General features: G+C 37.4%; 1 protein-coding gene across 6 annotated transcripts; it reads left to right on the top strand.

Annotated features, from left to right (window-relative positions):
- Positions 1-94,035: 94,035 nt before the first annotated feature.
- On the top strand, positions 94,036-217,367 carry SESTD1 (SEC14 and spectrin domain containing 1). Of its 6 annotated transcripts, XM_087435442.1 has the most exons (22): positions 94,037-94,247; positions 95,083-95,143; positions 107,371-107,513; positions 123,977-124,103; positions 124,798-124,920; positions 135,888-135,967; positions 138,933-139,041; positions 150,361-150,451; positions 154,328-154,441; positions 173,642-173,755; positions 174,887-174,984; positions 177,605-177,660; positions 180,491-180,702; positions 189,756-189,878; positions 202,853-203,047; positions 203,576-203,690; positions 205,129-205,288; positions 208,747-208,828; positions 209,564-209,686; positions 210,467-210,658; positions 214,185-214,306; positions 216,646-217,367. In XM_087435442.1, the coding sequence occupies exons 6-22, from the start codon at positions 135,913-135,915 to the stop codon at positions 216,773-216,775; spliced, it is 2,091 nt and encodes a 696-aa protein (XP_087291568.1). In that variant the 5' UTR covers positions 94,037-94,247; positions 95,083-95,143; positions 107,371-107,513; positions 123,977-124,103; positions 124,798-124,920; positions 135,888-135,912; the 3' UTR covers positions 216,776-217,367. The 6 variants fall into 6 exon arrangements, with proteins under 6 accessions (XP_087291572.1, XP_087291568.1, XP_087291569.1 ...); XM_087435444.1 differs by lacking the exons at positions 94,037-94,247; positions 95,083-95,143 and adding an exon at positions 106,912-107,120; XM_087435443.1 differs by lacking the exons at positions 123,977-124,103; positions 124,798-124,920.
- The last annotated feature ends 2,147 nt before the right edge of the window (positions 217,368-219,514 follow it).

Here is a 219,514-nt window from a genome sequence, read left to right as displayed (position 1 = left end):
ACCTCAATCAGATGTCTTCTGGAAAAAACTATTCAGTAGTTCAGTTTAATATAATGCGGCATTTTGGTTCAGGATGGAGTAGGGGAAGATATGTGGATAGCAAGTGCTACAAGGGAAAAAATTTGACAGGGTAAAAAAATTGCTGCAAAAAGGGGAAATGTATCATAGCATATGATTTAGCTCTACAGTAAACAGTATTTACAAGGTTATAATGATTTTACAGTAAGTATTGATGTACTTAAAAATAGTAGCATATAATAGGAGATGGATAGAAGGAGGGATAAGGTAGTGTAACATTTGTCATAACAGGATGCCTAAAATTAATAACTTGAAGAAATGGTAGTGTAAGTTTGTCATTTAAAAATATGGATTTAATAGAAGAAACAGCTAAAAAAGTCAAAGATTATATTTGAGTAGCAAGAAATGAAGGTTGGCTGGGACTTATTTTTCATTTTAAGCTTATTGGTACTTGTTGATTTTTCAACCATCTTCATATGTTATTGATTTTTGACTTCCTAAGTAAATATTTTAAGAGCAACAAAACGATATCCAAATCTTTTGTTACCTATCTTACTAACCTGGGGTTTATTTATTTACTGGAGTTCTGAAGACAAGCCATGTTGACAGACTCCTTTGGTTTATGTCTACACAGGCAAAATTCTAAATATTTAAAGACAAAATGCTTTTGTTGATTCCATCAATGTAATCTATTTGGGTATGTATAGCTGATGTCTCAATTTCACCTGATCCTTTGCTGTGCTTCTATGACAAGATTCTAATGTAAGATTTGTACAGCTGCTGGCTCTGTTAGCAAAGCTCTTGGCCCCTCCACAGTTAAGAGGCTCCTGAGAATTTGTTAGTGCCTTGAAGTCCTGTGGGTTTTTAGACACACAAATCCTAAATTTAAGAAATTGTCAAAGTAATCTCCAATAGACCAGGAATTTAAGCCAGAAAATACTCCAAATCCCTCAAAGCTGTAAATCCTTTAGGTTTCTTTGGAGGGTCTGAAGAGAGGTGATATGTTTAAATCTGTGAATTACATGGCAAAATTAGATTAGTTTGGCAAACTCCTGCCGTGATGCTACAATCCTAGGGAGAACGAGTCTGAGCGTGCTACATTACGTCCCTGGGAAAACACGACAATTGCTGATACCTTTCCACTACCCTGGCCCTTCTACTTCCTGATTCCCAAAAGCCCCTGCAGAAATACCCAGTTGCCCTCCGGGTAGAATGACCAGTCCAAAAGGATTTCACCAGAAAGTTTTGAGATCAAAATTTTTCATCTTTTTACCTTCAACTCTTTCTAGCTATGCCAACCCAATTGCTCTCAAAAAGGAATCTTTCTTTAATCCAACACTGATTGTATTTTATTTTTATCTATATGATTGACTTTTTTCTCTTCAACTTAATTGACTTCTTATTTGATTAAGGCAAATAAATCAACTCATTGATCCAGTTACCTGCTTACCTAATCTCTGTAGTAAAAAAATGAGACCTTAATTTAATCATCAATTTTATAAGCTCACTAGAGTCAAAATTTTTACCTAAATATTCTATAATGGCTACATTTAATGGCTATCGGATTCCATTGCATTTACAGGTCATGTTTGCAAATAAATGATCAATTTTGAATATTCTGGTTAATTGATTTAAATTTCTCCATTTTTATATGTAAAATATAGTTTTTTTAAATCATATAATTTGTGTATATAACCTTCTCTTGGCATGAAACAACTAGTATTAAACTGACAACACCAAGAACATATATCTCTATTTTGCATCTGCTCAAAAACTTGGAGTGTGTGGATTGCTGAAGAAAAGACACATGCTTTCAATACAATCTCTCTCAGATTCTTCAAATGTTTATTTGTAATAGTTTTTGTCCCTGTTGTTCACCCTGACCAGTCAGATTCCAGGTGACTATCCTGGAGGAAACTAATCCAGGTTCTGACAAATAGCCAACATGCAGATCGAAAATCTATATTCTCTGCTTAGATGTCTGTCTAGAATATTCATGTTTATCCTTTAAGTTTCAGCTCAAATGCTGCCTCTATTCTGAAACTTTCAGTACCTGGTAAATTTCATGGATTGCAAAGGACAGAAATGGATTGTGGCTAAGGAATGAAAACAGAAGATTGATTGGAAGGATCCTGGATGCTTCCCAGAAATCTCAGGAAGAGCTGAACAACTCAGCCTTGCGGAGAAAAGAAATCAGGACAGCTCCAGGGACCTCTTCAGGGAGAGCTTTTGGATCTTCTCTCCAGAGTCCCACCTCAAGATGACATATCGCCAAGCGCTTTCCATCCATGCTCATATTTCAAATTCCAGGCTAGACAAGATAATATGGCTAGATAAGATGGATAGACCAAGCTCGACCACTATGGGAACCAGGAACTGTTGAGTCACCTCAATGTGTGTCTCCTGTCATCTTTCAGTTGGATGAATTTTCTCCTATATTCCAAATGTACTTTGTACCAATCTTGTAAGGCCAATGATACTATTGAAACACTATAAGGTAGGGAGACTTTTTTCATATTTGAATCCTTAGTATAGTGTCCAGTGACTAAAATGTAATAAATGCTGTAAAATTATGGTTTTATGAGTAAAATTATATTTTATTCTCTTTTAGTGAAAGACATTATCAAATATCATAGAAAGAGATTTCTGTTAAGTTGTGTAAAAGCCACTAGGGATTCCTCATGAGATTGACTAGATGACTCATGGGTGATATCTCTGAAGTTCAGAAACAAGAAGAGTCCTTAGCACATGATGACCAGAAAACCGTGACATAGTGGCACCTGCTACCCACCCATCCATAACATGTTGTGTCACAGTGTATTCTTTGATCACCTACAGCTCCTCAACATCAGACCAAGACTGCCAGTCTCTGTGGGAATTTGGCAGTCTGTTAATCATTTGTCTAATAGATTTAGATCATGCCACCTTCCTTTCACTTCTCATAGCCGCCAAAGTTCTGTCACCTACTCTTTTAGACCTTGGAAAACAAAATGCTTATTTTGTCCTTTTCTCCAATAATTTTGCGTCAGGAGGGGTCCATAGCTTAGAAGCATAAACCCCTGCTTAACTAGAGTTAGGGATGGGGGAATACTTTACATTCCTCATTGATAAATTATCCCCACCCTTCCTGCACCCATCCCCTCTGCCCCAAAATCAGACAAATGGACCTTCTTATTAAAGCAAAGAAAAAAAGACAGACTTTATCTAGTCAGTAGATTATTTCCACTAAGTCTCCAGCACAATACTCAGCTATGAAACAGATAAGCCAAATGTTTATAGGAAGTAATGGCTGGTTGATGAGAATTGAGGTGTTTTTTGGTTTGGTTGTTTTGCTTCCTCATATCTGTCTCAATTTTTTAAATTCCTTTTTACAATGAACATGTATTATTTTATAAACAGAGATAACTTAAAGAATTTTAAAATATTAAAACAAAGAATAGAGGGAAGACACAAATGGTAAGCTTAGACTCAGGTAATCTAGCTCCATTTGTGCTGAAATAATGTTTTTATTAATAGGAAAGGTATTAAAATATATTGATTGTCATCTAGAACCCAGATTTTGATCCTTAGTGCCACTGTCCATTAAAAGGAACCAGGGATCCTTGGAGAAATGACTGATTCCACGGCTGGGGGAGGGTCGGTTCAAGATGAGCCTGGAACATATTGCTATGCCAGAAAGCAAAAAAAGATAAGATGCCTCACGAGGACACAGTTGCCAAACTGAAGAGTCAAATCTGGGGGGGGGAAAATGACCATCAAAACGATGAATTATAAATCATTGAAAAAATGTAATTTATTAGTTCTTACCAATATAAATAAACAAAGGAAAGGGAAGCTGTTGCTTACAGTAGAAAGCAGAATGCCAACTGGTAAATGTAAGAGTCCTGGAGTTGAAAAAATCATTTTGTGACTTCATAATAAAGATTGCATCAGACAAGAATCATCAGTGGATGCTAAATCTGGGGAGAAATTTTGATAAGGAATAAGATATTCACATGGTTAGTCTTAAAGTGTGTCCCCACAGACTGCTTATTAGTTGTAAAGAGTGAAAAGCAGCAATTATATATTGGAGAAACGCAACACCTTGAGAGTGATCAAAATTAACCTCAACTATGAGGGACAGATGGACATCATGTGCCCGCATTTGTGATACACGGAAAAAGATGCAAGACCACCTAAGAAGAAAGAATAACCTGAGTCAAGTCATGAGGAAATAGCAGCCAACCCCAAATGAGGATATTTCATTTAGAAAAGGGGAGGGTGAAGTGTATTTTTTCCAATGTCCATATCATTAAAGACCAAGAAAGGGTGTGGAATTGTTCCGGATAAAAGAAGGCTAAAGAAACATGGCAATTAGATTCCTGACTGTGTGTGGGATCCTGTTCTGGATGGGAAAAAATGCTTTAAAGGACATTATTGGGTCAAGTGACAAAATTGGAATACGGATGGTATATTAGGTAAAAGTATTATATCGATGGTAAATTTACTGAAGTTGCTAATAGTACTGTAGTTATGTAAGAAAATGCCTCTATTCTTAGGAAATATACTCTGAAGTATTTGCAGACAAAGGACCATGATATATGCATCTTACTCTCAAATGGGTCCAGAAAAAAAAAATTTGTGCACGCGCACACACATACAAACACACACACAAACACACACACACACCGTTCTGCCAAGTGTATATTACATTGGCAACATCTCACAATTTATATCATTCTTACTATGCAACAGCTGTAACTAACATGTCAAATGCTTTTTCTACATCTATTCAGATGATCCCATGGTTTTGTTTTTTTTTAGTTTATTAATATGGTAATTTACATTAATTGATTTTTTAATATTAAACCAAACTTGCATTTCTGGGATTAAACCTCACTTGGTCCTGATGTATTGTCCTTTTTAAGTATTTGTACATTTAATTTCTAAAATTTCCTTTAGAATTTTCGCATCTATGTTTATGAGGCATATGCAACTGTAATTTTTTTCTTGTAATGTCTTTGTCTACTTTTGATCTAAGGGTAATGTCGCCCTTAGAAAATGAGTTGGAAAGTATCCCCTCCTCCTCAATTTTCTGGAAGAGTTTAGGTAGAACTGGTATTATACTTTCTTTAAATGTTTGGAAAAATTCACCAATGAAACCATCATCACCTGGAGTTTTCTTTTTAGGTAAGTTTTTAACTACAAATTCAATTTCTTCAATAGATAAAAGGCTATTTAAACTATTTGTTTTTGAGTAAGCTTTGGTAGTTTGTGACTTTCAAGGAATTTGTCTATTTCATCTAAGTTGTAAAATTTTAGGTAAAATGCTATTGATAATATTTTCTTATTATTCTTTTACTATCTGTAAAATCTATAATGATATCACCTTTCTCATTCCTAAATAATGGTCATTCGTGTCTTCTCTCTTTCTTCCTGATCAGTCTGGTAGGAGTTTTATCAACTCTATTGATCTTCTCAAAGAACCAGCTTTTTGTTTCATTGATTTTCTCCGTTGTTTTGCTGTTTTCTATTTCATCAGTTTCCATTTTGATCTTTCTATATCATTTATTTTCTTCCTTCTCTTACTTTGGATTTCATTTGTTGTTCTTTCTCTACTTTCTTAAGATGGAAGCAGACATCATTGATTTGTATGTGTGTATATACACACACACAAACACACTGCTTTAGCAAACTCTGATATTAACATCTTTATTCAGTTCAAGTATTTTCTATTCTCTTTTGATTTTTTTATTTATGCATGTGTTATTTAGAAAAGTGTTCTTTAGTTACAGAATGTTTCAGTACTTTTCTAGAACTCTTTCTGTTATTGAACTCTAATTTAATTGTAGTCAGAGAACATACTTTAATTCTAATAATTTTAAACTTATTAAGACTTAGTTTTGGCCCAGAATATGGTCTATCTTGGCAAATGTACATGTAAACTTGAAAATAATGCATATTACACTGTTGTTGGGTGATGTCTTCTATAATTTGCAGGCCAATTTGATTGGCCTGAAACTATTATTCAAATATTCTATACCCTTATTGATTTTAATTATTTTAATTATTGAACAATCTTTCAATTATTGAAAGAAGAGTATTGAAATCTCTGACTAAAACTGTAGATTTGTCTATTTCTTCCTACAGTTCTATCAGTTTTGCTTCATATATATATATATATATATATATATATATATATATATATATATATATATGTTGGGGGGACAGGAAGGTTTGGGAGGAAGATTGGCCCTGAGCTAACATCTGTTGCCAATCTTCCTCTTTTTGCTTGAGGAAAATTGTCCCTGAGCTAACATCTGTGCCAATCTTTCTCTATTTTGTATATGGGACTCCACCACAGCATGGCTTGATGAGTGGTGTGTTGGTCCACGCCTGGGATCCGAACCTGGGAACCCTGGGCAGCCAAAGCGGAGTGCGTGAACTTAGCTACTATGGGGCCAGCCCCAGGTTTGCTTCATATATTTTGAAGCTCTGTTATCAGGTACCTGCACTGATCAGTACTCACTGAATACTGGAGGGGAGCATTCAGGGGATGTCTGGGGTTTTGTTTCTACACAGTGCTCGCCTCTCCACTACTCTGACCTAGGAACTCCAGCTGCCTTGGTCTCCGAGACTCTCAGACTCATCTTCTCAACTCAGGGAGTCTGCCAGATTCTGCCTCCCTGTGCCACCGCCTAGAAACTCTCAGGGCAGCAAACTGGGGTAGTCGTGGGGCCGACTTCTTTTGTTTCCTGTCTCTCAAGGATCGCTACTTGCAATGCCTGATGTCCAGCATCTAGAAAACTGAAAACTGTTTTTTATGTATTCTGTTTGTTTTTCTTTCACTTGTGCTTTCTTCCTTCTTTTCTTCCTTTCCTTTTCCTTTTTCTTTATTTTTTTATTTTTTTCCTTTAGACAGAGGATAAATCTGGCTGGAAGCAGAATTTCTTCTTGTCTTTTTGTTTAGATTTAAATGTCTTGTAGGAGAACTCATCAAAGTGAGATTAAAGAGCATGCAAAAATGAAGGACCAAGACTGGTAGAATCTGGTGTAACTTACCTGTTCTACATGAAAGAAAATGATGCATGCACCTTGTGTTTATTAAATCATCACACTCTGAGACTATTTTATCGAGTTATATAATAAAATATATATTATCATCTGGGTCTTCGTCACAGACAAGGCCTATGTGACTTTAAGCTATTTACTCATTTATTCATTCAACAAGCAACAATTCATTCAATAAGTATTTATTGGGCCGGCCCGTGGCTTAGCGGTTAAGTACGTGCGCTCCGCTCCCTACTGGCGGCCCGGGTTCGGATCCCTGGTGCACACCAATGCATTGCTTCTCAGGCCATGCTGAGGCCGAGTCACACATACAGCAACTAGAAGAATGTGCAACTATGACATACGACTATCCACTGGGGCTTTGGGGAAAAAAAAGGAGGAAGCTTGGCAATAGATGTTAGCTCAGAACCGGTCTTCCTCAGCAAAAAGAGGATTAGCATGGATGATAGCTCAGGGCTGATCTTCTCACACACACAAAAAAAATAAGTATTTATTTATCACCTATTATATGCTAGGCACTACTCAAGCTCCAGGGGGTAAGGCAAAAAATAAGACAGTCACAGACTTTGCCCTCATGTAGTTGACATTCTGATGAGAAAACACATAGAAACTAAGCACGGAAAGAAACAAATAAATAAGATCACTTCAAATAGTTTTAAGTGCTGTGAAGAAAATTAAACAGCACAATGAGATAGAAAGTGACTTGTGGGGCCCAGCCCTGTGGCGTAAGGGTTAAGTGCGTGCGCTCTGCTACTGGTGGCCGGGGTTCGGATTCTGGGTGCGCACCAAGGCACTGTTTGTCAGGCTGTGCTGTGGCGGTGTCCCACATAAAGTGGAGAAAGATCGGCACAGATGTTAGCCCAGGGCCACTCTTCCTCAGCAAAAAAGAGGAAGATTGGCATGGATGTTAGCTTAGGGCTGATCTTCCTCACCAAAAAAAAAAAAAGAAAAGAAAAAAGAAGAAAAACAAAAGAAAGTGACTTGTGGTGGGGGAGAGAGAAAGTTCTACTTTACCTAGCTCTTCAGAGAAGTTCTCTCTGAAAAGTGGGCATTTGAGTTTCGACTTGAAAAAGCAAAGAAGAAACCATGTGACAGTATGGATGGGGTGGGAGAGGGGAGACATTCCAAGCAAAGAGAACAGCAAATGCACAAATCCCAAGAAGGCATAGAGCTGTGTGAATTTATAGGGTATAGAAAAGGCTAGTGTGGTGGGAGACTAGGGAGAGAGAGGAAGAGTGGTATGAGATAAGGTGTGAGAGCTGGGAGGGAGGGCTTTTGGGCCATGGCAAGGCATTTGAAATTTACTGTAATTCCAATGGGAAGCCAGCAGAGAGATTTATGCGGTTAGATGGTAGAATGAGATTTACACTTTAAAAAGTTAACTCTGGCTTCTGTGTGGGGCAGGCAGGGTCCAAGTGAGAAATCATGGAAGCTTGGACCACAATTATATCAGTGAAATTGATGAGAAGTGATCATGTTTGGGATGTATTTTGGAGATAGAGTTAACAGCACTTGATAAAGGATGGGTTGTGGGATGTCAAGGAAAGTAAGGAATCAAAGATGTCTGTGGTCTGAGATACTGGCATGATAGATGTAGCATTTTCTGAGAGGGGACAATCTGGTGGATGAGCAGACTTTTAGAGGCTGTTCAATGCCTGAGTGCATATGTTAGTCTAGCCATTGGATACACAAATCTGGAGCTGAAGGTAGAGGCCCCAGCTGGAGATAGATATTTGTGATTAACCAGCACATTTTAAGATCACTTAGTGAAAGACTGTAGAAAAAGAAAAGAACTGAGGACAAGGCCTAAGACATTCAACTTTTAGAAATCAAGTAAAGCAGCAGCCAGCAAAAGACACTCAGAAATAGCAACAGTTGAGTTAGAAGAAAAACTCTGAGAACAAAGTGTTTCCAGAAATGAATGTTCACCTGTGGTCAGAGCTGCTGAGAGGTAAAATATGATCAGAGAACTAACCACTGGACTCGGCAAGATGGAAGTTGTTTGTGATCTTGATATGAGCTACTCAGTGGAATGGTGGGGAATCAAGTCCAAGACGATACAATGGAATGGTAAGAAAGTACAAACAGTAAGTGTAGGAATCCTGTGCTTGCTGTGGCTTCTATATCCCTGTATCCCCTGTTGAGGATATGTACATTTTGTGTTTTAAATAAATTAAGGATCCACTAGAAAGTCAGTGTAGGCTTGTATCAACTATCTCCCATGATACCCTGGGCAACCTCTTCTGTATGTGTTAAACTAGAAAAGAGCCTAATTTGGAATACAGATATATAGGGTCGAGGAATTGAACTGAATCATTTTGCTCTTCTGAATGCCCTTTATTCAAGGTAGTAGAGTATTTTCACAAAGGAATTTATTTTATTATTCTTTTATGTTTTATTATGCAATATTTGATACATTCAAAAGGTATATATAATACTTATATTATGAAGAGTGATAAATTATAAATGAAATAAACTCTAATGAGACCTCCACCCAACTTAAGAACTATGTAATTATTAATACTTCTGCATCTAACTGTGAGATCCTCCCTTCTATCATTATCTTGACTCTCCTTCTGCCTAAAGATGATCAATATCCTAAATTTTTTCTGCTTGATTTAAAAAAAATAGTTTTATAATATATGTATATATCCCTAAACAACATGTTGTTTAATCATTAGCCAATCTCTGTGGGATATATGAGTGTTACAAGCCTTTTCCTTTGTAGAAATAGAAACTTAGGTGACTCTATATGATTTACCCAAGGCCAAGAAACCAACTGAAACCAGAGCCAGAGGTGGTTACCCCTTCTTGGTTCAGAACGTAAGTCATGTTAATACCCACAAGAGCTAATATTGGAACAAAAAGTCACTCTTTCTAGCTTAGTCCAAATACAATCTCAGAATCCTTTATACCAATAATACATCAGACAGTCACTACCATCTTCTTGGCGTTTTTAAAAAAACAAAGAGGATTTTATCAGAAAGCCCTGTTGGTTGAATAACATGGAATACAATTATTAATCCCATTCCCAAGAACGCCAAGATTTCTATCTCATTTTAATGTTGAAAATGATTTTCAAAAATCCAAACAATTTGGTATTAGTAAACTTGTATTTAGAGACACCTCAGAGTGATGTCTTTCTCTAATTTGAAGATCAATAACAACGTTTCACCTATGTGAGTTTATGTGCCAGGAGCATTATGCTAATGAAAGTACTACTTCTATACTATGTTGTAATAGATTCATAGACTCTCAGTATTAAAGGTGCAAATGGGCTATCCCTGCTCTGATAGTATCTTCTCTTCATAGATGAGGTTACCTGACCTCAATTAGTAGACTTCACCACACCCAGGATTCTTTGGCCAATCTGTTCTTAGTCCAAGAGATTTAGGCTTTCATTCAACAGCTCAGCTGACACACTCACCTTGGTAAGTCCTCTCTGTTTTGTGTATCAGATATGGTATTGGGTTTTTGCATTATTCCTAAAACTAGGCTCCTATTTTATACCCCAAGTCTAATATGTGCGTTCCTGTCTTGCACAAGGACTCATCTCTTTCTTCTGATAATAGAATCCCACGTTCCTATGGATAACCCAGTTCATATGAGTCAGGAGAGCACACAACTAGTCTTGGCTGATGAAAGAAACTCTTGCCCCAGGCCAGAGTGATTGGGTCTAAAATGGTCATGTGATCCAATCCTGGCTGATCTGACCCAACAAGAGGACTTTTCTACAAGTGCTATCAGAAAAGACATTGTCTTTCTTTGCTGGGTTTTAAACTCATAAGATATATGTCTTGAAGTAGTTAACTGCTAGGATAAAAGTCTTGTAGTGCCAACAGCAATCTTGCCTGCCATTTGAGAGAAGATTTCCAAGAAATAGAGATAAGGAACCTTCATGATATTATTGGAATCTCCTTCCCCCTCTTGAAATGCCTGAAATCACTCCAGTTCTGTGGACTTCTAGCTAAACAAGCTAAGAGGACTTTTTTCCCTAACTAGTTTGAGTAGAATTTCTCTTACTTTCAACTGAAAGAGCCATGGCTAATATATAAGTTTGTAAATGAAAATGGGTATGGCAGGCAATAGACCTTAAAATGAGTTGTCGACTGAGTCCAGGTAGAATGTTATGTGGTCATAAAACAGTTGATTAAACTGTGTGTGTTGTGTTTAGAGATACAAATCATGTGCTTACTCAGGCTGTAGCTTCAGGGAACTTAGTAAAAAAGATAACTAGGGACTTCTGCTTCTGGCCAAGATAAAATACCACAGACTAGAATGGCCCTCTTGCCTCTAACAACTAAAAAATAGGAAAAAAAGAAAAGAAAACAATCGTTTTCAGACGTTGGACAGGAAGCAGCACAAGACAGTGATTCCTGAGAGAGAGAAAACCAATGGAGTGAGTTCTAAGGTTGCTGCAGCTTACTGCCTAGAGAAAGTTTCCAGGATGCAGTGTAGAGAGGAAGAAACCCAGGATTCTCCTGAGTTGGAAAGGCAAAATTGGGGGTTTACAGAGGCCAAGAAAGCTAAAGTTTTGACAGAGAATCAGAGATAAAGAAAACTGCAGATAAAGAGAGCTCCCCACCCCCACCAAATCTTCACCTGAGTCCTGATCGTTGTATATATATGAGGAAATTACCCAACGCCCTGGAAAGAACCACCTGAAAGGGGCAAGCAGACCCATCATTGGAGCTTCCACAAGGCCAGGAATAGTTGGTGTCTCCTCCAGTCAGAGTAGAAAAATGACACAAGGCATGGAGCATCAGGTGGCTCTCTCAGAATGGTACTGACTCACGCTAGTGGGCAAAATTAGACTTAGACTCCAGGCTAATCTGGTTCTGCCTAAGAAAGCTTATAAACAAGTCTCAAAAAGATTAAACTGTTACAAAGTTTATTATAAATTTATCTATATCCCAGAATAATGTTCAAGAATATTTTTTAAGTACATGAGTGTCCAGCAGCCAACAGAGTAAAATTATCAATGTCTGTCATACAATCAAAAATGACCTGCTTTCAAAGAAGCAGGAAAATACAATCCTTAATAAGTAAAAAATCATTCAGTCAATCAAAATGGAACCAGAAATGACACAGATGATAGAGTCAGTAAACATAAACAGGAAAATAATTACCACAGCTATCTTCTACATGTTCACAAATGTGGAGGAAAATATGAGCATGCTAAGGAAAGACATGAAAGATATAAAAATGATCCAAATTGATCTTCTAGATATGAACAATAGAATGTCAGAGATTAAAAATATCTACAACCCGAGCCAGCCCAGATGGCCTAGTGGTTAAAGTTTGGCACACTGCGCTTTGGCACCCCAGGTTCAGTTCCTGGGCGTGGAACCACACTATTCGTCTGTCAGTAGACATGCTGTGGCAGTGGCTCACACAGAAGAACTAGAAGGACTTACAACTAGAATATACAACTATGTACTGGGGCTTTGGGTAGGAAAAAGAAAAGAGAGAGCAAGAGAGGAAGATTGGCTACAGATATTAGCTCAGGGCGAATCTTTCCCAGAAAAAAACTATCTGCAACCCAAAGAGACCTGACAAATAATACCTTTGTTGGGAAACAAGTTCTACTATTATCCACTTTAGCTCCATTTCCTCATTTGTTAAGAGGAATAATAATAGTACTTGTTATACTGAGTGTTTTGAGGATTAAATGAGCTAGCAAGTGCAACTCAGAACAACTCTTGGCACATAAAAAGAACTCACTAATATTAGCTACTGATAATAGTAATATATCTTATTTACATATTTCATCCAATTGCTCTGCTGTATTCTGCTCCTTGATTTCTCAGCTGCTAACTGCCTCCTTAGACCAACCAATTCCTATCATCACTTTCGTCAACACTTCCAGTTTGACTAAACTTCTTTTTGTCATCAGCAGCTGGATATGATAATAATGCTTATCCCTCCCAAGAGCCAGTCTAGTTTCTGCTTCTTTTTTCACTTGCTTTAGTCTGTCCTGCTGTTTATCAAATTCACTGTTCTTTTTCTGACAACAGGGAACCTTGAAAGTCATCCAGTCCAATCACTAAAACTCCCACTGTGATAGGTATTAAAAGAGTTTATTTTATTTTTCTAGATTTAGAAGTTTATTTCAGGCAAGGTATATATACACAAACCAGTTTTGCAAAGTTTTTATTACTTAAATAATGAGTTTGACTAAATCCTATAATATAAACCATTATATTTTAGTTTATATAATGTAATAGACATAATGTATTATATATCATAATAATATATAAAATAATAGTGTATTATATAATATTGCATAGTATATAGTATCCAACTTCCACCCTGGATTTATAAATGCAATTTTTGCTAATGAAAAATAATGAGATGATTGCATTAATAATAGCTAAAATTTTTGAGCAATCTATGTGCCAGAGAAGATTTTTATATGCTGTCTCATTTTATTCTAACCACAACTCTATAGCACATTTACTATTGATATCCTTATCTTACAATTGAGAAAATTAAGATTCAGAAAGGTTAAGTGACACGAAAGTCACATGTTCAAGAAGTTGGTGATCCTGGATTCCAATCCAGGTCTTTCTGATGCAAAAACCCAAGTTCTTAACCAATCTGCTATACTGGACAAAAATGAGATAAGTACCTTGAATAGAAATAGCACTTTTTACTCTACTTTGAATAATATGTTACTAAAGCACAAAACAAGAAGATTCATAAGATTAAGACTGAGAGGGCTCTAGAAATCTACAGATGAAATAAATCCTGGAGAGAGGACAACCATACAACCATACTATACCTTGAATCATCCATGAAGTCAAAACAAGTATGAGGTCTCATTGTAGTTAGAAATCAATTTTCTTTCTAGTTGTTCGTAGCTTCTATTTCCCCATACTTTAAACTGTCCTAATCTGCTTTCCTACTGTGACTTATTTCCAGTAATGTATAGTTAGGATAACAGCATCCTCACACCCGGTAGGCTACGTAGCTAAGCATGCTGGGAATGGTAAGGATCCTGGGGAACTGTGGAGGTACAATACAAGTTAATGTCACTTCAAAAATGAAGACATGAGCTCTGCTGATGGTGGGAACTGGCCAAAGGCAATAACATCAAAACCACAGGAGCACCTTCACATGTAAAAGCAAACTCAGTCAGTAGCAGACTGGCAGAGCACTTTGATGAGAAATAGCATGTTTTATTAAAGCAGCTCCTTCTATTTGTTAAAGTGTGTGCCTTCAATCATAAAATATACATTCATTCATTTATCCTACAAACATGTACTCAATATCTAGTCAGGCACTATGCTTGGGACAGGAGGTGCCAAAATAAATAAATAGATGGAGATAGATAGATAGATGATGATAGACGATAGGTAGAGAGATAGATAGATAGATAGATAAAGTCCCAGATTTCTAAGTCTTCATAGTCTAGTAGAAAGATGAAATATGTAAATTCTTTGATGCCCAACAGTAAAACACCACCAGGAATATACCTGCATTCAAGCAAAATTGGGTTTATTGTTTGCTGCAATAAGGGAGACCTCACACCATGGAAAACAAAGAGGCGTCTCAGAGGGTGTCAGGGAGACTTGTTATAGGATTTGGGCTCATGTTAGATAGTTTGGAGGAAGGGTCAAGGAAGTAGGGGTTTGCTCTGTATTAGGTGCTGTCAGAAAGTGGGAGCAATTCTATGACTGGATATCTTAATAATTTTTATCTAGGAGGAGGGAGGAATGGAGTGGAATGGCGTTAAACGTGTAATTGATAAGGAAGCAGAACCACTCACGTTAGCTGGGAAAGGGGGATATGTGGCCATTTTTGTGATTAGCACAGTGTTCTTATTTTTGTCTGTGCTCGGGTGTGACTATGGTGGGTTCTTGTTTTTGTTTTAATCCATTAAGTGGATTAGCCACAGAATAACCTCATATGATTTTGGTATTCTGTGAAAAAGTTATATTCAGCAGGAAAACACCATGGCCTGTCTGGGAGCTAGGGCTGCTTTAAACTGAGTTACACTCTACCTTGATAAGTACTAAATTACAAGGGTACACAGATGTTGTGGGAGTTTGAGAGACTGATAAACTCTGCTTATAAATAGATGTTCTTTAGAAAGAAGGTACATGGGAATGGTGTCTTGAAGGATGCACAGGAATTTACTGAGTGAAGGAGAGGTCAAAGGTCATTTCCAAGCAGAAGCAAAGTGTGCAAACACATGTGAGCACACACAGCGTAATGAGGAACTTTGAGTAGTACAGTATGCTGAAATAAATGAAATTTATTTATTTCTGGTGAAATTGAGGCTGAGTCGGCAGGTAGATGTTAAGTCATGAAGGAACTTGGACTTCATTTAGCTAGTAATATGGATCCATCAAAAATTATTTGAATCAGAAAATAACATAATCAGATCTGTGTTTTAGAAGAGAGATTTTGGCAACTAGATAGAGAACAAACTAGTCTGAAGAGAGAAAAAAGACAGAGACCAATTAGAAAATTACTTTAGGCAAGAGATGATGAGTATGTAAACTGAATCAGAGCAATGGGAATGGAGGACAGAAAGGATATGAGGCATTTCCAGTGCAGAATTAACCAGACTTGGAGACTACATCCTCCCTAAAGTGTAAGAGGCGGAAGGGTAGGAATCAGGTACATTGCTCACTACCATACACCTCACAACTAGTACAACCTCTGGTATGTGGTGATTGCTCAATGAATGTTGAATTAATGGACAAATTGTGAGGGGTGGGTTGGGGAAGAAGATGTCAATGAAGGAGAAGTAGTAGATGTTTCTAGGTCACAGTGCTGGGTGAATGGTGATTTAATAAGAGCATATTTGTGGAGGAAGAAATCAGTCTGATTTTGGATGAACACACAAAACAAAATAGACATTGTTGGCTTTATATATTAAAATTCTTCTAGGAATACTTTTATGTTGAAAATAACCTGAAGTGTGTTGCTCAACCAAATAAGAACCCAGAGTCCCAAAAGTATTATCTGATGTTAAAAGAGGTTAATAAGCTCCTTCCATGCTGAAAACTATCTTGCAATGGATAAAAGTCCCAGACTTATTAATTATATTTGGTGAGTAAAGAGACAGAGCTAAAAAGGAAAGTTCTGGAAAATATAATTGGCATATGAACTAAAAAATTTCTTTTCTTTACCATAAATTTTTTTCAGCTTTATTAAGGTATAATTGACATACAATATATTGCACATATTTAAAACCTACAATTTGATGAGTTTTGACATATTTGTACAGCTCTAAAATTGTCACCGCAAACAAGATAATGAGTATATCCATCACCTCCCAAAGTTTCTTTGTGCTTTTTTGAAATCCCTTCCTCCCTCCTTTCATCACTCCATCCCCTCAAACCCAGTCCCCAGGCAACCACTGATCTACTTTCTCTATGTATGGCTTAGTGTGCAGTTTTTAGAATTTTATATAAATGAAATCCTACAGTATGTCTTCTTTTGTGTCTGACTTGTTTTCCTCAGCATAATTGTTTTGACATTCATCCATGTTATTGCATGCATCAAAACTTCATTCCTTTTTATTGCTGAGTAGTACTCCATTGTGTGATATGCAAACAATTTCTTTATGGATTCTCCTGGAGATGGTCACTTAGGTTGTGTGATGGTTTTAAAATATGTCCACAACTTCTTGGATACCACTCTCTCCAAGAGGTGGAGCCTAATTTCCCTCTCCTTTCCAATGTGGACTGGACTTAGCGACTCATTTCTAATGAATAGAATAAAGTGGAAGTGATGGCATGCAACTTTTGAAACTAGGTCACATAAGGATTTTGGACTTCCTCCTTGCTCTCTCATGGATCACCTGCTCTGGGGGAGTCAGCTGCCATGCTGTGAGGAATCTCAAGCAGCCATATGGAGAAGCCCATGTAATGAGAAACTCAGTCTGCTGTCAACAGCCATGCCAGTGAGCCACGTAGGAAGCAAATCTTCCGATTTCAGCCAAGACTTCAGATGACCACGGCGCCTTGACACCTTGACTGCAACCTCATAGGAGACCCAGAGCTAGAAGCACCCAGCCAAGCTGCTCCCAAATTCCTGATCCACAGAAACTGCGAGATAATAAATATTTATTGTTTTAAGTCACTAAATTTGGGGATAGTGTGGTATACTGAAACAGGAAACTAATATAGATTGTCTCAGGTTTGGGGGTGTTGCAAGTAAAGCTGCTATGAATGTTTGTATACAAGTATTTGAATAGATATATGCATTCATTTCTTTGGTTTACTATATATTTTGGCACAATTTTTATTTTGCCTTCTATTGTTTTCCATTCAAGTGTCAAGTTGACCCAAGAAGGTTATAAGCTCCAGGTACTTATTTAATATTCCACACAATGCTCAGCCCCATGCTAAGTGCCTAGTAAATGATCAATACTTTGAAACGAGATACATTGAGAACAATAATAAGTACTCCAATTGTTTTCAGTAGGCACCTGAGAGAAGGGAGAAAGTGATTCAATGTTGTTGGTGAACACGCTGACTGACCTCCCCTGTCTCCACCTTGTGAAAAATGAATTTATATGCTTTAGGTCCAGGAAAAGAATGTAGTTTGGAGTCCATAAACAAAGTTTCACCCCTAGGTGATGTGAGTTCTAATTTGAACGCTACTCAAAAATGGGGAGAATTAACTCAACTACATCTGGTGAAAATCTCAAGTGACACACTTCTCAAAAAAGAAATAACATGTACTTTGTCACATTGTCAGACAGTGTCCTCTCTCTTTCAGTTGCTTTTCAACCAGTCTAAGCCGGGCTTAGGGGAACTGACCATGACATTGAGAATTTGAGTAAGATTTATCTTCCAGCTCTCAGTTATGGCCTGAGAAAGCCATATGCAGAAATACATATAGGAATACCTTGGTGATGCTAAAAATGTTTCTACCGAGTTCTGTTCCTTTATCTGGCATGGAGGACACTGAGCTTTTTAAAGGGCTAGAAATGTAGGGTTTGTCATAGCCAACTACCTCAAAGAAATGTTCTGAGCAAAGAGTGCTACCAAACTTAACCACAATGAACTGGATGATTCTACTAGTGGGAGATAGGAATCACTTCATAGTAGTTCTTGAGAGCAAGTAATAATGGGGATTTTCAAAAAATATGCATGAGATTTTCTGTTTTGCATTTTTTATACTAATTTTGCTTCCATTCTTCCAATAAATTTGCCTAGGGAGAGATTTAGAATTGTTAAAACAGGAATGCAAAGAGGAAAAAATAGTGTTAATATTCCACTTTTGACACCAAAATTCAGCAAATTTTTGGAGAAAAAAAGAGAACAAAAAGATTCTCTGAACTCCTTTATCTTCTCCTTTAAAGAGCCAAGGTTGGTAATCCTAGGCATGATGTTTTGCATAAGAGAGATCCCATCAACACAGGAAGAGGAAGACTGAGAAGACAAACCCATTCTAGGCCTGGTTGATTAGGAATTGCAGTAGACAGGGTAGAAGGGAGCAGAGAGAGTAGGAGAAACCTCGAGGTTGCTGATCCCCTCCCGCCTCTAGAGCCCAACCTCAAAGCACAGACTTCTGGGTCAGAAACAAAGGACTTTATTAATCACAGCAATAGCAGTAGCCAGAGTGTCAATATTAGCATAAGTTTCTCAAGCCCAAATGCCCACAAGGTGACAAGAAGAAGGCCACCTCACTCCTGCATACTAGTTAAGAAACTTCTAGCTTAGGAAACCTGAATCTTTTATAGTGGACAGCAAGCCTGTCTGGCCTTTGCCCCGGAGGTAGACATTGTCTATTATCCTGGTCAGGAAACAAATAGGCCTTCTGTCCTAGAGGGAGTCACTGTCCTCCAAGTCTGTTAGCTAACAATCAACCTTGAAAAGATAGTCTGGAGGAAAGGTAGTCATTGCCTCTAAGATGTGCAAAAACATGAGACCTGCAGAGGACTATGTCCCCACGATCCACAGCCACGATCAATGCCTAACAAAAACCTTCAAGGTAGGCAGGTTTCACTCACTTTCCAGAGAAGGAAAATGAAAGTAGGAGAAATGAAGGAACTCACCGTAGGCCCCACAGGGGTGCCGTGGGGATTTACGCCCAGGCCTATCTCCTTCCATACCCTCTCCCCACCAAACCACTCCCAAGACTCATGCATGTTTATGGTTTACGTTTATGACAAGCCAAAAATCATGATTGGATCCTTCTAGGAGGAAAATTTCTATCAGCTTACTCTGTCCCACAGGATGGCAAATGTTATTTCCTGAAAGATATCACAGAAGAACTAAAACAAAACTTTATAAATGAGGTTAGGATGCCTCCCTCAAAATGGGATGTCTTTACAGTAGGAACCCAAATTCCAGCTGTCAACAAAAGACAGAGGGGAAAGAAAGAGCTGTTGTCCAAAGTGAAGAAATATCCTAGAAATATGAAGGAGCTGTTGTCTTCTGTTGTCTGTTTCCAGAAATCAAGCTATCACAAACCTGGGAGGAATAGTAAAACCAATCCTAGGAGGGGGGAGAAGAAGACAGAGCATCTTGTTTAACTCTGAGCAGATTTGGTAGCTTGTTTTCGAGATGACCACCATTAATTTCTTCCCTCCTTGTATATACACTTCCTTCCCCTCAAAAGAAGTGTCTATTCCTCTCCCTCTCTACCTACCCTTGAATCTGGACTGGACTTAGTTAATTCCTATATAATAAAATGCGACGAAAGTGGCATTCCAGGACTTCTAAGACTAGGTCATAAGAAGCCTTGCAGCTTCTGTCCAAGTGTCTTGAAACACCAACTCTGGGGACAGTGTAAAAAGTCTGACTACCTTGACACTGCCATGCTGTAAGGAACACAACTGGTCTCATGGAGAGATAGGTGTCCAGCCAGCCCCACGCTTCCAGCCATCCCAGCCCATACACCAGTCACATAAGCCAAGGAGCCATCATCTACATTGCGAGCTCATTGGAAGTTTGAAAGGGCAATTAAAACTTAAAAAGGAACATGTTGCATAGTCAATAGGATTAGATTTCTATTGATGTTTGAGATCTCTTTCAGATACTGACGGATTGACCTGAAGTTGGTAAAGTTATCATTCTAGGATTATGTATCTCAACCAAGGGCAGTTTTGCCCTCTAGAATACATTTGGCAATGTCTAGAGACTTATTTGGTAGTCACAACTGGGGTTAGGAGTGCTAATAGCATCTAGTGGGCAGAGGCCAGGGATGCTGCTAAACATCTCATGATGCACACAACAGCCCCACACAACACAGAATTATCCAGTCCAAGTCATCAATAGTGCAAAGTTAAGAAACTATGTTATAGAATACCAGAGGAAACTATATATATATATATAGTGTGTGTGTGTGTGTGTGAGGAAGATCAGCCCTGAGCTAGCATCCATGCCAATCCTCCTCTTTTTGCTGAGGAAGACTGGCCCTGGGCTAACATCTGTGCCCATCTTCAGAGGAAACTATATTTGAATGCAGGGTTTGGCAACCCATTCCTCAGACAAATTCATAACTTCGTACATTTGAAGAGAAGATTTTCTTGTTCAAATTTTCTTGTCCAAAATAAAATTTTAAATGTTTATGTGGATTGGAACATATGGGTTTGAGTATAGTATATAAAGATACACTTTTTCATGTAGTTGTCTGGCATTTTACTTGCAATAGGCAATGCACTAGGCAGTGTGGATTTCAAAATAAGTTCCCTGCCTTCTATGAGCTATTGTCTAATGTGGAGAGAGACATGTCAACAATCACATTACCATAGGATAATTGCAGAACTAAATTTTGGAAAATAGGACAAAGAGCACCAAAGTAGGCAAAAGATTCTCAGGAAAACCTTCAAGAGGGGGGAGCTCTGGGCTGAGACTACATGGAGCCTAGAGAAAAACAGATTTCATAGCAGGGACACCATGAAAAAGCATATCTGGTGTACAAGTCTAATTCATTTCAGAAAATAAATTGTGCTTTCTTTTAATAGACTATGGAACAATTAGGAGTTACATCAGATCTAAAATCATTAGAGGCTTCTGAAAATTTGATTGGAAAAAGTGTAATGGCTGATACCATAAATCTCCAAGGGGAAAATCAGGAAAAACAAACAAGTTTCCAGAATCTAACTTTCTTCATGGTCCAGAGCTTAAAAATAGAAAAAATAAAAAACACAAAAAAAGTTTGGCCATGGCTAAGAAGAGAAGATTTAAAGCATAAAAAAGCTGTTTAAGGATCCAAAGCCAGCATTAAATGTAGGAGTAAAGACTAAAAGGGCGTTATAACCAGCACGCAGAAAGCATTAGATGTAAAACACGGATTAAACTTTGGAAAATAAGTTTGCCTTTGCTGTTTTCTAAATTCTTTTGCAGGTTGGAACAATCATTTTTTGAAGTTCCATTTAAAACCCAGGAGATCTTTATGATAAACAATCTAAAGTCTCTTATGCTATCACATGCCTTCAATTTTCCCGCATTTTCCCTTTAGAGACACAAAAAACTCCCTGTGGGCTCCAGAATAGCTTAAGCATTTTATTCATACAATATTCAATTTGAACTGGTATCACTTGTAAGTTTTTATAATTCAAAAATCATATGGTATGACATTTTAAAATAGCCCCAAAGACTATCATAGCATTTCTGTAATCATTTGCAACGATGATGTATTCTAACACCCAAGAAAATGTACCTGTTTTCAAAAGACACATTTCCCCTGGCAAAACAGCTGTTTCAAAGTGGAGCAAAGCTTCTTACTTTACAGCATACTCTGAAAACACGGAACATCACTGAAGTAATGTACGTTAGAGGGTCGTGGGCTAACACCAAACCAGCACCAGAATCCCACTGCACCGGGTTGGCCTGGTTATGCGTAACTAGGTGGGGTCCAGGCTCTCTCCCTAGGCACAGAGAAACCCTGTTTTCTAAAAATCAGTTGTTATATAATGATTTCTAAGTAGGTAAATGGGACTGATGCTGGTGTAACTAGAGCATGAGCGTCCCAAATATAAAGTACACGATGTGATGATCCCTTTGCAGAGAGCAGAAACCTGATCATCCCCAGCGGAGCTTGTTTAGATTGTTCTCGTCCATGTATAGCAGTTTTCTCAAAAATGTTTCTCAAAGTGTGGTTCTCAGACCACTTGCACCAACAAAATCTGGGGTGCTCATCAAAAAGGCAGTTTTCTTGATGGTCTCTCAGACCTATGGATAAGAATCTTTCATTTGATTCTTAGGCATGCTAGAGTTTAAAATCCATGTCTTTATGTCAAGAGTCCAGCAAAAGTTTGCATAAGAAAGTTACTTATTTTGTGTTGAATTCACTCAGTATATAAAATAGTACTGAAAATATGAACTTTCACTTCTTTAACTAATGGTATTAATAAATAAATGAAAAGCAATAGAATATATTGGAGTATAAGAGGAAGCCATTTGGTTTAAAACAAATTTTGCTTGACCTTGTTTTTCCAAAAGAGCCTGAGGTGGCCTGTTGAGCACGCATTGTATAACTGCTTTAAATATTTACTATATCCCAAAGACAAGAATGATGCCCTTAAAGATAGGGATATAGCTTCACCCCATATCAGCATTTCTTTAAGGATAAGCATCTCTCTCTAAACTAAGGATTAATTACTGACCTGCTGTTCTCACCTTGTGACCACTCACCTTGTGACCACCAATCTGCTGTTCCAGCCAAGCATCTCATGACAATTGTAAAAGGGACATTTCTATCATATGTAATGTATGCTTTGTTCCAAGATGGTATATAACCACTCTGTACACCCCACTTCTTCGGTGCCCTTTCTTCCTTCGGGAAGGAGGGCTCCAGGCTAGTCCTCAGATCTGGCTCATAATAAACTCACCTCAATTTTGCTTATAGATTGATTATGGATTACTTGTGTCAATAGTATTGAGTGTTATTAGCCTATGTCTATAAGATGGGATATCAACATTTGGAGGGGAAATAACTACTGATTCTCTGCTTCAGAAATAAAATATTTCATCACAACATTTTTATAAGCCAATGAGCCATTATGGTAAGTGTTACTACTATTTCCTCAGTTCCCACTTTAGAAGGATTTAGTGGGGCTATATCTCTCCATTAAAGAGTCTGATTCACAGATCCTATCTCTCTGAAAAAAAATTTTTTTTTAATTTAAAGTATGAATGTGGCCTGGGCCAAGAAAAGATTGTTGATTTAACTTGAGAGCCAAAACAACCTAGGGTAACAGCATTAAAAAGTGTAAAGTATGTTGTACTGACAGGATATTTTTCAGACATATAATATATCATACAAAACACCAATCTTAAAATCATGCACTCCTATAGGTCTTCAGTATGCCCCATGACCCCGAGCAAAATGTCATTAATACCTTAGGAGGGAGGGTTGTGTAGTGGAAGGAATTCGTATATTCATGACTGAATAAATGAAGTACATCTCCCCTCCCTTCACAGCTCTTTGTTCCTGAAGTGGATTCCCAGAATTGCCAATCCACTGGTTAGCCAGAGATTTCTGGCTTCATGAAAACATATAAGCTAGATGAGACCCCTCTTATTGCCATTTTAGGATCATAAGAAAGATGAGTAAGCAGAGGAAGCTGTGATGAGAAAGAGCCCCACGGGAGCAGAAAAAGTCAGAGACAGAGAAGGGGAGACCACAAAGCCTCCGAAAGACTGAGATTGGTTTTCCAGTGCTAGCTGACATGAGACCTAGCTGAATGTCACTGGTTGTCTTGTATTCCATGAGATCTCTGAGCACCTACGATAGCCCCACTCCCCTTTGATGTGAGCTATTTTAGTGGGCCTCTGTTCTTGCAGTCTTGAAAAGAACAATAGGGTTCCTGAGAGAATGTGGTAAATAATTGTGTGAACGTCCATACAAAGCATTTACAATGGGGCTCTGCCTTCTCACTTGATTTCATCAAAAGCCTGGCCTCTCTGAAACAACTTCTGTGTCTTTTATCAGCATTTTGTTGCATATTACATGGATAAGAACTACACAGAGAAGAAGGTATTTGAACTCAAATCATACTGTCTTGACTTGGGTAAACATGGTCTTTAATCAGTTGAATTCCCTTTAAGGGATGGAAACTAACATTTAAAGTACACTGCATATGCAAAGAGCTTTATGTCATTAGTTCTTTAATCCTCACAACTTTATAAGGTTCAGGCTCAGGGAGGTCAATTGGCTTGTTCAATGATCAAAGCTAGAAAATAGTGGTGTTCTTACCATAATCCAGGCCTCTACTTCTTAGTTCAGAACTCTTTCTTCTAGACCAATGTCTCACAAAATATGATACACATATCAAATATGGTATCCAAGATTATTTTAAATAGATTATGAAAAAACATTTTTAAAGTTTAAAGTTACACATTTATTTTAATACATATTAGAAAAATAATTTGAATCAAATTTGTTTTTATGAATATATATATATACATGTATATGGTAAATAATAGGACAGATGGCATATATATATGGCATAAATCTTGAAGAGAAATGATTGAAGTTTGAAACCCTTACCACACTAAGTTCACGTGAAATTATGAACAATGTCTTGCAAATCTGTTCAGAAGTGATCCAGTGGCCATATGAAGTTCAAAATTTAGATGTAAATCAAATAGTTTTAGGAAAGAATATGTCTTTAGCACTCTATCTCCATATTATGTTGCAATCATTCGTGTATAAAAGACATTGTTGCATTATTGTTTTTCTATAATCCCATTAGTGTCATTTCAAGATATTAAAATATAAAAATATGATAAATATTTTCCCACACCCAATACATGTGCATTAAAATTGCTGAGTAATAATATAAGTAAACATTGTAAACTATTCTAATGCCTTAACAAATGCTGAAGAGATTTAAGCATACACTCAACAACTTTGTACATTTTGAGAATTTTTTCCAGGTAATCAATAAAACAAGGCAGGGTAATGTTATAACAAAGGCCAAGGGACTTCAACCGCTGAAGAAATATAATAATCCTTTAGTGATATACTGCCCGGGGTGTCATACCCAGATGATGAAATGGAACGCGGAAACTAAAATGACTGAGAAATTGAAACTGTTCGCCACTGGACACTCTGGACACAAACACAAGAACATTCACAGCCAAAAAGAAAATTCTTCTCATATTAAGTCTAAAGTTCTTCAGAGAAATGTGAATGTGCCAGTAAGAGGATTTCTGACACTGAATCATCACTGATGCTTGGGGACCAGAGTATAGCAGCAAAATGACTGGATTAAGAAAGGATCCAAAATTCCGTTCTCTCATCTCCGTCCTCTGCTAACTGAGAGACTTGGGGTAAGGCCTTTCTCTGCTCCAAGTCTCTGTTTTGTCACTCAGAAACTGTGAATGAAAATACCGACCTAGAGGGGCCGGCCCCCTGGCTTAGTGGTTAAGTGTGCACTCCACTGCTGGCGGCCCCAGGTTCAGATCCCAGGCGCGCACCAAGGCACCATTTCTCCAGCCATGCTGAGGTGGCGTCCCACATACAGCAACTAGAAGGATGTGAAACTATGATATACAACTATCTACTGGGGCTTTGGGGAGAAAAAGGGAAAAAAAAAGGAGGAGGATTGGCAATAGATATTAGCTCAGGGCCGGTCTTCCTCAGCAAAAAGAGGAAGATTGACATGGATGTTAGCTCAGGGCTGACCTTCCTCAAAAAAAAAAAAGAAAATACCTACCTGACTAGAAGTAGATAATCAGAAGATTATTGTAAAGGTACATTATACATTGTAAAGCACTATGTACTTGTTAAGTAATACTATGCTTAGAAAAATAGTTAATAAAAGAAGGTTTAAATTTTCCTTCTACGTTGCAAAGCTTGCTGTGTTTCTTTTATGAAGCACAATTATTCTGGAACAGAGTAGTATTCAAAATTTGAAGGTTGGAGGCATGTTTAAAATGGGAGACAGGGGAAATCCTGTATTAAAGAAAGGACCTTTTTTTTTTAAAGAACGATTACAGCAGATTAGGTGGTACATTGAATGAGATGGCCCAACTTAAACAAACAAAAAACTGCTCTTCTTAGAATTCTAATGATGAATATGTTTATTTTTCACAACACGGGCTCCACTAGTCTGGTGAAATATTTGAAGTGAGGAATTCATGTGCTCTGCATCTGGCTCACACCAATCATCATTAGCTGGTTTGACAATGTTGTCTCTTTCTTTCTTTTACTGCCAACATGGATCTTGCTGAGGTTCTGAAAGCTTATGTCATCATTTTGTTTTCTAAGCCCTCTTATTGTCAAGAAGGAAGAAATTCCCCCTTCTACCCCTCTTGAGTTCTTATGGCTGGACTAATAATAAAGTTGGCACAAGACCAGATCAACTGGAAAAAAACCAGTGTAATACATGTGTACAGGAGATCATTAAAAAAAGATTCTCAGAGAGTGAAAAAGCAGGCATTTTATGTATCTTTTTACACAAAGACAATAAATTTGTGAGGATTTAACAGGACAAAGAAACTTAGGTTTGGGGTATGTAATCAGCAAGGAATTTAAGCAGAGTTTGGGTTTGAGTTAGTAAATTAGTAAAAGCAATAATGTTTGTTTATATGGGCTTCTTGGCCCTGAATTCCCTAGCTCTGGTGATGAGGATTCTCTGTCTCCTGATGATGCAGGGAGGGTACCTTTCACATGGGAGATTTATTTTCTGCTTTCAGGGGGAAAAGATAGAGAAGGATCAAAACTTTACCTGTCAAAACAAGTAATTTTAACTCAAAATCGTCAATATGCCATTGTGGGATATTTGGGGGTGGCCTGTCCTGGGCCCCAACATTTTCTTTCCAGAGTAAAATCACTCTAGGAGAAGCTTTAATTCACAGGCTTGCTGAGTGAGACAGATGCACAGTTCCAAGTAAGTATAAAAGGCTTATTTTTTTCCTGTTCAATTACTTTACAAACATTTCTGTATTCTTTGATAAACTCACTTTACTTTTACCCAAGACAAACACTGCCCTTGAAAATCACTTGATACCCTCTGCCCTGGTTGGATGTCAAATCTGATGAGCTTTTCTAAAGCCATTTCTCTTCCTAGGGAGGACCTAGGGAGGTTGTTTCAAGTACTGCGATTCTAAATTGCCTTTTATTTCTCAGTAATATTCTTCTCCTCAAATATGTGGAAGAAAGGCTGCTTATTGTGCCCTCTAGTGGTGATTGTGACATTCTTTTTAAAAATATTTTTATTTCATTCTTTGGCCTTTTACTGTAAATTTATTGTATATTTACTCAAAAATATATTTTTTGGACTTATGGTATAAATTGTATAGTATAAAAGGATTTTATCAATCTTTAAGGAGATACAAATAATGGAAATTATTTCCAATTTCCAAATAATGGAAATTATTTGTATTACACTACCATGGTGTTTATAAATGCATCAAAAATAGTTTCATGGGAGATTGACTCATTTCCTCACATTTTATTAACTTAAATTTTATTCCACTTTCATAAAATGTTATAATTCTTCTTTCTTCCATTTGAATATTGTCAGTAGGCAGTTATTCACACTACTCGAGGAAGTATACATAGCACTCTACACATCCCCAAAATATTATATTTTGGTTTAGAGGTCCTTTTTATTCATGTTTAGTCATAAGCACATCTCATTTTCTAAGAATTCACAACATTAGAAATAAAATAAAGAACCCACACATGGAATTTCTGATTCTACAAGAACTAAGAATTTATCCACTATTCCTTCTTTTTTGCTCTGCCTTCCCCACTCTCCATTTTCTCTCCACCCCAAGATGGACCAGTGCACATCTTTAAACTGAGAAGAAGCATGCTTTTTGGAAGAGCCACTGCTAAGAGTGTTGCTATCTCTCTGTCTACGTTCTTCTCAAGTAGAAATTTAATTAGACATTTTATTCTAAAGTTCTTGCTTCCAAATTTCTAGTGAGTTACAGTTTGTATGTAGATAATGAGAATAAAAGCAGTTAAGAAAAACAAAGGAGATAATCAAGCAGAACAGGTGGTTCTCAACAAAAACTTAAAATTAAGACTTGTCTTCAGCGGAGAGTAATGAAGAGATAACCATAAATTAAAATGACTCTAATAAGTAGATAAAAATGTCTTGATCCTGAATAAAAAGACCCAGTGTTTTAAGACGTCAATTTCCCTAAATTAATCTGTAAATTCAATGACATCCCAATAGAATTTTAATAAACTTGACCAAATGTTTCTAAAGTTTATCTGAAAGAATGTGCAAGTGAAAATAGCCAAGAACAACAGCAAAATTAAAATAAGGATAATAGAGGGAAGGACTAGATTTAATACCATGTGTTTAAAGGTGATGTGAAGCCACAATAAATAAAGCAGTATGTTATCAGCACAGTAAAAGAAAGAGATATCAATGGAACAGAAAAACAAACAGTAATACATGATATTTTAGTAAATGCTAATATTGACATTTTGAATTAGTGAAGAAAAAGGGATTCAAACAACTAATTAACCATTTAGAGAAAAAATACAAAGTCCTACTTCTCTCCTCACACCAAAATATGTTCCAGTTAGATCCATGAATTAAATTTTAAAAGATAGTAAAATACTGAAAACAAATAAGAATTTGTATTTTAATAAGTCTTGGGTGAGGAAAGCATTTATGAGCATAAAATGAAACCCAGAGGCCATAAAGAAAAATATCTATAAATATAACACTACACGGATTTAAACTTTGAAATTATTTATAAAAGTTTTCCATAATTATGGTCAGAGGCAAAAACTGGAAAAATGTTCATAATATTTGTAAAGACAAAGTGCTAATTTTCTAATTTACAAAGAGCTCTCTTCAGTCACTAAGAAAAAGACAACTCATTAGAAAAATTGACAAAGGACATAAATAAGCAAACAACAGACGAACAAATACAAATGGGCAGAAAACAATGAAGAGATGCTAAACCTCACTAATGGTTACAAGAACGCAAATCCAAACAAGCTAAAAACTTTTACTGATCATCTTTGCAAAGATTAAACGAGTTGATAATGCAAAATTTGTGAGAGTGTGATGAAACAGGGAGTTTCAGTACTATAGGCAGGCATGTAAATTAACTCCATCTTTTGGAGAGTAAATTTGGTAATATTTATTAAAATGTTTTTGACTCAGTAATTCCACTTTTAAACTCTTAGGACTTTATCCTACAGAAATACTTTACATGATTGTGCAGAGAGAGAGAGAGCTGTTTTTATATTATTAAAAATGATCCAAATGCCACTGTGGAAAACAATACAGCAGTTCCTCAAAAAACTGAACATAAGTAATTTAATAAAACATGGTAATTCCGTATGATCCAGCAATTCCACTTCTGGGTATGTACCCAAAGGAACCGAAAGCAGGGACTCAAACAGATATTTGTACACCCATGTTCATAGCAGCATTATTCACAATAGCCAGAGGTGGAAACAACCCAATCATCCATTGGCAGATGAATGGATAAACAAACTGTAGTATATACATACAATGAAATATTATTTAGCCTTAAAAAGGAAGGAAATTCTGACACATGCTACAACATGGGTGAACCTTGAAAACATTACGCTAAGAGAAATAAGCCAGTCACAAAAGGACAAATATTGTACAAATCCACTTATATGAGGTACTTAGAGTAGTAAAATTCGTGGAGATAGAAAGTAGAATGGTGGTTGCAGGGAGGCTACAGGGAAGAGACAATGGAAAGTTAATATTTAATGGGTATAGAGTTTCAGCTGGAAAAGATGAAAAAGTTCTGAATAAGGATGGTGGTAATGGTTGTATGACAATGTAAATGTGCTTAACGCCACACAACTGTTCACCTAAAAATGGTTAAAATGGTCAATTTTATGTTATGTGTATTTAACCACAATAAAAAAGTGTTGAATGGTGAATGTCAGAGTACACATTACAATTACATTACCTATTAAAGTATGTTTGAAATAAATACTCATTGCAATATCTAAAAAAAAAAAAATCACCAAAATGTTCATCAATAAACTATAGTACAACCATTTAATGCAACAGCATGTAGCTATTAAAAAAGAATGATGTGAATATGGACTCACATGGAATTATGTACAAGATACATTGTCAAATGAAATGAGGAAATGGAAAACTGTATTACAGTTATTTTATATATTTTTTTATAAAAATAATATTACATCAAGTTAACCAAGTGTAAGGCCATATAATCCATATGATGGAAAAAGCATCATCTTTGTGATTTTCTTCTTGGGGACACAGAGCTAGATCTCACTCTTGTATATAGCAGTTGGGTTTCCATATAAGAGAGGAACATTCTCCACTGTCAATCATACTGGGAAGAGATCCATCCTGGGACAGAAAATGAGGACTTAGTGAGCAGAAATTAGACTGAGGTAAGGAAAAAAGTTTTCCTCCTTTTTCTGGGTTTGAGACTCTGAGATTGTAAGAGGCCGGGAGCCCTGACCTGTGTCCGACCACGTGGAGACAAACTGATGACAAGTCAGGAAGCTGATCCCTAGGGGACCCAGGGCAGGTCGGACTGCAACTGCAGCAGCAATTTATATTTCATGTTGGACTTCCCTTCCATTAGTCCCTATCCGTCTGTAAGGTTTCCGCCGAGCTGAGGGGAAATTACTGGAGAGCCTGTGTCCATGCTAGTGGACAGGAGTCACTGCCTGAGGGCTGCCATGTCCTGTGGAGCAAAGATGGTGAGTTTCGTCCCCAGAGCAAGGAGGAGCACTTTGACAAGAAGAGAGGACCAAAGGGAAAGAACCCCAGGGACATGTTTCTTAGCACATGTTAGGCACCAAAAACCATTGGAAATATCTAAGGGACATTCTTTGTAGGGGATTTCATCTTAATCAATAAAGAAGGCTGGAGACAGGCCTCACAATCATGGTTTGGATTAGAGTAATTATAACCAGATATTATCTGGGGTCTTTCTGACCCTTAAAGATGAAAGTGGTTCAACTCCCAACCACAATTTCAAGTCCTGTGGATTCTAAAACCTCCCCAAGTGGTCTGTGACTTCAACGGGATCAGGCAGCAAAGGAGGAAGGACTTATGTTTCACGGCCTCCTCTGGTGTGGTCTCCCTTCACACAGCTGCAGTATGGTTTTGACACTCAGCCCCTTGACCTGTTCTCACAAGAAAATTTCACTCAGACCAAGAATTTTGCGAATGTAACAGTCTTTACTAAACCACTAGGGACCAGGGGACAGGTGGCCCTGCTGCTGCACAGCAATGACGCGAAACCCCCATGAGAGATTGCTGGTGTCCATATGCTTCTTGGCGCCCCAGCGCCATGAATTCTCTTCACTCCTCCTCCATGCAGCGCCCCGTCTCATGGCGTCCTCAGCTCCTCTCTCCTCCTCCTCATTTATTTCCCCCTGATTATTTCTTCTCAGCTCTGCCCTCTGCTCATTTTTGGAGAAAAAAAAAAGGAAGAAGAAAACCCCTCTCCTTGTCTCATGCAGAGAAATTCTGCCCTATTCTCTGAAGTTTGAGCATCAACCTATACCTTGGCAGACACCTTCAAGGGTTCACCTTTTAACTCAATCATTTATTAAGGTATGTTTCAAGCCTCACTCTACGATGAATTTTCAGGTCAGCAGTTAAGATAAGAAAAATATTACCACCTTGTTGTCTAATATAGATAGATTAATAATAGATATAGATAGCCCCTTAAAAGACTAGGAGCCAATTTACCAAACTGTCAACAATAAATTGTCTAAGGGAACGGATCATAGATTACTTTCATTTTCTTCACTGGGTATTTCCAGCAACTTTTGAATTTTTACAATAAGCATATAACTCTTTCCTCTGGGACTTCAAAGGTGAGACAGATGCACTCCTTGCCCTTGGGGAGCTCACAGTGCACACAGCCCAGTATCAACCCCAGCGTGATACAGCTGATCAGTACAGCTTGTCCCTGGCCATCCAAAGAACTAAGATGTCTAACTGCATTATCTGCACTTGTCAAATTCATTTTATATTGCCGGGTAACATTTTCTGAGTAGCAATAGACCTACTTTCTGTTCCCAGAACCATAAGTTGCCCAGTTCCTTGTTTTAATGGGTCTCCCTAATGGGTTCCTTCTAATAAAATCTGCATTTGATTTTCTCTGTCATTCACACTACAATTTATCTTTTGTCAGGTTTTAATTGAAAACATCCAAATATCTCCACTGGAGCTATAATGCGAAGGAGCCAGATATGGTGTTAATCATATTTTCCTGCTTATCCTGATAAAAAAGCCAGGGAATTCTAAATCTACCAATTTTTTTCCCCTAGGTTTGGAATTTTAATTATTTCAATATATATATGAAATGAGACAAGTTGATAGCAAGAGTGGTACTCAGTAATTGGAAAGTCAGTTACCTTTTATCTCTTGGTTAAAAAGAGGAAGTAGGTCAGTTCCTTGTTAATATTATTAGCAAATACTATTCATAGCATCGTGTAAATTACTGGGGGAAAGACATTCTAATTTTGATTTTCAAGCAGGAGGCAATAGCTAATTTGTTCTCATTCTTATATATATTAAGAAAACAGTGGACTAATTTTTTAGGAATCAAAGTCCTTGCTACCTTACCAAAAAAAAAAAACTAGACTAAGTTGGTAAGCTATTTTTACTACTCATATCAAATATCTGCTAGAAAGGTTTGTTACAGATGACTATTTCAGCGATATATCACACAGGTCTACATGATAGAGAGAGAAATATGAACCTGAAAATAAAATATTTGTGACATGGAGTTACTCATGCCCCTTTATTTCTAGATCCTTCTGCCTGTGTTTCTATCACAACTATAAAACTGAAATTCAGGTGGATCCCTCTGCATTTGAGACTTCTGGTGAGGAGATTTAAATTACTCATCCACTAATTTGAGTGCATTTGAAATAAATCATGAAGTATTTATAAATATTATCATTTCAAGGGCCAGGAAATTATGTCTATGCATTTGGCTTATTACTAAACTGAGAAGAAGGTCGTCCTGGAGGCAACAAGATTCCCAAGCAGCCTCAATGTTTGCACACATCAGAATTGTTGGCAATTTGGAAACAAAATACACAAGCAAACGTCTCTCAGGAAGAACTATGATTTGCTGCTGTCCAATTCTATCTGACTCTGGGTGACATATGACCAAAAATCTACTTCTCTGCCTTGCTCCTAAATGACCTGGAAGGCTGGTGACATCATCCTTTGATGTTTAGAAAAGAAGGAACTGTATTTTAAGTAGAAAGGCTAGAAAACATGAAAACTCCTCAAACTGGAAATTTCCACAATATCTGACAACACGCCCAAAGCCAGTGGGACAAATGTGTTCTCAAGTGCTGAAGTTTCCCCTCCTTTCTAAAGGTACTTCAGTTCTCAGCCCTGCTTCTGAAGGAACGCTGGCCAGAGTTCCAGGGAAAATGGTGCCCTGAGAAGTGCTTCATGCTGAACTCCTGCACAAACCAGGGAGATCTTAGACACCATCCTGTGAACAGGTGCCCCAGGGGAAGTTGGAAATCTAATCTGCAGGAGGATCCTTTGGATGTGCATGCTCCTGGACCCCACAGGATCAGTTGTGAGCCTTTAGATGGGGAATTAAAGCAAGAACACAGAGCTTGAGTCCCTGCCTTGTATCAGTTTGGAAACTTAGAACAATCTTCAAAGATGTGAGAATTCAAGTCTGAGTTATAATTTTGTCAGTAGTCCTTTGCTCGCCACTGTCGCATTTAATGCCTCTTCGAGTTCTGCGGTTCCACAAATCCACGCATGATTTAACTTGAATCGAGTTTCTATTACTCGGTAGTTGACAAGAATGACCATGGATAGGATAGGCTCAGTAAAGTTGAATCTCCATCTCCCCTCCCAGGGACATTTGTTCTGTTATTGTTGATCCATTCAGGTTCCATTGCCCTAAGCCTCCAGCCCTACATATTCCTGAAATATTTGAGTCCTTTATATGATCTATTTCTAGAATGCTTGTTTCCTTTAGTCAACTAAATTTACAGTTACATATTAGCTTGCTGTTTTAGTTTTGAAGTGCAGGAAAGAAAATATTTTCTCCATGATTTTCTTCTTTTCTCTTATCTCTTTAAGCCATTGTTTGGTCACATTAGAAGTTCAATTTTGTTCTCTGATTTTTATCAAGGCAGTGAGGTCCCTTTAGACTTGAAACAGTATTAAGTTTCACACTACAGTATTTTACATGTCTTGTGAAATGTTCATGCAGCTAACGCAAGAATACAGTGAACACCTCAGGACTCATGAAAGAATTGCTTAATGAAGAGACAGAACATTTGAATGGTAAAATTTGAGAAAGTGGCCCTGCAGGCCTCTCTATTATCTAATCTAGGTCTTTCCCCCACATCCACCCCTTCACCAGCTACCATGGCTCTCATAGAGAGTTTACAACGGCTACACATGCTTTTGATGTTACTGTGGGCTATTAAAAAAGTTAGAACAGGTATAGTTCTTATCTTTCTTGATGAAGAGATTTTCTTTGAAGAGTAAAGTAAAATGAAGTGCACTTTGGAATCTGTTATGAGTTTAATTGTATCCCTCCCAAAATTCATATGTTGAAGTCCTAACCCCCAGTATCTCAGAATGGGACCTTATTAGGAGAGGTAATCAAGTTAAAATGAGGTCATTAGGGTGGGCCTTCATCCAATATGACTAGCATCCTTATAAAAAGGGAAATATGGACACAAAGACACACATAAAGGGAAGATGATGTGAAAAGACACAGGGAGAAGATGGCCATCTGCAAGTCTAGGAGAGAGGCCTGGAATAGATCTTTTCCTCAGAGTCCTCAGAAGGAACCAACCCTGCAGACACCTTGAGTTTGTATTTCCAGCCTCCAGAACCGTGAGACAATAAATTTCTGTCGTTTAAGCCACCGGTTTGTGCTGCTTTGTTATGGCACCCTTAGCAAACTAACACAGACCTCAAATGTACTTAATTGCTTTCCCCTTTACCTGTCTTCCAGTACCTTTAAATACTGAAATGTTCATCGAGATGGCCACCACCTTCCTTTCTTCCTGAAGCTTGAGTTGTGAGATGCTAATTCTCTTAGAAGCAGGCTGCAGTGCTTGGGATCTGACATCCAAGACCTGAACTTGGATTTTTGATGTCATAGCTCTGGATAGACTGCTCTGAAGTCTCTTTCGCAGACATCATCTGCAAAACCTCTAGGAGACAGGCACCAATATTATCCTCACTATATAGATGAAGAAACTGAGACTCAGAGAGGTTATGTAACTTTCCCAAGGTCACACAGTGGTTGAACTGAGATTTGAACCCAAGCAGTTTGACTGCAGAGACTGTGTATCTTTGCAGAAGTGCAAGTGAGGTGTGGTCCCCTGATCAGAATGTCTGTAACAAAAAAATGGAATGCCCAAAATCGTGGAATGACTAAATAAGTTATGGTTTACCCATGCAATGAAATATCAAGCAACAATAAAACACAATAATGATTTTATAAATATTTAATGGTATGGGAAAACGCTCATAATATAATATTAAACTAAAAAGTGCTGCACAGTAAAATCCCAATTTTGTACTTAAAAAAAAATAGAAAACAGAACGTCAATGCTGACTGTCTCTAGTGATTGGATGAAAGCTGATTTTAATTTTTTTCTTTCTGCTTCTCTGTGTTTTCTAAATTTTTTGAAATGGCCGTATAATTCCCTTTAAATTCCAAAAATTAAGGCACAGTCAAGCATAAAAATTCCTGAAACAAACTTCTAGCATTGAAGAAAGAGGAGTCTGCTTTGTTTTCGTTTTTGACTGAGACAGCCATGGCCCCTCTGCCCAGAGGTAGATGGCCTCTTATCGAGCCCGTTGTCTGGATTAGACTCTTTAGTTTTCATAAGAAAATGTCGATTCTACCACCAGTTCAACTGACTCTGATAAATGTGTCCTTCATCGTCGTCATAGATTACCTATACAGGAGCATCTCTCCACAGAGCATAACCTTGAACTCTGCTGTTCAAAACAGTTAAAAAGCTTGACTGTAAAAAATATATACATTTTAAGGTTAAACTCCCAGATGGCCATATAGTCTATCTATTTCTCTGGGACTTGACATTTTACCACCATCTCTTACAGCTGTATCCTACAACTGTTGTTGAGCTCCTTGCAGAATTACCTTTACTGAGCTGAATTTGGCCATGAGACTATCAGCCTGCATTGAGGGATCTTATAACTAACAACCCTATGAAACCCATTATTGCATTAAATGTGGGAGTGCTGTTGAAACAGTTGTTCATCACATCATTACACTTTAAGAGGGAATTTTCCCCAAGTCAAAAATCACCATGAGCAGGGCCGGCCCGGTGGCACAAGCGGTTAAGTGCATGCGCTCCTCTGCGACAGCCTGGGGTTCGCCAGTTCGGATCCCGGGCGCACACCAACGTACCGCTTGTCAGGCCATGCTGTGGCGGCGTCCCACATAAAGTGGAGGAAGATGGGCACGGATGTTAGCCCAGGGCCAGTCTTCCTCAGCAAAAAAAGAGGAGGATTGGCAGATGTTAGCATAGGGCTGATCTCCTCACAAAAAAAAAAAAAAAATCACCATGAGCTTTCTAAGCAAGGGGTTTGTTTTAATCTTATGAACATTGTAATTTGTATTATCAAAATTTAAAAATTACAGACCACACACACCAGACATCCCTCTGTCTTAGCTGCTGTAAAGCTCTGGGCCAAATAAGTGGTATTCCTCTAGCAAATGTCTACATGTGTGTTTGGTATACGGATCTCTGATTTTCTTCTAGCACTGATTTCCTCCTTTTCTTCATTTTTATATGCTCCTTCAAAGCATATAAGGAGGGGGAGGGAAGAAATGAAAGAAGGAAGGAAGGAATAAATGAATAAAAGCAAATCTGTGGTGGGAAATTACAGCTATGATTTCAAATCAACACCATGAGGAGGAGAGTTTTATTGCTTCATCTGTTTTTCTACAACAATCTACAGTAATTCGAGAGTTTCCGGTGAGTTAAAGACATGACAAATGGAAAATTATTCCCCACTACTTGTTTTCAAGCAGAATGACAGAGTCCAAGCCAAGGTACATGTACAGCTCGGACAAGATCCACTGCGACACTGGGAAAAACCTAAAATGGACTATTTTCTCAGGAAATAGGCCAGCTGCTTTGGTTTCAAGTGGACAAATCAGAGAGACAGGGAAAGAATGACTTTTTTATTTGTTTCTTTGCAATTTTCCAAGTTCTAATATTACATTGCTTCCACATATTACACAAACTCCTCTACTTACAAATTTTCAACTTCAGAAAAGTGAAGACAAAGCCAAGAATCAGAACGAAGGAGTGTAGGCTCTGCCAACCACCCAACCAGAGTGTGATCACTCCCTCAGGCCCCTGTGCTCGTGGTACCAATAGATTTACAAACAGCGTTGCAGAACCTGCCCTGTTCATACCTAGGAGAGCTTCTGCGGTTCCCTCCTCCTTTACCTTGTCCCCACAGATTTCCATCATGTGTTGCTTTTTCCATTCCATATTTAAGTTCGGTGTTTCAACTTTCTGTAGACAGCATTTGATCTCTTTCTTTCCTGTAAACAGCAGTGTGGCCTGTCCACAATCCCTCCAGAACAATTTTTCTCTCCAAGGTGCTGAGTCACCGAAGGGAGCAAGAGACCTTCTGGGGGCAGCAGTAGTCAATTGAGAAAACAGAATCATTTCCCAGGACTTAAAAGGTTACTTTCAAGAGTGAGCAAACCCAGGAGGATCAGGAAAGTGGGCGAGAAGTTCATGGAGGCTAAAAGTCACAAAGTCCATTTCACACAGTTTGTGGAAGATCATATTTCATACATGAAAATGGTATGAATGGAAAATTCCTTTACTTAGCAGTGGGGAGGATGTGCATCAGGCCTGGTCTGGGATGGCAGAGAGTTCTGCTGATTTCTCATCCTTTCCTGCTGGCCTCCCCCTTCAGGTTTTTGACCGGTTTAATGGGAAAATGACTTCTGCTATAACAGAAGAGTACCGAGAGGATGAATGTGTGCGAATTCTGAGCTTTTGGACATCTTGATTTAGCTATTGATCTTCAAATATCTACTGCTCCAAAATCAAAGTCTAGCTACATTTGAACATTCCATTTTATATTTCCCAGAGGTCACTGAATTAAAAGTAAACTTTTTAAGCAAAAGAATGAAGTGTAGCAGGATATACAGGTAAAGCTTGACACTATAAGCCTTTAAAAATGGGTATTGGTGGCAACTTCTTGTTGCCAATAATATTACAAAATGAAAGCAATTTAAAAATGGGTATTTGTCCTACCCAAACACAGAAGGGCATCCCATAAAATAACATGTGAGTGTGGTATTTCAACAGCCCCCTCTTCAAACGCTTCCCATATCCCAGTCGTATGCCAGCTACCATTTGAATAGCACAGTCTCATCTTACCCATCCTAGCAAGAAGGATATGATGTAGATATAATTATTCCATATTTCAAAAAAGAAAACTAAGGCTCAGAGAATTAGGTAATTTACCAACATTATACTATTAAGAAGCAGATACCTGGTCTGTTTGAACTCAAAGCCACTCTATTTCCACTGTTTGGCCAACCAATCTGCTACACTAACTGCTATCCAACTGCCTACTCTCAGCTACCCTATGGAAAAGGCATAAAACTTGGAATCACATTCTCTACTCACCCACTGTGTAACTGGGCATTGTACACAGTTGTCTGAGCCTTAATTTCCTCAGCTCTAATACTGGGATAACAACGTCTACCTGATGTGTTAAAACCATTAAGTGAGACAATGTATGTAAAACATGGGGCACGGTGCCTGGCTGATCCCATTCTTTACTTATACTGAAATGCACTGATATTTAGCTTTTGTACATGTGTTATGGTTCCTCCAGCTAGATTAAAAATCCTGTGGCTCATACTTCTTTTGCATCCTCCTTGTGTTAGTCAGAATGCTATTGATTACATGTTCTGGAAACCAAATTTATACTGGGTTAACAGGAAGAAAATAATCACCTCACCTAGGAGGATGGCCGGGGCAGGCTTGAGGGGAGCTTGATTCGGCAATCAACAATGTCATTGAGGACCTAAATTCTTTCTCTCTCCTCCACCATCCGCATGATCTGCCTCACCCTGAAGCTTGTTACCCTCACCGGTGAAGGAGGGCTGTGGTTGCCTACGGTAACCAGTAGCAATCACACTTTATTTCTGTCTGAGAGGAAAGGAAATCTACCTCCCTGTGGTTCTATTAAGGACAAAAACGCTTATTTCCTACAATCAGCTAGTCTCTCCTTGCATCTCATTGGTCCGTGTTGGCTTCAGCCTGCCCACCCTGAACCATTCACGGGTAAAGGGAGATGGATTTTTGGGGTTAATTTGATTAATTATCTGAAGGGAAGTAGAATTTGTCCACTCCCCACCTCAAAGATTTCTCTTTATAGCTCAATTACTACTTCGTGAATGAATGAATGAATGAATGAGTGAATGAATGAGACCAAGCTTATTTACGACTACAGGTGGAAATTCTAGTAACATTCAGAAAACTAACAATGAATTGGCACAGACATAAACCATGTCTGTCTGATTTCAGAGCCCACAATGCCTCCACCCCGTTGGTTATGCAGAAAGGATGGTAAGAGTACCCCACTCACATACACTTTTGCCTTAGACCAATCCTATTGTGACACTGATTAACTTAGATCTAAAAATACACTTCTCAAGTACAGATGACACGAATGTACAGAAGAAAAAAAGACCCTTAATACATTATCTACAGCAAGTTCCCCAAGAGATGGTTTAGGTGGTGCATATCCACTGAATTAAATAACATTGAATTACATGGGACTTAATCTCTGTTCAGCTTCTTTTCCATCCTCCTGATACTATCAAAGCAAAAGCCAGTTTAGTGCTCTGAGTCGCCCATACTGTCTAACACTCGTTAATCTCCCTTTAAAAAAGACTTAGGCTTGGAGCTTTGAAGGACATCCACCTGGACTTTTAAACACTGGTTTTTTTTTTTTCCTTCATAATTTTTACAGTTACCTTGTATTTGTGATAAACAGTATCCGTCTTTCCATTTGAGGTAATGATGATGAGGTAGCGATATAAAATTTCCCTTGAAAACAAATCTATTTGAGGAAAAGAAAGCCAATTAATTAGTTTGGAGATGAGATCATACACAGATATGTTAAAAATTATGAGGTAATATGGAGTGGTATGTGGATATGGAAAAAATATGAAAGTGCTATGAGAAGACTAAAGTTTGAAAAGCGTTTGCCTGGGGTAGTTAGAGAATGACTGCAGATGTTTAATTCAAGAATAAAGAAAATGCTGGCACAGAGGGCACTTACCGCCAAAGCCACAAGAGGGCAGCGGATCAGTGACTATAAAGTCAATTTAGTCAGCTTAGTCCACTTCGGCCCTCGTTCCTCCAACTGTGGCCCACAGAGGAGCAGCATTAGCATCACCTGAGAGGCTGTTAGAACAATAGAGTCTCTGGCCCCGCTCTTGACCCCCTGAATCAGAGTCTGCATTCTGGCAAGACTCCCTAAGTAATACTTATGCACATGAACATTTGAGAAGCACTGACTTTAGTTGAGAGCTCCGGAGTCTTCTTTGGCTACTTTTCCCTCTTTGTGAACAGGGCTGACATAATTATAATTTTGAAGAAGTATATTTGCCCCTAGATGCTACAATCATGCTAGCTAGCTTTGAATCTCGGTTCCTCCTCTAATAGAACGACTTGGGCAAGAAACTGCATTTCCAACATTTAGAACGTTGCTTTGATAAACAGATGCTCAATAAATGGATGGATAAATGAATGAATCCTTCAGACACAGAGAAATAACATTTCCTGATAGTGTTTGGTGGTTTGATGGAAGATGAGGGTTTATTTGTGCCTTTTAGTATCAACTGCTTTAAATCTTTTGTGTAACAAGACAGGAAATAAATGCTCCCACGTATACACATACCTGTTCAAATATTCCTGCCACATTCAGGTGAGCTTTCCAAAGGCTTTCCCCCATATACTGGTGTCTGCCCCTACTAATATAAGACTGGTGGCCGGCCGGCAGCGTAGTGGTTAAGTGGGAGCGCTCCACTTCGGTGGCACAGGGTTCGGAGTTTTGGATCCTGGGTGGGCACCAACTCATCGCTTGTCAAGCCATGCTGTGGCCGCGTCCCGTATAAAGTAAAGGAAGATGGGCATGGATGTTAGCCCAGGGCCAATCTTCCTCAGCAAAAAAGAGGAGGATTGGCATCGGATGTTAGCTCAAGGCTGATCTTCCTCACAAAAAAAAAAAAAAAGACTCTGGGTGTACGAAACATGTACAGGTTGAGACAAGTGGAGTTTGAGCAAGAAAGGGTTCACATCCTGATTATTTCATTGGTTTCAGAACATCTAGAACTTAGGGAAATCAAGTTAAAAAAAACAAAACACACTTGTGTTTTCTTGCCTAAAAACCAATAGGTAATTCCAGACAAATGTTAAAAATGACTTGTGTACTACAGGGAGTGGAGCTAACACCAAAAAAAATATTGCAGTATTTTCCCTTTTAATAAGTACAAGTGCAGGAGATCGAAAAGCAGTAGAGTGCTCCAAAAAACTCTAAAATATGAGGGCTTCTACCTCTGAAGGCTTTGTGTATTTTCTGATCATTCACCCACTGCAAATCAATTTATAGTTGAATGGATTCTCCATTAGTTGTGGTGCCAGAATACAGTGAAAGGAAAGAAAAGACTAATTGATGGGGATTGTCTTGGGCTGAGGTGACTCTCCCCAGCTCCATCCTTGAAACATTACAGGGTACCTACCCAGTAACTTAAGTAGGCAGCGATGGGGGTGAAGGAGGGTCTCATAACTCCAGTTCACAAAGCTTTCCCTACCATTAAAACCTAAGAGTGGGATACCCCTTCCTCCTTTCCAAAGATGCACTTACGTGATTTTTCTTTCATTTCATTTTTACCTCCCTTCATTCATTAATTTTTTCATTCATTCATTCAACAAATTTTTTATGTACGTTCTAAATGCTAGGGATATAGAAGGAAAAAGATAAGCTCTCTGCTCTGGGGAAAGTGACTTCTAAAATGTGAGAGAGGAGACAGACAACAGCCAAAGAAACAAACAAACAAAGATCATTTCAGTTAGTTGTAAAAAAAAGAAAAAACAGGATAGTGTGATTGCGCATGGGGAAAGTGAGCAACCTTAGAATGAATCATGGGGCAAAGGCTACCTGAGAATGTGACTTTGCTCCCAAGACTTGAATGGGAGTTAGCCATGCAAACGTTGCAGGAAGAGACTTCCAGTAGAGGACAGCTATAAAAAGGCCCCGAGGCCAAATCACATTTGGCAAGTTTGAGGAACAAAAAGAATATCAGTGGGTCTGTATCAAATTGATCAAAGTAGAGAGTGGTATGTATAAAAATATGTTGGCAAAGATTCAGTGAATGGATATATTTCTGTGTGGTGGACGGTATGGGGAAGGTGGAGATGATGTGAGAGCACAATGTAACACACCCTGAAGCCCCAGGCTCTGCTGTAATCCCACTTATTTGTACTGCCTATGGTTAATTAATGGTTGCAGGGAAAGAAAGATGCTTTGGATATTGGGGTCGGGTTGACTTGAGTTCTGTTAATGCCTGGAAGTGGACCTATTGGAATGATCTTCACCATGAGCAGAGATGGTATCTGATCTATCACTTTATGTTGTAGGTTGCACATTGAGGTATTTTGGAAGCTGCTCAATCATGGTGGCTCTTGATGAGAAAATTACATGTAAAAATCCAACCCACTCGCGAAAAGTTTTAGATATTAAAAATTTTAGACCTATCCATAACTGTTATAATTACCTCCTGCTGAGAATCTTTTATTTTTCCAGAGCATAATTACTCTTCATAATTAGTTCTATAATTTCCCCATAGAATATGGCCCATTTTATCTGAAGTGCTGAAACCAAGTACTAGTAGTTGATCACTGTCTGTCTATAATTTGCATTGCTCTTTCCGCAAGAAAATATTAGTTCTTATTAGCCAGATAGAGATCTATTATGAATGTCAATGTAACTTAATTAAAGCATAATATTAATCATAATACTATCTTCCAGACTCAAATACTTCCCCAATGATGTTTACTTGCCTAGAACTTCACTGATGAAATGCAAAAATAAATCAGATGAAGGCATTTTTGATGAGTAGGGAGATTTAACTAAATCCTTTCTTAATGAAAAAATAGTGTAATAGAAAATATAGAAAGAATTGTATCTGCTAAATTATATTCAAAAAAGGATCCCAATAAAATAAGAAATTTGTTTTACTGACTTTATACCTATACATTTAGTAATATTTATTAAACTTCTGAGTATTCATTGCACTGTGCTATAGGAGTTAGTCAATAAGACATAGTTTATACACTTTACTAGTTTTCTCAAATTTTATTCATTATTATTTAAAATGCCCAACGCAATTTTAGGCATTAGAAAAAGTTTAGCTGTAATCACCATTTTATATATGTAACAGCTTAAAAAACTGAAATGTATTCTGCATTAATGGGGGTGGCTGCAACTTCTTTGGGGAAAATTGTCCATTTCTTTGGAAAAATATTGTAATGAACTTCTGGTGAGGCAAAATAAGGCCCAAAACTTGGCGCTGACATGGTGTTTTGGGGGTAGGGGTGGGAGAGTATTCAGGCAATGAGGTGTTATGGAGAGACAATAATTCTCTGCATAAGTATATAAAAGGCTGCCTCCCCAAATATAGAGATTGTTATGATAACTGACTTGGAACTTCCTGGTTGGGGTTGTAGTTGTCCCTGAAACAGGAAAGTTGTCATCCTGAAATCAAAGAGAGAAAGAGAAAGAGAACTTAGGTTATGAGAATGGCCCCAGCCGTAAGAGAAAAGGTGACAAGAGGACTCTAAGAGAAAGAGTCACTTCCTAGCCATCCTCAGAGCACTTGGAAAGTACATGGCACCCCCAGCAGTCTCCCAGGATAAGGGCCTGAACTATGGTGTTAAGAGAAAGAACGACCCCAAAAGGCTGGAGAAATTTGTGGATACTCAGGTTGCACCTTAGTTTATGTCAGCTGAAATTCTTTCGGATGCAAGTAGCAAAAAACCCAAACTGAATTAAACAATAAATGGGTATTTTTTGGCTCAAAAAGCTAAAACATCCAGAGATTGTGTGGGGTCAAGGCAAGATTCAGTCAGGGTATGGACTCTGTGAGAAATGGTTCTTTGAGTCTGCCGGCCCTCATACATCAGCTTTGCCCTCAGGCTGGCTTCACAAGATGGTGCCAGCATCAGCTTGGGCCGCCTGCTCTTCAGTCACATCCAAAATAAGTGAAGAGGCAGCCTTCCCCCAGCCACTTAACAAGGAAAATTCCACATGCTGATTACCTAGGCTGAGTTACCTGAACTAATAAAGTGTCAGGCGTACAGGATTACCCTGATTGGTTTAAAGGTAAGCCCAGGACCTGGAAATGGAGTCAAGCCTACCCAGACAGAATGGTATAAAGGAGTTAGGGAGGATGTTTGGAAGACAACTTTGATGTCCTTTATAAAATCTAACTATCATTCTGAACTTTGACATCAGAAAGAGTTTTATGAATGAATTTAAGGTCCACTAAAATTTTAGTTGAATGCTCAAGAAAATCCAATTTTAATTCTCTTTCCATAGCTGGAACATAATAAAATTATTTTAAATTCAACAATGCCATTTTCTCAGAGTTAGGCAATACCCATTTAATCAATATAGCGTTTTTCAGTGAAACCTACCATACTTCCAAGTGAGCATTAATGAATTGATAGCATTTTGAAAGCTTTTAAGAACAAATCAACTCAAGAATTCTTCTCATGAAGGCAGAACTGGATATTGGATGAACTTGAAGGTCTTAAGACAGCACAGCAGGCTGGCCTCTCCGTCCCCACAGACAGAAGCTAAGGCGCACTGCCCAAGTATAATGCCAGCTGTGCAGCCTGAAAAGGGAGTCCAGCTGTGAAGCTCAAAAGGATTTTCCAGGACTCCCTCTAGGCATCCTTACACCAGTATGTGGGGCTCTCCCAATAAATACCAAAAGTCTGAGCAGCAGGAATTCCTGCCAGCAGTGCACGGTTGGAGTGGTGCTTTAAGCAGCAAACAGTATTTTCCAGATGTAGAGACTCTGTGCTGGGAGATCCGCGTGGGGAGCACAGGGTAGCTGTTTATCCCTGCTGACTAAAGAAGGTGTGTGTCTGGTGCCTTCTAGACAGGAATTAAGAGCATTTAGTTGTGTTTGTTTTAAACAGTGAAGAAAGAACGAAAGAATAATGAGGGTGAAGGTTCTAAGAGTCAGGAGACCCTGGGGCTCAGCCGCAGGCTGAAGTTGAGAGTACCTCACTTTCTTCCTGAATGATTAGGCCATTTGCTTACTTCTACTTTGCCTGTATTTCTACATTTCTACTTTGCCTGTATGCAGGAACACACCACTGAATATTCATATGGCACTTTCAAAGACTTTGGAGTACCTGTGGAGACATGGGAGTCATTCCCTTTATGATCTCCTTTAGACTGAAATCTGGCTGGCAAATGCTTCCTTTCTAAAAGCTCTCATGAACTACACCCGGCAGAACTTGACTTATTGTCTGTTTAGCAAGGTCTTCAAAGATTAAAAACATGACTATTTGCATTTTAAAGAACGTTAACTCCCTTGATTATGAACCCAGCCAGGAAAACAGAACAAAGTTGGGTGGTAAATGCGTTATGTATGTGAGTTCGTTTTTAATTGATTGATTTGAATAATTTTCATCGTGCTAGTTCAGATTGACAGATAACTTATGCTGTTCCGTAGCTGCTGTGCAGGCTGTCTTAGCCTTTTCTAAAGGAGGGCGGTTTTTCATCCGGGCATACTGACCTTGGATAGGAGAACAGATTGTGTGCTGTAAACGCGTCCCAGCTGCAGCAAAGATTCTCTACTTCAAAAATATCTGCCTTGCAGGTGCTGAAATCCCTACCCCCGTACCTTACCGTTTGGAATTCATTTCAGGAGTTGCCTCCTAAAGATGTAAATATTACTGGGAAAAGCCTTATATTCAGCCAATTCACGCCTGGTTTATATAGAATGTCTCCTTGAGTTTAATTTTTTGTCTTGTACATTCCAGCTGGGGGTGGTAACTAAGATTGTTTTCCCATACTGTCTGATTTCTTTATATTTGGGTTATTTCTCATTCCTATAGACTTGGGTATAATATTATAACACCTACACACACACATACACACACCTCTATTTATGCAACAAATCTCCTGAAGCATGTGCCACAAATCACCATTTTATATTGATGTTGCTATGAAGGTAATTATAACCTCATTGATAATAGACATGCTTTTTAGCCCTCTTGAGCTCAGTGTTGCATCCTATACTTGTTATTCTATTTTGCCATTTTCTAACAACCAAAAAAATGTTATCCTGTTGCTAGGTAACCTAGACAATATTATATGTAGCCCTCTACGTTTTGCATTCTTCCAGCCTCCTTCCTGTAGTCTAATTATAATTGTTTTTCTTCTGAAGACTTTCTCCCCATTCATGGCTGCCATTGTCATCGGATAACTGTCATCGTATTATTGTCACTATTGAATTCAGTGATGAGAAGCCACAATTTGCTCATCCTTCCACAGAATAGAAAATTGATGTTCTGATGATGCATCTGTGTGCTTTCAGAGGAATAGATCCTCTCTCAGAGGTTACATTCCCCAAGAAGGCTTTCAACATTTGGCAACCCTCACCCTCTAATTTGCCTCATCTTTCCGACCCCTATCATAATCCCTTTCTTTCAAGAAGTAGGCTTGTGACTGGAATATGGTCATGTTTTGTGTATGATGATAAAATTCTGACAGAAAGTAAAGTTATTTTATGGATGCTTCACCATGAATGATACTCAGCCTGTGAAGTGGGAAACATCAACAACGAAAAAAAGACAATAACTATGACAACATGTAGCTGTGAGCCTATTGTGTGTCAGGCACTGCTAAGTGATTTACATTATCATAATGTAATGTAATCATGTAATGTAATATGTAATATAATTATTTTTACATATTGATAATTACATTATTTTACATATTGATAGTGTAATTGTGTAATGTAATAATGGAATGTAATTATTTACATTACATTATCTCATTTAATCTTCATAACTCTGTGAGGTACTGTCACTTCCATTTTATAGATGAAGAAGCTGAGATGAGACTCAGAGAGCCCAGATCGTATGGTCAGTGGGTAGCAGAACCAAGATTTCTTCATCTAAGATGTCATTGATTATAAGAAGTAACATAAATAACAGCTTTACATTAAATGTAAATGTTAATTGTAAGATGAATCTTGAATTTAGAAATGTTAAACTATGGAAAAACAAGTACCTTAGAACCAAAAAAAATATTCTATGCACACAACCTACTAGATTCTCTTGCTTATAAATTGGAATAGTTCCTTAGTTATTGTTCCAGGTAAATAATGTAACTGAAACAGTGTCTGTTAATTTCATTGTTTCCCTCCTTCACACTCTAGCCCCTAAAGCCCCACTAACTTTTAATGGGATTCTGACTGGTACATACTGCCTAATTTGTGAAGAGGTGCCTTTAAAATTTAAAATACCTGGAGTCAAAACCCACCTTTGCCACTTGCCAGATAAATCATCTGAGCTCACTTCTCTGGTTATATTTTGTTTGCCCTTATCATATTTTTGGTGGAGAGACATATTTATATAAATGTTCAAGTCCTTCACTAGCTTGTAACTTCTTTGATGGCAAAGTCTGTCTTTAGTTTAGTATCCTGGTATCCTGGTACTTAGCATGGTACTTTGCACGTACTGAGGTAGGTGTTCAATAAGTATTTATTTAATCAAATTTGTTAATACATTCTTTTTTCAAAAGGTTAGCTACAGTGTGCTGGTATATGAAAACTAATGAAGTATTTGGGGGAGACCTCATTTCCATCTCTTCCCCCCAAAAAATCATCTCAGAGTTGTGCTTTCACTTGCTCCTTGAGGATTTGCTTCAAGAAGCTAAGATTCTGTACTTTCTGCAACAAAACTATAACTTCTCAGAAGTTGGATTTCTGCCTTCTTCCTTGAAGGAGGGAGAAGGTACAAATGAATGGTGTAGGGAGAAGGTTGAGACAGAGTTAACTTTACTAGGCTTGAAGACCTTGTAATCTGTAGTAAATTAACTTTTCTAAAAGTTCCATGGAATGAATGGAGCAAATTTTTTCTGAGTCCTAGAGACGATTCGAAACTTTTTTCATCATACATGGCGTAACATGCACGCATTTTTGTAATCTCTCCTTCTTAATAAAATAGCCAGATTAAGTGCATAAATTAAGCCATAATATGTAGTAAAGGACATCTGTTTCCTGGACACTTTTATTTGCTAGCTATGAAATAAATAGATTAAGCTTAATTGTGGCACTATTGTTTTGCAAAGCACGCTAAATTCTTCGTAACTGCATAGGTGTTAGCCAACTAGAAGAAGGGAAGAGATAGAAAAGCCTCTAATTTAATTAGATGACTAGTCATTTAATTTCCTTTGCCTTTTCTTTCTCTTCTATTACATCTCATCTCAGAATTGTCTTGTAAAAGAAACTAAATTAAACCAAAAGGGAGAGGTGGAGATATCTCTCGATTGGCAAGTTGTGGGAAAAGCTCTACTTGGAATTAGCATAAAAACAAAAGATAACATAGAAAAAGAGCCTGAACATTAGGTATTTGTTTACACTTTGGGCTTATATTGTGTTTGCATTCAAGGTTTTGAATCTTGGATTTAGTGGACCTAATCAGTGATGTGTAGGTTGCACATCTCTGGATAACAGGAAAGTGCACTTTCTCTGTTTTGATTTATAGGGATCCCATTACTTATTTGATAATTACCCTCTTGTATCATGCTATTTCAACCATATCAAAGGTCACAAATTCCAAATATTACTAAGGTGTAGAATTCCTTCAAGAGCTATTAATTATCTCTTCCCATAACAGACTTTGTCTTTTGTCTAACCAATGTAAGATCAGTTTTTCCTTCCATCGTTAGGAATTGTGTTTACATCTTACACTCCAGACTCATTTTCAGCATGACACTAATACCATTAGACTCCAGTTGGCAAATACACCGTGTAAGTGCCATCATTCCCCAACTCCACACCCAAGGCAAGTATCACTCATCGATGTTCCCGGTTTAGCCTGTACTTAAACTTGGAATCCAATGCCACATACCAGACACCAACTACTAAAGCAATTTCAGTTAGCATAAAACCTTTTTGCCAATCTATACCAGACATTATTTATCTCCTTTATTTTCTTGAATTATTGTAAGTACTGTATTATTAACTAAATTGTTCCAGGATTCCTTTTCTACCTGATTGGGTGTTCTCCTACCTTAATATATTTTTCTTTTGAATTATTAAGTGATCATCACTCACTAGGACAAGGAGGGCTCCTTCATGGAGAAAAAAGCTTTCCCAATAGAAATTCCAAGCCTGAGGTTTGCTTAGCACGTTGTCTGACAGAAATAGGGAAAAAAGTTAATCTAGGAACTTGGTAAGCAAAGACCTGGAATCAGAATCACAAGGTAAACGTGCAGTCTTAGATCTTTATATCTTTTGTGTCTGCCTGCTCCATGCATTCTTAGAAGATTTTTAAATCAATCTAATCAGAAGTGCAGTATTTGTTATCTTTGATATCCAGAATGTATACTTTCTCCCCCCTATTCCTTCAAACAGACTCAGCCAGTCAGAAGTGGTCAGCTTCTAGAGGCAAAATATGAATTTTGGATTCCTACAACAGCACAACATTGTCCCTCTGATATTTTTTGTAGTGTGCTATTTGCCTCAAGTTGGAATGTGGAAACTTCAGAGTTTGTTTAGCAACAATACAGAGCACATCAATTTTCATGCATAATAAGTTCTGGTGGAAAAAAAACAAATATTTCTAGAGGGGGCTGGCCTGGTGGCATAGTGGTTAAGTTTGTGTGCTCCACCTTGGCGACCCGGGGTTCGCAGGTTCAGATCCTGGGCATGGACCTATGCACCACTTATCAAGCCATGCTGTGGCAGGAGCCTCACACATAAAAAATACAGAAAGATGGGGGACCAGCCTGGCATAGCAGTTAAGTGCGTGCGCTCTGCTTCGGCGGCCCGGGGTTCACAGGTTCGGATCCCGGCCGTGCACTGATGCACAGCTTGTCAAGCCATGCTGTGGCGGCCTCCCATATAAAGTAGAGGAGGATGGGCAAGGACGTTAGCCCAGGGCCAATCTTCCTCAGCAAAAAGAGGAGGATTGGCATCGGATGCTAGCTCAGGACTAATCTTCCTCAAAACAACAACAAAAAAAATAGGGAAATACGGGCACAGATGTTAGCTCAGGGCCAATCTTCCTCAGGAAAAAGAGGAGGATTAGCCCCAGAGGTTAGCTGAGGGCTAATCTTCCTCACCAAAAACAAACAAAAAAAGAACAAATATTTCTTACATTTAATTAACATTTAATTAAGAGTTATGACCCTATACAGTAGTCCCCCATTATCCACGGTTTCGCTTTCCATGGTTTCAGTTACCCCGCATCAACCTCAATCTGGAAGCAGATGACCCTCCTTCTTTTTTTTTTTTTTTTTTTTTTTTTTGGTGAGGAAGATCGGCCCTGAGCTAACATCTGCCAATCCTTCTCTTTTTCCTGAGGAAGACTGGCCCTGGGCTAACATCCATGCCCATCTTCCTCTACTTTATATGGGACGCCGCCACAGCATGGCTTGACAAGCGGTGCGTCTGTGCACACGCGGGATCCGAACCCCTGGACCCCAGGCCGCCGCAGCAGAGCGTGTGCACTTAACTGCTGCGCCACTGGGCTGGCCCCGAGATGACCCTCCTTCTGACTTACTCTCAGAAGATCAGTAGTAACCTAATGCTACACTACAATGCCTACGTCATTCACCTCACTTCATCTCATCACATACGGCATTGTATCATCTCACATTATCACAAGAAGAAGGGTGAGTACAGTACAATAAGATATTTTGAGAGACCACAGTCACATGACTTTTATTACAGTATACTGTTATCATTGTTCCATTTTATTATTAGTTATTGTTGTTAATCTCTTCCTGTGCCTAATTTATAAATTGAACTTTATCATAGGTGTTTATATAATAGTTAAAAACATGGTATATATAGGGTTGGGTACTTTCCACAGTTTCAGGCATCCACCGGGAGTCTTGGAATGTATCCCCCAAGGATAAGGATAAGGGGGGACTGCTGTATGCTCTTTTCCTCTAGATCAATTTCATTGGAGTTCTAACTAATTTTATTAGTTTAGGCAAAGTCGAGCATATCCTGCTGGAGTTGTTAGAAGCAGAAGATGAAGGGCCTAACACAACATTTTGACTGTAGTAGATTCTTAATAAGCATCTGCTGGTTGGTTTGATGGCAGTGATTGAAAACTGGTATCTCCAGGCAAATCTCATTAAGATGTGGTATGAAAATAGTGCTTTGGGCACCCTATCATCATATGGTTGGCAAATCTCTCCTCTAACCATGTCTGGTTGGAAATATAAATATGAAGTTCAGATAAAATAGGGGAGCTAAAAATACAGCTGGATCACCTTCCCCTCTCTACTGGAAATACGGATCATCACCCACAGGTGTTATGCAAAGACATGGAATGGATGAGTTTTCCTAGGGAGAGAGAGATAAACATTAGAAAAGGGCAAGAATGAAACCCCAAAGTGAAACACTTTTGAGGGGTAGATGAGCTCAGTGAAGAAGTTTGAGATGTTCTCTGAGAAGGAGGAAGAAAACTGGAAGGTAATGGTGACAAGAAACTCAAGGAGAAACAGTTCCAAGAAGGAGGAAGGGGTTTACCTTATCAAAGCATTTTTTTGGATAGAAAATTTCACTTATAGTGGGTTCAAACTGAGGCTACAGAGAGGGGAAGTATCAAAGAAAGTAAAGTTTATAGTTAGGATTGTGGGAAATTGAGAAACTGTTTGCCAGGTCACTTCTCTTTTCAGGAGAAGGTGAACATAAAGTCATTTAATAAATATAAATGTGAGGAATTATGAAAGTTTTGGGACAGCTGCTGTACAGCTGGAAAAGAGAGGCAAGTAGGAATAAGTAGAAATATTTTAGAAGCCTTTGAGAACCCAGGTGAGGCTGGAAGATACAAATTGTAGTGGTACCAATTTATATCACTATACAAGTTTCTCTAGCAGCCTAGGTGCACAAGACAGCAGGGAAAAATTAGAATGAATTCATCTTTACTTATAACACAATGACTTCAAAGACAGACCAGAAACCACTGATAGCCAAAGTCATGTCTGAAATCCTATTTAAAAATATCAAAGAAGTATGGAGTGTATTTCAAAGGTTGACCTGGGAGTCAGATGGTCTGAGTCCTATCACCAGCTCTGCGCCACTAACTAGCTATGTAACTAGGTTAAGTAACCAGCTTATCCGTCCTTCGCCTTTCTGGAATGTAGCCCATCTATAAAATGAGAAAGTAGAAATGATTAATCTTCAAGTTTCTTAGAGCTCTAAAATCTGGTCTATGATTCTCTCTCTCTCTCTCTTTTTTTTTTTTTTTTTGGTGAGGAAAATTAGCCCTGAGCTAACGTCTGTTGCCAATCCTCCTCTTTAGCTGACAAAGATTGGCCCTGGGCTAACGTCCGTGCCCATCTACCTCTACTTTATATGTGGGACGCCACCACAGCATGGCTTGATAAGCAGTGCATAGGTCTGCACCTGGGGTCTGAACCTGCAAACCTGGGGCTGCTGAAGTGGAAGGTGCGAACTTAACCGCTACACCACTGGGCTGGCCCTGTGATTCTTTCTTTGTGATATTCATTTATTTACTTAAGTATTTATTGATTATCAATATGTGTCAAGTACTGTTTAAGACATAAAAGTTACAGTAATGGACAACTAGAATGAGTTCCTTTTCTACATTCTAGAGAAAGAAACCGACAATAAACAAGTTAAATATATATGTAATTTCAAATGGTAATAGGTGAGATGAAGGCAAAAAAAAAACACAAAATAATGTAATAGAGAAGGATAAAAAGAGAAGTAACCTTAAACAGAGGGATAAGGGAAAAACTCTTTTAGGAGATGACATTTGGGCTGTCACATGAATGACAAGCAAGAGCCAGCCATTCAAAGATTTAAGGGAATAAACACATGAGGCTGAAGAAACAGCTAGTACAAAAACCCTGAGGCAGGACTGAGCTTGGTATGTTTGAAGAACAAAAAGAAGGTCAGAGTGGCTGGATCATAATGACTAAGGAGAAGAATAGTACAAGAAACAGATGATCAAGTAGGCAGAAGCCAAGTCATGAGTGCAGAGCCTTGGACGCCATGGTTAGGAGTTTGGATTTTAAGCGTGATGGAAAGCCATCATAGGCATCATCATAAAGGAAAAAGCATGTGTCATTTATATGTTTACAATGCAATGAGAAGAGCACTTCACCTCTGTGATATTCTTCCCCCTAATCTGTAACTCCTGTCTAATCATGAAAAAACATAAAACAGACCAAAATTAAGGGGAATGGGGCATTCTAACAAATACCTGACTAGTGCTCTTCAAAAGTGTCATAGTCATGAAAAATAAGGTAAGACTGAGAAACTGTGATAGATTTGAGAAGACTAAGGAGACAAGGCTACTAAATGCAACGTGGTGTTCTGGATTGGATCCTGGAACAGAAAAAGGTCATTAGTGGAGAAATCCGAATAAAGTCTGTAGTTTAGTTAGTAGTCTTGTACCAATGTTAATTTCTTAGTTTTGATAAATATGCTAAGGTTATGTGAAAGATGCTAACGTTAGAGGAAGCTGAGGGAAGGGTATATGGAAACTCTCTGAACTCTCTTTGCGACTCATCTGTAAATCAAAAATTATTTCAAAACAAGTTTTAAAAAGATGACTTGTAACTTATTTCTTGATAATAGGGCATAGAGGAATTAAAATATGTTGAGTACAATCCCAAGTTCAAAAAACTAATAAAAATCTGACCTTTCCAATGAAAAAAAAAATCACTCGATTGACAAGAGTAGAAGCAGGAAGACCAGTTAGATTATTCAGTATCCCATGTAAAAGATGTGGTGGTTTGAATAGGGTGGTCACAGTGAAAATGAAGTTAACGAATTTGGAATATATTTTGGAGGTAGAGCTGACAGGACTAGCTGAAATATTGGGTGGCAGGGGTGAGGATGGGAGGAATGAGAGAAAGAAAAATATCAAGAATTACACCCAGGTTTTTTTAGTTTAGCAATTGGAGTTTGCAGGTGTCACTTTCAAAGACAGGGAAGCCTAACTGAGGAACAGCTTTCCTATAGATGGTGATGTAGGATTGTTTCCAGCATTCTCTTTAGACATGTTGAGTCTAATATACTATTGACATCCAAGAGGAGATAGCAGGTGTGTGGTGAACACTACAAATCTAGAACATGGGGGAGGTCAAGTCTGGATATAAATATCTGAAAGTCATTAGAACATAAATACCTTTTAAAGCCATGGGGCAAATGAGACCATCTAGGGACAGAGAGTAATGTAGGTGGAGAAGAGAAGACAATTTCATCATACTCCCATATTTAGAGAACCGTAAGGGAAGGAGGAACTAGAGATGGGAACAACTGCAAAGAGTTATCAGTGAGGCAGGCAGAAATCAGGAGAGTTGGGCTCAAGAGGAAAAGAAGAGGAAGAAGGGAATTGTCAAGTGTGTCAGTCCTGCTGAGAGGAGGAGAAGAGGAGAACAAGGAAGTAATCCCTAGATTTGGCAATGTCGGAAGCGCTGGTGACTTAAAAAAAGCCATTTTAGTGGAGTAAAAGGTCAAAAACCCAATGGCAATGAGATTATGGAGCTAGCAAATAAAGATCACTCTTTTCAGTATATTATATTTGCTATGAATGGAAATCAAAGAAATGGGGTTGAGTCAGGAAGGGGATATGTAGTCAAAAGAGTTTTGTTTTGTTAAGATGTGTGCCCTACAAACTCAACTCAAGTGCACTCCAGCCAAGTTATTATGGATTGTAATGTTTTCTGTTTGGCTTCTAATCCTTGGAAACAAGCATTCTTCCTTTCTGTGTTGTTTCCTTTCTTTCTGCTTGTCATAGTTTCTTGGTCATTTTAACCATAGAACCTGCAGTTGTTCAATTCATATCAGTCCTGGTGTGTGATGAATAAATCAACTTCTTCCCATTTTTAAATTCTCCAAATATATTGAATTAAATTATAGAAAGAGATTTTAGAGATTTATTCCAAGCATCTTATTTTGTAGATGAGAAAACCGAAGCGCCGAGAGGATAAGTAGGATAGCTCAGTGATGGATCCAGAAATATAACCAATATTTTTACTGTCTGACAAGACACGTTTCTCTTCCTTGAATGTGTCTCTATATGTCTGAAGACTTTTCTACTCCCAGATGCAGCAATCTGCATATCTGAATGCAATAAAGCATCTTACCCTTAACCGCTAAGACCTGAAAGTTAAGTAATTTCATACCACATCCAAATCAATTTCTGTGAACATTTGATACACCTTTGCTAATGTATTTAAGAAATCCTTTGAAATTCGGAATTGGGCAATGAGGAGTAGTTCATTTCAAATGGTAGAAAATGCTTTGTTCTTACAGATTAGGAGCTCTCCCACTAGATCATGAGTTCATGAAGGGCAGATTTCTGACTTTGAATTTCTGGCGCATGATACAATTCTTTGCTCATAGTAGATTTTCAAGAAATCTTATTTATTGATGGAAAAAATGAACAGAATAGTTGCTGCTAGGTTTACTTCTTAGAAAACTGTCTTGTAATTGGGGCTCATAATTTTGGTTCTTGCCTGCCTTTCTCTGGTTTAGTCTTCTGATTAATAATTCTTACCTTAATATTCTAGGATATGTTGTTCATGTCTATGTTTCTTTAGTCAGTTCCACATAACAACAGTGTCCTTTCTTCCCTAAGGATTTGAAATCTAGGTATCTGTGTATCATCTTCTCTGGTCCTTGATCTAGTAAGAGTCTCAATACATAATCATTTTAGGAATCTAGAGATATATGTAGGATGTTAATACTAGTGCTAACATATGAATTTAAAATTGAGAAACTAGTCTTTCTTATAGGCATTATAAAAACATACAAAAGTATTTACTTAAAGGAAATAATATTGCTATGTATATCATTTTCTATATACTTTAAAGAGACTGTATGGTTCAGTGGTCTAAGACCTGAATATAAGAATTGACTTTTATGTGTGTTTCTGAAGCTCACTCTGCAGAAGTGACTTCATCTGGAAAATGAAAAGTAAATGCTGTTGAATAGTTGATGTAATAGTGAACCTTTCCAAAACTATCTGAAGTATCGTTTTAAATAGAAGATAAGAAAAAAAGCCAAATTCCAATTACAGATACTATACTCAAGAGGCTATTTTGTTTTAAGGTAGAAGATGAAAATTCAGTATAGAAATTTTAAGAGGAAAAAAAGTCTGTGCTATTTCTGACAGTGCTTTTTGGAATGTTCTATAATGTCCAAAGAGACTTGACTCAACCTTAAGGAAAATCTATTTAACTTTAACAACAGTTTAAGGTGGCTTTTTAAAACCTAAAATGGGAAGCAACTCAAAAGGATAAGCAAAATATTCCAATTCAAGGAATCCAGAATTCTCTGACAACTTTTAGGAAAGTTACTTTATTCGCTTGTGGTACTTTCCACATCTGTAAAATTATTTGCCAGTAAGAACTCTAATAAAGGTAAGCTTTAATGTCAGATAAAGTGCTTTGTGGAAAACTATGGAAATCTGGAATTTTAAAACCCAATTTTCCTTTAGAAAGTAAATTAATATCACACTTGAGACTAGGTCAGTTTTGTATTGGCATGATCTAGTTATAGCTAAGCCAGAAATGAAGAGAATTGAAAGGGTAAGACTCAAAAAAGAAAATACAAATTATCTAATTGGAAGCATGGAAGGAGATTTATGACATTTGAGATTTTTCCACCACAACTAAACCCTTAAGATATACAGCAGGTTTTGACTCCAAAACCACCGAGTCATACTAATGGCTCCTCTACCACGTAGGAACAAGTGGACCCCAGCCCAAATTCAGACTAGTCACCTTATACTCGCACTTAGTATGTGTAGGAGTTTCCACTTTACAATTTATTTTAAAAACCAAAGAAAAGCAAAGATTTTGCCACCACTGAGAAAGCATCTAGTTCTTAGCAAGCACGCACATATGGTATCTAGAGGCTGCTGCAAACCTTATGTTTCCAAAGGCAAAGGAAGCAAATTGTCCATGGCTAGAAGTTCAGTCCCCGGTTGGTAGTTCAAGCCATGCTCGAAGGGTTTTTGAGTTAAACGATGGCTGAAGCAGAGTACAGAAGAGAGAAAAGGCTGATCAAGAAGGCAGACTTAGCAAGTGATGAGACTAAAAGGATTGTTTTCTAGCATTCTGGCATTTCTAGATGTAAAAATTCAATATGTAAATAAACTCTGCTTCATGTATACCAAATGGCTTCTTTGATGCATGGAGAAATATCTTTGTAGGGTGACAGCTAGAGGCCTTCCAGGGCTCCACTGATCATTTTGAAGTAAGAACCAGATGATGTACCCTCTTAGACTTAATTTGCGCTTTTCAGTGTGCATGGTGGAGAGTGGGTGGGTGAAAATTTTGTAGATATTTTTGTATCATTTTACAGTTCTTCATTTTAAATGATAGATAAATTTTGGGAAAGCTGTTTGCAAACCAAATTATATTTTAAATATACTCATTGAGCTTGCAGAATAAAGGGATACGAGCATGTATTCTCTGGTAAAGCCAGCAATCACCCTGCAGTTTCCATTGTGTGAATCTAGACATTCATAATTGGGGTTGATTAAAGCCAGGTCCACATGCCTTATTAAATTCCGTATTTATATAGTAATTTTCCTTCTTATATGATGTAAAATCACTAATTACTTCTTCCAGTTCTCCTTTGAGGAGAATTATTGATACAATTTTCTTTCTATATATGATTAACTAAACCACTTTGACTCAAATGAAAGCTAGTCATTATCTCCCTATCATCCTGATACACAATATTGGGATATATAAATATGTGAATTCAAAATGGTCAGTTTTCCTATAAAACTGGATTTCTGGCTGCTATTAACACTGTAATGTTCATTCTTTACCAGTAAAAGTGAATAGAAACATCATGTTGAAAATACTTAGAGTATGTATGAATCTGGTGTAGTACATGGGTTGTCCACTATGGCGCTCAGGTCAAATCCAGGCCACCATTTATTTTTGTACAGCCCACAAATGTGGTTTTTACATTTTCAAATGCTTGAAAAAATTCAACAGAAAAATAATATTTTGTAACACAAAAATTATATGAAATTTAAATGTCAGTGTCTGTAAATAAAGTTTTATTGGAATACAGCCATGCTCATTCATTTATACACTATCTATGGCTGCTTTCGTGCTACAAAGGTAGAGTTGAGTAGTTTAGACAGAATTTTCATGACCTGCAAAACCTAAAATATTTACCACCTGACCCTTTACAGAAAAAGTTTGCTGAAACCACACATATAATATAACAGATGGTTTGCATCCCAACAGTAAATAGCCTAACAATGAAGAGCAGTATTCATATTGTATTAAATTGAAATACCAAAATATAATAATGTTGCTAAGATAGAAAAGTGTATAAATTATCTGAATGTGTAAGGTCTAATATTCCAAAGAGAAAATAATCATGTTCAGATAGTGGATACACAGGCAATTTTAAAATGAAGTTAATTGCCCTTTCAATAGAAGAAAAAATTCAATTATAAATAGATTTGGAAATGAATCTGCATCATTTTCACTTGGGGACACTTTGATCTATGATACAAAATTTCTTTTGGCTGTAACTCAAAAAAGCAAAGGATAGAAATAATGAGTAAAGAAATAACTCCACTCAGATGATGGAGAGATAAATGATAACACAATTAGTAACACAATTGAGTGAGTTATAATAGAAGAAACATGCTTGGTAAGGTTGTTACATGCTTCCTGAGTTCCACACATCTGCACAATTTTTTAATGTTTGGTTCTGTTTTGGAAGTGTTGGCCTTCTTTCTGACAATGACTACAAACTAAAATACTTTTGTATTCTACTAAGTGTTGTAGGCATTTTACAGTGCTACCTGGATAATCAGCATGATTCCTTGGCCCATTTAATAATTCTGATATCAGGCTGAGATCAAACCTGGGCTTCTGGGATAGTGCAGTGTTCTGAGACAGGAGAGCCTATACCGTATTTTAATGCAGATAAAGCTATTCAATCAGGAAGAGAAATAAAATCACTTCTTGTTCATTGTTTATACCTACTTGAAAATAAATGCTAATGCTCTTCAATCGCACCCTGACTGATCCTTTAATTCTAAATTTCTGTGCATGGTAGGGTCTTTTGACACACCCAGAGTACCTCCAGTATTTATAGTAAGCTAACATGTGGCAATAAAGAGAACAAGATTCTCAAGGAAGGAATAAGACTGTATCACAGGTGGGCCTCAAGACGTAGGATAGAGGCTTGGGAACTAGAACACCCACAGCAACTCCCAGTATAAGGCGAGATTCACTGCATGGACAGCAAGATGTCACTTCCCATCCCACCTTGATGGTGGCTTACTTTCTTCTGTCATTGTTATTATGGCTCTTGCCATGACCTGCTAAATTCCCAACAGATATTAATCTTCAAGATTGAGAAACAAGAAATCAGAATTCCTGGAAATTCTCAGGAATTCCAGAAATCATAAGTTGCCTATATTTTCCATAACACTTTGTGTGTTCTGAAGTCAATGATCATAATAAAAAGCAATGAATCATTTTTCTATGATAGGATTATACAAAAATTTTCAGGTTTTTCTATAAAAATGATATAATAATAAATTATGGTTATTATTATTACGGCCCTAATATATTAAAATGCAAATATATATAACATGTAAAAATAATCCCTACCTGATAATAAAAAGACACTAAAAGAAGGCAAGAATCACACAAAATAAATTTCAAATAAAAATAATTTTTAGGGCCAGCCCGTGGCTTAGCGGTTAAGTGCGTGCGCTCTGCTGCTGGAGGCCCGGGTTCGGATCCCTGGCGCGCACCGACACACTGCTTCTCTGGCCATGCTGAGGCCGTGTCCCACATACAGCAACTAGAAGAATGTGCAGCTATGACATACAACTATCTACTGGGGCTTTGGGGGGAAAAAAATAAATAAAATCTTTAAAAATAATAATAATAATAATAATTTTTAAAATTAAAATATTATGCCATAAATATTTAATATTTAAAATTATCATTCTTAAAGTAAAACTTTAAAATGCACCTTGAATTAACTGCCTGTTCAACATAAAAACAAATTTCTTTCATTTTGCAAAAGTGTTGGTCTAATTGCTAAGAGTGTGTCCAAAAGCATCCTCAAGTTGGGCCTGAGGGTACATGATGCTTCATAGAGTTCATTTCTTTGTTTAATGATGAAAATATTTTGTATGCTTGCCCTGATTGTGGTTTTGCTGTTGATATCAATATTTCTTTTGATAATTCAGATCTTGGATCTTCTTCTGCTTTCATATAGTAGTATTCTGCAACAACATACATATCCTTTTCTCTCTGTATTTTTCTGTTATAGTATCTACAAAAATCTGCAGCCTATAATAAATAGTCAAACACTGAAAACACCAGTGAACATTAATAGGTAGTATTTAAATAGTTTAACATTCAGATCTCCTAGCAAGGTTTATAACACTTAATAGAATTGTGCATCAAAATTGCCAATTTAAAGACTCATTTTGCTTCCAAAACTTATTTCTTGGAACACTACTCATAGAATTTGCATAAAGTGTTCTATGCATAGAAACTTACTAATTCTTTTTTTGGTGAGGAAGATTGTCCTTGAGATAACATCTGTTGCCAATCTTCCTCTATTTTGTATGTGGGATGCCTGCCACAGCATGGCTTGATGAGCAGTGTGTACATCCACACCCGGAATCCGAACATGTGAACCCCAGGCTGCTGAAGTGGAGCATGTGAACTTAACCACCACACCACGGGGCTGGCCCCACTAATTTTTGTATTTGCAAGAAAAACTCAATATTAATAAGATATGGGGCCACAAAAACATACTTATAACATGGTACAGCTACAAGCAGGACTGACTGATTGGATTATGAGCACTTTTCTACATGCTCCTGTCCTGTTCTAGGAAATGTCAACCTTAATCTTTGACTCCACGTGTCAACATTTCCTCCTCTTGCTTTTGACTTCCATGGATCCAATGATGTCTCCATGTTAATTGTTAAGCTATAATTCTCACAGGAGAATTATAATGCTTGTCCCTGTTTTCTCGATTTCTCAACTGATTTTTCTACGGATTCAGCATTCAGAAAAACATACAAATTTCCTGAGAAATGCTGGGAAGGAATTTCCACATGGAAATACTATGACCAACCAATCCCTTCTCTCTATTGATGCATCTTTATTGGGTCTAATAACACTTCTCAGTCACAGCTTTCTGCTTACCTTCGGAATATGTTCCCTAACTGGCCCAGTTCACCTCCATTACCCCCTATTTAGGCTATACTATTCTCTCCAGTCTATTCTTGGATCCGAATCTTATCTCTGGTCCAACCAGCTGTGGCTTGGAGGAAGTGGAGTCAAAGATCTGTAGGCTGCCTCCTCAGCTCCAAGTTAGGAGTAGGGCAGTTTTTCCTCAAACAGAGTCTGTAGGCAAGCTGGGCACAGTGATTAACTGGTGTAATACTATCCCTGTGACCTGCTATAACTTCCTTTTGGAGAAAATATTGCCTGTAAACTGAAATAACAAAATATTATTGCCTTGTGAAGAGTGGGTCCTCTTACACTCTGGGTCTTTTTTGTTGTTCAGCACCTGTGTACATACTGAAGACTAAAACAGAGGCAGAGCTGCATGATAAAGAGAGGAGAAAGCATGTAGGACTTGGTTATCTGGAGAGGGAAACTCAGAAGACGGGAGCAAGGGAAGGTGAGGACAATGTGAAGAGAAGAGGCCAGGGAAAAGGAACTCCTCTTGGCAGCACAGCCAAGGAAGGGACCTTAAAAATAACAAACAAAAAAGCAAAAGTAGGGATTGAGTGTCTTTCTTTCCAACGACATATTCTCTTCCATTGGTTTATTTCCTTCCATTCTCTTCCCTCTTTGCTTTTTTGCATAGTTATAAAATGGCGTTAAAACGGAGACTTTTGGTTGTCCTCCAAAATCTCTTCTCCCTTCTTCTGTGGTGACAGAGCCCCTGACTTTTGTCTGCACACATGGCCATCCAGATTGGAGATACAGTCCAGGAGTGGCCACTTGACTGAAGTGTGATTCTTGCCTTCTTTTAGTGTCTTTTTATTATCAGGTAGGGATTATTTTTATCTAAGCAGCGATCTAAGCAGAAAGGTCATGTAGCAACTTCTGGGAATTGTCCTTCAGAGACAGTACGTGTGCCCTTTGCCTTTTTTCTTCATCTCTTCCTTCATTCGCCTGCCTGAAACACAGAGGGTTCTATCTTCAGCTTTGAGGTTGAGTCCATGCATAGGCAAACAACAAGATTAATGACTGTGTTCTATCACCAAACAAGCCCTGGACAGCCAAATGGACTTTCATTTAACAGAGAAATAAGCTTCCATCTACTTTAAGCCACTGTTATTCAGGATTTTTTTCACACATATTTTTACTTAATCTTTAGTAATATAGGTGCATGAACTTTACTATAGTCCACCCTTTTCACTTAACACTACATCATACATTTTTTATTGTCATATATTCTTTGTATCTGCTCTAGACTGAATGTTTGTGTCCCCCAAGACTTATATGTTGAAATCTTAAGCCCCAATGTGAGACTATTAAGAGGTGGAGCCTTTGGGATGTGATTAGGTCATCGGGATCCCTCATGAATGAGATTAGTGCCTTTATAAAAGAGACCCCAGAGAGCTCCCTCACCCCTTCCACTATGTGAGGACACAGCAAGACACAGCCATCTGTGAACCAGAAAGCAGGTCCCCACCAGAAATGGAGGCACTGCCAGTGCCTTGATCTTGGCAGTGTCCAGAATTGTGAGAAATAAATTTTTGTTGTTTATAAACCACCCAATCTATGGTATTCACTATAGCAGCCTGAATGGATTAAGACAGTAATCATAATTTTTAACGGCTGTTTACAATTTCATCTCACAAATGTGCCGGAATACATAAGCAATTCCCTATTATTGCATGTTTAAGTTGGCATTTATTTACTTATTTAGCTCTAAAAGCTCCCTAGTTTTAATATACCCATCTCTATTAGAAAACACCAGCATATAGTACAACATGGAGATAATTATTTTTGTTGTTATCCAGTTACCGTGACTCTCTTCATTCAATAATGGTCTCATCCACTTGATTTGTACTGCTGCTGTTATCTAACATTAACTCCTATACCATTAATTTCTGGTTTATTTATTCTATTCCATTAATCTATCTATTCTTTAACCAATACTCTATTTATTTTAATTATCGTGCCTATAAAATGACCTAACTACAAATAATATGTGAAAATACTTATGATTCTATTTTTTTTTTTAACTTGGGTCAGTCTATTTTATCCATATATCTTATAACCACAATTTCCTTTTTAGAGCTGGGTCTGCTATTCAAAAATAACGCCAATAATCTTGATACCTTGCTTTCTCTCTAAACAGTATTTATTTCACAGCTCCTTCAAATGTATTGTTTCATTTGAGTCCTAAATGGAGCTATTATCACATTATTCAAATTAGCCACATTCAACTACGTGGTCTCCTAAAATTTGAAACCAGAGGATTTTAAAAAGAGATTACAGTCAGGCTCACTGAAATTGTTCTGAAATGCTCCTAAGGAGACAGCTGTCAACTGCCTCGGCTGCAGCCCCCAGTGTTAGCTGCAGATTATGGATGGCGTTCCCTGTCAGGTCAGAGCCCCTCAGCCTCTTGCTAACTTTGGTGGCAGCTGTCTGCAGTCACGCTGAGCATGTGAGGTCCAGCAGCACAGACCATCAAAAAACTGTTCTCTGCCTGCTTTAAAAATAAATCCCTATAAAGTAGGACAAGTAATTGAAGCTTTGTAATTTTTCAGCTTGGGGCCTCAACTCTGATCTTAAGTTGATGAAGCATTAGATCTGCTTAGAAAAGAGGTGAGAAGCTGTTGTTTGAATAATAAAATATGAGAGAAACTTTTTACAGATTTTCAGTTTGTACTGCTGGCAACAGGATGACATACCATACTCAGAGTTCAGCAGATTTCTCAGAATAGCATCTATTATGTGCAAATGGATATGGAAAGAATATATTCTTCTGGACGTTAAGTACTTTAACTACCAATAAAGTATGGTTCAAGTGTGATAGGACAAGAAACTCAAGCAACTTCTAAGATAATGTATTTTTTTTTAATTTTATTTATTTTTTCCCCCAAAGCCCCAGTAGACAGTTGTATGTCATAGCTGCACTTCCTTCTAGTTGCTGTATGTGGGACGCGGCCTCAGCACTGCGGGAGAAGCAGTGTGTCGGTGTGTGCCCGGGATCCGAACCCGGGCCGCCAGCAGCGGATCGCACGCACTTAACCACTAAGCCATGGAGCCAGCCCTAAGATAATGTATTTTTTAGAAAAGCTTAAGGGCCAACCAGATCAGTTGGAAATTCTCTATAACTATATATCTGTACCAATGTGTAAAGTTATAACCACTGTAATCAACAGCAAGAAAGTAAAATGGAAGTCTTACAAGGTGGTGTGGAGACACCTTTAAGAAATTCCATACAAATTAGCTTTTACATTAAGGTGATCTAAAACATAAAAGTGGATTAGGTGTAGATAACGATCAGATTGGAAAGGAATCGTCAAGGGCACTTATCTTGTGATGAAACAGTCCTAGCTTGAGTCAAGCTGCTTGTACAAGGAAGTTTATGAACAAAAAGAGAAAAGGAACTGTGGAAAAGTTGCTCTAAATCAGTTCCCAAGTTGGTGCCATCAGAACAAATTACCACAGGATATAAATACATGCGCCACGAAAAAAGTGTTCCATGCTCACATTGGTTAGAGAAATGCTAGATTAAGCACATTTCTACACTGCAGGACTTCTCTGAGCCTTCAATAGACCAAAATAGATTGTGCACCTCCGAAAAGGGCTACAGGATGCAGCAATTTCCCAAACTCACTTGACCTCTACTGAGGCGAGCTGTTTCCATGTCCTGGAACAATGGTTTGGAGAATATAGCTCAAAGAAAATATATAATTATCCAGACTTTTTCCCAAAGAGTCAGGCAAAACAAGACAGCAAACGAACACTTTCTTTGACAGAGAATTTGGGACTCTACTGTGGTGCCACCCTGAGATGTTAAACTGGTCCCAGGGAATAATGGATTAGATTTTTGAAATCCAAAATATATATAAAAATTGTCTTAAAACAGAAGAAGGGATCTGAGAGTTCCATTAAAGTTGTTAATTTGTTCCATTTGTAATATAGTGGTATTTTAGACTTGGGAAAGATCTTAAAAGAACACCTAGTTTACCTAATCCTCTAACTTTACAGATGGGGAAAATGAGGCCCACATCAGTTAGGTGGTTTGTCCAAGATTATTCACTTAGTTAGGAGTCTAACGTGGGATGAGCCTCCAGTTCTGATAACTCTCATGTCATGCTGTCTTAGTCTCATAACTGCCATACAACAGGCCAGTTATTTTTAAAAAATTAAGCACATAAAGAGAAAAATGGAAATTCTTTCTTTACTTGACCCTTCATCTCACAACTTTCTCCAGAGTTAACACTTTGTTAACTTTTTATTTTGTGCCCAGATATCTGTACTGCTCTAATTTTATTCAAAATTGTATTATTCATCTGTAATTTATTTAATAAAGATTCAGCGAGGTGACCCTGTGCCAGCCATACACAATTTGATTCTCTTCTCTCCTGTTCCTCAGCCCAAGGGGAGAGAGAGAATATTCTGTGATAAGTACCATGACAGAAGTTAGGTGGGGAACTCATGGGCCACATTTCTTGAATTGTGAGAAATCAAGGGAGGTTTCTAAAAGGATAAAATCTTAACTGATCTCTTAAGGGGCAAATAGGAGTAAGGCAGGTGAACAATGGGTAGTTGTCGAGAAAGCAACACAGCAAAAGTATAGAAGCAGGCAAAGTATATGGCATGTAGGACTGGTGATAGGCAGGGAGTAAGGCAGGGAAATAAGTTTGGAGACATAGAGAAACACCAGATCGTGAAAGGCCTTGTATGCAATGCTAAAGATTTTGGATCTCACATGTTAAAAAGATCCAACTGGCAGCAATGTGGAGAAGGGATTAGAGGGAAAGAAGACAAGAAGCGATGGCAGTGGTCCAAGGGAAAAGTGCTGAGTGCCTGAAATATGACATGGGAGCAAGAATAGAAGCAGGGAGCCTGTCCTCTGAAGAGGGATGAATGTGGCCTAGAACCAGGAGATGAAAGTGAGGACGGAGAGTGGGTTGGTTTGGGATTTATTTTGGAGGTAATATCACAGGGCTTGCTATTGGACTAGATGGTATGGGTGTAGACAGAGAGAGGAAGGAATTGAAGATAACTTCCAGGTTTCTGGCTTAAACATCTAGGTAAGTGATGGTGCCCTGTTCTGAGTTGCAGAGCTAGGATACAAGCAGGACTAGGAGAAAACATGTTTTGGACGTGTTAAGTGAGACGTTCAAGAGAATGGCAAGGTGGCAATTGGATATACAAGTGTTGAGTGCAGAGGAGAGGTTTGGGCTAGAGATATTGATCTGGAAATCCTCAGCATATAATACAGATACTGTGTTTAAAGTCATACAATGGATGAGATTCTCTCTGGGGACCGTGCGTAGAAAGAAGAGAAGGCTCAAGACACAGAATATTGAGGGCAGGAAAAGAAGAGGGAGCTAAACAAGAAGATCCAGAATGGTCCAAGAAGTGGGAGTAAAGTAAGATGAGACCTGAAACATCTATGGGATTTATCAGCTGGGAGCTCAGGGGGTAAGGAATGAACAGGAGATGAAGAAAATGGAGATTTAGGAAATACAGGAGAAAGAGGTGCAACTCTGGAGTTGGCAGGGAAATAGGGAAACATTGGCAGTGGGCAGGGTCACAGATAAACTTCACATGGAGGGGCAGGAAATTAAAGGATCATTTCCCCCTGAAAATCCCCTTTTCTCTGTAGCCTAGAAACAAGTTTGTCTTCTGAGGCATAGAAAGAGATAGTGTACTTCAAGGGGTTGAACTAGACTAGTGAAGATTTACAAATCATGTTGTGGGGAATGAATGAAGGAGCCATCAATGGTGGACTCAGAATGATTGACACCCACCATTGATGGCCTGGCTAAAATGGGACTCCAAGACGTGCTGAGGGGGCACTGGGCCATTCGTTACAAGTGTGTAGGAGGCAAACTGTGGTATTTAGACAAAGAGCTAATTTTTATAGAGAACTGATGAGCTTCTGGGCTAGTCTTCCTTTTGGTCAATTACTCACACTTTAGGTAAGCTGTGCAGTGGAGTCAAGCAATCATAACTCAAAACAGCACTATTCACCTGGCACTGCTAGTATCTGGACTGCCGTCTGCATGCAGAGGAGGAAATAAGTCACCCCAATCCTATGAACCTGAAGATTAAGGTTACCCAAGGGTCGTAGCCTCAAGAGAATACATTTCATCAGATTAGACGATTGATATTTACCTTCCTTACTGAATACTGTAAACTTAAAATTTACTCATGTGAAAATTCTTTTCTGATATTTAGGAAAGTCCCTTTTTTTTTTTTTTTTTTTTTAGTTAAAACTGCACTCCAGAGTACAAAACAGAGACATCAAAGAATATAATAATGCTATTAGGCATGACTGGGGGGAAAAAGTAATTAAGAGTGAGAAACTCCACTTAAGGGAGAAATTTGAGACTAAATAAAAGGAATTTTTCAGATAAGACATTAATTATATTCCCAAAATCAGAATCAAATCTGTCAAAATCAGAATCTGTAGTTTATTATTTATTGTATAAACTATGTACGAATATATAGAGTTATACTGTACTTATACTTCCTAATTACTTTGTAAGTGCTCAATAAATGCTAGCATAGACTTTTGAATTTTTTTCTCCAATTTCTGGATTAAATAATACAAACGGTCTTATGTGAGAGGAGATATATTTTGAAACAAAACTGATTAAATTAATTTGAGAAAATACACTGTGTTTATCAAAGAAAATTTGAGCTATGCACAAAAGGCAAGTATCCTGTTTCATTCACTCATTCGATAGTCAACAAATATTTATTGAGCAGCTACCATGGGCCACACATTATTCCAGGTGTTTGGAACAGAGGACACATCAGGGAGCAAAAATAGACAAAATCCCCATCTTTGTGGAGCTTAAGTTCTAGCAGGGGGAGATAGACAATAAAAAATAGACATAATAAATGAGAAATGTTAGAGTGGCCGGGCTTTCAGTAGGGTAGTGACACATTTACCTTATATTTTAAAAGAGTCACTGGCTGCTGTGTTGAGAATAGAGCATCAGCAACAAGAGGAGCAGAGAGCCCAGCCAAATGCGCCTGGCGTCACCCAGGAGAGAGATGATGAGGCTCAGAGCAGGACCACAGCAGTGGGGATGGTGAGAGGTGGAGAATGTCAGGAGGCATTTTGATATTTATATATTCATCGATGAAGCATTTATTGAGTGCCTGCTATTTGTCAAGTCATGATTGCTAATGGGGGAAAAATGGTCAGGAATGTGGATAGAAAGATTCATAACAAAAATGAGGGTTATAGAAAAGAGAAAGTGGGAGAACTTTTTTCTTCAAAGAGAAGAAAATAAGAGAAAGACTACAAAGGTAGTGAAACGTAAAGTCATTAAATGGTTAGGGGAAAAAAGTAATTTAATTAGAAACCTATTCAAATACTAAGAAATTTGTTTCTAAGACAAGGAAGGATGCCATCCTGATTCTTTTCAGGAGGTCTGGTAGCATCCATTTCCCCTTACCTTTCAGCTTCTCTATTTGTTCCCTTTAAAATAAAACTTGACATTTTTCCTCCTTTCATACATCTAAAGACATCTGGTTGCAGCATGTGAGTCATTTCAAAAGCACTGGAGAGGGGAGAACTCATGTGGGACAAAGGGCAAGACATAAAGGAGGGAAAATGGGTAAGGAGGAAGGAAATGAAGGATGCTTGGTGAGGCAGATAGGCAAACGAAATTCATCCAGCACCACCCCCACGCCCATCCCACCACCGCCAGCATCCACAGAAAAAAACAAAGAAGAAACTTTAGACTGCATTTAAACAGGGATGAAAGGGAAAGTGGCTTCACTATTACAATTAGGGCTAACAGCTACCACGCTCTAAAAGTACATTGTACTAATTTTCGTGGGCTGTGATAACAAAATGCCACAGAGTGCATGGCTTGAACAACAGAAATTTATTTTCTCCCAGTTCTGGAGACTAAAAGTCCAAGATCAAGATATTGACAGCATTGATTTCTTCTGGGGCCTCTCTCCTTGGCTTGCAGGTGGCCACCTTCACTGTGTCCTCACATGGTCTTTCCTCTGTACTCAGGCATCCCTCGTGTCTCTCTCCGTGTGTCCAAATTTTCTCTTCTCATAAGGACACAATTCAATCCATAACAGTTTCAATCCTTAACCAATTTAATTTAATTTTTTTTTTTTTGCTTGAGGAAGACTGTCACTGAGCTAACATCTGTGCCAATCTTCCTCTATTTTGTACGTGGGACACCGCCACAGTACGGCTTGATCAGTGGTGTGTAAGTCCGCGCCTGGGATCCGAACCCATGAACCCCAGGCTGCTAAAGCAGAGCGGGTGAACTTAACCACTACGCCACCAGGTTGGCCCCTCATTTAATTTTTTAAAAAATCTTCATATATTCCTTGAGTCCATGTTGGAGTTTAACTTACAACTTTAAAGAGAAGGCAAACTTATTAATGGAACACAAAGTAAAATGCTTTAGTCTTTGGTAGAATTGCAACAAAAATACAACAAACATTATTTGAACTCACTGCCTTTTCAATATTAGGAAATAAAAGTTTGATTAGCAAAGTGAGCCTTTGGGCCATGAGTTACAACAACAGGCTTTTTCAGGTAAAATACTTAGGTTAATTAGCTCCTATTGTTCTGTAAGTAGAACAAAGATACAAGACTTATTTTAACTCAGCTTTAACAATATTATGAATCCATGCATAAGTCATGGGAAGCTAAATGCATAATTCCTATTAGGTGCAATGTGTTCAGTTGGGTTTCATTTATTACATTTTCTTAGAATAAAATATTTTAGAAATAAAATTAAAGAAGAATTTTCTACACTTTCGGTTTTAAAAATTCTTCGCTGCTTGAGAATAATAATAATTTCTCCATATTAAAGGTTGGCTGATAAACGGGTTTGTAGGGATGTTAATTTTCTACTAAAACCAAAAGCAAAAAAGTTCATTTAAATATTGTGAGAGAGCCGGCCCATAGCTTAGCGGTGAAGTGCACGTGCTCCGCGACTGGCGGCCCGAGTTCGCATCCCGGGTGCCCACCGACGCACCGCTTCTCCGGCCATGCTGAGGCCGCGTCCCACATACAGCAACTAGAAGGATGTGCAACTATGACATACAACTATCTACTGGGGTTTTGGGGAAGAAAAAAAAAAAAAAAAGGAGGAGGATTGGCAATAGTTGTTAGCTCAGAGCCGGTCTTCCTCAGCAAAAAGAGGAGGATTAGCACGGACGTTAGCTCAGGGCTGATCTTCCTCACCAAAGTAAGTAAGTAAGTAAGTAAGTAAGTAAGTAAATAAATAAATAAATAAATAAATAAATAAATATTGTGAGAGACCACTTCATATTTCTTATCATATTTCACTCTTCGTGGAGCAGAGGAACTATAGTTTGGGCTAAGTTCTTAAGCATTTATTACATTTTATGGAAATGGAAATGTGTGTTTGAGTATCTATTATATTTACTAAAAATTTTTCTTTCAAGTGCAAATAAATATTTCTCTCTCCAAATGATACCTGTTTCTCTTCCTCTGCCTTTCTTATTGAAGAAAATATGGATCACTGAAGATAAAGCAACATCTCATGCCTTGACTTCACAGCTGTTGGAATTTCAGTCTCATAGCTGTCCTGTGCTCCTTTTAAACATTTAAACACTTTAACATTTTAAACATTATAAAGATGTTTTAGGAAATGGCTGCTACCACGTGTTAATTTCACAGTGGGCCATGCTGTCAGTCAATTAGATTGCCCCGTTTTTCAAGTTGCAAATTCTAAATAAGTAATCTGTTAAATGATTTCACATAATATAAAAATACCATGTCATTACCATCAACCACCAAGTAGAATGGTTTAATTTTAAATCCTTTCTCCATTGGCTTACTGAAGAAATGATTCTGTGATCAATTTGACCTTTACCAGCATAATTGCCAAATAATTAACAATGATATATGATTACCAACTCAAATATTTTTAGCTAATTGTTAAAGGGCAGCATACATTTCAAATGAACCAGGAACTACATATTTTCTATCAAATATTAGAAATATTTATTTCATCCATTCAACATATACTTATCAAGTGCCTACTATGTGCCAGGAACCGTCGTGGTGGAGCTTATGTTCCTAAACTAAATAAAACAAATAAGTGACATAGCATGTTGGAAGGTATTAAGTGTCCTAGAAAAAAAAATAGGAGCAGAGATAGGGAACTAGGAATACATGTGTGAGGGTAAGAGAGTAGAATTTTAAATAGGATGGTTAGAAAAGATGACATCTAAGCAAAGACTTGAAGGAGGCAAGGGACTGAAACATGTGGATATCTGGAGGAGGTATAGGTGACCAACCATCCTGGATTGCCTGGGACTAAGGGGTTTCCCAGGATGCAAGATTTTGGGTGCTAAAACCAGGGCAGCCCCAGCCCAGGCATACCATGACAGCAGATCACCTTAGGAGAGTTCCAGGTAGAGAAAACAGGAAGAACGAAGGCCCTGAGGGGAGCATGCCTGGCGGTTTCAGGAACTAGTAAGGAGGCCAGTGCACCAAGAGAGGGGATGAGGTCAGTGATATGAAGGGGTCGCATCACGTGGGGCCTTGTAGTGCATGCAGTGGCACTCACCCAAACCCTCTCCTCAGGGCTGAGGCACCCATCTCTAGCTGCTGCCAATAGGCTCACGGTGTGTCTTTCCCCGGCCCTGGCCCTTGGCTGCAGAGAACTGCCTCCCCCAAGGTTCCATCCCTTTCAGGGAGCAGCCCGTGACTAACGACTAGCTAATGTGAGAACACTATGGCCAGCCCCCTTCCGTCAACTTGTCCACCCCAGTTTAGAGCTCCCTTTAAAACTGACTGAGGGCCCAGCCCAGTGTCATAGCGGTTAAGTTTGCGCATTCTGCTTCAGTGGCCCAGGGTTTGCCGGTTCGGATCCTGGGCACAGACAGACTCACCGCTCATCAAGCCATGCTGAGGTGGTGTCCCACATAGAAGAACTAGAAGGATCTGTGACTAGGATATACAACTACGTACTGGGGCTTTGGGGAGGAAAAACAAGAAAAAGAGGAAGATTGGCAACAGATGTTAGCTCAGGGCCAATCTTCCTCAAAAAAAAAAATTTTGACTGAGGTCTTATTTGTAACCAACTGCAGTTCGGCTTTTTCCTCTGCCTTTTTTTTTCACAAGTATATTTCCTGAGCGCACTCCCTGGTAAACTTTCCAAATGCAACTCTCCATCTTGGTTTCTGTTTCTAGGGAACTCAAGGCAAGACAACTTTGAAAGTGATTTTGAGAGAGATGCAAAGCCTTTGAAGGGTTTTGAAAGAAACTGAATCCTGAAATAGTTTCTCTCTTTTTTAGGCATAGAAAAATATAGAACTTTCTTAGTCGCATATTTCAGATTATTCTTCTGAACATCATTGCAATTATTGCATACGATGGGAGAACTGGACGATAACCTAACTGGAAATTTTACATCTGCTGAATAGTCAGCATTTCTCCTTGAGTCTTAAAATATGGGCAGTGGGTGGACCAACTCTCCAGCTGATGCAGAGAAGTTTGTATGTTCCCAGTTGGATTACATCACATATTGAATTCCATGGTGTTATTGGGACTACAGTTGTTGTTTTAAATAAAGTTAGTACATGACAGTGCAACAAGCCAAAGGGAAATCCTTGCCCTCGAGGATTTTCTTCTACTCGTCTCTGAGCCATTTTATTGAAAATATTCAATAATAAATGGCTTACTCCAGCATACCTCAGGACTTTAATTTCCTGTGGAACCAGCACTTGTAGGTAATGGTAAGGAGGATGAGGAAGCGTCAAATAGGAAAACAATTATCTCCTTCTTTCGAGCCACACACCAACTTAAATGTCCAGTTACCCAGGACATCTATCAGTGACATTTAATATGTCCAGCATTTTCATATTCCAGGCTTCAATGAAGAGTTTCTAGGCAAACAGTGGCCTTCAAATTCATATTACTTAGGAAAACAATGAATAGGAAACTACTAAGTAGGTGGTAGGTCCACTCTTTATTATGGGCATGAAGAGGCTCTTTGTCCCTAGTTCAAAATGTTGTTTTTAACAAACTCTTTCAGTGTAAAAGTCTCCCTGACATATGAGTTTTTTCTGAGTATATATGAATTTTTATATGATTGAAAATTTCTAGAGACTAATATGGTTAATTGTGCATCTGTGTGTACAGTCTTAGCTGTTCAGATTCAGGAATTTTAAAAAAAAGGATCTCCTTGCTTGACAAAATATTTAGAAAGCTGTGGAAAGTACTGTGGTTTGAGAGGAAGTAGATCTGAATTTATTCCTGATTCTAAAACTGACTCGCATCTGGACTAGAATGACAGGTCCCAGTAGGAGAGATCTTGTGACATGAGGAGGTTCTAAAAGAGAATTCTACCAGTGGATTTAATTTAAAAAGTGGACAGTGGTGGGGACTCAACTCTGAATTCGGGGCGGGGGGGTCACTGAACAGTTTCACAACCTCCAGTAAATCCCTTAATCCTTCAGAGCCTTGGCTTCCTTAGCAATTAGATGGGATTGATACCTGCTCTGTCTATCTGCATTAGTAGATGTGAGCAAGATTTGAAAACTAGAAAGAAGAACAAGGTGTTATTTTTCATTTTTTTAATTTTCAAATGGAAATTAAAGCCACGAAATCTCTCCCCACATTGGAGCATAGTTTTGAAATTAACTGATACAATATGTATGTAAAGTACTTTCAGCTCTTTAGAAAACATTTTATATTCATATATATTCAAACGCAAATACACACACGTAAATATATCCACTAACAGAATCCTGTAACGTGCAGTGTGGCACGTTTTAGGTGCTCAATAAGTTTTCGTTGAATGAATGAGTGAGAGTAAAAAGCAACAGAGGATTAACACTTCTATTGTACTAAATCATGTGGAATTTTTTTAATGTATTAAAGCCAGTAATAGGGGCCGGCCCGGTGGCACTGCGGCGGCCCGGGGTTTGCCGGTTCAGATCCCAGGCGCACACCGATGCACTGCTTGTTAAGCCATGCTGTGGCGGCGTCCCATATAAAGTGGAGGAAGACGGGCACAGATGTGAGCCCAGGGCCAGTCTTCCTCAGCAAAAAAAAGAGGAGGATTGGCAGATGTTAGCACAGGGCTGATCTCCTCACTCACTCACTCACTCAATAAATAAATAAATAAATAAAAATAAAGCCAGTAATGGCCACAAATAATTAACAGATATTATTTTCTATAGTTATATTTAAATTTTATAGAGGTAGCTTTACAAACAGAAACCGGCACTCAACCAGTGATTTCAGCCAAATCTCAGATACTATTTAAATTACCAAATGATAATTCTTTGAAAAAGATCAAAAGAATTACTAAATATTAGAGTTGTACATTACCTTAGCAATACAAATAAATATTCAGTTGTGGAATTTGTCATTTTTCTTCTGCGTCAGAGATTAGGTGACATTTCATGGTTGTCTGTTCCCCTATTCCAAACCAGACAGATCTCTGCTTATGGTTTTCAAAATATATCACAATTTCTTCTGACACCTGGGCCATCATCAGACACATTCCACTTTATCTTGATTATAAGAACACTAATTCAATAAATATTTCTCCATTTTATTGTCTTAAGTGCTTTAGGAAGTACAGAATTATGTCAGAATTATTTAACATAATAGCAGCTGTGAACCTTACTATATACCAGATTCGAGTCCAAGAGGTTTATATGTGTTATCTTAATCCTCACAACAATCCTATGAGGTAGGTATGATTATTATCCTCATTACACAACGAACATAAGGCAGAGGGAAGTTAAGAATCTTGCCTGAGGTCACACAGCTAATAAATGATAAAGTCAGGATTTGAACCCAGGCAGGCTGGGTCCAGAGCCAGTGTTAATCTAAAAATAGATTTTTACTGCTTCACATATACAGGGCTTCATCTTCTTAATTGAGTGTGTCGTTCTTTACTTGCTTGGAGCTGCTCCTTATAAGCCTGGAAAAAAATCACGTCTTACCAAACATACTTGCAGATACTCTTTACCAGGCGTCTGCAAACTTTTTCTGTAAAGAACCAGACAGTAAATATTTTAGGTTTTCTAGGCCATTCAATCTCTGTCACAACTACTCAAACGGGGTGTTATAGCGCGAAAGCAGCCATAGACAATGTAAACAAATGAACAAGTAAACAAATGGATGTGACTTTGTTCCAATAAAACTATTTACGAAAGCAGGCTGCGTGCCGGAATTTGCCCACAGGCCATGGTTTCTTGAATAGTGTTATATATTCTTACTCATCTTTATTCACCCAAGGACTTGCAACTATTCGTGAGCATAGCTTTAGTTTAGCAGGAAACGGCTACTATTCCTGCTGGCGTGCCCAGAGAGCTCTTAGAAGAAAAAGACTCCTCTTTGGTATGTTTCTTATTCCACAGACTTTTCTTTGCTCTTCTACCCAATTCACAGTCCTTGGTTTAAACCCTTGGGCGTCAATTTTCCATTCCCTTCAGAAAGCACAGCGCATTTTTGTTATTGGAGCTTCTAAAAGTACCATTAGATTTTGTCAGACACGTTTGTTCTCCGAAGAACAAAAAGGTACCATTTTGCTATGTCAAATGTAACAACGATTCAGAAAATGATCATCAATTAGACATTAAAATCATCAGATAAAAAGTTGTCAAGGAAGAAGATAGTTAGCTGGGTCTCGAAGTATGACCTACAAAGAAAAAGCTTTATATTTTAGTACCTTTAATAGCACTTTTTCCTGCTTTTTCAACAAAGGGCTCTTCATTTTTATTTTGTTCTAGGCACCACAAATTATGTGTCTGCTCCTCAGTATGTGTGTGTCTATGTGACAGAGAGAGACAGCTGCAGAGAAGAAAAGAGAGGGAAGGCACACATCCAAGTGTTTCAACTCAGAAGACGTTTATAAACCTACTATGTGCCAACACATGGTGCTGTACTGGGCACTGGTAAGATACAAAACTGAAGAAGGCAGATTGCACTGTGGAATATGGAATATTGGTATGGAATATGATGTCATATTTAGAATTTGCTGAGTTTAAAATAACAGCAGAACTTTCAAGTGGAAATATCTAAAATGTAGCTGCACATGTATTGTGGCACTTCTAAAAGACATTAAAGTAGAGATGTCAATTTGCAAGTGACTTGCATAGATGTAATAGATGTCATAATAGCAACAAAAAGATGAAATATGTGAGAATAAACTTTAAAATAAATGTGCATCATTTATACAGAAAAAAACTAAAACGCTCTACTGAAGGATACAAAAGAAGACTTGAACAAATCAAAAACATATGTTCTTGGATTGGAAGACTCAGAATCATAAAGATGTCAATTCTTCCTAAATCAATCTGTAAATTTAACCTGCTACTAATCAAAATAACAATAAAAATTCTTATGTAAAAATACATAAGCAAGAATAGACAGGAAAAATTCAGAAAAGAGATATGAGAAGGAACTCTCTATGTAATATTTAATATAAAACTATGTAATATAAAACTACAGTAATTAAAATAGGTTGGAGCATGTTCATCAATAAAACATAATAGAATGTCCAGAAATAGACCACAAAACACAAGGAGGTGATAAAAATGGCACTTTAAATTATTCAAGGAAAGTAAAATTATTCAACAAATGGTGTTGCAGCAAGTGAATAGCATTTAGGAAAAAAAAAATGGATTTCTATCTCATACTTTGCATGTGAATAAATTCCAGATAGATCAAAGATCTAGATATAAAAATAAACCCATAAAAGTATAAAAATAAAACATCAAAAAATTTTGTTTTAAGTAGTAGCTGCCTAGGAAGGGCTTTCCAAGTACAACACAGAACTCAGAAGCCATAAGAAATGGTTGGAAATTTGTTTACATAATAATCACAGAAATTCTATAGGAAACAAAACACAACAAAACCATCCTATGTAAACTAAAAATTGAGAAATAATATTTACAATATATATCAGAAGCAAACTCCTATAAATTCATAAGAAAAAAGACCAACTATTCAATACAAAATAAGAGTGAGGGGGGCAAAGAATATAAAAAAAATAGTTTACTAAAAGGGAAACACAGATGGCTCTTAAACACATAAAAAAGACACCAGTCCTCAACCAATTATATACGACACTGAGATGCTATCTTTCACCTATTAGACTGGCAAAACTGAAAAAATTTTATAACACAGTTACTAAGCATTGCTGGAGGGGCTGTAACTTGGTACAAACTCAATGAAAGGCAATTTTACAATAACCAATCAAAATCACAAATGCACATACTTTTTGACCTAGCAATTCTAGTCCTAAATACTTATCCTGTAAGTACAAAATAATGTCTGTAATAGATTGTAATAGACTTGAAGCAGACTAAATGTTTAGCATCAGAAGACTAATTTAAAAAGTTAAGATAGGGGCCGGCCCAGTGGCGTAGTGGTTGGGTTTGCATGCTCCACTTCAGCGGCCCGGGGTTGTTTTGCCAGTTCAGGTCCTGGGAGCAGACCTCCTCACCACTCATCAAGCCACGCTGAGGCGAGTCTCACATAGAAGAGCTAGAAAGACCTACAACTAGGATACACAACTATGCACTGGGACTGGGGGAGAAAAAAAAAGTTATAATATATTCAAATAATGAAATACAATGCTGTCTCATGTGCACTGGTAGGAAAAGATCCTCAAAATCTATTGTTAAGTGAAAAAAGTAATGTGTAGAACAGTGTACATACCATGCTGATATTTGTGTGGGGAAAATTATACATATATATAGATATATACTAACTCGTACATTTGTAAATGCATAGAATATTCTTAGAAGGCTCCACAAGAGACAGTAATAGTGGTTGCCTCCTAGAAGAGAAATCAGATGGCTGGAAGTCAGGGAGAAAAAAAGACTCATTTTTCACTGTATATTATCTTGTACTTTTAAATTTGATACTGTTTACATATATTAATCACTCAAAAATACTTTTAGATTAAAAGATTCAATGTTTATAAACACTGAAACATTGGGAATAGATTAGATCTCTGAGTGTAAGTACACTGATATAAAAAGACCAAGAACAGGGCCATCCCTGATAGCCTAGTGGTTAAAGTTTGGCGTGCTCCACTTTGGCAGCCCAGATTCGATTCCCCAGTGCAGAACCACACTACTCGTCTGTCAGTAGCCATGCTGTGGCAGCGGCTCACATAGAAGAACTAGAAGGACTTACAACTAGAATATACAACTATGTACTGGGGCTTTGAGGAGGAGGAAGATTAGCAACAGATGTTAGCTCAGGGGGAATCTTTCCCAGAAAAAAAAAAAAAAAAGACCAAGTACTACAACAAATGTCTCTATCTGAAGGAGGAAGAAGTGTCAGCTACACACCATCATGAAATGGACTGAGAAATAGGAAACAGGATAAAATAGCTTCACAGACATTGAAAGAGAAGTGTTTGAGGAGATCAATCTTCCAAAGGAAAAGATAAACACATTTAGCTATAAAATAATTGTAAAACTTTGTATATCAATATTTATAAAAAAGCATGGCAGACAAAAAAGATCGATATACTTAATAGATAAAGAACTAATACAAATCAAGAAAAAACCTTCTAATAGAAAAATGATCAAAGAAAATGAAGGGACAATTCACAAAACAAAAACATACAAATTTACAATAAATGTATTAACTTGTAATTCAGGAAATGCAAATTAAAAGAAGGAGAAATCTTTGCCTATACACTTAGAAAACACTTAATGCAATTCTCAGGGCTAATGGGAACATCAATTGAGACAGTATATTTGGAAAGCAGTTTGTCAATATGTATCAAGAGACTTTATAATTGTTCATAAATTTGACACTGTAATTTCACTTTGAGGAATTTCTACCAAGGAAATAATCAAAGCAATCTAATGTCATATGCAAAGATGTTCATCACATTATATCAGATAGCAAAACAGAAGTCAATCTCAATGTTCATCAATAAGTAAATAAAGCATAGTTCATTCATAGGGTAAAACACCATACAGTCATTAAAATCATATATTCAAAGATTATCTCATTATGCAGAACAGCGTTCATAGTATACAATTAAATGTTAAAAGCAGGATACAACATTCTACGTAGGGTATGAAACAATTTTCTAAAAAGGTGCATATACACATAGCTCACACTTTCAAAATGTTTTATAATATCTGTATTCTCAGATCACTGGTAGCTTTTCTTTTCAAGGTGTTTCTTTTTTTTTCTTTTTAATTTATTTATTTTTCCCCCAAAGCCCCAGTAGATAGTTGTATGTCATAGCTGCACATCCTTCTAGTTGCTGTATGTGGGATGCGGCCTCAGCACGGCCGGAGAAGCGGTGTGTCGGTGCGCGCCCAGGATCCAAACCGGGGCTGCCAGCAGCGGAGTGCGAGCACTTAACCGCTAAGCCACGGGGCCGGCCCAAAGGTGTTTCAAATTCTCTGCAGTGAAAGGTATACATTTTATAATGAGGAAAATGATCAATACTATAAAAACAACAAAAACCAAGAGGGTCAAAAAGGAATACATGGTCATCAGTTGGAGTTGACAGCTTTTGGGATGTCCAACCAGCCCACACTCCTCATCTCTGAGAACATCCTCTTAAAACCTGCTCCTCTCTCTCCTAATGGGACTGTCGTTCACTCAGTTCACCGTCTCTCACCCTTACTTGTCCCCTTCTTATGGCAGATCCTTACCCTCTCACTCAGAACTTAAAGTTTCCTAAATGGTCCTTCCTTAAGCTTAATAGCCTTCCAATTCAGCCTCCATCTTCCTGCAAGAATGTTATTTCTAAATTGCAAATATAGTAAGAAGGAGGAAAAAAGAAGCCTTTTAGTGCTTCTTTTAGTGCCCATAAGATAAAGTCCATACTCTTTTGAATGGGTTTAAAGCCTTCCATGATTGTTCACAGCCTTTCATTCTAGCCTTAATGCCCATCTTCATTCTTTTGTCCCAAGTATATTGAGCTGTTTGCAGTACCCTCAACCACACCTGGATGCTTTATGCCTCTTACCTTTGCTCCCAGGCTTCATCTGCCTCGAATGATGCCATAGTCTGTGCCCATCTGCCTGGTCAACACACACTCTCTTTCAAGAAAACTCAAGTTAAAGCCTTTCCTGACTCCATCAGGTAGAAATGATCACTCCTTCATTTGCGGTTCCACTTTTTCTTTCAGTGTTTTATTTCACTTCATTGTGCACATGTCTGCACATGTCTTCTTTGATAAGTAGGCTGTAAAACACTTGATGTCAGAGAACTATCTCGTCTTTTTATCTCCAGGGCCTAGTTTAGAAACTAGTAAAAACTTAATAAATGTTTGTTGATTAAAACAAGTAGGGAATGAGTGCTTAACAGTATCAAGCACCATAAAGAGGGAAGAGAGGAAGAAAATCCATTGAATATGATAAGTAGTTATTGTTAACTTTGAAAGAACTGTTTCAGTTGATGAAGTGGGGAGGCAGCAAGTAATGAATGAGTGGTGAACAAATAATCATTTCAAGTCCAGATGATTTTTTTTTTGCCCAAGAAATTTGTCACTGAATGGAAGGGGAAAGAGAAGATATTAGCTTGAAAGGATTCTTTGAATTTTGGTTTGTATAAATAAGTAGAAATTTAAGTATGTTTGTAGGCACAGAAGAAGAAACTTCCCACAGGACAATTCTGATGTCACATGGCAAGATTGGTTTTACAGGAAGATTTTAGTCCCATCTGAAAATATGCACATTATAAGTGGTTCCACTGTATATGCGTCACATTTATTACTGGTAACTAGGACGAGGAACTTCTGTTGGCTCTCCCATTTTCCCAATCCCTTCTGCAGCTTCCCCCAAAGCAGGAAATACTAATCAGATCAATCTAAGATTTGGCTGCACTTAGTCAGGCTCAGGGTCGGTGTGTATGAATGCTGTGAGTTTTATCTTCTGCTTGCCTACTTGGTACTGGGCATGTGGAGCAAATGGGCTTTCTCTTTCTCTCTTCCAAGAAATCTCATATGACTTTTATCATGTCTGTTAACCTTTCATATTTGCCATCTGCTTATCTTCTGTACTGCTTTCTGCATAATTTTTTCAGATCTGTCCTCTATCAATATCTTTATTCAGCTGTGCCTAATATGTGTTGTAACAAATCAATTGAGCTTTTTAACAATTCTATTTTTTATTTCTAAAAGCTTTATTTGGTTTGTTTTCAAATATGCCTGGTCTTATGGAGAGCCTCTTATTGCTTGCTTATCTTTTATTTCTGTTTTATTTATTTTTTTGGTGAGGAAGATTGAACCTGAGCTAACATCTGTTGCCAATCCTCCTCTTTTTACTTGAGGAAAATTGTCGCTGAGCTAACATCTGTGGCAATCTTCCTCCATTTTATATGTGAGGTGCTGCCACAGCACGGCATGATGAGCGGTACGTAGGTCCGCACCCAGGCTCTGAAGCTGCAAACCCCAGGCCGCCAAAGTGGAGCATGTGAGCTTAACCACTATGCCACTGGCCAACCCCTCATGTTTTATTTCTTTAAACATTTCATAATAGTTTTTTCATATTCTTTGTCCGATAACTTCAGTATTTGAAATCCCTGGGGACTAGATCTGATGTTTGTTGTTTTTGATATTCTCATGAATTTGCTTGCTTATATTTTTTTATTCTCTTTGATTATGAACTCTCATTTAGTTGATGTTAGTCTGTGGGAATCTTGAGGACTTAAATTGAGGATGTGTTTCTCCAAAACTCGTCTTCTGTGTGGAGCCACATGCCCCACCAGTGACCTGGAATCACTGTCAGCCCTTTTCAGGTCTCCAGCTGCATGCGAGTTCTGCTCTCCATTAGTCCCCATCTTGCTCCTATGCTTCTCTGGGTGCTGACAACCAGCATCAGTCAGTCCACCCTGGTGACTTACAGCCCACTACTATGTTTACTTTCCCCCATGTCCTGTGAACTCAGAACTGCATAGCATTTTCGGTTTGTAGCAGAAGAGGCCTTCCTCCCGTTTTCTCATGAACCCCTCCCTTCCAATCAAGCTTTCTCCTCCCACCGTTCCACCAAAACTGTGCTTCCTAAGGTCGCCAATAACCTCCATGTTGCTAAATCCAATGGCCACTACTTAGCTTCATCTTACTTGCTGTGACAGTTAATTTTCTGTGCCAACTTGGCTGGGCCACAGTGCCCAGATATACTGTCAAACATTTTTCTGAATGTTTCGATGAAAGTGTTTTTGGGTGAGATTTACATTTAAGTTGGTGGACTTTGAGTAAAGCAGATTGCCGTCCATGTAGATGGGCCTCAGCCATTCAGCTGAAGGCCTGAATAGAACAAAAGACTGACATTTCCCCCAACAAGAGGAATTGCACAGCAGAAAGCCTTGGGACTTGAACTGCGGCATCAATCTTTCTTGGGTCCTGCTGGCACATCCTGCAGATTTTGGACTTGCCAGCCTCGCTAGGTGCTTGAGCTAATTCCCTAAAATAAATCTCTTTATGTATGTGTTTGTGTGTGTGTGTGTGTACATCCTATTGGTTCTGTATCTCTGGTACCTGACTAATAAATTCGCCCTGTTAAAAGCATTTGACAGAGTTGATCATTCCCTTCTCTTTGAAACACTTTCTTTACTTGATTTCCAGGAAAACACATTCTCCTGTTTTTCTCCAACCTCATTGGCTGTTCCTTCTAAGCCTCCCTTGTTGATTCCTCCTCATCTTCCCAGTCTCTAAATGTCGGGGAGTGCTTCTGAGCTGAGTCCTTAGACCTCTTCTCCATACTTGCTCTCTCATTAATCTTACTGAGTCTCAGGGTTTAACATTATCTGTACACTGATACACCAAGAAATTCCAAATGTATATTTCTAGTTTAGACCTCGCTCTTTAACTCCAGACTCATATATATCCAGCTGCTTATTCTAAATTTATGCTTATTGTCTGAAAAGTATCTCAAAGCTAACATTTTCAAAACAAATTATTAAGCACTCCCTCCCCATTCCCTCAGCCCAAACTGCTCTTCTCCACAATTTTTCCCATAGTAAATGGAATATTATTGTTCTAATTGCTCAGACCAAAAACCCCAGTTATCCCTGGATTCCTCTTTTTTTTCCTGATACCCCACATCCAATCCGTCAGGAAATCCTAGTGCTCTATCTTTAACATATAACCAGAATCTAACCACTTCCTACCACCCTCGCTGTCCCCACGCTGGGCCAAGCCACCTCACGTCTGTCCTGACAAGTAGCTCTCACCATTCGGCTGGCCTCTGAGCTTCTTCCCTTCCCCTAAGGCATTTGGTTCAGCACACAGCAGCCACAGTCAGTCTTTAAAAATACAAACCCCACCTATCTCTCTTCTGCTCAAAACCATTCACACCTTTTTCAATTTGCTCAGAGCAGAAGCCTCAGTCTTTCCAATTCCCTAAAAGACCCTACACAATCTCTTCCCCCCTCACGCCATTCCCCTTAACCTGCCTGCCGGGCAGGTATGATCTCACCTCAGGGCCTTAGATTTACTGTTTCCTCTGCTTAAAATGCTCTTCCCACAGATGTCTGCCTGGCTCCTTCTTTCACATCCTCCTTGTTCAATGATTACCTTCTCGGCGAGGCCTTCCTCATTACTCTGTCTAAAATGCGACCTAGCTCCCATTTTCTATCAGTTGTCCCTCCTTTATTTTTCTCCATAGCAACTACACATTTTACTTCTTTATTTATTTTATCTGTCTCCCCCTCACTAGAATGTAAGTTCCATGAAGGTAGGAATTTTTATTTTATTCGTTGCTGTTATCCTCAATTCCTAATACAAATACCTCGTAATAGAAGATACTCAATATATATTTGATTAATGAATGAAAAATCTTACAGTAAATACCCATTCTTGGCAAGGGTATGGGGAAAGAGGCAATCTCTTACATTTTGGGAGGTAAGTATAATTTGGTGCAAGATTTTTAGAGGTTTTGTGTCCTCCAGTGAGCCATGGGGAGGGCACTCACAGTGAATACATTTGCACCTGGACCTCCTCAGCTTCAATCATTTACATTACCTCCCTGGCTCCTGGAGTCTATGGAATTTTCCGCCCTGGCCCACAGGTGCTTCTCATTTTTTTTTTTTTCTTTTGTGAGGAAGATCAGCCTTGAGCTAACATCCGATGCTAAGCCTCCTCTTTTTTTTTTTTTTTTTGCCGAGGAAGATTGGCCCTGGGCTAACATCCATGCCCATCTTCCTCTGCTTTATATGGGACACCGCCACAGCATGGTTTGACAAGTGGTGCATCAGTGCGCACCCGGGATCCAAACCTGTGAACCCTCAGTCCACCGAAGCGGAGCGTGCGTGCTTAACCACTATGCCACTGGGCCCGCCCGGTTCTTCTCACTTTGATCTTCCCTTAAATGATCCTCTCTCTGCTCCTGTAGCCACAGCAAGAATACTCAAAATTCTTCTTCGAGTAGCATGTTCTGAGTAACTCTCAGCCACTGTCTACTCTCTTTTTTCTGCTTTTTCTCCCTTTTCCTAGCCTAGACAACGCTGACTCTTTCTTCTAGACTTAGTTCAAGTGTCAAAGCGTCTGTGAAGCCCTCACTAGACACCTTGGCAGTGACTTTTCTCTGGGTCTCGGTAACATTTTATGTAGAGTTTAATGACAACTCCAGTACGTACCGCGTTGCATAGAGTGTCTAGTTGGGTTCCTGTTTCCCAGATAGACTAAGCGCAAACTCATAACATCCTCCTCACTGTCTCCACGTCTCTAAAGCATTTCTGCTTGCATGAACAAATAAAGCATTTAAAGACTTTCCCACGTTTCTGTTCACTCTCACCTTTTTTCCAAGTAAAATGCTTACAAGTTGGTCATATGACATTAAAATGACACATCTTCCTGGTTACAACCAGGAACACAGAATCTCCGAACGCTGTTCCAGAGTAGGATACTCTCCCTGGGAAGGATCTAGGCATAATTTCTGTACAGACACGACCTCCAGAATTGTTTCTCGGGAGGGTAAGCTGAGCAGCAGCAATGGCTCGTGCCCCACATTTGCTGCCATCCTTTAAATGGAGAAGTCTAACTATTATTTTTTTCATTTTCAGGAATGGGGATAGGATATATTTCTTGGTTTATTTGCATAATCTTTTCTACAAAAAGTTAAGGTTTTGGAATAAAATTGTCAACTAGGGCCCACTCGGTGGTTATCTTTCTTCAAGTGCCCAAAGAGAAAACACTTTTTATTCCTTTCTTTCCCTAAATCTCAGATCATGTCAGTGAGGCATGAACCTAGCTTGTGTCACATGTTTTGAGTGCACTGATCCACAGTGCCGGAATCAAGTAACTCCACACCCTAAGAAGTGGCCCTAACCCAGGATGACACAATCTGTATTTGTCAGATTGCCAATTTAAAAAAGAAAGAAACTGTTTAAAGGCTCTTTGTTACATAATAATGTTTTATTCAGGAGGAGAGCAAAGTTGGACTGATACAAAAGGCAATTCTTTCCATTTTCCACTTTATCCCACAACCAAATCAATTCTTTGCTTTTGTGTTGCTAGTGCCTCCTCCGACTTTATGCAACGGGACTTCTGAGCTGCGATTCAGCTGCTGAAGTCACAGCCGAGTTGTACACACCTCTCCAGAGCAGGGGAGAGAGTGACAGAGTGGAAGGAGCCTGGCAATGGGTGGGGATTATTTTTAAATGTGGTTTGTCCCTATTTTGTTCAAGAACACTGGAGTTTTTAAAGATGTAGAAAAACAAGAGAGCCATTTCTGACCACGAGAGAATTGAGGCTAGGAGGGAACACTTGAGTCTCTGGCTCCAGATTTCAAAAGTTGAGAGCATAGCACAGTGGTTGATGGCTGAGGTAAGTGTTCTTGACCTTTGTAGTCAGGCTGATGCCTGGAACACACTGGAAAAACAAGAGTAAACCTTATGACTTGGACCAAGCTTGTTTTTAACATTCTTTTCCATCTTACTAATAACTAAGACCTGGCCCCATACTGAAATACCATTGAACAGAAACTAAAGAACTTTCTCTATAACTTCACTAATACCTTTTAAATGAGACCTGAATATTTCACTATGCAGATTGAATTTGACAATCAAGTGCTTTTACCTCTTCAGCTTTGAATAAAGTATTTTTAGATCTCAAGTTTTTATTATTATTATTTTTTTTTTGGTGAAGGAGATCAGCTCTGAGCTAACATCCATGCTAATCCTCCTCTTTTTGCTGAGGAAGACAGGCTCTGAGCTAACATCTATTGCCAATCCTCCTTCTTTTTTTCTTCCCCAAAGCCCCAGTAGATAGTTGTATGTCATAGGTGCACATCCTTCTAGTTGCTGTATGTGGGACACGGCCTCAGCATGGCCAGAGAAGCAGTGCGTCGGTGCGCACCCGGGATCCGAACCCGGGCCACCAGTAGTGGAGCACGTGCACTTAACTGCTAAGCCACGGTGCCAGCCCCATAGATCTAAAATTTTTAGACCTATAATGCAATAAGTAAAAATGCACTGATCAAGCAAAATTGTATTTTTCTATCATAATCATGAATAAATTGAAGGATTTTTCTAGGCTAGGTTTTTGGTTTTTTTGGTGAGGAAGACCAGCCCTGAGCTAACATCTGTTGCCAGTCCTCCTCTTTTTGCTGAGGAAGATTGGCCCTGGGCTAACATCCGTGCCCATCTTCCTCTACTTTATATGGGACACCGCCACAGCATAGCTTGACAAGTGGTGCATCAGTGCATGCCCAGGATCTGGGCCTGCGAACTCTGGGCTGCCGAAGCAGAGCACACACACCTAACCACTGTGCCATGGGGCCAGCTCCTAGGCTAGGGTGTTAAAGGAGCATCAACAAACCAGAAAAAAGGTACTTGAGTATAGATTTTTAATATAAAATGATGACTAGAAGTAATTTACATTATAATTTTAATATTTGAGTGGATAATAAAATATTTCACAAAAATTGACTTTCTACCATGAGGTTTAAAGAAGCACACATCTTGCAGTGTATATCTACCTGGTGCCCCTCTCTCCCCTTTCCCTGGTAATGCCCCATCTCCTTTAGAGGAGACTTCCTCCCGTCATGGGAACTGCCAGTTATGATACCCAGTCCTCCACCCTCCAGGCCAATCATGTTCTACTGTTCAAAGTGTCTGAACATTCATATGACCCCAAATACCAGCCACCCCTGATATTTTTCTACATGAATTATCCATAAGCTGGAGAATGTACGCCCAGTGCTACCTGGGGCTCTTCTCCTTGTAGTAAAACAGACTGGTTTGCTGTTGAACAGATTAAAGACAAGTCAGAGAGAAACAGGTTTTAGAGAGGGGGCTGAGAAAGATGCTGACTTTGCTTGGGTCTCTGGTTCTGGTCTCTGAGGTCCCCAGAAATGCAATTCTTCCTTTAGTGCTCATGAGCTACCTCAGAATTGTTTCAGAAAATCCACAGTATTCTTCCAGAAAATCCATCACCCCTCGACCCCAGTCCAGTTCCAATTACTTTGGTACTTGCAACCAAAGAGTTTTGACTCAGGAACACCAATTTGAGCATATATTGTATTGACATTTAATGATACTTATCAGAAGAAAATTTATTGGAGAGAACTATACAAATTGGCATAGCCAGTTTAGTGTACTCTATTATGTAATGTATTGTATATTGCCAGAAGCATTTAAAACAATTTGCCTTTAACTTGGCCTCCTTTGTTAATCTCCATTACAAAGTTTATATTAATTAAGAGTGACAGCAAATTGATCGCTTTTGAAATTAGGGACGTTTCCTTAGTCTGAAATTTTATTTCATTTTCTATTTGCAGAATACTTTTAAAGCACTACTGATGTTTAAGAGATAAACTTGTATTATGCCTAAATTATGCACCGCATCTATTTATACACATGCAGATGATACTGCAGATATTCATATACTTTCAGCTTATATCAACTAGTAGTCAGGAAGCCTGGATTCTAGTGGCTTGGCGGTTGGGTGCACGCGCTCCACTGCTGGCAGCCCGGGGTTTGGATCCCTGGTGCGCACCGACGCACCGCTTCTCCGGCCATGCTGAGGCCGCATCCCACATACAGCAACTAGGAGGATGTGCAGCTATGACATACAACTATCTACTGGGGCTTTGGGGGGAAAATAAATAAATAAATAAAATCTTTAAAAAAAAAAAAAAACTAACTAACTCTGGAGTTGGGTACATTGCTTAACTTCTCCAGGTCACAGGAAAGTGAGGACGTTGGAATAGATGGGATGTCTTCCAGCTTCAAAATCTTATTATTCCACAACTAGAAAAAGAAGTCAGTTTTGTTAGAAAAAGATTTTGCTGATTTTACAAAAAATCAAACATTGCTTTTTTCTCTTTCCTTTGGCCTGTTTACCAAAAACATTTTGTGAAAGTGTGATGGGGGAAAAAAAATCCACCTGACACAAGTGAATGCAAACTATGGTGGCCTTGGAAAAAGTTCTGTTGTCTAAAGGACTCCAAAAACACTGGCCTAGATGATGAACTAATAGGTGGCCCAAGAAAACCCCTTAAAAGTGTCATTTATATAATTTCAGAACCATGAAAGTATATTTTTAAAAAATACCAGATCTTTTTAATTGCCTCAGTGAAAGAGAATTTTTGAGCTTAGAATTAAAATGTCAAATGTAAAAACTGATAAATTGCATACTCAAAGTAATAAATAAAATTATTAGATATTTTTCTTAAAAATTCACTAATGTATTCAATGTACATCATTAAAGTAAATGCTACATACATTTAGATTTTAAAATACAACACTTCGACGAGTTTTCAAATATTCATTTTGAAATGCTAAATAATCCCAAATTTCCATTTTTGTTTTGCCCCTAATGGCAAGAGTTGCAGAATGATGAATACCAGCCCAGTGCTTCAGTTTTGGCACCCCATCTCACAGCTTTGTGACTGTGGTATGTTAGGCAATTTTGGTTACAAGATATAGAAATTCAAATACGTGACCTCAGGGAATAGGGTGTTGTGGTTTGGTTCTTGTTTGTTTGGTTTATAAAGAATGCATATGTAAATCAGAAAAACTGCAGTCTCAGCTGTGATAACAGGCTTCCCAGGAATAAAAGAAAAGTTGAACAACCAAGCCTCCTAGGAGGAGAGGAATGCAGATCGAGTTGGGCTTTGTGGAACAGAATTTGAAGGATGTTCAGAACCCAAGGCATCAGTAGGAGTTTGTGGATCTTTCCTCTAGAGCAGGAGCTCTCATCCTGCTGGGATATCCCAATCACCTGGGGAATGTTTTAAAAGTACAGATATTGAGGCCCCATTGGCAAAGGCTCTGGTCTAGTACATCTGGGGAAGTGTCTGGATCACTTTGTTTTCATAAAGCTTCCAGCTAGACTGTGAATGCCCTGCTCCTAGTGTCGCCTGATTTTGCTATTCTCTTGGCCTCTGCTTTGTGGTTAGCCCGCCACCAGCTGGCTCCCTCAGCTTCCATTGTACGTGTCTTTCCTTTACCACAGTCTCACAGCCTCACCTACTTCAAGCCTTAGCTCCAATGCCACCTTCTCAGTGAGGCCTTCCCTATTCCTGCTATCAAAAATTGTACCACCTCCCCTCTGGCACTTTCTAGTCCCCTTCCCTGCATTATTTTTATCCAACACTTATCATCTTCTAATATACTATTTGATTTACTTATTTATTGTATTTATTGCCTGTGCCATCTACCAGAATGCAAGATCCATGAAGCAGAATTTTTGTGTATTTTGTCCATACTGTTTCCCCAGTACCTAAAACAGAGGAGATGCTCAATAAGTATCTGTTGCATGAATGGGTGAATGGATGTTTTCTGCTTAGTCATTGGCTGACACTAACTTCTCACTTGCCATCTGTCAGAGCCCTTCTCACCCAAGGCGACCCTCTGTGCTTCCATTTGGATTCAGCTTCTCCAATTGACTGTCTGACTGGACGAGCTTCTTTGCATTGAGTTTTTTTCCCAGGTCATTTTTGAATGGGTATCACTTGGTTCTTTATAGATCAGGTGCCCTCCCAGGGGTAACAAGAAGTGATTCAGGGATTACACAGCACAAAAGAGCACTGCCTGGGGCCACCGCTTCTACTGGGGCTGTGGGTGGGGCAGTTTCTCCAAGAAGCAGATTTTGGTGCAGAGTGAGTATTTAGCAAATTACCTAGCCTTGCTGAGCTTCAGCAAAATGGTATTAACAATACCTGTCTGTCTTTTACTATACTTATCATGATGATCATTTTGTAATATACATATAAATGTCGAATCACTATGTTGTACACCTGAAACTAACATAATATTTTATGTCAACAATATGTCAATAAAAAAAGAAAAAGAAAGAACACCTGTATGTCTTACCTCAGCGAGTTCTTCAGAAGTTCCAGTGAACAATGTGAGAGAAACACATACACATAAAAGATGTTTTCAATATTATAAAAATAAAAAAACAAGTGTGAGAAGTTACATAATTTTGGACAAATACGTGGCTTTTAATAAAAAGCCTAAGGGAAGTTGTAGGGGAGAAATTAGGACTTAGGAACTTGTTGCTTAAAGTGCCTTTGGGATTCTCTTCCCCCTGGCTCCGGAATGTTTTTCAAACATTTTTCTCATTTCACATTGATTTCTATTTGGCGGGGGCTCCTCGTGCATAACTTCCAAAGTGATATTTAAGACGAATAAATGCAGAGATCTGCACTTAGTCTCCAAAAACAAATTGTACAAATACAGGTTGGAGGAGATATGGTTTTATAGCTGTATATATGTTAAAGACTTAAAAAAGATGTGGGGGTATTTTTGCTTGTTTTTATTTGGCAAAAACATGGTATTTATGAACAGTGTGGGTTGGAAGAAAAATATTAATGTGATATCAAGCTGAATTTTCATAAAGAATGCACAAAATTGTACTTCTCTACTCCCCTCTTTACACCTGGAATATTGGACTCATTTCTAGCTGCCACATTTTAAGAGGCACTAGGGTATGTGTAGATGAGAGTGTATGGAGGAGAGGAATGGGGCATGTGAGCAAAGCAGGGTGTGAGAAGGCACATGCTCTGGTTGCTAACTTTCAATGTTTACAAGGCTGTGTATGGAGGGGGAATTGGGCTGTTCTGTACTCAGTACACCTTGGTACTAGATTCAGATTCACTGGGCACTTCAATACACATTGTATTCAGGTTTATAATAATGATTTAAGGTACTATTATTATTTTCCCCTTTTAGAGTTGAGCAAACTCATAGTTGGAGCTGTTTTGTGCTTGTGCAAGGTCAGACAGCTAGGAAGCTACAGAACTGGAATTAGATCACAGCATTTTGGAGTTTAAATCCAGGGGTGGTTTCTACCAATACCATAGCCACCTACTAAATTTATAGGGAGGCACATCTCAGTTGAACGTAGGGACTAGCAGGATTGTTCAAAGATCAATACCATTGTGAGGTAGTGAGAGGGCCCCTGTCACGTGGAGTTCACACATTTGCTGGACAGCTACTTTGCCAGGATCTGGTAGTCCCCTCAATTTATACATATATAAAGAAGGATATGCTTTCCTTAAACACAAAATTCAAAATGAAGGCTAATCATAGAGCGAAAGGAACTCCAGAGGTGAGGCCTAGTGAATTTCAGTGGCTGACCTATGTTCATTTGTTCATGCTGGAAAATACAGCACCCGAACTTGGTTCTCTGCATCTACAGTCCAATGTTTTTTCTGTAGCAGCTGTTACCCTTATCTAATAACTGGCAGTACAGTGTGGAATTAGAGGGTTTGGAAAGAGGAAGGGCAGGGATGTTTGGTGAATTACTATAATGGATTGTTTGGCATGCTCTTGTTTTATTAAAACAAGCAAAGAATGTGAGTGGTAGTAGGAGAGGGTTTAAAATGATAAGCAGAGAATGTCACCTAGAAAAGGAAGAACAGAGTACTGTGCAAGGTTTAGGAAGGCAGGACTGTGGACTGGACTGTATTTCCCTGTTGCTGAGTAGGTACTCAACATCTATCTGTTGGAATGAATAATGACATCAACACTTCAACAAATATTTAAAGAGAAACTTCTTAGTGCTGAGTACTGTGCTACGACTGGGAGCCAAAATGAACTAGACAAAAATCTCTAGCCTTTTAAGGAACTCACAGTCTAGTCAGAAAAGACCACCAAGCAAAGCAATGGGAAAAAAGAAAAGACTATCATAAAAACTAAGGATTATCATAGAGAATAGATAAGAGGTTCTATGAAAGCAGAAAAGAAAGATAATTTAATTCAGTGTAAGTGTGTACGGTTAGGGTGTGGGGGTGGTGGAAGGATGGGATGTCAGGGAAGATTCCAAAGAGGAAATGATGCATTATCTTTATTATCTTGAAGGCTAGGAGGAGTTCACCTGGTTAAATGAGGGATGGATTTCAGATGGGGGAAAATACACAAAGGCACAGTACAGAGCGTGTTGAATCTGTGTGTGACATGTGGTGGGAGTTAGAGCTGGAGCTTGTGAGCTCTAGGGATTAGATCATAAGCAGCCTTGTATACCATGGTGATTAGCTAGAACCCGGTTGTCCAGGTGGAGAGCCTCTGAAGGATTTTAAAGAGGGAGTCTGTGTGTTTGGGGAGCTTTCTCTGGCAGTCACATGGAACAGAAGCAGAAGTGAAATTAGAAAGGCTTGACCTAAAGAGCAGGGGAGAGGCTGAAGTAGTGGAGACAGATTATTAGTCACAGAATTAAGAGGAAGAATTCATCCATGGAATTTTAAATCAGAGACCTTTAGTAGAGGGAAATTTGGTTGTCTAGTTGTTGGAATGGCAAGATTTTATCAATGGAATGAGGTGATCCTGAAGGCAGTGGCGGAGCGAGTAATATGGAAGGCTTGGGATTGGGACCACATGGCGGCCCTGAGCTTGTGTGTATTAGCTGATGACTCTTTTGAACTGAATTCAGGAAATGACATAAAAATGATTTGCACAATAAAATGAGAAAAACGAGGACTCTGGAGAAAAATAACTAGGGTTGGTGAAGATGGGGAGTAGCCATTATCAGATGGCCATTTGTGTGGATACATTTTGGACTGTCCAATGGAAAGATCCCCAAAGAAAAACAAATACCCTGAATCCAGCCCGTCCTCACTAGAACCCATTCCCCTCCAGCTGCCTTCATTCTTCAGCCACACCACGGACTGTGAGGGAGACCAGTCTCCTGGCATCTCCTGGCACTGGGTACTTGGTGGCAAAGGAATCCCAACAAACCGAGGATGACAATTAGAATTTTGAAAATCTTGCAGACCATATACTCGAACCTACATATTTCAGGACGAGGACAGAGGAAACAAATGACTTGCAAGACGTCGAGTAACGGGGTCCTTCCCGAAGCCCAGGCTTCCTGACTCTAGGTCCAGTGCTCCTTCCACCACCCACACTGCCTGCGGGTTGGGGAGCTCGGCGCGCGGGGAGGACCGCGGGGTCTGCCGGGGGCGTCGGCGGCCCCCTCCTCGCCCAGCCCCCTCCCCAGCCCCCGGGGGACGCTCCGCCCCGCCCCCTTCCCGCGCCGGGCGGGGTCGCTGTGCCGCCGCTAGCCGGGCGCGCGCGGTCGCGCGGACGCGGGTCGGGCAGCGGGTGGCGGGAGGTCGCCGGGCCACCCGCGCCGCCGTCCCTCGCCTGACGCACGGAGGGGCCGGGACGCGATTTGCCGCGAGTGACTGGAGCCGCCGCCGCCCAGGCCCGCTCCGCCCCCAGCCCGCCTTCCTCCCGCCTCGCCCTCCGCCTCCGCCCGCGCCTGCCTCGCGTCCCCGCGTCGTCCCTACCGCCCCGGAGCCGCCGGCCGACAGCGCCCGCGCCAGCGCCAGCCAGGTGAGTGCGGCCGCCGCGCGGCCCGGGCGGCCCGGCGGGAGGAGCGCGCAGGCCCCGCGGCCGGGGCGAGCGCGGGCGGGTGGAGGCGGCGGCGGCGGCGGCGGCGGCGGCGGCGGGCCCGCTTTCTTCGCCGGCGCGGCCGCCGGGCGCTGGGGCCGCGCGGCCGAGGGAGGGGCGCCCCCGCGCCGCCGCCACCGCAGACAAAGCGGCGGAGGTGGGAGCCCTGCGGGCGGCCCCTGCCTTCGCGCCGCCTGCCGGGTGCGGCCGCCGCCCGCAGAGCCCGGGCCGCCCGCGTCCCCCGTCCTGAGCGCCCTTGTTCATTTCTGGGTGAAAGGGACCCGAATGGTGCAACAGGTCTGGTTGTTAATCCCTGTTTTCCGGCGGGTCTCGTCCTCCCGGCGTGCAGGGACCAGATGTGGCTCCCGGCCCGGGGCGAGTCCCTGCGTCCAGCGCCCGCGGCTGGTCCTTTGTGTGGCCGGTGACCAGCCCTGCCCCGTGGGTGGGCGGACGCCGGCCTGAGGCCCCCGGGCTGCGCCGAGGCTCCTGGACGCGTCTGTCGCTGGTGAGGCTTGGCTTTCCCAGGGCCTGCAGGATGCTAACATCCCTCCAGCCTTTGGAGGAGTCACAAAGGAAAGGGAGAAAGGGTTGGCAAGGATTCCTGGTTATGTATTTATTTGTGTTATGTTAGATAGACTTATATTAGAAAAGAGCCACAGTCTGGCCCGCTCTTGAGGGTGTGGGTGGGTTTCACCCTGGGATGCACGATATGGACTTGCTGCTGCTGTGACAGCCCCGTGGTTCTCTTGGTGCTTTGACATCTTTCTCTTCTACACAGAGATCACCCGAGAAGTTGGAAGTACTGTTGAGGGAGTAACTCGATAGCAGCTGTTTGACAGGTCAGCTCTTACTTCACATTTTGTGTGTGCCAAGTATACCCACCATGCATCCTGGCATAAGTTGGCAAACTCTCAAATTAAAATTGTCGCTCAAAATACCCTCATATTGGAGAATATTAATCCGTCTGGTTTTGTTTGGCTTGATGAACCTTATTTTCTTAGGTTGTGAGAAACTTTTTTCCTCCCCCACCAAGAAAGAATACATAATAAAGAACAATTTATCTTTGTTTACATACCTTGGGTCATGCTGTTACCTAGCTGGTTTCATTGGTATGCTATTTTAGTATAACAATACTAAATGGAAGGAAAATATCTTCATTTTGCTTTGAGCAATAAAATACTTCTTTGTTCCAGAACCAGGAAGCTTTTATACATAATACTTTGTGTGGACAAAAGTTGGTGACTGTCTTTACCCCATGACCAAATACATGAGAAAAATCTCCAAAGGATTTAGAAAGGATTACACAACTCTATAGATTGTTTTTATGTCTCAAATTCCAGGAAATCATTTTACTGTATATTTGTTCAAACAATCCAGACTAAATTTAACCTTAAAAATTGGGCCTACTCTATAAATTCTCCAACATGAGGGAGTGAGTTGATTGCATTTGAAGAGTTTACCAAGCATTTTAACCCCTGTGAATAATAATTGGGTGGAATGATTGATGGACGAGATTAGGAACTGGTGATGGACCTAGAAATCTGACAGCAGAATGCAGAACATGGAAAGTGGTAGAGGTTGCAAAGTTCCATCTGCTTGGGTTTTAGTTGATTGATGGACATATTTGAAAACCAAGTTTCCATTAATTAAAACAGAAAATATTACATTTTGACCTATTTTTTAATGTACTCTATGAAGACTCCTTGAAACTCTTTATACTCCCTAAAAACAAACTTGATATTAATAAGGACTTTTCTTTTGAAGAAATAAAATTATACCAACCTAATCTAATCTGTAGAAAGTTTCTCTAGCATAATTAGTAGTTTTACTTTACTAAAAATACCATTCATCTGTGTAACATGTAACTTCAAAGAGCTTTCATAGCCGTTACAAGCAACAGGAACAACCTCTTGAGAAAAGTAGGAGATTTACTAATGAAAAGTAGCGGAAACTTAAATTTCTACAGTAGTTTTCTTTTATTGAGATATAAGGCATATACCGTAGAATTCACTCTTTTAAAGTGTACAATTCAGTGATTTTAGTATATTCACAAGGTAGTGCAGACATCGTCACTGATTCAAGAACATTTTCATCATCCTGAAAAGAAATCCCATACCCATTAGCTGTCACTCCCATTTCCCCTCCCCGACACTTGACAACCACTAATCTTTTTGTCTCTATGGGTTTGCCTATTCTGGACATTTCATATAAACGGAATCATACAATATGTGGCACTCTGTGTCTTCCACTTAGCATAGTATTTTCAGAGTTCATCCATATTATGCATGTATCAGTAGTTCATTTCTTTTTATAGCTACATAATATTCCATTGTATGGCCATGCCATATTTTGTTTATCCATTCATCAGTTGGTGGACGTTTGGCTTGTTTCCACTTTTTGGCTGTTATGAGTAATGCTGCCATGAACACTCCTTTACAAGTTTTTGTGTGGACATGTGTTTTCAATTCTCTTGGCTGTATACTTAGATGTGGAATTGCTGGGTCATATGATGACTCTGTTTAACTTCTTGATGAACTGCCAAACTATTTTCCGTAGCTGCTGCACTGTTTTACATTCCCACCAGCAACGTATGCGAGTACCATTTTCTCCAAGACTTGTTAATGTTGTCTTTTTGATGATAGCCATCCTAGTGGGTGTGAAGTGGTATCTCACTGTGGTTTTTATTTACATTTCCCTAATGGCTAATGATGTTGAGCGTGTTTTCATGTTCTTATTGGCCATTCGTATATCTTCTTTGGAAAAATGTCTGTTTAATTTATAATAGTTTCTAAGTTTATGTTTTCAAATGTATTTTCTCATTTAGTCTTTGAAATAATCCTGTAAGATAAGTTTATCCCTATTTTACTGCTAGGAAACTAAGGTGCAAAGAGGTTAAATAATTTGCTGTTTTTTTTAACCTTACAGAGTAAGAGTCAGGTTCTGAATGTAAACTCAGGTCTTCTGACTCTGCTTCCTGCATTCTTTCCACTTCACGAGGCAGACAGAAGTTAAATTGTGTTTGCAAGTTTGCTTGGCTAATCATTGACAAAGTGGAGGAAAAATAAATAAATAAAAAATTAAACCAGATAACAAAATAGCAGGTGTTGTGGCCACACTGCCTCATATTCACCAGATTTTGTTATGCTTTTTCAAATAAAGTCTTTGTTTTCTCATATCCTAATAATATCCTAATAGATATCATTTCCATATTTCCTGTGGGGACACAGAGCAGTTAAACCCAGGAACAGCTTCTTGGTGGCGTAGCTAATCCTAGAGCTCACTATTCACTGAGAGATTGTGCTTTCTGTTCCCCTTTGGCTTCCATGTTCTCTGCTTCCCCACTAATTTATTCCCTTTAACCTTAAAATAATTTAATAATTTAACATTTTTCATAAACATTAAAATTTTTCTGAGTTAAACTTTAACTTTCATTTTTGGACAGGGCAGTTGGCCAATTTCACTTTGAAGTGCAGGATTACTAAGGTACATACTTCAGGTTTTATGTATTAGTCTGTATCAGACATAGCAGGTGTGCAAAATTCTCAACTCCTTAGAGGTGGTATGTTATTTATTCATCTTTGGTGTTTTTTTTTTTGAGGAAGATCAGCCCTGAGCTAACATCTGATGCCAATCCTCCTCTTTTTGCCCAGGAAGATTGGCCCTGGGCTAACATGCGTGCCCATCTTCCTCCACTTTATATGGGACGCCGCCACAGTATGGCTTGACAAGCAGTGGGTGGGTGTGTGCCCGGCATCTGAACCTGAGAACCCTCGGGCCCATCGAAGCAGAGCTCGTGCACTTAACCGCTGCACCACCAGGCCGGCCCCTGTTTATTCATCTTTGCATGTCTATGGTCCAGCATAGTGCCTGACACATAGCGACTCTAACCTTTGTTGAATAAATGAATACAAATGCATTTTTTTATTGCAAAAATAAATAAATAAAAATGATTTGGTACTCTTTTTAGTATAAAAGCAGGACATATTTCAGAAAAAAAGTATTTCTTATTCCTGGCGTATGACCTAAAAAATAATAAGTGATAAAAGTTAGAACTTGACTTAAAACTCAACACTGTATCTTAGGGAATGGTATAACTGTTGTTCCATCTGGGTTTAAAAAAATAGGCTCTAAGTGCCTGGTGGCTGGCACAAGTACTTGCCCGCACGTAGGAGTTGCACCCTGAGTGTTTATTAAATGAATGAATGCCCAAAGAGTGCATAAAAGAATTAATTTTCACTGTAACAAGTAGAGGAGATAGGACAAATGAATATTTAGGCCCTGCTTTTCATTTATATATTTTAATTGTCAAACATGATACATGTTAATTATAAAAATTCACATAATACATGGGTATACAGAGTAAAAGCTGAAAATCTCCCTTCTTTTTTTTTTGTGAAGATCAGCCCTGAGCTAACATCCATTGCCAATCCTCCTCCTTTTTTTTTTTTTCCCTTTTTCTCCCCAAAGCCCCAGTAGATAGTTGTATGTCATAGTTGCACATCCTGCTAGTTGCTGCATGTGGGACATGGCCTCAGCATGGCCGGACAAGCGGTGTGTCGGTGCGCGCCCAGGATCCGAACCCGGGCCGCCAGTAGTGGATCTCGAGCACTTAACCGCTAAGCCACGGGGCCGGCCCCTCCCTTTACTTCTTGTCCCCTTCCCTTTCTTCACCCCTAAGACCACTCCTGTCACAGGCAAACATTGTTAACAGTGTGGGGTTTATATTTCCAAACCTATATCTTTGCATTTATGTGTCTCTGTGTACAAATATACTTTTATATATCCAGCCATACCTACAAACATATGTATGTGTTCACAATTTTTTTTTTTTTTTTTTACAAATGGGATCATACTACGTATATTCCTTTGTTTTTCATTTAAATATATTAAGACTTTTGCATCCGTAGTCACAAAGGGTAAACATAATGTTTATGTTTCCTTTTTGGTTTGCTATCCTTGCCTGGTTTTGGTGTCGAGATAAGCCAGCCTCTGAGAATGAATTGGGAAACTCTCCTTTTTCCCCCTGTGCTCTGGAATAGCTTAAAATGTCTGCCCTGTAAACATTTATTAGAAATCACCTGACAGCTTTGGGGGAGGGAAGAGATCTGAGACAACCTTTCTAATTTTTCCTGTTTTTGTTGTTCTATCAGGTTTCTGCCCTTATTTTCTATTACATTTTTGGTGAAGGAATCCTTCCATACACACACTTCCCTTCCCCCAGCTCTGATGAGTAAGTTGACAAAAGCAAATGATTAAGTGAATCAATGGATGCAGGAGTATATGTGCTTTTCTCTGAGAGATCCAGGGGAAAGTCTTACATGTAATAGTTGCATAACCTTAGGTAAGTTACCCTTTTCAAACTTTGGTTTTCTTATCTGTAACATAGTAATAATCCCTACCTCATAGGAATCTTGAAAGTATTAAATGAGATGTGAGTTAATATGTGAAAAACCTCAGTAGTTGTATCTAATAAAAATGAAAAACCTTATAATACTGAACTGCAACATGCTATACAAATGTGAATTTGTCACCGTAGTTATTGTAAATTGTTTTAGCCTAACAAGAACAAATTTAAGGAGAAAGGATGGTGGAGCTAGGGATGGCTTCCACTAATAAATTGAAAGGATCTAGAAAAATTTCCAGGTGATGAGAATTTAATTTTGGTGGACAATCATTTCTTTTCTTTTTTTTTTTTTGGTAAGGAAGATCAGCCCTGAGCTAACATCCGTGCTAATCCTCCTCTTTTTGCTGAGGAAGACCAGCTCTGAGCTAACATCTATTGCCAATCCTCCTCCTTGTTTTTCCTCAAAGCCCCCGTGGATAGTTGTATGTCGTAGTTGCACATCCTTCTAGTTGCTGTATGTGGGGCGCGGCCTCAGCATGTCCGGACAAGCGGTGCGTCGGTTCGCGCCCGGGATCCGAACCCGGGCCGCTAGTAGCGGAGCGCGCGCACTCAACCGCTAAGCCATGGGGCCGGCCCTGGACAGTCATTTCTACCTGCACTCTCTTGAGGCAGGATAGTAGGGAAAAGTAGTGGAGTAAACAGACCTGGATTAATCTTGTATTATCACTTAGTAGCCTTGTGACTTTGGACAAGTCAGTTTCTCTTGGTAAAATGGGATAAATACACCTACTTTATAGGGTAGTTATGTGGAAAGAGATTAGTATAGTGCCTGGCATCTAAGAGGTGTTCAAATTGTTATTTTTTTTCTTTGTATGTAGTGAGTGCCCAATAGTGATGAACATGAGGTGTTAGGTTCTGCTGTTTTACGGCCGCTTGGTGTAGTGGAAAGAACGTTAGGCCCTATGTCCGAGTTTTAGCCTGTGTATTACACTTGCTAGTCAATGGCCTTGGACAAGTCACGTGCTTAGCTCTTTCTGTTTCCTTACTTATAAGAAGCAAGAGAACTAACACTTATTGAGAATCTATTTTGTATGCATTTCTTAAGCAGTTTACAAATCTTACCTCATTTAATTCTCTCAATAATTCTAGCAGATAGAGATGATTGTCATTTCCCATTTTAATAGATGAAGAAACAAAGGCACAGAATTGGATTTTCTGAGGTCCATTTGGTGGACTCCCCCAGTCCTAACCATGTTCTTTCACTCATTACAACCATCCCCTCCTGGGGATAGTAGGGTGTGCCCTACATACAGAAATACCAAGTATATAAAAAAACTAAACCAATGCATGAAGAGACTACTTATTAATAAATGATTTCCGTTAATAAAATACAAATAGAGGATTGTTAATGCATCCTAATGCCTAGGCTTAAAAGTGATAATTTAAGTTTTTTAATACTTGTGTTGCTCATAATCGCTTTACCTAAATAATTTATTAAGCTTCATTGCATTTCCAATTTGACCAGGTAAAGGAGAGAGGGGGTAGGTAGTGGTCATAAAGGGAAATATAAGCTTGTTTGATAGTGGGGTGTGTGTGTGCGCGCGCGTGTATGTGTATGTGTGGAAGAACTGGGAATTACAGTTCTTTGGCAGTTTGGCATTTACAGAAACTACAGATTCTTGGAAAGAAGTAGGGAAAATCTGCTTTATAATTCATCGTCTGCTAGCAGACTTGCGAAGTCATTTAAAAAATGAACCTGCCTTTGTCAGCTGGTTTGTAAAGAGCTATTGATTATATTCTTGAAAGATAGTAATATTGTCTTTCCTTTGATAGGAGTTGCCAAAGCTTTTGCTGCTGTGGGTGTCATTTTATTTGATCAGATTCAGTGATATTGATTTGGCATTTTTGCAAGCTTTGTGCTAGGGATATGCAAAACAAAAAATACTATTGGGACATCACAAATTAAAGTTTGATTCAGTAATAGTATAGAGGTTTAGAAATTCTATTTATTGAGGCTTCAGTTACCATTTTTATTCTATTTAGTAGGAGTGGGAATTCCTATGTTTAGGTTAGAGAATTTTTATCAGAGTAGGCTTAAATTGCACTATGTAAATTCTCACTGATATCGAATGCTTCTCTTTTGCAGAATGCAGAGCATCATGACCTATATGTAACAGTGAGAAATCAAGGTTCTTGTCTTCAAGGAGTTTATTTATATTTAGTTAGGAAGACAGTGAAGGAGGAAACCAAGTAAAAGGACACAGCAGTTCTTAAAGATTGTGCCTGCTCTTTGTACAATCACTTTTGCTTCATTGGGCTTTGTTAAGATACCATAGGTCTCTCCTGATGGATACTATCAGAAACAACCCAACCTTTTAAAAACTGGGAGTTGTGTTTCTTGAATATCTTATTCATTCTATACTGTTCTCTTTGTTTTATAAAAATTACTGTTTTGTCTAAGTACCAAGAATAGTTCCCCTTCTGAGTGCTTTTCTGTTTATCTCCTAGGCCGTGGACTGGGGTTTCCTTTTGTGATGGCTACTAGAAAGCCAGAGCCAGATTTGTGGCCTACCCAGAGCAGGCATATAGGTTTTTATCTGTACATTTTTTTAGCCTTTTTCTTGGCACCATTTTTGGTGTTTTCTTTATTCTTTTGCCTTTATTTTTTAATTTATTAACTTTTTATAGTTCATGTGTTCTTGTAAGTCTCATTAATCCTTTTCAGAACAAAATAGGGGTAGGTATAAATAAATATACATGAAATCCATGGAGGAAAATATCAAAGCAAACAGATTAATGTAGTAGAGACCAGATACGGCAAATAGGTTTTATTTCATGGGGCAGCTTTGATTGATAATTGTGGCTGCATGGAACACTATGTTAAGAAGTAGTTGGGGGGCCCGGCCCATGGCTTAGCGGTTAAGTGCGTGCACTCCGCTACTGGCGGCCCGGGTTCGTATCCTGGGCGCGCACCGACGCACTGCTTCTCCAGCCATGCTGAGGCTGTGTCCCACATACAGCAACTAGAAGGATGTGCAACTATGACATACAACTATCTACTGGGGCTTTGGGGGGGAAAAAAAGGAGGAGGATTGGCAGTAGGTGTTAGCTCAGAGCTGGTCTTCCTCAGCAAAAAGAGGAGGATTAGCACGGATGTTAGCTCAGGGCTGATCTTCCTCACAAAAAAAATAAATAAAAGAAGTAGTTGGAGGCAGCGTGTGGATTTAGAGGAAAAGGCTGCTGTGATCATTGAGCAGTGTTGTTGTCGTCAAGGGCGTAGGAGGAGTGATGGCCTGAGTGCCTGGATTTGCCATCCTTGTTATAGACAAATATGCAGGATGCTGAAGAGCACAATAGGTGGGTGGCTTTTTAAGTTTAGAGCTAGATTTTGCCAGGAGAGATGTGGATTTGGGGAACAAGCTGGTGACTTGTTGGGGTTGGCAGTCCGATTGGTTCAGCTAGAATAAAATGTCTGCAGTGCATTAATGAGAAATGAGGTTGGTGGAAAAAGTGAGGAAGGGGGTGTGGGAAGCCTTAACAGATGGAGGTTAGATTTTCTTTTTTATCTCCTAAAATTCTCTCTGATTAGTCCCCTATATTATTTCCAGTGCTTCGCCTTAGTTCAGGTCCTTGTCATTGTTTTCATTTTAAAAGTTAATTTTTTTTTTTTTTTGAGAAAGATTAGCCCTGAGCCAACATCTGTTGCCAATCCTCCTCTTTTTTGCTGAGGAAGATTGGCCCTGGGCTAACATCTGCCAGTCCTCCTCTTTTTTGCTGAGGAGGACTGGTCCTAGGCTAACATCCATGCCCGTCTTCCTCTACTTTATATGGGATGCCGCCACAGCATGGCTTAGATAAGCGGTGCGTAGGTCCATGCCCGGGTTCTGAACCTGCAAATCCTGAGCCACCGAAGCAGAGCATGCGAACTTAACTGCTATGCCACTGGGCCTGGCCCCCCAAAAGTTAATTATTTTAGAATAAGTAATACATTTGTGTGTTTTAAAATTAAAAAGGTGCAGGAGGATGCATTAAAAAGTCTTCCTTTTGGGCCAGCCCCGTGGCTTGGTGGTTGAGTGCGCGCGCTCCGCTACTGGCGGCCCGGGTTGGGATCCCGGGCGTGCACCGAGGTACCGCTTCTCCGGCCATGCGGAGGCCGCGTCCCACATACAGCAACTAGAAGGACGTGCAACTATGACGTACAACTATCTACTGGGGCTTTGGGGCGGGGGGAAGGAAGAGGATTGGCAATAGATGTTAGCTCAGAGCCAGTCTTCCCCAGCAAAAAGAGGAGGATTAGCATGGATGTTAGCTCAGGGCTGATCTTCCTCACAAAAAAAAAAAAAAATCTTCCTTTTATTCCTGTTCCTCAGCTACTGCGTCCTCTCCTTCACAAAATCAACCAGGTTCATCAGATTCTTATGTATTCCTCCAGAAATATTTTATGTTTACATATGTGCTTTCCCATCCATTTTGCACAAATGATATTTCTATACCTATGTACATCCTGCTTCTTCCATACTGTACACTCTATGCTGCGCCTTCCGTTTTTCACTTCTTGGAGATTTTTTTTATATCAATACACAAGAGCTTTCTTATTTTTTTTTTTTTAAATAAACTTTTTGCTTTGGAATAATTTTAGGTTTACAGAGAAGTTGCAAAAATAGTACAAAAAGTTTCCGTATACACCTCACCCGGTTTCAGTTTCCCCTAATGTTATCATCTTACTGTGGTACATTTGTCAAAACTAAGAAACCAACATCAGTACCTCCTGTTAAGTAAACTCCACACTTTATTTGGCTATCACTAGTTTTTTTGTTAATGTCCTTTTTCTGTTTCATGATCCCATTCAGAACACCACATTGCATTTAGTTGTCGTGTCTTCTTGTTCTCTTCTGACAGTTTCTCAGTCTCTTTTGTTTTTTTATGACCTTGACAGTTTTGAGGGATACTGGTTAGATATTATATAGAATGTTTCTCACCTTGGGTTTGTCTCTTGTTTTCCTCATGATTAGAATGGAGCTGTGGATTTTTAGAAATAATACAGTTGAGTTGCCCTTCTCATTATGTCACGTGAAGGAGTACCTGATATTTACATGACATCACTGGTGATGTTACCTTAGGTCACTTGGTTAAGGTAGTGTTTGCCAGGTTTCTCCACTGTAAAGTTACTATTTTTCCCTTTCTGTACTTTATTTTTGGAAATGAGTCACTAGGTTCAGCCTACCCTCAAAGTAGGAAGGGGAATTAAAAGAGCTTTCTTTTTAAAGGTGTAATATTCTTTTAAATGGATGTACCATACATTTTATTCAACTTTTCCACTATTGATATATCTTTAGATGGTTTAGTATATCATAATAGTTCAGAGAACTGGGTTCTAAAGCTACGCTACCTGGGTTCAAATCCTGGCTCCACATGACCTATGTGATCTTGGGCTATTTTTAGTTGGCCTCTTAAGTTTCTCCGTCTGTACAGTGGGGGTGTTAAAAGCATCCTGCCTCATAGGATTGTTGGGAGGATTAAATGTTCAAGTGCTTAGAACAGTGTCTGGCACTGTACTAAGTGCTAGATAAGTGTTTGCTATTATTGTTATTAATTTTTTTGTCCTTACAGTAATACTGCAATGAATAACTTTGTATATGTTATTTGACACACACTGGTGGGGCAGGTGGGTATACTGTAAGATAAATTCCTAGAAATGGGTACTTGCATTTATAATTTTGATAGATATTGCCAAATTTCCCTCCATAGAGGTTGTACCATTTTGCATACCCACTAGGGATATATGAGAACATCTGTGTTGCTATAACCATGTTACCAAAGTGTTTGATCTTTGCCAGTCTATTGGTGTGTATTTTTTATTATAAATTAATTTGAGCATCTTTTCATTGAGCCATTTAAGAGTTTAGATTTTGATGCTGCTTGTTGTGAAACAGCTTGTGCTTCATCAGCTGGGAAGTGATAAAAAATGTTGTTTGGGGTAAATAATTGTAGTAACTAAATAAGGAATGGTTTGGATCTGGGAAGGAAGTAATACTGTGGTTGCAAGATGGACAATCTGAGAAGTGACACTAAGTTACTGGCCTCTCTTCTGGTGTGACAGCATAGTGTCTTGGTAATTGTTTTCTAAAAAGTTTTAAGAGGAATCACCATGCTACATTTGCAGCCAACAGTGAATGAAGCTGCAGGGGTGGAGATTGGAAGGAAAGGATGCAGTTGCATTAAAGTAAAACTGAAAGTTAATCTGACGCATCTTTTATGATGTGCATGTTCATTATGTTGCATAATAATTAGGCAGAAATTAAAAGCAGTTCACATATATTATTGTAATTAACTTTAAGATCCAATTTTAGAAGCTTTTCTTTCCCATTGCATTCTCCAGTATATATAATCATTGCCAGTCAGTAGTTTTTTCCTGATATCATGTACTGTGTACTGTTTAACAATTATTATCATTAAACTGCCCCCCCAATCCACCCCCTAGCTACTTTGTAAAAAACAAAAGTGCTGAATCTTACTTTACATCAGCTGGATAGGGTGGTAGTAGGGGTGATGGTCTTTTGCTTTTTTCCTTAATTTGGGAGTCCATGAGCTCACCCTAGCCACTCATGAGTTATCCACACCCATCCCCCCAGACCTTCATAGTTCCTTTACCCCTCATATGCTGGAGGCTTCGAGAACTCTGGGCCGTGAGAACAGGTTGCTGGGAGTTGGAGAGCAGGAGGAGTTACAAAGTGACCACCATTCTCAAAGAAGGAAAGGGATCTCAAACCAGGAGAAGGAAGTAGACACCTGGAAAATGGAATCTAGATTCTTGGAATTTGAGATTCTTTGCTTCCAAATAATTAAGGTTAAAAGAGTGGAGAGGGCAAAGGAGAGCTCAAGTAACCTATTAAGTCTTGACCCAGTTCCCCCAGGCATGGTATCAGTACTAAGCGATTTTCCTAATGGACTCAGCAAATTAAACAAAGCTCCTGCTCCCTCAGTAAACCAAGCCATCCCAAAAGGTGAACATTTCTCTTCACTGCCTTCAACTACAAGTCTGTTCAAAGTGTAAGTCTGTTAAAAGACTTGAGTTTAGCCCTTAAGTCCTTTTCTGTTTTGATAGGGGAAGCTGGAAGACAGTGGCCTCCCAGGGGCAGGAGGTATCAAGGATGCCCTGGGGGTGGTAGAGAACTTAGAAGGCAGGAGAAAGGGAAATTTAGAGGCAGCTGAGAAGGCAAACATGGATTTTTACCATTTTTGCCAGGTTCTGGATTATCTTTACTCACAGACAGATGAAATCTCTATTCCAAATATTTCCTCCCTTATAGGACGAGCAGCTAACCAGACATACATTCCTGAGTTGTGGGGAGATGGAAGCTACTAGGACTACTTTGTAATTTAGAATTTGTGTCCAATCTACATTCAAAATACCTAAGAACGCCAAGATCAGAAATGGGGAGTGGATGCTTTAGGGCATCTGAATTAAACAGGTGACAACACTTGGACTACAGTTCATTCTATCTTACACATACAATTTCTATTGAAATGCCATTCAACTTAAGCTGCTTTTGTACATTGTGAGAATATTCAAGCCCATCAGTTACTTATACCTTAGTGTGACTCATTTAAGCAGATAATTATAGCTTTTCTCCTTAATACTTGGCTGAGATCAGATACTAAGGAAATAAGAATGTTGGTAGAAGAGGAGAGGTAATTTTGTAACTTCCATCTTTTGTGCAGGATCATGCTGGACAACTGCGGTTTTTAACTTTGGGTGACATTTAAGAAATGAGTGCAGCCTGGTGAAGGGAAGCACAGGTGTTGGAGCCAGGATAAGTCTGGCTTAGCACAGTGCCTGGCCCTCGTTAATCATCTCACAGAAGGTAACTAAAATCTCCCCATCCACCCCTATTTGACCATTAATAGTCTTCTAATTTATTTCAGAGCACATCATTCAAAGATTAGAAAGTGCAAAAAGGTTTCATCGAAGTTTCCCACCCGTATGTAGCAAGATATAAAGAGTTTCCTTCTGTAGCCACACCTACTTCCTTCCTGCCTATCTCCTTTCTCCTTAACACTTGGCAACCATTAATCTATTTTCCATTTCTGTAGTTTTGTCATTTGAAGAGTGCTATATAGATGGAATCTACAGTATGTAAACTTTTGGGATTAGCTTTTTCCATTCAGCATAATCGTCTGGATATTCAAGTTATCGCATGGTTAAATAGTTTGTTCTTTTTAAATTGCTGAGTAGTATTCCATGGTCTGGATGTACCACTGTTTAAACATTCACCCATTGAAGGACATCTAGGTTGTTTCCAGTTGTTGGCTATTATGGCTAAAGCTACTGTGAACATTTGTGTGTAGGTTTTTGTGTGAACACGAGTCTTCAGTTTTCTGGGATAAATGATTAGGAGTGCAATTGCTGGGTCATAATGGTGGTTACATGTTTGGTTTTTTTAAGAAGTTGCCAAACAGTTTTCCAGAGTGGCTGTACCATTTTACATTCCCACTAGATTGTATGAGCATTATGGGCTGAATTTTGTCCCCCTTCAAATTCATATGTTGAAGCCCTAACCCCTGATACCTTACAATGTGACTATATTTGGAGAAAGGGTCTTTGAAGAGGTGATTAAGTTAAAATGAGGCCTTTAGAGTGGGCCCTAATCCAATTTACTGATGTCCTTATAAGAAGGAGAAATTTGGACCCACATCCTTGAGGGATATGCACACGCAGAGGAAAGAGCCTGTGAGGATGCAGTGAGAAGGCAGTGGTCTGCAAGTCAAGGAGAGAGGCCTCAGGCGAAACCAAACTGGCTCATGCCTTGATCTTGGACTTCCAGCCTCTAGAACTCTGTTGTTTAAGCCACCCAGTCTGTGGTATTTTGTTTTGGCAGCCCTAGCAGATTAAGACAGTGAGTCATCCAGTTTTTTTGCATTGTTGGCAGCATTTTTTTTTTATTTGACTTTTTAATTTTATGTTCTGATTAGGTGTGCAGTGATGTTTCATTGTGGTTTTAATTTGCATTTTCCTGGTGGCTAATAATATTGAACATCTTTTCATGTGCTTATTTGTCATCTGTATGTCCTCTTTGGTAAAATGTTTATTCATGTTTTTTGCCCATTTTCTATTTGGATTGATTTTTTTTGTTTTACTGTTGAGTATCAAGCATTCTTTTATATATTGTAGATACTAGTTCCTTGTCAGATATGTGGTTTGAAAATATTTTTTTCTACTCTGTAGCTTATCTTTTCATTCTCTTCATGTGGTCTTTCACAGAGCAAAATTTTTTTTTTTTTTTTAATAATTTTATTTATTTATTTTTCCCCCAAAGCCCCAGTAGATAGTTGTATGTCATAGTTGCACATCCTTCCAGTTGCTGTATGTGGGACGCAGCCTCAGCATGGCCGGAGAAGCGGTGCGTCGGTGCGCGCCCGGGATCCGAACCCCGGGCCGCCAGTAGCGGAGCGCATGTACTTAACCTCTAAGCCACGGGGCCAGCCCTCACAGAGCAAAATTTTTAATTTTGATGACGTCCAAATTTTCAGTTTTTCCTTTCATGGGTTGTGCTTTTGGTGTCAAGTCTAGCCTAGTTTTAGATCCTGAAAATTGAGTCCTAAAGTTTTAGAAATCTTTTTTCTAAAAGTTTTACAGTTTTCTATTTTACATTGAAGTCCATGATCCCTTTTGAATTAATTTTTATATAAGATATGATCAAAGTTCATTATTTTTGCCTATGGATATCTAGGCGCTCCAGCACCATTTGTGGGAAATGCAATTTTTCTCCATTGAATTGTTTTTGTACCTTTGTCAAACAATTGGGCATATTTGTGTTTTATTTCTGGGTTCTCTTCTCTGTTCCATTGATCTATGTGTTTATCCCTTTACCAGTGCCACAGTGTTGATTACTATAGGTATATAATAAGTCTTGAAATCTGGTAGATTGATTCCTCCTACTTCATTCTTTTCCAAAATTACATTAACTATTCTAGTTTCTTTGCTTTTCTATATAAATTTTAGAATAATCTTGTCTATATCCACAAAGAATCTTGATGGCAGGGATTTTGCTAGGAATTGCATGAAACCCATGTATCGATTTGGGGAGAATTGACGTCTTTACTATATTGAGTCTTCCAATCCATGGACATTGTATGTTTCTCCATTTTTTATAGGTCTTTGATTTCTCTCATCAGCGTTTTGTAGTTTTCAGCATGGAAGTATTGTACATGTTTTGTTAGATTTATACCTAAGTATTCCATTTTTGGAGTGGTTATAAATGGTGTTGTATTTCAGTGTTTACATGTTCATTGTTAGTATATAGAAATACAATTGATTTTTGTGTGTTATGTTGTATCCTGCAACCTTGCTGAACTCATTTATTAGTTCTAGGAATTTTTTGATAGATTCCTTGGGATTTCCTACATAGACAGTTATATCATCTGCAAAGAGGGGCAAACTTATTTCTTCCCTTTTGATCTGTATGCCCCCGTTTCTTTTTCATGTCTTATTGCATTGATTAGAACTTGGAGCACTATGTCGAATAAGATTGGAGAGACTAGGCATACTTGCCTTGTTCCTCATTTTAGGGAAAAGCATTCAGTCTTTCACTATTAAGTATAATGTTAGCTGTAAGTTTTTTTTTATACAAGCTCTTTATCAGGTTGAGGGAGTTCCCCTCTATTCATAGTTTTCTAAGAGTTTTTATCACAATTGAGTATTGTTTTGCCAATTGTATTTTCTGCAACAATTAGTATGATTATGTGATTTTTCTCCTTTAGTTTGGTAATATGGTGGATTACATTGATTGATTTTCAAGTTTTGAACTGGCTTTGCATCCCTGGAATAAACCCCACTTGATCATTTTGTATCATCTGTTTGTATATTGCTGAATACTATTGCTACTGTTTCATTAGGGATTCTTACATTTATATTCATGTCTTTGTCTAGTTTTGGTATCAGGGTAATACTGTCTTCATAAAATAAATTGGGAAGTGTTCCCTCTTCTTCTTATCTCTGGAATAGATTATGTAGAGTTGATATTAATTTCTCTCTAAACATTTGGTAGACTTCTCTGCTGAAAACCACGTGGGCTCAGAGAATTTTTCTTTTTTTTTGAGCTTTATAAATTATAAATTCATTTTCCTTGGTAACCTTTAAAGAGTTATTCATATTATCTGTTTTATATCAAGTGATTTATGGTAATTTGTGTTTTTGAAGAAGTGGCCCGTTCAGTCTGAGTTGTTGAATCAAAGTGTGTAGAGGTGGAGTTGTATTCCCTTATTCTTTTGCTGTCTGCAGGCTGTAGTGATATTCTTGTTTCATTCCTAATATTGGTAATATGTGTTTTCTCTTTTTTTTTCTTTGCTCCTTTTTTCTCCTGCTAGCTTTGGATTTTTCCCTCTTCTCTTAAGGTAGAAGCTTAAATTATTGATTTGAGATTTTTTCCTCTTCTAGTGTATGCATTTAGTGTTATGAGTTTCCTTTCACTGCTTTGACTGTGTTCCGTATTTTTTAATACCTTGTATTTTTATTTTCATTCATACATGGTATTTTTATTTTGATTCAGTTCAGTGTATTTTTTTTTTTTTAAGGAAGATTGGCCCTGAGCTAATATCTGTTGCTGATCTTCCTCTTTTTTCTTTTTTTTTTTCCTCCTCAAAGCCCCAGTACATAGTTGTACATCCTAGTTATAGGTCTTTCTAGTTCTTCTATGTGGGTTGCCGCCTCAGCATGGTTTGATGAGCGGTGGGTGAGTAGGTGCATGCCCAGGATCCGAACTGGTGAACCCCGGGCCACTGAAGTGGAACGTTCGAACTTAACCGATACACCACCGGGTCGGCCCCTCGGTGTGTTTTTTTAAATTTCCCTTGAGACTTCCTATTTGACCCATGGGGTATTTAGAAGTGTATTACTTAGTTTCCAAGTGGCTGAAGATTTTCCTTTTATCTTTCCATTATTGAATTCTAGTTTGATTCTGTTGTGGTCAGAGAAGATACTCTGTGTGATTTCAGTTATTTTAAATTTGTTGAGGTGTGCTTTATGGCCCAGGGTTTATGTTGGTGTGATCTGTCTTATATGTTCCGTGGGCATTAAAGAAAGAAATACATATTCTGATGTAGTTTGGTAGAGTGTTCTATAAATGTTGACTAGATCCTGTAGATCCTGTTGGTTGACAGTGTTGTTGAGTTGTATATCCTTGCTGACTTCTGTCTAGTTGTTCTGTCACTTGTCGAGAGAGGGATGTTGAAGGCTCCAGCCGTGATTGTGGATTTGTCTATCCTTTCAGTTCCTTCAGTTTTTGCTTCACATATTTTTTAGCTCTGTCATTTGGCATCTGTGTGTTTAGAATTGCTATGCCTTGATAGATTGACCCTTTTATCGTTCTATAAGATACCTCTCTGTCTCTGATAATTTTCTTTGCTCTGAAGTCTACTTTATCTGACATCAATATAACTGCTCCTACTTTCCTTTGGTTAATGTTTACGTGATTTATCTTTTTCCATCCTTTGCCTTCACCGTGCCTTTATAGTTATTTTTGAAGTGAGTTTCTTGTAGACATCATATAGTTGGGTCATGATTTTTAACTCACTCTGTTAATTAGACTTAATGAATTTAGACTTTATATTTAATGTAGTTGTAGATGTGTTAGGGCTTAAGTGTACCATTTTATTTTTTGTTTTCTGTTTTTCTTTTCTTCCTGTGGGTTACTTGAGCATATTTTAGAATTCCATTTTGATTTATCTGTTGTGTTTTAGATGTATCTCTTTGTATATCTTTTTTGGTGTCTGCTATAGGTATTACATTATGTATACGTTACTTATTACAGTCTACTGTTGTCATTATTTTACCAGTTTGAGTGAAGTATAGAAACCTTATCTCCCTTTATGTCCGTTTACCCTTCCCTCTTTATAATTGTCTTAAAATGTTTCCTGTATGTACGTTTAGAATCACATCAGACAGTTACAACTTTTGCTTCAACTGTCAAACATAATTTAGAAAACTCAAGAGGACAAAGAAAGCCTATTGTGTTTACCCATAGTTTTGCTTACGCTTTTCTTTTTTCTTTCCTGATACTCAAAAAGTTTCTTCTTTTATCATTTGTTTTTTCTGTTTAGAGAACTTATTTTAGGGTATGTCTGTGGATGAAAAATTTGCTTAGTTTTTCTTCATCTGAGAAGGTCTTGATTTCCTGCTCATGACTGAAGGATATTTTTGCTGAGTACAGGATTCTGGGTTGACAGTCTTTTCTTTCAGCACTTGAATTATATTGGGCCACTTCCTTCTGGCCTCCATGGTTTTTGATGAGAAATCACTGTCATTTGAGTTGTTTTTTCCCCCTGTGGGTAAAGTTTTGTTTTTGTCTGAATGCTTTCTTGTCTTTAGTTTTCAGAAGTTTAGTTATGATGTGACTTGACATAGATATTTTTGGGTTTATCCAGTTTAGGGTTCACTCAGCTTCTTGAACCTGTAGCTTTATGTCTCTTGCCATATTTCTTTAAGTACTTTTTCAGTCTCCCCCACTCCCTTTCTCTTTTACTTTTGGGACTCTAGTGACATAAATGTTAGATGTTTTGTTGTAGTCCCACAGGTCCCTGAAGATCTCTTCATTTGTTTTTGTCTATTTTTTTCCTGTTATTAAGATTGGGAAATTTCGGGCCGGCCCCGTGGCTTAGCGGTTAAGTGCATGCTCTCCACTACTGGTGGCCTGGGTTCCGAGCCTGGGCGCGCACCGATGCACCGCTTCTCTGGCCATGCTGAGGCTGCGTCCCACGTACAGCAACTAGAAGGATGTGCAACTATAACATACAACTATCTATTGGGGTTTTGGGGAAAAAAAGGAGGAGGATTGGCAATAGATGTTAGCTCAGAGTGGGTCTTCCTCAGCAAAAAGAGGAGGATTAGCATGGATGTTAGCTCAGGGCTGATCTTCCTCACACACACAAAAAAAAAGATTGGGAGATTTCTGTTCTCTATCTTCTGGTTCACTGATTCTTTCCTCTCTCTCCACGGTTCTGCTTTGAGTCCATCTACTGAGCTTTTTGTTTTTATTTAGGAAGATTGGCCCTGCGCTAACCTCTGTTGCCAATCTCCCTCCTTTTCTTTTTTCTCCCCAAAGCTCTAGTACATTGTTGTGTATCATAGTTGTAGAGTTGTAGCTCTTCTGTGTGGGACACCACCTTAGCATAGCTTGATGAGCGGTGAGTAGGTGTGCACACAGGATCCAAACCAGCGAACCCTGGGCTGCTGAAGCAGAGCGTGAGAACTTAACCGCTCCACCACCAGGCCGGCCCCCTACCGAGCTTTTTAATTGTTATTGTACTTTTCAGTTGTAAAATTTCCATTTGGTTCTTCTTTATACCTTCTGTTTCTTTGCTGAGATTTTTCTGTTTCTTTGTTGAGGGTTTCTGTGTTTTCATTTGTTTCAAGCATGTTCATAATTGCTCCTTGAAGCATTTTTATTCTGGCTGCTTTAAAATGTTTGTCAGATAATTCTTAACAGCTTTCCATGTGGTCTCTACTGACACAGCAGGGATGGGGGCGGTTCTGGAAGGTGGGAGCTCATTATCAGATGCAAGTCTTGGATCCCTGCTTGGCCTTCTGTGACACGACCCTGCTGAGGGTATTGGTGTGCCTTATTATATACTTGGTGAGGGTGAAAGTTTAGGCTTCCCATTCAGCCTTTGCTGGTATTAGTGGGGGCGGGGTCACAGTTTTTTGTGTAATGTTTGGCTGGAGTTGCACAGTTATTGTCTAAAAGTTTTCTGTCTTGCTAGACTGCCCTTCCTGGTCATTTAGCTAAAGGCTTTTGTTGGGGCCTTTTTGTCTTTGCCTATTGGTCTTTCCAGGTTGCCAGCTTTTCAGCTGCAAGTCTGAGATACAAGAAGCAAAAAGAAAACCCAGGGAACTCACCACTGAGTTGTTCCTTGGGTCCTGAGGTCCCTAGCCAATTGGACTTCCTCTCTCCACCTTTCACAGACTTCTTATATTTGTTTTATGTGTAATGTCTAGGGTTTTCAGTTGCACTTAGTGGGAGGAATAGGATAAAGTACGTTTACTCTATCTTCTCAGAAGTGGAACATCCTGTCATTCCTTTTTAAAAAACCTCCGGTGACTCTCCATTGCCTGTAGACTAATGTCTAAGTTTCTTAGTCTGTCACTGAGAGACCTTCTCAAGCTATACACAATCTTAGCTTTTCTCCCCATTTCCAACTACTCCTGTTTGTCTCCATCACACTGTCATACTGAGTGTTCTAGACAGATTTTGCACTTCTGCTGGCTCCATACCATGGCCTTGATCAGTTTGTTTGTCTGCCTGAAATGCTGTAATCCTTCATCTCAAGGCTATAGTTCCCATCACCTTGTAGCTTGCAAGCTCTATTAGGTTATTTGACTGCATCATCATTTGTTTTGGAGGATTTAAAGCTGGAATTATTGTAAAATGTCAAAATAATATATTCTGCACTATTATAATCCCATATTCCTTCTAAAGGTAATCATTATAATTTTACTTGTTAAAATATCTGCATCACCAAACAATTGTGGAGGACCTACTCCTTGTTGAATAATGGACTTAAATATTGGAATACTGCTAGATAATTTAAAGATTTACATATGGTCGAATGATGGTTCTTTAAGAATAAAATGTTACTGGTGCTAAATGATACCTTAATATTTTAGTCTGTGTTAATAAGTGTAAAGACATGGACAATGGTTTTGAATCCTAGCTGTACATTATGGTCAGCTGGGGACTTGGAAGCAATTCCTATGCCCAGGTCCAAACCCCAGAGATTCTGATTCAGTTAGCCTGGAGTGGATAGTTTTCAAAAGCTCCGCGTGTGATTCTAATATGTAGCCAGGTTGAGAACCGCTGGTCTACAATTAGACTATCAAAAAATGTAAATAAACACCAGTGATTTCAGTCACGTTTAAGGTTCTGTCCTAGAATGCTTCCAGCTATGCAGCTTTGAACTTTGTCTTTCAAAGTTTTTACCTTAGCAGATTTTTTAAAACCCTGTTGTACATCCTGCAAATGACTAGCCCGTGTGATTGTAGTGTGAAGCATTATACGAAATATGATCTGGTTTGCAAAGGGAAGACAACATACTGTGAAAACATTTCTTTAGGCCCTTAAAATTACTAAGGCTAAGATTATTCTTTCAAAGGTTTTTTTTAATTAGCTATTGATTTTTTTAAGATGATTGTAGGAACAGTGCAAATAATATAGCATCTTTTTATTTAGTCTATTTAAACTATAGTTTTTTGTTAAATTAACAGTATTAACCTGACTTTGAGTTATTTTTTGGTCAAACACTAAGATAGTAAGAATATAATATCTTAACTAATTGTAAACAAGGAATTTTCTTCTAGAGCAGAAGAATCAAACATTGGCAGTGACTAGTAAGTATGGCACTCTTCAATGTCTTTTGATAAAATTGGTGTAGACATTTGGCATCTAAGTAGTTAGTGTATTTAACTTGAGGTTGACAGGACTTAGTTTTAATAATAAAAGTGGTTAGGGCTAAGGAAAGAAGGGCAAGTCAGAGGAAGAAAAAAGAGATCAAGTAATAGAGAACGTAGAGAAAAAAATAGGATCAAAGACAAGAATTCAATTAACTTTTGTGACAACAAAGCCTGTCCTCCAAGGAAGAAGAAATTAGGTGCTCTAGTTTGTTCTTTATATTAGGGACACTCGTTTGGTTTGGTTTATTATATATGACCTTTATAAGCAAAATACACAAAGAATTTTAAAATGACACTGACTTTTTTCCTACAGTTAGTAATTTATTAAGTAATAAGTTTCTAGTTTCAGATAGAAGCTGGCATGACTGAGGGGACTACTTCAAAAGAACTGATACTTTATATTAAGTTAATTTTAATGAATGATGGTGAGAAAGTTATTAGATCATTGTCAAATTACTTGTTAAATTTTCTGTTTTTCTAAATGTAGTGTATGTATAAGTATAATGTTTTATTTAATATGTATTTTTGTGGAATCTAAGAATTTGGAAGGATTTAATTAATGATCATAGGATTTCTAAGGGAAGATCAAGAGAAGGCATTAGTTTTCATTATGTCAGCAGTTTCCTTGGGGTTTATTAGTATCATTATATTTATAGATTAATTTCAAAATTTGTACACCTTGGTTGTATCTCTGTCCTTCTGGCAAGAGATAAAGCTGCCACCTCCCGTGGACTCTGTCTGTGGTGAGCAGGGGCAGAGGAAGTCTCTGTGCTCCCAAACAGTGAGGAGAAATTTGGCAGTTACCCTTTATGCTACTAAAAGTAGGCCTGTTGCCATTTTTGGCACACGTGTCTGATTACCAGTGCTTATTCTGGAAAATAATCACTTTATTTCAAAAGAAAATAAACTAAATCCTTATAAAAATTATCACCTAAAATATCTCCCAACTAACTCAGCCATTTGTCTTATATTTATTGTCTTGTATTCCTTCTCTGCTGTAGACACTGTACTTGGCACTTGTAGGGAAGGGGCAGACATACAATAGAAAGTAAAATTGGCTCAGTCCATGACCTTCTGGAGCATATGCTTTTGATAGATGCTAAATTTTATGCTTGGGAATACAGGCTATGAAAGAAACATATAGACAGGGCCAGGTAAACAAGGGTCAGATGCTTGGTCCCTCAAAAAGTCTAAGGCAAAGTGATCCTCAGAAAGCCATCAGACCAGGAGGTCACATGAGGTAAAAAAGACATCAGTGACAGGGCTAATTTCTGTAGTTACCATCTTGCATATTTGTATGTGATAGCATTTTCTTCATGGAAGCTTTCACATGGACTGTTGTGTTATTAATAATTTAAGGATCTCTTTCTTAAGATTAGAAAATAATTTTACTTATCCCTGTAATGCGTATATTGGAAAGAAGGGCAGGGGTAACATTTGTAATATTTTCCTTTAAACTTTTTTCTGATAGAAGATTATATAATTGGCTTAGTTTTAGATGAGGAAAATAAGATAAAGCAGTGATTAGATTTTTTATAAAATTTAGTTTAAATCAGGAATTATTGCTTTTAAAGCACTTTGACCAAAAAACTGATTCTTGTACTTTAAGTATTATAAAGTAAAACTATGTTTGGTTTTGTATTATTTCCAGTACATAAATTTATTTTAGTTCCAGTTTATGATTTAAAAGCCTATGACCAACAAAGTGTTCTTAATTATCAAACTATGGAAAATAAAAATTGAAAAGCTACATCAGATTGCAAAAAATTTAAGTCTAGGACTTGTTCTAACATATTAAACAAGCAAAATCATATGTCATTTCCCTTGTGAAATGTGTATTAGTCTTAAAATTGTTTTTTCATTTTGTTAGGTTTTACTTTTCAACATGTGGATTGAGGCTTTCTTAACGTTTTTCCACCCTTTACTATATGCTCATATAGTATGTGTGTGTGTATAATGATTCACACTATTTGAGGCCCTATTGTATTCTAAGTAATTCAACAAATAAATATGACTTGGGTCCTTCTGTCGGTGAATCCCCATTCCCCTTAGAGTGGGAGATAGTTACACTGTGTGATGCGTGTAATTGAGATGGTGTAAGATAAAACAGTAGCGCTAAGGAGGGAGAAAATGGTTACTTATCCTCTGAGTGTTGTGTCAGAAGGTTTCACCAAGAAGGTGAAGCTAAGGTAAAGTTTAAAGAATAAATAGGAATTTCTTTCACTAAGTAGATAAGAGTATTTCAGCAGAGATAGCAGCATATGCCAGAGCACAAACAATGAAACAGCATTGTGGGTTCAGAGAACTGCACTTGGTTTCTTGCTGATGAGAAGGACATGAAGTAAAGAGAGAGAGAGAGGCAGGGGCATGATCTGGAAAAGACTTAAGTCTTGTAAGAAGAGTTGGCCATGGAGGACCATTCAGGATTTTAAAGTAGAGCAGTGAGGTGGTTAATTTCGCAAATGTGTGAAAGAGGAGAGTCTGGAGTCAGAAAAATCTTTCAGAGATTGTACAATAACGGAGTCAGTAGTGCTGTTGAAGAAAGGAGGATCGAGTCAGCAGGTTATGTGACCATTTGTATAGAGATATAGGAAAAGAATGACTTGAAAATCTCTCTCTTAGGTATTTGGCTTTGGTTTTTATATGTGTGGGGGGTTGGGGAATAATGTAGGAGAGCTTATTATCAAATGCTATTGTAATTTTACCTAATTTTGAAATTTTGAAATAATTTCAGACTCACAGGAAAGTTGCAAAAATAATTCAAAGAAGTCCCATATACCCTTGACTCTAGATTCCCAAAATGTTAACTTTTTGCCACATTTGCTTTTCATAAAGCAATAAATAAATATTATTTTTTTCTGAACCATTTGAGAGTGATTTACAGACATTATGGCCCTTTGTTCCTAAATACTTCAGTACACATCTCCCCCCAAACAAGGATATTTTCTTACACTATAACCGTAGTACAGTCATCAGATCTGAAAATTAATATTGATACAATACTATATTGGCTTTATTCAAATTTTGCTAAATTTCCTAATGTCCTTTTGAGTAAAAGAGAAACTTTTTTTCCCCCGTTATAGGGTCCAGTCTAGGATCATGTGTTAGTTTTAATTGTCATACCTTTTTAATCTCCTTTAATCCAGAACACTTCGTTGTTCTTTCTTTGTGCTTCATGATACAACATTTTTTAAGAAGACAGATCAGTTATTTTGTAGAAATATTTCACCATTTGGTCTGTCCGATGCTTCCTCCTGATTAGATTCAGGTTAGCATTTTTGGCTAGAATACTATACAAGTGTATCAGTGTATCATAGCTGGCGGCCCATGGTCTCGTTGCTCCGTTACTGGTGGTGTAAATCCTTATCACTTGGTTATGGTGGTGTCCTCCAGGTTTCCCCATTGTAAAATTGCTTTTCTTTCGGGGCCAGCCCAGTGGCGTAGCGGTTAAGTTCGGATACCGGGCACTGACCTTCCCACTGCTTTTCAAGCCATGCTGTGGCGGCGTCCTGTATAACGTAGGGGAAGATAGGCACAGATGTTAGCCCAGGGCCAGTCTTGCTCAGCAAAAAAGTGGAGGATTGGCAACAGATGTTAGCTCAGGACTAATCTTCCTCAAAAAAAAAAAATTACTTTTTTTTCTTTGTAGTTAATAAGTATGGTTTGGGGAGATAATTTGAGACTCTGTAAACATCGTATTTCTTACAAAAATTTTTTCCCACTAGTTTTAATGTACAGTAATAATTCTTACCTGAATCATTCTGTGTTCTGTTGACATGTACCCATAAAGCTTTGAGCACTTCCTTATATTCTGCCAACAGGATGTTCCAGGGTCATCTTGTACTTTCTCTACCCAGCCTTGAAATCTGCCATTTTTTCAAGGATCCCTGATTCTTTTTAGTGAGAATACTATTTGGAAATCGAGATCCAGGGACTTGTGCTCATCACTACTGAAAGGTCATTGATTTTAGGCTCTTGTGTTAGGGTTCTCCAGAGAAGCAGAACCATTGGATATATGTATAAGGGGATTCATCATAAGGCATTGGTTCATGTGATTATGGAGGCTGGCAAGTCCAGTCTGTGGGGTGGGCTGGCAGGGTGAAGACCCAGGAAGAGCTGATGTTTGATGTTCCGTTGAACAGATGTTTGAAGGCCATCAGGCAGGAAGAGCCGATGTTGCAGATTAAGTTCAAAGGCAGTCTTCCTGGAGAATTCTCTCTTATTAGGGGAGGGTCAGTCTTTTTGTTCTATTCAAGCCTTCAGCTAATTGAATGAGGCCCACCCACAATATGGAGGGCAGTCTGCTTTACTCTACCAATTAAATTGTTAATCTCATCCAAAAACACCCTTGCAGAAACATTCAGAATAATGTTTAATCATTTATCTCAGTACTCTGTGGCCTAGTCAAGTTGACACATAAAATTAACCATCAGAGCCTTCTCAGTGGACAGAGCTAGGGGATACACACACACACACACACACACACATACCCCTATATCTATATGTATTAAAAACTATGAGTACGTATTCATTTTTCCTATTCCAGTTATCACTGTGGGGTTCATTCTAGCCTCCTTCCCCCCTTTCCATATTTGTAACTCCCTTGTTTGACAGTGAGAAGTCTGGCTCCTGTTATTCACAGTTTACTTATTTATTTGCTCAATCTTAGAATATACAGTAAGTAATTCAGAATTGCTAATCATTAACACTGTAAAAAAAAAAAAATTATTGGAATTTAGTGTTTAGTTACAGGTTTGTTGTTGTTTACAGCCTGAGCATATGTCGTGAAAATCCTGTGTTCAAAAGTTACTTGAGTTAGTTCCCCCCGCCCTTTCGTGTAGTTACCTTTATCATTTGAAATGCCATTAGAGCTATTTCTTTCTGTTTGATTTCTATTTTAGGGTTTTTTTTTCTGTCATCCTTGTTGATCTTCTTGTTTTTCTTTGAGTAGGTGAAATATTAACATGGTTCCAAAAGTTAGAACTGTACAGAAAGCTGTACTCAGAGAAGTGTTAGGCATCCCTCCATCTCTTCTGCTCCTTTCCCAATCCTCCATCCTTTCTGCCGTTCTCCCCTGCTTCCTGTAGGCAATTACTCTAAGTTTCTCATTTGTCTTTCTTTTGTTTCTCCTTGCACAAAATGAGCATATAAATGTATGTATTCTTCTTTTCTCTCTTTACTACACAAAAGGTAGGACACTGTGGGTGTTCTTTTGCACTTTGCTTTTTCCACTTAACAATGTATACTGGATATCTATATTATTTTATAGAGATCTTCATTCATTTTTATAGCTGCATAGCACTCCGTTGTGTGGCTATACTGATTCTTTATTCAACTGCTCTTACACTGTGGACATTCAGGTTATTTCCAATTGTATTTTTCAATTACAAATAATACTGCAGTGAATAATCTTGTGTAATATGTGTGTGTAATATGAGTTTGATCTCTATTCTGTTGTATTGTTTTATGTTATGTGTAGTATGTGCATTATATTATATTTTTCTTCGTGATATGCTTTGTACGTCCATTTTAAAAATTTCTTTGGATATTTTGGATTTGTTGTTTTTTGTTATTGTTATAGTAGCTACTTGTGTCCTTATACCTTTTTTAAATGCCCTCCATTTCTTGTTTTCTTATTTAACTTTCTACTACCCTTTATTTTAGATTTTAATGGTGTGGTTTGATTCTTAGCTATTGCTATTTTAACAATCAGTGGGTTTATTCTACATTTTTCTTTTTCTCTCTCTTCCCCCGTGTTATGTTTTTAGTTGCATTATATCTACTTTGTGTTCAAATCTTAACTGCAACTGTTTGCTCTTAGTTCTATAATTAAATATGTTAAATCCTTACCATCATTCTTTACTGAAGTTTCCCAGTCACCTGTCTGGTTATATGTAGCTCAATTTTTAGTAGATTTCTTTTTTTTTTTTAATTTTATTTATTTATTTTTTTCCCCCAAAGCCCCAGTAGATAATTGTATGTCATAGCTGCACATCCTTCTAGTTGCTGTATGTGGGACGTGGCCTCAGCATGGCCGGAGAAGTGGTGCATCGGTGCGCGCCCAGGATCTGAACCTGGGCCGCCAGCAGCGGAGCGCGTGCACTTAACCGCTAAGCCACAGGGCCGGCCCAGTAGATTTCTTAAGAAGAGTTCAGGGGCACAGTTCTCCCTGAGTTCTGTCATATTTTTGTTGTTAGTGTTGTTTTTCTGTAGCCTTCATACTGGAAGGACAGCTTGGCCAGAAATAAAATCTTTGGTTCATGCTTTCTTTCCTTGTTTACAGTGTGGCCTTGCTTTATATGTTGTTTTTGAGAAGTCTGATGCCAGTCTTAATTTTCTTGCCCTTCTAAGTCGTTTGATCCTTTTGTTTGGAATTCTTGGTTTTATTATCCCTTTTATTTGTAAAGTCTAATAGTTTTACTGGGATATGTCCTCGAGTTTATTGTAGCAAGTCAGTTTTCCCTGCTAGCTACTGGATCCTTTTAATATGTAGAATTGGGTCTTTTGTTTCTGAAAAGTTTTTTTGGATTATAAATATTAGTTCCGTTCCAGTGTTGTTGTTTTTTCAGGGACTCCAGTTATCCAGAATTATGTATCTTTTTTTGCCTATCTTCCATTTCAAAAACTTTTTCTATGCCTATTTTTACTTCAGTATCTCATTGTCATTCTCTTGGTTCTTTAACTTTTCTTCAATATCTTTTATTAAGTTTTTATTTGAGTTTATTCTTGAGCACCTTGTGATTTAGTCTTCAATTCTGATATGATTTTATCTTTTTCTTCTATTTCTTACCTGAGTTTAGTCACTTCTTTAGTTTTTTTTTTTTGCTTTTGTCGATTCTATTTTTAGGTTTTAAATTTCTGATCCAAGGTTTTTTTTCATATCCCAAATGCTTGTTTAAAGAGATACAGCTCAGTTTGGAATGTTTATTCAAGTTTTCTGCTTTGCTGTTGTTTTTGAGGGATACTTTTCATCAGCTTAGTTGTTCTGATTTCATTTTTTATAGTAGTTTTATATAGATGAAGATTGCTTATGCATCTGCATTTCTAGGAGCAGGGCTGATGTTTTAGGGGGTCTTATGAGAATACTAATTCAAGAGTCCCCTCCTCTGTCACTGTAGCAAAATATAGTTTGTTTGTTGGATGTCTTTATTTCCTTCTGTGGGGGAAAGGATTGTGTGTCTCTCAGTTTGCCTCAGTGGTTGATAGATGCCAATGTAGATTCCTGGGAGGGGGAGGGATTATGAGGGAGGGAGTCAGAAAGGGTGATCGTCTTAGTTCTAGTCCCTTTAATTTTGAACGTTGAAGCCAATGTAATGAGCTTAAGCTAAATGAGAATTTAATGAAAGAATTATGCCATATCACCCTCCACAGAAAGGCAGCTGGGCCCTCTTAAGGTACTGAAGCCAGGGTGAGAGGTAAAGCAACTTGCTTAAGGTCGCACAGCTGATAAGGGACAGAGTTAGGATTTGACTCTCGGTCAGTCTGGCTCTGGTCTTAATCATGATCCCTGCTGCTTCTGCTTGTTGGCAGGGGCTCCACAAGCAATGCAGAAGTCATTGAAATCGGGAGGTGCTGCTTGGTGCCTCCTGCCTGACTGGTATGCTTTGTACTGGAAGCAGTGGCCATTTTAAGAAAGCCCTTTTAAACTTAAACCATTTTCTTGTAAAGTAAACAATTACCATAGTTTCTCATTTTAAAAAATTTGATTTTGTATGTTGCGTATTCCTACAAAAAAATATTTTTTCTAATCGTTGTTGCTGCAGTCTCACTTCTAGGAAATAGTATTAGTTGAGGCAGAAATGATATTGCCTCAATTATTAGAAATGCTTGCTAGCAAAACTTATTGTTTTTTAATTGATGCAAAACTTATTTTTGACTGTCCAGAGGAATTCCAAAGTCGCCTCTGTGGTTCTCTTGTGGATTCTACAGATCGCATGATCTGCCAAGTGAGATGTGTGTGCTCGCGTCAGGAGCCATCTAAATATTGCAAGAAAGATCTTGGAGCTGTAAGGTATTTGTGGATGATAAAGTGAGAAAGTGAGGTGGAGGAGGGGGTGATGGTGAATACTGGAATAAAAATGAAGATTTAATTTCAGAAAACGGAAAAATGTTCATGTTAAAAAGTGGCTTTTTCCAAGTGTTAAAATATAGATAATGAAAACTCACTTAGACTATAAAGTTAGTAGAGTTAAATAAGCAATTTCTAGAGCCAAAAGTTAGAGTTGGCTCAGCGTAAAGAAGGCTTTATAAAATGCCTCTCTTCATTCGTGATCCCGATGGGCCAGGTCCCAAGATGTTTCAGTAAAGGTCCCTGAACTATGTAATTTGATATTCTGTTCAAAGTAAATGCATCCTTTATTAATAGTGCTTTGTTGAGTTTAAAATTGTCTAAGCTTGTTTTTCCCTTACTTTTTCTCCTGCTTCCGAATTATTCTGCCCCGTGGCACCTAACTGAGGAAGCTGGCAGGATAATAAGAAGGGAGTTTATTCAACGAATATTTATTGTGCATTGGTTATGTGCCAGGCGTTGTCCTAGGCAAACATAGACACATTCAAACGACTAAGCCAACGGCTACTTTCGATTTCAGAAATAACTTTTTTGGCTTTATTGACTATATAGGTAAAATAAATTGTTATTAAATTTGGAACGTGCTCTTAAGTGTTAATATATGTTACGTGTAAAACTTTTGGACTCTCTTTTCCAGGTCAAAGAATATGATACTTAATTGATTCTTCACCTAAGAGATCTGCCTGGTCTTCTGACCAACTACGACTGTCCATACATCAGGGAAGGCATAAAGTTGTGGACATAAACTTTGCTTTTCTTGGTAATTTAATCACTTGAAAAAGCGTATTGTATGGTGATAGTGATAGAGTGAGAGGGAGACTGCTGAGAAAGTGACTTCAGTCACAAAGAGGGAACAGAAGTCGCCAGTGCCAACCGAGTGGCAAAAGCAGGGCCCCGGCCTGCTGCTGCTGCCTTTTCTCTTGTGGGTATTGCGTTTGTTAGAACTGGTCTCCTCCTCCTCAGCAGTCTTACGTGGGGCCCAGATACGCAGATCTTTCTCCGTGGAGAGCTTTAGAATATGATGGTGAACGTGTGAATATTTTCAGATTAGATGTAGTCTATTTCCTGTCTCTTCTTGATTTTGAAATAAAGAAAATATTGCAAATGCAAAAAAAATTTAAAGGATTGTAGCTCCCTCTTTTACAGCATTGGTATATTTAAAGATTTAGACTTAACTTTATCGTGGACATTTTCAAATATATAAAAGCAGAGAGAATAGTAAAATGAACTACATTTACCCACCTATCATCTTCTTTCAACAATTATCACGTGTGGACAATCTTATTTCATGTATGTCCTGCTCTCCCCATTATAGACGTGAGTCCCAGGCATATTTCATTTGTAAATATTAAAGTGTATGTCACTAAAAGATAAGATACTCTTCTTAACAAACATAACCTTAATGTCTTTATATCTAAAAAAATGAGCAATTCTATTTGAGAGATGTTAAAGACCTTTATTATTCATATTGTAATAAAAGTTACTATGTTAAACAAGAGCATGAGAGGTCAGATAACTTAGGCGTTGGACTCAGCCTTCGGTTGAAATGCCAGTTTTGCTACTTAAGACCTGCATGACCTTTGTCAGATTAACCTCCCTTCATCTCACTAAGCCTCACTTTCCTCAGCTGTTACATGATGACAACAGTAATTCTAACCTGAGAGGATTGTTGTGAGTTATAAATGAAATAATGCGCATGAAGTGATTAGGGTACTGCTTTATACATAGAACATTCTCAGTGATGTCAGTCATTGTTATTTTTATTTGGAGGTATAATACAGATAGTTAATTTGAGATTTCACCTCTTAGTGTAGGTGATGTTTCAAAGTGATTTGCATTCATTGATCCTCTAAGCCTTTGATTTTAGGGAGTACAGAACAGTATTAGTGTTGTTTTAATTCAAAGGCACATTTTATACTTTTTTCAAAAGCAAACTTGATTTAATTGTTTTAAAACATGTAATACCATTGAAAGGAATAAATATTTAATCTTTAATTAAATCTTGGATGTCTTTATATGTGTTGGTATGAAAACTTTGAGATACCTAAGACCTTTATTTATAAATCTCCCTATAGGTTAAAAATGAAAATCAAATCTTAAGTTCCCTTTGTAGTACCAATTTATTTAGAATGATAGAGAGTTCGGGCATCTATCTATGAACATAAAGTAGTAGCCGCATTATTGCTTATACTCTCCTTTCTTTCCTCTATTTAATCCATTTAGTCTGTTTTTCTTATTGTTTTACCCCATCCAGAATGTACAGCTTTGAAAGAAATTGGTCTTTGCAGCTGAAGTTCTTTCATAGCAGTATGTTCTAATTATAGTGGAAGTCGGGGGATAAATTGCTCAGGGTGTGCAATTCATTTTACAGACTTTCTGGAGCATATTGCTTACATATTTTTAGTTTTTGTTTTTTAGTACTTAAAGTGCACATCATTTTCATCTGGATTTTCCTGATTTACAAAATGGGCAATTCTGTTGTTTATTTTTAAAATTATTTTTTGACATCTCTATTGAGGTAAAATTTACACCCATTTTAAGTGTGCAATTCAGTGTGATTTTTAGTAGGTTTACAGAACTATCACCACAATTTGATTTCACATTTCCATTCACTCCAAAAAAGAATCCTTGTGCTCATTACTAGTCACTTCCCATACTGACCCCGGCCCTAGGCAACCACAAATCTACTTTCTGTCTCTATGGATTTGCCTGTTTTGGATATTTCATTTGAATGGAATTGTACAACATGTGACCTTGTGTTTCTTTTACCTAGTATAATATTTTAAGGTTCACCCATGTTGTACTATTTAGCAATACTTCATTCCTTTTAATACTTTTTTTTTTTCCCCAAAGCCCCAGTAGATAGTTGTATGTCATAGCTGCACATCCTTCTAGTTGCTGTATGTGGGATGCGGCCTCAGCATGGCAGGAGAAGCAGTGCATCAGTGCGTGCCCGGGATCCGAACCCAGGCCGCCAGCAGCGCCGCGCGTGCACTCAACTGCTAAGCCACGGGGCTGGTCCACCTCATTCCTTTTTATTGCTGAATAGTATTCCGTTATATGGGTGTACCACGTTTAGTTTATCCATTCAGAATTGATGGACATTTGGGTTGTTTCCCTGTCTTGAGTGTTATGAATAATACTGCTATGAACATTTGTGTGTAAGTTTTTGTGGGGACATATTTATTTAGAAAAAATTATTAACATGTATGAGATAATGGTTCTCTCTGCTCTTCATGTGTTTTTAATTTTGATTTTATTATGTGGCAACATAATATAGTGGAGAGAAGCACTGTGCGCAGGGTTTTAGGAGCCTGGGTTTCATGTTACTCTCTTGCTCTGCAGCCTTAGGAGAGTAAATCCACATCTCTAGATCTCAGTTTCTGCTCTAGATTGAATGTTTGGGTCCCCCCCCAAGATTCATCTGATGAAAACTAATCCCCAGTGTGATGGTATTTGGAGGTGAGGCCTTGAGAGGTAATTAGCATTTTTATAAGAGAGACCCTAGAGAGTTCCCTTGCCCCTTCCGCTATGTAAGGACGCATATAGAAGATTCTGTCTGTGGACCAGGAAGTGGCCTCTCACCAGACACTGAATCTGTCTGCATCTAGATCTTGCACTTCCCAGCCTCTGGAACTGTGAGAAATAAGTTTCTATTATTTATAAGCCACCCACTCTATGGAATTTTTGTTATAGCAGCCCCAACAAAACCATGAGAAATAAATTTCTGTTGTTTATAAGCCACTCAATCTGTGGTATGTTTTTTAAGGCAGTTTCCTTATCAGTAAAATGAAAAAGTTGGAGTAGATGTTCTCTGTGGTTCCAAGTCTGTGATTTATAAATCTGTTAAGTTCTGTATGACTTTGGGCAAATTCCCTAACTTCTCAGTGCCTCAGTTTTCTCATCAGAAAAATATGGAGCTATTAATAGAATTGTATGTTCTGAGGATGAAATAATATTCTTAGAACATAAAAAAGTGCCAGGATGTGTTAAGTTACTTGTAATAATGTTGTGACCATTTTTGTGTGTTGGATCAGAAAGACCTTAGTGGGAATGCTTTGGCCATGGCCTCAGTGGAGAATCGGTGGTAGTAAATCAGTAATTAGTGGAGGAAGGAAAATTTAGTTACTAAAAATAGACGCTGTTTATTGAGTGCTTACCATCTTGGAGTATACTAAACAATGTGCACACAGAAGCTCACCTAATCCTCAGTGCTGTGAGTTAGGTTCAGTGATTATGCCTATAAAAGAAATTAAAGGAATTGCCCAAATCACCTAGCTAGTAAGTGGCCACCTTGGCGTCACACTTCGGCTCCAAGGCCATGATCTTTACCACTGAAGTCAACTGCCTTTCAGGGAGAACAGTTCTTTGGAACAGAATCCCATGGCAGAGAGGTTTCAGTGGGGAGGTCTTCGCTTGGGAAAGATAGCTGTTATTGCTCTCGTGAGGGATAAAAGAGGTGAGCGTTCTATAAGTAGTTTTCCATATGTGCCTTGTATTATTTTTTTCCATGTGATAGCGAGGTGACATTTCAGTTACTGAACAAGTCAAAAGATTTGCAGTATGTTCAGTATTGTTTTTGTAGTTTTACCTCAAAAAATATGTTACAATATATATTGTTTTTTTTTTAAATGGGACTTTTAGTCTGATGGAAAATAACTCTCTCACATGTTCCACTGGCTTCTTTCTGCCTGTGTAATACTATAAGAATTTCCATTTTGTGGCAGTTTTCCATCTTTTTAGTTAACTTAGATATTTTTTAACTTTTTTTTTACTATTATTTACTTTTTTTCCTGTGTGGTATTTGGTATGTACCAAATATTTACATTATATAAATAAAAACACTTAGAGCCAAAATCTCAGTTCATGTTATATGTATATTATCTCATTTGAACAGAAGTATTCTTTTATATATGTGTGGTATCCAACATATAAATAATTGGATGCTAAAAATTAATTTGTATGCCAATTATTTGGAATTAGGAACCTGATAATACATCTGAACCTCTTTTCAAACCCATTAGACTATTACATGTTTGGAATATTGGATTTAGTCTGAGATCAGCTCAGTGGAAGGCATGTATATCTTTGTGAAGGATAGAGGAAGAACACTTCTTTCTAGGATAAAAGTCAAGAGAGAAAAGGTTTGGTGATGACCCACAGAAATTCTGAGATGAAGAGGAGGATGGAAGATATCTACATAGCAGGCAAAGAGGGGTTGGGATCTAGAAATTAGATGATGAGTCTGTCAAGTTATTATAGCTGGACTTGGTTCCTCCTCTGGTGATGGAGGGAGACCTACCCAGTCAGGTGAACTCACTGGACACATCCGTTGATCTGGAGAAAGAAATGGTCCAGGCTTCTTGGAGCTCAGTGCAAGACTCAGATGCAGTAGCCATGCAGGTGGAGAGCTCATCTCAGAGAGCTCTGGCAGCAGGTGAAAAAGCTCTAGCCATCAGATACTCTGCAGCTAGGGATACCAGAAATATCTTTACCTTCCTGGAATTTCACAAGCCTGATTCACTTCTGTAAAGCAGTGTTCCTTTTTCCTTTTGCTGCCCCAATTTTGGTGAAGAAGCAGCCAAACTCCTGAGGATTTATCAATAAATTAACACAGATAAGAAGAGCCAAAGATTTGAAAATTTCATATAGTTAAGGAGTTTTTGAAACTGGACCTTCAAAAATAGCAGTTTGCAGTGCTAAGGGTTTGGTAGAAAGTCTAGAGGGATGGAGAAATCCTTAAGGAACTGACTTCCCTCTGCTTCTGTCTTTGTAAATATCAGTGTCAGTGGCTCCTGCCAAGAAGAGGCAGGGAAAGAGGGTGGTATAGAGGTAGTTGCTTACATTGTAGTTTTTGAAACGGTTTTTAAGTGGTGGGCTGTCATTACCATTAGCAGTATACTTTTGAATTTTTAAAGTTTAAATACAGTATAGGACTTTTAATGTCCTACTGGACTCCTTAATATAGAATTTTCTTGTCTTTCAAGGTAGATTGTTGATATTTTCATAGAAAACTCAAAATCTTTCTCCTTCCCTTTCCTTTCTTCCCCCCTCACTGAATAAACTAGGTCCTGATCCATCTGTAAAAATGGTATAATATGGTGATACTTTAGCTTTGAATTTTGTTTAGAGGAATTAGAGTTTTGGATATATCTGTATTGTAAAAGTAAACCATTATTTTATCATTTTCATTTAAAATCTATCAAAAAGATTGTTCTTTCATTTATACTGTCAATATTGTTGTAAAACCAGATTAATAATCAGACACAAGCACCTGTAATAACAAAAAAATTACATGAATTTTCAACTGTTGATCTGCTTTACTGATGTATTATTCTAAAGTTGAGTAATGTTTGTTTCTTCATAATTTTATATATGGATATGTAGAGTGATGAGCCCAGTTAACGTAGTAGTGAGTACCTATAAGTATATTTGTTTTGTTTTAATCTGTAAGATTGCTCTTCCTTCGAAACAACAGTTGAAGGTGTTTCTAATCTGAATTTAAGGACAGCTGTAGTATTTCTTCTGGAAATACAAAGCTAAGGAGCCTGCATTCTGATTTCATTCATTGCCATCATGTGTCTACATGATGTAGACTTATTAGAGATGATTTAGTTAGCCTTGGGCTATCCTAATGGGTTTTCAGTGGTTGTTAAAAACGCTCTTTGAAGAATCTAACTAAATTTTCCAAATAAACTGGTTGATTTATACTTACTGAGAGAGGAGTTCCAGTGCGCTCACTCATATCATCAATTACAATCTCTTATGAAGTGTAATTTGCCCAGTGTTGATTAAAAGGCCTGCAATTATCTTTTCCTGCTTCTCAGCACATCCTCTGCTGCCCTCTAATGGCTGCGCATTGATAGCACCCATGGATGTCTATTTTACTGCCATCAGGGACCTGCTTTTCTCCAGCTTCCAGCCGGTTATGTAGCTGCTGGATCTGTGGGAGACTGTCCCAGTAGAAAGAAGCTGCTTTGAAGGAAAAGCATGCACACGTGATCCTATGATTGCACCACAAGGTATTCACATCAGGTAGTTGTGATAATGTTAGGATTCCTAGGTCAGTATTTTACTTTACTGTGTCATACGTTTGCTCATTTGTTCGTTCGTTGATCAGATATTTTTTGAATGCCAGGCATGTCCAGCACCTAGCCTGGCCTTGATCCAGTAGCTGCTCATTGTAGATTTGTTAAATGAGTGAATGAATGAGTGAATAAGTACAAAGATAAATGAGACTTGGTCTCTGCTCTTAGGGAGACAAGATACCAATTTAACTACTTGGTTGCCCCACTTTTCCTCTAACTCGCCAAGATCTTGGGAAAGATGTTCACACTAGAAGATGGATACAAATATCAGTTGAAACTTACTTTCCCTGTATTTCTAGTCCTCAGAATTCATCGTCCCTCACTGTGAAAGGGCTCTGTTTTAGGTAGGATTTATTTTGCACTTAGAAAAGGTAATAATTTACTTCAGTGTTTCTTGCTTATGGTTGAAGGTAACATGCAGTTATGGTTGCACATTTTTCTTTATATTCACCAGTCTTCAAGGCACCACATCTGCTATAAACTCTGGCTTTCTGCCTCCTTTATATTTAATAAATAAAATTGTGACTTGAAATAGGTTGTTTTAAATGACCGTAATATGAAATATGACATGTTTTTGTTAAGCATGTTGTGAATTGTTTTATTCTTCCGTTCTTAGCCTTTTTCACTTGGCAAGTTTTTTAAAAAATGTATTTCCCTTGACACTTCATTCGTATCAGGTTAATGTTCGTCATTGGCTTCATTCGTTGTTTGAGAATATAATCCACTTAGATATATTTAGGTTGAATATATTTAGGTTGAATAAGTTTCTTCTTGTGAAAAACAATGATTTGTATGTATCCATGGGAGAAGAACATGAGCTGGTCTTTGTGTTACTTAACATTTTATTGCATGATGGTAGTGGATGGTTGTATTTTGCAAGATTTTTCCTTTATTTTGTGTGTTTTGTGCATTATTTTAACTATTCTATGAGATGTGTAAGATAACCAGAAATAGGAGAATTTGTTTTTTTGGTTTTTTTGGCTGTGCTAACAACTTGAAAAATCTAAAACAAATAACTTCTGAAAAACTAAATTTAATTGGAACTAGTGGTACAGTAATCATTATTTTTTATTACCCACCTCTTTTATGACAACAGTGAAAGAGATTGATGGAAAGGAGACTCTAGAAGGGAGGAAGATCTAAAGAGTAAACATTACAGCTTTCGTTTCTTCATTGCGTCACGTTTTATCCATCAGTTTATTTGATCTTGGCCCACACACCCCAAAACGTATATTTCTCATTACTTTAAATTACTTTCTCATCACTTTCAAGATGTTCTTAAAAAAAAAGCTGTTGGATAAAAAAAAAAAAATTAGTATTTTGCCATGCTGAAGTGGTTCTGTAAAGTAATGGAAAGTTTGGATAAAGCATCTGTCTCTCAAGAGACAGTAATGAAATGTAAGATTGCTTCTGGATGTCATAGTTTGCCAAGGTAAATCTAGACCAGAGACTGAAGCCATCTCCCTTTTTTGCTTTAAGTATATGGAGAACACACCTGAAATTTATACAATGTTATAAACCAATGTTACTGCAATAAACAAAAAAATTTAATAAAAAATAAAAAAAAATAAGTATATGGAGAACACAGTAGTGAAAAATTTGGCATTTGTTGGCATAAAATCAATAACCTGACTTGTAAAGCTTGGGTAACACAGATATTACTCCAAGGGTCATGTGCAGCTGATTTCTTATGCCTTGAGGGATCCTAGGAATTCTAGATGTTCTTTTCTCTTGGGTGCTAGTTAATTGGGTTATATTGTGGCAAGGCTTAAAACCTCAATGTATTGATGGACATTTTCATTCAGTATAAGTGGCAACAGATTAAAGAAAAGAAGCAGCATTGTGATTGCAGACATGATCTGCTAAACTCTAAATTGCAGTTTTGCTTTCTGTACCAATCAAGTTTCTCCATTGACTAAAGAGAAGCCGACTCTAATTTAAGCAGAAAAGGGATTTATTGGAAGGATGTTGTTTGTATAATGCACGGAATTGATGAGAAGGATGGAGAAATAGGCTCAGAAAATAGGAAGGAGACAAAGGCAGTTGAGAATTTGTCTGTCCTCATACCATAGGAAAAGTGGTTAGGAAGCCAGTTCTGTTTCTATGACTAAGTTGTTCCTGTATCTGCATTATTCCCTGAAGGTTGAAATTCTTTTGTGAGAGCATCCTATTGACAGCCTAGATCAGCAGTTCTCTTGTTTCTAGCTTTCAGAAAGTCTGTGAGGTCAAAATTGTTTTTATAATAATTTTTAGGTATTATTTGCCCTTTTCACTGTGTTTGCATTTACACTGATGATGCAAAAGCAATGGTGGGCAAAAGTACTGGTGCCATAAGACTGAATCAAGGCAGTGGTGTGTACACATATACATACTCTGGATGTTTTAATTTTGCGTATAGTCTAGAGCTCCATCTTGTTCAGTTGGCCAGATGTCACTGGATATTTTCAGAGCTGTTTTGTTGGTAAGCCGATATTGCGATGTGAGAACGTCACTGCTGGAACCAGATTGCCTGAGTGTGAATCCGAATTTCCCCAATCACTAGCTGTGAGATGCTGGGCAACATTTAACCTCTCTAAGCCCCAGTTGACTCTTCTGTAAAATGGGGATAATAATAGTATTTACCTCATGGAATGTTGTGAGGATTAAATAAGTTAATACAAATAAATCATTTAGAACAGTACGTGGCTTGTAGTAAACACTTAGTAAGTGTTAATTTTCATAATCATTATCATCATCCTTATCAAGCTTTCAAATCTCTTCTCTGACAAGCTTGTCACAGGAGAAGGGACCATAGACGTGAATCTGAGCTCTCGGTTTCTTGTAGGGCTGGATAACAAAGTCATCGGGTTAAGGTATTGAGCTGGAAACATGAAGTGCTACTGGTTTTAGATTAAAAATGTAAAATGTGAACTTTTCCCTCATACTTCCTACTAATTGTATGTTAGCCCGGGCTGATGCAGAACAAAAATGAACGAACAAATTGCAAACAAATATTCAAGTATGAAACTTGAAAAGAATATATCATATTTAGTTTGACAGCATGTTTTCTTTGTAGACAAGTGCAAATAGTGGTAATGTTTTTTTTTTAGTTGTATACACGAAAGCTGTAAAATAGTATACTTGTTTAAGTAGTCTTGCTTAATTAGTCATTATCTGACAAATATTAAGACTACATTTTTGTTTTCTTAATATCTGGGATTTTCTTTTTTAAAGATTACATTTTTTTCAAGGCAGGGCTGTGACTTGAGTTTTTAGCTCTAGCTCGTAGCACAGTGCCTGAAATGGGCTAGGTTCATAGCAAGTATTTGCTGAATAATACACTTTCATACAGAGTCACAGTTTCTGCTATGCTGGAAAATTATTTTTAAGAGAGTATGCTTTCTGGTGACTCTAGTTAATAATACTGTATTGCATAGTTGAAAGTGGCTAAGAGAGTAGGTCTTGAAAGTTCTCATCACAAGAAAAAATAATTTTTGTGACTGTGTATGGTGACAGATGTTAACTAAACTTATTGTGGTGATTGCTTCGCAGTATATATAAATATCAAATTATTATATTGTACACCTGAAAATAATATAATGTTATATGTTCGGTTGTATCTCAATAAAAGAAAAAGAGGCTTTTAAAGAAAAAGGACTGTGCTTTTGCTAAATACAATACAATTTTGCAGTGTACTCTAAGGAACTGTCACTATATTGTGATAATGAGTGGATGTGAGGTGGGACGGGAAAGGAGGGATAAAATGTGATGGCGAATACTCTCTCAGACATGAAACTACATATAGGTGGATAATATAATTAAACCTTTGGTTTCCTTGTTTTGTTTTGTTTTAAAGGTCCTACTCTCCTCGAAATCCTGTTTTAATAGTATACTGGGCGGGCCAAGCCTTCAGATGCTTGCTACGCTAAAGCTCCCTTTTAAGGGAAACTGTCTTGCCCTTAGCCCTTGCTGTACGGATAGTCCCGTTTTGTATTTAGCCATAATCCCTGGCTGTGGCTGAGTGGACACCAGAAAATCAAACCAAGAACAGTGAATTATGGCATGGTACAAAAAGGTCAACTGGGCTAATCAGATTTTTCCCTGGAGAACTTGAAAATACAAAATGTGGAGAGGTGGAGACAGATAATAGTGGGGGCGAAACATGAAACAGGGTGTTAGGAAATATCCTGAGGCAAACATGAGGAAAAGATATGTTACCATGTGTTATGGAGAAGCAAAAATATGAGAAATCAGAGAAAGCCATCGAAATAGTGGAACTGAGAGAATCGGATATTTGGAATTAAGCTGTGTAATTAATAAGGAGAGCAATAGAGAGAAGATTGCCTGTTTGATTAATTGATTCATTCCTTTACTCAACAAATAATTTATTGAGTTACTGCTATGTACTAGGCACTGTTTTAGCCCAAGAGTATTGCTCTGAAAAAATTCTCAAATGGCTGTAATTTTCCCTACTAGAGGATATTTGGCAATGTCTAGAGACATTTTGGTTGTCACAACCCCTTACAAAAAAGAATAAATAATCCAACTCAAAATGTCGGTAATGCTAAGATTGAGAAACCCTGGGATAAGCCATTGTAAGTATATATTTCATAAAATAATTATCATCTTGTAGTTGACATTTAACTGTCTGTGTTTTCAGAAGTGAGGAAGTTTACTGGAGTAAAATGGAGGCCGCAGTGATATTACCCATTCTGAAGAAAAAACTCGCCTTCCTTTCAGGTATGTTTTCTTCTTAAAATTGGAAGTGTTTGATGTATAAACTTTTTTGTCTTTGGTAAGTTTGGCAGAAATGCATTTCATTTTTCTGTGAAGATTTTGTTTCAAAGCTGTTTCTGAGGCTTTTTTTGATCAGAGTGGGTGCTGTGCAAGCCAGCGCTGTCACTGCTGGTACTTGGCAGGCCAGGTTTTACTGTGTTCTGTAATTTTATTAAAATGACCTTTACAAGGTAGATGTCATGACATCTCACTTCTTATATAAACATGAAATAATTAATGCAGACCAAGAATAATTGGCTAACCAGCATCCAAATACTTGTCTCTCAATTATAGAGGAGTTAGTTTTTATGACATCTTGCATCATAGCTTTTGTCTTCCATCTTCCTATGAGAAATTTTCAGTGTGCTGGAGGAGTTACGAAATATCAGTTACATGGTCTTCACTTTTTACTGTTTGAACTTGGTTATGCAAGCTTGAATTTACCTTCAGTTACTAACCCAAAGTCTATATCAGCTAACAGTCAAAGAGAAGGTGCGAGATATTTTACTAGGGTGAGAGCAGTGGTGTGATACATTGGGTGTAGCGATTTTCTGGGATTTTGGATTACTGAGTAAATTTGCACATGCTTTAGAGTAGGTGCTGTGGCCTGCCTGTTTAAGGTTTTTCAGACTATATTATTTTGCTTTTTTTTTCTTATTCTCTTTAGGTTGTATCAGAATTGTCTTGATATTCAGGCTACTAATGTCCTTTTTCCAAAGTATATTGTATTTCTCTGTAAATTGGCATGTTTTTCTTTTTTTTTTCTTTTTTTGTGAGGAAGACTGGCCGTGGGCTAACATCTGTTGCCAGTCTTCCTCTATTTTGTATGTGGGACGCCGCCACAGCATGACTTGATGAGCGGTGCGTCGGTCTGCGCCCAGGATCCAAACCTGCAAACCCCACGCTGCTGAAGCAGAGCATGGATGCTTAACCACTAAGCTACTGGGGCAGCCCCGGCATGTTTTTCTAGTGTAGATTTTAAGGACAAATAAGGTATTGAATTCCACTAGTATTATTATTTCCTTATTTAATATGTTTCCTTTTTTAAAAACTTCTTCCCTTACCAGTTGATACTTACCTTTTCTTGGTTATTTTCTGATGTGAGTGTTGCAGGAAACATTCTTATTTGTAACTTTGTGCAGTTTGTAGGAGTTCAGCAGTATAAATTCCTGTAAGTGGAAGTGTTAAAGAGAAGTTACATTTAAATTTGTGTTAGGTTTTGTCAGATTGCCCTCTAAGAATATTGTTTCAATTTCTGTTTCTCTCACTAGTGTATGAAAATACCTGTTTGTCCACACTGTTGCCAAGAGTGGATGTTATTATTCTTTTTAAATCTTTATCAGTGACATTTTTGCATTGTTTTGACCCTTGTCCCTGTGCAGCATTTGACCCTGTTGACCACACCTACTTGAAAGTCTTTTTCCTCTTGGCTTCTGCCGTCTTTTGCGTTTACAGTAGTGATTATTTTCTTGTCCCTTGTGAAAGCTGAGGGCATGAGGTTAAATGTAGTCCTGAATGTTAGACTTGTCCTCTAAAGAGAATTCCACAGTGGGTCAGAATGCTACAGTCCAGATAGGAACCTTTCTGTGGATTTGGTTAATGCAGGGATAAAGCGTAGTGATTTTGAGGAGCAAATGAAATTTCTCTTAGCCTACTCCTCTTGATGTCCTCTATTGACTATTAATTATTCCAACCAGTAATTTCCAAACCTTTCTAATAATAGACAAAATCTTTTCAAAGCAACAAAATCAGGAGACAGTTTGAAAACGACAGTGCAATCCATTTTTTAAAAACTAAAAGCTATATTCTAAACAAAAAAACATATGCAGTTGAAGTCACTGTTATCTATTAAACTGAACCATTGAATTGCTATTTATTGAGGTTAAATAAAGTGGTTGAATATTAGTAATTTATATGGTTAACCTAATAAAAGACAGAAGATTATGATTGGTAAATGATGAATTGCACTCATGTCACTCATGGGAGTTGTTATTTTCACTTCACACCTTTCAGTTTTTAGTTATGGATTTCCAGAGATCATATAGAATTGTTTCCTTTAGTATTTACTGGTTTTTAAGCTTCTAAAATTGTCATAAATGTCAGTTGGGTCAAAAGATGGGCTTCAGTGTAAAAGTCAGTCATATGGGGAACTTTCAAAGAAGCTGTGTATAAAATAGTTACATTTTAATGCTTATGGAAGATTTAAAAGGACTTGAACATACATGCAGTGTAAGTGCGTCCCAGTATCTGGCTTTCAGGCTTCGACACCCAGGTTCCATACTCGCAGCTTTCTCTTTCTCGCCGCGTGAGCAGAGAATGCCTCTCTGACCTTTGTGAGTTAACTCAGGTCTTTCCTTGTCACAGAATGCTCTTTTGACTTGGTTTATAAATTCTACCCATTTTTCTAATGTCTTAACTTTTCTATAAAACTTCTCACATTTATGCCAGCTCTTATCATTTTCTCCATTTTCTAATCCCTTTAAATTATATTTTATATATTTTGTACAACAGTCTAGAAAATAAGCTGTCATATTTCATACTGTTATTTCTTGTAACTTAAAGCCTTTCTTCCTAGGTTGATTGGAAATTTATTTTATTTTACTTGTAAATGCTTATTGTGCCAGGCACATGAAAGGTGCTTGATGAATTGATTATATTAAGAAGCAGACTAAATGGAAGAAAATTAAAGAAAATGGTAATTGCTATGTTTAAGTGAAGATTTCATGGGTGAAATTTTTTTCTGAATTTTGTATAATTTTGCTTTACTACTATAAACATTTATAATATATAAAATAAACAACCATTAGATAGTTTTTTACTGATGTCTTAAACTTGTAATTGTTTTAGTAACATTAGATCTAAATATATATTATTCATTTAGTGCTTTACTATCTATTACGTGTTAAATTTATATTTTTTTCTCTAATAGGAGGAAAGGACAGACGAAGTGGCCTCATTCTGACAATTCCATTATGTCTCGAACAGACAAATATGGATGAGCTGAGTGTCACCTTAGACTACCTACTCAGCATTCCAAGGTGACTCTAAAGGTGTCTTTTCTTAAGTCTCAATGTTTTCATTCACTTACTAATGATTCCTGTTATTGTTAAAGTATACTTTGGAATCTTATCTGCTTTTATTAGCAATGAAATTTTAATTAAAAACACTACAATCAATAATTCACGATACTACAGCAGATAAAATAAAGACTTATTTTATGCGCTTGATGCACTGAATAGTAAGATACAGATTTCCAAAGTGTAGGTACTGTTAACTTTTAAGGAATACAAAGGTTGAGCACCTATGTACCATGCAACTGGAGAAAACTTAGAGAAGTTAATTCAGTAGAAAGCATCTTTTATTTAAGTAGCTATTTCACTATATAGATATAAATACATCTGTAGATTTTAATATATTGAGTGAAGGCTATTAAGAGTTTAAAAAATAGTTCTGTTTTAAAAATGCAAAAAAATGTTTATATTTCAATCCAAAGGTCCTTGGGTTTTTAATTTTTACATTTCTTGGGTGAAGACAAAACTTAAACTTTCTATTTGCTTGAGCTCACCCATCACTTCAAAAACAAAACCAAAAAGCCCCTCCCCGAATCCTTCTCCCACATGTGATTTTAGGGGCTGAAGTTTGACTGCAGATTAGAATCATCTGGGGATATTTTTCAAAATCTAATGCTTGGGGGTCCACCTCCAGAGAGTCTGATCCAGTTGCTCTTGGGAGGCCTGCTCATCAGACTTTTAAAAAAATCCTTAAAGCTTCTGTGATAATCTAATATGCAGCCAGATTTGCAAACCACTGCAATAAAGCATGAGAATGAGGGCAGGTGTTTTTGTGTGTTTGTAAAATATAAAAGTGGCAGAAGGAACAAATTGTCTTTTATATAATGCTCTTAAGCTCCAGAGAGTGAATTTTAAACATTTTAGTCAGAGCAAACATTCTTTGTATCCTTTTCCTGTATTTGCATTTTGTTTGTTGACGTAATAGATTATATCATTTTAAACCACCTTGCACAGAACAGGGTTAAAACTATATTTTAGAACAACTGACTTTAATCACACCTACTTTCAGTATTGGTCTGTAATTTCATGATTCTTTTGCTGATTGTTTTTTTCAATATTGGGGAAATGGAGGTCTTCAGAGGAAAATTTTCAAGTTTTTCATTTTCTGGATCTGAGCTGCTGATTGCTGATTTGTATTATTCACCATTAGATAACAAACTGCTGTTTAGGTAAATGAGACTAGCCAGACATATAGTTAATAAATTGTGAAAAAAATTCATGGGTTTATAGATGATTAGATGGGATCAGGGAACTTAGAGACCATCTGAACCACCTGCCTTATTTTATCGTTGAGGGAATTGAGACTCAGAGGTCTGAGTTACTTGCCCGGGATCACACAGCTGGTTAGTAGAAGAGCTGGGACTAGAATCCACAATTCCTGACACCAATTCAGAGCTTTTCATACTTCAGATGAACAGAGTACAGTGTGTTTGCATCTTGTGTGAAGTGAGGTTCTGAAGTTAGAATGTAATGTAGAAATTACTGGTAGTCAAAATTACCCTTGAAAAATGCCTAAGGAAGGATTAGAGACTCATGTACTATTTTTCCGTGAACATGCTAGGTTTTCTTCCAACATTGTAACATATCGTTGAGGCTGAGTTCCAGAACACAGTTGGCTTGTGATGAGGTTTGTTAGAAGAAAATGCGTGCTTGTTTGTACTAGAATCACGCTCAGCCCAGCAGGATACTCGCACTGTGGGAGGCACCGGGTAGAGAAGCAGGCTAAGGGACTGGACGTTTCACTCTCCTCTCCTGTCTGTTCACTCTGGGTGTGCAAGCAGGAAGTACAATGGAGGGCAAAGTAGGCTACACTACTTAAACTTTCTGTCTCTTTCTTTCTCATATAAATATGCGTAAAATGCTGTTCCAGTGTAAATTGTGAATCAGTTTCTGCATATCTACAAGTACCTGCCAGCCTTTAAAGAAGATAAAAGTTGAAGGAAGATGACAGAACTTATTCTAGCAAGGCAAAATAGATACTTGGATACTTTATTTTTGATAATTGTTTAGCTAGAGTTTGGCCTTATCAGATATTTGTAAACACTCTGAATTGTTAGCCTTCTGCTTTCTTGGATCAGCCTCCTATAACTTTGGCATTTAAAAGTGTCGGCAGCTGTATATCAGCACTCGCCATTTCTTTAGAGAGCTAGAGTGTTTCTGAGCTCTTCATTGCAATTCTGGAGAGCTGTTTATTAGGTGCAATCTTAAGTGATTTTTCTCCTTCAGAATGTCTACCATTTAAAACTGCTTTTAAATTGTAATCCCCCCTAAACATTTTATTATGAAAATTTTCAAATCTAGAAAAAGAATTTGAAAGAATTATAAACACCAATATGCCCATCACTTAGAAGTCTGCAACCAACATTGTATTTTATTTTATCACATATCTATTCATTTATCTACCCCTCTTTCCATCACAAAACTGTTTTTAAGTTTACCCTATCAGATTGGGCTCAGCATGTGTCTAGAAGGTTTTTCGATTTTTGGTATATCCTCATTTTTTTGTGTGTAACCGGCATGTGTCTCCCAATCTCCTGCTGTTAAAGTTTAACTCCTCCAGCTGTGAATGTCTCCAGACAGCGCCAGCAGTGCAGCTAGCTAATGTGATCTCTCATTCCTTACAGGAGATGTCCAAAGTGGTCTCTTTTTGCAATGAACATGTTAACATTTTGAATATAATAATAGCTTTTTAAAATTTATGTAGGATGTGAGGGCGATCTGGCTGTGACATATGTCACCCCATTGATTTCCAGGGTAGATTCAACTGATCTGGCTGGCTAGGCGGGTGTCCCCTTCTTCCTTCACCGCTCCACGTGTGTCCCTCCCAGAACTTCATCCTCAGTCAAAGAGGATGACCTTCCCCGACAGAGGAGGACCATTCTTTAATCAAGGGTAGAAGAATAACTGCGCTCCCCTGCTAGAACCTCCAAACAAGCTGTCAAGGTCCATTTGTGGGAGAACTTAGGGGAGTCAAGCTTCCAAAACTCCAGACACATCTAAATGAGGTACTGCCTGTGGCAGGCTGCCTTGCTTTTAGCAAAAGGAAAAAATAAAAATAAATTACAAGTTATGTAAAAATGAGAAGGAACTATTTAGTTTCTTATCTATACTTTATGCTTATTTTTAATGACCAGGGACAAGGTGTGCTATATACATGGGTAACGCAGCACAGTTGAGAATGGGGGCACCTCCTGATTCCTTTTCACACAGGTTGGCCCTGGACTTTTTTTTTGTTTCCGAGTCTTGAGTAGAGGGCTGAGAAGAAAGGAGAGGGTCAGGTTAATTGTAGCCTGACCTGAATACTGAGTATATGTTCAGGTAACTCCTCATGTCCAGTCCTGTGTGCAGTTCAAGAATAATCATTACTGCCGCATTTTCTATAACGGGTCAATCATAAGTTTTAATAAAGAATAGTAAAGACTGACAGATTTGAGCCAGCCTGAGTGTTAAATTTTAGGAGAGGTAAATGGAGTTTTTCCTTTGTTTTCCCAGCTATAGCTGTACATTTTAGATATAAGCAACAGGATCAGAAATTATGAGTTGATGATTCAGAAAGCAGAATCAAATTCAAGATTTCTTTGTGGAGGTAAAGACAAATATAAATTAGTCTGTAAATTGTTTCATTAAAAATAAATACTGAGATCAGCACTAACTAAAACCTCAGAAGTAGGTTATTATCCCATATCATTTTATTACATATTTCAAAATTTTAAATCAGAAGCATATCCACATTCAATGCATAGAATGAGATTTGTTTCAATCTATTACGTGAAGTATGATTATAAGACATTGAGACTACCTGCTTTTTAAAAACATGTGGCAAAACATACATCAGTGTTTTTCAGCCTTCTTTTTTACATTATTACCTTTGTAAGGAGCCCTTTTAGACAGTTTTTCCTATTCACTTCGCTTGGTGTCATAGTAGTTTATAGTTGAATCAGTCTGTTGTTAGATTGTGAGGTCCTTGAACACAGAGCCACGTCTTATTTATCTCCATATCCACAATGCCAGTAAAAACGATTGGGAGACTTTGGGTGTTCATTATATCCATATTGAAGGAATCAGCCAGACTTGGCAACAAAGTCATAGAAATGACCTAAAATATATCGTGAAAGGAAATATAACAGCTGTGTAGTTCTGTAATTCTTTAGAGTGGTGAAATTATCACTTGAATCCCATACACATAATTTTGTAACTGCCAGTATTCTATAGGGCTTGTATTCTGTATGTTCAGAATTTTAAAAAATCTATCTGTGGGCATCTTTGTTCAGAGAAAATCTTAGAAAGAAGCCAAATTCAGGTGGTCTTCAACTTAATGATGGTTCAGCTTATGATTTTTTGACTTTATGATAGTGCGAAAGCATGCAGTAGAAACGGCATTTCGAATTTTGAATTTTGCTCTTTTCCCAGGGGAGAGGTAGGTGGTAGGATATATACTCTCTCATGATTCTGGGCAGTGGCAGCGAGCCACAGCTCCCATTCAGCCATGCAGTCATGAGGGTAAACAGCCATTCTGTACCCATACAACCATTCTGTACCCATACAACCATTCTGTTTTTCACTTTCAGTATAGTATTCAATAAATTACACGAGCTATTCAACACTTTACTATAAAATAGGCTTTGTGTTAGATGATTTTGCCCGACTGTAGCATAACGTAAGTGCTCTGAGCGTGTTTAAAGTAGGCTAGGCTAAGCTATGATGTTTGGTAGGTTCAGTGTATTAAATGCATTTTTCACTTAATGATATTTTCAATTTATGAGAGGTTTATTGGGACATAACTCTATTGTAAATCAAGGAAGATCTGTATATAAAAGATAGAAGTGGAGGCCCCCAGCTGTTTCTGCTCATCTGCATCTTCCCTTCTCCACTGTTAAAGAGCCTCCTTGGAGCTTATTAGAGCAGTTAGAAGATAATTTGATTTTGAATATAACACCTTTAATCCATCATTGATTTGTCATCTTAGACTTCAGAAGGGTCAGTATAGTCAGTGAGAGTGTGACTGGGATGGCTCTCCTTTATTTTTGTTTTTTTATGATACAAGCTTCCAAGGAAGTCTGAGCCAGTGCCACCTTTTTTCCTCTTCAACAAATGCACTTTCAGGAAATGGAGGGATAATTACATTGACCTTAGAATTACTTTAAAGCGCTGTAGTAAGTGCTCTGAACATGCTTTATGCTGTTGATGAGTCATTTTTAATATTCATTTCATTCATTCAACAAAAATTTATTGAAAATTTATAATGTGCCATTTAAAAATGTGACAGCTAAGCTAGTATTTCCTTTCTGTGCTATGTGTTTTTTATTTTTCTGTCCTTTCTGTTCCCTTTTCATATGCTTAAGTTTGTATCGAGGGATGACTGAGTTGTCAAGCTGGACTAATACAGGAATAGCCAAGCTAATTTCTCTGTCCCCGTAGTGTCCCCATTTTGCACATAAGCTCAAGATTAATTTTGCTAAAACAACAGTTCCATCATCCTTGTCAGTTTTCTATGACCTCCTCTCCTTTCTACACAATGAATTCAATTCAGTAGCCATTTGTTTTGCTATTCTCAAGTGCAGACACTGTACATCATGCGCTGTGAAGGCAACAAAGACTAGGTCTTTGCTCTCAAGGACAGTCCTTCACCCTTCTTAACTGCTGTGCCAAGACCTGGTGTGATTTGACTCACCTTTTTCAGTTCATATTTCTTGAGCTCTTATCATGCAAAGCACTTAGTTTTAAGTACTTGTATTAACTCAATCTTCAAAATAATAGTTGCATTAGTTCCTTTGTATAGATATTTCCCAGATTCCTCCAGCTGTTCTCTAGACTTTAGTTGCTGTTTCTGGCTCTTTAGACATTTAATCATGATGTGCTTAATAAGAATTCTTGAATTTTTACATTTATTATTTATCTTATGTACTTTTTAAAATTTCAAAGGTGTATGTTGTTTGCCTAGTAACATTAATAAGGTAACGTCAGTGAATATAAAGTAGACACTCATTAAAATACTTTTCTCCCCACCTTTTCGCCTTTCTAAATGATCCTGAGCTCCTTGAGGGGAAAAACTTTGTCCTGTAACTTGTGTTTTTCATAGCCTTATGCAGTACCTCATACTCAGTCCGTGATCGGGAGTCATGGAGATGGGTTTCTGCTCTTTGTTTTATTTGCTACTTTATTTGCTACCAGAACCTGGTAACTGACCATTCTCAGAGCATCTTAGATTTTGTTGGAAAATCAAATAAACATGCAGAAGTTGCTGGCTGAGTAGAAGCAGGTGTTGCTTTCCTTTTAGGACTTTAAATTCAAAACGGACCTGACATTTACTTACGGGTGATGATTGGGAGGCATATATGAAAAGAATATCCTATATTTAAAGAATAATAGATAAATTTAAGTCATTTAATTCTCATAACAACCCTATGAGATGAGTACTATCATCCTTAGCCCCCTCTCACATATAAGAGAACTGAGGCATAGAAAGAGTGGGCAATTTAGGTGTCTTGACCAAGAGCATATGGCAGACCACATGAGTAGGGATTTGAACCCATGCTCTGGCTCCAAGCCCGTGTTCCTAATCACTGTATTGCAGCCACCCTGATTGTAATCACAGTGCCATGTCTATTGATAACTTGTAGTTTCCATTCACATTTAGCCTGAATCTATCACAACTGATAATTTACATATGAAAATAACTGGTGAATTTAGTATTATAAAAGAAATCTTGAAAACTTTTTTATATGTTTTAACATTTTCTTTCAACAGTATATTCATGTATATTTATTTATTTATTCATTTATTTATTTATTTTGTGAGGAAGATCAACCCTGAGCTAACATCCGTGCTAATCTTCCTCTTTTTGCTGAGGAAGACCGGCTCTGAGCTAACATCTATTGCCAATCCTCCTCCTTTTCTTTTTTTCCCCCAAAGCCCCAGTAGATAGTTGTATGTCATAGTTGCACATCCTTCTAGTTGCTGTATGTGGGACGCGGCCTCAGCATGGCCAGAGAAGCGATGCGTCGATGCGCACCCGGGATACGAACCCAGGCCACCAGTAGCGGAGCACGCGCACTTAACCGCTAAGCCACGGGGCTGGCCCCATGTATATTTAAAATCATAGCATTTTCTAGCTCAAAGGGAACTTGTTGATCATCTGATTATAGAATCATAGAATGTCAGGATTGGAAAGCACCTTAATAATCATCTAGACTAACCATCCTACCCATGCTTAAATCCACTTGATAGAAATGCTACCAAGTACTTGCCCAGATTAATCTTGATCAGATTGTTCTTGATTCTATAGAGATTCAACATCCACGGAAGATACCTTAGCATTTTTTCAAGTTTTGATTTTTTTTTAATTCAAATTTGGATTTTAAGTCAGTTCTTCCTAATTGTAGAAAAACTCATTTATGTTCCAGAAGGCACATCAGAATGCAGAGGTTTAATGACTTGCCAAAAATCGCACAGACGTTAAGGTTGTAAGTTTTCATTTACTCTATAAATACGTGAGATCCTACAGTGTGCTCCTCATTCTTCTAGGTGCTGAGGAAATGAGTGAGCAAAGCAGACCCAGTTCCTGCCCTTATGGGCCTTACACCCTAAAGATCAAACAAATACTCCAAATAAGCATGCCGTATATTGGATGTTCATGAGTGCTACAAAAATAGAGCATGAAGAGAGTCAAGAGAAGGATGGGGTGGGGAGAGGGTATATGGCAATATATTACAAAATGATAAAATAACATTTTACCAGAGATTATTGAATTGAGGGCCAGGTCCTACAGATATCTGATGAAAGAGCATTCAAGACAGAGGGAGCAGAAAGTGGAAGGGCCCTGAGCGTGTTATGGTATCAGCAAGGAGGCGAGTGTGGCTGCAGCAGTTTGAGAAAGGGCCAGTCCTGGGAGAGCGGTCAGAGAGAGGCTGGAGGCAGATCGTTGAGGATCTTGTAGGCCATGGTAAGGGCTTCAATTCTGAATGAGAAGGAAAGCTGTCGCCGCATTCTGACGGAGAGGGATGTGATGTATGTCATCTATCATTTTTAAAGGCCCTCGGTATTTAAAGCACTGTGCTAGAAGCTGCCAAGATATCAGTAAAATAATATTCTTACTTTCTGGAAGCATGTTATCTAATGAAGATAAATTGTAAACAAGTGATAATAGTGAAAACGTAAGTGAAATTAGTGCCATTATGTAAGTATAAGCAGAGCTCTGTGAGTGAAAGAGAAGGAGCCCTTCGTTGTAATCAGAGAAATTAGTGAAGAGCTGCAGAATATCGAACCCAGGAAATCCATCAACAATCTCTCGAGTCAAAGTGAGCAAGCTTGCTAAGGAGCCTCGCCTCTTTTACGAAGCTGTTTTACCTCAGCCACCTCACCCTTGAAAGGCTCTAATGGAGTAGCGACAAGGAAGCAGGGTCTCTAGATTTCTGTATTGGTTATTCTGAAAATATAGTTATAAACACGTTAATAGTAGTACAGGAATTTATTAATACAACACTTGAGCTCTTCCAACATGCCCTTTATAAAAGGCATAACATGCTTCTAAATTAATATGTTGTTGTTAAAAACAGTTTAAACCATCACTCCACTTGGAGGAATGAAGTAAAAAGAACTGTTCCTTTCGAATAGTTGAAAGACCACTTGGTCTTGCAGTCGCCAAAGAGTATCTTTGGATTGTGTGTATTTTCATTATCTGTCTTAGTAGAATGTGAGAAAATTTTGATTAAGGGTGTCTTTAAGTACCATTACAGATAAATTTAGAGTATTTTATGCCCTTAAGATCACTGCAGAGGGTGTTTACGGACTTCATTACTTTCTTAGTCTTAATGTACAGATTAATTCAAAGTGTACTTTGAAATATAAATGTGTTGTTTGTGTAAAACTTCTTTGTTGAACAGAATGGTTGTGTAATCTGTATCTCAGAGATGCAGATGCCAGTGACATGAAAGTACCACATTATGGGGATGGCACACTCTCTTGGCTTCAGTCCCAAACCAGGGAAGGCCTTCCGCTGGACAGCTCTGTGTGTCTTAGTTCCCCCTCCTGCACATTTCCGTAACGCATTGGGAGAGTCCCTGAGTTGTTGCCATTTCTCTGAAGACCACTCAACTGCCAGCTCCCTGCCCAGGCTGTTCTTTCTTGGGCTTGTGTCCTCGCTAAGTCACAGGGGTCTTTCTAGACGTCTTGTTAGGGAACTCCAGGAATTTCTTCCATACCTGAGCCCACAACTAGCAATTAGATGTCAGATTTGCTTCCCCCAGCAGGTCTTTATATGCTGTTGCTAATCCAGAAGTGATCATTGTATTGTGTCATCTTTTTTTTTTTTTTTTTTGTGGTGAGGAAGATCAGCCCTGAGCTAATATCTGTTGCCAGTCCGCTTCTTTTTGCAGAGGAAGATTGTGGCCCTGGGCTAACGTCCATCAAGCATGGCTTGATAAGTGTTGCGTAGGGTCACGCCCAGGATCTGAACCTGGGACCCCTGGGCCACTGAAGCGGAGCGCCTACTTAACCACTATGCCACTGGGCCAGCCTCACCATTTTTTTAACCCCAAAGAATGCTCAGTGGATCCTTTATTTTATAATGCAAAATCCAAAAATAGAGTACTTAAACTTTTCTTTTAATTGAGATATAATTTACATACCCTAAAAATCACCCTTTTAGAGTGTATAAGTAGTTTTTAGTATCTTCACAAGGTTGTGTGACCATCATGATCTCTAATTCCAGAACATTTTCATCAGCCCAAAAAGAAACTCTGTACCCATTAGCAGTCACTCCCCATTCTCTCTTCCTCCCAGCTCCTGGCAACCACTAATCTGCTTTCTGTCTGTCTGGATTTGCCCATTCTAGACATTCCACATAAAATGGAATCGTATAACATGTGGCTTTTTGTGTCTGGCTTCTTGCACTTGGCATGTTTTCAAAGTTTATCCATGTTTTAGCATGTTTCAGTACTTCATTCTTTTTTGTAATTGAATAATATTTTGTTGTATGGATATGCCACATTTTGTTTTTCTGTTCATCAGCTCACGGACATCTGGGTCGATTTGACTTTTGGCCATTGGGAATTATGCTGCTTTGAACATTTGTGTGCAAGTTTATATATGTGGACATATGTTTTAATTTGCTTCACACTTCCCTGTTTTCTTTGGAAGCTTGGTTTCTCTCCTGCCTACAGAGACACCTTTTCTTCTTCCAAATCTTTAGCAATATCATTCTCGTTCTTGTGACCTCACTGTTTCTCAATAGAATTGAACATCACTTCTCCAAGAACCTTCTTGAGGCTAACATGAATGCTTGGAGGGAGTAAGAGAGGATAAGTAAAATCCTTTAGTCTGTTGGATTTAAATCCCAGGAAAAGGTCTGATGTTTATCTTTCCTATGATGTGCGTAATAGGGAACACTTTGAGTGGGGAGAGGTTTCACTGCTGAATTCTTACTGCTAAACCAAGCTGCATTTCCTTCCACTGTACTGGAGGGAGGGCAGTTGAGATCCTTGCACGAAGTTGATTTTATAAATAAAACAATAATAATAATAATAACAATAATAGCTATGTAGTTTTGGTCTTTAGGATGGAGTTTTTCCATATAGTTGTTGGATTTTACTTGGGTAGGCTTGTGGGAAGTGTTTTGTCAGTACTTGAATGATTGAACATAATATATAGCAATAACCCATTTTCCAAACACTCAAGATACTATTTTGCTGGTCAAGTGACTGAGAGTGCAAAAGTGAGAGCAGAAGTGGGTCAGACATGGTGTATTCAAGCTTTGAATTATGTGCACCAAATGCTACTTCATCTCATTAGATTTCTCCAAAAAAGCACCAAGCAAGTGGTTATTAAACCTCCTTTATTTTCTACTTTAAACTATCACTTCACAAACCTTATACCTCTGGCAGGAAGGAGAGAAGAGGTACAGACGCTCTTAGTCGTTAGTTACCTGCTTGACTGGGATCCCATTTTACAGACGAAGAAATTGAGAGGCTAATGAGACTGTTTGAATGTTGCTATGATTTCTTCTCTTTTTAAGACATTGACTTTCCATGCTTCTAGAGCAATTTTCTTTCCAAATTAGCTTGTAAATTGTCAGCATTTCCTGAAATGAGGAAGACAAATTGCTTGAGAAAACTCAAAAGATACTCTGAAGAATTTTGTTTATTGACAATGTAAACCAAACCTAGTGAGATTAATGCTACTCCATTTATGATTAAGCTGTAAACCTTCTTTATTTAGAATTATGAACAATAAAATATGAAACTTGTTTAATACTTTGTTTTAATACGTTGTCATTTTGTTTTGTTTCAGTGAAAAGTGTAAGGCTAGAGGATTTACAGTGATTGTGGATGGCAGAAAATCACAGTGGAATGTGGTGAAAACAGTAGTCTTAATGCTACAGGTAATTTTATTTTTGTCTATGAGGGTATGGTTTTATTTTACAGCAACAGATCAAGGAGATATTGGCCAATGCATTTCATTTATTGGACTATGCTCAAACTTCTCAGCAGTGACTAAGTTTTGAAATGCATGGATCACTATTGGATTGTTCAAATTCAGTTCTTACAGATTCGAATTTGAATAGTAAAATAAACTTCAGCCCTATTCTAAGGATTTGTAAATGAGCGAAAATAATATGTCATGTGTAAGTAATTTAACCAAGTAGGCTAGTGAGTCTAAAAGTGAAAGGGCAAATGTTATCAGGCTCACCTGGGAGCTTTTGCATGCTGCGGTACCTGCATCTTCCCCTCGCTGCCCTGTTCTGACACTGCAGGAGTAGGACTGGGTAAGTCTGGTCTGAAGAAGCTTCTCAGGCGGTTCTGATAGGTCTCTCTCATCTGTTGTCCTTTCCTCCACAAGCACCAAGATTCATGATGGTCTTATTATTTATTTCTAATCTAGACGAAATTTACTTAAGGGCCAAGTCCTCGGGCACTGGAGCAGCTCACAAGTTAGCATTTAATAAACGCCTGCCATTACAAACTCCTTGATCTGATCCCAGTCTTGTGTTTATATTTCCTTGTGTTCCTTAGAATGTTTCTGTGATCTCTTGCATGTAGTAGGTACCTGGTAAACATTTGTTGATTTATTATAAGGATAATGAGGATATTATGATCTGAAATGGAAAAGTAAAACATTTGAGTGATTGAAAGGGAGCAACTTGCTCACATGTACCTGGGTTTCCTTAGAAGGGCTTCTAGAGAAAGTAAAGGATAAAAAGAGATTATCTAATTTAAATGAAAGAAAGTGAAAGGGCGTGTCTGGCAAGGACACTGGCTTAGTGATAACTTCTTAGAAATGAAGCAAACACACAGAAGGGAGTTGATGGCAGGCCAGTTTGGGGAAAATATAAGTTGGCAGTTACATGGGATAGTGAACATTCAGTTAGGTAAATATCAGTGATATTGAAAGGAAGATCAGGAATTTTAAATGAATTTGAAAAGTAATTGGTAGCTGCTTTAGGGTTCTGTGGAGAGGAATATAATTTAAAATCTTAAATGATAACTAAGGAGAATGATTCTTAATGTTTTTTGTTTTATTTGGGATAATTAGGAAAAAGAGATTCGAGGGATGAGAACAAGGTGGTAATTTTAGTTTTTAGTTTTAGTTCTTAATATGGTTCAGATACTGTGCTAAGCTTACTGTGTAAATTATCTCATTTAATTTTATCTTTGTAATCTAGGGAAGCAGGTTCTATTATCCCCAAAGTTCAACTGAGGCTCAAGGATTTTAAATAACTCAGCCAGATTCTCATAGTGAATGTGGGGAAGAGTCAGGATTGGAGCTTAGCATGGCCTAAGCCCCAGGTCTTGGCTTTAGCAATTACAAAGTGTATATTTACCAGTGGGATGTATGTGAGGTGGTCCCCAAATTATCTACCCAGTACCTCAGTCTTTTTAAGTGTTTGGCCTAAACTTTTCATCATTAGAATCACTCTTTTGGGTTGGAAAGGATATAGCCTCCAGAGGATCAGTTTTTAAGGGAGCACAGATTGGTGTCCTATAATAACTTTTTCTGTCAAGTATGTTCCAGCACTTTTATATTCTAAACCCTGAAGATTAACTCTTCTCTGTAAAAGTTGTTAAAATAACTATTAGGTGAGAAATCCATTAATTATGTCCTTGTGTTCTTCCTTTCATCCTGTTACTCAACTGTGTCACAGGTGAGCTGTTTGGGACTTGCTGTTTGAACTGGACTTTGATCAGTGGCAGTTTTGAAGAACAGTCAATGGATGATTTAATCCCCTCTTGCAATTTCTTTTCTGATAGGTATTTTAACAACTTTTGGATTTATTATAGTTAACTTTTTCAGAAGTTGCAATGGCTTGTTGTTACGCCTAGTCAAACAGTTTCCACATACAAAGTCATTCGTTGCTTTTGTGTCAAAGGTACTGGTACCAGTTGTTTGGGAGCCCAGGGCTCGGTGCTGGCTCTGCCTCTAACTAGTGTTCTCTCAAATGAGTGGCTTGGTTTCTCTTGTTTCTCACAGCTTTAATATTCAATGCTTTTGAAATAATAATCTTCCATAAATCAACATATGAATACACCGCTATTTACCCTAAATTTCCCAGCACCTGTGGTAAAAGTTTTGACAACCCAGTCATTGTAGGGGACACTAGATTTGTGATGTTCTAGGGCAGTGGTTGAACCCTAGAGTTTGTAAATCAAGTTTTATTGGAACTCAGCCACGCCCATGCGTTTACATACTCTTTGTGGCTGCTTTCACTCTACAAAAACAGAGTTGAAGTAGTTGCAACAGAGAATCTGTAGAAGCCTAAAATATTTATTTTTAGACCTTGAGAAAGAATTTACTGACTCCTGGTCTAGAACGTATGAAATGGTGTGGTGGAACTTGAGAGTCAGACAGACCTGGTTTCTATGCCAGCACCGTCACTTTTTAACTCTGCTATCTTGGAAAAGTTACTCTAGTTTTTCGAAGCTCAATTTATTCTTCTGTAAAACTGGGAGAAAGAGACCCACTTGTTAGTGCAAATTAATTTATTCAACAGATGTTTATGGAGTGTCTTCTATATATCAGGCACTGTCATAGGCACTGGAGATATAGGAGGGACATGGTAGGTAGGGTACCTGCCATTGGGAAGCTTATATTCTATTTGAAGAGTCAGACAATAGGCAGTTAAGCAAATTAATAAAAATATAACATCAGATAGTGATAAATGCTATGAAGAAAAGTACAGTGGTAGAAGGAGACTGAGTTGGATGGTGCTACTTTGGATAGGGTGGTCAGGGGAGGTCTCTCTGAGAAGGGAATATTTGAGTAGAATTCGAAATAAACTGAGGGAGCACTTCTTCTAGGTATAAAGCAAAGCACATTCCAGGCAGGAAACATCAAGGGCAAAGTCCTGAAGGGGGAATAGACTTGTCACCTTCTAGGAACAGCAAGAAGGTCAGTATGGCTGTGGTAGAGTGAGCTAAGAGGGGAGAGATGTGAGATGAGGTCTGAGAGGTCAGTGGGCCCTGAGCTTGGAGGGCCTTCTAGGCCTTGGTAAGGGGTTTGAATTTTCTTCTGAGCATGAGAAAACGTGAAGCAGGAGGCCTGTTAAGAGGATATTTCAGAAGGCTGACTAGTTTGGGGATGTTAGCAATGCAGGTGGTAGAAATTGTGAGATTTAAGATATATTTTAAAGATAGATTCTATGAGACTTGCTGATAAAGTATACATGGAATATTTATTCACTTAGTAAATGTTCATTTCCACTCTTCTTCAGGTAATATGAATAACTGTCTAGTAAATGTGAAATCGTATTTGTCAAAGATTAGCTTTGTCCTTTTCTTCAAGTTAATAGTCACGCAGAATCTCGACCTCTTTGTCTAATGACCGATAAGAATATTATTTTGTGGGAAAATTTATTTTACCTTTATTTGAAGAAATTCTCCAGGATGATTGTGTTAGAAAAAATTTGTCATATCATAGAAAAAGCAACCAAATTAAATTATTTCTCAACTAAAAATTGTCTTGCATTTAGTCTAAACGTATTCCTAGTAGAGAGACTTAATAAAACAAAAATAATTCACATGTACTGTTCTGTATTACATTGTTTATTTGAAATCTTTTCTGAATCAGTTTGTCTTTCAAGTATTTCTTTATTGCCATGTATGGTTTGAAGTTTGGATTATTTCTTCTACTTTATTATTTTAATTCTTTTCCAGAGGTCTCTTAATTACTCAGCTTTATCATGAATATCTAGTAATTTATAACTTTAGTAAATTATTTATTTTACATGTATGATTTATAATTATTTCTCTGTATTTTATAGAACGTTGTTCCAGCTGAGGTGTCCCTTGTTTGTGTAGTGAAGCCAGATGAATTCTGGGATAAGAAAGTAACACATTTTTGTTTTTGGAAAGAAAAGGATAGACTTGGCTTTGAGGTAAATATACTCTATGAAAAAACAGAAGTGTGTTGTATCTTTAAAAATAGCGTTTTTTGTGCAACTATGACATACAACTATCTACTGGGGCTTTGGAGGAAAAAAAAGCAGGAGGATTGGCAATAGTTGTTAGGTCAGAGCCGGTCTTCCTCAGCAAAAAGAGGAGGATTAGCATGGATGTTAGCTCAGGGCTGATCTTCCTCACACACACACATACACACAAAAAGTAGCGTTTTGCTGGTATTATTTTATTTGTTCAGCATTGGATACTAAGCAGTGCCTAAGCAATGATTAGTATGTAGTCAGCATTCAGGTACTTGTTGAACAAATTATGTTTCTTTGTCAAAGACTGCAAACACTTTCTTATTTTCGTTTATGTCACTCTTTGTTAACTCCTTTGAATAAGTAGAAACTTTTTATTTAAAAATTTTATTGCATTAACAGGAGGACGTTTACTAAAACCAGGAAATCCTAGACATTTTGAAATTGAAGTTAGAGCCTATTTTGTGATGTCATAATTATTTTTTAGTATATGATTTGGTTTTGATACATGAACACAGTTATCTCTCTTTTCCTATTGGCATTACTCTCTCCCTCTCACTTTTATTGTATGAAATTACATCTTATTATAGATTAGAAAGAAGTCCTAAAATGGAATACAAATTTAAACAGTTCTTCATATATTGCCTTCCACAACCTGTTAATCCTCACTTCCCAGTAGGAGAGTTGATAAATACTACACTTTACATTGGTTAGTTAAAGTGTGGAAGCATTGACGGGTACAAAGTCTGACCCCACCCCTTAGAATGCTTACAGGAGTCACACAATGTAGATTCATTTTGGACCTTGCCATACTATAATAGTCACTTTTATTTTGAATAAAGTCAATGTCAGTGTATTTTTGGTATGAAGGAAAGGTCGCCACAGTGTGGTAGAGAGGAAGATTTAAGAAAACCTGGTTTATTCTTAAATGAAGTAGGTTGAAATGTATTAAATATGTTTGATTTTTTTCCTCACTTTAAAAAACAAAGCCATAATTTACATGCAGTAAAATTCATCGGTTTTAGTGTATGGGTCTGAGAATTCTGACACATAACAGGTATGTAACCACCACCACAGTGAAGAAATCAGGAAATATCTCCTCACCCCAGAAATTCCCCCGTTCTCCTTTGTAGTCAACTCCTTCTTCCATCTTTAGCCCCTGATAACCACTGATCTGTTTTATGTCCCTATAGTTTTGCCTTTTCCAGATGTCATATAAGTGGAATGATACAGTATGTAACATTTTTAATCTGGCTTCTTTCAAATATGCATTTGCATTTGGAATTCATCCTGTTGTTGCATGTATTGGTAGTTCCTTTCTTATTGCTGAGTAGTATTTCATTGTATAGAAGTACCACAGGTTGTTTATCCATGCCCCAGTTGAGGGACCTTTTAGGTTGTTTTCAGTTTTTGGTGATTATGAATAAAAGCACTATAAATATTCATGTATGGGTTTTTGTGTGAACATAGTTTTTATTTTGAGGGGTAAAATAACTTGGAGTGGGATTGCTGGGTCATATGGTAAGTATATGGTTTAACTTTCTATGAAACTTCCAAATTAGCGGTTTCAAAGAACCTGTATCATTTTGCGTTCCCACCAGCAATGTATGAAAGTTCCAGTTGCATCCTTGACAGCACTTGGTATAGTCAGGTTTTTTTTTAAAACATTATAGTTATTCTAGTGGGTGTGTAGAGGTATCTCATTGTGGTTTTAATTTGCATTTCTCTAATGACTAATGATGTGAGTTTATTTTTAAGTGCTTGTTTGCCATCTATGTACTTTCTTTGGTGATGGCTGTTCAACTCTTTTGCCCATTTTTGTAAATAAATAAGGCTTTTTGTTTTCTTGTTATTGAATTTTGAGAGTTCTTGATGTATTTTGGATGGAACTCCTTTATCAGATATATCATTTGCAAATATTGCATCTCAGTTTGTGGTTTGCTTTTCCATTCTCTTAACAGCATTTTTCAAGAAGTTTTTAACTTTGGTGAAGTCCAGTTTTTTAATTTTTCTTTTATGAATCAGGCTTTTGGTGTCATAGCTGAGAAATCTTTGCCTAACTCAAGATCACAAAGATTTTCTCTCATGTTTTCTTCTAGAAGTTGTATAATTTTAGGTTTTATATTCAGATCTATGGTCCATTTTGAGTTAGTATTTGTGTAAGTTATGATCTGATAATGTATGTTTTATGACTTTATTTTAAATGTATTGAGATTTGGTTTTTGACCCAGTATATGGTCTGTCTCGGTAATTTCCTCATGCACATGACAAGAATGTGTATTCTGCTGTTGTGAATGGAGGGATATGTAGCTGTCCAGATTGTTCATAGTGTTCATAGTGTTCAGGTCTTCTATATCCTTTGTAATATTCTGTCTACTTGTACTATCAGTTACTGAAAGACAAATATTGCAGTTTCCAACTGTAATTGTGGATTTGTCTTTTCATTTTTGTCAGTGTTTTGCTACATGTATTTTGAAATCTATTGTTGAGTTCATAGAGATATAGGATTGTTAGGTCTTGGTGAGTTGACCACTTTATCATTATTAAATGTCCGTTTTTTATCCCTGATAATATATCTGGTTCTGAAGTATACATTGTCTGATATAAATATAGCTGTTCCAGCTTTCTTATGACTAGTGTATGCATGTTGTATCTTTTTCCATTCTTTTACTATGTTTTAACCTATTATCTGTTTACCTATCTATTTCTTTACATTTATGGTGGATTTCTTGTAGACACAGTATAGTTGGGTCTTGCTTTCGTATCCAATCTGACAGTCTCTGTCTTTTGAGTGGTATGTAAGACCATTTATATTTAAAGTAATTATCGATACAATTGGATTAAAATTTACCATCTTGTTAGATTTTTATGTATTTTTTTTGTTCTTTTTCTGACTTCTTTTGAATTGAGTATTTTTTATGATTACATTGTATCTCCATTATTGGCTTGTAGCCAGCTCTGGTGGTCTAGTGGTTAAAATTTGGCATTCTTACTGTTGTAGCTCAGGTTTGTTTCCTGGTCAGGGAACCACACTACCCATCTGTTGGTTGTCAGTCTGTGGTGTGGCTGTGTGTTGCTGTGATCCTGAAAGCTATGCTACTGGTATTTCAAATATCAGCAGGGTGACCTATGGTGGACAGGTTTCAGCAGAGCTTCCAGAAAATTGCCCACTTCCGAAAAAATTGCCTATAAAACCCTATGCATAGCAGCAGAGCATTGTCTGATACAGCACTAGAAGGTGAGAGGATGGCACAGAAAGACCAGGCAGGGTTCCTCTCTGGTGTACACAGGGTTGCTAGGAGTCCGAATCGACTTGATGGCACTAACAAAATTGGCTTGCAATTTATATCTCTTAAATTTTTTTTTAGTGGTTGCCCTAGGGCTAACAATATACATTTTTAATTGACAGAGTCTTACCTTCAAATAAAATACCACTTCAGGTGTAGCGGAAATTCCTTAAAACAGCATGTCTTTGATACTTCTGTACTGTTGTTGTCATACATTTTACTTTTACAGTTCTGTAAACACACAATACATTGCTACTGTTTTTGCTATTGACAGTGTCTTGTCTTTCACAGCAAATAAAACAATAAAAAAGTGAATTTCACATTTACCTTCATTTATGCCATTTCTGATATTCTTCATTTCTTTTTGGACATTCAACTTTTTGTCTGGTATATTCCTTCTGACTAAAGAACTTCCTTTAACATGTCTTGCAGTGCAAGTCTGTTGGCATAGAATTTTATCAGCTTTTGTTTGCCTGAAAAAATTGTTATTTTTATTTCGGTTTTGAAAGGTATTTTCAGTAGGTATAGAATTTTGTTTCATAGATTTTTTTTTTTCTTTCAAACCGTTAAGTATATTATACCATTGCCTTCTCATTTCAATGGTTTCTGCTAAGAACTCTGCTGTTATATGTGTTATGTATCTTTTTTCCCCTTTGACCATCTTGAAGATTTTCACTTTGTTTTTGGTTTTCAGCAGCTTTATTATATGGAGTCTGGATGTGTTTTGTTTGGTATCTATTCTCTTTGGTGTTCTTGGCACTTCTTGAAACTCTGGTTTGGTGTCTTCCATCAATTTTAGAAAATTCTTAGACATTTTCTTTTCAGATATTTCCTCTGCCCCGTTGTCTTTTTCTACTCCTTCTAGAATTCCAATTGCACATATGTTAGACCATTTGAAAGTTTTTCACCATCCTAGATTGGTGTTATTTTTATCTTTTTCCTCTGTTTTTTTCTCTTTGTGGTTCAATTTGGGTATTTTCTGTTGATCCATTTTCAAGGTCACTTTGTTTCCTTGGCTGTGTTGAGTGTGTTGATAAGCCTTGTAAACTCAATTCATCTGTTACCATGTTTTTGGTTTGTAGCATTTCTGTGTGATTGTTCTTTATAGTTGCTATCTCTGCTGAAATTCCCCATCTGTTCTTGCATGTTGTCTTGCAGTTTTTCCATGGGAACTTTTAATATATATCATAGTTAATCTTAAATTCCCTACCTGATTATTTCAGTATCTGGTCTGTCTTACTCTGGTTATGTTGTTTGCTTTGTTTCTTGACAGTGAGTTGTTTTCTTTTTTGCTGTTTGTGTGCCTTGTTATTTTTTGTTGAATGTTGGACATCTTGTTTAGGACAGTCGAGACTGGGGTAAATAGTATTTGTGCCTGCACATGGGCCCATCTTGTCTTTTGCAAGGCTTTTAGCAGAGCAGCGGAAGGGTGGAATTAGTCTAGCCAGGAGTTGAGTTGGCTTTGGCTTTTGTTGTTGCTGTTATTTTCCTCAGTGCACCACAGGCTTCAGATTCCTCTGGAGTTACTTGTTGAAGATGGGGTTTACCAGAGAGGAGGTTTTTTTTTTTGTTTTCCCCTAATATTTGTCCCACCCTCAACTATAGATCTTTCTGTCTGTGCCTCAGAGAACGTCTCTCTTTGCACTGACCCTCCTTCAGCAATGAACTGCTGTTACTTGTTACTCAGTGCTTGTCAGAGGGGCATTCTCTGTTGTTCTGATTCAGCCTCAGTCTTAGGCAGGCTCTGTGATCCTGAGTCTAGGGAGTAGGGCCCTCTTAGTGATGTTGCCCCTTCCCCAGCTTTAGGAGGCCTGTGATGGTCTGGGCTCATTGTATGTTCCTGCCTCTACTTGGATAGAGGGTTTTTCTTTTCTTTTCCTCCAGCTGTAGTGGGGCTTTGTTTGTGCCCTAAGGTCATCTGAGTTTGCCGCTCTTCCCTGAGCACCTGAAGGTTTTTGTTCTCTAGGGGAGGTACAGTTGAAGAATCTGGGCTGTGCTTCAGCTTGATGCCTTTCCAGGGGTGGCTGCTATTCCCTTCCCCCAGGCCTGTACTCTGAGAGAGGCTGTTTTGAAGTTTCTTATTCTACCTACCCCTCATCTTTCTCATGAGTCGCTGAGAGGTCTGTGGAGAAGAGCCTGTAAGTAAGTTTGACTTCTTGTGTCTCCGCCTCCCAAAGCTATAACTTTTACGCTAGCCCACATTTGACCTTTAGCAATTCATTAAAAAAATTATTTTTACTTTTCTTTTTATTCTATCTATATGAGAAGATGGATGTTAGCAGAACTATTGCGACAATCATTTCACAATATAGGTAAATAAAACCATCATGCTGTATACCTTAAACTTACACAGTGATGTATGTCAGTTATTTCTTGATAAAACTGGGAAAAAAATTTGGCTCAATTCCTCCCTGGCTTGTGTGGTGCCTGGCATGTCCCAGGTGAACAGGTGCTCCAGCTTCATCTGGCCTGGAAGGCACCAGTCTTGCCTTAGATTTCAGGTTAACTGGTTTTCCTGTGAACTTAACTCTGATGGGTTCAAGAAAAATTGTGATTTTTCAGATTAACTTGACTGTGTTGTTGTTGTAAGGGTTGAAGCAGTGCTCTTTCCAGCTTTTTCCATCCTAAGCAGAAGCTTGGTGTTTTGTTTTGTTTTCCCTTTTATCTTGCAGCTTTTGTCACTGGTTGACTTGACTGTGAAGTAGACGCAGTAGAAGGGTGTTTGCCAGCAGTGTAAGAGAAGGCAGCTCGGGCTGCTGGATTACATTAAGAAAGGTGTTACCCTGGTAGTTGAAAGGAAAATGCATCCCAGGGAAGAGAAACACGAGTGTAGTGAGAGAAGAAAGTAAAAGCTGAAAGCAGGAGGCCTGAATGTTGCCTTGGTGAGTGAGTACAGGCAAGGAGGTCTGCTGTTCGTGGCCAGGTGCATGCAGGAAGTGTTGCTCTGAGAGAATGCAAAGTGAACAGGGGCCAGTGGTTCTGCAACTAAAGCTCTGAACACTGAGTAGGAGAGAAGATCCCCTTTATGAGGAGCTGTCACATCCTGCTTAAGCATAGGCATCTGCTCAGAAATGCTATGCCTACTTGGGTCTAATGCTATATGAATTAATTGTGACTGAATACCTTGTATCTTGGAGGATAAAATAGAAGACAGAGAATTCCTGTCTGCCTTGATCTGATGTCATAGATTGATATTTTAAAACTTAAGCATTAAAGATTCTTGTGTCAATATATTTTCTTTTAGACATTGAAGAGACTCAGCTAGAGTATTTTCCCATGTAAGTAAGCAGTAGACACCCATTAAAAGCCTAATGTCCTAATGAGATGAGAGTAATTTCAAATGCTGGCTAATATACCGCCAAACATATTCAACTTTAAGGGACAGCTCAACACCAGCCAGTAAATGATACTTAGAGCTGTGTATAATTAAATTCAACATAGATGTTTGTTCAATTAAGAATTATTTTCCTTGGAGTTATTTTGGATCATTTGGGCTATTGTAATTAAGCCTTTGTTTTTGTATATATTATAAATACTTTTAAAAGTGTAACTTTGTTATGAGTACTGGTGTTCCTGTAAGCAAGAGTATATGTTTTACCTTATGGAATTATCCATAATAAGGATATATTACCAGCTGTCCACAGTGTTCATCAAATAAACACTTAGTGGTCGTTTTAATGACACTGTGTTTCCATATGATTTCACATTTTCTAGCCCGTCTTCTTTCCTAAATTTTTTCTTCTAGATAACCTTCCTCCTGTTCACTTTTCTAATATTTTTCATCAGCTGTTGAATATTCATCTCTTATTGCTAACCTAAATATTTCTTCATGTGTCCTTCCTATCTCTGAAATAAGTGCCTACCTGTTCAGTTTCCTTTTTAGCAACTCAGATATATTCAGGTACTTTCTGTCTTTGAACAGCATTATACCTGGTGGCTTTGATAGATTTTGCTGTTAGATGATATTATCTATAGTCTGTCTAATGACAAGATAAAATTGAAGTAGTACTGGTATTAATCTTGGCCTCAAATTGAGAGACTAATAATCAAAAGGATCTCCACCTTCTCATTCTTTATTGTCACTCATGAGAGTACAAGTGTATTTACTGATAATAATAACCAGCCACCATTCTAAATTGTTTTCTTCTCTTATCTCTTCTTTTTATTGCGTATGATCCTGTTCTTTTTTGAGGCCGTACTAACGTTAGGATCCAGAGCCAAAGACTTCTTTCATGTTCCTCTGTGAAGAACACCTCTGGCTCCGTCTATTCTGACTTCTTTCCAGATTGTGCAGAAAGTTCTTTTCTCTTAGTGAGAAAAATATTCCCCAACAAACAGACATACACATTGAGATAGTATGTGTTTAAACACATATACATACGTGAATTTGTACTAAGCATGCAAAGACATGCAAAGACTCATTTCCATTCCAGATCTTGCACACACATTCTTAGCATAAGTAAAACATCTGAGTGTTCAGTGTTAGGTTCTTTGGGAATGTTTTATTAGGAAAGGGTGAGTGCAGTTACAGATAGAAGAATAGGAATAAGGGAGAAACAAGTTTTGAGTCTTTCTCTAAGTTAGATTCTACGCTAAAGAAAACCTTCACAAATGTTTTGATTGAAGACCATATGGTAAATATCTTTCTCTTCAAATTTGTTGAACGATAGTATGTGCTAGTTACTAAAATATTGTGGTTTAGTCAGTTAAGTTGTCTTAACCTCTCTAACATATGTAAAATAAAGGGAAAAGTAATATTTATGTAGGACTTTATTATTTATTTATACTATTTTTTAATTTAATTTTTAAAATTTATTTACTTATACTATATCCTTTATTATTTATACTATTGAAAAATTTCATGGTTTTTATTTACTTTGAAAGGATTTGGCAAAAGTTCGAAAAACTCACGTAGGTAGTGATCTTTTTTTTGTTGTTGTTGTGAGAAAGATTGGCCCTGAGCTAACATCTGCCAATCCTCCTCTTTTTGCTAAGGAAGACTGGCCCTGGGCTAACATCCATGCCCATCTTCCTCGACTTTATATGGGATGCCGCCACAGCATGGCTTGCCAAGCAGTGCATTGGTGCGCACCCAGGATCCAAACCGGCAAACCCCGGGCTGCCGCAGCGGACTACGCGCACTTAACCGCTTGCGCCACCGGGCTGGCCCCGGTAGTGATCTTTCTTTCTTCCTTTTTGTAGTTCCACTGGTTTATTCTGGTTCCCTTTGTGCTTGTTACTGGGTTTCAGATTCCTTGGAGGTAGATCTGAAATTTAGTTTTCTGCTTAGTAAAATGATAGCTGCTTTGAATGTAACCAGTACGCCTTTTCTTCCAAAATTTAATGGTATCCGTACATATCAGAATATTTATGGAGATGGATATTTGAAAATAATTAACAATTATTTAGCAGTTAAGTTAGATAAAAATCAGAATATGATCCCCACCGCATTCCTGAGTAGATAAAGCATGTGTTGAAGTATGATTTTCATAGAGATAAAATCATGACTGCCATGCAAATATAAAATAAGCATAAGTCACACATACTATGCAACTCATTAACTAATGAGGTTGTCAGTAACTTGTGAGGTGTGGTTCAAAGAGCGTTTGAGGAATTTAGGATTTTGGTAGGCAGGTAAGATTGCTGAGTTAGATACAAAACTGGTTGATGTCCTACAGATTGATAAATTCTGAACTTTGAAGTTACTTTTTGTTCCACTGGACAGAAATTTATCAAAATTCCACTGGTCATAAATTATTTGTTTCTTCTGGACAAAATCTAGAAGTTAACCTCCGTTGGTACCTATTGATTAGTCTATAGAAAGTTATTCAGAGGTACAAGCCTAGCACTGCATGAAAGAACACCCAGCAATATGTTTTGCCCATTCCTAAGATTTAGATAGTTACTCTGACACATGAGTTATATTTTTTATAGGACAATATTTTGTAAAATTTGAATTTGGACATTAATGACATACTGAACATTCATATCACTGCGGGATAATAGAAACTACTTTCTAAAGTTTGATATTTTGATTTTCATACCAGTCTTTCTTTAAGCTTTGTCTTCCAAGCCAGGACTTGTGTTTTTTAGTGTTTTCCCTCATCATTTTCCAAATTGTTAAGTCCTTAAAGGAAGAATCATCTTCTTAAATATTCCCTTTTTTAAAAATATAAACAATGTTTTTTCATTTAAAGTATATTAGTTTAAAGTCTTTTTAATATTTATCAATTGACTAGTTAGTGGGAGATCTGTCAGTCACTGAAGATTTATCCCTCAGCTAGAAATCATAAACCAATATGATGATTTTATTTCAAATGAAACACTGGTCAATAACAGAAACCACGAGATTCACTGCTCCTTGATATATAACTTAATAAGGAGCATAAGAATGATAATAATCCTGAAAATTGGCCTCAAGACAGTTATCTACAGATGTATAAATTGTACTCATTTCATCAGAATTGTTGTTTAGCATATCCTGATGTCTTTCATACTCTAAAAATTGTGGTAAAAAAGATAGTATACAGTGTGATTAAATCAAATTTGGATCTTCATTTATGGAGAATAAGTCTTTCTACACAAAGAGGTTTCTACCAAGCCAGGCTTGCAAACCTTTTCTCTTATATACTTGTTTAAAAAGAAATGTAAAAATTATAAAAATAAACCAGCTGGGTTTTTTTTTTTTTCCCAGTATAAAAGTTAAAATTTCAAAGATCAGGTTAAGAAAATAGTTTTTGTCCTCTTTTTAAATTTTATTTTATTTTTTGGTGAGGAAGATTCACCCTGAGCTAACATCCGTTGGCAGTCTTCCTCTTTTTTTTTTTTTTTTTGCTTGAGGAAGATTAGCCCTGAGCTAACATCTCTGCCAGTCTTCCTCTATTTTGTATGTGGGTTGCCTCCACAACATGGCTCATTAGTGTAGCAGGTCTGTGCCCAGGATCCGAACCTGTGAACCTGGGCCACCGAAGCGGAGCACGTGGAACTTGAACCACTCAGCCACAGGGCCGGCCCCTCCCCTCTATTTTTGATGGCATAATACCATTTTTTCATCATAATTTATATGTAGTCTTAAAATAAATCATGAAAGTAGATAATTTTATAAATGATTTATAACTCATTCTATATCTTTCATAACTGTTTTAAAATTAAAGATCATGAATGCCATTTGTTAGAGGGGAAAAGTCAAAATTGGTCTTTCTTTTTACTTTGGTATAATTATGTTATTTAAGATGGTATTATGAAGTTCACTTCAATTCAATATTTTACAATGTTAATAGTTTAGTAAATACTTTTTTAAACTTAAGCTCATCGTGAACTACTTGTGTATGATGTTTTGGGGAAAATGGTAAGCTACTGTAGAATGTCATGGAGAGTGTTCATGAGATTTTTGTAACTGTTTGGGAAATACTGCTTTAGAGTGATGCAGTGGGCCAGTCTAAAGAAATGCTTGGTGATTTTGGAAAAATATACTCTCTTAAATATTTGAAAAATGAAATGTTGAGTTTGTGGTTCCATCTTCTCCACGGGTAAGGAATTGTTTGATTTTTTTAAGAAGTTTGCTTTTAAGCTAGAATGTGGTCTATCAATCATTTGATTAGAGTAGGTGACAGTGTCAGTAAATATTTGAAAGAAGGTCTTGCAGAAGATAATAAAGAGCTGACTATAGTATGTTTAATTGATATTCTAACACAATTATATAAATTTCTGTCTTTTTGTAGTTATAATATTTTTGCTCTAATTCACAGTGTTATTTCTTAGTCATTAAATAGTCACTTAGCAAAAGATTTTCACAGCTTTTTCTACAGCTTTGGAAAATATTTCTTGAGAATTTTCAGCAATATGTCATTATTTCTTTGTTTTCATATTTAGAATTATAGGATGAAAAGGGATGAGACATAATACATGTGAACTAAATATGTTGTTTTGGACCCTTATTTTCTAATATTGCTTTTAATTTTGGTGATGATTGCTTTTTGAGACTGGACTTTTTAAAAAAATTTGATTGTTTCTTTTTTCTTCTCTTTGCCAGGTAATAAAACATTTCCCATAAGATAAAATGACCCCTTGATTTGCATTGCTTTATATTTAAACTTTCATACAAGTTTGCTATATTGATGGTCTCTTTAAGGACCTTATATAACAGAAAGGAATACAGGAAATCTTACCAGTATTTTGTAACTTGAGAAGCTGTAATGAATACTGTAGAGAAAATCATCTAAGGTGGGATTCCAAATTTGTTTTGCCACATTGACTCTGAAATGTGTCAGTTTTCTCTTTTTTTTTCCATATAGGTTATTTGCTTTTTAATCTGTTTCTGTGCTTTTCTACCTTCCCGAAATCACTTCTCTATACAGTTTCCTTTTTAGTGCTCCAGTTTTACTTCCGGCCTAAATCCCCCACTCTCCCACCCCTAGAAAACCATTTTTTTTTTTTTATTTTTGCTTGTGCACTTGAATTTGTTCTTTTTGTGAAATCATATCCCTCTGTGACGTTTGCCATCACTGGAGTGGAGTTGAATTGTCTGTTCCTTCAAACTTGGTTTGCGGTCTGAGAAGCAGCTGTCTGTAATTTATATGTTGCATTCTGGTAAATGGCGTCATTTTCCAAAGACAGTGGGCATTTATTCACCTTTGTAAACAGAGTGTACTTTAGCTGTGCACCTGGACGAGAGCTTCTCTTTCCTCTTAAGGATGCCACTTCTGCTCACTTCGAAAAGGTGATTCTTAGGTGTACAGCATTTTCATACAGTAAGATTCTTTCCTACTATGGCAAAATCTTCTTAGATGCTTTTTCCTTTCATTCTTTTTGAACATACGTTATCTGATAAAATGGAATCAGTTATTGCTGTTTTGCCAGCCTCCTCTGCCCTTTCTCCTTGCCCTCACTCTCTTAAGATGAGATTATTGCAGTGGAAATGGAGATATTTCATCACAATAGAGAGTTCTCTAAATTGTTAATTCAAAATGATCATGATTTTGAATCTGCTGATTGTTCAAACTTTTGTTTTTTTTCTTATATATTATTTAGCTTTGAGATACCTTTGGTGTTGATATAGTTTTGCATATCTACATGGCAGATCTACTGTTTTCACTGTGAACACCCATAAGTGAATTTTATAAGAATATAGATTCAATAAAACGTTTTATAATGGAGAAAATGAGTTGTATGCAGGTCTCCATAATTGTGATGTTCCCTTGTTTATGTCTGTTTTGCATAAGTAAAAATATTGTAATGGGAGTAATCTTAGCCAGTTTTTTTCTTTAAAAATTATATTTACTACTAAAGAGTAGTATACTCTTAAATATATTTTACATCATAAAAAAAGTGAATTTGTACTGTTTGCATTTAGAAATTGTTTGTTTTAGGAAAAGGAGCTTTTAAGAGAAAATTCAGATGCAGATAAAATTTTGCCACATGTAACTGAGTAACTGCAAATTTTCCCTTTGGCTTATTAAACTTGAAATTTTTTCACCAATAATTGTAATGTATTTAGGAGCTGCAAAATGTAGAAAGGTTAACCAGAGTGGGTGGAAAGTGACAAGTGCTCTTCATTAGGCAAGGCAGGTGATATATTAGAACGGCCCAAATTAAATGTATAGGATGACAACTCATTAGAATTATGTCCTCCTAGAGCTTAAAGAGACATCATAGATAATTTAATACAGCTGCCTTCTTTGGCAGATTGGGGAAATAAGCCTGGAGTGAATTCCTTTAGGTTGTGTCTACAAGGTCAGTGAATTTGTGGCAGAGCTAGGGCACAAACCTGGAATGATTGGCTTCTAGTTCAGTATCCTTGCAATTATAATGTAATGATGTTTAACCTAAGAAGGAAATTTGGAAATCATTTGGTGTGTTCTAGTAAAGTCATTGGCCCTCTGTGCTTTTATGACCTAACGGGCAACAACGTTTAGTTTATTTAGAGTATTTTCAACAAAGGCTTTAGAAACAAACCAGAAAACTTTAATCTACTTGTTTTTATGAAAGCATTGCACAACTGTCTCTGGAATATTACAGAAACAAAAAGCTCATTTTCTTTGTAGAAGCATATCTTATTTATCCTTATATTCCCAGCTCTAGAACACATAGCTTTTAATAAAATAATACTTTTAATAAATAAATTTAACTGTTCTTTTTATTCTAAGAAGTTTATTTTAAATTAGCTCCCATTATTACCTGAGCAGGAAAACAGTGAAATTGAGATATGCTAAACTCCTCATGTTAGAGATAACATTAAATTGCTATTTAAAATAAACGAGCATGATATAGTTTGCTGTTATTAAACTAACCAAAAATGTTATTTAATGTTCTATATCTTCTTTTATTTTTTTAAATAGAAAAAAGAGGCACATGAACTCCCTTAGCGTTCCTGTTGTTACCACGTGCAGATTTTCCTGTCTTCTCCCTCTAAACCCCTTGCTTGCTGCCTCGGAAGAGTTACCCTCTCTTCAGTCTGAGGTTGAGATCTCATGCCCTTTCTGTCAGTTCCCTCTTTCTCTCGATTCTTTTCTGTTTTTAGTTTTTTAATATAGTATTTGGTACATATTCTTTAAAAATGTATATATACATGAAGCTTAATAATGAAACAAACACTTGGGTACCCACCACCCAACCTAAGAACCCAAGTATCAGTACCTTGAAATAAATCTGAAAGTCCCTCCCTGATCCCATTCACCTACCCCCATCCCTTAACGCTATTTGTCTTTATCCATCCTTTGTTCATGTTCTCATTCTGTGTGTGTGTGTGTATTAAAAACTTAAATGTGAAAGACAAAATCTTTAGAGGAGAATAGGGAGTGTTTATCTTTTTTTTTTTTTTTTTGGTGAGGAAGATTAGCCCTGAGCTAACATCTGTTGCCAATCCTCTTCTTTTTGGTGAAGAAGATTGGCCCTGAGCTAACATCGTGCCCATCTTTCTCTACTTTATATGGGACGCTGCCACAGCATGGCTTAGACAAGTGGTGCGTCGGTGCGTGCCACGGATCTGAACCTGTGAACCCTGGGCCGCTGAAGCGGAACATGCACACTTAACCGCTATACCACCAGGCCGTCCCCAGGAGTTTGTCTTTTATTATTCTTTTATATCTATATCTACAGTTATTTAGGGAGATTATTTATTCTTAAATAGTATAGTTTCACTTATTTTTGAGCTTTATAAAAATGGTATCATGATTTTAGTCTTCACTGACTTACTTTTTCTCACTCCTCATTATATGTCTAAGATTCATTCATATTCTTGCAGTAGATTCGTTCTCACTGCTAAATGTTATTCCATTGTGTGAATTAAAGCAATTTACTTATTCTCCTGTTGATGGACATTTGGGTTGTTTCCGTTCTTTTACCATTATGAATGTTGATCTATAAACATTCTTGTATGTGTCTCCTGATAAACGTGTATAAGATTTTCTCTGTTGGCAGAATATCCAGGCATAAGGTGTAGAAATGTTCAAATTTTCAAGATAATGCCAAGTTGTTTTCCAAAGAGACATTCTAATTTGTATATCCACTTGCAGTGTATAAGAATTCCCACTGCTCCACAGTTCCGCTAACACTTGATATTGGCTAACACCTGATGTTTGCAAGTTGTTATGGTCTTTTCTTTTCTCAAATTGTTCTTGGGTATCAGTGTTTAATTAGAGTCTCATAAAATAAGTTGGGAGGGTTCCCTGCATTTTATTCTCTGGAAGTGTTCGTTTAAGATTGAAATGATCTGTTCTTCTTTGATTTTTTTTTTTTTTTCGTGAAGCTTCTTAGACTGTCAAGCTCAGCAGGTAACTTGTAGATCATCAGGACAAATGCGCTGATTTTGCAGTCGAGGCCACTGAGCCTCCAAGGCCTCACAGGACTTCTTAGACGTCTCAGGGCCAGTAAGAGGCAGAGCCAGAACTGGAACCAGTTTGAGGTCTGGTGTACTTCTCACCATTACACACAGACTCTCGCAACGTGGTTAGTTAATAAAAGAATTTTCAGATTTTGAAAGTTTCTTCTTAGATTTTTTAAAACTCACTTGTAAACTGCTGGGCCTGGTATTTTCTTTCTGGGATGATTTTTTTAAAAGAGAGATTTATATATGTGTTTTTCTGTTTTTCAATGTTTTTATTATAAAGAATTATGAACACATAAAAATATAAACAGAATATTATAATTAAGTCCATGTATCCCTACACCCAGTTTTGACAACCATTAACCCATGGTCCATCCTGCCCTATCCTTACCATCAACCACTTCCCCCAAGGAGGATTGAGGATATTATAGTGAAGGAAATTGAAGACATTCAATTTATCTGTAAATATTTTACTGTGTGTCTATAAAACATAAAGATTCCTTTTATAAAATATAAGCAATATCATTATCATGCCTTTTTTAAAAGAAACAGTTCCTTAATATCAAAAAGCAAATTGGTTTCAAATTTGTAATTATTTGATAAATGCTATAAAAAGATTTAGTTATGTAAAAATATTATATATAAATATTTTAAAATTTATTTGTAAATTTATATATAAATTATTCACACAAACTGATTGATTTATTTGAATCAGGATTTGTTCACTCATTGTGTTCACTCATCATGATTAGTTGAGATGCCTTTCCAAGTGGATAGGGTTTTAAAATCTTGTTAATGATTTCTGACTTGATTGATTATTGATTTCTAACTTAATTTCGTTGTGGTGATAGACTTGTTATCAGTTCCTTTGAAATGTACCAAGGCTTTCCTTATAGCCTAACACACAGTCAAGAGTTTAAATATTTCATGCTTGCTTAAAAAGAATATGTAATTCTCTTATTATTGTTTGTAGAATTCTATATTAGTCCATTAAATGAAGCTTTTTAATCTTAATTTCTCTTTCTCCTTTTTTTTCCACATTTTTTTTTCTCAAGGAGACCGGGTTGTTTCTATAGAGTTTTTCATAGTCTGCATATTGCAGCGGGCATCCCTCTGGTGTAATTTAACATATTATTAACATATTAACATAATATTCTGCCTTTTCAAACTCTGTATTTCCAAAAATTGATGGTTGGATTCAGACAGTTGATTAGATTCAGATTTGATTTTCTTTTTCCATAGCTGTTCATTGGTGGTGATGTATGTGTTCCTTGATCACGAGGCTCATAATAATTGTTTTCTTTTTTATGATGTTAGCATCCAGTGATGTTCGGTGCCTAGATCTCTGTTTATTAAAGATTTAAAATGATGACATTCTAGTTTTATTATTCTTTCTTCATTTACTAGCTAGAATACTTCTATAATGAGAAACTTACCTTTATTATTTGTTTCCTCAGTGGTACAGGTGTATATGAAAGGTGAGATAAATGCCTATTTCCCTTTATTTGCTGGTTTTCAGGAAAGTAAATTTGTTCCCCACCATAGTCCAATTGTGATCATTTATTTTGTATCAATATGAACTCATTGAATTAAACATACTTAATATTGCAAAATACAACATTTATTATTCTTATTGATAGCAAATCGTTACATTTTTGGCCAGTAGAAGCCTTTTCAGGACCTTTTGGCACAACTCTCGTAGTCTTTGATAGCTTTCTTGATATCTGGATGAGAAGATTCTCCAAGCTCATCATGTGTATTTCCAGCCCCAGACCTGGAATAGACCATTTCTCCAGGGAGCGTTGATTCTTTTTAGTGGGGAATGGTATTTGGAGATGATAATCTGGATTCTAGGGGTGTGCATTTCTACAGAATTTGTCATTGTTTCTAAACGTGTCAGTGGAGAGAACTAGAAAACTTAGGTATGTGAGTGTATGTGTTTGTTTAAGATGAAATACGTATGAGTTTAAAACTGATACTTCCGATTCAAATTGAAGACCATAAGGGTAACTTTTTCCCTCTCACATCTTCCTTCCCAAGAATTCCATTTTCTCAAGGACATCAGAGATGGCAGAATTGGAATATCCCATCTTAATCATTTCCTTTCTTCCTCATCAAGTAATCTCAGAATAGCAATACTGTAACTACCAGTAACAGTATGATTTCTGAAAATGGAAAGAATCTGGTGATCCACTTCATTGGTTATATGCGTTCTATTTATTCTTATGTCAGTTTTGATAAATTACCTTTTTAATAGGAATTTGTCCATTTATTCTAAATGTGCACAGTTACTGGCACAAGATTGTCCTGTGTCCATATTATCTTTTAAAGTACTGCTGTCGATGTAGTCATGTTCTTTTAATTCTTACTATTATTTGTTTTTGCCTTTTTTCTTCTTTATTTTATCAGAAATTTGTTGATTTCATTTTAGTCTTTTCAAGGAACAACTTTTAGCTGTGTTAATTTCTTAATTTCTCACCTCTCTCTTTCTGTTTTCTTTAGATTTATTTCCTTGTTCGCCCCCTTACCCCACCCTCCCAACTTCTTAGGTACATCATTAGCTCATTTTTCACCAGCCTTTCTTTTCTAATATAAACATTTGAGGCTCTTAATTTCCATTTAATGTATTGTTATCAATAGCAGTTTGTTATAAACTCTAATTATGATAGGATCCATTTTTATCTGATAGTTGTATGAACTTCTGATACCATGTTTGTGGTATTTTCCAAAGGATGATTTTTAACCCTTTTAGCAAAGCAGTTTGCAGCCTTGGTAACTTGCTTTCATTTACTGTCTACATCATAACCTCACGTATACTGTGAGTGTGTCTAATTTAGCACATTGGGTATGTTTTGAATTTTTCTCTTTCTTTTTTCTTTCTCTGGTATTTCTTCCACAAGTCCTTCTTATTTTTTTTCTTGTTTTAAGAGTTTATTGAGATAGAATTTACGTGTAGTAAAATTCATCCCTTTTAGCCTGCAGTTGTATGAGATCGGACAACACATATAGTCGTAAATCCTTCACCACAGTCAAGATACGAAAGAGTCCCATCATCCCCCAGACTGGCTCGTGCCGCTTCGTGTCACTCCTTCCACCCTTCTCTCTGTGCTGCCTGTCTCTCTTCACTTCCTGACTAGTTGGTTTCTCTGTGTCCTCAGCTCTCTGAGGAGTTCCAGAAAAGTTTTTATTTTGTAGATTATTCTGGCCTTTGTTGTTGTTAGGGTGGGAATAGTGCTTTTCCCAGCTGGATCAGTTTTTCTTATCATATTTTTTTTGTAAATTCAAATTTATATATATCATTTTTGCATTAACACTACTATTTGAATATCTTTGTCCCACAGATGTATTTTCTTTTATACTCACATATATCTTCATTGAAATTTTACTTAGCTCTACAGTGGTCTCTTAGGTCCTTCTGTAATTCGTATTTGAAATCTTTTAAAGTTTAGAGTTAAAAGATTATCATTTTAATATGTAAGTTTCAAATTTATGAATTCTCTGACCTTCTCCCCACTTTTTAGTTCTGCTTTTCAAATTAAATAAAATAGTGTATGTCATCCTTAGTTTTACTCTACTGTTGGATGACATATTTTGTTAATATATAATCAAAGCAATGTTAGAGAAACTTTAAAGTGTGTAATTTTTATATTTATTATTCAGTTGTGCTTATCATTTTAGTGTACCCAGGTAATTTTAAGGCCATATGAAAATTCTTTGCTGAATACATCATTGTATTAAAGAAATTGATTTTTATTACCAAGAAATTATTAATATTGATAAAATTTTGAAACTATTTCAACTGAGCTGCTTATGTCTCTTGTTTTTTAAATGTGGTATTTTTTTTAATCATAAATGGTTTATGATAGCTTATTTCCTAGCAGATATCCACAATTTGATGATTTTTAAATGCTGTTGTATTAATTAAATAAACAATGATATATCATGTTAGAAACAGTATTGCATATTTAACCTGATTTCACCTCCTCATTTCTTTCATGGACATTAACAGTGGCTTACTAAATGTTTCTTTTCTTTTTACATTTATAGGTTATTTTAGTGTCTGCCAATAAATTGACTCGTTATATAGAACCAAGCCAGTTAACAGAAGATTTTGGTGGGAGTCTCACCTATGATCACATGGACTGGTTAAATAAGAGGCTGGTTGGTATATTACAATGAGATAAAATGTTATTACATATACATGAGACATATTTTGATTACTTTATCATTTTAATTGACTAAAATGTAGATTGTTTTCCTTTTTACAAAAATGAAGAAATATAGTGCATAATGCTCGAAGGCAGTTACTCTGGAGTTAGATGCTCAAGTGTTGGCTATTACTTTTGTCATTAGTAGCATTATTACTAGTCAAAGTTGTAAATCTTTTAAGAGAATAACAGAGTAGCGTAATATCTTGAGAGGTAATCTAGTTGATATACCATTTTCAGAGAGGGTATTTAAACATCAGTTTGAGTTGAAGAGCAGTTTGACAGGTTAAGATTTTCATTTGTGAAAATGTATCGTCTTTGTCAGGCCAGACTTCTGAAATCTGCTTCTCTGTATAATAAGACATTGTTTAATCAGACTGCTGGGGCCTGAAAGAACAAACTTCAGATGAACTCAGTTTAGATTATATGCTGATTTTATTGAAGAATAGTTAACTTTCGGTTATTTCAGAATGGATAACCACTTCTCTTTCCACCATATTTGAACAATGATATCAGACAAATGAGTGTCCACTTTATTACCTCTGTTTAAACAGACTTGCCCAAATCCCTTTTTAGAAATATTTTAATAAATCATGTTAGAATTGTAACTAATTTATTTTTATGCTACATGCTTGTGTGTAAAACCCTGTAACTATTACATGCAACTAGTATGGATTAGTGATAAAATAACATAAAGAAATGTTCTATAACTGATAGTAGAAGGTTAGAACTGGTCTAAACAACATTCTCGTAGTTAAAACTGTTATTGGTGCAGATGTTTCTCAAAGAAACACAGGAATAAAAATAAACTTGTCTGAATGAAGAAGAAAAATAATTTCTTAATGTATTTAAATTTTAAAAATTTAAAAATTATCCATTGAAACTATTTATTGTTTGAGGAAGCGATTTTGTCTTCTCTCGTGTACTCTGTTGTGCTCTGGTTCTTGAATTGTACTAGGTGACTTTCCAGAGAGGGAAAGAGAATCCCACCTGGCTGATTTCTATTGCTGTTAACTGAAAATCCTTACATACATAGTAACTTTTAAGATTATTCTTAATATGTTAATATCATTTCATATTGTAGGTTTTTGAGAAGTTTACAAAGGAATCTACATCTTTATTAGATGAACTTGCTTTGATTAACAATGGAAGTGATAAAGGAAATCAGCAAGAGAAAGAAAGGTAGGTGACTAGTGTCATCCAGTTTTACCCTTGCAAAGCTATGATTAATCTGAGAAATGACACCTCTATTGTTAATGCAAGCTAAAAGAACTAAGGTAAGCAAGTCTCTGTTCAGTCAAACTTGACGTACAAAAATTGAATTAAATTCATTTTTTAATGTGTGAGAATTTGCTTTACATGTAAAATTTATTGATTTGAGTCAAAGTTTCTTTATAAAAGACTTTTTTTGATGAATAGTAATATATTTACCTTTTTCTGACATTGTGTGCAATATTCATTTGCAAGGACGTTTTCAAAATGAAACAGTTTTCTTCCTTCTTCGAGTTCTACTTTACTTGTAAAGAATACGGAAAAAGTTGCAGCTTGAAGTAAAATTATTATAGTCTTATTTAAATACACTAGCACTTAAATGCCTAGCTTGTAGAACTCCTCTTGTCCTTGTAAAATATGTGATATTCATGAGTTCAGTTTGGAGAATTTAGTGTTTTATGGTACTGGAAGAAGTAATTATTCAGTTGTATTGTCTAAATGTAACTACTAGATTTATCCTTTTAACAGATTTTTATTGAACTTTACAATCTTAACAGTTTTCATTTTTCTGTTGATAGGCCACGTCCCTCTCTCCAGGTAAAAAGGAGACTTTAGAAAGAAGCAGATTTACTTTAGGAAGCGAATTAACCCTTTCTGGTCTCCCAATAACAAAGTAGCCACTAGAGTAATAATTTTTCATTAGGAAATTTGAAAGAATCAGCACTCGTCCTTGTCTATGTCTTTTGAATCTGACCTTAAAAATACAATGATGCGATTAGATTAAGGTGGTCAGAAGGTACAGACTTCAGTTATAAGATAAGTAAGTACTAGGGATGTAATGTACAGCAAGATGACTATAGTTAACACTGTTGCATAGTGTATTTGAAAATAATGAGACTAGATCTCATCACAAGGAAGAAACTTTTTTCTTTTTTTTTTATATCTATATGAGATGATAGATGGTTAACTAAACTTATTGTGGTAATCATTTCATAATATATATGAGTCAAATCATATTGTACACCTTAAAATTATACAGTGCTGTGTGTCAATTATATCTCAGTAAAACTGAAAAAATAAGATGGAACCTTGATAAAGTGCATTTTTTTATTCTGTAAATCCAAATATAGTCACATATCCATTAAATGAGCTAATAAGGTAAAGAGGGATGTGACAAGGTCATAGTTTAACACCAAATCTTGATTTAAACAAAGTAAAAATGTGAAAACAAGTAGTTTGAATGTAAATCTAGTTAAAGTTAACAGCAAACATTTAGGAATATAACTATCCTATAGATGCTATATAAAAATGGAAAATGTAAAAAATTTACATACATGTAAATATGTAAGTGTGTGTGTATATGTGCGTAGATGTCACGCACACTTATATGCTATGGTTTAGGAATTGAAAATATTACGTTAAGTTACTTGACAAAAATTAGCTGAACCTCTTGCTTTCTGAGTAGTCCAGCAGAGTAAGTTTGATGCTTCTTCAAGTCATGTTCCTTGGGGGAGAGATCCTAAACCTGAAGAAAATGAATTCATGGTCATAGAGTTTAATGCTGTTGACTGTGTTACCCTCTGTGAGAATGACCATGAACATTTACAGTTTACTTCTGAGAAAGCATTGTGGTAAAGAAACTGTTTAATTGCTTCCTAAGAACTTCCTATACTTACATGCCAATGGGATCCCTTTTTCTCCACCTAATAATATTTTGTTCAGTGTTTTGGGAAACACTTTGGAAAATGCTGTGTTTTGAAGTATCAAAGTCTTGTATTTGCCAGTTCTTCGCCAAGGAACTCAAGTGTTAATTGGTTAGGCTCTTTTAAACCCCAGAATAAAGTCCCTTCTCTTGCAAATTTTCATCACCTTCTTAATGTCAGTCCTCAGGAAGCATTTAGGCTATAGAAGTGGTGAAGGCCTAGATCAGTTGACAAAAGTGAAAGCTTTAGAGCAAGACCTGTCAGTCACAGCAGCATGGATGGTCCTAGGCTTTGATTTGCCATGTATACTCTTTCCTTCATCTTCTACTTTCCATATGTATTTATGAAAATAAAGGCCGTAGTCCAACTGCAAAAGAAACATAATTAGTACAGGGACGAGAGTACGACTGCTATGGGACACACGTGCACGTGTGCACACATACACAAATATCAGAGGGAATGCTTGCAGCTCTCAAAGGCTTGCTGTAGAGAAGTAAACTTTTGATTGGAGGAGGGCTGCATGCATTTTTAATGTTATATTTCTGGTTCTTATATAGTTACAAATTTCATTTTGAAACAGATATCCAGTGGAAAAATACTAAAATGGATTTCTTTGATATATTTGAAATAATACTATAGTAATAATAAAAAACTATTTTTCCAAGTAGTATATTTTGTGATTTATCGTGCAGATATTTCTTTGGCTACTAGTATGTAATTATCTCTAATGGACTTCCTAATGCTTAAGAGAAATTAGCATGGTAGAATAGTATGCTTCAGGTGTTCATACTTGTGTGCCCCTGATTTATATGTATGTACAAAGGATTTTCTTAAGTTACGTGGATAGAAATACAGCTTTTAAAAATTACTCTTTTGGTGCTTTCCAGGTCTGTGGATTTAAACTTTCTCCCATCAGTTGATCCTGAAACAGTTCTGCAGACAGGTAAGACAATAAAACATATTTATCAGTGATAATCATAATCCAATAAACCTATCGTATATTGATTAGTTTATGAAATAAACATTGAGCATGTATTACTTGGTAGAAACTTGAGGGGAAATTTTTCAAACTGTTCTTTGATTTAACCTAACAGTGTGTTAATATACTCTGCAATATAAAAAAAATTATTAGTAATGATAAATAAACTCTCTCTCCCTTGAAATACTTTGATTTATTTATCTTTGGAATTGAGATAAAATTTTCTATTTCATTGGGTTGCTGTGAGGATTATTGATTACTCATTATGTTCTAGCATTATATTTTTATGTATTTTCATATTTCATTCTCCTAACAACCTCTTGAGATAGTATTATTTTCTCTGTTTTGTACATGAGGAAGCCAAGGCTTAGAGATGTAAAAAACTTGCTCAAGATCAAGTAACTATTAAGCTCTGCCACCACAGCACTAAAAACAGGTCTAAATCCAGAGCCGCTAACTGCACTGTTGTACAGTATCTGTGTAAGAACACTTAGCACCTTGCAATGGCCTTGTACATAGTGTGTGTTCGGTGCTGCACAGTAGGTATATTCCAGCCCAAATATCTCGAGTAGTGGTTTCAAAAATTCTAGGAGAATACATTGGAGTTCTTTTAAGTGAAAATGCCTTAATTTCTAATGTATTTTTCTAATAATAGCTCATAATTCTAATCCCACTGTGTACCAGGCACTGTTCTAAGCACTTGACATACGTTAACTCATTTATTCTTCACCACATCCCAGTGAAGTAGGTGCTGTTATCATCCTAATTTTAAGATGGGGAAACCGAGGCATAAAAAAGTTCAGTAACTTATGCGGGTTACACAACTAGTAATGCTAGAGTTGGGACTTGAACCAAGGCAGTTTGATTTCAAAGTATGGTCTTTGAAATTATTATATGGTGCTGCTTCTCTAAAGGAAGTGGTATCCACAAGGAAAACATTAAGAGTAACAGTTGTAAAAGTAGAAAAAATAAATTTATCTTATTTTAATGGCTTTTATGAATATATAGATACACACACACACACACATAGTATATAGTGTGTGTGTGTGTGTGTATCTATATAGACTTTGCATAAGTCTTTAAAATAGATGTTCTTCCAATTATAAAATGTGATGAAGAGTAAAGAAATAAATTCTTTGTGTATCTTCATTGTATTGATTCAGTTGTCCTAAGTTTTTTCAGAATGATATAGATTTTATTTCCTAGAGAACAAAGAAATAATCATAGTCTCTGAATTAGTACATGTTTAGAAGGTAAGTAGACTGTCAGTAAAATTATTGTTTTACGTTTAAAACTTAATTCCATGTTTATATTTAACATTTTGAAAGCTGCTTAAGCCATTGAATTAAAAAGATTTTTAAATTTGTAATTCAAAATTAATTTTACATGACACTAAGTCCTTTTTTATATGCTGTTAACTCTTAAAGTAGGGATATAAAGAGAGTATAAAATAGAGAGGTTTAGAACAATCTTGGATATTTTTTAGAAACTGGAAATACCTCCAAATCATAATAAAAATTCTGTTTCTGCATATTGAAAGCCATTTAAATTTAGAACATTTTCCTGAATAAATATGAAGGGAAGAGAATTTAAATATCTGCATATTTTTTGGCCCCTAAATACTAATTGGAATAATATTATCCCAGAAAAACAATTAGCGATTTATTCACTTTTAAAATTGTTAATACACTTATAGCTTTAGATGTTGCACGTTCTGCAGTTTTAATTTCTCATGCATGAGTGGATTTTCTACCTGTTTGCTGTAATTGAATAACATTGGATGCAGTTCTTCGACTAGTATGGCCCCTCATGATTCACAGTTATGTTGTGGAGATTCCTATAAATAGAGATTATTTAATATTATTTTGTAGCAGTAATAATAAGACTTTCTTCCTTTAATCATACATTTGTTACACTGTCAGCTTTTCTTTTAGGTGCTATGATTAAGGCTATGGATAAATACTGAAATCCTACAACATATTGCTTATTATTGATTAGTGCCAGCAGACAGAACATACTAATTAGTACCATCAGACAGAAATCCCAGAGTGTAATTGTGCTTTACAGGGAAAGAGGATTGGTTGGCACGGTATCCTAAGTAATGAATCCACCAATAACAAGAATGTGATAGATAGATAAATAGGTAGATATATAAAATATATATATATATACACCATAAATACTATGTATTTACTATATAGTATAGCATATATATTTATGATACAACATATAATTATACTATATAGTATATGTATATACATATGTATGCATATATGCAGGTTTTCTATTTATTTCTATATAAATTTAAAAATTGCATTTCAGTACAGGCATACCTCGGAGATATAATGGGTTCCGTTCCAGACCACTACAATAAAGGGAATAGTGCAATAAAACAAATCACACAAATTTTTTGGTTTCCCAGTGCATATAAAAATTATGTTTATGCTATACTGTAGTCTGTTAAGTGTGCAGTAGCATTATGTCTAAAAAAACAATGTACATACTTTAATTCAAAAATGCATTATTGCTAAAAAATGCTAACCATCATCTGAGCCTTTAGCGAATTGTAATCTTTTCGCTGGTGGAGGGTCTTGTAAAAAACGCAGTATCTGCGAAACGTCATAAAGCAAAGCGCAATAAAATGGGGCATGCCTGTACTTATGACCTGGTAGGTAGGTAGGTAGACATATAGGCAGATAGGTTCTAAAAATAAGGGACTAAAATTGAGAAGATGGAGAAGTAAGAATTATATTTCTTTATGGATATTAATTATAAGTATCTTTCATTCGTAAAGGGCATGAATTGTTATCCGAATTACAGCAGCGTCGATTTAATGGCTCAGATGGAGGGGTCTCATGGTCTCCTATGGATGATGAACTGCTTGCACAGCCACAGGTTATGAAATTATTAGATTCACTGCGAGAGCAATATACCCGCTACCAGGAAGTTTGTAGGCAACGTAGTAAGCGTACACAGCTAGAAGAGATTCAGCAGAAGGTGATGCAGGTAGGTGTCTGATTTGAATACGTTTAACGGTTTTTAATTCTAAATGTTGAGGTTTTTTTTAAAAATAATTTCTACTCTGTAACTGATTTTATACTAAGGCTTGTTTCACTATATAGATAACCTTAGACATATCAAACCAGACTCTAAAACTATTTTTAATTATGTATATTTTTACAAATAGCATTTGCATTAAAATTATATTATTTCTCCAGTGATGACATTGAGCATTCAGCTCACTCTATCAGAATGAACTTCAAAAATAACTAGTTGTTGGAAATATCATCTGTGTTCTCAGTGTATTCTTGCAATAAGTAACATTTTATTATTCATATTTGATTTATTCTTAATTTCTAATAACTTGTTAGTTTTTTTTGTTAATTTGGGCATTATGAAGAGTTTTTCTATCCTAACAAAAGAATAACATGAATATAAGTAATTATAATATTAAATTTCGTTATTGTGATACTGATATAAAACTTTAAATGTATTTAATACTTAAGAATTTTTAGTTCCTTTTAAAATTGATTTTCATAATAAGTTAGCTAAAAATACTAAAAATAAATACTAAGGAAGACGTCTCTGTTATTTAGACTACATTCTGGATTTTCATCTGTTGAATTATTAAGAAATCAATCTTAAATATTTTATTTTAAAAATCCAGATTAGAAATGTCTCAGTGTTTTCATCTAGATTGGTTCATTCTTTAGATAAGTGTTTATTAAGTGCCTATTATATAGAAGACATTCTGCCAGGTTTTCAACAGGATATAAAGGTAGACTTGGCTATCATTAAGCTTTGAGGAGAAAGTGTTAAGTGTCACAGGGCGTGCCTGAAGTGCCCTGGGCATTTATAGAAGGAAGTATTTCTTTGGTTGCAGGTAATCCAGGAAGACTTAGTGGAGGAGGTAGCGCTTGAGCTTGTCCTTCAGGAATGTGTAATATTTCACCAGGCACCTCCTTTAAGTTTTAAAGAAGAATTGGCATTTTGTAAAGGAGAACGAAGAGCTTGAATAAATAATAGCAGCATGAAATCCCAAGCTCTTTTAAGGCACCCTGGGAAATTTTCGGCCTTTGAGTCATAGAGCATGGTCCGGGAGCATGATCTGAACCCCAGTTCTTCCACTTATTTGCTGTGTGATCATGGTCACATTATTTACTCACCTGAGCCTCAGTCTGACTCCCTTCTTTCTTTTTTCCCTTCCTCTCTTTCTTTCCCTTCCTTCCTTCTTTTATTAACTAAAACAGGGGTAACAAGACCCCTTTGAAAGGTTTGTTGAAAGAACCCAGCACTCGATTAATGTAAGCTATTATGTTTATTTTCATTGAACTAGACTCTAGTCTAGAAGTCTAGTTCACTTGTTGGCAGACTTTTTCTGTAAAGAGCCAAATAGTAATTGTTTTGGCTTTGTGGACCATACAGTTTTTCTTGCTGCTGTGGCTGTGTAACTCTGCCATGTAGTGCTTAGACATTATGTGAACAAATATGTATGACTGTGTTCCAATAAAACTTTATTTACAAAAACAAGTAGTAGGCCAGAATTGACCTGCATGTTGTCGTTTGCTGACCCCTGACTAGAGCATCAGGGTGTCATGGGGAAAAAGGCTTGAAAGAAAGGAAGGAGTTGGATCACGGAAGATCTTGAATTCCAAGCAAAAGGATTTAGGCTTTATCTCACGATAACCACATATAAACTGAAGATTTCTGAGCATACTTTAATTATAGATAACTTTTTCTATGTAATATATTTGTAAGTTAAAGATAGCTTATATTAAACCCAAGTAAGCTTTAGTCAAGTAGCTTGAGAGTAGCTTTGAAAACCATAAAGATGGACTAGCATAGTGGTATACAAATCACCCAGATGATCTTCTCCCACTTCCAAGTTGTTTGATCTTGGGAAGGAAGTATAACTTCTCGATGCCCCTAGCTTCCTTCTCAGTAAACTGAAAATAACAATAACAACAATAATAATAATACTTCCTTAATAGAGCTATTACAAGGATTAATGAAGATAATTTTTATAATATGTTTAGTGCTTGGCACATAATGAGTTTTCTGTTAGTAACATCTATTATTTGCTTGCTCATTTAAAAAATGAATGTCTACAATAGTGTGTCATTGTGCTAGGTGGAATATAATGGTAAGTAAAATTCACAAGGTTCCCACTTTTATGGTGCATGATTACATAATTACACAAATAGTTGTAAAATTGCAACCATGCCTAGTCCCAAGAAGGAGAGTAGTGGGAGTAAGAGTGCGAAAGAAGAGGATATCAGAGATGAATCATTTTTCTGGCTCGAAAGACCCGATGGATGGTGCTGTTATCCAGTTAGGGAACACTGGACAGGGTTTGGGTTTAATTCTGGGTGGAAAAGGGTGTGGAGAATCATGAGTTTGGTTTTAGACGTGTTGAATTTGAGGTGACTTTGAGACACGTAAGAGAAGATGTAGAAGGGTAGTCCCGAACAGGTCCAGAAATCAGAGAAGTCTGGGCTTGTGACATATTTGTTTTTAATCCGTGAATGAATGGTAATTAAAAGCATTGATGTGGATGAAATTGGCCAAGGAAAGAGCTGAGAGTAGCTGAGAAGAGGGCTTTTTAACTGAGCTTTGAGAAACTCCAGCATTTAATGACAAAATAGAGGAGCATACTCCTGAAAAGAAGTCAGTGAAGGACTGGCCAGAGGTGAAGGAGAAAAGTGTGAGGAGTTCTGTATTGTGGAAGCCAAGGGAAGAAAGCATTTCAGGGAAGGCGTTGGGAACCTTGTCGAATGCTGCTGAAAGATTGAATAAGAGAAAGACTTAACATGGCCATTAGAATGCACAAGATCAAGGTCATTGGTGATCCTAGGGCATGGAGTGGCAGGGCCAGAAGCACATTGGAGTGAATTCAGGAATTGAGAGTGAGGTGTGGTGAAGGAGACACTGAATATAGACAACTCGTTGAGAATTGTCTTTGAAGGAAAGACGAGAGATAAAGCAATGCCTAGGAGTGGTAGAAGGGAGGTGGTATTAGTTTGCTAGGGCTGCTTTAACAAAGTACTACAGAGTAGGGGGCTTAAACAACAGAAATTTATTTTCTCACAGTTCTGGAGGCCAGAAGTCCAAGATCAAGTTGTTGGCAGAGTTGATTCCTTCCGAGGGCAGTGAGGGAAGGATCTGTTCCAGGCCTCTCCTTGGCTTGTCAATGCCCATCTTCTTACTGTGTCCTCTCATCATCTTCCTTCTGTACCTGTCTGTGTCCAAATTTCCTCTCCTTTAAAGGCTACCAGTCATATTAGGTTAGGGCCCACCCTAATAACCTCATTTTAACTTAATTGCCTCTTTAAAGACCCTATCTTCAAATAAATATGGTTACATTCTGAAATACTACGAATTAGGACTTCAACATATGGATTTGGTGGGGTGGGGGACACAATTTAGTCCACATCAGGGTTCAAGTATAATTTTTTTTTTAATAATATGGAAAACTATAAGGAGTTTAAACGTTAGTGGGAAGTGTCCATTTGGAGGGAGGGATTGAATATACAGAGAGAAAGAATAATTAATACTATCAAGTTCCTGACAAGGTGAAGTGAATGGACTCCAAAGCACAATTGAAAGGATTAGCTTTAGAGCTGGCCCCGTGGCTTAGCAGTTAAGTGCGCGCACTCCGCTACTGGTGGCCCGGGTTCAGATCCCGGGCGCGCACCGACACACCGCTTCTCCAGCCATGCTGAGGCCGCATCCCACATACAGCAACTAGAAGGATGTGCAGCTATGACATACAACTATCTGCTGGGGCTTTGGGGGAAAAAATAAAAAAATAAATAAAATCTTTAAAAAAAAAAAAAAAAAGGATTAGCTTTAGAATGGAAGAGGGAGAACTCCTCCATTGTAACAGGAGGAAGCATGGGTAGGATGAATCCAGAGGTGCCTCCATGCATTAGTCAGGCATCAGGAAGATGAAGGAGTTCCTGTGTGATATGTTCTTTTTTTTGTAAAGTAAGAGACAAAAGTCATCTGCGTGGTGGTGCACGTTTGGAGGCAGGGTAGGGGTGTGGTGGTTGAAGAGAATGCGAGGTTTAAATGAGTGAAGATGGTTCAAAATTTCCTTTGTGGGGGGGATTGGAAGAGTGAAATTACCACAGAAATGTAGTTGTATTTTTAGGTAGTGTTGATCTTGAATTTATGGTGGAAACTTTCTGGCCTGTTGTGTGACTGTCGATTCATGGCTGGCTCTTGAGGTGCAGGCACAGAGAAAGAACATGGGTGATGGGATTCATCCAGCATTTGTGCTTTGCCACATGGGATCAATAGTTATGATGAAAAGACAGAGAGGCAAAGGAGTTACTGTATTGGCAAATGCGTTTTTGAAATGATGGACCAGCTCAATTGGATAAAGAAGAAAGAAACGAGAAAAGGGAGATGGTGGTGATGATATTTATAATGGTGGTGATGATAGTAATGAGATTATTGTTGAAAACAAACTTCATTACCAGTTCATGAGCATTACTCATGAATTGGTTAGAACATTAATATTCATCATGGAATGGTTCCTGCACTGTTTTTCACAGGTCACTTTTGGGGAAAGATCTATTTCCCTTTCTGAAATGATTACTTAAATTTAGCTATATAGGAACATATATTGATCATGTCAGCATACAAAGAACATAAACTATACTGTCTTCAGTCTTGCAAATTTGGCGAAAATGAAAAATTTTTTTGTTTATGTAAAGATAATCGTAAAGTTGACTATCTCTGCTTAGGTTAAATTAGTACAAATTGAATTTTTCCAAATTTCTTTATCTACTGACTTACCGCTAAAAACATAATGAAAGAGAAATCAATAGCTCCAACAGATAAACTATATGATAAGTAATAACGATTATAGGTATCAGTCATTTATTCCCCACGGTTCAAATCAGTAGGATTAGATGTCATATTGGTATGCAGACCATGCTGCTACTGCTGCATTTAAAAATTAGATTTCACATGCTTCTGGGTAGGAGACAATGCCACTTCACTGAAATATGCTATTGTTATTCTCATTATTTATTGTGGCAGTAATTACTGCCAGCATTGCAAATGTTACTTCTAGAATCATCCATGTGTTTTTCTTCCTTTGTAGAAAGGAACCATAGATGCAAAATAGGATACACTCTGAGTTGCATAAGTATACAGCTGGAGGCTATGTTCCCAGTTCTCCAAATTCTTTCTCCGGGTCAGATGCTTGACATTTGCTTGACATGCCCTTCTGTCTGGTTTGACCTCACATACTTCCGGATGTTCCCTCATGCAGTCTTTAGAAATGAGAGTGGTCAGGAAAGAATGGTGATAATCATAGGCATTTTTGGCCTTTGCAAATATTTGTCATGGTAGATTTTTAAGAACACATCTCCAAGGTTATACTTTGCATATAAATGTAACCATTTGAGGGGTCACATTGATATGGATTGGGCATGGAACTGTTTTTGCAGTAAATTAATATTCAGATTGACTGAGCAAGATGTCCTGATTGAAATTAAATTTTATCACCTAGTTGGGCAAACCACCATCATTAATGCATTTAAATAGACTTGTTTACTGGGGCATCAACCTCACTTTGCATCATTTTTACTAGAAATAGTCATACATTTACTGTGTCTACATTACTGATGTTGCATACTAAGGGAAATTACTTTCAGCATACGTTAAAACTCTATGTGCACTTGACTACGTAACTTTTTTACACCAAGATGTCTTTGCTTTAAATAAAATTTATTTTCAAATATGTTTCTTCAAAAGTTTCGTGAATTGTTTTTCCCCAGTTATCATGATTTATATAACCTGCTTCTTTTGTTTCTAGAGTATTCTAAAATCAAAGTTTAAATGTTGAAATAATGTTGTCTTAGGTTTTTAAAAATAATATATAACATTATTAATTAGTTAAAAAGTTTTGAGATGCTTTCATTCCAGCCTTATTTTTAGAATTTAGATATTTCTAGTGAAATAATTAATTATTTTAATCGTTTAAAATGCTTAAAAGCCATTTTGTATCTGTTTCTATATCCGTATTCGTAATACATAGTAGTAAATGAGAAGCAATTAAGTCCCAAAAAGGAAAAGGAAAATTATTTCAAAATGTTTACGTAAGCTTCCTTGAAACTTACTCTTTTTATTTCCTTTTTTTAAGAGTGTTGAATAAAACAGTTCAGAGACTTCCTTAAGAAACCCAGGGATCTTACTGTAAAATGCAGACGTGAGACCAACTTTATAAAGAATGAATAGACATGAGGAGCTAGGCTTTTTTCTTTAGTAAAAGTGGGGAAAGTAGAGAGGCTAACAATTACTGGTATCATCTGCTGTGCTCAGTGTCTTACATATAATGACTGGTGTAATCCTGGCAACAGCGCTGTACGTTGTACAGATGTTGAGCCAAAGTCTTTCAACTAGTAGGAGCAGAGCCAGAATTCAGAATTCAGACTCATGCCTAGTGCTTTCTCTACACCTAACAGCTCATCTGTCTCTTCTGTGAATGAGTGATACTTTCCGCAGGCTAACAGAGAAACAGGATCCTAGTACCCTGCCCCTCCAGAGACAGCTCGTAGAAAAGATTAAAGCAGAAAAATTGGAGATATTGAGGAACAAAGCAGTGCATTCTAAAGAACACTTGACAATAGGGGTTTGCAGATGAACTTAGGATTCTGAAAACCAAGTTAAACAAAGAAAGTTATAGCGCTTAAGGCTATTCCAGTGAGTCAGAAATAATACTTTGACTTTTTTTGTTTTTGAGTTTTTGCTCTCTAGTATTAAAACCTTATAAAGAGAAGGTGGAAGCTAAGAATATATTAATATTTAAAATACTAGAACGTAAATGGGCAAAAAACATGAAGAGATAGATCATATACTTTTAGTAAGCAAACATTTGCAATTTATTCAATCTCACTAGTATTTAAAATATACCTGGAGAGATTTCTGTTTTTTCAATTGGCAGAAGTATTTTAAAAGCAATGGTCAGTTTGTATACCTTGCAAAGGTTAGTCTCAATTAAAACTTTCATTACTTGGCTGTTTCAAATAGAAACAAGTGTTTTAGAGAGCAATTTTATAGTATATACTAACAGCCATTAACATTACATCATCATTGAACCCAAGATCTCTATTGAAAACCTTTCCTAGGAAAACAATACAGAATTTCAGGAAAAAAGGCTATATATAACTGCGACGTGTTTACGTTCATCTTAGAATTACTTAGAATTTCCACCAATTACTTAGAATTTCAACCAACAATAGAGAATTGGAGTCTTGAAAACAGGTATAATAGTTATTTGAGGTAGTACATTATTTACTTAGCTCTTAAGAAGGATGGTTTGGTTGGTTGGTTGCATGTAGACAGATGGGAGGGAGGGAGGAAGGAAGGCAGGCAGGCAAGGAGGTTGGCCTTCTTAAAAAAGAGGTTTACAGCCATTGAAAATTATAATAGTTGTAACCACATGGAAAATCATTATAGTATTATAGTGTAATGTTAAGTGAAAAATACGGGAGAGAAATTACTTGTACTTTATGAGAATTGGCTATATGTAGTGCTTAAATCTGGAGTAACATATGAAAATGCAATGCATGTGAAAAATTAATGGAAGGAAATATACATGATTTTTCTCTATGATGTGGTAATTTTATATAATTACTAAAAATTACATGAACTGTTAGATTTTAGAATGAATATATTTTAACCTGGTCATAACAGAAATGTGCTATGGGTCTGCGATACTCTGTAATAAAGTTCTAAGGTAAGCCTGTCTGTCCACTGGGTCTGTAATTTTATGCTGCAGAGACACCCTCATTCCGTTCTTGGGAGCTATCCTAAGTTTAGATTTAGGGCATAACCATAGATCTGTTGTTGAATTCCTTATTCTAATTTAATAACAGGTAAAGCTTGATAACATTGTTTTTTCTGTTAAAATTACTTCACTGTCTATGTAGTTTTAGAATATATGTCTGTGAGTAAAGAGTTAACAAAACCTTTCTCCTTCTGCATGAGAATTGGATCTTTGCCTAACTATCTAGCTTTGTTCCCCTGAAAACCTGATAAAAACTGGCATGTCAAGTCAGCTATGTTACTGGGCAACATTGCTTATGGTAAAAATTATTCTGGATCTGGATTGTGAGAACTATTAATACTTGATGCAAGGCATAACTCTAGGCATCCTTGAGTTCAGTGACTTTTATAAGGAGCACGACCCCTGTAGGGTAGGAGGTTTTGATGCCAGAGGTCTCCCATATCTGTACTGTATGGCTCTCATCTCCTTACACCTGAACTGTTGGACTGCTTCAGGGACTCCGCAGACGAGAAACACCCGATGCTGCTGTTCTGGTAAACGAGTCCCCACCCTACAGCCTTCTGAGTAGACTGGTGCTAATGGGACTTCAGATGGTCTTGTGGGTCTGAATGTTTAGTTGATCCTAAGAAGATCCCTAGAGGGTATTGCAGAAGTATAATTCTACAGTTAGTTTTTAATTTTCTTTTCAAAGTGAGAAAAATAGTATTTTAATTTTATATTAGTTAATCATTTAATTCATCCAGTTTTATTAATGCTTTCAGAAGAGCATTAGACTATGAATCAGGACACATGGCTTTTAGTCCTAGTTTTTTTAATAATGGTTTATGTTACCTTGGGCAAGTCTTTTAATCTCTCTGAAACTCAGTTTTCTTAAGTGTTAATAAGAAATTTGATTGATATCATTTCTGATGTCCCTTCTAACTCTAAATCCTATAGTTCTCTGGTTTTCTTACCATTGTAAGTTAATTTTTAATCTTCTTTTATAGGAGCATTCGGATTTCTTTTAGCCCGGCAGATGATCAGATAGCTGAAAGCCTAAGGTGCTACAGTGTACATTCTTTCAAATTTAGGTTTTGGAAAAGTTGTCACGTTATAGCTGTATGGTTCCAAAAGAAACGTCTACTGCCTATACAATAGAATTTAAAGAATTTAAATAAAAAATACTTGAGAAACTTTGGGAGGGGAAAACCAATTAGAATGAAAATTTGAAAAGCTTTTGATTATTTTAATACTTCATCTCAACTTCCATTTATAGGTTGTGAACTGGCTTGAAGGGCCTGGATCAGAACAACTAAGAGCCCAGTGGGGGATTGGAGACTCCATCCGGGCTTCCCAAGCCCTGCAGCAGAAGCACGAGGAGATCGAGAGCCAGCATAGTGTAAGAGGCTTTTTCCTCTGCAAGTTAACAATACTCTTATTAACGTGCATAATTAGTAGCATATGTGGTACTATGTGATAAGTTGCTGTAAACTTTGGTCCAGGGGCATAAAGTACAGTATGTTTAATGTTTAGAGGCCATGAAGTACCTTTTGACCACTTAGTACATATTCTTTAGAAGTTTGGTTTTGGTTTTGTCTCCAATACAGTTTAATTATATATTTTTATAGAAACACAATTTATGTGAAACTTTAAAAAACTACAGTGACAGAAGAAAGAGTGGTAGTACAAAAATAGAACTTTTGTCTGTAGTCCTGAGACAGAAACTCTGGTTCTTAAGTCCTCAGAAGGAGGCCTGTCTCTGTGTAGTTGGGAGGGTACAGTACAGTTAATGCCTGAGAGCAATTCCAGAATTGTTGCGTTAATCACAGCTGACGGAGAGTGAGTGCAGAGGGTGTGGGACATCTTTCTGTTCTTTGTGCATTTAGAGGTTTGCATTTGTGCCTGTGAAGAGGATAATCAAATCACAGTTATGAAATTGGGCAATAAATTAATCTATAGGCAGATTATAGATAATAATTGTTCAAGAGGGTTTAAAATTTAACAACTTGTTATATGGAGGAAACTGAGATGTGTTAAGCCCTGCTGTGTTATAGTTGACTCTTCATGATTGAGAAAGTGGTCATCCAGTTTGTGGATCAATTAACCCACCCCTTTTCTCCCCCAAGTCATATTACTTCTTATGGTGATTTTAAATAGATTGACTAGAAAATTGGAAAAATAAAACTTGAATCCATTAATTTCCACCTCCTTAGATTATCTGTCTTAAAAAATCCATCAGTTTACACACACACACACACGTGCACGCGTAGTATCCAACCACACACATAATATGAGGAATAAACCATCTTCCCCATAAATAGGTAATGAAAGAAGCCACTACCTCCCCCCTAGTGCAACTCCAGATGATCAGAATACACTCTGATTGGATTTATGTATCAATTGAAAAAAAAAATCATGTGTTCCAGGGTGAATATAACATGCATCTTGACTTCTAGGGTCTAAATGGGCAACAATAGAGAACTGAAAAAAAACTTGATCAATAATAATGTTAAACTCTGGGCCCAGATGAGATTTAAAGATCATCTGAACATCTAATTCTTTTCTTTCCTCTTCAACTTCCCCCAGTTGAAGTGGTACTTAAAAGTTGGATAGTATTAGTAAATGTATGTTTTAAGTAAATGAGATTAAAGAATAAATATTAAGTATGCTTTTCTCAGGAATAAATTTGAATTGTTGACCAGATATTCTTTACTCTTTACTAGAGATGTGTTTTAACAATGTCTGACATAATTATTTTTTAATATGTACCATTCGGTTTAGTTTCCTTATATTGTTTTTTTAATAATATTCCCCAAGTCAGCTTTAATGATCTGTGATATTGGCAGATAAAATATACATTGTACCCTATAGGAGTTGTAATCTAGCTAAGGGAATAATGTATAAGTAAGAGGTATCACAACATTCGAAATCATCTAAAGATAGTATATATATTAACTTTGCAATTTTCCTAATTAGTGCTTGTAAGAAACTTAAAAATGAAATCCCATAATGGAAAAATCTGTATGTTTTATGCATTTCACAGGTTCCAACATAATGGTTTTTCCTTATATGCTAAAAAAAGTTTATTGAATAATTTGTTTCTAACTTATAATTCCTGTTCCTGAGGTTATAATTTTTTAATTCTCTTGGTACTTTTTAAATAACCTAATGCCGTTGTTATTTTGTCATAGACTGTGGTTTATTTGAACCCTGTGGATTTTTCTGGAGCATGTTACCATAGTATAACTGTATTCTATAATTTATTCCCCTTTTTAGTTCTTGAAAACAGTATTTGCTATAGAACATGCTAGACTTCATCTAAAGGATCTAGTTATGAAAGTATCCCAAAAGTCCTTTAAATAAGCGTACATGACATATGAGAATTTAAAGACAAGATTTATCTATATTTTATTATTTTTAAAAGACACCAATTGGAATAATAAAGAAGTTCACAAAAAGAATTAAAAAGTGCATTTTATATTGCATATAGTATAGATGAAATTACAAATGGTATATGTAGAGATTCTTGTGTTTAGATGTTTGTTTTTGTATTTTTATTTTATTTATAAGGTTTTAAAGTCAACTTAAACAAATTGCTTATGGATGGCCTTTCCATGTGCTTAAGTTTACTTATAATGTGAAATCAATATAAAATTTCAGAACTTTTGAATTGGAAAAAATCTTATAGTTCTGATACCATTGCCTTATTTTATACATGAAGAAACTGGGAGATTACATTTTTTGATCAATGGGTAGCTAGACTAGGGTTAAAACGCCAATCTCTTGATACTCAGATGAGATCCTTTCTCTCTCTCTGTATCTCTTGGAGAAAGCTACTAAATTTTATGGATATGCTTAAGATAACAGCATTTTTTTTTTCATTCCTATACGCTTAATACTTGAGGACGTATGCACGTACATTGATGACTGCATTCATAGACATGGTACCCAAAGAAAAGAAATATTGATGGCTTAGTGTGGATCTCATTTCTTTAAATGATGGATATCTGGGATTTTTTCAAAATTGAGAGGTGGGGACAGATTGGATGGGAGTATAGCTGAAACAGAATTGGCCATGAGTTGATAATTATTGAAGATGGATGGTACACAGGGTTTCATTATACTGTTCTTTCTACTTCGGAATAGATTTGAAATTTTCCATTCTAAAAGGTTTGCAAGAGAGAATTACACTCTTTTAACCAATAGGTGGCATTGCATTTTCACCTTGAGAATAGGTTGCTTGATGCAGGGATGAGTATATTAGCTTATGATGTTTAAGATATTCTAATTTTTTATTGAAAGCTTTCTTTTTTCCTTGTAAGTAAAAGTCAACACTTTAACGCATGTATTGGAATTGTTCGGGTCTTAGAAATTATAATGACAAATTTCTGGTATATTGATTGCTTAACTGGAGTGGAATTTGGAAAAACTTTTAACGTACCATTTTGTATTAAAGCAGTCTGTCAAGTCTTAAAGTTTAGATTCTTCCTAAAAGCATAATTCTAAAATAAAGCTAAAAATAAACCCAAATTTTTAGGATATTCCGTAGTAATATATAGAAAATGAAAATTCTAAGCTGTAGTTCTTTGTCAAAAAGTATCAATAAGAAGTTTATTTAGTTTTTGAATACTAAGCAAGCACAACAGAAAAGATATTGAGGTATATGAAAATGATTATAGTAACTTAAAATAGATTTTAAAGTATTTGAGTTCAATAATCTTATTTTTTTGGGTGGAGGTGGGTGGGTGGTAGAAAAAGCATATGATAGGAACATGCAGAAGCATCTGTGAAGCTGCTTTTTGATTCTGTCAGTAATCCCCTATCCCACAGTGCTGACTGCTTGTCTCCAAAGAGCGTACTGGTGTGTTATGTCTAATAGTAACCAGCAGAACAGGTCTACACGAAAAATCAAGACCCATTTCTCCCTAACATATTAGCCTAAGTGAGTTGGCAATGTTTCTTTCCTCCTAGATTGGGATTCCTATTTCGTGGTATAAAGTATAAATACCCATCTTTTTTCACCAACTGTGCATTGTCACCAATTCACATAAGATTCCAGTGTCAATCCTGACGACTGCCTCTGTCCTAGTATGTGAACAGTCAAGCGCATTTCTTACCTACCATCTTAACCCAAATCCCATATCTTGGTGTTGATTTTTTTTTTGTTATGAAATAATCATTTTCTGTACAGTTAGATGTTCATAAGAGATAGACCAGAGAATGACCATAACTCAACTGAATGCAGCCTGTTCACCTAAGATTCTATAAATTCTATGTTCCCCTGTTTCCTAGGAAGAAACATTTTGATTCATTTTAAATATACATATATATTTTTTCCCCACATCCCAGAGACACTGATTATTTCTTTATGACAACCTCAATTCATAATGTGAGTTTCTTTAATTTCGGGTGTTAATTTCATGAGGCAAACTAGTTCTTAAATCGTTTGCATCCCTGGTACGGTTGCAATACTTTATAGGTACTAGGGCCTATACTTTACAAGTTCAAACCAGGCGAAAAAAAACAGCTTCAAAGTGGTGGTTCTTTTTTCTTTTCTTAGCATCTATTTATTTTTATTCAAGATACATAGTAAAGAATGCTTGTTGCAGAATATTTGGAAAATGCATAAAAACACAAATGAAGCAAAAATTATGCATGATCCATGCATCCCGAAGTTAACCACTATTAACATCCTATTAATTTTCCTATGCATTTTTTACAAAATTAGAATCACGCTGTTTATACTGTTTTGCGACTGGCTTTTCTTTTCACATAATAATGTATTCTGAACTTTACATGGCATTAAATATTATTTTACTGTATCATTCTTAAAAACTACATAGTATTTCAGAATGTGAATATACAGTCAATTATTTAACTAGTCCCCTATTGTAGGACTAGTTATTTTCGATATTTTATTTTTGAAAATACTGTTCAAGAGACAGAAATCTGTATGCACATTTCTATTTCTATTTGTAATACACTATTTTTTTTTATTGTGGCAACATTGGTTTAGAACATTATATGAATTTCAGGTGTATGTCATTATACTTCTGTTTCTGCATACATTACATCATGTTCACCACCCAAAGACTAATTACCGTCCATCACCACACACATGTGCCGAATCATCCCTTTTGCCCTCCTCCCTCCCCTCTTCCCTTGTGGTAGCCACCAGTCCAATCTTTGTCACTATGTGTTTGATTTTTGTTGTCTTTATCTTCTGCTTATGAGTGAGATCATACGGTATTTGACCTCCCTCTGACTTATTTTGCTTAACATAGTAACCTCAAGGTCCATCCATGTTGTCACAAATAGCTGGATTTTATTGTTTCTTATGGCTGAGTAGTATTCCATTGTGTATATATACCACATCTTCTTTATCCATTCGTCCCTTGATGGGCACTTAGGTTGCTTCCAAGTCTTGGTTATTGTGAATAATGCTGCAGTGAACAGAGGGGTACATGTATCTTTACGCATTTGTGTTTTCATATTCTTTGGATAAATATCCAGCAGTGGACTAGCTGGATCGTATGGTAGTTCTATTCTTAATTTTTTGAGGACTCTCCATACTGTTTTCCATAGTGGCTGCACCAGTTTGCACTCCCACCAGCATTGTATGAGAGTTCCCCTCTCTCCACATCCTCTCTACACTTGTTGTTTCCTGTGGTTTTTTTTGTGAGGAAGATCAGCCCTGAGCTAACATCCATGCTAATCCTCCTGTTTTTGCTGAGGAAGACTGGCTCTGAGCTAACATCTATTGCCAATCCTCCTCCTTTTCTTTTTTTTCCCCAAAGCCCCAGTAGATAGTTGTATGTCATAGTTGCACATCCTTCTAGTTGCTGTATGTGGGACGTGGCCTCAGCATGGCTGGAGAAGCGGTGCGTCGGTGTGCGCCCGGGATCCGAACCCGGGCCGCCAGTAGCGGAGCATGCGCACTTAACCGCTAAGCCGAGGGACCGGCCCCTCCTGTGTGGTTAATTATAGCCATTCTGACGGGTGTGAGGTGATATCTCATTGTAGTTTTGATTTACATTTCCCTGATAGTTAATGATATTCAACATCTTTTCATGTGCCTGTTGGCCATCTGTATATCTTCTTTGGGGAAATGTCTGTTCAGGTCTTTTGAACATTTTTGAATTGGGTTGCTAGGCTTTTTTTTGTTTAGATGTATGAGTTTTTTAATATATTTTGGAGATTAACTGCTTGTCAGATACACGGTTTGCAAATACCTTCTCCCAATTGTTAGGTTGTCTTTTCGTTTTGTTGATGGTTTCCTTTGCTGTGCAGAAGCTTTTTAGTTTGATGTAGTCCCATTTGTTTATTTTTTCTATTGTTTCTCTTGCCCGGTCAGACATGGTACTTGAAAATATGTTGCTAAGACCGATGTTGAAGAGCGTACTGCCTATGTTTTCTTTTAGAAGTTTCATGGTTTCAGGTCTTACATTCACGTCTTTAATCCATTTTGAGTTAATTTTTGTGTGTAGTGTAAGATAATGGTCTACTTTCATTTTTTTGCATGTGGCTGTCCAGTTTTCCCAGCACCATTTACTGAAGAGACTTTCCTTTCTCCATTGTATGTTCTTGGCTCCCTTGTTGAAAATTAGCTGTCCATAGATGTATGGGTTTATTTTTGGGCTCTTGATTTCTGTTGCCTTGATCTGTGTGTCTGTTTTTGTGCCAGTACCATGCTGTTTTGGTTACTATAGCTTTGTAGTATCTTTTGAAATCAGGGAGTGTGATACCTCCAGCTTTGTTCTTTTTTTTCAGGATTCCTTTGGCTATTCAGGGTCTTTTGTTGTTCCATATAAATTTTAGGATTCTTGGTTCTAGTCCTGGAAAAATGTTGTTGGAACTTTGATAGGGATTGTGTTGAATCTATAAGATTGCTTTAGGAAGTATGGACATTTTAACTATGTTAATTCTTCCAATCCAGGAGCATGGAATATCTTTCCATTTCTTTGTGTCGTCTTCAATTTCTTTCAGCAATGTTTTATAATTTTCATTGTGCAGATCTTTCACCTCTTTGGTTAAGTTCATTCCTAGGTATTTTATTCTTTTTGTTGCAATTGTAAATGGGATTGTATTCTTAATTTTTCTTTCTGCTACTTCATTGTTAGTGTATAGAAACACAACTGATTTTTGTATGTTGATTTTGTATCCTGCAACTTGACCATATTCATTTATAATTTCTAAAAGTTTTTTGGTGGATTCTCTAGGGTTTTCTATATATAAAATCATGTCATCTGCAAATAGTGACAGTTTCACTTCTTCCTTTCCAATTTGGATCCCTTTTCTTTCTTTTTCTTGCCTGATTGCTCTGGCTAGGACTTCCAGTACTATGTTAAATAAGAGTGGTGAGAGTGGGCATCCTTGTCTGGTTCCTGTTCTTAGAGGGATAGCTTTCAGCTTTTCACAATTGAGAATGATATTAGCTGTGGGTTTGTCATATGTGGCCTTTATTATATTGAGGTGCTTTCCTTCTATACCCATTTTATTCAGAATTTTTATCATAAATGGATGCTGTCTCTTGTCAAATGCTTTCTCTGCATCTATTGAGATAATCATGTGGTTTTTATTCTTTATTTTGTTAATGTGGTGTATCATGTTGATTGATTTGTGGATGTTGAACCATCCTGCATCCCTGGAATAAATCCCACTTGATCAAGGTATATGATCTTTTTTTAATGTATTGTTGTATTCGATTTGCTAGTATTTTGTTGAGGATTTTTGCACTGATGTTCATCAGTGATATTGGCCTGTAATTTTCTTTTTTGTCTGTTGTCCACGTCTGGTTTTGTGTCAGGGTAATGTTGGCTTCGTAGAATGAGTTAGGAAGCTTCCCCTCCTCTTCAGTTTTTTGGAAGAGTTTGAGAAGAATGGGTATTAAGTCTTCTTTGAATGTTTGGTAGAATTCACCAGGGAAGCCGTCTGGTCCTGGTCTTTTATTTTTTGGGAGATTCTTGATTACTGTTTTGATCTCCTTACTGGTGATTGAATACTACTTATTCTGTATTTCTTCTTGATTCAGGTTTGGAAGATTGTATGATTCTAAGACTTTATCCATTTCTTCTAGATTATCGAATTTGTTGCTATATAGCTTTTCATAGTATTCTCTTATAATCTTTTGTATTTCTGAGGTGTCCATTGTAATTTCTCCTCTTTCATTTCTGATTTTACTTATTTGAGCCTTCTATCTTTTTTTCTTGGTGAGTCTAGCTAAAGGTTTGTCAGTTTTGTTTATCTTTTCAAAGAACCAGCTCTTGGTTTTATTAATTTTTTCTATTGTTTTCTTAGTCTCTATTTCATTTATTTCTGCTCTGATTTTTATTATTTCCCTCCTTCTACTGATTTTGGATTTTGTTCTTCTTTTTCCAGTTCCTTTAGATACACTGTTAGATTGTTTATTTGAGATGTTTCTTGTTTGTTGAGATAGGCCTGTATTGCTATAAACTTCCCTCTTAGAGCCGCTTTTGCTGTATCCCATAAATTCTGCCATGTCATATTTTCATTTTCATTTGTCTCCAGGTATTTTTTGATTTCTCCTTTGATTTCTTCATTGACTCAATCATTGATTTCTTCATTGACTCAATCATTGTTCAGTAGCATTTTGTTTAATCTCCGTGTATTTGTGGCTTTTTGATTTTCTTCTTATAGTTGATTTCTAGTTTCATACTGTTGTGATCAGAAAAGATGCTTGGTATTACTTCGGTCTTCTTATATTTGTGGAGACTTGTTTTGTGGCCTGATATGTGGTCAATCCTGGAGAATGTTCCATGCGCATTTGAAAAGAATGTGTATTCTTCGGGTTTTGGATGGAATGTTCTGTATATATCTACTAGGTCTATCTGTTCTAGTGTGTCATTTAAGGCCAGTGTTTCCTTATTGATCTTCTGTCTGGATGATCTATCCATTGGTGTAAATGGAGTGTTAAAGTCCCTTACTATTATTGTGTTACTGTCTGTTTCTCCTTTTATGTCTTTTAATAATTGCTTTGTATATTTAGCTGCTCCTATGTTGGGTGCATAGATATTTACGAGTGTTATATCCTCTTGCTGGATTGTTCCCTTGATCATTATGTAGTGCCCTTCTTTGTCTCTTGTTACAGTTTTTGTTTTAAAGTCTATTTTGTCTGATATGAGTATTGCTACCCTAGCTTTCTTTTCATTGCCGTTTGCATAGAGTATCTTTTTCCATCCCTTCACTTGCAGTTTGTGAGTGTCTTTAGGTCTGAAGTGTGTCTCTTGTATACAGCATATATATATGGGTCTTCTTTTTTTATCCAATCAGTCAGGGTGGTGGTTCTTAAACTTTAGTGGTCCTAAGAGTCACCTGAGGTGCTTTTTAAAATGCCTCTTGCAGGCTCCACCCCCAGAGACTCTGATTTAGTAACTTAGGAGTGGAGCTTAGGTCCTTTTACTAAGCACTTCCAGGTGATCTGATGTAGATAGTTCTCACTGTAAGAAATACTATCCTAGGACTCTAATCCTTTAGTTTACTGTTTTTCTCTGAATCATTGCTGTTACTTCTTCAAAGAATTGAACGTATTTATTTAGAGCATTGACTAAATTTGTAAGAACCATAGATTAGAATATGAAATCTCTTTCTGTCTTAGAACACTACAGTGATAATTTTCTCAGGTAACATTTTCTTTAAATCGGTCAGTCTCCATTAAACTTTGTAATTACTATGTGGTTTCAAAAGTATTTTAGGGCTGGCCCTGTGGCTTCGCGGTTAAGTGCGCGCGCTCCGCTACTGGCGGCCCGGGTTCGGATCCCAGGCACACACCGACGCACCACTTCTCCGGCCATGCTGAGGCTGCGTGCCACATACAGCAACTAGAAGGATGTGCAACTATGACATACAACTATCTACTGGGGCTTTGGGGAAAATAAAAAAAAAAAGGAGGAGGATTGGCAATAGATGTTAGCTCAGAGCCGGTCTTCCTCAGCAAAAAGAGGAGGATTAGCATGGATGTTAGCTCAGGGCTGATCATCCTCACAAAAAAAAAAAAAGTATTTTACATTTATTATCTAATTAAATCCATACAGTAACCAATAAAACAGGTAAGACAGATACCGTCATCACTGTTGTATATAACCGGGTTTCTCAACCTTGCACTGATGACACTTTGGGCCAGATAAATCTTTGTTTTGGGGGCTGTTCTATGCATTGTAGGGTATGCAGCAGCATCACTAGCCTCTACCCACTAGATGCAGTACTACCCCTCCCTCTCAGTTGTGACAGCCAAAAGTGTCTCTGGATATTGCAAAGTGTTCCTTAGGGAGCAAAATTGCCCCCAGTTGAAAATCACTGCTGTAAAGAAAGAAACTGGTTCTGAGAGATCAAATGACTTGATGAAGATCGTACCCTTAGTAAGGAAAAAAGACAGACCTTGAGCCTGCCTTTCAAATCCAGTGTTCTTTCTGTTACATGTGACTACATCATCTGTGTAATGATATCCAAAGATTTCATAGTAGTTCAAGCAATAAAACAATATTACAAATTAGAGAAACCCAAGTTTTAGGTACAGGACACAAGAGTAGACCACATTTAGACCAGTACCTGTTTATCTACTTAATTTAATATCAACACATCTACAGTGTCTAGTATAAAGTATTTTATCTGTTCATTCAATACATGTTAATTGAGCACATACTAAATGTCACATGTTGTTCTAGGTTCTTGGGTATATAGCACTGTCTTATAATGTGGAACTTTTGTTCAAGTTGGGCAAAGAGAGAGTAGAAAGCAATATACATAAGGCTTCCAGGAAAGACCTCTCTGAGGAGATGACATTTAATCAGAGGGTTGAAATGATATGAAAGAGTAATCCAAGCAAAGGGCAATTCAGATCAGGGCACAGCAGTAAAAACACCCTGAGGCAGGAGCTTACTTTCCATGGTAAAGGACAGCAGGTATGTTGGTGGTGTTGGAGTGCAGTGAGCAAGGTGGGGAGTCACAGAAAACAAAGTTTCGAGAGGGAGTTAGCAGCCAAAACATGTCATGTGATTTTGGCTCACAAAAAGTAACTCGAAGTTTATTTTAAATGTTATGTGAAATCATTGGAGGGATTTTTGAGCAGTGACTTGTTTTATGTTTTTAAAAGATCACTGGCTATTGTATGGAGCATAGGGAGTAGGGACAATGAAACAGGAAGACAGGAGGCTGTTAGAATGGCGGCAGTAGAAGTAATGAGAAGTTGTTGGGTTCATGAGGTTGAGCCAGAGAGACTTGCTCTTGGAAGAATCAGGCGTTTGGCCTTAGCAACTATTAAGATGGTGAAGACTGGGAGAGAAGCAGGTTGGGAGGCTGGAGAATCAGTATCTTTAGGGGCAGGTTAAATTTTAGATAGTAGTCATCCAAATGAAGATAGCTAATAAACAGTTGGGTGTCAGTATCTGGGGTCAAGGGGAGGGGTCAAGATTGCAGATGTTAATTTGGGAGTTATCAGCCTATAGATGTTATTTAAAGGCATAGGACTGGATGAAATCATCCAAGCCCAAGGAGTATTAATTTAGAAGAAAAGGGCCTTTGGAAAGCTGATGCCTCGGTGACTCCTAAATTTAGAGGGCAAGAAGAGAAAGGAGAGGCAGCAGAGGAAGCCAAAAAAGAGCTGTTGTGTCTCAGGAAACAAGAGAAAAAGGTGTTTCAAGGAGGAGTAAGGGGTCACCTTTGTCAGATGCAACTGAGAGGTCCGATAACATAAAGACTGAGAATTTGATAAGACTGAGAATTTGATAAGAGTAGGAAGGACAAAATCCTGATAAGAGTGGATTAAAAAGAGGATGGGAAATGAAAAGATAAAGTGAATATAGAGCATATTCTTTAAGGGAGATTTTTTTCCTCATTGAGGTTTAATAATTGATAGTAAAATGCACATATCTTAAGTGTATATTTTGTTTTTTAATATAAGGTACTACAGCTTATTTGTATGCTGACAGAAATAATCCAGTTGAACAGGATGAATTGATGATAGGAGAGAGAAGATAATTGCAAGAGCGAACCTTCGTATAGGCAACAGAGAATGGATTATAATGCATAAGTGATGCAGTGAGCCTTGGAAACAGGGACAGTTCATCTGTTATTTTAGCAGGGAGGGCAAAGCATAGAGCTACAGAAGCAGGGAAGGTTATAGATTTGTCGGTGAGAAGATGAGAGAGCTCTCTTCTGATTGCCTCCTAGTGAGTTAAGAAGTTAGATTTTTGGCTGAGGGTGAGGCAGTGAAAGGGAGTTGGAGATTTAAGGAGTGAAAAAAAGATAAATAATCATGAGAATGGGAAAGTGAATTGACTAGGGAATGTAATAGGATTGCTGAAGGCCCATTTGAGGTTAAGTCATAACTTTAAAAAACTACCTGTCTATATAGTTTTTATCCAGCCATGGTTCAGCCTCTCTGGTATAGGTGCACAATAGGCAGAGAAACCAGGTCTGAGGGTTTGCCAGGTGAATCTGTTGGAAGGAAGGAGAACTGGGCGTGAACGTGGATTGTGCCCCAGGTGGTGGTTATAGGCTCTGACCAGCGATAGAAATGAGGACGTGAGGCTCCTGAGTGCTGGACAGTAAAACATGCTGAGGGCAATGGATTGCTGGGCCTTTTGGCATGGTAGGAGTGACCATACTAAAGGATGTCAATTGGACAGTCAGTAGCTGGTGGTGAGAGAATGGGATTCTTGCAATTAAGATTTTGGGGCTGTATCGTAGTATATGATAACGACAACATGTATATGTCTATTGGAGTAGGTAGCTGAGGTGGGATGAGGACAAGGTAGTTGGAAGTGATGGAGAGAGTCGAGGAACTGAGAGTTCAGAGTGTTGGGTGAGTGTCTACGTCGAGGAAGTCGGTAAGAAGGCTGGCAGGAAGAGGAAGGCAGTGACCTCTGCTAAGCTCCGTGGATGAGGGCGTGCAGCAGGAAAGGTTGGAAGGATGTAATCTGAGAGCATGCACCTTAGAGGAGATGCGGTTTTTGAGAGAAGAAATGGTCTGGAAATAGTAATGAGGAATGAGGCTGCCACCTCCCCCACCTCCAGGCTTGTGGTATGCAGGCTGTGGAAACAAAAACAGCCGTTATTTAGGAGGGCTGCAGGGCTGACTTTTCTCTGAGGGTGGCCAGGGTTCACACAGAACGAGAAAGAGCAGGGAACATTGTGAGGCCACAATGAGGGTATAAGGAATTCTGCTGTTGGCAGGAGTGAGTTCCGGGGACCACAGTGGAAGGATTTGGGGATTGGGAACTTTTTGTCCTCAATTTAAATAATCTTCCCTAGAAAATTCTCATATATGTTACTTTATCTGGAGAAATTATAAAATATAATACAGTTCTTCAGGAACTAATTTGATCCTTAATTCACTTTACAACATCTCTGCTACAGGAATGGTTTGCAGTATATGTGGAACTTAATCAGCAAATTGCAGCACTCTTAAATGCCGGGGATGAGGAAGATCTCGTGGAACTGAAGTCGCTGCAGCAACAGCTGAGTGATGTTTGTTATCGACAGGCCAGTCAGCTGGAATTTAGGCAGAATCTCTTACAAGCAGCTCTTGAATTTCATGGCGTTGCCCAAGATGTAAGTGTCTACTCTGATTGCTTTCTTTTCTTCAAATTATCTGAACACATATCTGCACATAATTTTTGCAGGTTTGCATGTCTCCTAATTATTTTTCTGGAACAATAAAATAATTTACTGGCGGGGGAATGAGATAAAATTCTTTGATTTTTAAAAATTTTTGTTTTTAAGTCATTCTGCATGCAACTAAACCTTTTGTGTCTAAATAGAGTGTCCCAACCTAGTAGATAAATTTCATTTTAATTATTTCTCAATGTTTATGCTTTATAACATAGATTGAAATGGAAGTCTCCATACTCTTTTACATTCTGCTGGCCTGGGCATACTTCTTTGTCTTCCTGGTGCATGCATCTGTGTGTTCTATCTTTCAGATAACATGTATTCTAATTATTCGTCCTTGTGTTTTAACAGCATAGTCTTTTTCAAGTGTAATTGTGATAACCTCATTAGATATAAACCTCATTAATCATTAAACACTTTAGATGCTGATTACATCAGGGTTATCTCTTTGGTGTCCCTCTGCTTTAGTTGTCTCAGCAGTTGGATGGCTTATTAGGGATGTTGTGCGTAGATGTAGCACCAGCTGATGGAGCATCGATTCAGCAAACTTTAAAACTGCTTGAAGAGAAGCTGAAAAGTGTTGGTAAGCAGATTTTAAAAATGCTGAAACATAAGGGTTCTTTTTTTAAAAATATCATTACTATGGTTAGACAAGTTGACTTATACTGAACTAATTATAATTATTTACAGGGAATGCAGGAAAAATTAGTATAAAAAGGGTTTTATTCCCTTGAAGGGTGTAATTTATGCTAAAATTTTTATTTTTCAGTGTTGGTCAGTCACTCTTCCTTCACTGAGCCTTTAGCTCTTCCTGTCTACCCAGCTATGTCTATGGGTGCTGTGTCTTGCATATACTATGAACAGTGATTTGTAGTGCATGCATAAACTGCAATTAGCTGTGAAGTGTTCTGTGGTAAACCCTGTATGCCCAAAACTGTGTTTTATGCCATGATTTTTGTTGTTGCTATATCCTAACCTTGTGAAAAAATAGTTGGTTTGGTTCTGTGCATTTGTTTCTCCAAACTGGGAATATTGCCAGTGTTGCATACTCTCCAGGAGGAGGATGGTCCAATTTTATTAAGCTGGTTCTCTCACTTGACACAAGGGCTTTTAAATTTTACAGTGAATTTCTCTAGGTCATGACTGGAGAGGTAGATAGTGGATGTAAAAATGGAAAGGGGGCGTTGTATTGAGTGGGACAGGCGGGCAAAGGGGAATGGAAGAAAGGAAGCAGAAACTTAAGGCAGAGATTGAGTAGAAAATGGTGACACGTGATTGAACCAAATTAATTACTCAAAAGGACTTGAGGGAATGTGTTTGAAAAATCATGTTTGTATTGGCATTTTACTTGCTTGCAACCTTTGTTATTTTAACAGATGATATGCATAATACGTATTTAGGATTTAATGTACCAAATGAAATTTGTTTTAAAATGTCAGAAGTTTTCTTGAGCCATATTTTTCCTTTAAAAAAGGAAAAAGAATTCTTGTATACTTATCTGATTTGGAGTATTGTAAACATATTGTAAGTGTTGCTTCTTGCTGGGTGTAAGCTGACGGTGCCAATACTCAAAATGTTCAGCGTCCTTTTACAGTGATAATACATCACTGGAGTGTTAGGAAGTATTGCAACTCTTATACACTTTTTTGAACAATAGTTTGCCTTGTTCTCCTAAAAATTAGACCACATAAAAACAGAAAGGAAACAAATGGAAAAATCTTACACATCAAAACAGAAATTCTTACGCTTTCTTCCTGCTTTCAGTTTTGAAAAGTACTTATTATCTATGGAAATTCACCTTTTGTGAGTTCTCTTGAGGGAGAGTTTGGCATGAGAGGAAGCTCCAGTTTGAAGCACATTTGTAAGGGATTTTATTGCTTGAAATGTTCGGAGGACTCCATCCCAGATGTACAAAGCTGTTATACTTGGAGTCCAAGTACACTATCTGCTGAGAGGATTTATTGAGGGAGGGAAAGCACCTCCGTCGTTGGAGAGATTAAATCTAGTAACTTTTGTTTTAGACGTCGGATTGCAAGGTTTGCGTGAAAAAGGTCAAGGTCTCCTGGATCAGATCTCCAATCAGGCATCCTGGGCCTATGGAAAAGATGTAACCATTGAAAATAAGGAAAATGTGGACCACATACAAGGAGTGATGGAAGACATGCAGCTTAGGAAACAAAGGCAAAGTTGGACCGTTAATGTTACTTTTTGCTAAGACAACATAATATTGATTAAAATGAAGAGTGATATAATTTATATTTTCCATACAAAGTAAAAGTTCTTACCTGTTATATAGGAGGTGTGTAGTAGGTTTCTGGTGAATGTAATAATTACTTTGTATAACTGTACTAACAAATAATGGCAATTTGTTCAATTAATGGGTACTTTTCCCCTTTTTATGCAGTAGTAAAAATTTCAGTTACACGCAAATACTTCACATTCCATATCCTCAGTATAGCCTATGACTCTTCTGCTTTTAAGAAAACCCTTTTTGGAGAATTTTGCTTTTCCATTTTCATTTGGTTTAGAGTTACTATTAAATCTGCCATCTCATTGATCTGTTTTTTCATCTAAACTTCATATTCTTAAATTGTCACATATCCAATATTCTCATATTTACTATAGAAAGATTAGACAATAGACTCTGGGTAAGATGATATTTAAAATGTTTCATTTGATATAGACTTAGGAATTTAAAAGATTCTTTGAAAACTCAATTTGCAATAGCAACTGCGAAGTGTTGCAAAGTAAAGGATTAAATTAATATATTCAGGGGCCGGCCTGGTGGCGTAGCAGTTAAGTTTGTGCACTGTACTTTGGTGGCCTGGGGTTCACAGGTTTGGATCCCAGGTGTGAACCAGTGCACCGTTTGTCAAGCCATGCTGTGGTGGCGTCCCATATTAAGTAGAGGAAGATGGGCACGGATATTAGCCCAGGGCCAATCTTTCTCAGCAAAAAGAGGAGGATTGGCAACAGATGTTAGCTCAGAGCTAGTCTTCCTCACAAACAAACAAACAAAAAATTAGTATATGCAGGTATACATGGTCTAGCATAGTTGTATGAAATTTTGGCACACTTAGAAATTTTGTCATCAACAAAACCTCACCGAAACTCTCCCTCTACATCACAGAGAAAATAGTCATTAGGCAGAAATTTGTTCTACCCTCATATCTGCAAGCGTAGCCACTTCATTATTTATTCTCATCACAAAGGATGATATAGCTCTGCTCCTATCAAAGCCAGTCCTTCCATGTACCCTTGTGTCTCCTTGCTCTGTCAATTCCCATTCTCTACTCTGATCCCTGCCCCTCACTTAAATGCTTAAATCTCTCCTATTTCAAGAAAATTAAACTGTTACACACATACATATACCTTCCTCTTCAAGCCTTTTTTTGTCTTCTAGCCCTAGAGCTCTCCCTCCTGAGGGCTGTCATTTGCAGGTCTAGTCTACACTCATACTACTTCCTCACTACCTCTTGTTTACTCCTCAACCCTCCTCAGTCTGACTCTACCCTCACCCTTCCACTGACCTTGCTCTTTTTGATGTCATCAGTGACTCTGTAATTGCCATATGTGGTAAACACTTGATCTTGCTCAAAATCCAGGGAGTACTTCTGGTCCTGACCTTGCTTGACCACTCTGAATCGCATTGGACACAACTGACTTTTTATTTCTTCTTGCAACTCCCTGACTTTGAAAACACCCTCATGATCCCCTTTGTGGCACTTTCTTCTTTGTTTTCTTGTCCTCTAGCTAATTTTGCTGCTTCCAGGGTTTGTTCTGAAGCCAAATTCTCTGCTCACTCTATGTGTTCTCCCTGGTCGGTCTCACTACCTTAATGACTTTCTTTAATATGATCATGCTTGAGTGGTTATGGCTCTGGCCCTGACCCCTGTCCTGTGCTTCAGACCCATAATTCCACTTGCCTACTGAGTATCTCCACTTAGATGCTCCATACACCCCTCAAACCCAATATGACCAGATTGGAATCATTATCCCCCAAAACGTCCTCTTCTCCTTTCATTTCCTATCTAGGTCAAAGTTACCATCAGCCACCAAACTTGGGATTTCTCCTAAAATCCTTACTCTCCCTCATCCCTTACAATCTAATCAGATGTCCAGGTTCTGCTGTTTCTGAATCCCGAACATTTCTTTGTTTAAGATCTTATCTCTTACCTGCCTCTGGCCTTGCTCCTCTCTAGTCTGTTGTACATGAGAGTAATCTTTGTAAAGTGCACATCTAATCACATAACTTCCTTGTGTAAAACCCCTCTCAGTGGCTTCCTGTTTTCTCAGATGAAGTTCAATCTCCTTGGAATAGTGTAGGAGACTCTTCATAATCCAATCCTGCATAATCTTATCTCCTATAACTTTCCCACAAAACCATACAGTTTTCACTTTCCTGAATGCATCATGCTGTTCCATGCATCTGTAGATACTTCTTTCCACATTTTCTGCCTAGCAGATTCCTATTTATTCCTCAAGACTCAGGGATACATATCCTTGGAAGTCTTTCTAGATTTTTAAGGCAAGTTAGTCACTTGTTCTTCCCTAGCCCCATAAAACCTTTTACACAACTCCACAATAGCATTTATCACATGGTTTATTTAAAAGTTCATCTGCCACAATGAGATCATCTTAATAGTAGACACTGTGTCTTATATTGTTCAAGCACATTATCTAATACCTGACAATATGTGTTGAGTATATGTATATCATCTTCATTAAAATGTCTTATGTTGTTTTTTAGCTTCAGATTTTAGAAATAATCATCACTTTCCTTCAGTCCCTTGTAGAATTACTTTAACCAAGTTGCATTTTAACAGTATGTTATGAGCTTTTATTGAGGACATCCTTATATAAAATAGCCTTGTGACAACGACTTCTGTGCCATTACTAAGCTTCTTTAAGAACATCAACTGTAGTGGGAGTCGGTGTCTCCTGGGTAACTTGTTATTGGTATTTGGGTCTGCAGTGAGCTTCCGCCTTTCCACCTAAAGTCCATGGAATTACATGGGAATGAAGGGAATGGACCAGAGCTGAGTTAGATCAAGTCACCTTAAAAGTTTAATCCCTATGTTATCTAGGCACCTCACAGTGAAATTAAAAAATATTCTGAATTATAGTTCTCTACACCCAGAGATGAAGAGGATTTTTCTTCTTATCAAACTTAGGTGGAGTTTTTTTATAAATTCAAAATTAGATATTACCCTGGGTAATGTAATATAATAAAAAGTGTTAATTTTTTAAATTTCCTTGGAGCATCATCCTCTAAATTCGTATTTTAGAAACTACATTTTTATCTTTGAAGGTTGTTTAATGCTAACTGGCAATGGAGATTTCTTTGGGTTTTAGTGTATTACTGTGTTTATGCTTTGCTTCAGTATTTTGCAGAATCCGTGCTTTCCTCAAGAGGGTTTGAGATTCAGTATCGTTCAGGTATTCTGAGGTTTTGATGTAACATATCCTTATGTATAGATACCCTTAAAATTCTTAAAAATCAATACAAAATAGTTGCAGTCTCCCTAGTGTAGGACTGAGTATTTTAGTATACTATAAAACGTGTGCCAGATGATGACATTGTATTAGTTATCAACAAAACTGGAATGATGTCCTAAATTTACGTTTGTGTTTATTAGATGTGAAGACATGGTAGATGTGCGAAGGTTAAAGATGCTTCAGATGGTGCAGTTATTTAAATGTGAAGAAGATGCTGCCCAGGTAAAGATCAATCAGGCACATTATGTAGTTGTTTTTTCCTAGAAGATTGATTTCACTTAACTGTAAACAAAAGTGTACTTTTCATGGTCCTAAGAAAGTAAATTCATTCAGTCAGATTCTAGTTTATACTGTTAAAATAAGAGATTTGTATTCTCAGTTATCTTACTCGTCTCATTTGACTTATCTTCTCAATGAAATCCTCTATTGAGCTGGAAATTGGGATTATTTATTATTTATTATTGTTTACTTGATTGTCAGTTACATCCCAGGATAAAGAGTGGTATAGCACATTGCTTTTTAACCCACAAGAAGGTTTTTCAGTTAGGTAAACAGTTTGCTATCTTTGTGTAATTAGCATTAGAGAACATTGTTTCAGCTTGACTTGGAGGAAATTTATGATTTTAAATAGTAACATAAATCTGTAATGAGATTCCAGTAAGATCTATATTACATAAATATGTGATCTTCTATTACTATAAATCATGTGATATTAATTTTAAAAGAGTGCTTCTCTTTAATAGATCTTGTCTTTAGAGTTTAAAAATTTTGAGGGGGTGGAGTCGTCATTAATTCATGTAGCTTGGTATTGAATGAAATAAGCTATTAAGAACTTAGGTTATAACTAATGGATTAATTAATCACATAATAGTAATCTTTCTTTTTATAAGTATGATGTTTCGATATGATAAATAAAGTGTTATGAATCCAGCTTCACTGTTATTTATTTTCATTTAGGCAGTAGAATGGCTAAGTGAACTTCTGGATGCTCTGCTTAAGACCCACATCAGACTGGGCGATGATGCTCAGGAAACGAAAGTTTTACTGGAAAAGCATAGAAAATTTGTTGATGTTGCACAGGTGCAGAACTGATTATCTTCCTTTTCTACAAGCTCAGTGTTTGAATAGCTTTCTGCATGATTATAATGTAACTTAACCCTCCAAGTCCAAGAAGGTTAGTTATGTTATTCCAGAAGAGTCACAGAACTAAGAAAATGTCAGCTCTGCATCAAAACTAGCCTGCATAAACTTGAGAGGGTTTATGTTTCCCTGAATACAGGTTCTGATTCAGAATTAATAATCTGCTCCCTCTGATTAATGTTATACATCATAGCATTTTTTAGGCAATCTAACTGTTCGTTCACAAAAGTTAGAATGAAATATGTTAATTATATATAAATTAGAAACCCCAGTTTCTGCATCTCACCAGTGTTAGCATAACAATACAGATTTTTTTTGCGTACGAAAAGTATCTCAATTTATTTTCCTTAATAATGGAGTTCACAGTGTAACAGTTGTGGTTTCCCATGTGGAATATAAAGTACCCATCTTCACCCACTTGTTTTGATTGAGTGAGCAAACATTCTTTTTGGCTGGTGGAATTGAGCAGACTGAAATGGGCAAAACAGAAGAAGAGAGGGAAGCCTAACAAGGAGACTTACTAAAAATTCACTGAAAGTATTGCTTCTCCTTCATTATTTATACATGCAGATAATTTGTAGTAATAAGCGCCAGTGGAGTCATTCAGTATTGGTTTCCAGTAGTGTTCCTTAATTGCAACCATAGTCCTCCTGCGCACTTCCCTATCCCTCTTCTCAGAATTCTTGAATTATAATTTCATGTTTACTTTTTCTTTTTTAGAGCACTTATGACTATGGAAGGCAGCTGCTACAGGCCACAGTTGTGTTGTGCCAGTCTTTGCGCTGTACTTCTCGATCATCTGGGGATACACTTCCTCGACTGAACAGAGTGTGGAAACAGTTTACAATAGCATCTGAAGAGAGAGTGCATAGGCTGGAAATGGCTATTGCATTTCACTCAAATGCTGAAAAGGTTTGCTTTTTTTGAAAATGTAGTCTCAATAGTATTTATTGTATATCTTTAAAATGTGTTAATTTTAGGGCCTGCCGGGTGGCATAGCGGTTAAGTGTGCGCGCTCCGCTGCTGGCGACCTGGGTTCGGATCCCAGGCACACACTGGCGCACTGCTTGTCAAGCCATGCTGTGGCGGCGTCCCATATAAAGTAGAGGAAGATAGGCACGGGTGTTAGCCCAGGGCCAGTCTTCCTCAGCAAAAAGAAGAGGATTGACAGATGTTAGCTCAGGGCTGATCTTCCTCACACACACACACAAAAAAAATGTGTTAATTTTATAATGTAATTATGTGATCAGTCTTTTTTTTCAAATTTATGTTAATTCCATTGTTTAAAATTTGCATGTAATATATTGTCTTAGAGAGTTCAAGTTCTCTTAGTAATCCATACCAGTGCAGGAGTACTGAGGTTGGAGAAATCCAGAACCATCCAGTAGTCCTCTCTCAACAGTGCTTCTCTCCTCACCAGACCTGATGCCCAGAATATGCTCTCTGATCTTTAGGGCGTCAACTCCCATCTCTTGTGTTATACCAGGAAAGGAAACTTTGCTTTGGCAACTACTGCGAATTGTCATAAATTTTTTAAAAGGGCGCTTTGTAAATTTTTAATGTTTAAAGTAGAGACTGTCCAACAGAAATAATGAGAATAAAGATAAAATAAAACTCTTTTTTCATGTGTTGTCTTTAAAGATTCATTCTAGAATTGTATTATTTAATGAATTCATTAGTCTCAGAAACCAAAAATGAAATATGCAATGTTATTTGGGCAAATTTTCAATAGAACCTTTTTCTTAACTCTGCACAGTGAAAATTTATAGCACCTAAGCCTTACGTTTCCATTCTGAAGAAGAGCCTTATTATGTAGTTAACTTTGTTTTGATCTCTTACAATGAAAGTTTATATGTAGAAGATGTTCAATACAATTTAAGATATGAGAAACCTGAGATGTAAATGTGATAGCCTAGTCTGTCAAACAAAAGAGATGTTGCCAGGAACCTCAGGATTTAAGCAGTTTCTGTCTGTGTTATGCAGTACATCTGTTGGGAAATAGCCATAGTTAACTCTTTCTGAGCTGGTCACTGAACTCCATAGGCCAGTGTCTTAGTTTAAAATGGGCCTAATGATGATGAATCAAAGTATATAAAATGGCTTAACTTGTTTATCTACTGATTGTTTTAATGAAAAGCTTTTATTGAAGTATAATATTAACATAGAAAAGTGTATAGATTAAAGATTTTTATTTATTTTATTTTTTCCCCCCAAAGCCCCAGTGGATAGTTGTGTGTCGTAGCTGCACATCCTTCTAGTTGCTGTATGTGGGACTCGGCCTCAGGATGAACGGAGAAGTGGTGCCTCGATGCGCACCCGGGATCCGAACCCGGGCCACCAGCATCGCAGCGCGTGCACTTAACCACCAAGCCACAGGGCCGGCCCGAAAAGTGTATAGATTATAAATGTTCTGCTCAATGAATTTTCACAAAGTGAACATGCATGTAGTCAGTGCACTATTCAAACAATAGAACATTACTAGTGCCTCAGAAGCTCCCCAACCTCTTTTAGTTACACTGCTCCTGCTACCCCTCCCTCCTGTCACTGGCCCGATTTCTAACACTACTGACAACTTTTTAGGATACTGCTTTTATTTATTTATTTATTTATTTATTTATTCATTCATTCATTCATTCATAAAGAAGATCAGCCCTGAGCTAACATCTGCCAATCCTCCTCTTTTTTTTTGCTGAGGAAGACTGGCCCTGGGCTAACATCCATGCCCATCTTCCTCCACTATATTTATATGGGACGCCACCACAGCATGGCTTGACAAGCGGTTCGTCGGTGCGTGCCCAGGATCCGAACCGGCGAACCCTGGGGCCGCCGCAGCAGAGTGCACCACCGGGCCAGCCCCAGGATACTGCTTTTAAAATGTAGCTGCAAGAACATTTTAAAATCTAGACCTCTTTAAGAGGTCATATAAGAATTCGGTTGAGAGTTTTTTCATGGAAAATTGATGTTCCTGTTATTTCTGCTATATGGCCTTTTTCATGGTTATAATAAACTCGATTAAAGGTTATTTTACTGTGCAAACCTACGTAAAGCCTTTTGTTATCAGATATTATTTTCCTCTTGAGTGTGTTCTATTTTATACCAGTAAGCATAAATATATCCACTACTATAAGCAAATTGTATAGTATAATGATTGGGAAAATATTTAAACTGAATCTAGACTTTTAGAATATAAAAATGTGCTTTATGAGTAATGCTGAAATAAACATTGGATTAAGTATAATGCACAAAAAGTTGCAAAAACAAATACTTCTTTTTCTTCTCTCTCCCCCCAATTTTGCATTTTTTTTCTTATAGTTAAATTTATTTTTTAATTATTATCTTTTAATCTGGTGTGTATTTTAGACTTATAGCTTATCTCAATTTGGACTAGCCACTTTGAAGTGCTCACTATCCACATGTGGCTAGTGGCTACTGTATTGACTAGTGTGAGTCAGTACCTAAAGGCTTAACTATGAAAAATTACATCATTTTTTTTCTTTTCTTTTGTAGTTAAATTTAAATGGTAATAGTTAAGGAAAAAAGTAATATCAAGGACTGTAGAACTTACTATATTTGAATTATAACCCTATCAGTTTACATCAGTTAATTCAGGTCAACAGATGAGTTTTATTTATTTATTTATTTTTTGGTGAGGAATACCAGCCCTGAACTAACATCCATGCCAATCCTCCTCTTTTTGCTGAGGAAGACTGGCCCTCAGCTAACATCTAGTACCAATCCTCCTTTTTTTTCCCTTTTTCTCCCCAAAGCCCCAGTAGATAGTTGTGTGTCATAGTTGCACATCCTTCTAGTGGCTGTATGTGGGACCGCGCCCCAGCATGGCCGGACAAGCGGTGTGTCGGTGCGCGCCTGGGATCCAAACCCTGGGCCACCAGTAGCGGAGCGTGCACACTTAACCGCTAAGCCACGGGGCCGGCCCCTGCAGATCAGTTTTAAAAATAACTGTGAAGGGCCTAGCTAGGTCATCACATCAGTTATGTGTTTGTACTCTGAGTATATGTTGTATTTGTATCTTCTTTCATTTTTGAAGTCTGTAGGCTCCTTGAGGTCAAAATCTATGTTTCATTCACATCTCAAGCTGCTAAATAATATATAGTAAGTGTTTAATAGTTACTTAATGAATGAAAACATACTTCTTAAGCACAGTTTGAGCTTACTTTCCAAATAGTAGTCTAGTGTTATTTTTTCTTGGAAATCACTTATAGACTTTTTCAAACTCCAATTATATATTATTAGTGGGGATTATGTATTTCATTTTGTTTGAATTTCTTGAGCCAGCCTTGCCAATAATTGATCTTGTACATTGGTGTACATGAAGATGCTAAGAACAAAACGAAAACACCTTCAGTCTACTAAATTTGCATGAGCTTGATTCCCTTTCTGTATGTCTTGATTGATGTTGCCCTTTTGTTTGTTGCAGATTTTGCAAGACTGTCCAGAAGAGCCTGAAGCTATTAATGATGAGGAGCAATTTGATGAAATTGAAGCAGTTGGAAAATCACTTTTGGATAGATTAACTGTTCCTGTAGTTTATCCTGATGGGTATGGTGCATGTTCTTATAATTTTGTCTTTTATCAGGGAGGTCTTAAAGGGAAATCATCAAGAGATGAAAATCTATTTTTTAAAAAGCCAAGTAAATTAGCTTTAGTCCACATCTTCAATTCCTACAATAAATTGGTTTAAGATAAAAATAAATACCAACTCAGCTCTTAAGAACAGTAGCAATTGGTACTTGCTGCTATCAGATGTGTTGCTTCTTCACAGCTTGTTGTAGAAGAAAGATCATTGACCAGGTTGACATCTTGGGTTCTGACCTTGGCCATGATGATAGGGAGTAGGGTGACTTTGGGCTTTATTCAGGAAAGGGCAGGGGAGGGGAGGGGACTAATATTTATTAAGCTCATAATATAGAATAAGCACCAAGTTAGACATTTCACCTTCATTACTTTTGACCAAACAATGCTAGGCCAGTATAATTATTCCTGATGTACAGATGAAGTAACTGAAGCTCAGAAAGATAAGTAAGATGCTCAGGAATTCCCAGTTTCTAAGTGGAGTTAGGATACAATCTCAGGTCTATCTGGCTCCAAACCCATTCTCTTTTCACTGTGCTGTTTGGAGTCCTAATTTCTTGTTTTGTAAAATGATGGGGTCCTGATTCCCACGTTCCTTTCCATTTCAAATAGTTGATGATAAAAATAAGAGATAATTTCATGTAAATGAATGGGCCAGTAAATGAATCAGAAAGAGCTTTATGCCTGAGGATCTAGACCTTCTCAGTGAAAATAATTTAGAGGGAATCCAGAGGATATTTAATTCAAATGGTAGAGAAACCAAACCATTGAATACAACTATCCTTACATTGTATCGTGGTATAATGGGTAGGACTGTGGACCCTGAAACCAGATTTCTTGGGTTTAAATCTCAGCTCCACCACTTACTAGCTGTGACACCTTGGGCAAGCCACTTAACCTTTCTGTGCCTCAATTCCCTCCTCTAAAAATAGAGATATATTACTCATACCTCCTCTGGTTACAGTGACAGGAGAATTATATGAGCTAAATGTATGTAAACTACTTAAAACAAATCTGACACATAGTAATTGCCACTACTACTGTGTCATGAACTTAAAATGGTTATTTGGAATTAATATTGAGAAGATATAATTTTATTCCCTTGAAAGAATATTATTCATTGTCTATACTTAAATACTCTCTAGTCATACCAAACTTGAATAGTCAGAAGTAACCTATAGTCATGTTATACATCTGGAGTGTATAAAAGAGAATAAACTCTAAAAATGTATAAATTAAGCTAGTAACGGTGTTAGAGGGGTACTTCTGGTTGTTCCATTCCAGGACGCTCCCCCAACACCCCCTTTCTACATTTCACAGCCAGCTGTCACACAAGTCTCCGATTCTACTCAGGTCAGCCTAGGAGCATCTGTCCCTGGCATTTTTGCTTGGGCTTCTCCTCCTGTGTTCCACAAATAGTCCCTGCGTCATTTCCTCATCTTTTTAAGATAAAAGAATAAGTTAGTGCTATATAATCCAATTTACAAGCACCACCTTTAATATTTGGAATTATTTTATTCCATTTTATATGATAATCTGTTTATGCTATGTACAGTTTGACAGTAGGCTTATTCAGATTTATGTTTTATAAGATTCTCCTGGAAAAGTAAATTAGATGGTCTCTCTGGATTCACTGCTTTGAAGACCCAGGTTCAAATTCTGGTTTTTCCACTGTGTGATCTTGGTTGAGTTATTTATAGGCCTCAGTTTTCTGATCTAAAAAATGAAGAGCTTAACCAGATAATTTCCAAGAATTCTTCCAGCTCTAAAAGATTCTGTGACTCTGAGTACAGTATCTTTGCAAGTAGGATAAAATGAAATGATTTTATCTATTAATGTCCAAAATGATGCCTTAACATACAATGGATATTTTCCTTGCCAGCTATATTAGACAGTTGGAATACATAGCCCTTAGCACTGAAGTACACATGCAAATTTTATATTTGTGTATCCTTATGGACCAAAAACTGAAAAGCAGAATATCTCCAATGTTGCATTGTTTTGTTTTCTGTTGCATTGTTTCGTTACATTCTTTGGTTTATTGAGATTATCATAAATATACATGATATGACATTTATACCACTAATGTATTTTTCTCAACATGTCTTAATATATTTTATGCTGTTTTAAAAAATGTTTCTCCTCTTGAATTACTACTCAAAGATAAACAGTATAGTCTACAAATGAACTAATGCTATATATCATGTAGATAATTTTTATGGTAATTTTTGCTTCCTTTTGCATTTGCTACAGTCAGTGGATTTGTATTATCTGATTGGGGTTTTTCTGTTTGTTTTGACTTTTAGAACTGAACAATATTTTGGAAGTCCAAGTGACATGGCTTCTACTGCAGAACACATCAGAGACAGGATGAAACTAGTCAGTCTCAAAAGGCAGCAGCTGAGACATCCCGAAATGATGACCACAGAGAGCTAATAGCTACCAGCTTCCCGCAGATGTGCAGTTCACAATCCCACACGGCGTCGGCATACTACCGTATTAGCCACGATACGTTAAGATGCATTTCACAGCCAGGATAAGCCTCATTTATTTCCATTACACATTTCTCTCTACATGTTAACACCGTGCAACTAGCAAGGCATAATTATTTAACACGCTTTGAGACCATAGACTCCAAGTATCTTAAAAGAAGAAACTGTAATCGTTGCACTGAAAACTTGCTTTAAAGCTTTACCTGACCTGTCAGTTTGTAGATGAACAACTGATAATAAGCTTTGAATGGTGCTAATAAGAGTTTAGGAATTCCCTCTATAAAAAATGGTTGCCCTTCCTCTCCAGGTGATGTGGTAAATTTAGACTATAGTTAAACTGTTATTAGTAGACAGTGGTGTCCTTAAAATTTTACTTTGTGATTCTTCTTCAGAATAGATTATTTTTATTGTGTCAGTACGAAGAAAACCTTCAGATCTTTGATATATCATATTCATTAAAAGACATTTTCCTATTTGTATTGATAATGTATTACAAATTGTTTGTGCTTAATAAAAGACTTCTTTTAAACATCTTATTTAATTTGGTGGTTATATCCTGTTTTTAAACCTGAGTGCCTTGTTTAAAAGGGCATTCTTAGGGTTGTGAGGATGGTTTGATATTTGTTTTTTCATGTTGGTTGCATGTTTTAGCCAGGAAATTCATATGTAAGCATGTGTATATAATAAATAAGCATGTTTTATCATGAAAAATAATTGTGAAGGACAATTTAGATCTTTAAGAACCTATGAATAATGGAGTAGTACTTGTAATTGTTCTCTTCTTCAACTTGAAAAATAGTATCCAAATTGTTAACTACCCTGAAGATACTTTGTCTTTAGTAGAGGAGGGCTGGGAAAGGAGGTATACATAATAAGTGTAATCCTTTATATCACAGTAATCTTTCTGGAACTAAAATAGCAACTATTAATAAAATTTGATTTCTCATGATAGACTAGAAGCAAAATTCTGAAGTAGTCTAATAAACAGTATACAACTCTTTTAGAAATAAAATTTATAAATGCTAGTGCTTTTAAGTTTATATTAAGTTTAAATGGTAAAATACATATAATTTAATTTTTGTGTTAATTTTTATTTCAGAAAATGTTTTTGAAAAAGATTAAAAATAATTTTTTAGTCTGTGATCAATACAAAATTATGCAAAGAATTGTATGCTGGTTCCTTTTCATTGTCTACAAAAATGCTCATGTGTCCTCCAATGCAAAAAACTCCCTCTGAATCTGCTGGGTTCTTCAGCCTTCTTCACTGCCAGACTTCTTGGAGAAACCCATACCCATTGTCCCTACATCCTCATTGCTCACTGCTCAGTACCTTGCAGTCTGGTTTTACACAGCACTATAGTGAAACTGTTCTCATTGGGCATCCAGTTACTGAATTGAATGATTTTTTTCTCAGTCTGTGTCCCTTATCCTTCTCTGTCTCTGCAACCTTTACACCATTGAGCAGTTTCAATTTTTTACTCTTTTTCCTAAACAGTGTCTCCTCCCTTGAAGATGTTATCTTCTGCCATAACTGTGAGTACAGTCACATAACCCTTATTTAAAATGTGTCTACTAAAGTGTGCTCTCTCAGATTTCTGTCTTCAGAATGCTTCTGGAGGTATCTCATCCTTAGGGTTTCTATTTTATCCCAATGTTCTGTGTTACATATCAGGTCCAAAATTCTAGACCTGTACTTTCGACTACCTACTACTTGACATTTCAACCTAGATGAAGTTATTTATCATAGTTTTCACCTTTCTCTTTTTGTGGCAATTTTGGTTAAGGGTGCAGCCTTTTTTCTAGTCAAACATGCCAGAAAATCGGGGGGCAACATTCAACTGCTGCCTCTTGTCTTATGCTGCCACTGCTGCTGAGAACATCCAGGAAGTTCTATATTTGATAATTCTCTCAGTCTTTTAGGGCTTAACTGCTATGAGTATGAACTTGCATGATTCTTTGTTTCAGTCTTCATAATGGTGCTAACTAACCACATGCTACAATTGTTTGTTTATCTCTGTGCCTGCTACATTATAAGCTCTTCCCAGGGAAGGAATCTCGTGGGACTTCTCCTGTTCCCAGCCCTTTACTCATGCGTAGTAGTTGTTCAGTTCCCATGTATGTGAATGGTCTATTGTAGCATCAGTACTAATCGCTCTTATATTGTCGTCTTAAATGTGTTTTAAACATATTTCCTAAAGTTAGGACTGACTTATAAGTGAATCTACTTGTAATGAAATCATTTGGTATTTTAGATACTTAAATATTAGCTAATTTAGATATTTAGTTATACTCAATATCTATTTCTTCTGCTGAATTTCAGAGTAGTTAGAATGTTTTTATTAAGACTGTGCTAGAAATGAACTAGATTGTAAGTAATGAGATTCAGTTCTACCATCAACTCACCTACTTATCATCAAATGAGTTAATTTTTATATGCCTTAAGCTATCCTGCCTACAGCAAGAGTAAAATAAGCCAGTATCTGGAAATGTTATTTGTAATTTTAATATTTCTGATGAAGCTGAATATGCTTTTAACATAATATTGTTGCTCTTCATTTGTAAGTTTGTTGCTACTTTCTATATGTATATCTATATATACACATACAGTTATGAATGAAAACCCAACAGTGCTCTAATGTGATTTTTTTTTTCATAGAGTCGTAGTTCGCTTAGAGTACATGTG

The sequence above is a fragment of the Ceratotherium simum genome, chromosome 9 (genome assembly GCF_057802395.1).
Source record: "Ceratotherium simum simum isolate JZ-2026a chromosome 9, ASM5780239v1, whole genome shotgun sequence".
NCBI classification, from domain to species: domain Eukaryota; kingdom Metazoa; phylum Chordata; class Mammalia; order Perissodactyla; family Rhinocerotidae; genus Ceratotherium; species Ceratotherium simum.
Note: the sequence above shows the minus strand (reverse complement) of the source record. Positions and strands in the feature narration are given on the sequence as shown.

Coding starts and splice junctions, on each gene's coding strand:
- SESTD1 (XM_087435445.1), top strand. CDS start 135,913: ATGGAGGCCGCAGTGATATTACCCATTCTGAAGAAAAAACTCGCCTTC. Junction 139,042..150,360: donor TACCTACTCAGCATTCCAAG/GTGACTCTAAAG, acceptor GTTTTGTTTCAG/TGAAAAGTGTAAGGCTAGAG. Junction 173,756..174,886: donor ACTGGTTAAATAAGAGGCTG/GTTGGTATATTA, acceptor TTCATATTGTAG/GTTTTTGAGAAGTTTACAAA.